The 288,358-nt window shown below is 34.3% G+C and overlaps 12 protein-coding genes, 2 long non-coding RNA genes, 13 other non-coding genes and 2 pseudogenes across 38 annotated transcripts; 10 read left to right on the top strand and 19 right to left on the bottom strand.

Moving 5' to 3' along the window:
* Positions 1–6,966: 6,966 nt before the first annotated feature.
* Positions 6,967–7,961, top strand: LOC142627162 (uncharacterized). The gene has a single exon (XM_075800963.1). It carries the CDS (start codon positions 7,181–7,183, stop codon positions 7,772–7,774), a length of 594 nt encoding a protein of 197 aa, XP_075657078.1. The 5' UTR covers positions 6,967–7,180; the 3' UTR covers positions 7,775–7,961.
* Positions 7,962–31,510: 23,549 nt separating this feature from the next.
* Positions 31,511–32,219, bottom strand: LOC142628543 (uncharacterized; annotated as a pseudogene).
* A 22,511-nt stretch (positions 32,220–54,730) lies between these two features.
* Positions 54,731–72,184, bottom strand: LOC142627984 (5'-3' exoribonuclease 4). Its single transcript, XM_075801900.1, has 22 exons — positions 71,816–72,184; positions 68,170–68,272; positions 68,015–68,091; positions 67,678–67,869; positions 67,388–67,507; positions 67,233–67,295; positions 67,004–67,150; positions 66,740–66,904; positions 66,384–66,461; positions 64,629–64,715; positions 61,608–61,688; positions 60,452–60,547; positions 60,250–60,320; positions 59,554–59,682; positions 59,297–59,373; positions 59,175–59,215; positions 58,995–59,069; positions 57,235–57,386; positions 57,022–57,126; positions 56,873–56,948; positions 56,337–56,419; positions 54,731–55,970 (listed from the first exon to the last, which is right to left on the bottom strand). Exons 1-22 carry the CDS (start codon positions 71,996–71,998, stop codon positions 55,340–55,342), a joined length of 2,832 nt encoding a protein of 943 aa, XP_075658015.1. The 5' UTR covers positions 71,999–72,184; the 3' UTR covers positions 54,731–55,339.
* Positions 72,185–88,137: 15,953 nt separating this feature from the next.
* Positions 88,138–94,521, top strand: LOC142627769 (cysteine synthase). Of its 2 annotated transcripts, none has more exons than XM_075801656.1 (11): positions 88,138–88,247; positions 88,921–88,975; positions 89,078–89,187; positions 89,728–89,785; positions 90,326–90,589; positions 90,674–90,811; positions 90,913–90,964; positions 92,140–92,219; positions 93,322–93,381; positions 93,550–93,630; positions 94,179–94,521. In XM_075801656.1, the coding sequence occupies exons 2-11, from the start codon at positions 88,934–88,936 to the stop codon at positions 94,269–94,271; spliced, it is 978 nt and encodes a 325-aa protein (XP_075657771.1). In that variant the 5' UTR covers positions 88,138–88,247; positions 88,921–88,933; the 3' UTR covers positions 94,272–94,521. The 2 variants fall into 2 exon arrangements, with proteins under 2 accessions (XP_075657771.1, XP_075657772.1); XM_075801657.1 differs by having other exon boundaries at positions 88,241–88,357.
* Positions 94,522–95,358: 837 nt separating this feature from the next.
* On the bottom strand, positions 95,359–95,519 carry LOC142630098 (U1 spliceosomal RNA). The gene has a single exon (XR_012843213.1). It is a non-coding gene; the product is annotated as a U1 spliceosomal RNA (small nuclear RNA).
* Positions 95,520–97,437: 1,918 nt separating this feature from the next.
* Positions 97,438–97,598, bottom strand: LOC142630126 (U1 spliceosomal RNA). Its single transcript, XR_012843238.1, has one exon. It is a non-coding gene; the product is annotated as a U1 spliceosomal RNA (small nuclear RNA).
* Positions 97,599–99,395: 1,797 nt separating this feature from the next.
* LOC142630100 (U1 spliceosomal RNA) lies at positions 99,396–99,554 on the bottom strand. The gene has a single exon (XR_012843215.1). It is a non-coding gene; the product is annotated as a U1 spliceosomal RNA (small nuclear RNA).
* A 1,678-nt stretch (positions 99,555–101,232) lies between these two features.
* On the bottom strand, positions 101,233–101,393 carry LOC142630115 (U1 spliceosomal RNA). Its single transcript, XR_012843227.1, has one exon. It is a non-coding gene; the product is annotated as a U1 spliceosomal RNA (small nuclear RNA).
* Positions 101,394–103,979: 2,586 nt separating this feature from the next.
* On the bottom strand, positions 103,980–108,716 carry LOC142629946 (uncharacterized). 2 transcript variants are annotated; one of them, XM_075803993.1, is made up of 3 exons: positions 108,633–108,716; positions 105,115–107,059; positions 103,980–104,319 (listed from the first exon to the last, which is right to left on the bottom strand). In XM_075803993.1, exons 2-3 carry the CDS (start codon positions 107,050–107,052, stop codon positions 104,290–104,292), a joined length of 1,968 nt encoding a protein of 655 aa, XP_075660108.1. In that variant the 5' UTR covers positions 107,053–107,059; positions 108,633–108,716; the 3' UTR covers positions 103,980–104,289. The 2 variants fall into 2 exon arrangements, with proteins under 2 accessions (XP_075660108.1, XP_075660109.1); XM_075803994.1 differs by having other exon boundaries at positions 103,980–104,310.
* Positions 108,717–112,788: 4,072 nt separating this feature from the next.
* LOC142630096 (U1 spliceosomal RNA) lies at positions 112,789–112,949 on the bottom strand. Its single transcript, XR_012843211.1, has one exon. It is a non-coding gene; the product is annotated as a U1 spliceosomal RNA (small nuclear RNA).
* Positions 112,950–115,323: 2,374 nt separating this feature from the next.
* On the bottom strand, positions 115,324–115,484 carry LOC142630080 (U1 spliceosomal RNA). The gene has a single exon (XR_012843196.1). It is a non-coding gene; the product is annotated as a U1 spliceosomal RNA (small nuclear RNA).
* A 1,690-nt stretch (positions 115,485–117,174) lies between these two features.
* LOC142630101 (U1 spliceosomal RNA) lies at positions 117,175–117,337 on the bottom strand. The gene has a single exon (XR_012843216.1). It is a non-coding gene; the product is annotated as a U1 spliceosomal RNA (small nuclear RNA).
* A 3,653-nt stretch (positions 117,338–120,990) lies between these two features.
* Positions 120,991–123,870, top strand: LOC142628542 (cysteine synthase-like; annotated as a pseudogene).
* A 14,011-nt stretch (positions 123,871–137,881) lies between these two features.
* LOC142628292 (cysteine synthase-like) lies at positions 137,882–149,708 on the top strand. Of its 4 annotated transcripts, none has more exons than XM_075802387.1 (11): positions 137,882–138,114; positions 145,118–145,174; positions 145,293–145,402; positions 145,536–145,593; positions 146,025–146,288; positions 146,369–146,506; positions 146,613–146,664; positions 147,183–147,262; positions 148,511–148,570; positions 148,747–148,827; positions 149,381–149,708. In XM_075802387.1, exons 2-11 carry the CDS (start codon positions 145,136–145,138, stop codon positions 149,465–149,467), a joined length of 969 nt encoding a protein of 322 aa, XP_075658502.1. In that variant the 5' UTR covers positions 137,882–138,114; positions 145,118–145,135; the 3' UTR covers positions 149,468–149,708. The 4 variants fall into 4 exon arrangements, with proteins under 4 accessions (XP_075658502.1, XP_075658503.1, XP_075658501.1 ...); XM_075802388.1 differs by lacking the exon at positions 137,882–138,114 and adding an exon at positions 143,727–143,938; XM_075802386.1 differs by lacking the exon at positions 137,882–138,114 and adding an exon at positions 143,882–144,011.
* Positions 149,709–149,755: 47 nt separating this feature from the next.
* On the top strand, positions 149,756–150,055 carry LOC142628294 (uncharacterized). Its single transcript, XR_012843014.1, has 2 exons — positions 149,756–149,894; positions 149,994–150,055. It is a non-coding gene; the product is annotated as an uncharacterized LOC142628294 (long non-coding RNA).
* A 1,955-nt stretch (positions 150,056–152,010) lies between these two features.
* On the top strand, positions 152,011–156,035 carry LOC142626767 (autophagy-related protein 18a-like). The gene is made up of 4 exons (XM_075800468.1): positions 152,011–152,819; positions 153,698–153,905; positions 154,304–154,430; positions 155,563–156,035. The coding sequence occupies exons 1-4, from the start codon at positions 152,040–152,042 to the stop codon at positions 155,651–155,653; spliced, it is 1,206 nt and encodes a 401-aa protein (XP_075656583.1). The 5' UTR covers positions 152,011–152,039; the 3' UTR covers positions 155,654–156,035.
* Positions 156,036–157,779: 1,744 nt separating this feature from the next.
* On the bottom strand, positions 157,780–159,747 carry LOC142629815 (uncharacterized). Of its 2 annotated transcripts, XR_012843130.1 has the most exons (5): positions 159,413–159,747; positions 159,190–159,298; positions 158,275–158,377; positions 158,143–158,204; positions 157,780–158,036 (listed from the first exon to the last, which is right to left on the bottom strand). It is a non-coding gene; the product is annotated as an uncharacterized LOC142629815 (long non-coding RNA). The 2 variants fall into 2 exon arrangements; XR_012843129.1 differs by having other exon boundaries at positions 159,190–159,747.
* Positions 159,748–160,046: 299 nt separating this feature from the next.
* Positions 160,047–165,015, bottom strand: LOC142629814 (disease resistance protein RGA2-like). 2 transcript variants are annotated; one of them, XR_012843128.1, is made up of 3 exons: positions 161,205–165,015; positions 160,871–160,928; positions 160,047–160,735 (listed from the first exon to the last, which is right to left on the bottom strand). XR_012843128.1 is itself a non-coding variant. In XM_075803851.1 (2 exons), the coding sequence occupies exon 1, from the start codon at positions 164,742–164,744 to the stop codon at positions 161,250–161,252; it is 3,495 nt and encodes a 1,164-aa protein (XP_075659966.1). In that variant the 5' UTR covers positions 164,745–165,015; the 3' UTR covers positions 161,017–161,080; positions 161,205–161,249. The 2 variants fall into 2 exon arrangements, 1 of the variants encoding a protein (XP_075659966.1); XM_075803851.1 differs by lacking the exons at positions 160,047–160,735; positions 160,871–160,928 and adding an exon at positions 161,017–161,080.
* A 1,116-nt stretch (positions 165,016–166,131) lies between these two features.
* On the top strand, positions 166,132–172,265 carry LOC142628270 (ribonucleases P/MRP protein subunit POP1). The gene is made up of 10 exons (XM_075802346.1): positions 166,132–166,686; positions 167,243–167,339; positions 167,551–167,658; positions 167,739–167,969; positions 168,383–168,501; positions 168,582–169,100; positions 170,291–170,399; positions 170,486–171,075; positions 171,472–171,639; positions 171,747–172,265. The coding sequence occupies exons 1-10, from the start codon at positions 166,247–166,249 to the stop codon at positions 171,940–171,942; spliced, it is 2,577 nt and encodes an 858-aa protein (XP_075658461.1). The 5' UTR covers positions 166,132–166,246; the 3' UTR covers positions 171,943–172,265.
* A 2,781-nt stretch (positions 172,266–175,046) lies between these two features.
* LOC142628271 (cysteine synthase-like) lies at positions 175,047–181,817 on the top strand. 3 transcript variants are annotated; one of them, XM_075802347.1, is made up of 11 exons: positions 175,047–175,210; positions 176,654–176,717; positions 176,804–176,913; positions 177,040–177,097; positions 177,607–177,870; positions 177,951–178,088; positions 178,190–178,241; positions 179,291–179,370; positions 180,479–180,556; positions 180,624–180,704; positions 181,499–181,817. In XM_075802347.1, the coding sequence occupies exons 2-11, from the start codon at positions 176,679–176,681 to the stop codon at positions 181,586–181,588; spliced, it is 990 nt and encodes a 329-aa protein (XP_075658462.1). In that variant the 5' UTR covers positions 175,047–175,210; positions 176,654–176,678; the 3' UTR covers positions 181,589–181,817. The 3 variants fall into 3 exon arrangements, with proteins under 3 accessions (XP_075658462.1, XP_075658464.1, XP_075658463.1); XM_075802349.1 differs by having other exon boundaries at positions 175,048–175,210; positions 180,479–180,538; XM_075802348.1 differs by lacking the exon at positions 175,047–175,210 and adding an exon at positions 175,710–175,826.
* Positions 181,818–182,534: 717 nt separating this feature from the next.
* LOC142630137 (U1 spliceosomal RNA) lies at positions 182,535–182,695 on the bottom strand. The gene has a single exon (XR_012843249.1). It is a non-coding gene; the product is annotated as a U1 spliceosomal RNA (small nuclear RNA).
* Positions 182,696–187,869: 5,174 nt separating this feature from the next.
* On the bottom strand, positions 187,870–188,031 carry LOC142630105 (U1 spliceosomal RNA). Its single transcript, XR_012843220.1, has one exon. It is a non-coding gene; the product is annotated as a U1 spliceosomal RNA (small nuclear RNA).
* Positions 188,032–193,279: 5,248 nt separating this feature from the next.
* Positions 193,280–199,731, top strand: LOC142627380 (cysteine synthase-like). Its single transcript, XM_075801223.1, has 11 exons — positions 193,280–193,415; positions 194,480–194,550; positions 194,640–194,749; positions 194,878–194,935; positions 195,513–195,776; positions 195,865–196,002; positions 196,105–196,156; positions 197,269–197,348; positions 198,480–198,539; positions 198,632–198,712; positions 199,555–199,731. Exons 2-11 carry the CDS (start codon positions 194,512–194,514, stop codon positions 199,642–199,644), a joined length of 972 nt encoding a protein of 323 aa, XP_075657338.1. The 5' UTR covers positions 193,280–193,415; positions 194,480–194,511; the 3' UTR covers positions 199,645–199,731.
* Positions 199,732–201,485: 1,754 nt separating this feature from the next.
* Positions 201,486–201,646, bottom strand: LOC142630091 (U1 spliceosomal RNA). The gene has a single exon (XR_012843207.1). It is a non-coding gene; the product is annotated as a U1 spliceosomal RNA (small nuclear RNA).
* A 6,725-nt stretch (positions 201,647–208,371) lies between these two features.
* On the bottom strand, positions 208,372–208,533 carry LOC142630110 (U1 spliceosomal RNA). Its single transcript, XR_012843224.1, has one exon. It is a non-coding gene; the product is annotated as a U1 spliceosomal RNA (small nuclear RNA).
* A 963-nt stretch (positions 208,534–209,496) lies between these two features.
* On the bottom strand, positions 209,497–209,658 carry LOC142630107 (U1 spliceosomal RNA). The gene has a single exon (XR_012843222.1). It is a non-coding gene; the product is annotated as a U1 spliceosomal RNA (small nuclear RNA).
* A 9,336-nt stretch (positions 209,659–218,994) lies between these two features.
* LOC142630097 (U1 spliceosomal RNA) lies at positions 218,995–219,155 on the bottom strand. Its single transcript, XR_012843212.1, has one exon. It is a non-coding gene; the product is annotated as a U1 spliceosomal RNA (small nuclear RNA).
* Positions 219,156–234,284: 15,129 nt separating this feature from the next.
* On the top strand, positions 234,285–282,772 carry LOC142627979 (uncharacterized). Of its 3 annotated transcripts, none has more exons than XM_075801894.1 (44): positions 234,285–234,654; positions 237,658–237,843; positions 251,642–251,731; positions 252,934–253,007; positions 253,177–253,332; positions 253,590–253,710; positions 253,950–254,005; positions 261,852–261,906; positions 262,011–262,067; positions 262,188–262,289; positions 263,410–263,490; positions 263,619–263,671; positions 265,221–265,290; positions 266,174–266,237; positions 266,612–266,760; positions 266,871–266,998; positions 267,215–267,272; positions 267,488–267,585; positions 268,313–268,397; positions 268,532–268,597; positions 268,680–268,739; positions 269,013–269,099; positions 269,478–269,664; positions 270,879–270,922; positions 271,006–271,137; positions 271,237–271,368; positions 271,463–271,515; positions 271,594–271,642; positions 272,229–272,287; positions 274,434–274,573; positions 274,677–274,849; positions 275,589–275,717; positions 275,817–275,902; positions 275,995–276,110; positions 276,228–276,340; positions 276,547–276,670; positions 277,755–277,876; positions 279,284–279,464; positions 279,544–279,772; positions 280,253–280,577; positions 281,026–281,165; positions 281,654–281,778; positions 281,870–282,074; positions 282,334–282,772. In XM_075801894.1, exons 1-44 carry the CDS (start codon positions 234,550–234,552, stop codon positions 282,419–282,421), a joined length of 4,953 nt encoding a protein of 1,650 aa, XP_075658009.1. In that variant the 5' UTR covers positions 234,285–234,549; the 3' UTR covers positions 282,422–282,772. The 3 variants fall into 3 exon arrangements, with proteins under 3 accessions (XP_075658009.1, XP_075658008.1, XP_075658010.1); XM_075801893.1 differs by having other exon boundaries at positions 268,310–268,397; XM_075801895.1 differs by lacking the exons at positions 234,285–234,654; positions 237,658–237,843 and adding an exon at positions 250,789–251,284 and having other exon boundaries at positions 268,310–268,397.
* Positions 282,773–285,279: 2,507 nt separating this feature from the next.
* LOC142628540 (late embryogenesis abundant protein D-34-like) lies at positions 285,280–287,763 on the bottom strand. The gene is made up of 3 exons (XM_075802619.1): positions 287,446–287,763; positions 286,371–286,682; positions 285,280–285,474 (listed from the first exon to the last, which is right to left on the bottom strand). The coding sequence occupies exons 1-3, from the start codon at positions 287,761–287,763 to the stop codon at positions 285,280–285,282; spliced, it is 825 nt and encodes a 274-aa protein (XP_075658734.1).
* Between the last annotated feature and the right edge of the window lie 595 nt (positions 287,764–288,358).

Raw genomic sequence — 288,358 nt, 5'->3', positions numbered from 1 at the left:
GTAAGTGACAACGGGCATAGAACCAATGACCTTTGTCCAGCACATTAACCGCTGAACTAATTAGCTTATATGAGCACATTAACAGCTGAACTAATTAGCTTAATTGTGTCACATATGGAATTTATATTTTATTTATTTTAATTTTACAAGAATAAAATTTTTGCATTTAATTTTATTACTATTTACTTAATAGTATTTGCTAAATTTAGTTGTGTTCTAGAATTATGCTTTTACATTGTTACATGCGAATATGAAATTTGTAAAAAAATGATTTTATTTTTAATTAAAATGCTTTTTATTTGAAAGATTAATAAACACAAAATTTTAAAGCTCTTTTATATTTAATTATTTTCTATTCACTATATAAAAATAACAAAAATTCATTTGAAAGTTATTTAAATTACTTTAAATTTTTTTGGGGTAAATTTCCGTATTTTTGTGCATTTAATAAATTTATTTATATTTTAACTAATATTAAAATAATTTTGATGTTATCACGGTTTGACCTTGTTTAAATTTCAATCTGATTTTAAAAACCTTAAACCTCTTTTTTCTTCGGTTCTTTGAACAACATGTGTCTAAAAATAAATGAATGTTACCTCACTAGTTATGTTATATGCAATTGGATTAGCTATGCCATTTACACGAGTAATGAAAGAATTGTCTAGCAGGAACCTTCGATGGGACTAAACTTTGCCCAAATGTTTGTGAAAAGTTTTAGCTTTTCTAAATTCTAATCCCCTTGTAATCTACTATTAAAAAAAAAGGACTATTGCATTGTTACATTAGCTAGACAGTATGCGTGATGCTGAGTAGTGGTTCGGTCTGGTGAGTGCTTTCATCATAGTTTTTTTGGTGCAAATACTCAGTTGAAAGTAGTTGGTGATGCAAACACTACTGGTTCCTAAACTGTGCACAACATACCCTTCCACTTGCCACCAAATGTGTTTTTGGCGTGCTTGGTATGTGTTTCGTAAAGGGTTGCACTTAATTTGTCATTTTTCTATTCTCATGAGTTCGAAGACTTTGAATGGGGGACATTTGTGGTGGGTCTGTCTGCTGGTCTCTGCCTGCGTACATGAGCCCCCAAGCCCTCTCTTTTTTTCCTTTTTTATTTTTTGCTGTAGCAAAGGGTTCTCAAAAACAAAACAAATAAGAAAAAACGCAAAAGAATCATGAGGATGGAGCATTAGACAGCACTGCTTCTACTAAGATGGGAATGGAGGAGCTGCTCCTGCAAATGTGTTCAGAGCCCCGTAAGCAGGTTTATGGGTGGCACTATGAGAAGTTCTAGGAGATTGTCTCACTGATTAGAGGATTAGCCACCACCTGTTTGCATCACTCGGCAACGATAGCAAATTGTTTGTATTAAAACTCAAACTGAATGAATGTAAGTTCTCCATCAATTATCATGTCATCCCAACCTGATTGTTAACTTGTAAGGCTGGTGGGGATGGAGCAAGTCCTAAGAGCCATGGCTTAACTACTTCTGGTTCATTGGAGAGAAACAAATTGGAGGCATGACATGAGTACCCTTGCATATTAATTTTGATGCTAGTGTCTTGTAATATGCATATTGCTGATAAATCCAATTGCTTGGGTCTGGTTGATATAGACCCATTTTGGAATGGGCTTGGGTCCAGTGTCCAAAGCACTAGACCTTGCCCACCCATTTTAAACAGATCAAATGGTTCTGTCAAATGGATGAGTTGTTTAAAGGAATAACTTTTTTTTTTTTTTGCTGAGTTTAAAGGAATAACTTGTATTAGATATGTGGGCACCTTCATATAATCATATGTATTACCAGCACCAACTTCCAATTACATAAATCGATAGTTCAAATTGCACTCGAAGTTAGGGCATTTCTCATTTTTATAAACCTGTCAGGTTTATTATTTTATCCAATTTTTGTCACGTAACATTCTAAGGCAATTAAAAGCTGACACCGACCTATGTTTCTCATATTGCCTTTCTGATTGGACCATTGGACTGAATACCCACACATATTTACATTTTGGCAAAGATGCACGAATTAGAGGAAATGATCAAGCAATAGTACAAACAACACCATTAGTACCCAACCTAAATAAGTACTTCGTGCAAGTGTTGGGTGTTAAGATGAAAGGAGAGTTGCTTCCAATAGATCCAGTAGAGTTTCAATTGAGAAGTGATTTAAAAGGTGGGTTTGTTATTGATTCAGGAGCGCCAATAACTCATCTTGTTCAGAATGCATATAATGTTGTTAAAGGCTCAAAGCTGCGATTGTTAAATGCTTACAGGCGTATAACTGGAATCCTATGGCGCATTCAGGCCTAGTTTATGACCTTTGCTATGACGTCCAGCCAACTGAAAATCAACCATTTTCGTCATTAATAATTAATTTTCTCGGAGCAAACCTTGAGCTTGGTTCTCATCGAGTCTTCAATTTAGTTAACAATAAGCTTTATTGCATGTTTATCAATCCTACTTCTCTACAAGGGACAAATATTCTAGAGGCATTAATTTCAACAACAAGATTATCGATTCTTGTTTGATGTTGGAACAGGTGATATGAATTTTATCCCAGAGAAATGTCAATTGAATTAGAATGAATCAAATAAATAGAACAAAATAAAATAAGGAGTTTTAACATTCATCTTAATTTCTTTTCTCTTTGGGATTAGAGTGTTATGGCATGATTCAAACCCAATATTCATTCTTGTTTTCTTTTCTTTTTTTTAACTAATGACGGTTTCTCGAGTTCTTCAAGCACCAGCATATTCCCATAGCATAAGGAAATTGTCCTTGATATCACCCTTCCATGAACCAAACACTACTACATATGACCTTGTGTCACCATATATAATACAATTTCAATTTATGGTTGATGTCGTCCAATTTTTGTAATGGAAATTGTAGTGTAGCTAAGGTTGTCGTTCCATCGAGAAAAGGAAAACCAGGACATGTCAAAAGCACCAAATATATATAGAAAAAATATGATTGAAACTAGGAAAAATAAAGTTTGGTAAAATTCAATAATTAAAATAACTAGAGCATTAGGGTTTGTCCACTAATACTGTTAAGCATCCACTAGTATACTGATTAGTTTCATACACAACACACATACATTTTGCTAAATTGGGTACTCAATTTACTCTAAAAATTGATTAACTAATCTTTGAGTTCTGTACATTTTAGTATATGCTATTATTTTTACGTGTGAACTGTAGAAAATTTGAATTTTTTTAGAGTTATGGTGGATAATAAATGTGCAGATGAAAATAAAATATCTTTTAAAAATATGTGCATGGAGAGAAAAGTGAAAACATAATTATGTTTGTGTTCATAACTTTGTCTCTACTTTTGAGGTTAATTTGAGTTCACAAGACATCTTGACACATGTGATAATAGCTTAATTTTGCATATTTATATCCTTACTAGAAAGCATAATCATACTTATTTTGAGTTAATTCATGCGTTTTATAGTTAGTTTTGGAATAATGCTGAATAATCAATTTTGTGCTTAATTGAATTTTAATACGTGAATTTGTCTTTTATAGGATAATGAAATTAAATAAGTGGATTTGTACAAGGAAGAAAGTTAATGGGCTTTACTTTTACAAGGGCCATGATGAAGTCAAAGAAGGCCAACCCAATTAAATTTGAGTCCAATTGGAGCAAGAAAACAAAGGAGATTTGCACCAAATCCAAGTCCAATTCGGATTAGGATTCCAGCCTGTGCACCAGTTAGTATTTGGAGCATAATTTTCGGTTCCAATGTCCAATTGAGATGATTCAAGTTGGGCTGGAAATGTAACTTAAAAGGCTACAACTTTGTAGTTTATCAAAAGTCAGAATTCAGAAGTTAAATGGGTTGAAAAATGTCTGTTAAGTGAAACCTAAAAACCTGGAATTTTCTCCAAACGGGAATCTAACTTGTGACAGGATTCCTTAACCTTTAAAGGCTTTTTAGGATGGAATTTAGAGAATAGCTGCCGTAGAACATAATTTAGGTTTTCTTAAAGTTTCTTTATAATTTTTAGAGTTTTATTTGTGTTGTGGCTTGCTAGAAGCCTTGTTAAGGTAAGGGGTGAAACCCAACCGTTTATTGGAATGTTCTTAACAATTATTTATTAGTTTTAATGCTTATATTTTTATGTTTTTGATTGTTTTACTCATCTAGAAAAGTGTTTAGTTTTGTATAATCTTTTGATTTATCATAGACTCTAGGCACATTAAATGCTTAGTATTCCCTGCAAACTAATTTATTAGTTTTGTTTTGCCTAAAATCAATCAATTTCATGAAACTACCTTAGACAATTAATTCTTGAGTTTTTATTGTTAAATCATCCAACTAAGATCATCTTTCATATGAATTTTAGTTAAGTTATAAAATAAATATTGTTAAGATTACCAAGTGTTCTACGCTCAGAATGAGAAAATCAAGCCAAAGAAAGTGAAGCACAAAACCTTGCCTATTCCTTCTTTTCTTACAACTTTGGTTGCCAAAACCAACAAGAACCAACAAGTTATTCCAAAGCTTGAAGACTTTCTTGGTGACCCGTAGTATAATTGGAAAGCAATTGAGAGGTCCACATTCTCGACCTCGATGCTTTAGAATTTAGATGATCATAGGTCACTTGTATTGGGGTACAACGATTTTAAGATCCCAATTTTAACAAAAACTTTTTTTAAAAAATAAAAAAGTTATTCCAATTAATAGTACACATGTCATCCAATGTGGCATAAAAATAAGTTTTTTATTTTGGCCGTTAGCCACCTCAACATTTTTCATCTATCACTTAACAGCAAGAAGCATTTAAAATGTTATGGACTAAATTGACATCCAATGTGAAGGCTAAGGACGAAACTTATAATTTACCCCCAAAAAAAAAAACACAAGTGGTTGTTGCCACAAATTAGCACAGAAAGCTGATTCGTCTCTTTTGACAATATTTTTTTTATTAGTTTTCTAATTTATTTGTTTATTTACAACCTTTTAAAACTTCTTTTTTAATGGACAATTACTAAATTACATTTTAACAAACTTTCAACAAACATATAACGGTAAATTCCATTAATGTAGCTTGAGGTTTGAGCTGCCAGGTTTAAAATTTTTCAAAACTAACTAATTTGGACTCTAAAATCAACTTAGTCCTTAAGACAAATAAAAAAATGACTAACCGACCTCACAATGTTTAGGAACTAACTTAATTTTCTAAATTGATTTTTATTGGTTTAATAACAAATCTAAGTCCCAATGTATAGTAATTAAAATAAAAAAAAAGATTGAACAGAGCGATTACAAATTCTTAAAGGTCTCAATTGTTACAAATAATCAAATAAGGATAACAAACCATTTTTTCAGGATTTCATATTTCGCTAGAAAGAGAGGTCGTATAAAAGAAGGCCACTCAGAGACCTAAGAAGAGCAATACCAGAGAAGGAGAAGCAAGAAAATGCAAAATAAATCTACACACAAACTAATTAATATGTGGAGTTTCTTATACTAGAAATAATACGGTGAGGTTATAGTAGCCGAATAGTAACGAAATTTGTCAGCCCCAACTCTAAACTCATTGAAGATAGTTGAAGCTGCCAACGGGGCTTGGCTGAGTGGGTAAGGCTTGGACGCTTCGTGCACCACATCTAGGTTCGAGTCCTGCTGCCCGCAGGTTTTCGTTGGTGGGCATCCTTAGTGGGGTTAAAATCCCACACAGGTGTAATTATTCCACTGGTTGCCTGGCGCCCTGCCTGGGGGTGTAATATAACCATAAATCCTCCAATTTTTGTTCACTAGAAAAAAAAATATATATATATATATATATAGTTGAAGCCTTTACTTCTACTTATATTCACTTTCACATACAAGAATTCCTACCTTCAGCAGTTAATGCTAATGGTCTAAGTAACCATGGTTGTTTGTAATTTGTAATTTGTAATTTTTTCTCTAGTAAAATTTTTTTTTTAATTTTTGCAAAATGCAATTAATGTGGGTATTTTTTATGGATTTTTAATAAATAGTTTTATCTATTATGCATTTTTATGGATTATATATAACTCGATGAGATTGCTCTTTATAACCGGCCAAGAATGCATGTATAGCCTAACTGCAAATTCTACATTTCTACCATCCATCTATCTAAACAGTTTAGTAATAAACATCCTCTTTCCATTCATATATATATTCTTCCAATTGATCATTATGGGGGGTCATCAAAAGACTACCAACCACCGATCCTTTCATATGACTATGATTCTCATTTTCAATCGGACAATCCTCCCAATACAATAAAGTTAAAGTGATTAAAAATAATAATAATAATAATAATAATAATAATAATAATAATAATAATAAAAAAATAAGAATAAAAAACCTACAATTATTATATTTGCCAACTACGAGGGTTGGTAAAAAATTTACCAAACACCAAACCGAAGATCCAACTTGCTAAGCGGATCGAGCTATACAAATAATTTTCCAAGATGATCTAGAAAAGTATTTTGCAACTAAAAAAAATTATGTTTTAGTAATTTTATTTTAAATATATCAAAAGATTACGTTATCTATTTATTTACTATGCTTTACAAGTTAACTAATAATACGAGGTATTTGCTCATTTTCAATAGTCATCTAATAATGGAGAATTGCAAACTATCTCATAAATAAAAGGGAGAAAGGGTCATTTACCCTTTTTTTTATAAAGAAAATATGTCTGAAAAAAAAAATTCTATCTAAAGAAAGAATTCTCCCACGTGGATTTGAAGAAAAAAGATTCTAAATAAATAAACACAATTAATATTATAAAAATGCTATAATATTTTAATTACATTTTTTTTCCAGAAAAAATGGAGAGGTTCTTGGGCTTTTCCTCTTTTGGGCTGATTGAACTCGTCGAGTTTGACTCAGCCCAAGTCAGCCCATTACCAAAACATCTACTTCGCAATCAAATCTTATACACCTCCCCACCTTATCCAACTGCCTCTCTTTCAAGTGAGCATATGCTCTTCCATGGATCCCCTTCAATTCTCCTCCACCCAGATTAACAAAAGCAACTAAAAAACACATACAATCCCAGTAATTCATTACTCTCTCTCATACAATTTCAGCAAAAGAGAGAGAGAAACAGGAGCCACACAAACACAAACACAAATACAAATACAAACATAAGTACACACATACACAAAGACATTACTTATCATGGCTTGTGCAACAACAAGACCCACCTTCTCTTTCCACCTCTCATCCTCTTTTCCCCAAACCTCAGCTCCAAAACTCAAACCCCATTTCACCACCACCCCACCTCTCTTCCCCAAACTCTCACTTCTCCACAAGCCATACAAACTCACTACTCCACACTCCGTTGACATCTCCAAAGAAGACACTCCCACCTCAAGCCAACAAACCACTACACCTCCTCCTCAAGAGCCTCAAGAAGAGCCTCAAGAAAATATTGACAAGCGCCGCTTAGAAGAGAAGTTTGCAGTGTTAAACACAGGTATCTACGAGTGCAGGTCTTGTGGGCACAAGTTCGATGAGGCTGTGGGAGACCCTTCATATCCCATAGCTCCAGGATTGCAATTTGAAAAGCTGCCTGAGGATTGGAGGTGCCCAACATGTGGGGCAGCTAAGAGCTTCTTTGAGAGTAAGAGTGTGGAGATTGCTGGGTTTGCACAGAACCAACAGTTTGGGCTTGGTGGGAATGCATTGACTTCTGGGCAGAAGGCGATACTTATATATGGAAGCTTGTTGTTTTTCTTTGTGCTCTTTTTGTCTGGTTACTGGCTACAATAGTTTAAGAGCTGGGGAAGGAAAGAAATGAGTAATAGGTAATAGTTTTTGTAGCTCTCTTTCTTTTTCCTTTGAAGTAATCATTGGTGGTGTTATGTTTATGTGATATCAATGTGTATTTATGATATGGGGAAATGTTATAATTCGGGTTGCTTGAGCGATTTATAAATGGTATATTTTGTTTTTACTAGCTCTCTGTCCAAATGAATTATGAATGTGTAAACATAGTAGCATTTGAAGAACTGCAATCCAACTGTCTGGAAAGTATGTCAGTTTTATTGAGTAATTGAAGCAAGATTTTGAACCATTGATATTTTATAAACTATAATTGTGGAAGGAATTTGGTTGGAAATTTGTAATGGCTACTTAGCATCCCTAGAATGCAGGGTATTCTAAGATTGAACTGATGGCATGCAAGAATTGAGGAGTGAGATCAGCCCCTTATATCTTTGGTGAGCAGAGAATAAGAAGTTAAGGAAGAAGAAGTAATTTAATAGGTATAAATTTATCCTAGCCCCTTTTCTATTAGAGAATGAGCGTGTGCTTGTAGCAAACATCCTCATGGCTAGAAGTACATTCCTGCTTTTAAGATGTCTCGTGGGATTTAATTTGAGTAAGTTAACCACATTTGTCAAAAGTACTCATTTATTTTATCCCTACCATCCTGAACTAATGACAAGTTCTTCAAGGTCTCAATTGTTACAAATAATCAAATAAGGATAACACACATTATAATTATATCTCCTTGGTAGAATTTCTTGCCTTTTGTTCTTAATTTCTCTACTTTTATAAACATTATATTTCCTATGTTGGAGTTTTGTTCCCTATTCTTAAAGCTTATCAATTCTAAAACTCAATATCTGTCCACATCTTTAACAGTTCATCTACCACTATCTATTCAGGTTTCAATTTTATCAATAAAAACACATTGTCAATTGGTAGCAACAGAATTGATTATTTGGTGATATTTGCTCCACTGGTTGGCTGAGTTACAAGTAACTTGAGCTAAAATTATAGAGAAAAGGATTGGAAGGTTCTCCAGCTGAATTCGCTGAATTTCTACTATTCGATGTGTAGTGTTTTGAAGTCTAGAATTGGTTGGGCTTCTGGATTTTGGTTGACTCTGTTTCCTTGTTATGTGATTAACTTTCTCTTTTTTGTTTCTGGTAACACAGATTGTGTCAAATCATTGGAATTTTCTGTTCAGCTTCAATTCATGTCTATTTTAGGCTAAACATTGATACCTTGTGTTGGAACATCCACAACTTCTAATATTTGACTCTCTAATGCCCCATCGTGACCTTTTCTTTTGGTGGAAACATCAGGAAAGCCAAAAAGTATTTAATAAATAACAAAAGAGCAGTCAGGCTTCTATACAAATTCTAGCTTTAGAGGTGATAATGCCCATCCAGGTTTAGGAATTCTCTTTTCAGCTTCCTTGGCCCAATCTGCTGCTCAATTTCCTGAACAAGGAGCCAATGTGCATTTTGAGTCTCAATCTGTGCCAATGTAATTATCTCTGACGATGGAGCTCAATCCCCATTTCCCCTCCATAGCTTCTATTCATAACAAATAGTTGTTTGGAGTTAGTTTCAACAAAAAGTAGTTGCTTCCTTTAGCCATCAAGCATGCCTAATTGACTTCTAAATTCTAATGCCTCAGTTTTAGCTTTCCCATCCATAAGAATTACTGTGGTCTTTAACTACTTACTCCTGTTCTAGCTTGCTTTTTCAAAGGGCTTTTCATCCTTTAAAAAAGCACAGCATTGCATTTTAGAGTTCCAAGAGCTGGTGGCAACCAACTTTGTAGAGTAGGCTGACCTGTGAATGTAGGCCAAGATCTATGTGGTTGTTATTTTTCCACTCAAGCTGACCAATATCCTGTTGCTGCCTCGGATATGGTAAATTATTCTGATCAGATAAATATTCTATTCTATACTTCACTTCACTCCTGGCTCTTTAGAAATGCTAGAGTCTGAAGGCCATTTTAATCTTTAAGCTTGAACTTTCTGAATTTAACAGTAGAAACAGAGTTCCAGACATGGCTGAACACACAGTAGCATTCATAGAGTATCCAAAATTATATCTAAACCAGACAGCTGCACCCATGTTTGGTTGTCTCTTCATGTTTCTTACAAAGAGAGCATAATGCAGAACCACATCTTTTTTTAGTTCTTGAAAAGGTTTTCTGCCGTTGCTTGTGCACTAAAACAAGCTCCTCATAAGAGATGCTTGATTTTGATCTGTACCATATTAATTTTTATTCCTTAAATATTTCACCACACACATTGTATTGCATCTTGAATTATTATTATTTTTATTTATTTATTTTATTTTATTTAAGAACAAACTATATATCTTTTATTGATGTAATTGTCATCCATATAAACATTTCTTGCAATGAAGTCTGGAATTTCATTCAACCAGATGTTACATTCATCAAATCTACTGGGTATGTCTAAGAGATGTGCTACCATATTTCCACTCCAGTTAATATGTTTTATTATCCTCTGCCTGAACCTCTCAAGTGTCTCTCTTGCCTCATCAATTAGGTATCCAAATTTGGAAGGACTTGCTTCCTTTAATTTTAAATTTTAATGCTTGCATGTGGTCAGCGTGTTTCCTTCCAGTATGAGGTTTTGTATTCTCATGTTTCCTGCCATTCGAATGGTCTGGATCATTGCCAGTGCTTCTATTTCTTCTATGCTGTGGGCCATCCAAACTTTCTTCCAACAGGCTGTGTAACTCTATCATCTTCATCTCTAGTGACCGCTCCAATCCCTACCATGTTTAACTTCTCAAACAATGTTTCATCCATTTTCACTTTGTGTGCTCCTTTTGTCAGTGCCTCCCACTTATTGTCTTTTCCGTTGTTAATAGTGTTTTGGATGTCTGTTTCTTGTAAAAAATTTTGCTTATACTCTACAGCCATACTTGCTAGTTGCTATAAGTTGGGGATCTTTTCTTTTGTCTCCATGATAGCATTACTCGGATTTCATATGTTCCACACTATTACCAGAAAGGCAGAAACAGCTCCAATTTGGATTCTAGTGCTTGATCCATAATGTCCCAAACCAAGGCCATAGAACTTGGTTGTGGTTGGAAAAAGCTATGCTCTTCACATTGGAGATGAACAGGATTCCATACCTTATCTGCATATGTGCATTCACTTAAAGCATGAAGTATGGTTTCTTTGCTGCCCCCACACAACTCGCATGTCCTGTCATCTACCACCCTTTTTATCCGAATCTGCATGTGCACGGAACGGATCCCTCCCTCTACTTGCCCTCCTGGAAAATTTTCAACATTATTCAGTACCTTTTACTTCCAAAGTTTCTTCCAAGAGGTTTTTCTGTGGCGTTTGACATGTTAGAGCACTCCCCTATGCTTATGTTTATTTGTCCTTCATTTACCACACAGTAAACACTCTATAGACAATATGCATGCTAGTTGAATTACCTGTTCAAATCAGTTTGTCCTCAGGTACAAGAGAGCTCAAGGTTATTCATTTAATTGTTTCTGCCTCATCTAGCAATTTCCCCCCAATTTTTTCTATCTTCATTCATCAGTTCAGTTATCCATGCTTCTTTGGGCATGACATGTTTTGGAAAATATAACTTTTTATAGGTTGTGGATGTAGGTAGTCACCTTACCACCCCACCCCCCCCCCCCCCACCCACAATCTCTTTAATGACTTTTCTTGCATCCAAAATACTTATACAATGATGATGAACTCTTTGATATTTTAAGCTTCCAACAATGTGCATGCGGGGGAAACACTTGCTTTGAAGACTCAAAAGGGAAATTGGATCTGGGCTCTGGATATATTTCGTAAGTTAAAGGTATTCCTTTGGAAGTATTGTTTTGTATCCACTACTTACCAGTCAAAACCTTGCTAGCTAGCTGAAAGAGGCATCCAGGTAAACTTGACTTGTGCATTCTGCCATAATGCACCAGAAACAGTCTTACATGTAGAGATTGGCCCATTGAATGGGAATTTATGGTTGAAGTATGGATTGCCTTTTCTACATATAGGTTTTCTGAAAACATGTTACCAAACAAGATTTTCTGTGTGGGATTCATCATTTTTTTTTTTTTTGGTTTTTAAAATCAAGAAAACCGTTTAGAAACTGGCTACCAAACATGCTCTAAAATTTTCCACCATTTGGTTGAAAAGAAAAGACAGAGGAAGCAAATGGTAGGGATGAGAATTTTCCATATGAGCCTACCAATTGAATTCCTTCCAAATTGAGATAAATTAGGGAGAAAATAGCCATGAGCAATGAAATTACAAGCTACCCCTATTATCTTCATTGCTTCAAAATACAATAAAGTTATAGTGGTAATTTAATTTCTATCCTTCCATTTTTCAACCCTTTACACTTTCTCTATTATCTCCATTGTCACAAACTACACTAATCTTCTATCTTTCTAGTTTGTCATCCTTCTTACCCGCAAAAATAAAACATTTCTTTTCACAACTACCTATTTTATCCTCTCTATATTTTCCATTTCTCATTTTTCTACCATCTCAACCAGTTATATCATAAGTGTATATGCATCGAGTTAGGTTGGAGGGTTTGTTCAACCCAACCCAACCTATTCGGGTTGAGGAATTTTCAACTTAACCCAATCCAATCCAATCCATTACATGTGTTATGTATAAAACCAAACACCCAAATACATTATGAAAATGTCACTCTCACAAAGACACAAACATCCAAAGAAACAAAAACAAAACCAAGAATTACAACAAAAAAAAACATAAAAAAAAAACATAAACCCCAAAAACAAAAAAGCAATAATATGCATAGCATATCAAAACAACTTGAATTTCAAAAAAATAAAACAAACTTGGACGATTTAAAGCCAAAATTAAGAATAAATTTTTTGGAAACTTGGTAATTTTTACACTCTTAGACTACCACAAACATAGCAATGTATTTTTTATTTTTTTGTATGGTAACATAGTAATGTATTAATAAAATAAAGTATAGTATTTTTAAAGTGAGTTCCAGTTAGCTTAACTAATAAAGTCTGATGGTTGAACAAGAGATCTAGAGTTCAATCTCTGCCTACACTAAAAATTGATTGGTGACTTGGTCTGATAATAAAGATCTAGGGTTCAATCCCCGCCTACACTAAAAATCGATTGGTGACTTGGTTTGATGATAAAGAGTATCAACTAAAAAAAGTATAGTATTTTAAAGTATAGTAGTCTAAAAAAAAGTATAGTATTTTAAAGTATAGTATTATTGGGTCATATTGGGTTGTACCGGATGGAATTGGTCCGTATCAGGCCATATTGGTCCCCAACAAGCCCAACGCGGGTGCACCGTGGGAGAGATGAATAAAATAAAATAAATAAAAATAAGTACAAACATAACAGTAATTCCTAATGGTAATTTTGATTTCCTTCTATACAGACTACTGGAAGGCCTATAGGTTGCAGATGAACCCGTCTTCCTCTCACTCTCATTCTCCGTTTACTACTAGAAGGCCTATAGGTTGCAGAGGAACCCGTCTTCCTTTCACTCTCATTCTCAATTTTCTATACACGCTGTTGGAAGGCCTATAGGTTGCAGAGAAACCCGTCTTCCTCTCACTCTCATTCTCAATTTCAATGCAATTGGACAAATGTTAGAATATTGTCGTACAACTAAAGTATTAACAAATAGTAAGGTATATTTATAGTTACAAAGTACTTTAATTAACTAAATTTTGTGTGTTCACTTATTATAATGTTGGTTTTTGTAGGTCAATGTTATAAACAATGAACTAAGTTCGAAATGGCCTGGTTTCTACCAAACCAAAGACATGGAGTTTTGGACTGCTCAATGGGAAAGGTATAGTATTTTACGCCATATATTGAAAGTATAGAATTTTACGCCATAAATTGAAAGTCACTAAAAAAGGTATAGTGTTTTAAAGTATAGGACTCTCTCTTAAAAAAAAATATTTAAAAAAAACATTCTCTAAAAAAAAGTATAGTATTTTAAAGTATAGTAGTCTAAAAAAAAAGTATAGTATTTTAAAGTATAGTATAATTGGGTCCTATTGGGTTGTATGTATCGGACGAAATTGGTCTGTATCAGGCCATATCGGTCCCCAACAAGCCCAACGCGGGTGCGCCATGGAGAGATGAATAAAATAAAATAAAGAAAAATAAGTACAAACATAACAGTAATTCCTAATGGCAATTTTGATTTCCTTCTATATAGTCAATCGCAATGGACGTAACGGACACCTAATAGAAGAATTATACCCAACTTTAGACAAGGTGCACCTAGAGAGGCTCACACATGCTTCGACACTACTGGAAGGCCTATAGATTGCAGAGGAACCCGTCTTCCTCTCACTCTCATTCTCAGTTTAAGTAACAAAGAGGGTAAGGATGATGACAAAGTTTCCCCCAGCTATTTCTCTCTTGCCGTACATTGGTCAAGCTCTATGTGCAATGCCAGACAATTGTGCTCCAATAAGTTCAACCGTGATCTTCAAAGTTCATTCACAATCCAACTCCTCTAGCCGTTCAATGCAATTGGACAAATGCTAGAATATTGTCGTACAACTAAAGTATTAACAAATAGTAAGGTATATTTATGGTTACTTAGTACTTTAATTAACTAAATTTTGTGTGTTCACTTATTATGTTGTTTTTTGTAGGTCAATGTTATAAAGAATAAACTAGATTCGAAATGGCCTGGTTTCTACAAGACCAAAGACATAAAGTTTTGGACTGCTCAATGGGAAAATTATAGTATTTTATGCTATAAATTGAAAGTATAGTATGTTACGCTATAAATTGAAAGTCACTAAAAAAGGTATAGTGTTTTAAAGTATAGGACTCTCTCTTAAAAAAAACTCTCTAAAAAAGTATAGTATTTTAAAGTATAGTAGTCTAAAAAAAAAAGTATAGTATTAATAAAGTATAGTATTATTGGGTCCTATTGGGTTGTATCGGACGAAATTGGTCCGTATCTGGCCATATCAGTCCCCAACAAGCCCAATGCGGGTGCGCCATGGGAGAGATGAATAAAATAAAGAAAAATAAGTACAAATATAACAATAATTCTTAATGGCAATTTTGATTTCCTTCTATACAGTCAATCGCAATGGACACCTAATAGAATAATTATACGCAACTTTAGACAAGGTGCACCTAAAGAGGCTCACACATGCTTTCGACACTACTGAAAGGCCTATAGATTGCAGAGGAGCCTGTCTCCCTCTCACTCTCATTCTCAGCTTCAAGCAACAAAGAGGGTAAGGATGATGACAAAGTTTCCCCTAGCTATTTCTCTCTTGCCATACATTGGTCAATCTCTCTATGCAATGCCAGACAATTGTGCTCCAACCGTAATCTTCAAAGTTCATTCACAATCCAAGTCCTCTGGCCATTTAATGCAACTGGACAAATGCTAGAATATTGTCATACAATTAAAGTATTAACCAATAGTAAGGTATATTTATAATTACTGAGTACTTTAATTAACTAAATTTTGTGTGTTCACTTATTATAATGTTGTTTTTTGTAGGTCAACGTTATAAAGAATGAACTAGGTTTGAAATGGTCTGGTTTCTACCAGACCAAAGACATGAAGTTTTGGACTGCTCAATGGGAAAAGCACAGTATTTGCAGCTGAAAAAGTGTTGAGGATTATTTTCAATTCACCCTTGATTTAGCTTCTCATGTCCAACAGCCTCTAAGAGATGTGGCTCAATCAGCATTAAGTATGAATTTATTTTTATTTTAAAAAGTTAGCTACTGTTCATGTTGTTGCTTTTGTTTGGTTGTTGAATGTTCATGTTATTGCTTTGCCTTTTGTTTGGTTATTGATAGGTTGTATCATGTATTGCAAGAGAGAATGTTTTTTATTTATTTATTTAGGTAGCACCATAAAAACATGACATGTGTCCTTGGTCCAGATGTTGGGTTCACTTGTAATTTTCATTTTTAATTCTCTCCTTGTTCTGTTTGATTTTATTTTCTCTATAGCTTAAAGTTCTTTCTCTTTCTCTTTGGTTTTGATTTTATTTTCTCTTTGGCTAAAAGTTCTTTCTTTTTGGTTTTATCTTTTGAAGGTTTGGGGTTTGGATTTGCTATGGTTAGGTTTTCCTATATTACTAATGGCAATTTTGGTTTCCTCCTATACAGGAGATCGCACTGGACACAATGGACACCTAAGAGATGAATTATACGATAAATTCAGTACCATATCTCAACAAAATATGCAGTTGAGGTGTAACTTTAAACAAGGAGCACCTCAACTATTAGAGGTTCACACGTGCTTCAACGCCGTTGGAATTCCCATAGGTTGCAAAGGACAATTTGACAACTATGGTGGTTGAAATAGGTTTCCGAGAATTTATTTTCTGGATGTAAACACACTCCCTAACCAGTGCGTTTTCTTTTTTATGAGATTTCTTTCTCTTTTTGCGAGTTTAAAATTTATTTTTTACTTTGGAATTAATTTTCTCATTTTGTTTTTGTTTTTTTTTTTTTTTTGTGCAGTTATATTAGCCGCGAAGAATTGTAACATGCAGTCATGACTCAAATCAAAGATGCTGATAAGTGATCATGATGCTTATTTTTGGGTAATTACACCCTTTAAGCTATGGTAGGTGAGTAAATTCGTATCAATGAGTAGTATTTTAATTAATGATTTATGAATTGTTCCCTGTCTTTTAAAGTTGCACCACAAAAATTTATTTTGGACTAAGACTTCAACCTAAAAGGTTGCTCACTTTCCCTTTTCTCTTTCTTTCTCTTCCATATTTTTATTTACTTTTATCCTTCTTCTTAAATGTTGTTAGGTCTGTTTGGAACTGGAATACCCAACTTGACAATTTTTTATGGCAAAGTCAATAAGAACTTGCAACCTAGGTAACTTAATTCATATAGTATAGTCTAATTTTTGTGTTACCTTCAATTTTCTACCATTTAGTTGGTGGGTCTCAAACTTCTTCCTATACTCCAAAACTGTTTTTGGGATTGTGCCTCAGCAAATTTGGGAGCATTAAGAAGCATGTGACTTTTTCACTACAAAGCATATGTATCCAGTTACAAAATGATATGAGAATATTTTGTATTCTTTGATGAGATTTATTTGCATTGTACTATTTTTTGCTCCACTGAGCAAGTTATTTATTTTTTAATTTTATTTTTTTGATGAGTGGCTCTTCTTGCATATAATGGTAGTTGGGAACAATTTTGTAATGAAGTCTCTGATCATTTGTCCTTTGGATCATACAAAATTTGTATATGCATATCACCATGTTGATTCACTGAATCATAGTTTAGATGTGACACAACTTCAGTTTTCATGGTTTTTTAAAAGGTCAAAATTGGTTATATTTGCAATTAAACAGATAAGGTAAACATAGTGCAACGATACAACAAATTAATTTCACTAATTAGGTTCTCCTGTTGCTATTTAAACGATTCTTAGTAGTCCATTGTGTACAAGATGAAAAAAAGCAACACTTGCTTGCTTTATTTTTGGGGCTAGGAGTCAAGAAATTGTCTCTTCAAGTATGTTCTATGTTGTCAATTTCAAGGCACGCCATAAAGGTAGAACCAAGTTAGTTCCTTCTTCAAAAGCTGAGCAGTTGCTTTGATAAATTTAGTATGTTTTGGTTGTTTGCAATACCGTGATATTACAAAGTTTATTTAAAGAGATTTTTTATATTACAACATTGTTAGCAGCTTGCTTTAATTACAAGATTTTTTAAAATGATATGAACAAATCATATACATTTTTTTTTAGAAAAAAAAAAAACCCTTCTAATATGCAGTATCCATTGATCATGAGCCATGTTCTTGGCAAAGAATGTGACATAATCTACATACACATGTAGACATAGACATGCATGCATATTTACAATGTTATGCAAAGACCGATTGCTTCATGTAACAAAGATAGAGGATGCTTATCATATCTTGCCTGGATTTTCTCAAATTATAGTTTTTAATGCTTATGTTGAGATTTTTTTTATATAATAATTCAGCAAAAAAAAATTGAGTTATATAATTATCATGCAACATGCATCCATATTAAAGAAAAAATTAAAACTCTTCATGGTTTCAGTCCAGTATTGATCATCTTTTTTAGGAAGTTATTGAATACAAAACATGATTTGATAAACTTGTTCTGTCATGAATTGAGCTTTTTAGATTGATTTTTTCAAGTTGGATTTTGTAGAATATAAGTGCACAACATCTCATTTAGAATCTACAACAATTGAGATCTTGAGGAGATTTTCTTACCATTGGTCTGTACTTTTTATAACTGTAATTAGCTAATTGAATTAGTGTTAAAATTTGATGTTTAAATTTCTGGACTATTTGCAATTTTATCTTAGCTGCATCTAATCAATGTCTTTGGATGAAGAAGTATTAAGATCAACAATGTGCAAATGACAACCATGTTTCTCCATCAAATTTCTTCCAAGGATATTCTATTCTCACCATTTCTTTTAGCTAAGCTTTTTTTAATTGATAGGAAAATTTTGTCTCCATCACATATGAAGTTAATGTTCAATGTACATGCTTACAATATGTTTAAAAACATTTTATTGGTAGGAAATATATTGTTACATTTATCAAACATACGATGATTCTGCTATATATCTATTTTCTCTCCTCACTGCCAATACTTCTACTTGTCTCTTTTTTTTTTTTTTTTTTTTATGTGATCTACTTGGCTCTTTTAATAAACCACAATTTTTAAAAATTATTGTACTTATTAGTTACTAATAATTTAAATAAAAATACTATAATTAAATAATTAATAAAACTGATTAAGATAGTTATTTACCTACGTACTAAGTACTAACAACTAATAAGAGTTTTACCAAAAAAAAAGTGTTCATTTCTATAATTTATAAACTTGATTGCATTTAGCTACATACTTATATAGTACTAGCCTCTAATGATGCACTCATGCGCGTGCTTAGAAGCTCTTCTTTTTTTTTTCACAAAGGTTAATAATTTACATTCATTATAATTTGAGATACTAGATTTACTAATCAAAAAAAAAAAAAAAAAATCCTAGGGGCGTTATGAGTACTATGTGTTTGTGAGTATTATGTGTTTGTGTGTAAAATAATTTTTTTTTCATCATATCCCTAGGATTTTTTTTTTTTTTTTTGTAATTGGTAAATGTAATATCTCAAATTATAATGAATGCAAATTATTAACATTTACAAAAAAAAAAATAGAAGAGTCTCTAAGCACGCATGTGAGTGTGTGCTTAGAGGCTAGTTTGTAATTAAAATATATATACATCTAGTGCTCTTAAATAAAAATAGCTAGTGCGTTTGGATAATAGAACAAAGGAGAGAGAAAGAAATCAGATTTTGCTAGGTGACACCCATTGAGGGAGAAAAAAGTGGGTCGGGTCATGTCAATAAAAGTTTTTTAAAAAAATATATATTTTAGGATAGGTCAATAAAAGTTATGTTATTGTGCCATGGTTACCTACCTGGTTTAACTAGCAATTCTTCCAACCCTAGTTAAACATTATCCATACCAATATGTCTATATAGACCTCAATGTTTAAAACTTTGTAGCTAAAAACATCAGTGAGGTAAAAATGATTGCAAAAATATTTGTGTTCTTCCTATTTACCATTTGCAAAATGATTGCAAAAATATGTCTATATCGGTGAGGCCTGATTCAAATAGTGAAGAGAAGTTTAACTACTATAAGTTTGCCCTTCAATGGCCAATTTCTGTTTGCAATGTGAGGCCTAGCTGTTTACAACCTTCTTTAGAGTTCATTGTGCATGGCCTATGGCCTTTATTGGCTCCCGACACTACAACAAAAATTGTTTATTACTTTGAAGAAAATCGTTGCAATAATTTAACCAAAATGTTGCAATAAAATTTAAGGTAATAGGTTTGTGCTATACAAAATTTTGTTGCAATAAACTTTAAATATTTTAATAACAATTTTGATATAATAAAATATTTGTTCTTGTAATAAACAATTTACTGCTTCGAATATCTTGTAGCAATAGGCTATTATTTCACAAATTTTATTGCAATCAATTGCAAATAATTGACAAAAATAATTTGGGTCAAGTTATTGCAACGATATTTTTCATTGTAATGAATAATTGTTCAATATTTTTCATTACAATAGATTCTAAAATAATTGATATTAGATTATTGTAATAATATCTTTTTTACAATTTCATGTTTATCATTGCAATAAATTGTAAAATAATTGATATTTACTTATTGCAATGATATATATATTTGTTCTTGCAATAAACAATTTATTATTTCACAAATTTTATTGCAGTAAATTGCAAATAATTGACAAAAATAATTTGGATAAAGTTATTGCAACGATATTTTTCATTGTAATGAATAATTGTTTAATATTTTTCATTACAATATATTGTAAAATAATTGATATTAGATTATTGTAATAATATCTTTGTTACAATTTCATGTTTGTCATTGCAATAGATTGTAAAATAATTGATATTTACTTATTGCAATGATATATATATATATATATATATATATATATATATATATATATATATATTCTTAATACAATTTTGTACAAAAGTCTCTATTGCAACAAAAAATTATAAGTCATTGCAACTAATTATTATTAATGTAATAATTTACCACTTTTAAGTTATTATTGCAACGAATTTTAATTTGTAGATTTGATATTATGTCTATTTCCACTATACTAATTTTGTTGTATTAATATTTAATGTAATAGACTTATTTTTGTGTAATGTAATTCTATAGTAACATACTGTCCTAAAGTTGAACTGACAAAGAGCAAGGTTAGTTCATTAGTTGAAAGTTAACTTCTATGTTTGAGAAAGTGTTCTATAATTTATTTGATATATATTTTTTTTTTTTGAATTTGGTTTGTAGGTGAAGGATATTATGAAGCATCTGCGGGTGTACTGGCCAAGCTTTATCGTTCAAGATGATTTTGACTTCTGGTCTGAACAGTGGCTAAAACATGGCACATGCTCTGGTTTAGATCCACTACCATACTTCAAGTTGGCCATTAGAACCACTATTAAAGCCCCATAGAGCTCCTTGAATCACTAAATGGAATAGGTTTGTTTTATGGGAACAGTTTGGCATTGATTTAGGAACATAAAATGAGAATTTTAAATCGATCGAATTGAATTTTGTTGTCTTATTCCCACCCTCATTTGATCTTTCTTTGGTTATTAAAAACTGCTAGACAATAAATACTTCCAGAATTTATATGTTCAAATTTACAAAGGTAAAGTATGGGTTTCTTTTTAGCAACTATGGCAACGAAGATACAACATTCTTGTTATTATTTTTTACAAGGGCTCATGCTCAAGAAAACTAAATAGAAAGAAAAAAAATAAAGAATTTCATTCTTTTAATACTTTCTTATCTTGGGCTTTTTATCAAACAAGTAGAATGCACCATATTATGCACCATATTATGCACCACATAAAGACAAAACGAAGCAAGAAAATGATGCCTTGAATAGTGAAATGAGCCTTTGTAACCTACATAATTAGTCATGGTTAGTTGCAATGGTGAGATTTGGATTCCGGCAACCACTTCAAACATAGTTTACAACCATGATCTTTGTAATTGTGTCCTCACTACTCATCCATGGGAAAAGAGGGAAACAAGCCAAAACAAGTTAGACCCAAAAACCAAGTTAGTTTAAAATCTCATAGAGCTTGTTCATGCAAAGAAAAATTCCTTCAATGATGCAGGAAGGGAGAGAGAAGACACCTGAATGGTTAGGAAAATTTTGGATTTTAGAAATTTTGGTGAAGCGGCTAAGTAAATAAGTGTTAAAAGTGAAGTGTATTTGTTTTTAAAAGACTCCCAACTCATTTACGTATTGCAACAAGTGTGGTCCCAAAGGCTGAATCATCTTTTTTTTTTTTCTTTTTAAATATGTGACTTCTTTCTATTGGTATACATCACTTGGGAGGATCGCGTCACTCATCCACTTGGGAGGACCAAATAATTTCTCAAATAGATTAGCTCTAGTGATCCAGCACACTGGAGTTGACACAATGTGGATACCTGACAAAAATCAAACACGTCTGTATCTTGTCTGCTCCAATGCATAGGGATGGAGGCACGTTGTTGGGTGGAGGGGTCATGGCCCCCCAAAAGTTCAAAATATTTCTATAATATGGTCTAAAACAAAACTTAATAGTTGGCCCCTCCCAAAATATATTAGGTGCCCTACCTAAATGCCACTTGGGTTTCTTACTTTTTAACTTTTGTCTAACCTATGTGTGCAAGTGTGAAAATGTGCACTATGCAACACCAAACTTTTTTTGTTTTTCTTCTTAATAGACCATGCAGCAACACACTAAAAGTCCACTGAAAACCCATGATCACGAGGGGCAAAGAAAAGAAACTCACCGAAAACGTGTACCGTGCTTTAGTGAGGGTTTTTTTTTTTTTTTTTTTTTTTTTTTGGTTCTTCTTCTTTTTAATCTTTAAACTTCACCCTTTACTTCTCATCATCATCATCATATATCATTTTTTTTCAAAATTGATTTGTTTTCTTTTGGGTTGAATTTTGGTGCCAAATAAGTTGTTCCTATAGTGATTTGTTCATAGAAGATAATTTGGGCTTATTGAAGAGAATATATATATATATATATATATATATATATATATATATATATTTTTTTTTTTTTTTTTTTTTTTTTTAATTTCCCTTTTACTGTAGAATCTTCTCAAGTCTTGTATAATGATTTTAATAAATACGTATGCTATACATAGTGTTAGAAATATATATTTTATCTGCTTAAATTTTCAATTGTTTGTTATGGTTGATTAAGACTAAAGATATTTTTTTTTTAATTGTGCTTAAAGGAATAGTTAAATATAGGAAGTGAAAGCCATACATTAGAGGGATTATTAATTAACCTAAAATTATATGATTTGTTAAGGAGATGCATGATAATGGATGATTTTATTCAATGAAAGATCATTTTCAAGCATAACTTTGATGGGAGATGCTAAATTCTTTATTAAAATATTTTGTACATCTTTATAGCAAAATAAATCATTTCTATATATTCATTTGAGTTTAGAAATTTTTATTTTTAATTTCATAATTATAATATATATATATATATATATATATATATATATAAAATAACGGCAAACATATGAATGTATAATCTGGCTTCCATGTGAAAATTCCTGGCTACGCCCTTGCCAGTGCATGTACCGGAGCATTGGAGCTAACCAGTGTCCATAGATGAATGACTCCACCTACACGGTTAGAAGACAATCACGAGTTATTTGATGAATGAGTTTGTTAGGAGACTTATATATGGCCCACATTATATATTTAAATTTATTTTATATAACAATAGTAAGAGTGATTGATAAGCACTCATATTTTAGGAATCTATCCATGAAAATCACCTATAAACTCTTTTGGCAAAAAGACGTTATTTAATTAGTTAACGCTTTAAAATAACTCTCAATTGTTAAATAAACACTTTGAAGTATTTCTCAATTAAACTCCTCGATGAAAGCAGTGTTACATGTACAAAGAACAAACGTTAGTTGAAGTGGTCCCTAGTGTTTAACTTTAATTAATGTCCGTGTTCTCCATTAGAGGATTATATGAGGTATAGACCAATTAGGAGTGTTAACATATATAGTGTTGTGGGCTTTAGGCCCAACTAGTTTACTTGTTTAGCACTCTTACTTCTACTACACTCATATTTACTTGTACTGCACTCATATGCCTCCTATATAAAGGCACTCATGTATATTCTTTCTATGTGAAATACAATACTATTGAATTCAGTATTTCTAACATGGTATCAGAGCCACTGCTCTGACCTTTTCTTCGCAGTCTTGTCTTTATTGGTGTAACTTCATTCTTAATATTGCTTCCGCTGTCACAACAACTGCCACAGCCTTTCGCCGTTGAACCTTCGAGTCTTCCAGACATCGTCCTCAGGTTCCGGACCTGTAGCAGCCACCGTTGGGGAGTTCGAACACTACAAAGACCACTGCCTTTTCCGGCGCCCACGCACCTCCACGCGCCGAACCGAGCCGCCACGCGCCGAAACTCCTTCTCACGCGCCTCCACGCACCGCCACGCGCCAGATTGATCCTTCTCACGTCAGCTTGCCACGTCATCTGCCACGTCATCTTGCCATGTCAGCCTGCCAGCGCGCTACTGACGTCACATTTGACCGTTGACCGTTGACTTTTCTGGAGTTGACTTTTTGCAGCTCAGGTTCTCCTTACTCAGTTTTTCGCGTAGATTTCATTTTTGCAATCTATTTTTACATATTTTGCTTCTAAATGAAGAATAAGGACATGTCTTCTTCCTTTTGCAACAATTGTCGCAGACAATCTAGCAAACGCTTTTGCAATTTTTGCAAACGTTTTGGCCATAATATTGAGACTTGCTTTCAGCGCAATAAATCAGCTGTTTCAGGTTCTTCTGCCACTATTGCTAATATTGAGAGTGTCCAACCAATGGCTCCCATCTTTGCACAGTCTAAGTCTTCAGGTCGCACTTTCACCATGACCACAGATGACCTTAAAAACATCATCGCCAATGTCATTCGTATGGTTGGTAATGCATCTTATTCCTCTTCTCTCTCAACTTTGTCCGGTATGTCTCCTTCCTCTTGGCTTATGGATTCTGCTTGTTGCAATCACATGACACCTCACTCGTCCTTATTTTCTGAACTTAAACCTGCACCACACCCTCTTACTATTCGCACAGTAAATGGTTCCACAATGTCTGGTCATAATATAGGTTCCGTTTCAACCTCCAACCTCTCCGTTTCTGGGGTCTTTAATGTTCCTGACCTTTTTTACAATTTGTTTTTAGTGGGACAATTAGCTGAGTTGGGTTATCGAATCATATTTGATTATTTTGGGTGTATTGTGCAGGATCCAAGGACGGGACACGAGCTAGGGACCAGTCCCAGAGTTGGGCGTATGTTTCCCGTGGACAACCTTCGTCTTCCACTTGTTGCTCCTGTTTCTATTGCCGCAGCTGCTGCAGTTTCCTCTATTCCTTCTCTTGCTCTTTGGCATGCTCGACTTGGTCACGCATCTTCTTCCCGTGTACAACAATTAGCTTCTAGAGGTTTGCTAGGTTCAGTGTCTACAGAAAATTTTGATTGTGTTTCATGTAAATTAGGAAAACAACCAGCTTTGCCTTTCAATTCTAGTGAATCTATATCCACTGATATCTTTGACCTTATTCATTCTGATGTTTGGGGACCTTCCTCTGTCTCTAGTATTGGTGAATCTCGATATTTTGTTGTCTTTGTTGATGATTACTCTCGCTATAGCTGGATCTTTAATATGAAACATCGTTCTGAATTATTGCAAGTGTATTCTAATTTTGCAAAAATGGTTGAAACTCAATTTTCTAAACGTATCAAAATTTTTCAATCTGATAATGCTCTTGAGTACACTCAATATGCTTTCCAAGCTGTTTTGCATTCCTATGGCACTGTTCATCAACTAACTTGTCCAGGTACCTCTCAGCAAAATGGTAGAGTCGAACGAAAACTTCGTCATATTCTTGACACTGTTCGTGCTCTTCTTCTCTCTGCCAAAGTTCCTGCTCCTTTTTGGAGCGAAGCTGCTCTTCATGCTATTCATACTATTAATCGCATTCCCAGTCCTGTCATCCAAAATCAAACTCCATATGAGCGCCTTTTTGGGTCACCTCCTGACTATCACCACCTACGCTCATTCGGCTCTGCTTGTTTCGTTCTTCTTCAACCACATGAGCATAATAAACTTGAGCCTAGGTCAAGACTTTGTTGTTTTCTTGGTTATGGCGAAACTCAAAAGGGGTATCGGTGTTATGATCCTATTTCTCATCGTCTTCGTGTCTCCCGCAATGTTGTCTTTTGGGAACATCGCCTCTTTGTCGAGCTCTCTCACTTCCTTGCTTCTTTATCTTCCTCTTCTGTCTTAGATCTATTTCCAGATGAGACACAAATTCCTTCTGTAGCTGCTCTTGACCCTCCTATAGCTGATTTTAATCCTCCTGTAGCTGCTCCTAATTCTCCTATTAACTTCTCGGTCCAACCACCAGAAATCCTTGATCCCTTTCCTAGTTCCCCTTTTAATGAACAGGTGGAAGATGAACAGGTCGAAGACGAGCTACCCAACCTTGATCCTGGTTCCCCTGCTCCTGCTCCACCTGAAGATCATGTACAAGACATTCCACCTCGTCACTCAACTCGGGTAAGGTCCATTCCTGCACATTTACTTGACTATCATTGTTACACTGCCCTTGCTACATTGCACGAGCCTCACACCTATCGTGAGGCTTCCACTGACCCTTTATGGCAGATTGCAATGAAAGAGGAACTTGATGCATTATCTAAAAACCATACTTGGGACTTGGTCACTCTCCCCCCTGGGAAATCTGTGGTTGGTTGTAAGTGGATCTACAAGATTAAGACTCGCTCTGATGGGTCCATTAAGCGCTACAAAGCTCGTCTTGTTGCAAAAAGTTTTACACAGGAGTATGGGATTGATTATAAAGAGACCTTTGCTCCGGTTGCTCGTATCTCATTTGTTCGTGCCCTCTTAGCTGTTGCTGTTGCCAGTAAATGGAATTTTTTTCAGATGGATGTCAAAAATGCATTCCTTAATGGGGATTTGAGTGAAGAAGTTTATATGCAACCTCCTCCTGGTCTCTCTGTTGAATCAAACAAGGTTTGTCACCTTCGATGTGCACTTTATGGCCTTAAACAAGCTCCACGTGCTTGGTTTGCCAAGTTCAGCTCTACCATCTCTCGTTTGGGTTACATGACCAGTCATTATGATTCTGCCTTATTTCTTCGTCGCACTGACAAAGGCACTATTTTACTTCTCCTGTATGTGGATGATATGATCATAACTGGTGATGACCTCAGTGGCATTCAAGAACTCAGGGATTTTCTCAGTCAGCAGTTTGAGATGAAAGATCTTGGACATCTCAATTACTTATTAGGTCTTGAAATCACTCATTCTACAGATGGACTTTACATTACTCAAGCCAAGTATGCCTCTGAACTTTTGTCTAGAGCTGGACTCACTGATAGCAAGACTGTTGACACTCCAGTCGAGCTTAATGCGCATCTGACTCCCTCAGGGGGAAAACCATTGTCTAATCCCTCTCTTTACAGACGCTTAGTTGGCAGCCTAGTTTATCTCACTGTTACTCGTCCAAACATTTCCTATGCTGTTCACCAGGTGAGCCAATATCTGTCTGCTCCACAATCGACTCACTATGCTGCTGTTCTGCGCATTCTTCGGTACCTAAAGGGCACTCTCTTCCATAGTCTTTTCTACTCTGCTCGGTCTCCTCTTGTTCTCCGTGCATTTTCTGATGCTGATTGGGCAGGAGATCCCACTGATCGCAGGTCCACCACTGGTTATTGCTTTCTTCTTGGTTCTTCTCTGATTTCTTGGCGAAACAAGAAACAAACTCATGTGGCCCGTTCTAGTACTGAAGCAGAATATCGTGCCCTTGCTGATACCACATCTGAGCTTCTTTGGCTACGATGGCTTCTCAAAGACTTAGGTGTGTCGACATCCTCTGCTACTCCTCTTTATTGTGACAACAAAAGTGCCATTCATATTGCTCACAATAATGTCTTCCATGAACGGACTAAACACATCGAGATCGATTGTCATTTTATCTGTTATCATCTTGTCCATGGTGCTCTCAAGCTAATCTCAGTCTCCTCTACAAATCAACTTGCAGATATTTTCACCAAGTCACATCCTAAGGGACGTCTTCGTACTTTGGTTGACAACCTCAAGTTGGTCTCACATCCACCTTGAGTTTGAGGGGGGCTGTTAACATATATAGTGTTGTGGGCTTTAGGCCCAACTAGTTTACTTGTTTAGCACTCTTACTTGTATAGCACTCTTACTTCTACTACACTCATATTTACTTGTACTGCACTCATATGCCTCCTATATAAAGGCACTCATGTATATTCTTTCTGTGTGAAATACAATACTATTGAATTCAGTATTTCTAACAAGGAGAATTCTTTCATAATTTTAATTTATATTGAGGTTTTCTCTACAAATTATTTGAACAACAATGGACAAATGTATCTTTATATTTTCTTACGCTATTCTATATTTCTTACAATGAAATGATGCTAAGGTTTTATAATTGCCAAGAGTTTTACAACTCAATTAGCACATTCTAAAGCTTCAAATAGAGACGTTTAAATTTTAAAATTTAAAATTCCCAAGTACCCCCAATTATCTAATTATTAAAAATTAAAATTAAAAAAGCTTCCCTCATGATTTGCAGTATTACGACTCTAAATAAGCGCCCTAAGTTATAAAACTAAACTCTGACCAATTCACAAAGGGAAGCTCTGGGTTTCTTTTTACGGTGGCCTTTAAACAAGTATGGTGCCGCTTATATGTCTCCACTAATCCATACGTTAAGTGCATAAACCAATAGACACCTAATAAATTTCACAGAAATTTTATGATCTTGTAATTGCATCCTTTAAATTTGAACTTACTGCTCCTTTCGCAGAAAAAGAAGATAATGCAGGATACAAAGAAATCGGTGCTAATCCTTTGCAAAAAGTGACAATGATGATAAGGTGCAATACTGAGAAATCTGCGTATTTATCACCTGACCTAAATGTTCCATTGAGTAATATTATAAATCTCCCAAATAGAAATGGTTTATAGGGAAAGTCTTGTTACCGTTACTGAGGATTGATTAATTCTTTTTGGCCTTCAAAACGTTAATAATTATGAACAAAAGGTAAATAGTAATCCAAAACGTCACAGCAAAACCCGAAACCTTCCTGGTAATTCTAGAAAGTAGAATTATAGAAACCTTCAAACCAACACTAATAAACTACATGTTTGATTTTGAAAGCTATGCACAAAACAAAAACCTAGCACAAAAAAAGACCAAAAGCACACAATACGGGGCCATCCGGCTATGCAAATACAAGAGACATAGCTCTCATACGTAAAAATTGGAATAAATATCACCTCAATGGACTGCAATATTCTTGTAGGTGTACACCGTAACAGCAGAAGAGGATCCGTAGCTATATTATGAACTGTTTTGTACTTTTGTTACTCCATTACATTCCTGTCATTTAATAAAACTAGAAGGTTGCCCGCGCATTGCGCGGATAATGCTGTAAGCTTTTATGTAAAATGGTTTTTGAAATTTTTGTACATATATTATAACATAAATGGTGGATATTTTCATTGCTAAAATCACCTACAATTATAGTAGAAATTTCAGAGCATGTAGGCATATTTTGTTGTCTACCATCAGTTGATCGTAAACCAATTAATTGCAAGCATACATTATGCATATCAAACTCCTTGAACCTGTCCCTTGTCATACGATATGTCTAACTAAGGCGTTGACCCTATGAAGCATGTTCAGTTGATCGTAAACCAATTAATTGCAAGCATACATTATGCATATCAAACTCCTTGAACCTGTCCCTTGTCATACGAAATGTCTAACTAAGGCGTTGACCCTATGAAGCATCTTCAGTTGATCGTAAACCAATTAATTGCAAGCATACATTATGCATATCAAACTCCTTGAACCTGTCCCTTGTCATACGAAATGTCTAACTAAGGCATTGACCCTAAGAAGCATCTTCAATAATATTTTAACTATAGCAGTGCTAAGGTTGCATAGTGATTCATGTCTAGGCAAAGCAACAAACACACTTTGATATTGTCAAGGCTCTTGCGGACAGTCGTACATAATACTTGACCAATAAATAAATAAAGCAAGCAGTTTCAATGATGGTTGTGATGGACATGATTCAACATATTTAACAATTTTTTAACCATCGTACACCTTTGGTGTGATACTCACTCCACAAGTATAAGTACTTATAGGGTGTGGGAGGCAAGGGTCAGGGTTCAAGTCTCCAGGAGGGACCTTCACACACATATACACTTAGATTAGGTTAGAATAAAAATTTTATCTTCTATAAAAAAAAAATAATAATAAAACAATTTTTTAACAAAGGTGTACCAGTATAATATATTTAACAACTTTTTAATACCATTTTGAGTTTATATAGATTCTAGGCTAACCTTCAAATAATGGAGACACCACATAATTTTTTTCTACCTACTTAGTTCTTAATTTATACATTTGGGGTTCTATTGTTTCTTTCTTTGTTCTTATTTTTAACAATTGAGTTTCTATCATTTAGTAGGACATAGAATATGTGTAGATTGTGGTGATTATTTTAAAAATTTGCTACCAAATAATACTTAACCCCTTGATAGGTAAAAGAAAATTATTCACCTAAAAATAATAACTTCTTTCTTACCCGTAGCTAATTTAATTTGTTTCACTTATGTCAATTATATAGGCTGCTACATCATACAACCAAATAAAAATTATAAATTTGTTATCAATCATTTTATCAAATACTATGGATTCAAAATAAAATATATGATTACTCTTGGGCTCTTTGCACTTTGAATCCCACAAAAGTTTTGCCTCCATTGGCACTTTGAATATGACCCAATCCATAGAGATACATGTATTTGTGCTCCGACTACATGTGGCTTGGAGGAGCGTGATTTATTGATTAAGCTTCTTCCTCATTGATCTTTCTACCTGCCCAACAAAACCAGATTAGTTACTCAACCTGTCTTTGCCTTAGGGTCTAAATATTACCCAATTCAACTAATTTTCTTAGTCACATCCTCATGTAACATATTTAAATCACTCACCAAAAGTCAAATCATAAATTAGAAAAACAGTGTGGCTCAGTAAAAATCTCAACCAGTAAACAGTTCAAATGAAAAGAAACAAACCACCATCTAGTTCGATTATCAAAAACCCATTACCAAACAACAACAAAGAATGAACAAATTGAGTATTAGTATTTTGTACGTCTTAGATACTGAAGAAGGATTTGATAAATTAGGGCTGGTGGCATTTTCTCCTTGTGTTTAGTGACTTTAGTCCCCGGCCAAAACATGGTAAAGTTGAAGCTTCAATCTACCCGAGTCTATCTTCCCTTAAACATTGCAAACCGCAAACTTAGTATCCCAAATAAAATTTTGAAAAAAAAAATTGAAAGAAAGAAACAAAGAGAGAGAGTTGGCAATATTTATTTATTTACAGACACTAAGAAAGGAGCTTTTGTTCATGAACCCAAAGAGGAATCGCTGATCCATCAATATAATAATTTTCAAAAGAAATAGGTACAATAGTGTGCATTTAATTGAAAGGGGAAGTGAAAGAGTTTTTTGTTTGTGTTTTTGCTAGAAGAAGTGAAGAGTTAAGACTTAAGAGACGTAGAAAGAACTAAAGAGTTAAGAAAGAGAATTAATGAAATTTAAAAAATTTAAGATGGGTTTGATCTCAACAGAAATTACTTGGAAAGTATAATATTATTGTAAAGGTGTAATAGTGCAAAACTTGGTCTCACTTTGCCAGGTGCTTATCCATAGTGTGCATTTAAATTTGAACGGGGAAGTGAAAGTGTTTTTTTTTTGTCCTGAAGAAGTGAATAGTCTTTTTTTTTTTTGTTGATGGATAGAAGTGAAGAGTTAGGAGAGAGGAAGAAGTGAATTGATTTTTGATGAAGCAATAAGTGTTAAACATAAAAGCTGCATTGTTTTAATTTTTGAAGTTGGAAAACATCATTTCATAATAAAGAGGATTGCAAAGAACTCATATAGAGCGTCACATGGCAGAACCTCATGCACTCTCGCATAAGATCTCTGCTTTTATATATATATTGACTAGTGTCTCTGTGTAACTAGCAGCGACAGACGCGTAAAAGTCAGCGTGCTCCTATTTTGCAACATTCCTTACTTCTTGTGTTTTGTGGTCGTACAATATCAACCAACCATCGCTACATTAAAAAAGAACCAACCCATCCTCCAAAAATTCTAACATTTTATGGAATCGAGGATGAGGCCCGAGCTTGAATTTCTTTGTCCAAGTCCTTTTAACACCAGTGTCATTCATAACCCATATATCATACCAGCTGCCAGCCCATTCGAAATTTCTTTCAATCAAGGATACAGAATCATTGATAATACCAATTTTCCCTCCTACAGAATTTTTAATTACACGAGGAACCGGCGTTTCTTGGAAAACCTCATTACTCGTGTCAAACGAAAGCATGTAGTTGAAATCCCGACGACGTCTAGTAATGCCATACCTTCTAGAGTATCATTAGAGAGCAATGCGGCATGCGTAAGCCCCAGGTGCTTATGCGTAAAGACAACACCACGTCCTTGATTGTTAGAAGTGGCCCATTTGTGGTGCTGGGTGATAAAAGAATGGTTTCTTATAAGAGCATGCCAGGGTTTGCGTACGGACTTGAATCGCATCAAGGATTTCACTGGCAACTTGATAGGATTTCCACTACCAGATCTTCTGGGAGGGCACGACTCCACATTTTCTTGGCTTTTTGTTTTTTTTTTTTTCTTCCTCAGTGCTCCACAATTTTGTATTCAAACATTATATGTCAAAGAATAGAACCTGATATACAAAAGTGTGTTCCAATGAGGATTATAACATCTATGCAGGACTAAGATGTCAAGTTTTTTATGATATAAATTGTCAGTATAAATCTTCAAAGTAAGATAGCATAATCTACCTAGCATGCTGTCATAGACTCATATTTGGAATTCTAATATGCTCAAACTACACTTATGTAATTACCATGTCAATAATATCTGTAATGAAATTTAATTTTGCCTGTGAGCAGTGTGAGGTGGTTTTTAATAACGCATGTAACGGTGACTTATTAGAGCCTTTAGTGTAATTTTTCAGATTAATGTTTTACAAAACCTGATATTTCTAGTTATATTTGGGAAATTCAAACCCCTTGATCATAGAGAATTTTGACAAGAAAAAAAGATCATGGAGAATTATTTTGTTACTAGCTTATATTCCGAGTTCTTTATTTGTAAAAATATATTATTTTTTGTTTTGTTTTGTTTTAGAGGCAACATCGAAAGTGCACATTTAACTTTAAATCGAAAATATAAATTTAGATTATTTTTTGTTTGCTTGAAAAGAATTTAGATTCATAGTATAAGATGACATCTATATTCCAAGAATTCAAAAATCTTTTTTTTTTTTTTTATTACTTGCTTATGGACTTGAGGTCAGCTCACAAAAGACTTAAAGATCCTATGTTGTTGGCAACCATGCCTTCAAAGATCTCTTTGAATTTCGTAATTTCTTCTCCTGCTAAAGATACTTAGACTTTGTAAAATGATTCCAAAACCAAAAAAATGGTTTATACAATGCAAGTTCAATCAAGACCAAGGGAAGTTTAATGAAAGAAAAACAATGAAAATGAAATTGCAATTTCCACTCTTTGTTCAAGCACAATCCTTTTTTCTATATAAAACTTATCATGTTCATTCTTCCAAACATAAAATACTTTATTAATCCAAACATGAAATAAAACTTGATGCTAACAAGATTTAGTGTATCACGATTAGGAAAGAATGGCAAAAGTAAGTGTGTGTGTGTGTGTGTGTGTGTGTGTGTGTGTGTGTGTGTGTGTGTGTGTGTGTTGTGTGTATTGTAATTTTTTTGGCTACTCTTTGTCCTTTGTGTATGCAGTAGTCTTCCATATAAATTGATAAACTGAACTTGAGTAATCCAAAATCAAAAAAGGATAGCCTTTAAGCAATGACAACGATGGGTCTCTAATCTAGCAAGTTAGTATTCAATATATTCAAAATGGACTTTAATAAAACTCAAAACAGATGATTTCATTTTAAATATTGTAAAATATCCGTTAGAATTCAAGCAGATGCACAGCTTCATCAATGGAGGAATCAAGGAATGAAGCTTAAGAAAAGAGAGAGAGAGAGAGTTTGTATGTGAAATAATTAATCAAGCTCTGATTCTTATATAAGAAGAACAGAGATGCGGGAAAACTCTAACCAACTAACTAACAAAAGCTAACCAATAGAAAAACTACACCTGTCAGCTAACACTAACTAACTCTACTGTACAAAATGACATGTAGCTTTATCAACTAATACATAAACGACTTGTAACTTTAGACTATATACAAAACTGTTTCTTCTTGAACCTCACATATTCTAACAATATCCTTATTAACTTCTTTGACATGCATATTGCCAAAGGATTTGCTGCATTTCTTATGGATCAATTGATCAAATGTACATATTGTGTTTGCAAAAAAATTAATAAAACGAAAAATAAAATTACTAATGTACTAATATTTTTCATACCCTTTGCTTCTACTTTTTAAGTTTTTTGGGGTCTAATTGGATTGACGAGAGTTAGATTTTGGGAATGTATATTTAGAGCATTGTGTTGTTTAGTTAGATTAATGTGAACGGGCTCGCAATTGACTGAAAAAAAAATGTTATTATATTAAAACATTAGCTTAAAGAGTGAAAGTGAGGAAATACAACTATCATTTACAATTGATAATTGGCTGCATGTGTATTCAATTGACTGCAAACCGATAAGGAAGTTAAAGAGCCTCTTGGAGTGGATTGTTGAAAATATATTAAGAATGTTTTTGGAAAGTGGATAGGTTATATGTGGGATTGAAGATGATTAGGGTTTCAACTAAATGTTTGGTTTGAGGTTTTGATTGAATTTTCTTCTTTAGAATGTTTGACTTCCATTCTTGGAGAAGGCTGAAACAATAGGAGTTGAACCCAGTTAAGAAAAGTATTGTAGGCTTTAAAAAACTTGGATACTTTAGAATGTTTCCGGTGCATGATCGAGTTGTGGTTTCCCACTTTCATTGAATAAAACTTCTTTCTTTTTGTTTTCACTGGGTTTTGCTTCTACTAAACAAAAGTCTCTCATGGTAAGTTCTTATGACACAAACAAACAAACAATCAAAATTGCGCAGGAAAAAAAAATACACTCACCTCGCAATAATTTCCCGATTGTTCTGCTTACTACTTTGGCGACTTCTGCGTGAAAGATTGAAAATAGAGCAATTGGATATAGATTTCGTATATCAATAACTAAATAAAATCAGTGAGCTTTTTATCTCCAACCGGGCAGTGAATGTGTTTATGGGGAAGGAAGGGACGTGTTCAAGGGCCATGCACATTGATCATGTGGGCCTTAAACACTTGTCCTTTTCTTTTTCTTTATTTCTTCTTTTTTGGCTCTCACAGGAATATGCAACAATTGCTGTAGCTAAACCTTTCCCATTTATATATTCATTAACTAGTGAAAGTGAAAGTCCTCTGCGTTGCACGGCTCAAGTCATGAGTTTTCTTAACATACAAGTTATTATTAAACAACTTGCTACTAAATAAATGAATGATTTAAAAACAAACTTAAATGAATGACTATCATATATACTATATATTATATAATAAAAGCTGGATTAATTTAAAAGTTGTGGTTACGGGACATGGCTTAGTAAATTAATTTTGTTTTATTTGTTAAAATATATTTTCTCAAATTAAGGGATAATATTTAACAAATGTTTCATTTATGTAAAAAAATTACTATTTGAATTTCAACAAATTTAAATTCTATTCAAACTAAAAGTTTATTATAAAAAATGATATCATCATATCATATCATATACTATATAATAAAATTGGGCATATTATTCCTTTATTAGTAGATTAATTTTATATTATTTGTTAGGATATATTTCCACAAAAATTAAGGGATAATATTTACTACTATTTTTTTTAATACAAGATAGAATTCTACTCTAGCCTAATCTAAGTGTATATGTGTGTGAAACTCCCTCCTGAGACTTGAACCCTGGCCCTTGCCCTCCACACCTCACAAGCACTTATACTTGTGGAATAACCATCCCACCAAGGGTGTGCGGTACGCTACTACTATTTAATTTAGGTAAAAAAATTATCATTTATATTTTAATTCATTTAAATTATAATCAAACTAAAAGTTTATTATAAAAAATTTTAAGCTTAAATCTCAAACAACAACCCACTTTTTCCTATTCTTTTTTAAAATCCACGTTTTGACTTCTATTCTAACTAAAAAAAATTTATCAATATTCTAAAAATAACCAATTAGTAAATTAATTTACATTTAAAATTCAACAAATTTAATTTCTATTCAAACTAAAAGTTTATTATCAAAATTTTCTAAACTTCAATATTTCAACAAATGTTAATTCAATTCAAATTAAATGTCTATTAAAAAAAATCCTAACTTAACTCCCAAACAACAAAGCACGCTTTCTTTTTCTAAAAAAAACCAACCTTTTGACTTCTACTCTAACTAAAATTCTATTATCAACATTTTAATAACTGCTAATCAGTAAATTAATTTTATACATTTAATCTTCAACAAATTTAAATTTTATTCAAATTAAAGTCTATTATAAAAAAAAAAATTCTAAAATTAAACCCAGTCAACAAACCACGTTTTCTTTTTCTTTCTTTTTTTAACATTTTGACTTTTACTCCAACTAAAAGTCTTTTATCAACATTTTAACAAGAAGTAATTAGTAAATTAATTTTATATTATTTATTATGATATATTTCCTTAAATTGATAGATAATATTCAACAATTGTTTAAGTTAGATAAAACTTTATCATTTAAATTTCAACAAATTTAAATTCTATTCAAACTAAAAGTCTGTTATAAAAAAATCTAAACTTAAATCTCAAGAAACAACCGACGCTTTCTTTCTTAAAAAAACAAAAACAAAAAACCCCATATTTTGACTTTTACTCCAATTAAAGTCTATTATCAATATTTTAAGAAAAATTAATTAAAAAATTAATTTTATACATTTAAACTTCAAAAAATTCAAATTCTATTCAAACTAAAAGTTTATAAAAAATTCTAAACTTAAATCCTAAACTACAATCCACTGTTTTCTTTCCAAAAAAAAAAAAACCTTTTAACTTCTACTTCACCAAAAAGTCTATTATCAACATTTTAAGAACAACTAATTAATAAATTAAAATCATATTATTTATTACTGCATAATATATTTCCTCAAATTAAGGGACTTTTTAATTTAAATAAAACTAGAAGTCTATCATCAAAATTTTTTTAATTTAAATCTCACACAACTCACATTTTTGTTTTTGTTTTATTTTTTTTCTCAAGTTGCATCTTTTTAAATTAATATTTTATTAGGATATTAAGCCATAAGAATATTGACAAAGGGATAATATTTGACAATAATTTAATTTAGATAAAACTTTATCATCTAAGTTTTAGAAATTTAAATTCTACTCCAACTAACACTCTATTAACAAAATTTTCATATATATATATATATATATATATATATATATATATATATATATATATATATATATATATATATATATATATATATATATATATTGAGTCATGGCTTTTTAACATAATCTCTCATAACCCATAAAGTTATCCCTATAACTTAAATCCCACACTACTTACGTTTTGGTTTCTGTTTTTTTTTTTTTTATATATATATATCTCAAGTTGCATCTTATTAAATTAATGTTTTATTAGTAAATTAAGCTACAAAATTTTGACTAAGGGATAATATTTAACAATAATTTAATTTAGATACAACTTTATCATCTAAGTTTTAGAAATTTAAATTCTACTCCAACTAATAGTCTTATATAAATTTTTTATTTTATTTTCTCTATGCTGAAAGTTATTTCTCTTTGGTTTTGATTTTATTTTCTCTATTACTGAAAGTAATTTCTTTTTGGTTTTATATTTTGATGTTTTGTGGTTTGGATTTGTTTTCTTGAGGTATTCCTAAATTACTAATGACACTTTTGGTTTCCTCCTATACAGGAGATCGTACTCGACGCACTCGACGCGCTCGACGCAATGGACACCCAAGAGATAAATTATACCAAAAATTCAATACCATATCTAAACAAAATATGCAGTTGAGGTGTAACTTTAGACAAGGTGCACCTCAACTATTAGAGGCTCACACGTGTTTCAATGCCGTTGGAATTCATATATTCCGTTGCAATAACTTAACCAAAATTATTTTTGTCAATTATTTGCAATCTATTGCAATAAAATTTGTGAGATAAGAAATTGTTCATTGCAACAACAAATATATTATTACATCAAAATTGTCATTAAAATATTTAAATTTGATTGCAACGAAATTTTTTGTAACACAAACGTATTACCTAAAACTTTATTACAATACTTAAACATCACAGAGAAAATACTCAGCCAAAATTCGATCTAAGTTGAAAATGAAATACCTTCTAGTCGTTGTCTTCTTCCTCTCACCCTCATTCTAAGTTTCAAGTAACAAAGAGGGTAAGGATGATGACAAAGCTTCCCCCAACTATTTTTCTCTTGCCATATATTGGCCAGTCTCTTCGTGTAATGCCGAACAATTGTGCTCCAAGAATTTCAACCGTGATCTTCAAAGTTCATTCACAATCCATGGCCTCTAGCCATTCATTACAACTGGACAAATGCTAGAATATTGTCGTAAAACTATAGTATTAACAAATAGTAAGGTATATTTATAGCTACTATATACTTTAATTAACTAAATTTTGGGTGTTCACTAATTATAATGTTATTTTTTATAGGTCAATGTTATAAAGGATGAACTGGGTTCAAAATGGCCAAGTTTCTACCAAACCAAAGACATGGAGTTTTGGACTGCTCAATCGGAAAAGCACGACAATTGCAACAGAAAAAGTGTTGAGGATTATTTTCGATTTACCCTGGATTTAGCTTCTCACGTCCAACAACCTCTAAAAGATGCGACTCAATCATATTTATGTATGTATTTCTTTGTTATTTAAAAAAGTTGGCTACTGTTCATGGTTGGATGTTCATGTTGTTGCTTTTTTTTGGTTGTAGAATGTTCATGTTATTGCTTTGCCTTTTGTTTGGTTGTTGATCGGTTGTATCATGTATGGCAGAGAGAATGATTTTTATTTATTTATTTAGGTAGCACCATAAAAACATGACATGTGTCCTTGGTCGGGATGTTGGGTTCACTTGTAATTTTCATTTTTAATTCTCTCCTTGTTCTGTTTGATTTTATTTTCTCTATGTTGAAAGTTATTTTTCTTTGGTTTTGATTTCATTTTCTCTATGACTGAAAGTTCTTTCGTTTTGGTTTTATGTTTTGAAGTTTTGGGGTTTGGATTTGCTGTGGTTAGGTTTTCCTAAATTACTAATGACAATTGTGGTTTCCTCCTATACAGGAGATCGCACTAGATGCACTGGACGCAATCGACGCCTAACAGATAAATTATACCATAAATTCAATACCATTTCTCAACAAAATGTGCAGTTGAGGTGTAACTTTAGACAAGGTGCACCTCAACTATTAGAATTCACACGTGCTTCAACGCCGTTGGAATTCCTATATTCCATTGCAATAACTTGACCAAAATTAGTTTTGTCAATTATTTGCAACCTATTGCAATAAAATTTGCAAGATAATAAATTGTTTATTGCAAAAGCAAATATATTATTACATTTACATCAAAATTATCATTAAAATACTTGAATTTGATTGCAACGAAATTTTTTGTAACATAAACCTATTTCATCAAATTTTATTACATTACTTAAACATCACAGAGAAAATACTTAGCCAAAATTTGATCTAAGTAGAAAATGAATTACCTTCAAGTCGTTGTCTTCTTCCTCTCACTCTCATGTTAGGATTAGTGCCCTTAAATCCTATTGTATGATACTATGTATGATATTATGTATGACATTATGTATAACATGATGTATGACTTAATATTGTGATTGATAAAGTTATTTTATTATTATCTAAAATAACGGTAACATGAATATGGGACATTATCATATAGTCCATGAGATGCATAGTATGTGATTTATGTGAAAAGTCACAGAAGATGTAAATCACAAGTTCTTTGTAAACTCAGAATTTATAGTTCGTAGTCGGTGATGAAATTGGGCATTTCATCTGTGAAGACTATAACGTATCAACTAAGATGATTTGTCTTGATCTTAGAAGTGGAGACTTCTAGTTGATATGTTGATATATTTTAAGAGTTAAGACATATTGAACTGGACCGCTGTGAGATTTATTATTCTCCTAACAACTGTCAAATGAATAATAAATCTCATGACTTCTATTTGCATGAACTCTTAATCCTGAGAGAATATTGGACATGATCATGACGTGTAGGTTACTTTGATATATCAGGAGTGAGATCTAAAGTAACGATCAAAACCTCAGTATGTTGGGCATCCACATTTAGTGTTGATGGAACATATATTCTCAAGATGGAATTCATAGTCTCTTGATGGAGATATAAAATATTCCCTTAAGATAAGTTTAATGGGTTCAATTATTCAGAGAGTTAGGCCTAACCACTTTGGTAAAGTATATATTTATGAAATTACTAAATTATATATTTATGAAATTGAATTTCATAAATATATAATGAATAACTTAAACCGGGTACTCAAAGATAAGATATAGTAATTTACAAAGTGGCAGTCTACATTCATGACTTTGTGTTACTACGAATATTTTATGAAGGGGTTGCATGTATAATAAAGTCTTGGGATATAATTTATTAATAAAGCCTAGAGTGCAATTATATTTATATAGTAGTATTAAATATAATTAATGGTAACTTTGGACTTGTCAAGAGTTGACGGAAAAACCCAAGGCCTATTGGAGCTAGTGTCTTATTGGTCCCTTTTGGTTCCACTCCATGCCACACACTAAAACCCAATTGGAAAGACCCAATAGGTCAGCCCAATTAGATAATCAGTTAGTTATAAAGGGAGAAATATACAGAATTTTTATTAGTGAAAAATAAGAAACAGTGTGTATGTGAGAGTGAGACACACTTTCATTCTCCCTTGGAAACTGATTGGGAGATTACACATCTTGGGCGTAAAGTGGAATTGGAGTGAAGATTAAAAGTGTTCCCAAGTGCTTCTAATCTTGATTTTTGAATTTCTCCACATCAAGGTACGCTATCTTGTTCTTAAATTCTGAAATTTACATAGTGCACGTTATCAATCATGAATGAAATAGATCCTTATTTGTTGCTTCCGCTATGTGTTTTGTATGAGATACAAAACCAATTTTTTCCTTCAATTGGTATCAGAGCCAGGTTTTCATCTCATGATTGTATAATATGTGATTGAATTTTAGAATTTAAAAAAACTATTATCTTAATGTAGACATGGTTTGATAATCATTGTTTTATGAATTAACGTTATTAGCATTGAAATTCATATGAAATGGTTTATATATATATATATATATATAGCCATTACAATTCTGCACGGTAACATTCAATATATATGGCCATGATGTACATTCGAATGGAGGATACAGTTATTGAATATAATAACTGCCAAGTGCGTGATTTTGGTCATTGAATTGCTTGGACTATTATGTACCATTTGGCTTATTGTACGGCTGTATGGTTATTGAATGGTTATGGCTTGGAGTTAATGCACTACTTGGTGAATTCTTGCATGGCTTAGAGTTTATTTCTTGGCTTGGACCTTGATTGCATGGCTTTGTTTTCTTTGCATGGCTTGAACTTAAATGAATGGCTTGACTTTATTTGCACGGCTTGGCTATCTCGTGCTTTTGAAAAGTTGAATCCGTAATTTATATATAGGATTCCAACAATCTGATAGTTATATATATAATATAATATAATAATCATATATTATATATTATATATAGTATTATATATATATATATATTAATGCTAGTTTAATGAAATTTATTCCTAATGAGATTAGGGTTATGTTTTTCATGTGTCTAGCATTATTATGGTTCTTGACCTTAAAAAAAACTTTATTTTAAAATATCTAGTGGGAGAGAGATACAAGGGTTGGATCTCACGGCCTCCATTATCGGTTCATAGTAGTGTGGATAAACATCTCGTCTTAGCGTATATGCCTCGCAATCTCAAAGGAGGATGTTTATTTCATAGTACTACAAGATTGAACTTACTCATTTAAAGTAGTGTGGACAAACACCTTGTCTTGGCGTATATGCCTCGCGATCCCAAATGAAGGTGTTTTGTTTCATGGTACTATAAGTTTAAACACTATAAAAGAGAGATGAAATGTGGCTACACATGACTCTTGATAATGGTGTACACTAGACTAAGTGTAATGTTAACCTCCCAAAGGAGCTATGTCATTATTACTTAGAGGCTAAAGGCAATACGGCATATTGTTAGTGTATGATAAGAGTTATCATGATAGCACTAATAATGAGAATAGTTCTCAACCAATTAATGTGTTTATAATAAACTTGCTACCAAGGAATTATAGACATGGATTGGGTTGTCGTTGCATATATTATTTTATGGTTTTATTAAGGTTCCATATTATATACTTATATGCTAAATTGAAAATGTCCAATTTACTTATTATATTCATGTTTATTATTTTCAGATTTATATTATGGCATCATTTAGCCCACTTGTTGCTATTCTTAACCAAAACAAATTGACCGGATCCAACTATGTTGACTGGAAAAGAAATTTAGACATTGTTCTTACAGCTGAAGAGCACAAATATGTGCTTACTCAACCATGTCATAACTTTCCTTCATTAGATGCTCCTCTTGAGGAAAAACAGCGATATGATCGTTGGCAGAAATCTAATGAGATGGCTAAGTGCTATATCCTAGCATCTATTTCAAATGTTCTACAGCATCAAATGCAGGATGTAGAACTTGCTTCAGACATAATGCATAGTCTGAAGGAGATGTTTGGTGAGCAAGGCCGTTCTGCAAGACAAGAAACCATGAGGCAAATTTATAATACCAAAATGGCTGCAGGTAGATCAGTAAAGGAGCATTGTCTTAGGATGATTGCCAATCTGAACACATTAGAAGTTTTAGGTGCCGACATTGATGGAGAATCCCAAGTGGATATGATACCCCAATCACTACCAGAATCATTCAAGGAATTCAGACTCAATTATAATATGACCAAAAAGATTTATTCTTTGTCTGAATTAATGAATGAGTTAGTAGCGGCGGAAGGCATCCTTGGTACTTCTAGTGTTGAAGCCAATGTGGGTGAAGCTTCTACTTCTCAACCTAAGTCGAAAGGCAATGGTAAGAAGAAGAAGGAGAAGAAGAAGGACTTCACTAAGAAAGATGGTAAACAAATTTCCTTAGTGGTTGCCGACAAAGGAAAGAAAACCAAAGGAAAGTGTTTCCTTTGTGGTGAGAAAGGACACTGGAAGAGGAATTGTTCAATATTCAAGGCTGCTAAGAATAAGGGTATGAAAAGTTCATTTCATCTTGAAATATGTTTCGTACAAAATCCAACAGATTCCTGGTGTGTGGATTCAGGTTGTCCTAATCATATCTGCAATTCTTTGCAGGGGTTCCAGGAGACCAGAAAGTTGAATGAAGGAGAACTATTTCTTACTTTGGCTGATGGAAGCAGGATTCCGGTTGTAGCTGTTGGAGTGTTTAATTTATGTTTTAAGTCTAGAGTTTTAATTTTGGAAGACTGTTTGTATGTACCTAATGTTCGTAGGAATTTAATTTCTGCAACTTTCTTAAGTAAATATGGATATTGTGTTATCCTCAAAGACAATGTTGTAATAAAGAAGGATAAGATGTTTATCTGTTCTGGCAATATTGTAGATGGTCTTTATATTTTAACTCCTGACAAGCATGAATTATACAATTCTGAATTAGATAGTAGCTCTCATGTAAAATCATTAAAAAGAAAGTTTCATTCTACTAGTGATGCATATCTATGGCACTTGCGTTTAGGTCATATTAATTCAAATATGATTCAAAGACTAATCAAATATGGACTTTTACAGCCCATGGACTTTGATGGATTTCCAGTTTGCGAATCTTGTTTGGAAGGTAAGATGACCAAACGACCTTTTAATGCAAAAGGTAGAAGAGCCCAAGAGTTGCTTGAATTAGTTCATACAGATGTATGTGGTCCTATGTCAACCCAAGCAAAAGGAGGTTATGAGTATTTCATCACTTTTACGGATGATTACTCAAGATATGGTTATGTGTACCTAATGAGACGAAAGTCCGAAACCTTTGAAAAGTTCAAAGAGTTTAGGGCTGAAGTTGAAGATCAATTGGGTAAATGTATAAAGGTCATTCGATCTAATCGAGGTGGCGAATACCTTCTTGGAGATTTCAAGGATTATCTGATTCAAAATGGGATTGTCTCCCAATTGACTGCACTTGGAACTCCAACAAAATGGTGTAGCGGAAAGAAGGAATAGGACTCTTTTGGAAATGGTTAGGTCCATGATGAGTTACTCAACTTTACCAGTTTCTTTTTGGAAATATGCACTAAAAACTGTTATACATGTTTTAAATTTGGTTCCATCAAAATATGTTCCCAACACACCTAAGGAATTGTGGAGTGGGCGTAAGCCTAGTATGAAATATTTCCACATTTGGGGATGTCTAGCACATGTGTTGAAAGGAAATTCTGATAAATTGAAAGCTAAAACAGAAGTATGCATTTTAGGGTATTCAAAGGAAACCAAGGATTATTTATTCTATAATCACAAGGATAACAAAGTGTTTGTTAGCACCCATACCAAATTTTTGGAAGATGATTATGTGAATAATTTTAATCCTAGAAGTGAAGTTATATTGGCTGAAATAGATGAACCTATAGTTGAACAATCAATGAATGAAACTAGGGATGATGTGACTGTATTAAATACACCACAAGATACTACTCATGAGAAGTCTAGTACACAGGTGCCTCATTGTAGTGGGAGAATTGTTCGGCCTCCTATAAGATTTAAAGGCTTGGGAGAAACTTATGTAGCTATTTCAGAAGAGGCTAAATCGGATCTCTACACTTATGAAGAGGCAATGAATGATATAGATGCACATCATTGGGTCCAAGCTATGAAATCTGAATTGAATTCTATGGATTCCAATCATGTATGGGATCTTGTAAAGGCACCTAACAGCATTAAACTTGTTGGTTGTAAATGGGTTTACAAGAGGAAGAGAGTGATAGATAGAAAAGTTGAAACCTTTAAAGCAAGGCTAGTGGCGAAAGGATATACACAAAAAGAAGATATTGATTATGATGAAACTTTTTCGCCAGTAGCCATGCTTAAATCTATCAGAATTCTCTTATCCATTGCTGCTCATTTTGATTATGAGATTTGGAAAATGGATGTCAAGACTGTATTTCTTAATGGCAATCTTGAAGAAGAAATATACATGTTGCAACCAGAAAGTTTCATAGCAAAGAACCAAGAGCATATGGTATGCAAGTTGAATATGTCCATTTATGGACTTAAACAAGCATCTAGGTCATGGAACATCAGATTTGATCAAGCAATCAAGTCATTTGGTTTTGAACAAAATCTTGATGAACCATGCATGTACAAAAGACATCGAGACAAAGTAGTAATGTTCCTAGTGCTTTATGTTGATGATATTCTACTCATTGGGAATGATGTAGGGGTAATGTCATCGGTTAATGTTTGGTTGTCAAGCCAATTTGATATGAAGGACTTGGGTGAGGTTAACTTTATTCTAGGGATCAAGTTTTCGCGAGATCGCAAGAATAAGATGTTAGGCTTATCACAAGTTGGATATATAAATAAGGTCCTAGAACGGTTTAGCATGCAAAACTCCAAGAAATGATTGCTTCCTTTTAGACATGGAGTTCCTCTATCTAATGACCAAAGGCCTAAGACTCAAGAGGAAGAAAATATGATGAGACAAGTTCCTTATGCTTCTGCAGTGAGAAGTCTTATGTATGCCATGCTTTGTACTAGACTAGATATTTGTTATTCAGTTGGCATGGTCAGCCGATATCAATCAAATCCAGGACCAAAACATTGGCAAGCTGTAAAGCATATTCTCAAGTATCTTAGGAGAACGAGAGATTATATGCTTGTTTACCGGTGTGAGGATTTAATTCCCCTTGGTTATACAGATTCAGATTTTCAATCGGATCTAGATTTTAGAAAATCCACTTTTGGATGTTTTTTCACCTTGGGAGGTGGAGCCATAAGTTGGAGGAGTGTTAAGCAATCTTGTATTGTAGACTCCACCATGGAAGCTGAGTACATTGTTGCTTGTGAAGCAACAAAGGAAGCTTTTTGGCTCAAGAAATTCCTTTCTGATCTTGGTGTTATGAGAATGGAGCAAGTTCCCATCATATTGTTTTGCGACAATAATGGAGCGGTTGCACAATCCAAAGATCCAAGGAATCACAAGAAAGGAAAGCACATTGAGAGGAAGTACCACATCATTCGAGACATTATTGCTCGTGAAGATGTTGTGGTAGCAAAGATTGAAAGTGCAAATAATCTAGCAGATCCTTTTACCAAAGCCTTGCCTCAAAGGACTTTCGAGTCACATTTGGAGGCAATGGGAGTTAGATTAGTGCATAATAGTCTTTAGGGCAAGTGGGAGATTGTTAGGATTAGTGCCCTTAAATCCTATTGTATGATACTATGTATGATATTATGTATGAAATTATGTAAGACTTAATAATGTGATTGATAAAGTTATTTTATTATTATCTAAATAATGGTAACATGAATATGGGATATTATCATATAGTCCGTGAGATGCATAGAATGTGATTTATGTGAAAAGTCACAGAAGATGTAAATCACAAGTTCTTTGTAAACTCAGAATTTATAGTTCGTAGTCGGTAATGAAATTGGGCATTTCATCTGCGAAGACTATAACGTATTAACTAAGATGATTTGTCTTGATCATGGAAGTGGAGACTTCTAGTTGATATGTTGATATGTTTTAAGAGTTAAGACATATTGAACTGGACCGCTGTGAGATTTATTATTCTCCTAACGACTGTCAAATGAATAATAAATCTCATGACTTCTATTTGCATGAACTCTTAACCTGAGAGAATATTAGACCTGATCATGACGTGTAGGTTGCTTTGATATATCAAGAGTGAGATCTAAAGTAACGGTCAAAACCTCAGTATGATGGGCAACTACATTTAGTGTTGATGGAACATATAATCTCAAGATGGAATTCATAGTCTCTTGATGGAGATATAAAATATTCCTTTGAGATAAGTTTAATGGGTTCAGTTATTCAGAGAGTTAGGCCTAACCACTTTGGTAAGAAATTACTAAAGTATATATTTATGAAATTGGATTTCATAAATATATAATGAATAACTTAAACCGGGTACTCAAGGATAAGATGTAGTAATTTACAAAGTAGTAATCTACATTCATGACTTTGTGTTACTACAAATATTTTATAAAGGAGTTGCATGTATAATAAAGTCTTGGGATATAATTTATTAATAAGGCCTAGAGTACAATTATATTTATATAGTGATATTAAATATAATTAGTGGTAACTTTGGACTTGTCAAGAGTTGACGAAAAAGCCCAAGGCCCATTGGAGCTAGTATCTTATTGGTCCCTTTTAGTCCCACTCCAAGCCACACACTAAAACCCAATTGGAAAAGTCCAATAGGTCAGCTCAATTAGATAATCAGTTAGTTATAAAGGGAGAAACATATAGAATTTTTATTAGTGAAAAATAAGAAACAGTGTGTATATGAGAGTGAGACACACTTTCATTCTCCCTTGGAAACTGATTGAGAGACCACACATCTTAGGCGTAAAGTGGAATTGGAGTGAAGAGCAAAAGTGTTCCCAAGTGCTTCTAATCTTGATTTTTGAATTTCTCCACACCAAGGTACGCTATCTTGTTCTTAAATTCTGAAATTTACATAGTGCACGTTATCAATCATGAATGAAATAGATCCTTATTTGTTGCTTCCGCTATGTGTTTTGTATGAGATACAAAACCAGTTTTTTCCTTCATCTCATTCTCAGTTTCAAGAAACAAAGAGAGTAAGGATGATGACAAAGTTTCTCTCAACTATTTTTCTCTTGCCATAAATTGGCCAATCTCTCTATGTAATGCCAGACAATTGTGCTCCAAGAAGTTCAACTAGGATCTTCAAAGTTTATTCACAAACCAAGGCCTCTGGCCATTCAATGCAACTAGACAAATGCTAGAATATTACTGTACAACTAAAGTATTAACAAATAGTATGGTATATTTATAGTTATTAAGTACTTTAATTAACTAAATTTTGTGTGTTCATTGATTATAATGTTATAAAGGATGAACTAGGTTCGAAATGGCCTGGTTTCTACCAAACCAATGACATGGAGTTTTTGACTGCTCAATAGGAAAAGCACGACAGTTGCAGCGGAAAAAGTGTTGAGGATTATTTTCGATTTACCCTGGATTTAGCTTCTCAAGTCCAACAACCTCTAAAAGATGCGGCTCAATCAGTATTAAGTATGATTTTTTTTTTTTAAAGTTAGCTACTATTCATGGTTGGATGTTTATGTTGTTTCTTTTTTTTGGTTGTTGAATGTTCATGCTATTGCCTTGCCTTTTGTTTGGTTGTTGATCGGTTGTATCTTGTATGGCAGAGAGAATGATTTTTATTTATTTATTTAGGTGGCACCATAAAAACATGACATGTGTCCTTGGTCTTGATGTTGATGTTGGGTTCACTTGTAATTTTCATTTTTTTTTTCTCACCTTGTTCTATTTGATTTTATTTTCTCTATGCTGAAAGTTATTTCTCTTTGGTTTTGATTTTATTTTCTCTATGACTAAAAGTTCTTTCTTTTTGGTTTTATCTTTTGAAGTTTTGGGGTTTGGATTTTTTGCAGTTAGGTTTTCCTAAATTACTGATGGCAATTTTGGTTTCCTCCTATACAAGAGATCACACTAGACGCACTGGACGCGATGGACACCCAAGAGTGAAATTATACCATAAATTCAGTACCGTGTCTCAATAACATGTGCAGTTGAGGTGTAACTTTAGACAAGGTGCACCTCAACTATTAGAGGTTCACACGTGCTTCAACGCCGTTAGAATTCTTGTAGGTTGCAAAGGACGATTTGACAGCTGTGGTGCTAGAAATAGGTTTTCGAGAATTTATTTTCCGGATGTAAACACACTGCCTAACCAGTGCATTTTCTTTTTTATTAGATTTCTTTCTCTTTTTCTGAGTTTAAAATTTATTTTTTAGTTTGGAATTAATTTTCTAATTTTGTTTATGTTTTTGTTGTGTAGTTATATTAGCCGTGAAGAATTGTAAGATGCAGTCATGACTCAAATCAAAGATGCTAATCAGTGATCATGATCTTATTTTTGGGTAATTACTTGTTATGTCATCTAACCCTTTATTCATCCTTCATGTGCTTACTAATATGGTTCTCAAAATATATATATATATATATGTGTGTGTGTGTGCGCGTGTGTGTGTGTGTGTGCACGCGCGCGCGCTCACTAATACTATCTATCATGTGATATAATTGACTTAAATGTGTTACTACAACTTTTGACAATTACAACATGGAAAATATATTGCTGAAGGATGTTTTCCCTTTTGGCACACAATGACTAGTTCCATATTTATTTATGTTTCAGCAATTTGCATAACGTCACTACCATTATATGCAAGAAGAGCCACTCATCAAAATAATAAATAAATAAATAACTTGCTCAGTGGAGCAAAAAATAGTACTATTCAAATAAATCCCATCAAAGAATACAAAATATTCCCATATCATTTTGTTATTGGATACACATGCTTTGTAGTGAAAAAGTCACATGCTTCTTAATGCTCCCAAATATTGTTGAGGCACAATCCCAAAAACAATTCTAGAGAATAGGATGATGTTTGAGAGCCACCAATAAAATGGTGGAAAATTGAAGGTGACACAAAAATTAGACTATATTATATGCATTAAGTTACCTAGGTTGCAAGTTCTTATTGACTTTGCCATAAATGATTGTCAAGTTGGGTATTCCAGTTCCAAAAGAATACTATGAAAAAAACATAAAAAATTAGCCATGTGGCACATTTCTTGACAAGGAAAACATTAAAAGAATAATCTATCTTTCTTCTCTCTGATAGAATACTATGGAAAAAAAACATTAAAATTTTACAATACTATGAAAAAAAAATTCATTTTAATTTAGTATTGTAAAAGAATACTATGAAAATTATTTTATTTTAAAATTTTAAATAATTTTAAGTTAAAATAATTTTAAATTTTAAAATTCTAAATGAATACTATGAAAAAAAATTAAAATTTTATTTATACATTCAACACATTAAAATAATATAAATTCAACAATAAAATAATATTAAAAAATCTATCTCTCTTCACTCTTTATCTCTATTCTCTCTCTAATTTTTGTAGATCTCTCCGTTTCTCTCTCTCAACCACCCACCAACAACCCAAACCCAAAACAACCACCACCAAACCCAATCAACACCACCACCAAACCAACCCAAACCCAGAACAACCACTCACCACCAAACCCTATCAGTACCCACGGCAAAAACACATACAACACGGCAAAAACCTAAACCCACGACAAACCCACATACAGTCATAAATCATAATTAAGGACAATTTTTGTGTGTGTGTATATATATATATATATATATATAAATAAAAAATAATAATAAAAAAATAAAACATTTACTAATAGCAGTGCTAGTGTTATTTGGTGGATGCCAGTCTGAATGTGACGGTATAATAATGGTGGTCTCTCTCTATGCTGCAATTTAAATAAAATTAAAATTAAAATAAGATTAAAAAAAACTGTTTTAAGACTTTTTTTTTTTTTTTTGGTTGATGTGAACGGTTAAGACTTATTAAAGGTAAAATAAACAAATAAATAAATAAAATGAATTTTTTTTTTTTTTTTTTGAAAACATGAGTTTAGGTAGTTAGATCATTTCAAATTCCTGAATAAAGAGTGTTCCTATTTTGTAGGTAATATTTTAGTGCAAGTTAGACATGTATTTTTACTTGATTATCCTTTAATTTTGTCTCTACTTAAACTTAAGAGTGTTGAAAGTATTTTGAAAAAAAAAAAAATCCAGTCCAAACAAAGTAATGAGGTATTCCAATGATACTAAGAGAGGATATTGTTGTTATCAATGATTATGTCTCCTTGATTGTAAAATATCATGATACTAAGAATATGAATTGCTGGTTTGATATCTGGGTGATGAGTAGTGAAATTGGTGTTGAAAGGACTTGGACTAAGAAATTCAAGGTCGAGGGATCTGGGCTTGATTTTGATAATAGACTTTTAAAAATTCGATAGGATGGGTTGGTTCTTTTACATAAAAATGATAGAAGCTTGGGAGTGTATGACCTCAAAACACAAGAACTAAGGAAATTTGCAAAATATGGGAACTAATTTAACCAGTGAAGTCAATACCGTACCGGTATTGGCCGTACCAGCCGGTATGTATTGTACCGGTACGTATACCGATATCGAAATGATAACGTTTCGTACCGATTTAAATACCGGCCGTATCGGCCATGTACCGGCCATACCGGCCAATTTCTGGCAATACCGGCTGGTATCGAGCGTACCGGCCGGTATAGAAAAAAAGCTTTTTTTTTTTTTTTAGTTTTGTAATTTTTGAATTTTTGTAAGGGCATAATGGTAACTTATTTACATTAACTTATTATTATTATTTGTTTTCTTAGTATGCAATGAACAATTAAGTTTTTTATTTTTTATATTGTGTTTTTTTTTCTTTTAATTGATACTAAAGTTTAAAATTATGAATAATTTGTTTTGAATTAAGGTAATTTTTTATGATAAACTTTTATATTTACTATAATATAAGTGAAATATTATATGCTTATAAATATGGTCCTAAAGATTTTGTGTGTGTGTGTGTGTGTATAATATATATACATAAAATAGCGGTAAACCCGAAATGGTATACCAGTATTAACTGGTACTTGAAATATATTGTACCGCTGGCCAAACCGGTACGACCTCCGGTACAATATTGACTTCCTTGAATTTAACGAGTCCCTCGCTGTTAGTTACACAGAGACACTAGCTTTTATGAATGGAGAAGGTAATATAGGCGAGTAACAAAACAATTCATAATATAGCTATGGCCTATCTATGAATTCTTTTATGGTGTACACCTACAAGAATATTGCAATCCATTTCAGTGATATTATTTCGGGTTTTTGAGCTACGCACTTTTCTCGTTATGTGCGTAGCCTTTGTAAACCTGTATTGTTTTGTGCTTTTGGTCTTAGTAATTTGTGTGTGTTAGGCTTTTGTTATGCCATATTTGCATTGCGTTCAAAATCAAACATTTTGTATTGTTTCAGTTTTGGGGCACCATACTTGTCATAAGGCCATCATAAAATGGAAACAGGAGAATTATTGAATACTTTAAGAGTACCATAAATACGTACTTTCCCATTTCACATAAATTGTGGGTCTTACCTTAAATATAATAAGTGGAACTCACATTTATGTGAGAGGGAGAGTATGCATTTATGATGCTTTGGAAATATTTTATAATTACCCAAGGAATCCCAAACTAAAATTAAATTATTCAGAATTTGGTTTTATAATTCATGTGACTTATTCTGAATCATAACATTGCAAATTATATATGTGTGTGTGTGTGTGGGGGGGGGGTGGGGATTTGAACCCTATACTTCTATGTTGAAAACTCCAGAAAGTTCCAAGAGTTAGTACAAGGCCCTGGCAATTATAGAACTTTAGTATTTTCATTGTAAAAAAAATTATGAAAGAATTCTTCTAGTGTATTGTCTATTCCTCATATAACCCTTCAGCCGAGAGAACAAGCTATTTAAAGGTTAAACTCGGAGTCCCTTAACTAAAACACCCATTCTATCAAGGAGTTTAATTGAGAATTACTTCAACGTGTTTATTCACCAAAAGACATTTTTAGGTGATTTTCACAAAAATATTAGTATTTATCTATTGCTCTTACTATTGTTAAACAAAATAAATTTAAATATACAGTATGAGACATATTAAGTCTCCTTAGCAACCCATTTATCAAATACAACTTAAAGAACGTCTTTGATCCAATTAGGTGGGGTTCATTCATCTATGATCTATCCTGTATTTTATGTCAATGAATGTTTGAAGGTTCAAAATTCCAAGTCTTCCACTTCTGAAATTCGGAACTCTAAGTGGTGTTTCGGTATTTTTTTTCGACTCATTTCTATTTTAATGTAATTAATTTTTAACTCGTAAGAGCATGGGCATCAGTGTACTCAAGATATTTAGCTAAATTAATCCAAAAAATTCTATTTTTGCTAGTTTAGCTATCTATTATTTTCATACATATACATCGACCTCAATACTTTATTAATATTGAAATATAATGTAGCAATGATAGAGGCTCACTATATGTAGCGATTAGACTATCCTATTTAAAAAACTTTAGTTAATTTATTGAGATTGATGCATTACACGCTTATTTCAGTTGACTTTAGATAATTTTTTGTTGAAATATTAAATTGGTGAGACTGATGTGAATGCTCTAAGATCAATAGAATTTTTTTGAATCTAATTCCCTTATTATAACTATTTAAAAACTAAAATTTTCTACTTATTATAACTATTTAAAAACTGAACTTTTCTACAAATTGTTAACTGGTGTCTTTAAAGTTGCACGCTAAAAAATATCAAATATTTAATTATCAATTGGGATGCACATTTTCACCTTAAAAAAAAAACAGTTATCTATAAATTAGTAGTACACAGAAATAATTGTTTGAACCTTTTCGTGATATTATAGTTCCAAGCAATTTTTTTTTTTTTTTTTTTTTTTTACTCTCAGATAAAATTCTAATCTAGCTTAATCTTAGTGTATATGTATGAAACTCTATTCTGAAAACTTGAACCCCGGTCTTTGCCACTCCCCCACCTTCCCTCTCTCACACCCCACAAGCACTTACACTTGTGTGTAGTGACCATACTTAATTCGAGCAATACTTAGTTTTAGTGCTTTAGGTGCAATACACTATATTTCTTAATCTATATTTGATTATGTATAAACTGAAGTCATTTAACTTTTAGTTGATCTCATAATATATATATATATATATATATATATATATATATATATATATATATATATATATATATAAAAGCTTTTAAGGGTTTGTAATTTTACACATCATTATTTGTATATATTTATAATTGAATTTATATTCTACATTTAAATTCTCCATTAAAATATATATCTATTTGATAGCCTTTTTTTTTATATACAAGATAGAATTTCTACTTTAGCCATGTGGCACATTTCTTGACAAGGAAATAGAATAATCTTAATTTAGCCATCCATTCCACTTCAGAAAAACTTTTAATCATTAGATAATTGACTATTAAGCAATAAATAATAGTTTTTTCTTTTAGAGAAATGTTATGTCTACAACATTTTCATAACAATTTATCTCAAGTGACAAGTTGATGTTGATGGTTAAAAAGTAACATTAGCGGTGTGTTCATTTAAAATCAATAACAACTTATCACTAGAAATTTGTTGTGAAATATTGTAAACGTGGCAATACTCTTTTTTTTATTTTTTTATGGCAAAGTATTGATAATATTTTTGTCGGCAGCTTTCATTTATATTTATATATGAGCAGTGCACTAATAAGTTCCGTTGAGCCTTCAGGAAATTGATGATCTAAGTCTCAGATTTTATTCATGCATTATTCCATCAAATGATTTATATCTACGGTATGTTTACATTTTTTTTTTTTAAGCATAGGTCTTGATCTAATAACAATCCTCGATTTTGGATTTTTAATGTGATTGCCATAGTGTTGTTGGACTCTAGTCTGTAAATTTCAACAAGACGCTCTAATTCTAAACGTTGATGGCTTGAATTTTGTTAGTTCATTTCATTTCGACCATTTTATCTTTAATAAAATAATAGCACCGAGTTCATTCTCCAAATTTTAAAACCATAAAAATAAATTAGAAAATCAAATTTCCAAAAGATATAATACACTATTGGGTAACCTTTTTGCGATATGGTCTACATTTTAAAATTTAAGTCGGGGCCTGAAATTAAGTAATAATCAATTATAAAAAGTAAACAAAATTAAGGGTGTCAAAATAAAACTTAAAAACCAAAAAAAAAAAAGGCTCTACACAGAATGAACAGCTGATCATACACCTGATGCATTTCCCATACAAAAGAACACAAATCAGCACTCTTTCACTGATTGCTCCCACCTTACAGAAGCGATAACTAAGAACAGCAAAATAGAAAGACAGGCTAATGACTCTCCTATGGCCCTATATCAACTGCAACTAACATGTCTATTTTACAGTCCTCTTAAATCTCAAATATAACTCCAGCAAGTCCCATCTCCAATTGGTAAAGGCAGTATCCAGAAAACTATGCCACCCACTGTGTGCCAAGTCTCTGGCTTGTATTGGAGCTTCATCTTCAGTTATTTTTGTGATTTCAACAGTGAATTAGTGGACAGATCACTAATGCAGCAGGAGAAAAATGTACATTGATTAGCACATGCTGCTGTGTGCCTTCATATTCCAAGCTAAAACTTCTTTCTGTAATGCCCCCAAACTGCTGGCTGAAACATTTCTCTAATGGTACAATAAAAGGAGAGCACAGTACCGAGTTAGGGGCCCTCAGAAACAAGATAGGCAAGATTAACCCAAACCAAACAATCACTGCTGATTTCCAGAACCTCACATATTATCGGAATTGTCTCCAGAATCTGGCATATCCTGGGGACTGCGTGTCTTAACTAGATAAACCTTCTTCACCTGCTTCTCACAGGTTCCCCAAGATGCAGTTTCTTGTTGTCTAATGTGCATGCCACCATTTGCAGCTGGTGCTTTATTGATCCACTTAGGAGGTGGTGTTGGAGGCGCCCCCATGTTCTCCACAAACTGGTTGGGTAAGTTTGTTGAGTTTCCTAAATTTGGCATCCTTGGTGACATCATTGCAGTTGGCCTAGGTGACATCACTGCTGGTGGTCTGGTTCTCACACTTACTTCTATTGCCAAAGCCGACACCCCAGTCCTCAGGTTGCGAATCTGATCTGGGTATTGTAATCTATCTTGTGTCCTCAAATTCTGTCTTTCACCTTGCAGGCCATTTGATGCAACGTTAAACCTAGGCCTAGCCACCATGCCTGGGAAATTATTATGATGCCCATGATAATAATTTGGGTCTTCAGTAAAGCCTCTTTGGTACCCAGAGGGTCCAGCTGGCCTCGGTCTGTTAACCGTATAGTTGATGTTAAGTGTGTTCTTCACAAGACGATGTGCTGCCTCTCCCAGTAATGGACCAGCGATTGCTCCAGGGACTTGTGGCCTGTAAAACAGATGCATTACATTCAAAAACCAAAGCTCTTTAAAGGTAGTTTGCAATAACACTGCAATAATTATACTATAAAGCATCAATAATGGCAATTAAATAGGAAAATAGTGGTAGCAATGCATGAAAGCAAAGAGGTCATCCAGATGCATCACTTGAATTGCCAATAAAAGAAATTAAAATAGAAAAATGCATATAAAGCTGATATTCTCTCTTCTATTTTCTATTGCAACTGTGCCAGTGAAAGCAGTATCTTTCACTTATCCTAACCTAGCCCACAAGGATGAGATAAATGACACAGTAACACTTGCACTAAGACCATGTAAGTGTTGCCATGGCTTGCTTAAGCAAATACTTGCTCACCTTTCCCTCCCTTGGTGCCGCCGGAAACCATTGTCTTCATGCCATAAGACAGGGAACGGTTTAAGATCTATAGGTGTTAAAATCTGCAGATATAACAAATATAAAAAAATTAATAAGCAAATATTTTCAAAAACATTAAATGATGATCCAGCACCTGAAACATCAAATGACCAACCCTGCAACATGCTAAGAGCAGATTAGCAGGGAGATTGGTCTCCCTTAACATCAATCATACAAAGCAGTCTTTAGGAAGAAAAACTAATTCAAATTTTTTTCCATCATGCTATTGACCAGTAAGAAAAGATAAGCTAAGTGTTCCAATAATATCTTTTAAGTAAATGGTCAGGGTTAAATCTCTATGATATATAGATGAGAAAGATTTAAATTTTTTATACCCAACAACAGTATGCTCCATTTTCTTTCATGCATTGGAGGGTCTCCCTCCAAAGGATCGATGATTGAAAATTACTGGTCCTTTTACTTTTCTATTTAAAAAAACAATTTAACAAGCAATTTTTCTGCAAGATTCTACAAACCTTTCCGGGCATGACCACACCCTTTGGAGGTTCTGGAATGTGTTTATGGGCTCGAGGATTAAGATATGTTACATTTCTGCAACGCAAAAATGCCCAATGTGAGAAAAGTAACAAAGCTTTAATTTCTCAGACGTATGAGGGATACTTACAAGACTTGGTTATTATCAATGTCTGCCAATCCACTGACAGGGGAACGGAAAATATAGCTGACACCATTTCTCTCACATAACCAAAGGTATCCATTCATTCCACCACTGCAAAAGGTCAACAAGGGATAAGGGTTAAACCAGTGCATGTGAATGATGGAAAATGATAATAATTCTTCAAACCAAAATAACTGATTTATAATGAGATCAACCAACCTAGCATTTACATCAATTACCCAAACATGTCTTTCACGTGGAGGCACCTGAGAATATATTCCGTAATAGCGACTTATATCTGAAGACAAAGGATGGGCAGGGTGGACATAAAGCAAATCAAGCATCACGCTATTCCGAAACTTTTCTTCATCCTGCATATAACAGATTGAAGATGAGCTCAGTTCAGCATTCAAAACATAATAAATGCTATTTGACAGCATGACTGTTCTTGTCCCTAGTGTATACTTCCTGTATACTTGGGTGACACTTTTTTTATCTTCTAATAAAATTTTCTCATTGCTTATCAAAAAGATAATAATAATGATATCTGACAGCATCTAGGTTTGGGCTGCTAATGATGGCCCTAATGATCCATAGATTATAGCTATCCTCCTTGCTTGAAACTACAGTTGGTACAGAGTAAGGCTCTAAACTGACAATGCTGCCACAACCAGAGCCACAGCATATAAAGGAGTTTCAGGTGGATTATAAGAAATTAAATTGAGTTTCAATATGGTCAAATTTCAGTTAAGAAAATTAGCAGCATCAAAATAAATGTAAAAATACTCAGTTTATCACCAGGAAAAATATCAAGAATCAAATCAACAAAGTGAAGAGCATGGAAAAACATTTTTTTTCCCCATAAAATGGCTTAAGGTAAGTTGCTAAGACAACTCAAGAATCACATTGATCAATCTTGAGCAAAACAACAGCACAAAATCATTTCAAGAAGTTCATCAGAAGTTTAAAAATAAAATAGGAAAGTACTCCATATTTTCAGAAAAGAAATAGCATGAATAAAATAAATTTTGAGAATAGCAAAAACAAATAATTAGGTTCAACAACCAGTAGATAAACAAAGAACTCCTATGTCCAAAAATAGTACAAAAAGTCAAATTAAAATTTTCCAAAAGGTCTTTGATGGAACAAATTTCCTCATCCCCAAACGCATCAGATCCAAACTAAATAATGTGTCTCCTAGCAATTCAGTCAAGAGTCTAATTATTATAGAAACCTAAAGGACTTAAAATTCAGGGATTGCTTCTCTGTCCTTTAAGAGTTTAGTCCGTGAGCTTGTCAGTCAGCATACATACATACAAACATATCTTCTTCTTTTTTTCAATAAGTACCATGCATTCATATCAAACTTCTTAATTTATTTAAAAGTGAAAGGAAAAGAAAGTTATTTAAGCCTTGTCCCTTTGGTTTACAAGAAAAGTTCGTGAAAAGTCTAACTTTCATGCAGCGCATTACTCTTTTCTAAAAGTACAAGAATCTTAACTTTTCTTGCTAATCAAATGCATGAAAAATAAAATAGGGAAAATTACATTTTGAACCCTATAATAATTTATGGAGTGTAACAAATTAAACCAGTAATTTCAAAAGTAACAAAACAAAACTTTTAGTTTCAAAAGTAACAAATCAAACACTGAGATTCACAAGGTAACAAATTAAATACTCAGCCTATATTAAATCCCAAACACAATGCCTCTACACTTAAATGTATTGGGGTTCAATTTATCAGGTTTAATTTATTACACCCCCAAAACTTTACAATTTAGTATGAATATTTCCTAACAAAATAAAGTAAAGCAAGAAAACAATTTTATTTTCCATTATCCTTACAACCAGATAAAAAACCAAATTGCACAATAATCTAATTATTAACATCCAGCAGAAATGCATGGATCATAAAATGATAAAAAAAAATTCATAATTTTATGTTTTTTTCTATATATAAGTAATCCCCTCTTCCATACCGTTAAAGTGCCTTCAACCTTCTTTGTTGCAGCAACCAACTTCTTCTCATCAATGAATGGCAACTTTACAACACCCTGTTTTCTCAACAAACAAAAAAAAAATACTCCCAATATAACTTACAATCACTTAATCAAATAAACAGAAAAAGATGTAAAACTATATGTAATAACAGACACTACCTGCCATGCAAAGCGCTTGCCATTCATGTCAACGTCAAATTCTGTCCAAAAAGAAACCTGCTTAATATTCAAAGGAGAGGAACATTTTTCACAAGTTAAACTGCATAATGATCAATCTTTACCAGAAGGATAGAATTTAAGGATGGGTGATGACAGGTCAGTCATCAACTTTCTGTATTTCTCTGGCAGGGCACTTGAACTGTAACAAGAAAGAAATAAGCTTACCACCACAACAGGAAGAAGAAAGAAAAATTACCAGATAGAAATTCTCTCTCTAGGAAAAAAAAGAAAAAAGAAGAAGAAGAAGAAGAAGAAGAAGAAGAAAGCAAAAACAAATAGCAGAATAACTAAATTAATTTATTAAAAGAAAGGCAAAAACCTTGCTGCAGGTAGGGTTCCCATGAGCTGATCAAAGGGTTTAAATGGCTCTCCCATGAAAAAAGTTATTTCCAAATCAACAAGATCTTTGAGATCAGAAGCAAAAGGAGCATAATGGTATGGATAAAACCTGAAACAACAGTACATAGATGCAGGTTTTAACCAATAAAACTATGATGAAGAAGATATCATACACCTTTTAGAATAAATAAATGAAGAAGAAAATATCTTATGTATTACAGAGAGAGACTATTTAGCTGTTGCAGTTAACATAGCTGTAGGTAATATCTACAAGCTCTAGGCCAAAACCATAATAACAATAGGATCCATAAATTGCAAACATTTTCTCATAATTCTTCAATTTTAAAAAAGAACAAATAGCAATGACTTTCTAGATATATTCATCTTCTTCTGGGAATGATATATCTTTCATGCAAAAAAACTCAGGACCATACATTCAAGAATATGTACGTGTATACATATGTAAAGTCTAATAAAGTTTAACGGGATGATATAATATAGGCAAAACAAAGCACAAAATTTCTACTATCAATATAAACTAAACAGCCAATGAGAATTAGCTCAAACGGCACCTACTCCCTCATAGGAACGGGATGGAAGATGAGGTTGTGGGTTCAAAGCCAATTAAGGGCGTGTACAAATTATCAGTTTAAGGGGGAAAAAACCCTGAACTGACCATTGCCAGGAGCAAACACCTTGGTAGTAATAACGGCAGACCCAACATAAACCTTCCACATACTTCAAAACCTGCAAAGAAAGTGGTCAGCAATGACAAACAAAAATGATTATGCAACCTTTAAGTGGGCTGCAGTGAAAAACAAAGATGATTACGCCAAAGATCACAAATATAAGGCTAATTGTGAGCAGATAAAACTCACCACGTCTTTTCTAACTTCGTCAATCTCTTCCGGCTCTGATACATTAAATTTCTCGGCATAATACCTTTCCTTGTATCCAGGCTCCCCTAGCTTAACCTGAGGAAAGAGCAAATAACAATTAAAATATTTTACAATTCTCTAAACAACACCATTCTTAATCACTAATTTGTGTTTGTACTTGGCTATTTTCTCATCCATCTTGCAAGCCCACAATCAAGCAGAATCCAATTAAGACAAAGGTTATTGTGAAACAGCAATCAACCAGATGCATTTCAGACCAACGGAACAAAACAAACGCTTACAATGTATAGAAAAAAGGGTCAAATGATTGGAATAAGATTGCTATTGAATGAAGGAAACCTGCATCTTCCATCATTCAGGCTAACTTAGAATCTCAGTGGGCAAAGATTTAAAGTACTTAAATTATCCAGATCATCCAAAATGAGAAGAAGAAAAAAAATATTCCATGCAATTAATAATGGTAGAGAGAGGAAACAAAAGCACACGTCAGCCTAGAGGTGGGTTATATGCTTGGAAGAGGTATAGTGGAAAATAATACTGGTGGTTTTACAGTCATTCATTTGCCCCACAAAATTCCAAGTAGGTCACCATTGACAACATCAAAGAGAACTCAAAAGAGGGACTTTCTAGAGATCGTTGGAAATGTTGACACTCTCAACATGATCACATAAGCCAATAATACGATAGCCGTTTTCATTTCTCAATATTAGATGCCCATTTCATCCCCCCCCCCCCCCCCCTTCTCTCTTTTTCTTTTTTTTCTGGAAAAGTTCTAATGAAATAGACATTTAATTTGGATGTACTCCCAATAGAGGTGAAGCTACTAGACTGGACAGTTCACTTTGAATTTTCACCTGTTAAGATTGATAGAACTTAAAATTGAAGTAATCTTCAAAAGTTATATCAACTTTATCATTTAATCCAAAAGAAAGGGCTCCTTATGATCCAATGATTTTCAAGGTATCAATTTTCTGAATTGCACTTACATTATGATAACAAATTCCTCCCTTACGCGAATTAGGGAAAGGTTTTTATAAACCCAGACCTTCTCTACATGCTAGATCAGATAGAATACAAAGCCCTCGTCTACATGAATATAATATAAGAATTCCATTATCAAAGTTAGACCACAGACCTTGTCTACCACCGGCGCTTGTGGCTCTTCAGCAGACTCTCTTCTCGATTTAAGTTTCATCTCTTCATTATTCTCAAAAGCCTGCAATTATCATTAACATCAAGACTCAGCCAATTCCCATATTCCTATTCTTGAGAACAATAGGAGCTATTGAAAAACCAAATAGCTGAAGAAGCACAAAATTAGTCTGTCACATTGGCAGTACAAAATAAGTAATTTACATGTTTATATACAAATTAAAAAAGTCCTTTTTCTTCATAGTAATTAAATATGCACCCAGTGAATAACCCATGACATTACCCGCCAACTTGCTTTTGCGAAGGGAAGTACAATTTGAGCAAAGGCTCATTGGCTAGAAAAGTCCAAATTTTGTAAGGCCAAGCATCCTTGGGGATTTAAATCCAGCATACAGCAATACAGAATTGCCTATATATATTGATAAGTTACAGAATTGCCTAATATTTCTAAGAGAAAGGACTCAAGAAGATGCAATCACAGAATTGTTAAAGCTAACCTAAGTGTGCTTCAAGCACAATAGCCCAAGAGATGAAGCGCTTCAATGAAGCAAAAGCAGGCACGCTTTTCTTTGTGCTTTTTCAAAAAGCGCAAGGTGCTTTTCTATTTTTTTTTCCCCCCCAAACCCTACAACAAAATCCATTGAAATAAAAAAAGACACTAATTTTTACCATTCAAGTGTTTTTTTATCTTTACTTTTACAATATATTTTAATTAACTATGCACTTCGCTTTAATCATTGCTGCATTTGCAAATGTAGTAGTGGGACTAGATCATTTGTTGCTGCATTATGAAATTGCCTATGGAACTTTGGACTTTAATCTTTTATGTTTTGGGGTTCTGTGGATAATGTCCAAAAGTGTTGTTGGGTACATCAGGATGGAGGAATTGGTTTGGTAAACATTTTTCTTTTGTCTGGAATTTAGTTCCATTATGCCTATTGTGGACTTTGCGAAGGGAGAGGAACCATCATACTTTCAAGGATGTGGATGCCTCAGTTACTCAACTAAAATTGACTTTCCTCAAAACCTTGTTTGAATCTTTGGGCCATTATAAGATACATTTGAATCATTTGATGCAGGAAATGCAAAGAAAAATTAGTTTTAGTTTATTTTATTTTATTTTGGAATTCGGGTGTATTTGCTGGTCAATTGGATTTTATTTTAGGTTTATTAGTTGATTAGTTTATTAGTATTCTATTTAATTTCTTAGAGTTAAGGGTCTTATTTTTTTAATTTAATAATTTGGCTTTCCTAAGTCAACTAGAATTAGGATTTAGTCACAGTAGTCAATATAAGCACACTATGGTATTCCTATCAACAAAAATTTTGATTACTTTATGAAAAATCTCTAGGAATTTCAATGGTATGGTGCTGACTCCAACCAACCATATGTGCTGACTATTAGGCTTGTCATCTCTTGCTTGGTAGTGCAGCCTCCAAGAAAGCCTAGTTATTGACTCCTACATTATCTATTTCTTATTCTCCAATTTTGTTTTGCATCCATTTTGATTTCTTCCTACATCAACATTTGATCGCAGACTTCATTGATTCTCTTTCTTTAGGCTGTAATCTTCATTTATTTAATCTCTTTAAGTCTATTTTGTGTATATTTCTATGCACATGAGGTAGTTTAAAATTCCATCACTTATCAAACAGATATCGGTTGTTATGGTTATAAAAATGAGCTCTAGCTCAACTAGCACCTCCTCCCTTAATAAGTTCTAATGTGGTGAGATTGTGGGTTCAAGACCCATTGAGTGTGTAACATAACAAACAAAAAGTAAAAACATTGTTATATGATTATGTATATTTTGTAACACGCGTGAATTCTATAAGATGTACTTTTTTAAACCTCTCATATGCACTTACAAACTGAATTTAGAGTCTATAATGCTCGTGACTATAAACATGACACATATTGGTGAAATCTCTAACACCCAACCTTGAATAGCTGGCTCTAGATACCTACCGAAAGTCCAAAGTGGCTTTAGAAACCTACCAAAAGTCCAAAACAAACAAGTCCTACCATAAATGCAGATGAGCCCAGTTATGATACAGAGATTATGATCATAGACTCTCAATTATGTATATGGCAAACTACTTTGTTAAGCTACATGAATCCACAGTTCATAGAACTACTTGGAACAAAACAGAGTACAAAGGGAACCTCCCTGCTACAGCAACCAAATACAAAACTAACTACAAGACCAAAGCAAGGCTAAACATATGGCAAAGCAAAAATGCACTAACAACTGCACTAACAACAGAACAAGACATATTAAATAAACATCCAAACCAGCACTTCAGCATGGACAGCACAATAGCACTCTAGCAAAAACTAGAGTTATTCCTTTCACTCTTAGAGTATTTCCTTTCACTTCAGCCATTCAATGGGGCATTCCCAAAATCAAACTCAGAACCTCTCACAAGCAAAGCGAGAACAATATTACTCGGCCAAATGTTACATTTTTCAATTATTATTTAATATTAAATCTACGTGTTCCAACAGTTAATTAAATTACTTTCCATTACATGCACTAGATAATTAGAGAAGGAGCAAAAAAAAAACTTATTAAATAAGTTGTTTTAGAGCTTCCCATTCCATTTTCATTAGCCCAAACAACACATGTATTGCAAGGAACAAGCATTGACAAAGCAACCCAATTCAATGCAAGTTGATAAGCACCAAGCAATTCAATGCAATGTGTTATAATATTAGATGCTTCTAACAAATAAGACAATTCAAGTATACAATAAGAAGTAGTCGGCTAAACAAACTAATAATAAAATGATTTAACTTCCAACAAAAGAAATAAATATTCCAGACATTATTTTTTTTTTTATATAAATAGCTCCAGACATTATATAATAATAATTCTAAGAAGATAATAAGAATCTAGAAAGATGGAAGTTAAAAAAAATGCAAAAATCATGTCGAATGGATAGGGAAATGAAAATGATAATAATAATTAATAAGAGTAGAAACATGGAGAAAGCAAAATACCTGCTGAATTCGAGCCCTCTTTTGAAAGATTTGCTCTTCATAAACAGCAACAGACTGAATAAAATGTTCTACTTTATCTAACAAAACCTGGAGATGCAAAATAATTCACATTAGTATCTGAAAGCTAGCACCATTAACTCACACAACATATAACAAATAACAACTCACAAACTTCTAAGTCATCCATGTTTATTTAAAAGTTCTTGGAAATTTTATAATTATTTTTCTATAAATCATTCTCTTTATTTTTTTTTTCCCCCAAAATACTTCAGTTCAAACTTAAGACTGAGATCTATAAAACTTACTTCTTGTCAATTTTTATGTATATATCCATGTCACTTTTGCTCCTAAAGAATTTAAGGCAAAAGATGAAGAATGGTTGATTTAAAGTGATGAAATTCTTGATATCATTTTGTTTTTCAAAGTGGGACTTGACTTGGGTTTAGATGTAGGGCATACCAATTCAAATGAATGTACGATAGTTTCTCATTCTGAATCTGTCAAAATCAAGAAAGACATGTATAGGGAATCCCACATTGGAAAATGAAAGACGATGCTACACTTCCTCCTTATAAATACCACATTCCATCAAGTATTTTATACGCTGAATGTACGGACTAGCTTTTGTGTGGGCTAACATTCTTTATTTCAATGTTGGGTTGATTGTCGGCCCATTTACTCCCTTACAAAAGAAATAATGTGTATAAGCTTACTTTCTTTCCTTTTTGTTTTTTTTTATTTTCTTTTTTGATAAAATGTAAGCTTACTTTCTTTTTTTCCTGGTTAAACCTTTCAGGTTCAACTTTCTTTTTGAATTGCAGTTTTCTTTTTTTTTACCCAGGAACATTTCCAGTTCTGGGTTTTGGCAGTTAAATCACTAGTTGGCCAATTTTTCACAATTTCAGGTTTTTGTAGGTCCCAAGTCACAGTTGAACTGGTTGGACCAACCAGTCCAATCCAGTTTTTGAAACCTATGGGTGCCACACAAGTATGAAAGCTTATTAAATATGTCCAATATCTGAAACACCACAAACCATCTACTTCTAATTCGATCTACCCTACACACCAAAAAATAAAAAGATTACTAATATACTAAAGAAATTAAAATGTAAAAAACAACATTACCAAACCCGTAAGCAGGGCAGGGATTACACAGCTTCTTTCGGCATCATAGCAACTAAATTCTATACATGATGAGAACACATGTACTCTACTTATCAAAAAAATTAATGATTTATATAAAGCAGAATATAAACTTAAATGAAAATGAAACAGATAAACAAGAATTTCATATTTTACATGTGATATAAAGACTAACTGCTGTGCTCCAAACCTTAAATATAATTGAAAATTCCTAAACGTTTTATGCGTGCATGCCTATCCACAAGTTTAATCAACACCTGCACCTATCTATATATCTTAGGTATATGAGCTTCAATTAACCCAACTCAAGGTTTTGGTTTTGGTGGGATGATAGGATTATGATTATCACAAAGTACAAGGGTGAGATTTCAATCTTTTAACCTTATTTGTTCTTCATGTTCTGAGGACGAACTTTTCATCTCAAAGCCACTATTTGAAATTATTCAGATTTATTAGAACACCCATCCAGTTGTTGTCAAGTAAAAGAAAAAGAATATTATCATGAGCCAGTCACAACTCCCAAACATAAGAACAAGCCACAAACTGCTGCTACAGAAATCAGATGCCACACTGAACAACAGACAAGCAGACTGTATAAAGAAGAGAAATTACCTCACCCGCATCAGTAAGGTAACCACCCATAGCAGCAAACTCACTTCTATAAATATGCATCAGTAAATTTATAGCACCCTGAAGTAGTAAAACAAGTATGAAAAATTAGAATAAGAAGAGGGAACTGAAAAGAGAAAGAACATCAAATGCAGGAAATTTTTTGAAGTTTAAAAAGAAGGTTTTACAGTCAAAAAGCTTAAAGATGCTAAAAGAATGGGAATCTTAATCAAATTCACGGTGGAAATATAGAGAAAATGTTTATAATCTCAGTACTAAGAAGAACAAATGTGAAAACTTCAGCAAATTTTTAACTTGCAACAAAAATTAACACAGAAGGCTGCCTCCCACCTACATACCTCCCTGATCTCCAATGTTGGCATATGTGGAAGAAAGTCATTACCAACAAAAAAACACAAAAATACAAAATCATCTACAATTCGTTCGAAGTTAATCTCAAATGGAGGGTTCAGAATCTCCAAATCATATTGCAGATATTCTCGCAACACCCATAGGTTGAGAAACTGCCAACAAAGTGAACGATTTCAGATATAATAAGACAAATAAAATAAAAACAAATTTAAAAATTGTGGAACTCAAAAGGCAGAAGTGAATTCCCAAACCTGATATTTCTTCTTGTGAATTGGGGTATCATCTACGGCATTCCGATCCTCAGCTCCATTGCCTGCCCTACCACGACAATCAGCTGCAAGATGACCCACTTGGCCACAACTAAAACATTTTTCCTGATGCCCAGGCAGAGTAATCACCTGTGAACTCAGGAAAGTGTGAGATCAACCATTTGAAATAAACTATTTTGTAAAGAGTGTTATCAAGACATGAGCAACTGACCTCTCTTAGTACAGAGAAATGAATCTCATGTGTAGCTAAAGATAGCATAATCAGATCGGCGTCCTATAGAGGACCAAAAAGAGTGCAAAAATAAGAAAAGACAAATAGCACAACAAAATTAGAAATGATGAGCATAAAATTGGGCAAACACTTACCAGACCATATAGACAATGCTGAGTGTTTGGATTGAAACCAGGAAGGTTACGTTGCAATCGAATGTATGACATGATTTTGTGTTCCCCTTCACCGGGTACGTTTGAATCAGAAAGAATAACCTTCAAATAATCACCCAATGCAGCCCCATAAATAAATTAGAGAGACAAAGTATCCTGAAAATCAGAAGCATAAGGGGAAAATATAGAAGGGATTACTCCACAGACAAGGATCATCCGATCTTGAGGGGATAAGGGAGACATAGAACCATGTAGGATAAGATCAATCACACCTTTGTATACCGCCAGCCTGGATTGCGGTTCAACCTAGATTGTATAAAGTACTGAAGTGCTACTGAAAGCACCGCCATAAACTGAGTTCCGGGAGTGATGACATTTGAATCACAAGTTGCAGGCTTTTCTTTAGGGGTCAAATTTCTTCCCTCAGCCTCAAATTCTTTCCTCAGCCTTTCCTCTTCAGCTTCCTAGCATGTCATATGTGAGTTAACCAACATCATTATTTTTTATTGGTAATGACACACACACCTACTATCTCACCCTCCACCTTGGTCTTACAAGAGGAGTTGTCATTAAGTAGGAACCATTTAGCTAGTATGAGATATATCTTACCGCATCAGCTGCATCTTTTGCAGCTCGGAAGCGCCGAGAACGTTGTTGATTCATTTTAGCTCTTGGTGCAACCCCATCTATAAAATTCAAAGTCACAAATCTGAATCTAGTGCAACAAAAATGTGCATAGACAGTATATATTAAATAGAGCTCACCAATTGCCATATAAAGAAGCTTCCTTGGGCGAACTAATGAGAAGAGATGGTCAATGTAATCAAATATTGATTTGAATACATCGTCATAGGTGGTAGGTGAAGGCTGCATGAACAGAGTATAAATATGTTACCAGGTTGTCAACTTCAACTGATTTGTCAACATGGTTGGGGTATCAGACATGCTCAAAGTTCCAGATGCAAGAACTCCACCTTATACATGTCTCTTTTAAGCATCTATATCTAATGTATAAGTATTTGCTTGCACGCATAACAACCGCATTTAGTAAAACAATTACGAGAAATATACACCAGAACAATTCAGGGGTTCTTTCATCTAACATCATTATTATCCAATGTGCTTTCCAGAATCAAACTTTTAAACCCCCTCCCATAGTTTTTTTAAAAATTAAAAAGCGAAAGCACAAACGGCATTGACGAAAAACAAACATAACAAGCAACTTAAAGGTCATTATTTTCTACATTAAACTCTCCCTATATACCCAAACTCATTCTAACTGCATTCAAGGTTTCCCACATCTAATCCTACATAGTTTTTTTTTTATAGGTAGATCTAAGCCTACATAGTTATCACGAAGGCTTAGTTGAGTTGAGCCTCATTACAAACATGATCACATTTCAAACATTTCGGTTTTGCACCAAAAATCAGCATTAAAAGGTTTGATTGAAAGTTCTTCAATTTTCTTTTGGCAAGCTGTTGAAATTATTTGAGGAAATTTTTTGATAAGTAATAAGTTTTATTGATATCAAAAAGGAAGATCCTAGTACACAGGGAGTGTACAAGGGGTCAACAAATCAAATACAAAAATTAAAATAATCTAAGAAATCAATGAAAGACGGGAATGTTTGTTTTTGCAAAGCTTGAGGTCTGGAATGGATCTCTTAATATCTTCAAAACATCTACTATTTCTCTCCCTCCAAAGACACCATGTTAAGCAATGAGAAATAATGGACCATATATAACCATTTCAATGACAACCAAACTTGCCTTGCCAACACCCTAACAGCCCCAAAACAGTAAGCGGCATAACCCAAGTTACCCCAAATAAACCCAAAACCATAGACCACAAATCCATAGCAATGGGACAATGAAGGAAGAGATGATCAACTGATTCACCATTACTCTTGCACATGTAGCACCAATCCAAAATCCACACCTTCCTATTTTGTAAATTATCAGTCGTCAAGCATTTCCCTAAAGAAGCAATCCAAACAAAAAAAGCTACTTGAGAGGGAATCTTCTGCTTCCAAATACTTCTCCAAGGAAAACCATAGATAGTACGGCCCACTAAAATTCTATAGTAATCATTAACCATGAACCCCTTATCTTTGGTAGGTATCCAACACATCCTATCCTCACCAAACCCTTATTGAAGAACCATATATGGTTTCCATGAAGCCTAACATAGCCTCTAATTTCCAAGCATGCACATCCCTAAAGAAGCTCACATCCCAAAAGAGGACTCCACTGGAGGACTTCATAAGCTCAGCCACACTAGCCTCCTTATTCCTGCAATATCTGAACAAGTTAGGATAACTAACAGCAAGAGATGTCTCTCCACACCAATGGTCTTGCCAATGGTCTTGCCAAAACTTCACCCTAGACCCATCACCAATATCATACAGAATATGGCGTGAGAAAGAAGGCCATCCCTGACTGATACTTCTCCATAAACCAACACCATATGGACTATTAACAAATTTGGTACACCAGCCCCCACATACACATCTATATTTCATCTGTATCACTTGTCTCCAAAGGGCATCCTTCTCAATCCCAAATCTCCATAGCCACTTCCCAAGCAAAGCTTCATTGAAAAGTCTTATCTTCCTTATCCCTAAGCCACCCGAAGAAATTGGAGCACAAACAGTAGCCCATTTAACCAAATGAAATTTAGGTTCATCACCAAAACCACCCCATAAGAAATTCCACTGAAGTTTCTCAATTCGGTTAGCCACACTAGCAGGTATATTAAATAAAGATATAAAATAAGTGGGTAAATTAGATAGGGTGTTTTTACTTAGAGTGACTCTACCTCACTTGGATAAGTACAAGCAATTCCAACCCGCTAATCTCCTATCCATTTTCTCTAAAATCGGATTCCATATAGTCTTATCCTTGAATTTAGCACCCAAAGGAAGACCAAATATTTCATTGGAAGAGTACCCTACTTGCAGCCAAGGACATTCAGCAATACGTCAATATTGTGCACTACTCCAACCGGAACCAATCCTGACTTACCCAAATTTATCTTTAGACCCAACACTGTCTCAAACCAAATAAGAATCATACTGAGAATCAAAATCTATTCTAGGTCAGCATCACAAAAAATTAGTGTCATCCGCAAAAAGGAGATGAGACATCGCCAAGTATCTTCCCTCCTAGTTACCCACACTAAAGCCTAACATGTGTCCTTCATGAACTGCTTTATCCAACATTCTTCCAAGAACTTCCATCACCAAAACAAACAACAAGGGAGAAAACGGATCACCTTGTCCCAACCTTTTGGAGCTACCAAAAACCCCACAAGGAGAGCCATTAATCAAGATACAGAAACGGACTGTAGATAGACAAAAGAAAATCCACTGTTTCTACTTAGCAGAGAACCCACTTCTTTCTAACATCCGCAAAAGAAAACTTCAATTGTGTAGTTGTGTCGTGCGAATCATTAGAGATGGAAAAATCCGTGTTTACCCTACATAAACCAACACAACTACAAAATCCTTTTTCTCATTAGTACATGTATACAGCTCTACGCAATCCTCAGATCATTTCCACCTTGCTTTTACAAGAAGAGGAGGTGCAAGTGCAAATTGCAAGAGCTCATTGGCCTATCTATCAATCTATCTACACGCAAGACACGAATACATAAAAACATACATACAGCCCAAATTACTGAAACCATGTTGCTTTTGTCTTAATTTTTCTTTGGTTACATGAAAAAAAGAGTGATGCTAAGCTTTTCAAATTACAAGCCTAACTTTTAAAACAATACCATAAAAATATATCTATCTATCTATCTATCTATCTATATATATATTGTTGATATGGCATCAATCACATCATTATCACGTCAATTTGTAAGGTTCTTCAAGTAAAATTGATAATAAATTTATCTAAGAAACTCCCAAACTAACCCCAATGGGTTGGCTAAGTGGTTCCTAAGGTCTCATGATATCCACGATATCCTAAGTTCAAAACTTCTTGTAAGCCTCTTGGGGCACTCCCCCAGGAGTCCTCCCTGTAATAACTTAGTGCATGTGGGACGGGAACTACTTAAACTCAAGAGAATAGTCAGGTACTTAAAGAGATCCGATACCCTAATATATCAAAAAAAAAAACTCCCAAACTTTCATCTTCAAACTAAAATCTCTCTCTCTCTCTCTCTCTCTCTCTCTCTCTCTCTCTCTCTCTCTCTCTCTAAAGTATCAATGAATTCAGAATTTTGTTCCAGAAACTTCTTCCTGAGCTAAAAACTTTCTCTCTAAAGCAATCAATTTTAAAATTTTTTCAAGAAACTTCTTCCTGAGCTAAATTCTTTCTTTTCTTTCTATATATGAAACGAAATGAAATGAAAAACATAGCAATCGAAAGACAAACAAGAAGTAGGGGAAAGAAAACGCATACCTTGCCCTCAGGATGAAAGCAAGGGTGAATGATTCCATTCATGTCCAAGTACAAGTTATCGAACTCCATTCCATTAGGGTTTGGACTCGACACGTCCACATTCCCCTCCTCCGCCTCCACCACGTCAGCTATCGACCTTGGATACCGGTCCGCCAGCCACCGATAAAACGCCGGCACGCCCATGGATCTTTGTTGGTTTCCGGATTCGGATCCGGGTCGGAGGAAAAACAAAAATATATATATAAATTATGGAAAATTTGATCGAGATCTGTTGTGTTGACTGTGTGGGTTGGTGAAGATTTTGATTGAAAGATAAGAGGGATAATGATCAATCAATGTGGGTTTTGGTTGGGAGCGGGGGGAGATTAGGTGGGGCTGTTTGGATGCGAGGGTATTTATAGTTTTGGGGATTTTTTTTTGGGTTGAATTGACGTGGATTAGAGGGTAAAATGTGTTTGGAATGGTTACTACCAGAATTATGCTATCCTTGGAATGTAATACTATGGAATATTCTATTCGTGCCCAGTGCCCACGCTGCTACGCCGCCCTACGTGTTAAAAATTTCCAAAATAAGTGCTGTGTTTGGTAAAAAGTCGTACTTCCGATTTGGAAACCTCACGTCAACACTAATCAAAACAGTTTGGAATATCATATTGCTTTTGTTTTTTGGGGCTAAATTGCAAATTTATTGTTTATGTACGATTGAAATTCATATCAATTCGTATAGTTAAGTCCCCTATGTTTCAAACTTATTTAATTTAGATATTTTGTTAAATTTGTTTAAAAATGTGTTGTTAAGCATGCAATCATATAATGAAAAAAAAAAAAATTGAAAAAAATCTCACATGAAAAATCTATCAAATATTTTTATTAATTTTATAGCTTTTTTTTTTCATGTGAGAAAAATATTTTTTTTGTTGCAAATTTTTAACTAAATTGGATGGAAGGCCTAAATTGAATAATTTAAAACCTAGAAGATCTTACTATTTGTGGATTTCACATTTGTTTAGAATCCACTTATTTTGTTAAAATTGAAAACTTTTTACTAAAAATATTGTAGATAAAGGTAAAAGTTAACTGAAATAGTACAGTGTGATTCATAAATAGTGTCAAAAAGTGCAGTGAAGCCATGAATAATAGCAAAAATAAGCTAAATAGTAAAATAAGCTGACTTTTTAATTTGAAACTGATAGGGATGAAAATACTCAGACCGTCCATGGTCATCACACCAGCAGCCGTTCAGAAGGTAGCGTCAAGACGAGTCTAACGGGCATGGTCGTCCTTGGACGAAAACAAACCTACATCATTCGTCCAAAGGGAGGCGCACACCCCCGTCCTGAAGGAATTGGTCCACATGAAGACCCTTGGATGAGACCTTTACACTTGGAAATTACTAAGTACATTTTACCACTCCGTAACTTACGCGTAACTTCCGGTGACTGTTTTATGAGAAGATATAACTCCCAAACGATTGTAGGAGTTATCCATGAACCCCCGACCTCCTTAAATCTAGGAGAGGTTACAGTTCCAATAACTGCTCCTAGAACACTATATAAATACCCGTTCAGACCAATGAAAGGTACGTTTTTATGATTCCCAAAAAGTTGGAATTCCAAAAATACAGGGAGAAAACTAACTTTGTCATCGGAGGGTTCTTGGCCGGCGATCCCGGTCACCTTTGATCGCTTTTCTTTGTCTTTCAGGCCATCAAGAAAGCAAGCGGTCCTTTCAAGTCTGAAGCATCCAGCCTACGGATTTTCTTTGCATCATCAGAAACTAAATACACACTTAACTTTACTTTTTATTTATCGTACTTTCTGCACACACAAAAAAAAAGATAAATTGTTCCCATTTTTTTTTTTTTGGTATGAATAAGTTGGAGCTTGAAGGAATGATTGAGTTTAGCATATTGGGATTCAGTGTAATAGCAAATCAAAGGTTGAGATCAAAAGTTTCAATTTTAATCTCAACCTTTAAAAAAAAAAAGTTTATTAACTATGAATTTTCTACCATTTTTTTCAATTTTTTTTAACCTCTCTCACTCACAACTAAGGTTTATTGCTAAGTTGTGTGTATATGTTAAAATAATTAGTATTCTTAAAAAAAAAAAAACAAACAGTGGGTTAATCCAACATTGAAAAATAAGTGTGAGTTAAAGAGGTTTAAAACATATGCTATATATTTGAGAGTTAAATCATTTTGGATACACATCACTATTAGTTTTTTTAAGACTTTCTCTCATCTCCTTTTTTGTATTAAAAATATTTCGTATTCTAATTGCTAAGTCCGAGTTGAGCTTAGTGCAAATTGGGTTTGTTTGGTACATGTGTTTAAATACATATTTTCAATTTTTAAAGAATATTACACGTATTTTCACATATTTTTTTACCTACATGTATTTTCTAAAAATACAAACAAAAACCATGCTACCAAACAGCCTCTGCTCTCCACGGTAGGAAGTATGCTGGGAAATCTGTAAACTTTGAAGTTTGAAATTTCTCTTTTTTTATCTCTGCCAACTCTTTTTGGGTTTTCGGTTTTGGTTCCTAGCGATGCAAATTTCTTGGCCCATTATTTTGGAAATTGGGCTGGATTTTGTACAGATTGGGTGGAAGTCTCCCCTATAAACTATAAGGCTGTTCCTTCCTTAACCTTGGGCTTTGTGTCAAAAACTTGTACTTTTTCAGCCAAAAAATTTATTAAGAAATAGGTGGGATTGTAGAGTTTTTTTTTTTTTTTTTTTTTTTTTTTCGGAGGTGATACATTGACAATATATTTTATAGCAAATTATAAGTAGTAAATTATTATTGGTTTTAATTAAAATTCATAATTAAAATTACTTATTTCTCATCCATAACAGTTAATAACAACTTATTATTTAGAATTTATTATAAAAGTATTATGAAAATTTTGTGAATATAATAGTTTTTTTTTCTCTCAAAAATTAGAATATTGGATGGATTACAAAAGCCAGATCCCATAAGTTGATTATTTAATTCTATTTTATTGTCCATTAAAAGGTTAAAATCGTGAGTTTTACTAAACTCGCATGGTAAAATCTCTAAGCGCCGAATAAAATCAAGATTTAAATCATATTTACTGAAAGCATAATGATAAAAACCAATTATTATGAAATGAATGTTATAGATTTCAATCTTATTATATCTCACTTAAAAAAAAATCAAATCCATATAAATAAATAAATAATTGTATTTCCTCAATTTTACCTGTTAGCTTGTAGAACTATTTTGTTTTAAAAGGCTTTTGGAAAAACTGTAATATAGGCATATAACAAATTAAACTCTAAGTTTTAAAAGTAACAAATTAATCCCAAAATGATTTTATATCAAAGGAAATTTTCGCAATATGTTTTTTTAGTTGACACCCATTTGAATGATCTGATTATTATTTCCAACACAATATGGGTACCTTGAAAATTACTGTTTTACTCCAAGGGATGCATGGATTCTTGTAATCAAGTTGATCGAACCTGTTTACACCAATCAAATGCGAAATTACAAAATTTCCTAAAACTATAGATGAATATAATTTTTTACAAAGTTTGACAAAAATTGAACCATTTGAAGAAGCTTGAGGGTGGTCTGGGTTCCAATTTCCAACAAATCTTTATTCTTCTCAAACCACCTAGTGTTCTGTTCAATGGCGCATAAAGTTAGTAATCTCATTGACTAATCGAGGAAGGAAAAGTCAGGAGAAAAGCAATTGCAAGTTGCAACAATTATATGATGATTTCACTATCATAAAACATATCATTTTCATTCTATTGACAAGCAATTTGTTTAAGAAAAATGGATAGTGACCCCTTGTGTTGAATTTACAAACAAAAGTTAGGGTCAATTCGGACGGTAGAAGAGTAAAGTAGAATTAACCGGACCATATCTTTATAAGCATATAACTTGAATCAATAGTGGTTAATGCAAAAATCACTAGACTGAAAAAACTAGAGCTGTGATTGAGTTAAGAGTTCATTTGGCTTACATTTGTTGGTGTCTTGGTGATCAATTAGAAAGCAAGAAATGCAATTTTTTTATAAGGCGCCAACAGAGGAATATTGCTAAGGGTCCAGTTAATGTGTACACTTAGGACAAACATTAAGTCATCCATTTTTAGAAATATTTTTTTAGAAATTGAAAAACTGTCAATACTTTTTCAATTCCCGAAAAAATATTTTCAAAAATGATTAATTATTGTGTGCTCTTAGGGCACACATTAGCAAAATCCTAATGCTAATACAGATGTTCTTAAATATGATTTTATCTCTACTACTATTCCTCATCCTATCTAACCTAACCTTAGTTGAAAACAGGCCTCGAGCTTGGTTTACTCACGGACCAGTTAAAGTCAATACAAATAGTGTTTTTCATGCTAATACTGAAGTGTGAGCCAGGGGAGTGTTAGTTAAAGAGCATTGTGGAAATTTCTTAACATGATTATCATCCAAGATTTTCCCAAGTTCAACTCTAAAGGTCGAAAGTTAAGGGAGTATTTGGTAGATTAGTTCTAACACATAACATTAGAGCACTCACAGCAGTGGTGGTATATTGCTATATTGGTATTTTTTAGCTCCTCAAACATCAAAAAGCATGCTCCAGCAATGGAGCTAAATCTTTTTTTTTTTTAGCTCTCATGAACAGTGCACATCTATCTATAGATGTGCACTGTTCATGAGAGCTAAAAATAATAATAATTTTTTATTCCAGCTCCCGATTAAAATAATCTCACTTTCACACCGTGCCTCTCTCTCTCTCTCTCTCTCTCTCTCTCTCTCTCTCATCACATCTGAACCTCATCTCTCTCAACTCCAAAGCTCGACGTCACCGACCCACCGCCAATCAGCCTCAGACCCACACCGCCATTCGCCTCAGACCCACGCCGCCGATCCGCCATCCGCCTCAGACCCACGAGTAGAGCGATGAGATCGAAGCCAAGAGAGAGTTGTAGCGTAATCGAAAACCAAAGCATCGGCGAGGATGTTGACAGCGTGGGTAGCATCGACGCGTGGATTTGTCTCCGATTTGTGCAGGGTTTGTCTCCGGTTGGTGATTTTGTTTGATCGAGTCCCACATTACCCGACTCACCTCAAATCGAAGCACTCCGTTTCGCTTTGCACTCATCATCACTGTCTATGATCACTGATTGATGATTGGCGCAAGTCTCGTCGACCGGTACCGAATCGGACAGACTATCGAGCATGGGTTTCGGTTTGGCAGTGTTGATTTTTCTGGGTTTTTGTTTTGTTATTCTTCACTGGTTTTGATGGGCACAGTGGGGTTGTGGCTGAGCTGTGATTTTTATGGGTTTGATAGTGGATGTGGCTGTGTGTTGGTGGTTGAATGAAATATTATTTTATTGTAGTGTTTATATTATTTTATTCTGTTAAAAGCTAAAAATAGCTCCACTGCTGTAGAATGTGAGAAGGTAAAATAGATAAAGTAACTTTTTGTGTAGCTAAAAGCTAAAAATTTAGCTCCACTGCTGTGGATGCTCTTACACATTTTTTTCACACATTTTTTCACCCACACGTATATCAAAAATACCCAAACAACATAATTCAAACTTCTCCCCCAAACATCTCCTTAATAATGCGAGAAGTAGTTTGTTTTCTATAATCTTTAATTATCATAAGTCTAATTCTTGAAGTAGACTATGGAGAGATAAGCACAAAATGTTTTCACATAAAGTTGATTGCTTGCTTAATAAAGTCACCCATTAGGTGGTTGATGTTGTCCTTTTGTTAACGAAACTTTTGAGTTATCAAAAATTGCTTGCTTAATAATTAATAAAGTCACTCATTAGGTGGTTGATGATGTTTAGTCCTTTTGTTAATGAAAAATCTGAGTTATCCCAAAAAAAAACTAAAAAAAAAAGAATATGTATACAAAAAAAGTCACCCATGAGGTTCCCATAAAAAAAATATTTAAAAAAAAGTCACTCCCAAGGTGGTTTATAAAAAGAAAAAGATATACATATATATATATATATATATATATATATATATATATATATATATATATATATATAATTTACAGAGATTGTAAGTTGGAGGATTGTTATATGTAACGTCATTTTCAAGTGAGCTCATTATTAATCACACTTTTATTGTATACAAAATTACAAATCACAACGTATCATCAAATAATTATAAATAAGAAAAGTTATTAAAAAATAACCATGTCATTAGACTTATTGAAACTAGTTGAGCTCTTAGTTATCCCAATTCCTCCTCATAGCCTTTTAATTACTTGTTTCCCTACTCTCTTGTAGAAGACTAAGAAGGGGGTTTGGCGAAGTCAGAAAATTTTTGTAGAGAGGGAAAATTCGCATTCTCATTGATGGAGGTTCAGCTATTAATATACTACCGAAAATGACAATGAGACGTATTGAAGCTGCATCCATATTTTCCTTTGCATCAAAATCGCGTCACCACTTATCTTTGCCATGAAGTTGCGCCAACACTTCATTCGCATCGAAGCTGGGCCAACATTCATCTCTCCCAGTTGAAGTCCCGTCCATGAAAAGCAAGCAGGGTGAAAAGAAGCATGTTAAATTTATCACTAGAAATGATATTCCTTCCCCAAAGGAAGATCCACGATATGAGAATAACCAATCTAGTGAGTCTACTAGCAATTTAGAGAGAGCGGATGAAAGTTCTACGCCTTCCAATAACCCTCCATTCCTCCGTTATGTACCATTGTCACGCCGCAAAAACGGACAATCACCATTCACGGAATGCCTTCAATCTACAATGGACATGCGAAGACCTCCTACAAAGTTCACGATGAAGGATGTAGCCATGTTGAAAGAAAATCACGTAATGCTTTTAACTTCATCCACAAATCCTTTACCCTCAAAGCCACTAAATGGATTCGTGAAGTCTTCACAAAGTCTGACAGAGCATGGTATTCTACCAAGTAAACGGACGAAAGAATGGTTTGATCCAAAGGCATATAGGCTATTAGCCAAAGCAGGCTATGATTTCTCAAAACAAAGCGGCCTAGGGAAACTAATTCCTAAAGCCACCGGAGAAAAGATGCACGGCCTTAGTAAAACGCAAGGGAAAATGCGATTTTTTTTTCTCTTCTTCTTCTCTCTTTTCTTCTCCTCTCCTCTGAGCCATTTCTCTCTTCTTCTTCTTCTTCTTTTCCTCTCTTTTCTTATCCTCTGTTCAGTGCATTTTTCTCCTTTTTTTTCTTCTCTCTTCTCGCTAGTTCTCTTTCCTTTTCACCAATGGATCGTGGTGGTGGATGACCGTGGATCGCAGCTGAGATTTGGTCCGGTTTTGGTTGATTTGGTGGGTTTTGTGTTTGTGATTGAGTTTTGATTTGGGTTGAGGTTGTGGGTGGTGATGCTGTGGCAGTGGGTGTGGGCGGTGGTGGCTGGTGGCAATGGGTTTCTGAAGGTGGGTGGTGACTTGGCGATGGTGGGTGTGGCAGTGTTGGCTTGGCAATGGTGGCTTGGCGGCAGTGTCTGATGGTGGGTGTGACAGTGGGTTTTGGTTTTTGCAGTGGCTTTATGATGGGTGTTGGCTTGCCGGTGTCTGATGGTGGTGGTGGTTGGCGGTGTCTGTTGCGGTGAGAGTGGGTTTTGGTTATTTTTTGTTTGGAAAAAGAGAAATACATAGAGAAAAAGAGGGAGGGGGGAAGAAACAAAGAGGAAGAGATGAGATTGATAATAAGAAAGAATTAAAAATAATAAAGAAATAATATTTTAATAAAATAATAAAAAATAAATAAAGTAATCTTTTAAGTTACTAAAAGCTATAATATTTGAATGAATGTTCTTAGGATTGGAATTGCCTCAACAAAGAAGACTTTCCCAAAGCATGATCATCTAAAGCCAATTAAAGGATTATTGTTCAAAAAACTTAGGAGTCTCAATTTTACATTGTTCTTTTCTTTTCTTTTTGTTTTTTAAAAAATAGAATGCTACATTATTCTAATTACGATTGGAAGAAATTCCCCCAAGAAAAATTATGTCCATTAATTTAGTTGTTATTTAAATGCAAGTAATTTTTTTTAGCTTAATCTATCTACTTTAGTCCCAAAATATTTTATTTAGCAACAAAGCGACTAATATATTATCTATTTAGCCTCAAAAGTCTTTATTTTAAAGTTCTACATTTGATTTTTCTAAAAAAAAATACATTTGATCTTTTTTTTAAAAAAATTTATAATTTAATAGTTACAATAGACTGTAAGGGATTAGAATGTTAGATGTGTTTGTTGGAAATATTAAAATGTGTTAATTAAACTACAAGACTCTTTACTATAAGGCCTTGCAGTTCAATTCACACTTCTTAATGTTATTTTGTAGTGATTTATAAAATCGTCTGCGTTTATTATTTAAGCAAGTCACGTGACTCATTAGTCATGTTACTAAAAGTACACAATGGTTTTATCAATCGTTGTATAATGGGTTAGAAGAATTTTCCTTAACTATGATTGAGGTTAATTATTTCCTAAAAAATTGAGACTTATACACATGTTAGAATTTTAATTTATAACGTTTGTTTCATAATACTTCATATTTTATTTGATGAAAATAGATCTTACAAGTTAAGAGCAGCTTACACTTTTATTCCGCGGCTCTTGAAATTTGGAAGGAGGGTGCCCCTAGTCTTAAAAAAACAATTTTGAGGTTGATTATATTTTATAAGGGATTAAGAAGTATTAATTGACCTCAATTGTTAATTTCAAGATTGAATTAGGGCACTTGATGGAACACATGTTCATGTCAAAGTGTTTAATGAGGATGTACCAAGATATCAGGATAGAAAGGGCTACCAAACACAAAATGTGTTCGTGGCATGCTCATTGGATTTGAAATTCATGTATGTATTATCGGGTTGGGAATGAACTGCTTTAGATTCGAGAATAATAAAGAGTGCTTTAACTAGAAACAATAATTTGAAAATCTCATAAGATAAATTGAGTTCAAATACGTATTAGGATGTATTCTTTATAATTAAAAATTTTATATTATATAATTAAAAATTGTTATTCTTTATTAGGTAAATATTATCTTGTTGATGCAGGATACATGAATAGAAGTCATCTGATTGCACCTTACAAGGAAATGCGTTATCATTTAAAAGAGTACTTTGTTCGTCCCTGAAAATGCTAAAGAATTGTTTAGTTTGCAACATGTGTCATTGCGCAATGCTATTCAAAGATCATTTTGGTGTATTAAAAAAGGGATTTCCTATCATAGCAAGTACTATAGAGCCTAGTTATTGTGTTAACACACAAAATGAAATCATTTTATCATGTTGATCCTGATGAAAGTCTTATTGCTGAAGTTGATGAAGATGTTTTACATTCTCATCGTAAACGTGCAACCCCTACTCCAAGAGAAGATGACGAGGATGCTAGGCAAGGAGATATTATAAGAGATTTTATAGCATTAGTCATGTGGCAAAACTATGTCCAAATGTGATAGCTTTTGGGTTTATTGTTGTTATGTCGTTTAAGACTATATTATGTTTCAATTACTTAGACTTAAATGTTATGCAAATTTCTCTTTTCATTTTGATATTGCTCTCTGTCTTTTGATAATTAATATTAATATTTACACAAAATTTTATATATTTACACAATAATTAATATTAAATATTTTATATTTTATATAACACGGGTAAGATATCAAAAAAGAATGGTGGAGATTTAATCAAAGAAGTACAACGGAGTAGTATTATGGATGATGCTTTAGCGGATGTTTTTTTACACCAAATGATCATAGGTGGTACAGTTAATGGGACTTTTACCCCTAAGCCATACGATGACATAGTGGAAGAGTTGGTTGAAAATTTCCACATGGAGATTAAGGATAAGGTGAATAATCAACAAAAGACACTGAAGAAGAATTTTTATGAATGCTATGACATATTTAAAGATGGATTGAGTGGTTTTGGATAAAACGATTCTTTAAATATATGGACAGTTGAACTAGAAATTTGGGAGCCACTCATAAGGTAAATTACCATTTTTTGTAAGTTTAATTTTGTATTACATAATTATATCTATTGTATAACCATTTTTCTTGATTTGTAACAATCATCTGTAGCCAAGAAGTGGATGACAACGCCTATGGCCAACTACTCTAAAATGACACAACTTTGAGCTAAAGATAGAGCAAAAGATAATCATGCAGAAACTGCAAAGAAGAAACGTGCTAGATATGCTACATTGACCACTATTGATGAGATTGATAATTTGGTTTCTCAAAATGAAATTTCTTTGAAGAACTTTGAAGTGGAAGATGATCAGAGGTCACCAGAAATTAATGTTGTACATTCTTGAGTATCATCACAAGATGCAATGTCTTCTAAAAGCAAGAAAAGACAATTGGCAGAAGATGATGAATTTGGGAATGTAATGTCCTAGTCATTTGATAATGTATCAATGGCAATTGATAGAATGACTAAGGTTTTGACAAAGTATTTTTCAAAGTCATATGAAGTAGAAGTTCACAAAGCTTTTGAGGTATTGGACTTGGATCCAATATCAAGGCTTAAATATTTCTTTATGGAAAACCAACATATAAGGAAATGTTCTTTGGTTGCCCAGATCATGAGCGCAAATGTGTCCTATTGACACTAATGTCTAGGCCTAAAAACTAAAAAGTGTGGGATTTCTTGGCCAACTTTAGTTTTGGAATGAATTTTGTTATTTTGTTTTGTTTTAGCAAGACTCATTACAGGAGTTTTTTTAAAAGATATTTTTTTTGCATTTTTATACAATATTTATTTTGTTGAAAATAAATGCGTGATGCGTGAATTGTTTTACAACCTAAAAATATAAATAACTTGATTTTTAGCTGCAATAAATTTTATTTTTCCATAAACTAGAATCATTTTTTATGTTCTTTAAAATGAGGGATATAATGGTATGTTATTATAAAATAATTACATTACATTCCTTCTAATGTCACTTCCAAATAATATTAATTACATTTCATTTCATTTCATTTCCTTCCATTCCTTTTATTTTATAACATCCAAACAAAATTTTTAAATTCCATTCCATTACATGACATTCCTTTCCTTACTAAATCAATTCCATTCCTTTAATGATCATTCCTTTAATGATCATTCAATTCTATTCCCTTATAAACTCTCAAACAAACCCTTAAAAGGTTACTGAGGGCATTTATCACGGCCGTTGAGCAATATGTCCATACTCATGCAAACATAGCTTGAATAGCTTGACAATGGAGATTATTAATTAATTTGGAAATTAGAAAGGTAGGGAAGGGCCATGAGGTTCACACTTCACAGGGCAAAAGCCATAAAGTAATCCAAATTAATATATAAAATTTAAAAGTCTCAGGTGATTTCTAATCTGAAAAGAAGAGTAGAATATCATAATTCTGATATATTATGGGTCTACAATAATTTATTATCTTTTAGTCACCACTATCTGATAATTCTATTGGATTTCGGATCTTAATATAAATAATTTAGAAAATATAATATTAGATCTAATCTCAAAATTTCCTTGCAAATCTTTTACAGTATTAAATTGCAATGCTGACATGCTGTTATCCATCTTAGCTTGGTCAAAGCCCCCTAAATGATTCTTACCAAAATATAATATTGTTTTGTAATATTATAATGGATATATATCAAAGCTAGATCCTGATTCCACGTTTTTTATTCCATGCGTTTTGTATAATTTAGTAAAAAAACAGACAGCTTGGTAGGCTATAAGTTGTCAGATCATATTTTAGTGAGAACTCTGGACTTGCACAGGTCATTTACCAAAATATATTTATTCGGAACCCATTTACAAAAATAAGCAATAATAGGGATACAAGTTTTTTTTTTTTTTAATATTTCTTTGATTGGTTGAAATGGTCAATTACAATTGGTGCAACACACTCTCACATAAAATTATTAAATACTCCCGGAGCATCATAAATGCGTACTCCCTCTTTTCACATAAATTGTGTGTCCCACCATGAATTTAATTAGTGAGACCCACAATTATATGAAAGGGAGAGTACGCATTTATGGTACTTCAGGAGTACTCAATAATTACTTCACTTTCACAATAGTCTAATACTATCATAATTTATATTAGGTGTTAAATTTTTTTGATTAAAGGATCAAATTTGCAGCTACAAAAACAAAATTGGAAAATTTTTGTCTTGTTAAAAATATTTATAGCCAACTCAAGCAATTAAGTCCCTAGAATTTTCAAGTAAGAAGATATTTTATTTTATTTTATTAAAAGTCATTTAGACATGTTGAAGATCGATAATCCTTCAAATAATTTTCATGTCTCTAACATACTGTTAAGAGATTTTATCTATTAAATTAACTAAAATTGATATAGTGGATCTAAATTGTGCAATATTTTTATTCTTTTTTGATAGGTAAATGGTGGAGGCAAAACAAACGATTCAATTACAAACATGGGATACCACAAAGAATATTATTATCATTGGGTTGTTACTTGAACTCTATGCAAATTTTTAAGAATAAACTAGCTTAGAGTTTAACTAGTCCTAACAAAGTGGGCAAACATGATAATTAATGTTCCAACTCATATTGATTTTTAAACTTTATAATTTATGAATTCTTTCAAATCAAGTCTTATAATTTCAAAAAAAATAAGTTAAAACGTGAAGTTTAAGATTGATACATATTAAACCTTATAATTTTTTTAGTTTCAAATCAAATCCTAAAAATTTTTAATCATATAAATTAAAATCCAACGTCAAACTCGAAAAAAGCCAGGATTCTATTTGAAACTAACGAAACTATAAGGTTTAAACTTGAAACCACTCCTCTAATGAAATGTTTAGATTAGACTAAATTGCAAATTACACCCTAAAGTTCAAGGTAATTTTGGTCCACTCTCCTAACGTTAGGTATCATTTCACTCCCTTTCTTCAATGCACCATGCCTAATTGTTTTTTAAGTTCAAAATTAATCAAAATAGTCCCAAACATAGAGCCTGCAAAATAAAAACATGTTCAAACATAAAAGGTGTAAAAAAAAAAAAAAAAATACAAGCATAGAAGGTGTCATTAGGGTGAAATATCTAGCCATTAACACAAAGCTAGGCATGACAAAGCAAATAAAAAAAAATACCTAATGTTAGGAGAGCATATCAAAATTTTAAAACTTTAAGAGGTAAAATCAAAATTGCAAACTCTAATAGTGTAATTTACAAATTAGTCATTAGATTATAATTTGCCTTTTTTTAAAAAAATTAAATAATTTACCCTTATTTCATAAAATAGACAACACTTATTGGCTATTGCTAACCAATTATCTAGAATGTGACTTCCTTTGTTCTATTGGACTGGAAAATTATAAATATTACACAACAAGGACTGTTATCCATAATCTTCTAAAAAAAACAAAGGATTGCTATCCATAACTTATTATGTAGCCGTAGCAATGTATTAGACACACAAAACAAAACAAAAACAAAAACTCTTATCTATCATTGTATTGGTCGACGGAGTCATGGAGCAATGTACCGAGTACGCCTAGCGTCTAAGTACATTTGAATTTGGATTGTGATGTACATGTATCCGTCAACTGGTCCACAAAGGCACACAATTTTTGTTCAAAGAATTAATTATTAGCAAAAAGGGAAAAAAAATAGTTGGGAGGAAGACACGGAAAGGATAATAACGAATTCAAAACAAAAGCTATGTGATAAAACGTAACACCATATGTTTAATTCAAGGGAGTCAATACCGTACCAGAGGCTGTACCAGTTTGGCCACCGGTACGATATATTTCGGATACCGGTCAATATCGGTGTACCGTTTCAGGTTTACCGCTATTTTATATATATATATAGACACACACACACCAAAATCTCTAGAACCATGTTTATAAACATATAATATATCACTTATATTATAGTAAATATAAAAATTTATCATAAAACATTACCTCAATTCAGAACAAATTATTCATAATTTTAGACTTTAGTATTAATTAAAAGAAAAAAAAAACACAATATAAAAAATAGAAAGCTTAGTTGTTCATTGCATACTAAGAAAACAAATAATACTAATAAGTTAATGTAAATAAGTTACCATTATGTCTTTACAAAAATTCAAAAATTACAACAACAAAAAAAAGCTTTTTTCTGTACCGGCCGGTACGCCCGGTATTGCTCGAAATTGGCCGGTATGGCCAGTACCCGGCCGGTATTTTTTCCGGTACAATATAGAAGTGTACCGGTACCGGTGCACTGGCCGGTACGGTATCGACCACCCTGGTTTAATCTTTGCCTACAATAAAAATCGATTGATTTTTTTTTATGGGAACCGATTAATGGTTTGGTTTAATGATAAAGAGTTATTATTAGAAGTGAACACCATAGGTTAAAACTATCTCAAAAAAATGACACTTTGTTAATTAGATAGCGCCACTTAAAATAAAACCAATAGTGCTATAATGGTTGTTTTTATATTTAATTATTTGTTTTATACCATTATTTGCAAGATTAACCATAAATGATTGATTTTTGTATTTAATACTTTAATATAAAATTAATTCATAATGTCAACAATACCGTTAAATTAATAAATAAATGAATTGACCAAGAGCCTCGTAACTCAAGTGAAATATTTTAATATTTTTAACAAAACTATTCAGGGCTTAAATCCACTCCCTTGTTGTAACTATTAAAAATAAATTAATTAATTCATTGAACGGTAGGATGCACTATTATCTATAAAAAAAATCAAATTAAAAATAATATACAAGTTCCTTGAAAATATATTTATTACTTAGTATTCAATCAACATCTTCATTGGAGATTAATATATAATTATATGGATAAAGTTTAGCTACAAAATTAGTTGTAACTTTAGGCTAAAAACTCACTTAATAAAATAAATATTATTACATATTTTGAAAATCTAATCATTGAATTGCATGTTCTTTACGCTCTTAATACACATGTCAAATTTTGTGTTAATTGGATATTATTTACTATATAATCTATAAACTTATATTTTATGTATAATTTTAAATTACAAAAACTTGCAATTTAAAAATTTATTGATGACATAGCTATTGATTTTTAATTTTCTTGAAATTTTGCAAACATGAAGGATATAAGAAGAAGATGTTATCCAATGGTGGATTTGTCAAAATTCACCACTAATAAAAAGATATTGAGTGAGTTTGTAGTCTAAGGTTACAATCGATTTTGTAGCTAAATTTTGTCCGAAGTATATTACTTAGTATTCAATCAACATTTGTTTTGTATATAATCTAACTATAAAAAATTTGAAAATTTCCATATTTTATGAATAAAATAGTTATTAATAATTTAATGTGTTTACTTTGAATTTTATTAGCATAGAGTGTATAAAAATAATTTATTTATTTATTTATAGATAAATAATGGCAAAGGTGGAGGTAGGATTCAAACCAAGCATAAAAAATGAGTCCAAATCTAGTAAGAATAAGGTGTAAAACTCATGGTTTATACTATCCAATAAGAGATTGTTACATCAATTTTTTACTTAAAACTCAATACATCCTACCACACATAATAACATCATAATAAGCCCACAGTTATGTTGTATTTTCAAATGGGTATTAGAATTTTTTTTTAAGAAAGAAATGGATGTTAGAATTAATTGAGTGTGATTATACATTCTTTAATATATAGGGTTCGTTTAGATACAGCTGAAAGCTGAAAACTGAAAGCTAAAAACTGAAAACACTGTAACAAAATAATTTTTAAATGTGTGAATAGTATTGCAGGACCCATTTTTAATAAAAAAAATTGCTGAAAATTACGTGAACAGTGCGTGCACAATGCGTGAACAGTGTGCATACTGTGCACGCACAGTAACTTGTCCCGTAAAAGTAGAAACGGGCAGTGGGGGAAAAAAAAAAAAGGAAAACACTAAACGCTGGACGCATTCAGCGCTACCAAACCAAGCTATAGTATAATGACGTGACATGTTTGGATTGGATCTTACAAAATTTAATCTCATATAAATCACATAAAAAAGTCCTATTAGATTATCACTAAAAAGTAAAGACTTCTATAAAAAGAATATATTAATAAGAGGTAATTTACATATATTAATAATAGGTTTTTTTAAAAGAAAAATATTAATAATAGGTTGATTTGTCAAAATTACACGTAATGAATGCTAACATTGACAAAAATGGCTAAAAGCCAACTCCATATACGTGTTTAAAATAATAGCCGGCGGAGGACAAAATATTCGAGTAATATAATATCGAAAAGGGTCCCACACTAAAAACTCTACTTGTATATTTAAACAAAAAAACGACAGTGGATTTTGTTTATATCTTAGACTTTCCGCTACTCTCTCTCTCTCTCTTTCTTTCTCTGGTCCGAGGTTCTGTTTGGTCTTTGGTCTTTGGTCTCTCAGCTCAGATAAGCTTTTCTTGGTGAGAGAGCTCATCACACACATTTTTATTCTTATTGTTTTCTTATCTTTTTTTCCTTTTGGTTTCAAAGGTTTCTCTGAAAAGCTCTGCATTGCTTTCAAAATCTCTAGGTGGCAAAAATTTCTCTTTATACTATAATCTTTAAAGCATTTTTGTTATGGGGTTTGTTAAAGATTGGTTTTTTTAAGCTTTGAAAGTTGCATTTGATTAGATTTGTTTAGAATTTATTATTTGGGAATAAGTTGTATTTGATTCATTTTTTATAGTCCTTTTTAATGGAGTAGTTGAATTTTTGGACTTTTGTAGGTAGATTTTGTTTCTTTATTATGGTTTTGTGATTTGTTTTGTTAATAATATGGAGTTGGTGATCTCAATGGTTGTTAATATGGTGTCTCACACTTTGTTTGGTTGCTGAGAATATGGAGGAAAAGAAATGAAAACAGAACTCTCTTTTTTGAAAGGAGATCCTCCCCCCCCCCCCCCCCCTCTCTTTCTCTTGAAGGAAAACTCATTAGACACCACTGATTACTGAATAAAGCTCACTTATTTGGACTCTGAGCCCTTAAAAATCTGTTTCTTAGTGATGAAAATCTATTTTCAAAAAATGTTTTCTTCTGTGTGTGTGTTTAAATGAGTAATAATAATTGACTGATATTTAATATTGGTTTTTTAGTGATCTGTGAAAAATGGTGGAGGAGAAGACTGTGATTGCGAAAGATGTTACTGAAGTAAGATATTTAAATCTCTACCTTAATACCCTTATTGTATTTTTTTTAATGAAAGATACTTAGCTTACTGTATGTTTACAATTACTTTTCTGGAATTTGCAGTTAATTGGTAAGACACCATTGGTGTATCTCAACCGTGTTGTAGATGGTTGTGTTGCTCGAATTGCTGCTAAGCTAGAGATGATGGAGCCCTGCTCTAGTGTGAAAGACAGGTAGTTGATTGCATTTCTTCTGTTGTTATATTGGAATAACTAATTACTTGAGAGCTATGTTATTTCTTTCTTATAATAATTATCATTAGGCTGCATCTGCTTGTTAAATTGGACTTGATTGGAATCTTGGTTCTGTGTGATTCAAGATTCTTGCATTTGCTCAATAGTTGTTTTGCTAGAGTTTCATTGTCATGAAACTTGTGTTCAAACCCAAAATCATTGGGATACTTAGGGCACTGGACATTGTTGAAAACAATTTAAAAAATTTTTCTGGGTTACTGTTCACGGCTGAAAACACTGTTCACTGCTGTAGCTTGCCTTAATGCACTGTTCATGTCCAATGAACAGTGCAAGAGGATCTGGTTTTAAAAAAAAAAGTCAAAAATGCCAGATGTGAAACACAATCAGCTATCCAAACGGGGCTTTAATTATGGTCTCCGAGGCTATAATCCATGCCCAATGCAGCCTTAAAATTATTTGTATTGTTGGAAGTTTTCTCTCCCACTCAGTACTATATGCAAAGTCTTTCCTTCCTTCCAGGATTGGATATAGTATGATCTCCGATGCAGAGGCGAAGGGCCTCATTACTCCGGGCGAGGTTAGTAATTAAACCATCATCATTCAGATATGTTTTTTTTAAGTCCATTTTAACCTTAACTTGAAATCATAATAGATGTTCAATATAAAAGGCCTATTTGCATCGTTCATGTTTGCATTGTCTCTTATTGATACCACTGCTAAGTGTTATCCTAGTTTCAGTGTCACAATTTTGTTGAATAAAAATGATAATTTGCAAATTAGACTGCCATTACATTGTCATTTTGCTTAACACATACATAAACACCAAGTTGTGAAGTTTTATCGATTATGAATTATCTTCTGTGGTGTTAATTTAACAAATTGCTAAAAATAGTAAAGAAATGCTATTTAACTCATTAAGGATTTCCTATACCAGGAGCAATAGCTTCTGGTCCCAAGTTCACCCACATTTTAACATGAATCATGTGATGTTACATTTTCAACTTTATAGTTTAACTGAAAATTAGATATCTATTTACTTTTATATACTCCAATAGTGCAATGAGGTGAATGAGAAGACTTTTTAGTTGATAGATTTTCCTTTTTTTTCATGCTATAGAGTGTCTTGATTGAACCTACCAGCGGCAACACTGGCATAGGCTTGGCATTCATGGCAGCTGCCAAGGGTTACAAACTCATAATTACCATGCCTGCTTCAATGAGTCTTGAAAGAAGAACCATTCTTCGAGCTTTTGGAGCTGAGCTGGTTTTAACAGATCCAGCCAGGGGTATGAAAGGGGCTGTTCAGAAGGCGGAAGAGATACTGGCAAAGACTCCCAATGCTTACATTCTTCAGCAATTTGAGAACCCTGCAAACCCGAAGGTATCATTATGTGAATGTTTTGTGCAATGTGCATTTATGTGTTGCTGTTTGGAGAATTATGATCACATTATTCTTTGTATTTAGGTCCATTATGAGACCACAGGACCAGAGATCTGGAAAGGGACTGGTGGTAAGGTTGACGCGCTCGTGTCTGGGATAGGAACTGGAGGTACAGTAACAGGTGCAGGAAAGTATCTCAAAGAGCAAAACCCTGACATCAAGGTTAGCTTTTTAAAATTATCTGAATCAGTGGAAAAGTCAATATAAACTCATTACTGATGTTTATTTCCCAATGTTCTTAGTCCCTTTCTTTTTGTATTTAGCTCTATGGGATTGAACCGGTTGAAAGTGCAGTATTGTCTGGAGGCAAACCTGGTGAGTGACAAAGTTTTACATGCTTCATTCATATGTTCTTCCTTATTTACTCCATTACTTTAATTGCTATTATACTCGCGTTTGGGTATAAAATTTATTGGCTTAGCAACATGGACCAAAGGGTATCATCTAGAGCTTGGAAGGCGCATGATTTAAAATTCATTTTGGCTAGTTTACTTGCATTCCCATCTTGTTTTGTTACCATGCTTGATTCCTGCCTAAACGTTCTATCCCTGGAGGCATTTCCCTGGGTGGGATGTTATGCCTTTGATTAAATAATAATTACTCTCTATTCGACACTAAGCTAATGCTGAAGATCTGAGATCATGGTACTGTGTGGGTGGATATCCAGCCCTGTCAAGCAGAGAAAACTGAGTTGACCCTGCTAACATGCACGTATAGGTAGTTGAACTGGTGTATTGGAAGAGTCCTATAATATGCAATTCATTCTGTGCTAGCATAGAGAAACAAATGCTGATTCTATTTATGTTTTTAGCTGTTTGCTATTACCTCTTCCGCCACCAATCCAGTTCAACTTTTCTATCTTCCACTGTTTGTTGAGTACCAGGAGTTCCAACTTTTTGTTTGTTTTGTTATTGATGGTAATTTTCAAGTTTTCATCTAAAGCAACAAACTATATTTTTACTGTTTATTTATTATTATTTTTCCTACTAGATGTTTCTGTACTCTGTTTACCAATTTATTTAAGTGTTAAGTTGCCTTTTTACATGTTTATTTAGTTCATTAGACAAATTCATTGAGGAAATAGTGAACTGGCATCAAATTAATTTGCTTCGCCAGTCTTTCATCTACTTCATAACCATCTTTTGTTTTTTTGGTCATGGCCTTGATAACTATTTGAAGCCACATACCTATATTCCTTATGTCCCTTCCCCTCTCTTCATATCATTAACTTGACATAAATTACAGCCGATATTCATTGTCTCATCCATATTTTGAGTCATGGTTTTCAATAACATTGATATTTAAAACTTCATATCAGGATAAGTCTGGCTTATTTGTCTTGGGAAGCTGCCATTTCTTTATGTTCTTGTGTTAGCAAGCTTGCTTCATATCAGGATAACTCTTAAAATTCTGTAGCAAGCTTGCTTACATATTTGTCCTATTTGATGCAAACAAAGTCTTACTTGATTAACTGAACTGTCAATCTCAAGGCCCACATAAGATCCAAGGAATTGGTGCTGGCTTCATCCCTGGAGTTTTGGATGTCAATATACTTGATGAAGTTGTTCAAGTAAGTGTTCAAAACTTTTAATTGGGATATCGTAATCAGCATGTGGAATTATTTGTTTGTGTATTGAACTATTAATTCCAAAAAGTTTCAAATGGGTGGATGTGTAAACCTAGAGAATTTGCATTTTCCAATAACTTTTTGCATTTTCCAATAACTTTTTGCATTTTCCAATAACTTTTTGCATTTGACCACTTTCTGAGATCATCTGGACTTGTCCGCTAGGAAGCACTTATACAAACATGAGATACGCATACAATACGAAATGGATACGTTACATCAATTTTTGAAAATTTAAGATTTGAGGTGACAGCAATGTTAATTACTATGTAAATACATTAATTTAAAAGGCATAGAATTTGTGTAAATAATGAAACTAGTTTATGAAGCTATTAGTTTCATATGTGTGTGTGTGTGTGTGTGTGTGCAGAGAGAGAGAGAGGGGGGTATCCAGCTATACCCAGGGTTATCTATATTAGATATGATTATGATACAGATATGATTATTAGTTTGAAGTATTTGTACTATCTAAACTGTCAGGGACAAACTTTCTATATGATTTTTTATGCATTCACATGTTACCTTACATGTTTCTGATCAATAGTGCTGCCTTTTCTCTGACTGGGTCAAGTGACAGTCAAGAGCATAAGGGTTTCTATAAGCTCAACACATAATTAGCATATTGAAGTTTTACTCTGTTGAAGCTGCATGGTTTTCTCATTTACTTGAATTTGCAGAATTTCCTAATCACAAGCAAGTTTTAGATAATCTGTCCAAGGCTTATTCTAAAATGTGGAATATCTAGCATCTAACCTTATGAAGTTCACCAATTTTTTATCTCATTTTTTAAATAATAAGTAAGAAGTTTCATCTTGTTTGATATTATCATTGTGGCAGTTGTGAATTTTCTTAATATAACAAAATATATGGAAATAAATTATGTCCAATAGGATTTGAACCTATGCTAAAGGTTTGATGATGGTATATTATATATTATGTAATATGAAATTTTCTTTTAGAAATTTATGCAAGCACATTTCTCCCCCTTTTATGCTTTTATTGCCTTTCTTCATTAACGTCTCTGATCAACATGGTATCATTGTAGATATCAAGTGAAGAAGCTATTGAAACTGCTAAGCTACTTGCATTGAAAGAAGGTTTGCTGGTAAGCCCATAACAATGAAAAATATGTTTCAACATCTTTTTTTTCCGCAACAATCTTTTGCTACTCTGTCTGTTCCCAAAATATTGATTGAAAAGGTTTGTTGTTGGATGCCTTCTTGTTTTTTTTTTTTTTTATCTTCTAAGATATCTGTGCAAACATGTATTGCAGGTAGGAATATCATCTGGTGGTGCAGCTGCTGCTGCAATTAAGATAGCAAAGAGGCCAGAAAATGCTGGAAAACTCATTGTTGTAAGTTTGATCTTGTTCTTTCTAATTAGTTACCTCATTCTGCTTTCAGCCATAGAACCCGCTGTAGAGGCAATATCAATATGTATGCATGGCTGTGCAAAAAAGAAACAATTTTTTTGTGGACAGTGGGCAGCACTCTAGCTTCTGTCTGCTTAAGATACAATTGCCAGTTACCTGATCAAATTGACAGCTCCATACACATTATTGATTGATAAAATATTAAATTTAGAATATAAGAGATCAGTAAGTAGAATTGTTTACTAGGTTTGATTTACTCAATACTTCATCTGCATGGTCGTCCAAATCCTTTCTTGAGATGGACTTTTTTGCTGTATATACTGTATTTGTTTTTATGTTTTATTTGTAGTGGTCACTTTGTAGTTGTTTAATCTGGTGTATGCATGCGACTGTTGCAAGATTTATAATAAGTTCTATATCCATTGAATCTCTTGCCCCAACTTATGTTGAGTCTAGAACCTGTGGAGTACACAATGGAATGAGAACTTACGAAAGTTTGTACTGATCTCTTTGTTACCAAAACCTGTCAGGTGATCTTCCCCAGCTTTGGAGAGCGTTATCTGTCGTCTGTGCTGTTTGAATCCGTAAAGCGAGAGGCAGAGAGCATGGTTTTTGAGCCCTGAGATATTCTGTGGCTTCAAGTCATGCTGTTTGCATCTGAGATGGGCATAGAACATGGTTTTCAAGCTACAATTTGGCTTTATCGTTTGGATACTGTTGCTTCCCTCGTGTCTACCATGAATAACTTGTGTGAATAATATCAATGCTTTGAACTGTTGTATATTAATTAACCAAGGAATGTATGTGGTGACCTGAGACTCAGAATTCTTCAAGTCTTGAGATTAAATAAAGTAATTTATGCAGTTTATTTCTTGGAATAGTCTAATTCCTCTTTTTCTTTTTTTGATAAATCAGCTAGCTTTCCACTGAATACACCAGAAAGAGTAACACAAGCAGACAATTGCAACCAATTCTAACAGCATTAAAAGCATAGGACTGCTAAACACAAGCTCAAACAGAAACCTCACATACCTAGGAAAAACAAATCCAGCCACTATATATACAGCAATAAAACCAAACCAACTCAAATTTACAAGCTCTTCATTAAGAACAGAACAAAGAATTTTCCATACACAACAAATTACCCTATCAAGTTTGGTCCTATGGAGTTCTTGAAACCTCCCTCTTTGTTTCCAAAAGGAGATCATATGCTTCTGGTTGAAATCCGATGATTCCTCTCACGTTTGTTTGCAGCTATAAACATCCTAACTTTTTGGCCCCAGTTTAATTGATGTCCAATCGGAAGTGGCGACTGAACAAAATGAACAAATTGAGATTCAGCTATTGGCCTTCTGAAATTTGGAAAAATCTACAATAATTTGTCTCATATGTTCACTAAGTGAGATGAATTTACTGGTCAAAAAGTCTCCGAACTAATTGTTTGCAAGAGTACAATTGAAAACGTTTGGCAAAATTGGGCAAAAAAGCATATTTGGCTTCAACATTTGTTAATCCATTTTAAAGATTTAATTGACCATTATTTTAAAGACATTAATTTTATATTACAAGTCTCTGTCTACAGATCCTTTCATTTTTCTTCTGCTGCATAACATTTTCCCAAATTAATGCCATTTTTATAATGCTTCTCTTTCTTTACCCTTAATAATAATTATTATTATTCTCATAATAAGAAACTTGTTTTGAAAATAGGCAGGGGCCGCGCGAACGCAGGCCCCCAGGGCAACAAATTTTGACGTAGGCTCTTCCACTTGGGAAGACCTTAGGCGGGCACCCCTCCTACGTGCAATGGAGGTCACCAACCTAGGCCATGGGCCTTTTTGATCACCCATTGACCCCGTCCAGGTAAGTATGTTTCACTGATGCTCAGTGCTCTCCATTTATAAGCCTTGCCTCTATCTCTTCCTCCATGTCTTTTCGATGTGGGAATGCAAATCCAAAAAAACAAAGCTAAAACTTGCCGAAAACAAAGGTTAATGCCTCTTTCAGATCCCAAAAGCTTTTTGCACCAATTGTATTTAAAGTGGTTATTTGGAACCACCTAGACCCAAACTGACCTGTCCGAGTCTCGTGCTCTTCAATACATCGCAATAAAGTATAAGAAAATTGGCACAGGGCTTAGATTTTGTCTTTTAACTCCATAAATAACCTATATCAACTTTTACATCCATTGGGCAAAATGCAAAAGCATTATTTTGCATTTTAACTTTTTAATTTTGTGTTTTTTTCGAGAATGAAGAATAAATAGTATAAACAACATTTAACAACAAATCATAAAAAATAAATTTTTTACCAATTCTAACATGAGCCCGTCATTGAAATTATTTTTTTGCCCACTTCTTAGGTGAAAAAGTTAAATGCCGTTGACTTCTCTAGTAGTTGATGTAAATGTTTTGAAAGCAAGAATTTTTGCCCATCAACAATAATCCAAGTAAGGCTTTAAATTTAAGTAATTGGTAATCTATTCTACATTTATATATATTACTATTTAAGGAATTTTCTTTGTTTGCACTTATACATTTAGATATCTAAACTAACCACAAATTCACCTCTTTAAAAGGTTTAAATAATAGGACCAGACATGTAAAATTACTAATTTAAAAACTCCTAAATTTTAAATAAAATAAAACAAATAAAAAACAGTTTTTCCATCCAAGTTTCTCTCTTCTCCGGCTTTTAAAACCCCACTTACCCACTAAGAAAACTATTTATCCTTATCATTCCAATCAAAACTTATAAGAAATTGACTATTCAAATTAGTAGCATTTGTTCAAACATTCAAAAATAAATTTTTTAAAAAAAACTACCAATCACAGTTATTAGTTTCCATACTTTGTTTTTCCTTATTTCTCCCACTTCATTGCATCAAATTTCACTCCCACATTCCATTCGAAGAATATTGAGGTTTTTGTAGTTGGTGACACCATTTTGCTGTTGGTGGAAGGACCTAAGACTTCACTGTTCATGGCTTCCCCTATAGTATCTAACAGGAAAAAATAATGGCCGGTAATCTATGGATTAAAATTTGAATTAGCCTAATCCTGGCATTGGCTCTTCAAATTCCATTCCTCCACTCTCACAATGACAGTAATTAATTCTCTTCATCTCTTTTCCACTTTTCCAATTGTTTTCTTTTTCTATTTTTCATTTAATAGATCATGTCCATTGTCAAGTTATAGTGAAGTTTTTGGAGGTAGTGATTAAATGAGACAGAATTTTGCAGAGTTGTGAGACGAAGAGACTCGAGTGAGAGGCATAGATTAATAAAGAAAGGTAGCAACTTGCTATTAACAACCTTATTTTATTGTGAATGCTCTTTCAAATTCAATTTTTTTTAGAACCGACAGTTTGAAATTAGTTATTTTATAGGTAAAATGTAAAATTGTTTTTCTTTTCCATCTTTTTAACTTTATTTTTGCTTATTTCAGTCTTTTAACTTTTATATTTCATAGTTAATTTTTCAATTTTATAAAATTTTCTTCAAAAGATCCAGACAATGATCAAAAATATTTAAAAAACATTTTTGGGTCAAAATTTGTACGAAAGTTCTGAATAAATCTAAATTTGAAACTATTTACAAATTATTTTAATGCAATTTACAACAATAATAAATCCTATCTAAACAAACCCCATATTTTTATACTTAAATCGAGTCATTTTCCTCTCACAGTCTCGATTTTGGTAACTGTCCACACTGTAATCCAATTTCTTCCTTATATAAGACGTAGCAGTATCCCCAGATTTATAAAAACAATTTTTGACTAGATATAGACAGGGGCCGCGCGAACGCAGGCCCCCGCTACCACAAATTATGACGTAGGCTCTGCCACTTGGGCAGACCTTAGGCGAGCACCCCTCCTGAGTGCAATGGAGGTCACTAGCCTAGGCCATGGGCCTTTTTGATCACCCATTGACCCCGTCCAGGTAAGTATGTTGCAATGTGGCTCCTTGCTTCTTATTTATACTCCATTCTCTCCTATACTTTTTTTGTTTTCCGATGTGGGACTTAAGCTTATTGTGCACTCGTGTCATTGTAGCTCCAAAGATGAGTTACGGGTCCTACCACTCATTCGGTATTATATTCATCAGAGAAAGCACGGATCAAACCTTTAGCATCACACATGTGGTGAGGGCTTATAGAGTAATCTTTTATCTTGGGCACAATCCTTTAATTTGATTAATTACAACCAATAGTTACAACTAGGCCATTTCATAATTGATTGGTGAAATAATCATGTATTCATGTTTTCGTTAAACATGTTTTGTTAGCAATTTCACTACGATAGCTACTTTTGTTCTCTAAGTAAGTGTCTTTGTTTAGTATTAGAAAAAATAAAAAATAAAAACACATAAAACGTATGACTAAATACTATTAAACATCTAATAATAAGAATTAAGTTGAAAGTTGAAACCCAAGGTCGTATAGGAAAAATTATTAGGTTCACCAGAAGGACTACTGACATAGTCCTCCTTAACCTCCCAATCAATAAAATGTTATTATTTATGCAAATGTGATATCATCAAGTAATTTTTAATTTTTATTCCTTGTGCTGATTAGAAAGTTCTCATATACACTTGCATAGATGACATCATCTCATTGGTTAGGGAGGATCACTTCAGCAGTCCTCCCATTGTAAACAATAATTTATTGTTGTATAGGTTACCAATTACCATCATGTCAAATCATTATAGCAATTTATGAACTGTACCCAAACGGTTACTAAATTACCATCGTTGTTTCCCTTTCTTTTTTTTTTTGTGAATTGACTTCCTCATATTCAATTCCCAATTCATGTCTCGCATTCTATTCCTAGCACTAATAAGGACATGGTTGGTAGATTGTAATATGCACTGTAATGTAATAATTATTCATATTGTTTAGTTATGTTTTTATCACAGGGAATATGCATTCTTTATGAATTATTTTTTTAAATGAGGAATAACTTACTCTTTAAAATTGTTGTAATATATATTTCTTAGTAGTTACAATAATTTTTAAAATTAATACATTTCCAAATAAACAAATTTTATATATTTTTAAAAAAATTATTTTTAAGGAAATATAATTTTATGAGTAAGATATTTTCTAAAATAAAATTTAAGTTTTAATCTAATGTTATAGCTCACAACCAAACTTATGAATATATTTAGTTAGTCTATTACAACACATTTTATTTTTAGTAATGAAAATTACAATTTATGTTGTAATCCTCATTCTGTGTACCGAACGTGCTCTAAGTAGATTACATAGCCCATTACTCTAACATGCCTAAAATCTCATAATAAGTAAAATTCACAAAAAGATTAAGCCATAATGGATTTTAACATGGAAAAGGATCCTTTTTTCTTTTAGTTAGTATACCTAATTGACTATGGTTTGCTCATGTAGATGGGGTTACCATGATCATAATTGAAATTTCATTGCTTAATTAACCAAAACCTTAAAATAAAAATGGTTTCCCTCAACAAATAAATATCCTATAGAACATGTTTAAGATATATTTACCTATAACAGCACATTTTTCTACGATTCATCGTACATAAAATTGCTCTTCAATTTCACAAAATAGATTGTGCCACCCATTTACGAACCATGTAAATCAAATTGCCTTCCAAATTTTACACAACCAATTTCGTCAGAGTAAACGGGTCAAAAACGCCCATAGACTCACTGTACAAAACATATGTAAGACAAGCAAAAATCTAGCAATAAATTGGGATTTAATTTAACAGGGGCCGCGCGAACACAGCCCCCGCTACCACAAATTATGACGTACACTCTCCGCATTGGGAGATGTTAGGCTGGTGCACCTCCTAAGTGCAATGGAGGCCACCGACCTAGGCCATGAGCCTTATTGATCGCCCATAGACCCCGTCCAGGTATGTATGTTTTCCAGTGCCTCTTGCTTTTAATTTATACACACCCATCCACCTCACCATATTTATACCCATTCAATGTGGGACAAACAACAATGTTTAAAATCCACATTCTTCACAAACCCAGGTTTGGCTTTCTTGTGGGTAGTATAACATAACACAAATCATAGTGTTTCTGGGCACCCCTTTTACGCCTGACAATACCGTGCCAAATTAGCTTCACCTCACTCAGTCACAGCAAAGTCATCAAAGCATTCTGGTCCCTCAGACGGCAATGGGTTTTGCCTATTGGTACTAGGCATTGTGCTCTTTTTTCTTTTTTTGGGGCTTAAAAGTCCTCATCATGCACTCGTAGGCTACAATAGCAATTCCTAACCCACCAATCTTCATTCATGACCGCCTCTAGTAGATTTCCTTTCACATGACATGAGCACCAAATTTCTGAGGCTTATAGATATGTCAAGAAACGGTCCCAACCTCTTGTCCAGATTCCCCAGTTCTTTTCCGTTAAAATTAAGTGCTACATAGATCCATGCTTTTGTTTGACAAATCAACGGAAGCGTCAAATTCAAATAAAATTACAGAATATTTTTTTTTTATCAGAATATTAGGTACTATACAAGGACGGAACGTCAAAAAGTATTAGAGAATTCATATCATAATCATTGAGGCCATTTTTGCTAAGCCCAAGTACTTTTGGACTCACTATTTTGTTTCTTCTCACACCCATATGGAAAATCATTGGGGAATTCAGAACAATATGATTTGGAGTATAAAAGAGGACTTGGTCTCGGCTCACCCATTGGCTCAAAAGAAGTTTTGTAAAGAAGTTTTAGAAACACTTGTAAAACCCAAAGTCTGAGTAAGCTACAAGCCAACAGCTTCCATTAAATAAAACGGTATATAAACCAAAATATTTATGAATAGTTTTAGTTGGACTCAAGAAAAAACTTGTTTATTATATCATTTGTTTATTTATTTATTTTTCAAGAATCTATTATATCATTTGTTTAGCAAATAAACCAAACACACTAACATGATTTGTGACCATAAATTTTGGCCAAATTGCCTGCACTCTTAATAGGTTGCTTGTTACCATTTAATGCTTACCGGCACGATTCCTTAAATTTAGCACATTGAGACACCAACTTAGGATTTTGAAAAATTCTAAGATTGCAAAAAATTGCTCAAAGCTATGTAATTTTTTGTGGTCCTAATTCTAGGATTTTGATTCATGAATTAGGCAAAAATAAATTCAGAGCTAGTATATTTTAAATGATCCAACATGCGCTATAGGCAAAAATTTTAACAACACGAGCAGCCAAAATGTCCATATGCCAATTACAAATGATTTTTTAGGAGAAATGGGTTGGGGTCGGATGTAAAATAGTTTCTCATTAGTACACAACAGTGGTACTCATGAGTCATGATTCCAGCATTATTATTGGCCGAGACTACTTGTTGTGGATCCTTTATTGCAGAGGTAAATAAAATGACTTTCAATTTATACGTTGAACTCTGATTTGAAAATAGATAACATTAAAGGATTTTAATACAAGTAAAAAGTAAACCATCAAAGCCCCCAATTTGCATTTAAATGGTGAGGAAATGCCCTCAGAGCGCTGAGGGTGTACCACTTGCTACCACAAATGATTTAGAAATAAGGAAGAAAATTGTAACTAATATTGTGTAGGGGCCGCGCGAACGCAGGCCCCCACTACCACAAATTATGACGTAGGCTCTCCCACTTGGGGAGACCTTAGGCTGGCACCCCTCCTAAGTGCAATGGAAGTCACCAACCTAGGCCATAGGCCTTATTGATCACCCATTGACCCCGTCCAGGTAAGTATGTTGCTCAGTGGTGCTTGCACCTTATTTATAACAAGCCTTGGTCTCTCCTCTTTTGTTTTCATTCGATGTGGTACCTGAAAAACTAGTGGCTTATATAGGTTATTAGCTTATTACTTCAGTTATTATTGTCCAAAGAGGCAAAGATTAATTGATCTATAGAAATCCAAGACAATTCGGAATCTGATGCTTGCTTTGGACCTTCCTACGCCCCAAGAGCTCTAATACCTCAACCGATATTTTTTGGTGTTTCTGACAGAAACATATAAGGTTCAATATAAGGTTCAAATATATTGCCCTCAACTAATGAATTGTAATAATAAAAAGTTACCTCTCCTACACAACATGGGATGATATAGGTCATGTTTGTAAATACCCCCAAGTCATACAAAGGATATTGGGTAGAATGTAGAGGAGTGCCCCCCATCCTGTATTGCTTCTCTTCTCAGTACTGATGTATCATACAGTTAGTCTTACTTACTGGTAAAAATTTGCTATCGTTTTTTCAAATAACAATGATAAGTATATAAAATCACAATGAATACATATGATTTTAGTCTTATTTTTTTCACCAAAGGGTTATACATTTTCCTTCCAAAGAAAGGTAATTACAATAAAATAACAAAATGAAAAACTAAGACTAAAATTAATACGAAAGTTGTCTTGTAATTTTTATTAGTTGTAATAAAAATTAATACGAAAGTATAATTTATTTATTAGTATGTCCAGACAGAATTTCGTTGGACTGGACTGTAGTTTATCTTCCATACAACCGTTGTCTTGTAAAAATTAATAAAAATTACAAGACAACTAAGAAAAATTAATACAAAAGTTAAATGCAAATACATATTTTGCAGCAAGAATTGTGTCTTAAATGTACTACAGGACAAATAAGAGAATGACTGATAATTCAAGACATGGAGTGATAGAGGTACTAACCTATATGTGGAAGAAGAGAAGATGATGGGGCAAGTATCTCATGACAACCTATTGCTCCAAACTGCTATAATTTTGTGTCATACTACCAACTTAGTCCAATAATGTGGTAAAATTAAAACTGAGAAAAAGTAACAAACCTTGTTTTACACGAAAAGAAAACATACAATTAGATGAAAGGAACTAAATGACCAACACAAAATGCTAATCCCCTACACAAGGACATGATGCACATGCTATAATGTGGGGAAAGAGAAGGTATGATAATCTCTTACATATGAATGATGAAGGTACATGAAAGAGAGAAAGAGGTCTTGGGACCAAAAACAATTAAAGAAAGATTGAACAAAGAGGAGACTCATGTAACCCACTTCATTGCCATACCTAGGTTTATACATGTTGGGTTCATGGTTTGGGTCACATACTCCAGCTCCAACAACCCAAAAATAAACTGGCCTTTATTGGTTCATATGTTCAACCGAGAAACAAACAAACCACCCTAAGATAATCCAGTTGATTTCATTTTTAGGCTCACCAATCCCAAGTCACAACCTACACCCATGGTATCAACCAATTTCAAAATGAAAATGGAAGCAATGTCATTAAAAAATACAAAGCAAAATGAGAATAGAATATATCTTATAACCAAAAATTTCCATATGGCACCCTCCAGAACACTGAAATTCTATATGCAAAACACTTGTATCTGTTACATTTGAATGTTCCATTACTGCAATATTTCCATCAAGAATTTACCTCTCAAAATCCTATGTGGGTCAAAGAAACTCATATGAGTCTCTCAACATAATACACCAAACCCCAAAAATTGTTTCATCTCACAAATATGATCCATCCAAAAGGAAAAGACAAATGTACTTATACAGTGCCTGACATTTCTGTAAACAATCCCACAACACCTAACTTGCAAACTGATTTCATGGCAGTGTTTCAACTCCTTAATCAAGTTTCATATCCATCAAAACAATCTAAGGATTAACCTATGAACCAAGCTAGATAACCATGAACCCAAAGAAGAACCATAATCTAGTCAAAACACCATGAACCAAAAAAAGAGAGTACCAAATTGAAAAAAAAAAATCTATTAGATAAAAACTAACCCAAAGCACAATAATTAGAAAAAAATGAGTGGAAAAAAAAGGGCCCCAAATTTCCCTAGGGCTACTCGGTGTAAACAGCTCTAGTCTCCAATGCCAAAAACATTTTCAAATTCTCCATTTTTTTTTTTTATAAGAAATTCTCCAGTTTTAATTCAACTGCATCCAGTCCATAATCCAAAGCAAAGCAAGAGAGTAACGTTTTCACCTTGAAAATGTGAGAAAAAACAGAGGGGGAGGGGGTCATTAAGATTATAAAAGAACTCGTCTCTACCAAAGACAAGTTCCAAGAGTGCAACAATTTAAAAATGGCCAAATCATCTTAGCCATCTCATCAGAATGAAGATTAATGGAGAGGTGATTTTATGAAAAGACTATTTCCCCATATATATATATAAATCCTAATTCCCAAATATTTATTAAAAATTGTATTGTTTAACAAAATCCCCCCAGTTTTGGATTTTGATCTGTTAATTTTTTTTTTTCATTCTTTTTTCCCAAGAAACATATAAATATGCTGAAATCATCTTTCCATTGTTTTCTGATCTGATTTAAAAAGCACTTTGAAGTACTTCTGTCATTTCAGTTCTTACAAAAAGATAGGAGTACTAGTTACTTACAAAAAGATAGTAGGTACAGTGCCTTTTTTTTGGGGCTTAAAGTCCTCATCATCCACTTTGTACATCACAATAGCAATTTCAAACTACCTGGTGGTCAGCCTAGCACTCTTCATCCATGACCACCACAGGTAGATTTCCTTTCACATCAGCACCAACTTTCTGAGCCTTGTAACAAAACGTCAAGAAAAGGTCCCAACCTCTTGTCCAGATACTTCATTTCTTTTCGGCTAAATTTGAGTGCTAGAACCCTGCTTTTGCTTGAAAATCCATTGGAAGCATCAAATACAGTTAAATTAAAGATATTAAGTAAAAATAACATGAAAATTCATTTGCATTACACCTAATAGTAACACATGACGTAAATAACTTGTAGTGGTTGAGATGAAACTTGTCACCAAAATTCCCATTATTTTCCATATATATTTGGGACAAACAAAAATTTATCAAAATGTAAGTATGTGAACAATCAATTCAGCATGATCATAGCAATACTTAAATCCATTTTCTTGGTTACAACTTTTGAGAATGACATTCAGTCCAATATTTATCATAATATCTATCCCAATTGTAAGTTTGTAACTAAAAAAAGAAAAAAAGAAAGACGTTCAGTCCTATATTTGCCATTAATGTCTATCCCAATTTTATTTCAATATTCACTTTTTAATTATAACATAATGCAAGTGAACATACACACAAGTTTCAATTAAAACTTAAGCTTACAGAGGACACAACTAAGACAATGTATATCAATGTGAGGATGTACATGACACTCAACGAATCAAAAACAAAGTGAATTATAAGGATATCATTACATTTAAAACAAGAACCCAAACATTCTAGTATAACACTAAACAAATACAAATTATACTCAATATAATAAAGTCCAATAAACAAAAATTAAGATATATGTTCTAATGACAAGCACGCTATGTTGAAGATTTTGTAATTAATATTCTTTTGGGATAGTAATAAAAAAAATTTCTTAAACATACAAAAAAGGCAAGAAAAAAAAATTAAAACACTATAAGTGATAATTTATTAGAAGCAATTACCTGGGTTGAAGAATCGCAACTTGAAGCTGTAAGGTTCACATTGGGACGTTTTCTATGATTACATTCTTCTTGATGGCACACTCCGCGTTTTGGTGGTTGATTTTTCCTGTAAACCATCTCATTCCAGAGTGGTGGTGGTTTTAGGCAACTTTGTTGTCTAGCCATACTAGGGTTAGCGTATAACTTGGGGAGCTTGGCCTCTTGCCGGTATGGGACATTGGGTATTGAATTAAATTGTGGCTTATAGCAAGAAAGTTGTTCTGCCAATCTGTAGCATGGATCAATAAACTGGTGGCCATTCAGTGACACAGCATGACAGGATGCAATTACATGTGAACAAGGGATCTTAAATATCTGCCATTTCCCACAACTGCATGTTCTCTCATCTAACTTAACTGCTTGAGAACGATCACCCCTACTTACAAACCCAAACCCTGTACCCACTTGAGAATCATTACTTCTATTTACAATCCCTGGATTCATAGATATCCATATTTGAAATGTACCATGCTCCCGATCAAGGATTGTTATAGTATGCCTTTTTGACTTCTCCACATATCTATCAAATTTATTTATGGCATATTTACTGAATAATTGACCTTCTTTTAGTTGAGCTTGAATCTTAGTGTGGCGATTATTGAAGTACTGAGCAAGTTTAATGAAAATTGATTGCACCATCACAGTTATAGGTAGATTCTGTGCACCTTTCAATAAAACATCTAAGCACGCAGGTAAGTGAGTGGTCATTACCCCATAACGACGCCCACCATCATATGCCAAGGTCCACATTTCAAGTGGGATTTCATCCAAGCTTTTTCCAGCTTCTGAATTATAATTTCTAATGGCCTCCATTATAGCATTGAATTTCCTAAGCTGATTAGCATGACCTGCCTTCGTAATCATTTCCATCAAATGTTTGTCATGAAACCTTTCATTGAAATTGCTTGCTATGTGACGAAGACAGAATCGATGAAACATATTATCAGGCCGCCAACAAAAAAGCGGATTAGATAGGGCTGAAATGATACCTTTGTGTTGGGAAGATATGAGACAAATCCCTTGGCGTTTTGTGACATACAACCTAATACAAGATAGAAACCATGACCAGCTAGCGCATGATTCTCCTTCCACAATAGCAAAGGCAAGTGGAAAAACTTCATTTTCAGCATCAACTGCCATTGCAATCAACAACCAGGCTTGGTATTTTCCATACAAAACTATTGCATCAATACTGATAACTGGCCTACAATGTTTGAACCCTTCAATTGAAGAACCAAAAACCCAAAATACACGCCTAAAGAAAGCATTTCCTCGGATTGGACTGTTAACTATCTTCCATTCAACCTTTGTAGTTGGATTTGAATCTTTAAGTGCCATCATCAATTTTGGTAACAGTTTGTAGTATTCGTCCCAATCCATAACAATTGACTTCTGTTTCATGTCCTGCACCTTGTAAGGAGCAGACTTGATTGCAATAGTGTTGTTGATGCATGTGGTGTAACGATCATCCGGGAGTATTAACTGTAACTCTTTCCCTCCCTCACCCTCCAAAGTTTTTTTTTGCCCTTCTTCACCTCCAACTTCCATACGAGGTTTCACACTTATATACAACTCAATAGCTGTTACTTGGGGTGTCGACCTCATCTTGCCAAACATGATCTGAACATGTTTGTTTCCTTTTATCAATACATGCTTGTATGTCACGTGGCGACTGAGGACTTCATGAGGAATACGATAAGTAATTGTTATGTCATGCGACTGAGGGTTCACATCCAGCTCTTTCATAATTACCCTTTTCAAACCATCCAGGGTGTTTAACGTACTATCTAGCAGAATAATCTCGCACTTCTTACCCAGCCCTTTATACGGCAATCCCTGCTTCTCATCATCACAGCAAAGCTTTCCACCATAGTATAAATATGTACAAATTGAAGTCATCGCAAACCTATTCAAGTCAAATGAAATTTATAAAATGTTGGTGACAAATATAATACTTCTATTCAACATCAATTAATAAACATTTTATCCAAGCAAAGTACAAACAAATGTCAACAACACCCGTTACAACATCACATCTGGTATGGTTATGAAATTATGTCCCAAAATAGCCAAAAACTCCACACCTCAAACAAATTTTTACATGGTCAACACACCATACATATTAAATACACCTATTATTCATTTCATACCCAATACAAAATTCCAAGTCCATCAAGGTCTGGCATTCAAAACCCATTCAAATCTTTAACGTTTTATGTCTATTATAAGTTATAATTTAAACCTGGCAATACTAAATGTGAAAGCAATAGAGTTGAATCTAAGAAAGTCTCATCTAAACAGGAGAAAGTTAAGAATAAAGTCACTGCAGAAACTACTGCTGCTACTGCAGATATAGAGGATAAGAAGAAGAAAGATGTTACAAAGCTACAGGCTGTTTAGTAGTTTATAGATTGTGAATTACAGCTGTCAGTTTATTAGTTCTGAGGCAAAGGTAGTTAGTGTGTGTGTGTGTGTGTGTATATATATATATATATATATATATATATATCTTTGTACACAAACAATAATGAATTGAATCCTTGGGGCCGGTTGGTAAGAGATTTTTGGTCCCGTAAAAAAAATTGTAGAAATACGTATTATGGTATTTAAGCAATGAATATTGTTCTTTAACCAACGTTAGTTTTCCCCAATTCAGATTTCATACTTAGGGGCGTTTAGAAGAGTAATTTAAGTTATATTATTTGGGTATTTTTGATATATGTGTGTTTAAACTATGAATAACATTGCTAAAGCTGAGCTGCCAAATGGGTTGTAAATATTCACAATATTTACAAAAATATCTTAAATAATTTGAACCCACTCTAAAAACCTAGGACCCGTCTGGTTAGACTTTCTAAAAGTTTGCTTTTGGGTCACGTAAAGAAATTGCTAAAGGGCAAAAAAATCCTAAAAGTTAACAGAGGTTGACAAAAGGACAAACTGAAATTTTTCAAAAATTGAAGGGCAAAGTGCAAACTTTTAAAGTATAGGGGCAAAAATGCGAGCTTCATTACCAACTTAAGGGACGAAAACAATATAGCCAGAAATTGATCTTTAAAAAAGTGCAAGTTTCCTGCTATTATTATTATTGTTGTTGTTGTCATAAAGCATTTATGAAGTTTTTGTTGCTATTTTTAAGTCATCATTTACTTTAAAAATGAAAAAGGAAAATTTGAGATTAAAATTACAGTCTAAAAAAGGTTATGACATCTATTAAAAAAAAAAAAAAAACCTAGTAGAACGATTAAAAATCATGAGCAAATACTAGCCATTAACACATTGACAGAGATCAAATACACAACTCACTCTAAATAGATTACTATGACCAAAGCAACCCAAAAAACTTGCAAAATGTTTTTTTGTTAGTATTTATAGAAATATGTTCCTTTCTTAAGAGGGTGAAACACACACACGATGAAAGTAAAAAAGAGCAGATATATATATATATTTTTTTAACAAAAGAGACAGAAGCAACTCACTGTTGTGGTAGTGTGTTGTGGGGCAGGAAAGAAGGATTTGAGAGGTGAAGAAAATGCCGGAAAAGGTGGTGCTGTGAGAGTGTTACTTTGGGTTTCTTTGCTGAGAAAGAGAGAGAGAGAGAGAGAGAGAGAGGTAAAGGTAAAGCTGACCAGGGCAGGAATGAAACTCTGAAAGTTAGAAGTACAAGCTTTTTACCAAAAATATTTATCAGTTTTTTTTTTTTTTTGGGGGTGAAAAAGTCTAAAGTTGCTGTCAAATTTTATTATTAAAAAAAAATTACAGACTTAAATGATTAGTGTGATATTATACTAATAAATAAGTTATTTAATTATTTTGAAATGTTAAATTATTAATTTTTTTTATAAAAAAGTTTACAAATTAATGGGGTAATAAATGATATGGATGTTAGGGTCCGTTTGGATACAGGTGAAACTGAAAACTGAAATACACTATAATAAAATAATTTTTTAATATGTAAAAAATACTGTTTATGCCTAAAATCACTGTTCATGGCCAATGAACAGTGAACGATGCTCGTCTCAAAGAATAAAAGAAAAAGAAAAAGGAAGGGGCTGGAACTCAGACGCTGGGCCCTTCAGCCCAATCCAAACCCACTCTTACAAAATTTTAATTTTTTAATTTGATGTATGATGAATTGACACAATAAATTATAAGATTTTATAATAAAATTACAAAATGTCATATAAGTTAACTAATCAAGTCAAACCACTCATGCTAAAGGTCTCGTAGCTAAATTGACACATTTTCATGCACAATGTGCTTGGAAGTCTAGGGAAAAAATGTGCAAGTTGCAAATTAGCAGCATGTTGTAATTATCTCTAAAAAAGGTCAAACCACTCATTTTTCAATTATTTAATTAACAAAATATAAATTTATAGTAAAATTTGTAATAATTATAACATTAGTCTTTATTCTATCGTGAGTTTAATTCATAAATCAATTATAAAATTTATAATAACTAATTAATAATAGCATTATAAATTTTCCACAGTTAGTACTAGCTTAGCTTATCATTTTTTTTTAATTTATCGTGTCAAGAGTTTTGTAATTTAATTGACACTTCTAAGTGTTTTTATCTTCACATTTAAGAATTTCCTTTTTTCAACAATTGAATTATAAAAGAGGGGGAAAAAAAAGCTTATCGATTTGATACTTAGCCCCTATTTTATAATGCATTATCAATTTTTTTTTAATTTCACTTTTTGTTTAGGTAAAGGTTTTTTAAAACAAAATAACTTTTAAATAGTTTTTTATTCTTTTTCCTCAAGAAAAAAAACTATCAGGATAAGATGCACAAAAGGACAATGCCGAATATTACAGTCACAAAATCACGATTATAAAGTTGGCATCAATAAATGGCACACCTCCCAATCAAGCGGAATAAACGTGTTCAAGTGCCTATTGAGTATTTAACTCTATTTCATGGATGAAATGTTTCAAAAAGAAGAGAAAAATCATACATGAAATTGTGATTCCAAATCACGATTTCGGTTGTATTTGTACCGCTAAAAAGTTAAATTTCCAGCAATGTTCCCGCCAAAAAAAATGAATTCTCTTTATTATATTATACATTTGTGCTGCCACCCAACCCGCCATACATTCCTGGAAAAGCAATATTCCCGCCAAAAATAATCTTTGCATAGCCACATCACTTGTAAATTTGTGCAAACCAGGAGTTTAGCTACACTGTTAAACCAATCACATCAATGTTTGTATAATAGAAAAAAAAAATCATATTTTTAATCAATCAATCTCATAATTGACCCATGTTAGACCATAAAAAGTTGTATAAAAATGCATGATTATCACTATAATTGTGTAAATTTATGCAGACATTATTTATTTTGTATTTAATTCTTATTATTTCTTTACATATTTCAATGATGAAATAAGAAGATGAATAATAGTTGTTATGTATGAAAAAAATTTAAGTAAAATTGATATTTTAATTAAATGTATAGTAAAATTAATAATCTAATGTGAGATTTTTAAAAAATGAGTATATAAAATAAAAAAGTAAAATTTTATGCTAAAATAGACAGATTTTTTGCATGAGTTGATGTGAATACTTTTAGTATTCATATGCAAATATAGGGCTGTACATGGGTCAAGTTGGGTCGGGTTGAGAAGTTTTTTCAACCTAACCCACCATAGTAGGTTAAAAAAATTCCAACCTAACCCAACCTATCACAAGGATTCAACCCAACTCAAGTGGATCGGGTTGAAGCATGGGTTAGACAATTTTTTTTATAATTATTGTTATTATTATTAAATTTAGTATTAGAACAACACTACCACAAGTAAAAACAAATTTATAACTAAATAATCGTGAGCACAATGCCAAACAAACACAAACTATATGAGAAAAACTTAGGATTTGGGTTTTATTTAGGAAGAGGGGAAAATAAATAATTAACAAAATTATATAATATATATTTTTAATACATATTTTTTAATTTAAATATATATTAAATATAGGTAGGTCGGGTTAGGCAAGTTTGTAAATCTCATGACCTAAACCCAACTCGACCCACAGTTAAAAACAAAAATCATAACCCAACCCAATCCACCAACCCTGTGGGTTGGGTTGGGTTAGGTCGGGTCGGTTTTGATTGGTTCGTTGTACACCCGTATGCAAATATATTTTTAATATTTTCTTTACTCACATTGAAATGATTTGGGAGAGTAATAAAAAATCGATAAAAATAATATTTTAATAAAACTTAGTGTAAAATAGATGATTTGATGTAAGTGTTTTTTGAAAATTTACTATGTAAAATAGAAAAACAGAATCTCATTTTAAAATAGAAAAATAAATTTTTACATGAACTAATGCAAATGCTCTTATTATGTATACATTCCAAATGCATTTACAAATGTTGGGAGGATGAAAATTGGCAAAAATATGGAAAACAAGTGTGTTTTTTACTATGTGTTTGATAAAGAGAATAGAAAAAAAATAAAAATAAATGAAAGAATAGAGATCAAATCATTATTGTACCTTTTTAATTAAAAGTAGAATGGTGAAAAGTTGGGATCATATGATTTTTTTTTTTTTTTAATTCAATGTTATTTAAAATTTGCTCTTTTCACTCAAACCAAACAATAAAAAATCATAATTCTCTCCATTTTTCTTCCTTCTCACCTTAACCAACATAGCATAATGTTTTTTTTTTCCCCTTGATAAAAGTTCAAGATTTGCTATATTTTTTAACAATTATTACATTGTTATTCGATTATCAATTAATTAAGAAGTTTGCAAGTTGGTAAATAAAATATGCATCCCTACGCCTCTCTTTGTGTGTTTTCTCCTTGGTAGTTGAGCTAATAGGGAGACGTATTTCATATTTTAGGTTTTGTTTGTCTTTTTATTTGATAATTTGATCTTATGAGGGGATGTGAATTTGAATCCTGAATATCTCAATTAGAGACCACAAGTGCCAATATTGAGTTATAAGAAATCAACATTTTGTAATATTCTATATTTTTTGCTAATGTTGGGTGGGTACATTGGAATTTCCTTGTTGCACTTCTCATTGCTAGTTGATGAGATTAACTATAAAGGCAAAATTTTATGGGTTTGGTGATTCTTTTCATAACTTCTGCATCATTTTCACTGCTTCCTTGGACTCCCTTCAAACCATTGGCCATTGGGTACTTTGGCCTTTTGTGTGCTCTTTATGTTTACAAACAGCTGGCTATTGAATTATTGATATACACTGGCATTTGATGGCAAGGCAGATGGGTTTTTGAGTTTCAAAATTTTGATGACTCTTTTTCTGGTTGGAACATGAAGTTATATAAAGAATTATTGAAATTCCTAGCTCGAATATCTCAGAAGTATTCAAGAATTCATATCATAATCATAGAAAATTTCAAGAATACGGTTCCAAGCAAATTTTTTTTTTGTGAAAGATCTAATTTGGAAAAGGAATGTCATACTAATCACGGAATGAGTCATAATCTCAAAAAAAAAAAATTCAAGAATATGGTTCCAATAATTTTTATTTTTATTTTTATATCTAGCCTTTAAAGAAGGTTTTGGTTTTTTTTTTTTTTTTTTTGATGAACCAGAAGGTTTTGGTTTTGCAACTAGCACAAAATGCTTAATACATATTTTGAACTAAAAAATAGGCAGGGGCTGCGCGAACGCAAGCCCCTACTTCCACAAATTATGACATAGGCTCTCCCACTTGGGGAGACCTTAGGCAAACACCCCTCCAAAGTGCAATGGAGATCATTTACCTAGGCCATGGACCTTATTGATCACCCATTGACCCTGTCCAGGTAAGTATGTTGCTTCATCGTGCTTTTATCTTATTTATCTCTCCATGCGGCCCCTTCTCTTACATATATTGCTGATGTGGGAGAAAGAAAAGTTTATAGTTCAACTGTTCAAGTTTGTTCGACATTGCTACAGACACTATGAATTTCACTATTTTTTTCATATCTTAGGTGATGAATTCTAATTAGTAGAACATCACTTTCATGTGTGATTACCATTTCTATAATTTTTATTATACACTAATCACAACTTGTCACTTTATCAATTCAGAAAAAAAATGTAATAATAAATGTTGTCTAAACTTTTTATTTATTTATTTATTAAAATTGTTGTCTAAACTTAATGTTGAAGTTTGGATTAATGAGGAAAATAATTATAACTTATAATCCCAACACAATGGGAGCATTGTGAATACCAAACTTAACGAATTGGAGATAAGCATTGGTTCATACATTACTATTGACTAGAAATTAGACAAATAGATGAAATCTATTAAACACGATCAGACTTTCTAACTTGGTGATCACATGGAATGGAAATCTAGCGGAATATGATTAGTCAGGTCCTTTGTCATTGTAACTTTGGAGAACATTGTAAAGTAATTTTCTGTTCATTGTGTGATTAAAACCTTTTTAATCTAATCACATTGTACATACAGCCACCAACTTTGTGTATATAGGCCATAGCAAAAGTGTCATGATTTCACATTACGCTGTAATATTACGTTATTTTAATCTTACACTAATGTAATTTCAATATAAAAATACAACATTACAAAGTTTGGAAATGTGATGAGATTAAGATGATATTATATATTTTGTAATTTTAAATTATGGTAATGTTAGAAAAAATAAAATAAATAAAAAACTATAATCAAGTCAAACCACTCATGTCAAACGTCATGTAGCTAAATTTACACCTCCCCATGTATAAAGTACTTGGGGTCTAGGAGGAAAAGGGTTCGAACTACAGGGTTAGCGTTGTAATTATCTCAAAAAAAAAAGTCAAACCACTCATTTTTCAACTATTTAATTAACAAAATATAAATTTATAGTAAAATTTGTAATAATTATAACATTACTCTTTATTCTATCATGAGTTTAGTTCATAAATCTATTATAAAATTTATAATAACTAATTAATTATAGCATTATAAATTTTGCACAATTAGCACTGGCTTAGCTTATCATATTTTTTTCAAAAGTTTTGTAATCTGGTTGGCACTTCCAAATGTTTTTACCTTCACATTCAAGAATTTCCTTGTTCCAACAATTGAATTATTAAAAAAAAAAGCTTATGGATTTGATACTTAGCCCCTATTTTATAATGCATTTTCAAATTGTATTTTTTTTTCTTTTAATTTCACTTTTTGTTTAGGCAAAGGTTTTTTAAAACAAAATAACTTTTGAAAAGTTTTTTATTCTTTTTCCTCAAGAAAAAAAACTTATTAAAAAACTATCAGGATTAGATGCACAAAAGGACAATGCCGAATATTACATTCACAAATCACGATTATTAAGTTGGCATCAATAAATGGCACACCTCCCAATCAAGCGGAATAAACGTGTTCAAGTGCCTATTGAGTATTGACTCTATTTGTGATTCCAAATCATACATGAAATTGTGATTCCAAATCACGATATCGGTTGTATTTGTACCGCTAAAAAGTTAAATTTCAAGCATTGTTCCCGCCAAAAAAAGTGAATTCTTTTTATTATATTGTACATTTGTACTGCCACCAATGCCGCCATACATTTCTAGAAAAGCAATATTCCCGCCAAAAATAATCTTTGTATAGCCACATCACTTGTAAATTTGTGCAAAACAGGAGATCAGCTCCACTGTTAAAGAATCCTATCAATGTTTGTATAATAAAAATATATATATTTTTTAATCAATCAATCTCATAATTGACCCACATTAGACCATAAAAAGTTGGGTAAAAATGCATGATTGGTACTTTAATTGTGTAAATTTATGCTGACACTATTTATTTTGTATTTAATTTTTATTATTTCTTTATGTATTTTGATGATGATATAAAAAGATGGATAATAGTTGTTGCGTGTGAAAAAAATTTAAGTAAAATTGATGCTTTAATTAAAAGTATTGTAAAATTAATAATTTGATGTGAGTATATAAAAAAAAAAAGTAAATTCTTATATTAAAATAAACAGAAATTTTTGCATGAGTTGATGTAAATACTTTTAGTATTCATATGCAAATATAAGAGTGTGTATGGGTCAGGTTGGGTTGGATTGAAAAGTTTTTTCAACTCAAACCATCATGGTGGGTTTAAAAAATTTCAACCTATTACAAGGATTCAACCCAACTCACGTGAATCAAGTTGGAGCATGGTTAGACAATTTTGAACTACAAATTAGGCAGGGGCTGCGCGAACGCAAGCCCCTACTTCCACAAATTATGACATAGGCTCTCCCACTTGGGGAGACCTTAGGCAAACACCCCTCCAAAGTGCAATGGAGACCATTTACCTAGGCCATGGACCTTCTTGATCACCCATTGACCCTGTCCAGGTAAGTATGTTGCTTAATCGTGCTTTTATCTTATTTATCTCTCCATGCGGCCCCTTCTCTTACATATATTGCTGATGTGGGAGAAAGAAAAGTTTATAGTTCCAAGTTTGTTTGATATTGCTACAAACACTATGAATTTCACTATTTTTTTCACATCTTAGGTGATGAATTCTAACTAGTAGAACATTACTTTCATGTGTGATTACCATTTATATTATTTTTATTATACATCAATCACAACTTGTCACTTTATTAATTCGGAAAAAAAATGTAATAATAATTGTTGTGTAAACTTTTTTTTTTTTTGAGGGGGATTTGTTGTCTAAACTTAATGTTAAAGCTTGGATTAATGAGGAAAATAATTATAACTTAGAATCCCAACACAATGGGAGCATTGTGAAGACCAAACTTAACGAATTGGAGATAAGCATTGGTTCATACATTACTATTGACTAGAAATTAGACAAATAGATGAAATCTATTAAACACGATAAGACTTTCTAACTTGGTGATCACATGGAATGGAAATCTAGTGGAATATGATTAGTCAGGTCCTTTATCATTGTAACTTTGGAGAACATTGTAAAGTAATTTTCTGTTCATTATGCGATTAAAACCTTTTTAATCTAATCGCATTCTACATACAACCACCAATTTTGTGTATAGGCCATAGCAAAAGTGTCATGATGTTATATTATGCTGTAATATTACGTTATTGTAATCTTAAATTAATATAATCTTAATACAAGAATACAACATTACAAAGTTTGGAAATGTGACAGATTAAAATGATATTATATATTTTGTAATTTTAAATTATGGTAATGTTAGAATAAATAAAATAAATCAGAAACTATAATGTTACATTATCGTAATGTACATCATATTAAGGACATATCACAACGAACCAAACATCTAAGAGTTTATTGTATTTATATCCGTATAATGAAACATGCTAATACTATCTTTTCTCATTAGTGTACTAGAGTGGTTTTTGTGATTGGAGCATTATCACTGGCAGAGATAACTTAGTGTTCATGATCCACGATGCCCAACACTTCCGTTGTAAAGGATTTAATACTAGTAAAACTATCAAACCCAAAATGCCTCTAAATGGTATAGAAATGTAATCAAGCGCTGAAGCGTGGATTAGGAGGCACATTGCCGCCACAGGTTCTCTTTTATAGGAATGGTAAAAGGAAAAATTGCTGCTGTTTATACTTTAAAGGTTAAAAACTGTTAAATGTCAAAGCTTATTTAGGTTAAAATGATATAAAATTGTAATCATAGACAACAATGCGCTTGGATTGGGCATATCTTTAAACGGATTTTATAAAGTCAAAATTAAAAGAAAATTCAATTAAATTTTAAATTAGATTTCTGGACCAATTTTATGTCTTGTGTTCACTTATATTTTTTAATTTAATGAATGCAAAATATTAAAATTTAGATTAAAAATGACCATGATTAGTATTAATCATGTAAATTTAAGATCTGGTTCAAATCCACCCTACCAAAAACCTTACACACATAAATTTAAAATCTGGTTCAAATCCACTCTACCAAATTTGAAACATTATACACATTGCAATTGTTGTCCTTCACTTTAAAACAAATTTTGAACAGCTTTATTGCAAGTTAAAGTTACCATTTATCACATACAGAATTAAGCATATACTAAAGTTTGATTAGAAATAGGCAGGGGCCGCGCGAACGCAGGCCCCCAGTGCAAGAAATAATGACGTAGGAGCTTCCACTTGGGAAGACCTTAGGCGGGCACCCCTCCTTTAAGTGCAATGGAAGCCACCAACCTAGGCCATGAGCCTTTTTGATCACCCATTGACCCCGTCCAGGTAAGTATGTTTTACCGTCAGCCTTCCGCCTCATTTATAAAGCGTTGGGCTCTCCTCTTTTTGTTTCTATTCGATGTGGTTCTTCAAGTACAATTGTGAAATTGAACAAAACGAACATATTAAAGAAATAAAAAAAAATGGACCACTTGGTTGTCCTATTATTTGTGGTTCACGTAGTAAAAAATCGTAGGGTCTTTAGAGAGTGAAGTACAAAGCTCCACTTCTTCTTGCTGAATCAATATCTTCACTTAATCTTGAAACTACTCTCTAGCAATTGTCTCTTGTATTCCTTCCTTTAAAGATGCTGGAAGCAATTTGGATTGGTCAGCCTATACCTGGGGAAAGCTACCCTACTTTCAAGATCAATGCAGAGGGGATTGAGTGCTAAAAGCAAGCTTGGTTTCATTGATGGAATTGTTACAGCTTCAATGGCAACTACACCAGGTCTCCAACAAGCTTGATTTAGATGCAACAACATGATTTCTTCTTGGATCTTGAATTGTGTTTCACCTCAGATTTCAGCAAGTGTGATCTATGGGAGCACAACTTTTGAAGTCTGGAAAGTTCTTGAAGATAGGTTTTCTCAGGCTACTGGACCATAAATTCTTTTTTAATTAATTCATGTGTGAATCCACTCAAAAAAACTGATTCACTATAGTAAAAAAATTCAACTTTAACCATTGCCTTTAGGCACTCTTAAATTGACTATTAAAAGGACTTTGTTAATGATTTTCATCTTGTTTCCATTAAGAAAGAATCTATTGGGTCTCGTTACATTGGAAAGTAACAAAAGCAAATAAACAACTACTTCTTCAACTGACTCATGTGCGATGGCATTCAAAAAAATAATTTATTATAATAAATAAATAAATAAACTTGACCTTAACTATTGCCTCACACATATCCTTTTAAAAAAGCATTGGAATCAAAGTATTATTATTATTTTTTATAGTATTGATAATTGGTTGATCATTTGATTATTTTATTTTCATTAATTTTTTTAGAGTATTTTTTAAAATAACACTTTCGGAATATGCAAACGTATCCAGAAAATTGTAACAAGTTATTCAGAATCTATAATAATATATTAAAAAAATAATAATCAAAGGAGTTTTGCCATTTGGTTCATCTCTTATGCTTGGGAGCCTTCACTATTCACACATCAACATTATTTTTCCATTAATTTTTTTTCGATGATTTTGGGTTGACGATTCTCTCTCCCTATTCTTTGTCTTTATCTGACAAGGGAGAAAGTATCTTGTATTTTCTTTAGTTTGGTTGTCAAATGTTTATGCAATTGGTGATTCCTTATTGACATTAATACTTTTTTTTTTTATATATAGAATAAATTAGGATTAACTCTTTATTTATTTGTTTAAACAGACAAAAATACATTTGTAATTCAAAAAGAAAAAGTGAAGATTTAGAAAACTCGACATAAAAATAAGTTAAACACACTCCTATAAAATAACTAAACCATAGGCTGATAGGCACAACAAGTTTCTAAACAAATGTGAAATTCATAAAATAAAATAAAAAGAAGGCGAACACTAGCTAGGAGAAAAGAATTGGCTTAACAGATATGAGTCTTTTCAGTAGAAAAGAAAACTTGGCATATGCAATGCAAGATAGGTACACACTACCCACTAGTACTACAACAAAAAAACAATCACTCGAATCGAAAGTCGAAATCCACAGAGAAACTCTGACTTGTAGGCCACGCATTAAACTTAACTTAGACCCACATTTCAAGATCAAGAGGACTCAATCAACACCACCTTTGCACCTCTTCAACTTCAAAGATCAAAAACACATTGAATCATTTGTTGGCAGTGAGCCCCAACAATGCCCACGTGTCAACCCTTCACATGTTCTGGGTACTAGCCCTCAAAAACACTCTCTTGTATGCATTAAATCATCTTCACCTTCATCTAGTTAGGAATCACGAATGACAACACATAATTTGGTCCTCCCTAACACTGTTGCAGAAGTTGAAGCACCAGCAGTTGAGAGGGCCCTCGACTTTGATTTCAACATTGGTTGTTTCTCAGCTGTTCTTGAAGGTGACTCGGAGATCATCATTAACTCTTTGAAAGATGCAGATGATTCTCTAGCCACCTACTGAAATTTGATTTTTGAAGCAAAGTCGATTGCAAAGACCTCAATAATATTAGCTTTTCTCACACATGCTATGAAGGTAATTCTGTAATTCATAACCTTGCTCGGCTCACACCTCAATGCTGTAATCCTAGCCAATTTGGCTTCTCCTTAATGGAATCTACATCATTCTTTAAAAAAAAAAAAAAAAAAAAAACACTAATCCGAGGCCAACATAAAAGCACTGTCACTGTCCAAAACATAACCAAGTGTCACAATTTACCCCCAAAAAAATGCAATCACAACATTACTAAAAATACAAAAACAATTGGCTTAATCTATTTAAACTTCACAAAACAACATTTTCTTTCCTGCCGAATCTCAAAATAACATTATCACACACACACTTTTTTTTTTTTTTACAAAAAAAATGATCACACTATAAATTATCCAAAATATAGCAAAGCAAATTGTTAAAGCTTTCTACTCTTTTTTTTTTTTTTTTGCATTTTTAAATGTGACAAATGTTGGCTTTTGAGCTTTTGGCTAAGGTTTGTGTGATTATAATGCTCCATTCATTGGATTTCTGCTCTAGTGTGCTCTTAAAAGTTTGCATTGTTTATGGATTTTTTTAAATTGGGAAGTAAAATAAAGGATATCAATTAAAAAAAAACCTTCAACTTTTGAGCTTTTGGTGAATCTAGAAAATCTGAAGTGAAAACTATTTCCTTTTGAGCCTTTTTTTTTGGTGGATTTTTCTTTGTTTATGTTAATTCATTTCTGATTTTGAGTAAATCTTGGCTTTGCTTGTAGAACTTTTAGAGCTCTATGTTAAAAAATCTGCACTGTGATTTGTTTTCGGTTCTGATGATTTCCACAGGTATAATTTGATTCGCACTTTTGGAAGTGCTTCATATGAATTTAATTCTCATTGTGTATGAGGTCATAGGAAGGTCTTGATATAATTCACATCATGCAAAATTTTTGTAATGGTCAAAAGTTTTGATTTGTTTTGCAGTTTTTTTACTAAGGGTCCGTTTGGATAGAACTTATTGCTGAAAACTGAAAACATTGTAGCAAAATCATTTTAAAATGTGTAAATAGTACCGCGGGACCCATTTTTAATGAAAAAGTTGCTGAAAAGTGAAATTTGTGGGTCCGTAAACAGTGCACGAATGCACTGTTCACAGAAGATTTAGTCAACACTTGCGGCTGGAGGAAAAAAAAAAAAAAAAAAAAACTTAAAACGCAGACGCAGGAATAAGTTTATCCAAACGCCCTCTAATTAGAAAAAAGGAATTGGCTCAGTGAAAAACAAAATGGAACAATATTATTTTCCATGATTGTGCAAATTTGCCCATTATATTTTTTTTGTTCTTTATATGCAACTACAATCTACTTCTTTGAAGTTTCTTCACACTCATTTTTCTTTATCATTTTTCAGTATTTTTAAGAAGATAAGATGGAAGACAAGAGTGCAATCAAGAAAGATGTTACAGAAATATTCTTTTTTTTCAATAGAATCAATGCTTTAATGTTGCTTTTGTTTTCATTATTTTGTATTATGAACTCTTTTGCTCTCATATTCCATTTTGCTAATGGTAATTTTTGGCTAGTGCAGTTGATAGGCAATACCCCAATGGTATATCTCAACAACGTTGCAGATGGTTGTGTAGCTCGTATTGCTGCCAAGCTTGAGATGATGCAACCATGTTCCAGTGTTAAAGACAGGCATTTAACTCTTTATTTAACATTTTGTTCAATTGTATTTCGATTCATATATTTCTTTGACAATCTTTAGTTCAGACATGTATTTGATTTGAACTCTTGGAATGTAGGATTGGATATAGTATGATAAAAGATGCAGAGGATAAGGGTTTGATTACACCAGGGAAGGTTGGTATTGAAAAACTCTACTATCTCGTGGTTTTTTTTGGTCATACAGGTTTTTTACTTTTCAAATTTTCTTCTTTCTTGGTTGATAATAAGAATTGAAAACATATAAACTATATCCCTATAATTGCTATGATGGCACCTGCATGGCTTTCCATTAGGCATTTGTTACTCATTTTATTGCACACTACGCTGATGTTTAACCTCATTATGACTAAAAGTGAGACTTGGACATCTCAGGGAATTGTCTCACAGTTTTATAATGCTCATATTACAGGGTTTTTCACTTCTACTTTTAATTCTTTGTTTTTTTAGTCTCTCTTTAATACTCATTTTAATTCTATATGAGATATTGCTATGTATGTAGTTCAAATACTAACATATTTTTCATTGATTCTGGACATGTTTGAATAATGGCAAAAGACTATTCTCATGGAGGTGACAAGTGGCAATACTGGCATTGCGTTGGCTTTCATTGCAGCCTTCAAGGGTTACAAACTAATACTTAGCATGCCAGCTTCAAATAGCCTTGAGAGGAGAGTTGTGTCCCTAGCTTTTGGATCCGAGTTATACCTTACAGACCCTGCCAAGAGCCTTGATGGTGTTCTTGAGAAGGCTGATGAGCTCTTAAGCAAAATCCCTAATAGTTATCCGTTTAAACAATTTGCAAACCCAAGGGTATTGTTTGCATCTGCTATATTTTGATATGATAGATGATTGACACCATTAACAAATCATTCTGTCATTCTTGGTTTAGATCCATTATGAAACTACTGGCCCAGAGATATGGAGACTCAGAGAGATTCAGCAGGGAAAGTTGATATTTTTGTTGCAGGGATAGGGACTGGGGGTACAATAACTGGTGAAGGGAATTTCCTCAAGGAGAAAACCCAGAGATTAAGGTCCGTTAGTGTGTGTGCTTGTTTCTTAGAGAGAGAGAGAGAGAGAGAGAGAGAGAGATTAGTTTATACTTTATACTAATGGTCCATTTTATCCTGTTTAAATGTAGGTGTATGGGGTAGAACCAGTTGAAAGTGCAGTCTTGAATGGAGGACAACAAGGTTAGTCAATGCTTAGTACCTTCAATTCTTTATTCTTTCTTGGTACTTTACCCTTCTTATGTATATCAGCAGTCTTCATGCTTGAAAGTTTATTATTATACTTGTACATGAAAAAAGTTCTTGATTTTCCAAATTTCACCAGTATCAAATATACCTTTAGACTTACCATACTCAATTTCTGCACCATTTTGGTATTATAGTATTTAATAACAGAGATGCTTTGAGAATATGATAAGGAATGCTCTGCAAAAATTTGAGTGTTCTATTTCCATGGATTTTGCCAGGCCTTGGACAAGTGTCTAGTGACTGAAATAATACTTCTACCTCAAATAGAAACCAAAGACACAAACAAGATCTTGGAAATTCCTGTTACATATTTAAGCAAAATTTGCAAATGCTTGTGATATTTATATGAACCTGATAGATTAGTAGTGCAGGTACATACTTACAGTGTTTGCTTTATAAATCTTGTCAAAGTTTAAGCACAAGTCCCAGAAATTTTGTTTCCGTTCTGATTTTTGTTAGCTTCTGCTACATGCATGAATTTCCTTTCAATGACTTGTGACGTTTTTGGTAACTTTGTTCAGGTATCAAGTGAGGAAGCTATTGAAACTGCTAATCTGCTTGCCTGGAAAGAAGGCTTGCTGGTATGGTAATTACCCGAGATAATATGTAAAGGTTCTAGAGAAATTTCTTACACTTCTTTTTTCTTTATTAAGCAGATACTTTCTACATTAATTTTGCTGCTGGTCTTTTTGGTTTTTCCAATACTGTGCTGAATCTGAGGGCATGTTTAATGCAGGTGGGGATTTCTTCTGGTGCTGCAGCAGCTGCTGCAATAAGGATGGGAAAGAAGCCGGAAAATGCTGGGAAACTCATTGTTGTAAGTCTTATTTATTTCCTTTCTATTAGTGTTCCTAGCAGTGGCATAAATATGTGACATAGTAAGTAGTAACCATCCCAAAGTCAGAGTAATGCATAACAATGATCAAACTAATCCACAAAAAAATTACTTTTTGGATATTAACCTATTTCAAATTATGAAATGTATATTTCCTGACATGGCTTGGAACAAATACCAGGTTGAGTTTGTTAGAATTCAGGTCAAATATTGGTTTGGGCACTCCAGAAAAGTCTGTATGTCATCCATTTGCCAGACCTAAACCTGACCTTTTCCCACCCTTACATCATTTTTGAATTGTTATAGCCGTGCCTACACGAAGGAGGATTGTGTAAAGTGCACAGATGGCTCACAACTATACTAGTCAGCAAATGTTGAACCCAATTCCATTAACGATTTCTTCTGATGTTGTGTCTCATGCAGGTGATTTTCCCCAGCCTTGGAGAGCGTTATTTGTCTACTGCACTCTTTGATTCCATTAGGCATGAGGCAGAAAACATGACTTTTGAGTTTTGACTGATGATTTTACAGAACATATGTAATTTGTTATTTGCTAAATAACTTACTAAGAAGTCTGCACTTGTCCCTCTTTGTGCTATTTGTACTCGTGGAAATGGAACACCTTGTCTCAAAATGTTGATCTGTATGTAACATAAAACAGAAACATAGTAAGGCTAGACATTGTTCTAGCTTAAGAAAAGCATTGAAAATTGAAGAAATGAAGTATGGAATTCACCAGAAATTGATTTTAGTATATGCTAAACCAATCTGGAACAATACATATTTAGAGGATTCCTTTATAGGATTTTAAGGTAAATACTACAAATTAAATTCCTTAGGGTCATATTCATCACCTCTGTTTGCCCAATCAGTTTGAGGGTGCACAATACATACTACTATAAGCCTATAATTTAAGCTTAAATCAATCCTCCTCCACAAAGTGAGCAAGACTTTTTGAAATGGTCAAAACCCAAAAGTAGTGGAATTTAGAGTTCCATGCAACCACACAATCTCTGTTGAAAATCTTACAACAGTGAATACAAATGCCCATCTAGAAAACCTGTCAATTACAACGAGCATGCAGTCTACTCTCCCCTTTGAGTTTTTGGAATTTCTAATACAAAGTACATTGTTATCCTCCCACATATTCTTAGGATTGGGTAAGAAATATATAAATCAATATTTTGGGATTTTCCCTTACCCTTAGCCACTTGAAATACATGATAATTCCAGCCAAGATTTCCTACATTTTCAGCCAAGAAAGAAAAGAAAAAAAAAAAAGAGTAAAAATGCTTTTTTCTTAACAAAAATTTTGTTTGAAGAAAAATCTTTACAAAATCTGTTTACTATATGTATATAGAGGGCAAGGAGAGGTGGGTTCGAACCATAGGTATAGGGTACAACAAGGGTGGCATTATTGTTGAGCTATAAGCCTATCACTTGAAGCTCGAGATACTTATTTATATTGAATATTATACACTTTTTTTAGTTACTTTTTTAAAACGAATTTCTTAGATATTATAGTGGTTTATGTTTTGACAAGTTCAATGTATTTAATCCATTAGTATAAAATTTATGTTAAGTGATCTTCTCAAAAGAAAAAGGGTATGAATTCATTTTGTTAAAAAAATATGATTTGATTAAATTATTATTTTTTATAGTAATCTATAATGAGGTGACCATGTGATGATTTCAGTTATTTGAAAATAAAAAAAATATTTTTTAACCTTTTGCAAATAATGTTTTCAAAATATGAAAATACAGAGAAAATTGTAAAAAGCTATTGAGTTAAAATAAGAATAATTATATATCAAATAATGTGAAAATCAACACAATTAAATATCCTTCATTTAGTATAGTTTGCACCCATGAAGAGAAATATTTGACATGAAACTATATTTGATATGCTAGGAATAACTAAACCTTCAGAAACAGTGGATTCCAGTTAGCTAAACTGGTAAAATCTCTAATTGTTGTATAAGAGATCTAGGGTTCAATCCCCGCCTACACCAAAAACTGATTGGTGTCTTGGTTTGATGATAAAGAAAGTCATAACAAAATTAAGAAACATAAAATATAAAAATATAAAAAATTATGTGTTAGTATGACAGTACCAAATTTTATAAGAGAAGAATATTCTAAAAACTTAAGATTAGCCAAAGTCAAGTCACAAATATTGGAAAAATAATTAATTAATCAAATTTTGTGTCTATATTAGTAGCGCAATAACATGCTTTTATAAATTACTAAAATTAAACCTTGATTCTAATTAATTCAAGGAAGCAAATTATTTAATTAAAAAAGAGTAACTTTGGTTTTAAAATTAATTACATATATAATTAATTAATTGATAAGATTTAAATGAAACTCAATGGACCAATAGAAAAAATAAATTGACTTCCAATAAGACTACATTATATTTTCCCCCTAAGTCCAATAAGACTCCAACTACTATTAAGCATTCAAACATGCACATAAGCAAGAGATCAATAAAATGTACGGCTCAAACATTACTTGCATTTAAAAGTTTAACTCTGACAAACTAAAAAAAGCAAGAAATGTCGCGCGTGTTATGATTCGTATGCAAAGTCGAGTTCTATTTAATATAAATATCAAATCCACTAGATCGATTTCAAAAAAAAATTCATAGCTCAAATTTTGGTCATGGTTATAAAAATCTCAATATTTTATCCTTTTTGGAAAAAAAAATATGCACACATGGAATGACCGAAAAATTATTTAATTTATTAAATAAAGTTATGTTTAACAAAATGTTTATGTTTAGGTGTAGGAAAATTTGTATTAAAAAAAAAAAAAAAAAGGTGTAGGAAAATGTTTATAAAAGGCGAGTCAATCTAAAGGTACACTTAGTTCCGACTCTCCACAATCACTCAACTCATAGCATAGGTGCTATGGCTCCGGATACTATGCACTTGAAAAGACATGCCATACACAAATTCATTAAAGTTTGGCAAACAAAAAAATTGAAAACTGTTATTTTTTATAGTTTTTGAATAATATAATTTTACAATTTCGTGTTACTTGTAAAAATTTAATTAATTTTATTCACGAAAATTCAAACAAACCTAAATTATCCAAATGAGAATTAAACCAATGCTTCTCATGAGATGATTGGTTGTCCATGGCAATTGCATTCAACCCTACGATAAAAAATAAATAAAAAACACTTTTAGTACCTCAATAATAAGAAAATGAATTTGATAAAAAAAATTCTATATATACTTTTTAATAGATTATTGTCACGTTAGTTTTTTTAAATATGATACCCACACTATCTTAAGCATTTCAGTACTCTTTTTATCTTTAATGGCTTCTCATTATTATTATTATTATTATTATTATTATTATTATTATTATTTTATCATATCTCATAATCTATTTATCCCATGTGGCCAGCTACAATTGCGTCTATTGTGTTTGGCTCTTCGGTGTTGAAGGATATGTTAAACCGTTTGTCTCTTGCTATTTCATATTTCTATGAAAAAGTAGTTGTTATTAATAGACCAGTTTTTATAAACCAACAATTAAATTTCAAGTCCGACAGCCTTGCGAGAAAATGTTTTAAAACTTCCTTTTTGATTTTATCTATTTTGTCATTCATATATATATATATATATATATATATATATATATATATATATATATATATTTTTTTTTTTTTATCTAGGCAATAGTATGCTTCAATGTTGAGAAAGATCCTAAAAGAAGTTGACCACGACAGATGATATACATAAGATATGAGTTGTAAATTTGTAATATACACTAATAAAGTATGAATTTTGAAACACTAACATCATAACCATGCTTCTTTGTTTTTTATTTTATTTTATTTTACTTACATGTTGGAATAAAAAAAATAGGTATCCTCTTATCACCTTTATTTTACATGTTTGTTCTTAGAACTTTTTATTTACATGTTAGATTTCAAAAAAAATATTTGTAGCTCAGAATTTTTTTTTTATGGCCTCTCGAAATTTTCTTTTTTATTTAATTGTATCACATAGTAAAATAAAAATGTACACATTGAATGAATGTAAATATTATTTGACTTTTTAGTAATCTTTATGTTTAGTGACATGTTTATGTTTAGGTTTAGGAAAATATATGTTAAGGCCGTGCTGCTCTAAAGGTATACTTAGTTAAGAGACTCCCCTTACAACTCACAATATAGAGACTATGACTCTAGATATTATTTGCTTGAACATGTCTGGTACAAATTCAATGAAAATTTGTAAATAATTAATTACAAGTTGATATATTTATAGTTTTAAATAATATAATTTTATAGTTTAGTATTACATATAAAAATTTAATGAATTTTGTTCACACAAAAATCAAGAAAACATAAATTTATCTATTCTTTATAAAATTTATGAGATGACAAGAATTACACCACTTATTAACAAAAATGATAGTGTTGTCACGTTAGGTTTAATTTTCCTTTTTTTTTCTTCTAAAATATTGTTATTGTTGAAAGTGTAATAGGTTAACATATCTACATTACAATTATTAGTCTATATTAGCATTCAGACTTGCTATATTTTAAATAAAAAACAATAGCTGATAGTGACGTTATTACAAGGTGACGGCACATTAAGAAGATGACGGAAGTTCACTTGTTACATACTGAATGCACGTTAAGAAGCTGACGGCAATACGCTATCCGTCAACTACTGTCATTGACACCTCTTTAGCATTCATGGCCATGCCCCTTACGTAACAACATAAGCGACGGATCACGTGGACGAGTCGGGGGTGACGACTTTGGCCGTAAGGTCTTTGGGCGATGTCCTTGGGCGACGAACCACGTTGGCGTACGTAAGGCGACGACGGTATAGGAGTTACACGTGGGTGACGACCTTGGCAGTGGTGAAGGAATAACCCAACTTTCATTTTTAGCCTATCTTGACCTCTGCTTATGTGAATATAAGGAAAGTTCTTGCTCTACGCGTTCGACTTAGTTAAGAAGATTCCTATAAGGAAAGGGCTCAATACAATAGGCAAAGATCCGCGAATTACTCTCTTAAAAAGGAAAGTGCTTCTTCACCAAGGCGCATATTTCGGCCACACACCACTATATATACCCCAAGACCCTCGCTGACCCAAAGGTACGCACAATTACCTCAACTGACGGCACTCTAGGGTTGTTTAAAGATTCTAACTTGATCGTCGGAGGGTCTTTGGCCGGCACCACACCGGTGCTCTCTGTCGATCACCTACTTTTTTCTTCGCAGGTGTTGCTTCAAATCAGTGGAGTACTAGCAGCTTACTGGTGATCTCTTAGGCATCATCAATAATAATATCACCATATTTTTTTTATGAATACTATTTACAATTATATTGTAAACTACACTCAAAACAATAAAATAGCAAGCACCATAATAAAAAAAATAAAAAAAATAGTAGTTAGGATAACTCCAAGCTTACATCCACGGGTAAACGCCAACTAAAATTTACTATTAACAATAAGAATTACAACTATACATAAACTTTGACGAAAAAAAAAATCATAAATTAACCTAAAACCCCACTGCACCCAAAGATTCCCTCACACTAACTCACCAAGAAAAACTAGTTAATATTAATTTCTCAAATAGTTGAGGTTTCAGGTTGTAAATTATAAGATATTACCTTTATATGGGCTTACCATGACAATTTTTTATAGTTTGTCAATCGTGACATGCCACTTCAATAACTATGAAAAAAGTTTTGAAATTTTTTGTGTCATTGGAATTATTGGTTTTTTTAGCTAATATTTCGAATTGTAAGTGTAGAGAAGGAAAATTCCCAACCAATCACAAGTTGTCACATCATACCACCAAGTCCACATAGTATGGCCAATTACAAAGTGTCACGTACTATTAGTGTCACTGAAACAAAAGAATAAGAAGCATGAAAAAGCCAATCACACGTCGACACGTGTTGGCAATGACACAAGCAATCCAATCAAGTGTTGACATGTGTCTTCTTGAAAATTAAGACATTTGGGCCAATCAAATGATGTCACGTGTCTTGGAGAAAAAAGTATTAAAGTTCCTCCACTCGTATCATGACATGTGTCACTAATCAAATTCAGCCTTATGTCGCTTAACTTCTGTATACTCTTATAAATAGAAGCCTTTCTAAGGCATTTCTCCAACCCAAAAGCATTTAGAAGATTTAGAAGAATTCAATAGTACATAAGCTCTGCAGGATTCAAGCCTCAAAGCCTTCACGAACTTTAGCCTTAATTCAAATACAAAAAAAAAAATGAAATCATTCAAATCATCTTCGTAGATCTTAAAGTTCATTGGAATTGTAGGGACACAATTTCGTGTCTAAGCCCAAAAGAAGAAAGGGAATAGGCCCAAAAAGCCTAATACAATGAATTTGTAGAGAATGGATTGGAAAACTAGGTTCTAATGAATTTAAACAACCATCATAGTGGGCCAAAATCATAATAGAATGAAGATGAATTTAATTTGTCTAAAGAAAATCGTCCTCGGATGCAATCCGAGGTCGGTGGTTCTTATATTTTTCTCTTTTGGGACAGATTACAAATATTGTTCTTGAGTCTACAATGTTTTTCTCTCTTTTCTTCTGATCCCTATCCTTAGAGTCCTTTCTCTTGTTTATACTATCTTCCCCCTCTATCTCTACATTTCACGTGTAGATCAGACTGCTGGTGTTCATCATTGTCCTATCAGCACCTTTTTGAAGTCTTTAAGAGTAATTGTAAGGCTAAAAAGCCAATATTCAGGTATCACTTCTTCATTAATGCGGCCAGAGAGTTAGTTACAGAACATTCAATGCAGTAGTAGCAGCTTTTTCTTAGATATTTCATAACTTTCTTTTGCCCTATATTCTTATGATGCTTATCCTTATCAACAAAATCTCTTAGAACATTGCTTTTGGGTGGCAGACCGTTCCTCTCAACCTCTGCTTCGTTCAACCGAGGATACATCTTTCCTTGGACCCTCATCTTGAATCATCACAACCATACCTTCTTCTTTATTCATCAGCACGGGCCTCCGTAACGATGTTTACTCGTCCTCAAACAATTTAGGCATCCCCAGACTAGACCCCTGGCCCAATATATACTACTGGGCCCATCATCCCTACAATAGCCCATCGAAATCCACCTCTTTAACTCCTTGAGAAGAAAATGGGGATTTCGATATTACCCCAAATACCCCATTCTTATCACACGTCATTCTTGTTTGTGTAGTAACCTTTTTAATTGCCCAACGCACGTTCCTGACGCTTCAGCATCTGAGACGTGTCTCCATTAAATTTTTGCAACTCTATGTTTCCCACGCTCTATGGTGCGATGCAGATCCAATGGCTAGGGATTTTCTTGGAACTCGAGCGGGAATTTTCCCGCTTCTCTCTCTCTCTTTCTCTCTCTAATACAAATATCGCCAGAACCCCTCCTTTCCTTAACTTTTGCACTCATAAATATCAAGAGCTAGTCCGAGGAGAGTTTCTTTACACTCATAAGTCTCTTCCTCACTTTCTACTTACTTTTATCTCTACTTTTCTTAACACAATCCCTTTTTCTCCTTGGCACCCTCAATTTCTCTTCACCATCCTAGTATCTTCATCATTCTTTCACACGTGGGTAGATTTGCTTACTTGGTAGACTCTGCGGAGAATATAGAGAGCTTTAAAGCTCAATATAGGATCCCGCCAGGAGTCTCCATTAGGTACTGTAAGCAAGGGGATTGGCACGCACAAAGGCAAGAGGGAGAAGTGGTAATCCCGATGATTGCCTTTATAGAAGAAGGGATGAGAATCCCTATGGACACGGTCACTAGGGATTACCTTAGGGCTCACAAATTAGCTCCCACCCAATGTGCCCCAAATATGTTTAGAATTTTAGGTAGCATAGATCCCCTTAATGAGAAAATGGGCTTAGGTCTTACCTATCACGATGTCAATTGGGTTTATAACCTCCACCACTTAACAGGGTAGGGATACTACCTAAAAACTAGGTACCTTGAGTTTAGGTTGATTTCTTGCCTCCCTGAATCTAATAAAGGCATGAATAAAGACTTTTTTGATCGTCTCTAGGGAGTGGCACGATGACCTTCCCTATCCAACGAGAAAGGGGAAACCAGGTGGGGTGATAGGTCTAGGTTTATTGTTGCTAAATCGTTCTTATTCTCCTTTACCATTTTCTATACCCATCTCTCTCTGTCTGTGATTGTAAATGTATGCTCCTTTTGACTGGTGGTATTCTATTAATGATGTTTTTCTGTTTTCTTAATGGTTTTGCAGATAAGCACGCCACCGAACCAAACCTAAGTCTCATTAACAAGTAAAGTCTAGACAGAATATTTCAAGCCGAGGTGTTTGTCCACATAGACAGTCAACTTCGCGCACCTGATCCTTGGCTACACCCCGTTCTCATACAGCTTCCAAGCACCAAAGAACGTGATAAAAGCGAAGGACCCACGCCTACCCTTAATCAACGTCGTCGTCCCTAGTTTCCTCAACCCAGGTCCGAGATCGAAAGGTGTATTGAAGGTAGAATCATTCCTTCAATACAAAGCAGAGGACGAAGCAACCCCCTCACAGCCAGCCACTTCAAAGGGAGAAAAGGAAGAAGAAGAAAAAGAAAAAGAAGTGGTTGAAGTGACTGACTCCGAGGACGAGTTCACCATCTTCGACCAGCCTCAATCTTCGGAGCCTTAGATCTGCGACCCCTATCACCTTCCTTTCACCCAAGTAAGCAGCGTCCAAGGAGACACAACCATTCTTGAGGCAATGGGAATACAACGTAAACCAGGGGTAGCCTGATGAAAATGATGGAATCCCAAGTTGGGGTAAGGTGCTCGAGCTGCCGGTCAACCTAAACACCCTTCTCTCCCTACTTCTCATGATTCCCAGCATGAACTTGCAGACAAAAAGAGAAAAAGGGAACAAAAAGGGAAGGACATGGTAGAAGAAGGCAGGGATGTTTTCTCCAAGGAGACTGAGCCTCAACGAGGGACCAAGGTAGCTAAGACTACCCAAACCAGGTCACAGAGTGATGTGGTACATGGAGACAGAGGACATGACCTCCGCATCAAGGTACCAAGCTAGAATCCCCCCTTGGTGTTGGATGGGTCCCCTTTCCTTGCAAACTCCTCCATTAAGGACCCTCAACAAGGGAAGGCCGGGTATGTAGCAGATGTTGTAGAGCAAGCTTTGTTACTACCCAACGACATGACCAAGCTGAGGACCATAAGGAAGCACGAGGCGTTTCTAGGTCTGAAGAGAGACCTCGCCAAGGTAAGTTGTTCAAGCTAAGTTTGCTGTTTATTTGTTCATCTTTGTTTACTTTTGTTATCATTACTTACATATATATATATATATATATATATATATTTTTTTTTTTTTTACTTTGTTATTTATTTTTTTTACTTTGCCTTTACTTACTTGCTAAGTTTTCTTGGTAGGCTGCCCAAGCCACTTTCAGAGCCGAGGAGATGGTAGATTATTCTCACCGGCAATACAAATATGAGGAGGGAAGGAGGATTGTTGTTGTTGAGGCCTTCAATGTGGCCGAGAAGAGGGTAAAAGAGCTGAACACCCAACTCTCCTAGTTCAAGAGTGAGAGAAAAAGCGTTGAGGCGGCATTGGAGGGGGCGGAGAGACAGACCGAGACCCAGCATAAGCAATTTCCCCAAACTGAGGTCGATCTTGATGCTGCTAGAAAGCAAATCAAAGTTTTAAAGAAAAAGCTGGAAGACGCTGAGAAGGCCAAGGATCAGGCCGAACAAGACGGCTACAACGTGGGGGTAGTTGAGACTGAGGAGGCCTTTAGGTCTGAGGTTACGGGGGTGTGTAGAATATACTGCCTCCAGGCGTGGAATGAGGCCCTCAACCAGGCAGGGGTTGAAGCCTCTTCTGCACTTAAGAGGGTAGAAAACGTATACTACCCTCGTGCAATTCGGGCACCAGGCTCCTCAACCTCTTAAGAGGATACAGTCCCTCAAGTTGCAAGCCCTACTAAAGAGGTTCTAACCAAGGACCCTCCTCCTAGCAGTCCTCAAAAAGAGGTAGAAAAAACTAGTGTCCTTGACAAGGAGCAAGAAGCCCTCAAGGAAGCCCTTTCCCAGATGACAAAACCCTCGGATGCGCCCAAGGAACCTCCCAAGGGAGGGGTGGTTTCTCAGAGCCATGAATTGACTCTAGCAACCCTTCCCATCCCTTCTAAGGAACACCTAAAGAGCAAGGGTTTGGCGTCCTTAATAGCAGCCACCATTCAGCCTGCCAAGACTCCCAAGGACAAGCTTGTAATAAAGATGAAGTCATGAGTTGTCCTTCTTTTGTTTTTTGAATTGTTTGTTGTTTTTTTTTTTTAATATTTCTTGAGTTTGTAATACAAGTAGACCTTTTGTAAGTGAATTGCCTTTTTTTGGGCATAGTTCAATGAAAAAATATACGTTTTTCTTTCATAATTGTGATACTTGTGTTTTTCCCTTGCATAGTCTTTGTTTTAATTAAATAACATGACAATGAGATATAACTTCATTTGGTTATCTGCATAAGTGGTAGTACAATTACCACACTTTCCTGATTCGCAACAGAACAAATTAGACTTACTAAGTCCACAATATCATTAAAACACACCTGTAATTTCAAAAACTATACTCAACAACAGAAAATTCATCCACATTTACCTTAGGGCTTGTGGGCTGTTAGGAACCCATGTGTAGAACTCACCCTTGAAAAGGGGCTTACAAGGGGAAGGTGCCTAAAAGCTTATAAACACATGGTTAAGCTTACACTTAACCAATGTGCGACACTAGGATCATAACATACTACCACGCTCCGCAGCCGACATCCACGACAGCTCACTCTAGCGACACTGACCCGTTGGTAGCCCTTTCTCTTTTTGGTGGCTCCACTCAGCTATCAGTAATTTTAATCTAGCATCTAGGTCGCCCCTTCAGGGATCCGACCACAAAGCCACAACTCATTTGATCCTGTACTCAATGAGCAACATCCAATTAATTGGGGTGATGGTTGCCTTTGATATCAAATGTTAGGAACCCATGGGTAGAATTGACCCTTGAAAACTGGCTTACAAGGGAGGGTGCCCAAAAGCTTATAAACACATGGTTAAACTTACATTTAACCAATATGGGACACTAGGATCATAACATGGACATTCTTTTTTTGGGGACTTGGGAAATCGTTAGAGTTTAGTTTTTCCTTCTTATGGATAACCTTACAAAATATTGGAGTTGTCTTTCTTTTTCAGAGAGGGAAGACTCTGGTTTTTGTCCAAGGAGCTAGGTACAGATGAGTTTGTTATAGCAAGAAAATTCTTGACAAAACACACTTTGAATGTTAACACGATAGCCAGAACTTTCAAACCTTTGTGGTAATCCAGGAATGGTTTCAAAAAAAAAAAAAAAACCTAGGTGACCAACTAATGAGTTTTATTTAGTTGTTGGTGTTACCAAAAGATTTTATTTTATTTTATTTATTTTTAATAGAAGTCATCTTGCTTTGATTTTTTTGTTGTTGTTGAGAAGATTGTTCCGAAAAGTTAAAAGGGAACATTATTACATTTTGGACTAAGAGAGGACGTTGCTATGTTTTAAGCTAAACGTGGTCATTGGGGGGAAAAATGACATTTATCCCCCAAAAATATAATCCATAAATAATTTATAGGGTTGTATTTATGTAATTGGTTAAAAAAAAAAAAACGATTTTTGGAATCTATTGACTTACTTATTATATTAAATTAAATATTATTGTAATTAGGATTTTATTCTCATAATTTGTTATTTATTCTAGAGAATTACAATTGATTATTTTTGAGTTTCTATTGACCACTTTTGAATAATAAATTTCTTAAGTATTATATTAGTTTAAGTATTGACAATTATTATTGTTCGGAAGATAAACACTTTGAGGAGACTTCTTATATAGTTTATATATTTATAGGTAAAGTTCAGAAAAAGTTCAATTATAATTTTAAATTAGAATCCAATTTTGTGGCATGTGTCAAAATTTATGTACTTAAGTTTTTGCCATATATCCACTTAAGTTTTTTGAATATTTGTGCCGAGTGAGTTTATGAGTGCAAAATACTAAGAATCTAATATTAATGAACTATAAAATTTAATATAAAAAAAACAATCACATATACTCAATAAAAATCACCACACAATAAAGATCACTACATGTTCTATCTTATTAAAAATTATAAAAAAAAATTATCATAAGAAGTATTAAATTTAAGTAAGAATTTTAATATGTGATTAATTACGTTTACTTTTTAAAATAATTTAATTAATTATTTATATTTTTATGATAAAAATTATGTTTAATTTTAAATGTATCCTTATGTATCCATGTGTTACATGCTATTTTTTAAAATAATTTGACTAATTATTATATTTTTGTAATAAAATTTGTGTTTAATTTTAAATGCATTCATGCATTTGCATGGGTTACATACTAATAGGCAAAGCTTATAGAAATCCAATTGGATTTTTAATTTTGAGTCACGTGTCTCATTTAATTTTTAAAATTTTCAAGTGAATTATCGAGTGTAAAAATTGAATAGTCCAAATCTAATTAGATTCTATATTTGATCTTAATTTGAGTCTAATTTTTTGCCATGTGTCCATCTAAGTTTTTAATTTTATGGCAAGTGAATTATTGGGTGCAAAAATCGAAGAGTCTAAAACCAATTAATTTCTAAATCATACACACACACACATATATAATGAGAAAATATGACATATTTTAGAAATGTATGGTTTAAAAAAGTGTAAGATAATACCATGTATAATTTGAACATCTTCTAAAAAAAATGGCTAGTTTGAACCATATAATTGTAATTGTTTTTAATTATACCGTGCATATACATGAGACTACACACTAGTTAATATAATAATATATAAAGACACATTTAACCTAAAAACGTGCAGTTAAATTGGCACCTAAGAGGGAAAGAGTTCGAGCCAATTATAAGTTTCATATTAGTTTTATTTATTTATTTTTTATGGGAAGATTCATATTAGTTGATATTATTTAAAAAAAATACATTTGTTAGTCCTAATTGATATTTGTTGATATTATAATAATAATAAAAAAAGACTTTTGTTAGTCCTGATTGATTAAAGTATATATATATTGATCATGCTTTTACTTTTCATTTATATATTTTTAGTGTATTCTTTAAATAACACTTTCGAAATATGAAAATTAGTGCAAAAAATTGTAACAAGTTCTTCATAATCTATAATAATATATAGGCAAATGTTAATAAGCATAGCACACACACATATATATATATATATATATATATATATATATATATATATATATTGATCATGCTTTTACTTTTCATTTATATATTTTTAGTGTATTCTTTAAATAACACTTTCAAAATATGAAAATTAGTGCAAAAAATTGTAACAAGTTCTTCATAATCTATAATAATATATAGGCAAATGTTAATAAGCATAGCACCAGTGCTTGTTAAGGTTATATTAAAGTGGGTTTCATTTAATAAAAAAATTAGATAATTAAAAGAAAAAGGACATAAAATATTAAAACTGGTGCTACAGGTTGTTTTAATATATTTTTCTCTCAATAAAGTTGGGCCCACATTGGAAAAAAAAAACATAAAGCTGAAAAAAAAAAGGGCAAAGTTTAGGTTCAAAACCAGTTAGCCTTAAGCTATAAATTGCTCTAATAAGATAACGTGTGTAAAAAATAGCATGTGCATTGCACATGATTACTTAAGTAAACGTAACTCAACTAATCCTAATTAACTACACCGCCTATTAAAAAAATAAAAACGAAAAAAAGTCAAAGTAGTGTTGTTAACAAGCACCTTATAATGCCCGTTAATACAACCCAATAATATATACTAGCCTCTGAGCACGCTCTCATGCGCGTGCTCTCAGAGGCTTTTTTATTTTTTGGATAAAGATTAATAATTTGCATTTATTATTGTATAAAAAAAATTGCATTTATTATAATTTAGAATTTCTACTTTTTTCAATCACAAAAAGAAAATCTAAGGGTGTGATGAATACGTGGGGTAAGTTTTGTAGATTGGAGGAGTTTTAAAATTAATAAAAGAGTGATCCTATTTTGTAGGGAGTTATTGAGTAGATGTAGAAATTTAAATCAATGTAAATGTATAAGTTTATTAGAAGCTAAAAGACATTTCAATGTAGATGTAGGAATTTATTATTTTTGTCAATTTACTATTTTAGCCTCATTTTTAAGTTTTAGGTAGGGGTATTTTTGACAATAAAAAAAAACAATAACTAGCTTTTTTTTGCCAATTTACTATTTTAACCTTATTTTTAAATTGTTGGTTAATAAATTTAGAGGTATTTTTTATAAAAAAAAAAATAATAACTAACTTTTTGAATCTTCAAACAGATAATTGAAAGCAGTTTTGTCTTTTGGTTCAGCTCTTCATATTGTGCTTGGGACTTGGGATCCTTCACGTAATTTACACATCAACATTACTTTTTTAATTAATTAATTTTTGTAACGTTTATTTTGGGTTGACGATTATCTCTCCTTATTCTTTATCTCTATCAGACAAGAGAGCAATTATTTTATATTTTTCTTTAGTTTGACTGTCAAATGTTCATGAAATTGATTGATCCCTTTGGGTACTTACAAATTTCTCTGTTGTTGCTATGTTTGGTTCCAAACCTGTCCTTTTAGAGTATTGAGCTATGCTGGGTACTTTTCTAAGCTTAGCTGCTATATCTTTCTTCTGGGTAAAGACTAGCTTTTGATAGTGAGGCATTTTTGGGTTTTGACTTTTGACTGTCTGGTAGTGAATTTTGCAAAGGTTATGCACAATTGAACTTTTTTTCTTATTTGTATTTTGTACTCCTTAGAAGAACTACTATGAAGTAGTTGATATTTTTTTGCTATGCTTTGTTACTGTTGGTGGGTTATTGATGTTATGCTGTTTTAGCCTTGGAGTTACGGGTGATTCTTGGAATCTTTGAGTTGGGTGCTTGAAATGTTTTAGCTGTGATTTTGTTCTGCGCTCTGTTTATTGAGATTATTGAAAATCTCAACCTTTGGGGTATTTTGAGTAATATAATCTGCTTAAAATATCTAAGCTATTCTATGCTTTCTGCTCTAATTTTGTTGGCATTTTCCAAAAAATCGAAGAGCCCAAATCTAATTAGATTCTAAATTGAATTTTAATTTGAATCTAATTTTTTGCTACATGTCCTTCTAAGTTTTTTATTTTTGTGGAAAGTGAATTATTGGGTGTAAACCAAAGAGTCTAAAACCAATTAAATTCTAAATTATATATATAAATATAGATATATAACGAGAAACTATTACATATTTTAGAAATGTATAGTTTTAAAAAGTATAAGATAATACCATGTATAATTTGAACATCTTCTAAAAGAATGTATACTTTAAACCACATAATTGTGATTGTTTTTAATTATACCGTATATATGCACAGGACTACATATCAATTAATATAATATATAAAGACATATTTAACCTAAAAAGCGTACAGCTGAATTGGCAACTAAGAGGGAAAGAGTTTGAGCCAATTATAAGATTCATAATAGTTTTTTTTTTTGTTTTTTATTTATGGGAAGATTCATATTGGTTGATATTATTAAAAAATACGTTTGTTAGTCCTAATTGATATTAGTTGATACTATTAAAAAAAGACTTTTGTTAGTCTCTTTTTTTGGATGAAAGACTTTTGTTAGTCTTGCTATTAGTTGATATAATTTAAAAAAAAACTTTTGTTAGTCCTGATTGATTAAAGTTTTTTTTTTGTTTTTTTGGTGGTATTGATCATGCTTTTACTTTTCATTTAGTTTTTTTTTATTGTATTCTTTAAAATAACACTTTCGAATATAAAAACTAGTGCATAAAATTGTAACAAGTTATTCAGAATCTATAATATATATATATATAAGAAATTATATGTTCATAACATTTTTACAACAAATCTTAAGTGGTAGGTTGTTACTGGTTGTTATTGTTGGGACAAAAAAGTAATCTTAGTATTAGGTTCAAATTTGAACCAATAACAACTAACCATCTATGAATTGTTGTGAAAATGTTGTGGACGTAGCACCTTTCTCTCTCTCTCTCTCTCTCTCTCTCTCTCTCTCTCTCTCTCTATATATATATATATATATATATATATATATATATATATACATGAGATGAGTTCAAATTACAGTTAGTGTAACTCTAAAGAGTTACACATTTTTTAAACCATTAGATTTAAGTAGATCCAACTGTAAAAAAAAAGATCCACATTAATGCTAATATTCTAATTAATCTAATTTATTATTTCTTATTTAATACATTCCCTATTTATTTCTATTCTCAAATAAATTTATACGTGTCTCTCTCTTTTTCTCTTTGCACGTTACTCTCTCTTTCTCCTCCATGGCAAAAAAAAAAAAAAAGAAGCCACAGCTTGCCTAACTTTATTTAATAACAAAAATATTGCTATGCCGTTTTGCTATTATGGATGAGAACTAATTATGCATGAGTACACATAGCTTTGCTATGCCATTTATTGCTTGGTCCTTTCGAGAAGCAGGGTCCACAAGCCAACCTTGTTGTATGACATCTGCATATGCCAACCAAAAGCCCTTTAGCAATGGAAAATCAAGTTTGACAATATATCTAACACATGCATCACTTCTAGATGACAGTCAATTCTATCTTGTCAACAAGCCTACAGAATTGCATGCAATGTGCCTGCATCAGCTATTCTAGCCAACAACAATTTAACAATAGTTGCAGGGGAATAACTGAAATTAAGCATTTCACAACCGATGGTATTACATCTAGGTCACTAACTATTTTTCTAATACAAGATTTTAAATTAAAAAATTTTCTTAAACAGAACCATAATGAATGTCCACAAATCATACCAATAGTATTGGAAACAACATAATAAGTAGGCCATGATGAGATTTATACATCAACTATTACTATCTTTGAACAGTCATGGAACTTCATTTTTCTCAAAGGGCTTCCTTAGTTCCTTTACCTGAATCATCCAACATGAGTTCATAGGAATTAGAATGGGCTAATTAAGCATTGCTAATAGTTTTTTGTTTTTTGTTTTTCCTACTAAGCAACAACAAAGATAGGACATAAACTACAACCAACAAAACATACACATTATCAGCCAACATGCTATGAGGCTTAGAAAGACAATGTGAGACCTTTCACAAAAGGCTTTATAAAGCTTTCGTGTGGACTTAAGCAACACAGGATCCTAATAAAATTTGAAATAGAGGGGGACCATCCATCACTAGTGTATGAAGTCATCTATAAATTTGAGGTTCTAGTTGTCTACCCTTTTGGATAGTTATTTATCTTTGTATTTTCTACTTGTGCCACACAACAATAAGATCACTATCTGGAAGATAGATAGGACCAAGCAATAAAACGACATAATAGAACCATGAGTATTCGTGCATAATTGGTTCTCATCCATAACAGCAAAACGAAATAGCAATAGTTTTGTTATTAATCAAAGTTAGGTAGGCTATGGTTTTTTTTTTCTTGCCGACGACCTAGCCATGGAGATAAAAGAGTTGTAGAGGAGATAGAGATAGAAACGTGCAAAGAGAAAGAGAGAGAGAAATAGTAGAAGTATAATTTTTTTTTTTGAGTTTAGAAATAACTATGGAATGTATTAAATAAAGAATAATAAATGAGATCAATTAGAATATTAGTATTAATGAGATTTTTTTCCTCTACTTAAATCCAGTGGTTTAAAAAATGTATTGTAAGGTCACAATTTGCACTTGGACCCAACGGTGTGAAGGGAATCGGCCCAAAAAGCCCAATACAATGAAATTTTTAGAGAGTGGGCTTGAAACCTAGGTTTTATGGATATGGAATAACACAAATGATAAGCTCAATCTGCAATTCACATGCAACAAGATATTTACGTAGCAGTTAGTCTTCTCGGACGTATGCCGATAACGATTTGTATTGCTTTCCTTTGTTCTAAAGATAAATTACAATTTAGGGTGGTGGTTCCAGTCTTTTTTCTTTATTTTTGCCTCTCTCCCCTTGATTGCCTTTCTTTTCCTTTTATATCATTCTCCTTCTTCTCTCCATCTTCCACGTATGGATCAGATCCATGATCCAGATACTTGTCCCATTCACCGCCCTCTTGAAGTCTTCAAACAATAGCTATAAGGCTGATCACCACTGTTCAGATGTCATTTTTTAATTAATGCGGCCAGAGAGGTAGGTGCAGAGTCTTAAATGCGATGGTAGCAACTTTCTATAAGATATTTCTCATTTGTTCTTCCTCTCTATGCCATTGGGAAATACCTCTTCATCCACGATACTTTTTAGAATGTCACTCTTATCACCATACTGTACCTTCTCTCTCTCTCTTTCTCTCTCTCTCTCTCTCTCTCTCTCTCTCTCTCTCTCTCTATATATATATATATATATACACATATATAATTAATTAATATAATATATAAAGACACATTTAACCTAAAAAGCTTGTAGCTGAATTGCCATCTAGGAATAGAGTTTGAGCCAATTATAAGATTCATATTAGTTTTTTTTTATTATAAATTTTATGAGAAGATTCATATTAGTTTTTTTGTTTTTGTTTTTGAGAGTTGTTGGTTGCTTGGTAATTATGGGTTTAAAAATTAAAACTTCACTTTGTAATCAAATTGGTGTTTAGATTGTGTGTAGTTTTGGCTCTATTTGAGTGAATAAAGAAAAGTTACCATTGGAAGAGACTTTTGTAGTTAGGAATTTATTTGTGGAGGTTTGTTGATATTATTAAAAAAATACATTTGTTAGTCCTAATTGATATTAGTTGATAATATTAAAAAAAAAGAGACTTTTTTTAGTCTTTTTTTTTTTGGATGAAAGACTTTTTTTAGTCTTTTTTTTTTTGGATGAAAGACTTTTGTTTAGTCTTGAAATTAGTTGATATTATTAAAAAAAGAATTTTAGTACTGATTGATTAAAGTTTTTTTTTTTTTGCAGTATTGATCATGATTTCACTTTTCATTTATTTATTTTTAGTGTATTTTTTAAAATAACACTTTCGGAATATGAAAATTAGTGCAGAAGATTGTAACAAGTTATTCAGGGGGTGTTTGGTTTGTATTTCCAAACAACCATTTTTAGTTTTTAAATAACATTTCACGTATTTTCACATACTTTTTCACTCACACGTATTTTCACAAATGTTTTTAAACAATAATTTTCAGTTTTTAAACACATGTACCAAACGGTTAGCATCCACAGCAGATGTGGTATAAAAAAAAGCCATTTTGCAACACCAAAAACCTACTTTATTATTTTACCACATTATTTTACAACATCCCATTTATCAGACGTTCTATCATTCAATTCTATACATTAAAATAATATTTACTACATATTAAAATAATATATTATCTCTTCCTATCATCACCATCAACAACAACAACACATCCACCACTGCCGCAACAACGGCCACCAACAGCAACAACACCGACCAGTCGCCACCGACACAAACCCACATCCACCAACGCCATCTTTAAAAAAAAGAAACAACCAGAGAGATCGGCACAACCACAAATCCCAAAATCAATCAACCACTGCTCAAATTAGCCAACCACGACTCAAATTAACCAAACACAACCTATTACAACCATCCAAAAACACAAAACCACCAAATCAACTTGCCTTTCCGTCGATTGAAACACATGAACTTTTATTGATGGTGGGATTTATTTGTGAATTCCCATGCTTGAAACTCATATCAAATCTGATCCAATTCTCCAAAACCACTGTCTATAAAAATAAAAAGTACTATCAACCCATCAACCACCCACAACGCATATTCATTCTACCCGTATTCGCAAATCTAGAGAAACCAAACCCAGCCTTGCCTGCCGTCGAACCAAACTCAGCCTCGACGGTGTCAATGCTCTAGCCACAACACTCATCGCCACATCAGTCTCAACTGCCACAATTTCTTGAGTGTGTCCCTCGCAGTTGCACGCAACGAAAAATTTGCACTCATCGCTGGCATGTTTTGAACTGAGCACCTCTGATGCTCAGACCATGAGTGCGCTAACGGAAGGAAGAGGAAAGAAGGAAAAAACAAGAGACAAAAAAATTGAGAGACAGATTGTGAGGAGAGAGAAAAAATCAATTAAAGAAGTGAAAGAAGAGAGAAAGATGAATAAAAAAATAATAAATCATATATCATTTTTGTCGGTACCGTGCCAAAATTGTAAGGTACAATTCATAGTTGCAAAAATTTGACATATTTAACACATCTAATAAAGTTACTTTTTTGATATTTGGTGTGCCAAATATGCCATATTAGGACATTTAGCACATATTCCACGTCTGACGTGGATGCTCTCAGAATCTATAATTATATATTAAAGCAGTTTTGTCTTTTTGTTCAGCTCTTCATGTTGTGCTTGGGACTTGGGATTCTTCACGATAATTTACACATCAACATCATCTTTTTAATTAATTAATTTTTTGAACGTTTATTTTGGGTTGACGATTCTCTCTCCCTATTCTTTATATCTATCAGACAAGAGAGCAATTATTTTATATTTATCTTTAGTTTAACTGTCAAATGTTCATGAAATTGATTGATTACTTATTGGGTACTTACAAATTTCTCTGTTGCTGCTATGTTTGGTTCCAAACCTGTCCTTTTAGAGTATTGAGCTATGCTGGGTACTTGATATTTCTAAGCTTAGCTACTATATCTTTCTTCTGAGTAAAGACTAGCTTTTGATAGTGAGGCATTTTTGGGTTTTGTCTGTGGTAGTGAATTTTGCAAAGGTTATGCACAATTGAACTTTTTTTTTATTTGTATTTTGTACTCCTTAGAAGAACTACTATGAAGTAGTTGATATTTCTTTGCTATGCTTTGTTACTGTTGGTGGGTTATTGATGTTATGCTGTTTTAGCCTTTGAGTTATGGGTGATTCTTGGAATCTTTGAGTTGGGTGCTTGAAATGTTTTAGCTGTGATTCTATTCTGCGCTCTGTTTATGGAGATTATTGAAAGTCTCAACCTTTGGGGTATTTTGAGTAATATAATCTGCTTAAAATATCTAAACTATTCTATGCTTTCTGCTCTAATTTTGTTGGCATTTCCCAAAAATTTGACAAATATTAGTTTTTGAGCTTTTGGTTAAGGTTTGTATGATTATAATGCTCCAATCATTGGATTTGAGTTTGGCTTTCTGCTCTTATATGCTCTTAAAAGTTTGGGTTGTATATGGCTTTTTTAATTACCAAGTAAAATAAATGGATATCAATTATAAAAAAAAAAAAAAAAAACCCTCAACTTTTGAGCTTTTGGTGAATCTAGAAACTCTGAATTGAAAAATATTTCCTTTCGAGCCTTTTTTGGTGGGTTTTTCTTTGTTTATGTTTATTCATTTCTGATTGTGAGTAAATCTTGGCTTTGCTTGTAGAACTTTTAGAGCTCTATGTTAAAAAATCTGCCCTGTTGTTTGTTTTACGAGATTCGGTACTCATATGAATTTAATTCTCATTGTCTTTGAGATCATAGGAAGGTCTTCATATAAAATCTTGTACATGTTGATATATCTCACGTCATACTAAATTTGTGTAATGATCAAAAGTTTTGATTTGTTTTGCAGTTTTTTTACTAACTGAAAAAGGAATTGGCTCAGTGAAAAACAAAATGGAACAATAATATTTTTCATGATTGTGCAAATTTGCCCATTATATTTTTTTTGTTCTTTATATGCAAATGCAGTCTACTTCTTTGAAGTTTCATCACACTCGTTTTTCTTTATCATTTTACAGTATCTTTAAGAAGATAAGATGGAAGACAAGTGTGCAATCAAGAAAGATGTTACAGAAGTATTCTTTTTTCAATAGAATTAATGCTTTAATGTTGCTTTGGTTTTCATTATTTTGTATTATGAATGCTTTTGCTCTCATATTCCATTTTGCTAATGGTAATTTTTGACTTGTGCAGCTGATAGGCAATACCCCAATGGTATATCTCAATAATGTTGTGGATGGTTGTGTAGCCCGTATTGCTGCCAAGCTTGAGATGATGCAACCGGGTTCCAGTGTTAAAGACAGGCATTTAACTCTTTATTTAACTTTTTTTATTTTTGATTGTATTTTAATTTATATAGAGTGATTTGCAAGCTATTGTATTTGATTGACAATCTTTAGTTCAGACATGCATTTGAATTCAACTTTTGGCATGTAGGATTGGATATAGTATGATAAAAGATGCAGAGGATAAGGGTCTGATTACACCAGGGAAGGTTGGTAATGAAATCTCTACATATCTAGGTTTTTTTTTTGGTCATACAGGTTTTTTACCTTTCAAATTTTCTTCTTTCTTGGTTGATTATAAGAATTGAAACTAAATAAAGTATATCCCTTCAATTGCTATGATGGCACCTGCGTGGCTTTTCATTAGGCATTTGGTACACATTTTATTGCGTACTGTGCTGATATTTAACCTCATTATGACTTAAAAGTGAGACTTGGACGACCTCTCTGGGATTTGTTTCACAGTTTTGTAATGCTCATATTACAGGGTTTTTCACTTCTACTTTTAATTCTTTATTTTTTTAGTATCTCTTTAATACTCATATTTAATTGTATATGAGATATTGCTATGTATGTAGTCCAGATTATAGAACTAACATATTTTTCATCGATTTGGGACATGTTTGAATAATGGCAAAAGACTACTCTCATGGAGATAACAAGTGGCAATACTGGCATTGGGTTGGCTTTCATTGCAGCTGTCAAGGGTTACAGACTAATACTTATCATGCCAGCTTCATATAGCATTGAGAGAAGAATTGTGTCCCTAGCTTTTGGAGCTGAGTTGCACCTTACAGATCCTACCAAGGGCATTGGTGGTGCTTTTGAGAAGGCTGATGAGCTCTTAAGCAAAGTCCCTAATAGTTATCTGTTTAAACAATTTGCAAATCCTGCCAACCCAGAGGTATTGTTTTCATTTGCTATATTTTGATACGGATAGATGATTGACACCATTAATAAATCATTCTGTCATTCTTGGTTCAGATCCATTATGAAACCACTGGCCCAGAGATATGGAGAGATTCAGCAGGGAAAGTTGATATTTTGGTTGCAGGGATAGGGACTGGGGGTACAATAACCGGTGCGGGGAATTTCCTGAAGGAGAAAAACCCAGAGATTAAGGTTCCATTTATGTGTGTGCTTGATTCTTAGAGAGAGAGAGAGAGAGAGAGAGAGAGATTATTTTATACTTTATAATAATGGTCCATTTTATCCTGTATAAATATAGGTGTATGGGGTAGAACCGGTTGAAAGTGCAATCTTGAATGGAGGACAAGGAGGTTAGTCAATGTTTAGTACTTTCAATTCTTTATTCTTTCTTGGTACTTTTACCCTTCTTATGTATATGTGCAGTCTTTGTGATTGAAAATTTATTATTAAATTTGTACTTGAAAAAATTTCTACATTTTCGAAATTTCACTGGTATAATTTATACCTTTAGAATAGAATAATATGAGATATTATGAGGTGTCTAAACCAAAAAAGTTGGAACTTTATCGGATGTGTGATTTTGTTAAATATCAGTACGTTGTGCGGGCATCAATTTGGTGCATCGTTAGGAAATCCAAGGTGGTTGGACCACCTTTGTTGGTTTTTAAATTAAAAATTTCAGGGCAGGTTCTTTTTCTTTTATGGGGATAGACATTGCACATGTTTGAATAGTCAAATCTTTGTTAAATTTGTCTGCCAAAAATTATTTTCATTATGTGTGATATTTATTTGATCCATATGATTTCTTTGGTTTGCATTGATTTTCAATGATAGTTCTCTAACTGTTGCATGCATGCACATCTCATAGGCAAGCATCTGATTCAAGGAATTGGAGCTGGTTTTATCCCAGATGTTCTGGATGTCAATGTGTTTGATGAAGTTATTCAAGTGAGTTTGGAAACCATTATATTTGCATTCATCTTGATTTTACATGTCAAATGTCTTCTTATGCTATAATTTTGTGAAGGTACTGGAGCAGTCTGAATATATCATAAAAATGGGAAATGCAATTACAATAATCTTGCAATGAGGCACAACCCATTATCATCTTTGCACTTGTGTAATCAATATGATAAAATGATAAGTCCATTTTGGACGTTTTAGACAATCAAGCTTCTTAGTCCTTAAAGACATTAGGTAGTTCATTTGTTTAGGATTTTGATCATGAAAGGTCTTTTCTAATTTATTTGTCTTGGGGTTTTTATATATTTATTTAAATTCTTTCTATTATTAATTTCAGTTGTAGTTTTTCCAAGGTATATCATCTAGGCATGAGTCGGTTATATGGGGCTTGCAGTTGGTCTGGTTCCTCTACATAATGAACAACTTCATCTTTTCTAAAAACTTACTCCTTGCTGGCTGCTTTTTTAATTATGTTTAGAAAAGAAAAGATCAAAATCATGTATTCTTCAGGTTCAAAACTGTTTTTATTGGCAATCTTGATAACCAATATATAACGAAGAACGCCAACTCTTTCAGAGAAGTTGGTCCTCTGTGGCTACTTTTGCAAGTATTTTTTAGAAAATAAAAAGATTTAACTCTTGTTTTGTTTAGGAGGACTTTATATTCAGAACGAAAATTGAACATTTTATTGGAGATCTTGTTCATCTTCGTTATTTCCTTTTGTCATGGAAGGCTTGGAAAGGAAAATGCATACATTTTCACGAAATGGATCATTCTTGGAAACCTTTTCTTTTGGTATTGATCTTCCATACTCAATATCGGCACTATTTTAATATTATAGTATTTAATAAGAGAGATGCTTTGGGAAAATGATAAGGAATGCTCTGACAAAATTTGAGTGTTCTATTTCCATGGAGTTTGCTAGGCCTTGGACAAGTGTCTAGTGACTGATATAATACTTCTACCTCAAATAGAAACTGAAAAGACACAGAGAAGACTTTGGACATTCCTGTGACATATTTAAGTAAAAGTTGCAAATGCTTGTGATATTTATATGAACCTATTAGATTAGTAGTGCAGGAACATACTTACGTTCGCTTTGTAAATCTTGTCAAATCATAACAAGTCTGAGCTATTTTGTTTCCATGACAACATTTCTGATTTCTGTTGGCTGCTACTACAGGCACGGATTTCCTTTCAATGATTTGTGATGTTTTTGGTAACTTTTTTCAGGTATCAAGTGAGGAAGCTATTGAAACTGCTAAGCTGCTTTCCCTGAAAGAAGGTTTGCTGGTATGGACTTATCTTAATTAGATAATATGTAAAGATTCTAGAGGAATTCCCTACACTTCTTTTATATTTATTTATTTATTTTGGTTACACATAATTTCTACAATTCTTTTGTTGCTACTTGCTGGTCTCTTTGGTTTTCCAACTCTCTGTTGAATGTGGGAGCTTGTCTATTTTAGGTGGGGATTTCATCTGGTGCTGCAGCAGCTGCTGCAATGAAGGTGGGAAAGAGGCCTGAAAATGATGGAAAACTTATTGTTGTAAGTCTTATTGCCTTCTTCAAATTAATATAGAATCTCTGTTGCATGTTTTTATTATTATGATAGTCTGCTTAGGTTATTTTAATCCAAGCTTCACATCAGAATCCCTTTAAATATGTTTTGGATAACTCCTTTTGTATGCTCTACGGAGTCCTGACTGCACTTTCTAGGATCCATATTTCTTCATGTCTCTTCCAAAACCAGGAGATGAAGAGTGTTGTAGAATACCATATTTATTTTCAAGCTGTCCATTACTTTTGCTTAGCTGCAGGTTGTGTGGCCATAATATCGTGTACAATATTGATCAATTTGTTGTAATTTAAGTTATAGTTGTGAAATGGTAAAATCGTGTTTTTAATTTCACAATTTTTATTGAAATCGTGTTCTCAAGATGTAATTTCAGCTAACATGGCATTGTGTGTCCAGGTGTCCCATACACTGTGTTATTATCACCACTCTAACCTAATTCAAAGTTTGAAAAATATACTTGTTGGCATATATATGTTTAACCCAATTATTTAACTATTTCCTTTTGATTTTGTGTGCTATGCAGGTGATTTTCCCCAGCTCTGGAGAACGTTATTTATCTACTGCACTCTTTGATTCCATTAGGAGAGAGGCGGAAAACATGACTTTTTAGTGATGTCTTTATATGTCCATTTCACTGTGCTGGTTTACCCAAAAAAATAAGAAAACTTGCTAATGAAAGAAATGTTTGCAGGGTGTTTATGAACAACTTATTTTATTTATGAAACTTTATTTCATTTATCAAATAATTTTGTAAACAAGTTGAATAGAGTAGTAAAATTCTAAAGTTTATGTAATTTAATATTGTCAGAATTAAGGTTGCATGGTGTAGTATATATTCATGTTTTCCTCCATTAATTGCAAACCAAGTGTGAAGAAGAGATATAAGAACACAAGAAGAGTTCTCTTCCTTTTCCCTCTCCATTCTATCTTTCTTTGCGTGCTTTGAGAGTGTGGGTTTGTTCCATTTGTGAGTGGTGTTTGAGTGTGTGAAGGCCCATCAACTTCCAATAATGTGGTACAGAGCCCATTGGTTCATGGTGAGAATGGTGCTTGCTAAAATGGGATGATTCCATTTCAGTTTATTAAGAAAATTTTGATAATTGATTATCCTAATGAAGTCGTTACTTGGATTCTAGGATGCATGGGAGATGGTGGATAAAGATAACATGGAGTAAGCATCTGTGGCTCCAAATCAAAAGGAAACCTTGCAAAAGGTTGAAAGAAAGATCAACAAGCTCTACATTGATCTATGAAGGTACGAATGAAACCATATTCAAGAAAGTTTCAAATGCAACTTCATCCATCAAGCATTAGAGATTCTTCAAAACTCTCTAAATGGAGTTGATAAGGTGAAGAAAGTTCATTTTCCAACATTGAGAGGTGGATTTAAAACCTCACACATGAAAGAATTTGAATAAGTTTTGGATCATTTTTCAAGGGTATTGGCTATTGTAATCAATTAAAAAAAATATGGTAAAATTTTGGATGGTGCTTGTTTGGCATAAAAAATATTCCCTGATCATTAGCTTCAAACTTTTTTTTGGAATTGAGAAGTAAAAATATTTAAAGTTAACGACTATTGACTTGCTCATGAGATCTCTACAAGCCTATAAATAAAGGCTTTATAAGAAGTATAGCTTTTGGAGTAGGTTCTACAATCTAAACCCACCTTGAATGAAAAACGTTAATGTGAGAGTTAGTAGTCAAAGAGGCCAAGGACGCAAAGATAGTTGAGGAAACGTTCTATAATTTGTCAAACACTCTCAAACACTAAGGACTTTTCATTTAAACCTTCATTTTGCAAAAGCTCTAATAGTAAAACTCTATGATTAAAGTTCTATTTTTCACAACAATGCCAAACGGGTACTTCAACCAAAGTTCTACAACTAAAACTTTACTTCCTATAATTATACCAAAGGGACACATGATGCATTATTTTAGAATGTATTATGACAACAATATTACCCAACGCTACCTAAAAAATACTTAATAATTAAATTTATAATTATTTATATCAATTCTCATTATTTTGAAAATTTAATAATCACGGTTTATTTAAAATCACACATTATTTACTTATTGTCCCTTTGTTTAATACATTTAATTTAAAAGCATGTTTGGTATAGTTTTATCCTACCTATTTGGTTTAACTGGCTTGTCTACCAAAGTGCTTTATATCGTACTAGTATGGGTTGATATGTACTCTATAAACTACTAAACTAGTATCTATACCCTTCTAAAACATACCATATAAAATACTAGTTTATAATGGCTTGAACCGACTTTATGAAGGATTTTTATGATCTTTTGGTGGTTACAATAAAAAGTTATTTAAAATTATTATAAAACATATTATTTGAGCTAATACATTGTGTTAATGTACTTAGGCTCATATTTGGGTTTATTCTCATAAGAAAAAAAAATTGGGCTTATAAATATGTGGACTTGAAATTCTATTTTTATAACCATATAAAAAAAATGTGCACATATATACATACCAACACACATATGTCCCACACACGTACACAAAATAATAATAATCTCAAAATGGTATACTAGTATTAACTAATATTGAAATATTTTGTTACTCTAGCCAAATTGAATTGATTTTCGATAATTTTTTACTAACCATACTTTTGTTCAATTTATTTTTAAGCCAAATTATATTATATATCATCATATACTAAAACTTGGGTTTTGAAATTGTAGTTGCACCAAATAAGTAAATGTATATAATTTATTTCACATTGTATAATAAGATTTTGCCATGTGTCTCTCTTTTTTCTAAATGCATCACGTCGCTCATTATTTATTAAAATATATTATTATTTATCAGAAAACTTATTTATTCGTCACTCCAAGTTTCAAAAAAATTTCTATTCCACCATTCTAAAGTTTCATAAAAATCCCATCTCAAAAAAAAAGCTTCATAAAGATTAAAATATTATTCCAATTAAAAATTCCATTATTAAAAGTTTTAATAAATTACTAACAAATTTTAAAATTTAAACTTATTAATTATTTTAATCATTTATCATAGTTTTCTTTTTAAAATTTTAAGATAGAAAGAAAAAAAAGGAATAGTAGAGTAGAATACAAGAGTCAAGACGAGGTTGAAAAGGACAAAAACTCTATAAAAGTACTAATAAAGTATAAACATTCCTTCCATCCTACCTTCACCGATGTCCACTCTTTCCTTCCCTTCTGCTTTCTCTAATCTCACACTTCAACCCGACTCCGACTCCGACCCCGACTCACTATCCCAACCCCAGTCCGATAACACCGCCACGGAAACGTATCCGAATCCGGGTTCGGGTATGACCCGGGACACGGCTCTCCACCACGTGTCCTTCAACCAAGACCAAACCTGCTTCACGGTGGGCACCACCCAGGGCTTCCGGGTCTACAACTGCGACCCGGTCCGAGAGATGTTCCGGAGAGACATCGACGACACACGTGGCGGCATCGGGTTCGTCGAGATGCTCTTCCGCACCCAAATACTCGCGATCGTCCCCCGTGGACCCCACGCGCCGCCCACGAAGGCGCTGATGTGGGACGACCACTCTTCCCGGTGCTTCGGCGAGCTCTCGTTCCGGTCTGACGTCAAGTCGGTCCGGCTCCGATGCGACCGAATCGTCGTCGTTTTGGCGCACAAGGTTTTCGTCTACGACTACGTGTGCTTCAAGTTACTGCACCAGATAGAGACAGCTCCGAACCCTAGTGGACTCTGCGAGGTCTCGCAAGGCGTGGGTCCGAATATGGTGCTGGTTTGCCCCGGATTGCAAACGGGTCAGGTTCGGGTCGATCATTATGTGTCGAAACGGACTAGGTTTATTCACGCGCACGATTCGAAGCTGGCTTGCTTGGGTCTCACGCAGGATGGAAGGTTTTTGGCTACGGCTAGTAGTAGAGGGACCTTGGTTAGGGTTTTCAATGCTTTTGATGGCTCATTGATACAAGAGGTAATTTAATTTAAGACTTAAATATAGTCTCGGTTACGCGTAGTTCAACTGACACTGATTAGCGTTTAGTGCCTAACATGACATGATTAAACTAAAAACTAACACGTTATCAATTCATAGAAATTCAGTTCAACTAACACTTGTTGGCGTTTCATGTTAGTGTTATTCGCTTTTAGTTCAAACTTCAAGCCATGAGTTAAGATTGAGGACCAAACTAAACGTAGCATTTAGCTCCTAAGATGACATTTCCAAACTAAAAATCACTTCATAGAAACTAAAAGCCAGCACTTTTTTTAAAGTCTTTTAGGAACTAAATTAGAAACGATCGTTTCATGAGTTAAACTTAAGGACCAACAATGTAGTTTGCCCTTAACATGTATGTGGGTGGTCATTTGATTTGTTTTATTTATTTGAATGGTAATGTGAAAAGTCACGTAATATGTTGGAGGAGACCTATGTTTATGATATACTAGACTTTATTAAAAGTTAGTTCAAACCTAATTTAATCAAATTGTGTTTACTGTTTGGTTAATTTATCCATAAAGTTGGGGGGGTGGGGAGGTTATATCCTAGTATTTTGTGAATTGTGTTTTTGAATTGCATAATGATGTGGAAATTTAACATTCCAATCAGATGAGTTGAGAAGTGATTTGAAATGTAGTGAATGTATTATAGTGGTTTTTGATCAGTTGGGGCCATGCTTTATCATTATTTGACCCTGATCAATTCCACTTAATAATATTCTTGACAATTTCTGGGTTAAGATTGCTCAAGAACTAATTTTATTAAACCAACATGCATTGAAAATTTTGGTCCTACTTTCTTTGTAAGAAGTAAAACTTGTGTGTGTTCATTGTTTGTACATTGAATTTATGTAGGTGAGGAGAGGTGCAGAACAAGCAGAGATATATAGCATTGCCTTTTCATCAACTGCCCAGTGGCTAGCTGTCTCAAGTGATAAGGGAACTGTTCATGTATTCAGCCTTAAGATTGATTCAGGAGCACTGGGGACTGATCGATCACGTGGTGCATCTGAACCCAGTGTTTCTAAACTATCAGCCATTTCATCTTTGTCCTTCTTCAAAGGTAATTGCTATGTGCTGTACACTAATAAGTACTTTCCAATTAGTGATGAGTGCTGTCAGTTAGAATTATTTAAGGGCTAAAATTTGGATACCCAGAGATGATTATTCTGATATTTTCTGTGTAAAGGTGTGGCTTTCAATGCTATTTAGTTGACATGAGTGAACCTGGTGATGTATTGATTTTGAATCTCGTCAACTTACTGCTTGGAAGTGCATGCCTAGGTTTTAGTAAATAGTTATACTATTACTGGTAACTTCATATCAACTAGCAGGCCATGTTTATCAGATGTCCTTTTGAAGCCCACTGGAATGAAGTTACCAATTTTGATTTCTCTCACATCCAAATTTGATGTTCATATTTTGGAGTGCCAACACTGGATAATGGCCTTTTTTTTGCAGGTGTGCTGCCAAGATATTTCAGCTCAGAGTGGTCAATGGCTCAGTTTCGCTTGCAGGAAGGGTTTCGGTACATTGTTGCCTTTGGCCACCAAAAGAACACAGTTATGATTCTTGGCATGGATGGAAGGTAAGCTAATCATATTGTAATATAAGTCATATCACCTCTCTCCCTCTCTGGATTATCACCCAACCTTCAATATATGAGTTGGACAGTGACGGTTCAATTAGCCTTCAACACATGTCCTGTAATCTTTCCCTCCTTTATTTTCCATATGAAAAGGTGTTGCTAGTTGTTTCTAGAGTTTGTTTAATTTTAAAACTGCTATCAACTTGAAGATTTAGCCCCTCTTAGCTGTCTTCATTTCTTCTCTAGTTCTTACTAGAATACTCTTCTTATAATCATTTTAAAAAGCAAAGTATTGTGTTGTTAATATATACTGAAAGGATTTATTACAAGTTGTGTTCTAAATTCTAGATTTAGTTCATAAAGATTAGCCTCTTGCAAGGGCTATGATCCAGCATCTTTTGCAATCTGCTGGATCCCTTCACATTTTATCCTCCATTTTGCTTCAAGGAACAGGAGTGGCTTAAATGGTATATTTAAAGTTAAATTCAAACACATGATTGCCAATGAAGCATAAACAATGTTATCTTTTCCAAGGACAATTAAATTCAATGTAGCTATGTGCTTGAATTTAATTGGAGAACCTAATATATTGTACCTAAGTTTGACCCCTTTAGTATTACAGGGAGGATAGTACCTACAACATTGTTTACTCTAGTTGTAGATCTTCTAGAACCTGGGTCTTTCCTATGTGTTTAGGGAGGAGAGGAGATATATCTTCTTTAAGAAATTCTCTATTCTTAATGCATTGGATTTGATTTCTATGATCCAGTCAGCTTAGTAATTCTTGTTACTAAGTTTTTTATTGCAATAAGTGAGATCGTGATATAGTTAGTTTTTTTTTTGGATAAGTAACGAAGGGATCGTGATATAGTTTGTTACCATGGTAGTGATCTGGTTACATTGATATGGAAATTCAGCCATGGATCGGGTCATGAAACAATTTTTTTTTTAGTTGTCCTTTCATAAAGAGAAATTATTCTTTTATTTTTTTATCAAGTGGGTGAATTCTGTGCTGATTCATTATATAGTCATCTTTCATTTACTTGATCATGTGTCCAGTAATCCAATTCTGATGGTTTTTAGTTTTTAAATTCAACTTATAGTGAAATTGTTAATTGGTTTGTGAATGCAGTTTCTACCGATGCAAATTTGACCCAGTACATGGTGGAGAGATGACTCAACTTGAATATTACAATTTTCTGAAGCCGGAAGAGATTTCATAAATCAAGGTGGACATATAGTTTTCTATTTTGAGTGGTCATTGCTGGTTTTTTTTTATAGGCAAGAAAAAACTTATTAAAAAAAAAAACACTACTTCATGTATAAAGGAACAAATAAACCTAGAGAATTGGTGCTCATTGCTGTTAATAATTTTTCATATGTATGTTTAGGGTAGAGCACTGAATAGTGAAAATGTTGTAAATACACGAGAAAATGAAGAAAGCTTAGGTCTTTTAACTGGGAATTTATGTGCATTGATGGAAACGTGAATAGTGAAAACTTTGTAAATATATGTTCAACTGTATATTTTTATGGATTGATGGAAACGACGATAAACTCTCTGCAATGGAATATAGAATATAACTAAACAGTGATGTTTTTGTACTTATTTTGAATAATTGGATTGTTACAACTTGTACAATAAATAGGGAGGGGGATTTGAACCCTAGTCTTGTTTCTCCCTATAAAGGAGACTAGGCAATGGCATCAAGCTACTGTGCTCTTGGCATTGTGTTTCTTTACTTGATACAACTTAACAGATGGGAGGCTGGATATTTATTTTACTTCATTCTGCACTCTTTTAGATTTGAACGCTTTTAGATTTGAACGAGATAATCAAGTAGGGGGAAAAAAAAAAAAGTGAAACCTTTGTGCGGTTGTGATGTTTTCAATTGCTGGGAAAAAAAAAATCCCTGCCTAGTTTGAACTGGGAATTTGGGATTGTTTCTGTACTCTATGCATATAGAAACTCCGTGCCTAGTTTGATGAATAGGCATGAAGTTTGTTTGTTAAGATTGGCAATTTTCATTTATTAGATGATGAGAAAGACCTTTTGAAACACTATGAAGGTAGGGACTAAAATGACCTTTTCGAAACAATAGGAAAGTATAGGGATTAGGGACTAAAGTGCACCCTTTAATATAAAGAACGATTTTAAACGAAGGTCAAAGAGATTGAAGACCAAATATGCAATTTAACCTCAAAACATAAAGGTAACAACTAAATAGAAGTTACCAAAAAGCAAAACCATAGCATAATTGGTTCAAGATATTCTAAATAAGGTGCAGAAGGATGATAAGTGGCAGTGCCGTTACACCATCAACATTCTTAATTGCTGCCCTACTCTTAAACTTATATGAAAAATACAAATCCCTTGAGGCTTGCTTCTCCAACCTATAACTTGGAGGAAACATCCATGTGCACCAAAAGTTTTTCTAAACGGAGTTTGTGGCTTTGAAGGAAAATTGCCTATGATGGTGACCACAGCGTATATACGCATTTTGACCACAAAAAAGAGAACAAATTTGAGGCATGTAAGTCAGAGGGACGATAATTTATACTTGGTAGGAAGTGATAGCAATAATATGAATACATATATATATATGTGTGTGTGTGTGTGTGTGTGTGTGAGAGAGAGAGGTTTAAACACGTTCCTATTATTAAAGATTTATCTTCATTCTTCAGACATTAAATTAAAAAAAGAAAAAGAAAGAAGAAGAAGAGATTAATGGACCGGTAAATATGCTAAAGCCACACACACACACACGATTGATTCTAAGCTATATTAAGTTATTAACACAACAATAATACTCTCATAAAAAAAAAAAATACACATACACACATTACAACAATAATACGAGAAGAGAGATGTGTACTTCAAAAATTACTTAATTAAAATACTATTTTTGTGGTGGGTTTGGGCGTATGCTTAACTAGCCGTAGACGCAATGCACGGGATTTAAGGGAAAAAAAAAAACTGTGTAATAACCCAACTTTACAATCTTGGTGATACTCAAAAAAAAAACTTTTCAATCTTGGTATAATGGTATCTTGCTTTAAGTGGGTGCAACATGATTATCACAATTCATGTATAATAAACAGTGTATTTAAACTATCGGTTAGACATTTCTTCTTCTTTAGGTTAAGCTTTTCAAATTCTTTGCCAACATCATCATCTGAAATTGTAGCACATAGCAATATCTCAAAAGATTCTTCATTTTTGTTCATATCGCTTTAAGCCAGGAAAAAAACTAAAAGCAGTCAAGTATCTCAATTAGAAACTAACCCAAAATCCAAGCAAAAGAATTTCCAAATACCAATATAGCAACCAAGTTACTATGAGTTGCCAACTTGCCATTAGGAAAACATAATCAAAGAACCATTATCAGTTAATAATGGATGCATTCCTAAGCAATTGAATAGAAATTTGCCCTTCGAAAGTGACGAGCAAGTTCCTCCTATCATAATTGGTTTGTTCCCATCCTCCTCAAACAGCTCATAGGCGCGCCTTGCATGTTGTTCCCCACTCTTCCTTCCTTCCAGCTGATGCACACTCATGGCAGCCTCAAAAAATTCTTTGAAATCCAATTCCTGCATTGGATAAAACTAATATGCAACATACACAAGTAGACAATCAGTTGAAGTAACCTTTTTTAAATTAAGGCAATCAGTTACAAAAAACAGAGATTTGACTTTTGACAATGTACTGTACCATGTTGGCATAATGTAGGTCCCGTGAATCCTCATTGATTTAGTGGAGTTCTTTATCACACCCTACTAGATCCACCAACATTTATAAGCTCAAGAGTATAAAAATAATAGACAATATAGAAAAACATCTTACCATTTAAGTTTGCATAGAGTGACCCTCTTATGCTAGGCCTTAATAGTGTGAATTGTTCCCACCAATAAGCTAACTGAGCTACAGTTAATGCCTTTGCAAGAGCCTGTTAACAATGGCAAAAGTCACATATTTACTCCTCCCATATATCCAATATGCACATCAAGGATGTTATATAAACAGTAATAACTCTATTCATGCCTCCAGAGTTTAGTATATAAATTAGTAATAAATTTCGGATGATTTCTACTCAAGTTTACTCTATTCAGCTAGAAGTTCTCAAGAGAATATTTTTAATGGAATGGGAGGGGACTGTGTTGCTCAGAAAAATAATAGGTAGGGTAGACAGAAGTATATTTTAGGTGGTCCTGTCCAATCTGACAATATGTTGGTTAGACCAACCAATCGAATTCCCTTACCTAAAATATATTACAAGAGAGATTTAGAATGGAAAATGCAACTTTAAATGAATGCGATGAGAATCTTATAATCCTCATAAGGTTCCCACCATCTGATATGTAATTTCCTGCAATCTCATAAATAATTCCCATCATCTTCTTCTTCAGGTTAAGCTTTTCAAATTCTTTGCCAACAACATTATCTAAAATTGTAGAACACATCAACATCTTGACAGATTCTTCATTTTTTGTTTGTATCCCTTGAAGCCAGGAAAAACTTAAAAGGTACCTAAATTAGAAATTAACCCAAAATCTGAGCACAAGAATTTCTAAATACCAATATAGCAATTAAGTAATCGTGAGATGCCATGAGGAAGACTTAATCATAGAACCATTATCAGTTAATAGTGGATGCATTTCTAAGCAATTGAATTGAAATTTTCCATATGAAATTGACGAGCAAGCTCCTATCATATCAGTTGGTTTCTATCCTTCTCATGTATATAGGTCATTGGCACACCTTGCATGTTATTTTTTGCTCTCCATTCCTTCCAGCTGATGCACACTTATGGCAGCCTCAAAATTCTTCAAAATCCAATTTTCTATATCAGATAGAAATAATATGCAACCTACACAAGTAGATAATCAGCTGCCACTCTTATCCTTAATATTTTTAGGAAGTTAAATTTTAAATAAGGCAGACAATCACATTAAAATGGAAATATGATTTTTGACAGCATTACCATGTTGCAATAATCTAGGGCCCATGAGGCCATGAATCCTTCATTGAATTGGTGGGGTTCTTTATCACACCCTGCTAGATTAGATCCACCAATATTTATAATTGATCAAGAGCAATAAAATAAGAGAGGATAAGACTTAAAATTCTGAATAGAGATGAATCCAGTAATGATTGGTCTTAGTACTGTGAATTGTTCTCACTGATCAGCTAACTGAGCTACAGTAATGTCTTTGCAAAAGCCTTTCACAACTGCAAAATTTCACATATTCACAAATCCCAATATCTCAATGTTCACATCAAGGATATTATATAAAATTATTTCTATGCATGGCTCTAGGTTTAATAATATACTTTAGTTACAAATTCCAAATGGTTTCTACTCATTTTTACTCTATCCTGCCATAAGTTCTCAAGATATATATATATTTTTTTAAAATTTTTTTTAATTATAACTTTTGTGTTTTATTTTTTTTATTAAAAAAAAAAAAGGACTGGTAGGGGGTTTGTGTTGCTCAGAAAATTAATAGGTTGGGAAGATATATACATATTTTAGGTGGTCCTGTCCAATCTTACAATAAGTTGGTTAGGTGTGCTAATTAAGTGATATCTACTTTCCTATTTTGAATAGCCTTTGAAGCTTCAAGCTTATAAGAAAAATTGGCTGGCCAGATCAACCTTGATAAACCGGCGTTAATTATGAAATTCCATGACTCTAAAATATATTGAAAGAGACTTTTAGAACGTAAATTGCAACTATAAGTGGATGTGATGAGAATATTTTTTAAAATATGCTCCAATCCTGTAATTGTCATACTAATCTTATCATCTGATAAATAATTTCCTGCAATCTTATAAATACACCTCACAGCTTCAATCAATGCAATCAGAATATATAGGAAAAGAACGAGGTGATGATATCAGAGGTTTGAATCTTTTCTTTCCAGAATTCGTAGTAATAAAGGATCAAACACAACATAAAGTAACATTTAGGATTGCAGAACAGAACACTGCAGATGATGTAACCTTATGCTAATTCTACCATACTTTATAAGATGTAAAGTAAATCTCTAGCAAATAATCAGTTAATTTTGGATGCGTGCCTCTAACAGCCTAAGCAATTGCATCAAAATTTACCATTTGAAAGCAATGAACATATAACTATATAAGGCAAGTTCCTCTATCATAATCAGTTTGATCCAAACCTTCTCAAACAGCTAATGAGCATGCCCTGCTTGTTGTTCCCAGCTCTCCATTCCTTCCAGCTGGTGCAGAAATGCGAGCCGCACTAAAATTTTCAAAATCCAATATTTGGAATTGAATAGAACTAATACACAACATTCACAGGTGACAGGTAGACAATCAGTTGCCACTCTTATCATCATATTATTTTAGGAAATCAATTTTTTTAAATAAGCTAATCATTTCTAACAAACAGGAAATATGAATTTGTTAGCATTACCATGTTGGCATAGGGCCCGCGAATCCTTCATTGAATCGATGGAGTTCTTTTTCACAACCTGCTAGATCCACCACTATTAATATCGGCTCAAGAGTATTAGCATAAGTAAAGATAAAATTTGAGAAATATCTGACCATCTTAAACTTTGGCAAAGTTTGAATTGTTCTTGCAAAAAAGCTAACTAGCTACCATTGATGTCTCTACAAGAGCCTATCACAATGAAAAAACTTAACAAATTTACTCCTCCCAATATAGCTACAATTGACTCTAAAGATATTAAAAGGGGAAAAAATTTCTCTCTGAGTGCCTTGAAAGTGGATGTTGAAGTACTTACCCAAAGAAGTGGAAGCATGTTGGTTGCTGAACAAGAATTTAATCCTTAACCATAATATCGAAAAAATGGGATGTGAGCAATCTTAGGCCAATCCTCACCAATTCTCTCCTGGCATCTTTCCTTCAAGTGGGGACAATCATTGATTCTCAGGCTTTGTAAAGAGGTGAGGCGGTGCATTCCTTCGGGAAGTGACGTCAAATTAGGACATTCATTAATTTCAAGCCTTTGAAGTGATGTGAGGTCGCTGATCCCTTCGGGAAGTGATTTCAAATTGGGACATCTAAAAATTTCAATATTTTGAAGAGATGCGAGTTTATTGATCCCTTCAGGAAGTGATGTCAAATTGGGGCATTCATTAATTTTAAGCCTTTGAAGTGATGTGAAATTGCCAATCCACTCCGGTAATGTAATCAAGTGGGGAACATTTGAAATCTTAATCACTTGCAAAGTGGTGACACATTGTGTGCCATTATCACTCTCATTACCAAACAGATCAACCTCCTCGCATTCCCAAATCTCTAGCCTCTTAAGGGAAGTGAGATGTGTAAATCGGGACACAGATTTTAGACTAGGACATGCCCAAATCTTTAGATACTCAAGAGAAGTCAAGTTTTGCAGCCACTCCTCTGGCAGAGACTCTATGTCCTGCATCCGAATCAAAGAAAAATACTTTAATTTGGAGAGAGGAGGGGAGGAAGGAAGCAAAGAGGCTCCTGTCATATTCATTGTCATTGTCATTGTTCGCTGCAATGGCTTCAAGCTTGCATCACTCAGTACTAGCTTATCTTCAAGAGAAGGAAATAGTGGCATGCAAGTCAAGTTACTGCAATTCGAGATATGCAAATAAGAAAGACAAGGAAAGGATGGCAGATTTTGATGACTTGATGTTGATGTTGTTATTGCCACTTTGTTGTGATCATTATCAAAATTGACCTTGACAATATCCGTCCTCCACCATCCTTTTAGATTAGGGCAATCTAAAAGTTGTAGTGACTTTAAGGATGGAAAAAATGTTGTTGATGATGACGCCAATAAATCAGAAACCTCATTAGTGATTTCCCTGTCAGATATGTATTCTAGATCTATCATACTTCGAAGATCAAGATATTGAAGAGAGGGGAGTTGATACAATGGTGGTAGATGTTGGACCTTAGATTTCCATATTTTTAAATTAACAAGATTTGTTAGGGAAGGAAGCCAACTCGAAAATCTCACACCCATATACCCTTCCACATGCAAAAATTTTAAAGCATGGTGTGGCTGGAGACCTTCTAACAAGTTTTCCTCATGGCAAACGTCTACGCCATCATTACCCTCCCAATTCCAACTTAATTTCAAATTTCTAAGATTCTGCTTGTCCTTCAAATTTGCAGCTTTGGCTTCTACCGCATTCACCCCTTCCAAATTTTTAACACATAGTTCTCCTCTCACATTGTTTAGCTTGTTCAATTCGACCAGTCCTCCAGGATGCTTGGAGGAGAAAGCTGCAGGGTCCTTGCTCACAACGAAGAGCGGTAACATCTGAAGAGAAGTCAATTTCCCTAATCCACATGGCATATGAGTCAAACTATCACAACGATATATATCAAGATGCTTGAGGTTGACCAACTTTTGAACATCTCTTGGCAATTCTTTAAGCTTCCGACATCCAGAGAGCTTTAATGTTTGCAAATTCAACAGCCTAATAATAGAATTAGGAAGAACTTCAATGTCATTCTTGGAAAGATCAAGGTACTTTAGATATGTCAACTTGTCTATACAATTCAGTGCTGTCGTAATTCTTAAGCCATGTAGGTCTAACACACGCAAGCATGTAAAGCTAGTAATAAGTTTTTTGAGTGTAGATTCTTCTTCTCCTTTCTTATTATAGAACTGGTGATTGGACGTCAAAATAAATGTACGTATCTTCTTTGCTTTAGCTAATGGGCTTAAATTCTTCTCAAAGAATGAAGCATTGTAAAATGGAAATGACAAATGACGAACTTCTTCATTAATATTTGTTGCATTGGAATTAACAAGAGTGCAATCGATCCCCGAGACTGATTGTGCAAGATCATGGATTAAATCATGCATTTTAAGAGTTATATTCCCCAAGCGATCTTCTTTGACTTCTTGGAAGAGGGATCGCCAAAGTAGATCCATGCAATACTCATTAGCAACTTCTTCTAATTGTATCTTTTCATCTGATGACTGGATAAACCCTTGTGCTATCCATAGTTGTATTAATGTTAACTTTGAAATCTCATAATCTTTAGGAAATAATGAACAATAAGCAAAGCAACACTTTAAATGTGATGGGAGATGATCATAACTCAATTTCAGAATTGGTAAAATACCATTACCATTTTCTCCTTGAGTTACATTTGTAATTTCGTTATCCTTGATATAAGACCATTCATCCCTTGTTTTTTTGAAGTATAATACTCTTCCTATCACCTTTATAGCAAGAGGCACTCCTTGACATTTTTGTACAATGTCCATTTCAATCGCTTCAATGTTAGGATCAATGGTATCTTGCCCTTTTTGAAATGCCATTTGCTTAAGTAAAGACCAAGATTGGTTAATTGACAAGCCTTCTAGAAAATAGGGTGAGACTGTGCTGCTAATTTCTGCAACCAATTTGATCCGTGTAGTTATCACCACTTTACTTCCCTTTGAGCCATCCATCAAAAGTCTTTTTAAGTTACACCACAATTCCTCATTGTTGTTCCATACATCATCCAACACAAGTAAGTACTTCTTTTGGTTGAGTTCTTTGCGAAGTTTATTTTGCAAATGATCCATATCAAGGATTTCAGGTTTCATACCAGTTGCAGATCCAATTATCTTTTCAGTAATTGTTTTCACATCAAAGACATCAGAGACACATATCCACATCTTCAACTCAAAATAACTCCTCACTTTCTCATCATTGTATACAAATTGAGCAAGTGTGGTCTTCCCCAACCCTCCGATTCCCACTATGGATATGAACGAGACATTCTCTTCCACATCTATGTTCAATAATAAATCTATGATCTTTTTCTTATCCTCTTCTCTCCCAACAACTTCTTCTTCTCGTATGAATGAGTGAGTTTGGTCCCTCTCCCTCACCTTTGTTTGTAAAGGATGCTCTATCAATTGGAATTTGTTCCTATCATTTGCTGTTGCATCAAGTCTCTCCCTTATGGCCTTTATTTTGTGAGCCATTTTAAAATGAAAAGCAATTTGGTTTGAACTCGAAAAGAAAGTACGTACCTTATTAGCAATTTTCTCACCACCCATCACCCTTCGTCGCAAGTCTTCAGTAGAGAAATCACCCAACAAATCATCAGCGTCATATACTGCATCTCTGAGCTTCTTGAGCCAGTCCCTGACTTGATGATTCTTGTATTGCTGGTCCTCTGCGTCTTGAAGTACAGCTTGAATAGTGGAAACAGTGTTCTTCAATTTTTCGAGCTCATCTTTGACATCCCAGATAGACCCGATCTCTTCGAAAGTTGTGGAGCTCAATTTTTCAATGATCTTTCGTGCAAGACCAAACGGGATTGCTTCAGCCATTTCTTCTTGGTGGGTGAAAGAAAACGCTGAAAGATAGATCACAAGAAAGCTAGCTGAAATGCGAAATGTGGGAGAAGGAATAAGTTTGAATTTGCACCACACTGACCAAAGGAAGGTTCAGCTTTACCAATTTTCGTTAAGTGCTTCCACAGCTCAATGATGATTCGGTGTGACTAAAAGCTTCACCACTCAATCATGAGTCAAGAAGGACTCAAGACACTCGCGTGAAGACTAAAGAACTGAAGTTCCATATTTAAAGATACATGCACAAGTCTTCGAAAAAGAAAAAGAAGAAAAAGATACATGCACAAAAATCCACGGCTATTTGTTACACAAATATAATAGTCATGTCCAAAAAACCTCAAATGAATATGATATATTTCATAATCATGAGATGTTACTTGCGTTAGAACTAGTGGAAGAAGACCTTAGTGTGCGACAAGCCGCACAAGGTTCTAATAAAGACGCAAAACAATTTTACAACTTCATATATTGAAGAATAAATTAAAAAAAAAAAATATTATGTCAAATTTTTTTTGTGTATTGCACAAATTGCCGATTATATATATATATATAAACACATTCAATGCCCAAATAGTAAATACTGAATGACGTGTTAAGCTTAATGCCTAAACTTTTTTTTCTTTTTTAATTAATAAAGAAAATAATAGGAGGGAGCGACCCGAGTGGTTTCTTTATTTGGACATTACTATAGTAGCATTCTACTCGTTGAGTTTAAGCTTACAAGTAGAAGAATCAGTGAACCATAGTTATTATCCTAGCCAATAAGTATTAAGCCAAGGGCATAAATTTTTTTCCAAACACTTCTTATTGTAGGATTCAATCATGAGACCTCTACTCCCAAGTGAATTGAGAGCAAGCCTTATGAATATATGCCTAATTTCTATTTACTTATTCGGGCTTAGAACCCAATAGTTTAATGAGCTTAAGCCCTACAAAATGACTAAAATGTTAGGTCGAGTTAAACGACCCACTCCTAAGCCAGATTTCAAGATCAACAAAAACCCTAAGCTAGACCAAACGGCCCGCAATCAAGTCCATCTAAAAGACTAGCAAATCATACCATGCTTGATGACACACACATTCATCTTAGGTAAATGACCAGTACGAATTAGACATCCATCTTGGGCTAGATGTCTTGGTTTCATTTTCAAGCCCAATTCAAAGTCTTTTATTATTATATGAACCCTACGAATTCAACCCACCGACATTGTCCATTTATGTCATCTCCAAACGACAAGCCGTTTTTCATTAAGGTATAAAAATTAAAAACGACATCACAATAGAGAGAGTTCACAGGGGTTTTAGTAAACCTTAAAAAATCTTTGTTCGAAAAGCAAAGAAGAAAAAGAGCCTCTCTCTCTCTCTCTCTCTCTCTCTCTCTCATTCTGATCTCTGATTTCAAACCCTACCAAATACTCTCTCAAACACAATGCAACTATTTATGTCATAGTATCACCTATTCACATACCAACGCTACGATGTCTTCAACAGCAACAACAAAAACGAATGTTGTTTTGCCTCCACGCAAAATCAATCTCCAGAAGTTTCGAGAATCTCGAGGCCCGGAGCTCGAATCACTTCACTCCTTAGTATCAACTCGGCTAAACAACGATTTCCGGTCTCGCAGGAACAAGAGACGAAGAACAACCTCGTACGACAATCAAGCTGCCAAGAAGAACAAGAAGAGGAGACGCAGGAATGAGACCAGTGCTTGTCTGGAGAAAGATAGAGAGGAGAAGGAGGTTAAGGTTGTTCCTCGGCGCATTCGAAGGAGAATTGAGCTTCGGATGAATCAGGAAAAAGGGTTTTCGAGTTCTGGAGATGGGACTAAGAGGCTTAGAACGCATGTTTGGTATGCGAAGCGGTTCGCTATGACTAAGCTTTGGGGGTTTTATCTTCCTCTTGGTTTGCAAGGAAGGTACAATACTATTATAATCTCTGTTTTATTGCTTAAAAAAATTATGACTTGTTAAGATTGTGTTTGAATGGGCTTTGTTTTCTTTATGTTGTGTAAAAAGTTTTGCGGAATACGAAAAAAAAATGTGAGGTTTTGAAAATTTGTGTCTAAGTAAATAGATAGAATGAGCTAGAAACTGAAATAAATGGACCGTGAGAGATTTTTCAAAGTCCTATGATCAATAAATTTGAACTTATTAAAATAAATGGTAGAAGAATTTTGAAAATTGAAATCAATACTAAATTTCGCATGTCTATTTCTGTCAATAAGAATGGAAAGATTAACGATTCAATTTAGTGCAAGGTAAGTGTAACATTCGAAAAATCGGGGGTAAACTGATGTTGACTGACCCTATATTTTATGGTTGATTGGATTGTCTGGAAAGGTGTGAATTGGATAATGGACTGAGTACAAATGTGTGTTTTGAAGATTTTTAGTTTTAAGCTATATATGGAGAATGGTGTATGTGCCTTATACTATTTAATTGTTGACAATGGTTTTTAAATGTTTTGTATAGAGGAAGGGGTTCAAGGGCACTCCTGAAGTGGTTCAAACAGGAAGTTCTCGTACATGATGCGAGTTATCATATTTCTGTCCAATTAGAGGGTCCGGAGGTAGGCACTCTCTCTTCTTGTTTCAAACGTTTTGATTCTAAGCCCATTTCATTCACATTTGTTAAATAATAGGATTGAGGAAGCAGGTCTTTAATCAGTAGTTGAAATAATTATTTCCAGCTCCACTGGCCCAATAAAAAAGTCAAGAATTTTTTTTATTTTTTATTTTATTACGATAAATGTAATTTGATCTTGTGTTGTATGCTTCCAGGAATCTTTAATATCGGTTCTAAAATCTCTGATGGTGCCTTCCCCTTCAGATCTTTCTGAAACTTCCTCTCGCTCTGTTATTTTGGGTGCCATGTATGGAAGCGCTATGGTAGGTTATCTCATTAAGTGATCTCTTATGAACTGGGATTACATTAGGATTTAGATATATGAATTCCTTGTTCTTTGCAGCTTCATCATGTTGGAGCACCACTTTCTCAGCCAATTGCTCCAGTGACCTATATGTGGCGACCTGTTTGCCAGCAGAATCGGGATAGTGATGCTATGGACCATGATGATTATGGCTGTGACAAGCCAGAGAACATTGAGTCCAGTTCTTCCTTTCGCCAGATGTGGGTGTGGATACATGTTTCTGCTTTTAGTGAAGGATTTGATGCTCTAAAATTTGCCTGCCAGAAGGAGGTACACGTTCTAAATTTGGTTCTCATAAGAGAATCATATTTCTCTTTATTTTTTGAAGCTTAGTAGGCCTAAACTTCCAACTTCAAATGAGGTGTCGTATGTGGGAAGTCTTGTTACTCTAAGCTGCATTAAAATTTCTGGAAACTACCCTATAAGTGAATGATAATCTCAAGGGATCCTTACATTATAATTTAAGAAAATGACATTGTTTTTTATGTTATAGTTTTCTTTGTAGTTGCATTAGATATATGTCATGTGTCCAACACGATACCAAGTTGTTTTTATGTCTTTTGGTAATAGGTTTCACATGCCTAGAGTATTATATAGTAGAATAGATAAAAAGCTGGTGCTTAGATCACTCATCACATACTCTTTTAACGTTTATTTTCCCCCTTCATGTGTTCTATCTTCAGATGGATGAGAGGGGCATTTTGATCAATTGTGTTTCGCTTGAAGGTCAACTTGCAAAATTAGAAGTATTGGGATTAAAGGCATTTGAGCATCTTCAGAAGATATTACATCCTGTTACTTGGTGAGTTATTTAATGCTAGAAATATGTCTTACTAAGTGAAGAAGTGCAAGATGTCTAATTGGTGTTGACTGGCTTTACAGTTCTTCAGAGAACCCTTGGCAATTGAGGAAGCATTCAGCTGTAGAATCCAAGCATGACTCCCAATTGAAGTCTTCTGTACTTGGGAATCAGGAGAATTTTTCTTCTCATGCAATTGTGTCTCTTAGAGTCAAGGATCCTCGAATAATGCCTGAGAAAAGGTTTGCAGATGTTCCAGAGTCACTTTCTACTGGTATGCTCAGCATATCAGAGGCTGAAGCTAAAGAGGATGTTGCATTAGCAGGAATACTAAACAAGAACGAGGAGTTGTTATCTGGGACAAAACCTGGAGGAAATAGCATTATTTATGATAACAAGGATTTATGGGACAGTAGCAGTGGAGTAAGTCCCCCTGTAGAAGACATTGTATTGTGTATGGAAAAAAATAACCTGCGTATGGATAAATTCTGCCTTGATGCTTCAAATTCAGGAATGCTGAACACTTCAACCAAGGTGCAGTGCTCAAGATCTTGCCCTATTCTACTTTTAAAAAATAATGACCAAAAGGGATTGCATATAGGGTAACTCCTTTTTTCCTAGTAAAATCTCCAATTTTGTCTTACTCGAATAAAGTTAATTCTTACAATTGAGAGTCTAATTCTTAATTTATCCATGGTGACTTACTATTATTGTTCATTATTAGGCACCATTGTGTTTATGCTTAAGAAGAGTAAAATTGTCAGTTGTGAAAATTTCTGATTTAATAAATGGCTTTGGCTGTAGAAAAGAATTAGTATGACAACTAGTGCAAGTTTTAGATCCTAAGGGTATATTTGGTATCTGTTTTTTCTCCTTATTTTCTGTTTCCAAAAACAATTTTCTATTTTTGAAACTAAAAAACTTGTTTGCGAACCCAAAATGGGCTGAAAACAAAAACTGTTCTCAGAACTCAATTTGTGAAGAAAACTAAAAATATGCAAAAGGCTGATTTCAGTTTTTAATTTTTAAAATTCAATGAAAACATGCATTTAATTTAATGAATGTATCTCATTTAATGAATTAGCATTAGAGTTCAAATCCTAGTAACAACATATTTTAGTATTTTCTATTTTTTTCTTCAAAAAAATAGAAGAGTTTTTTTTTTTCTTTATATTCCCAAAAACTGAACATGTTTTTTATTTCAAAAATACAAGAAAATTGTTTTTTCTTTATATTCCCAAAAACAAGTTTTTGAAAATAGAAAATAAAAATTGTTACCAAACATAACCTAAGAATCTATGATTAGCCTTTTCCTTACTATGTGCTTATCATTCCATCTAAGGAAATTTATTTTTAAGAATACAATTACATTTATGACATTAATGTTTCAGATGAAGAAAAGCACTTTGACTTTCACAGTTTTTTCCATTTGATTTTTTTTTTTTTGGGTAACTTCCATTTTGATTTCTAATTAATATTTAAAATGAAGAGAAGCATCTTGATTTCTTGAATTTTTATTTAAAATTTAAAATTACGGTGGTCCATAAGATAGCTGATAAATTTGTTAAACAGTTTTCAGGAGAAAGCAAATTGTGAATTTATGAATATAATCTTCCTTAAGCACCTCAGCTGATCAGAACAAAGTTTATTTTCTTGCTATTAGTGACATTTGTTTTGTGTATGCCGACTAGATGGCAATTTTTTTTTTTTTTGAGATGCATGGAGAATCTAACTGTCAGATTTTTTTTGTAATGTTTAGTATCTTATAAGTATTTGTTTTATTTTCTTTCAGATGGTCCATTATACTTCCATTAAGTTGGGTCAGGGTCTTTTGGGCTCCTCTTATCTCTAAGGGGGCTCATGCAATAGGTTTGAGAGAGAAGCATTGGGTTGCAAGTGAAGTAAGCTCTTCAGCACCTTACAAAGTTACAACTATTGTATTCAGTAATGGTTTATCAAGCATTGAATGAAATTTTATCTCTTGCAGATGGGCATGCCCTTTTTTCCTTCAGATTTTCCTGATTGCAATGCATACTCATTCTTTATGGCAAATGAAGCTGCTGTCTCTAATCAAAAAGTGGAACGTTCTCCTCCTGATGTCAGACCATGGAGAGTTCCCATTCCACCACCATGGGAGACCATCCGCCATGCTTTCAAAGAAGGACCCACTAGAGCAGGAAATAGTCAAATTAACAATGAGGAAAAAATGGTTTATGGCAATTTGTTGTCCAACTCTGATTCTGGAAATTGTAGTACATCATCATTTGTTCATCATAGTAATACATTTGATGGAGTTGTAGCAAGGACACACTTTGTGCTGACTGATTTCTTGAGAGAAATCCAAGGTGATCATTTGCTTCTGTTTTCTCAGCTGCCTGACAAGAAGACAAGAATATTAAAGTTATTGAAAGATGAAAGCAAGTTTGGCCCCAGTTTGAATGGTATTGCCCACTTTGGTTATGGTCGGAAACTATGTTTTCTTAGAATTCTTCTCCATGCTTACAAGGAAGGCGTTTTTGAAGAGGGAGCAGTTGTATGTGCACCTCAACTTACTGATATATCATTGTTGATTTCAAGGTAGTTAACTCTTGAAACTTTTATTTTAGGTTAATGAGTTCTTACCTTCACTTACCCAAGAGTTCCATTCATGTAGAATTTTTTTTGCTCTTTTTTTTATTTTTTTTGAATCTGCAATTACAAAACTTCTAATTTGGGAAGATGATAGATGAATTGCAAGGGTTCTCAAACAACTTTTCATGTGAATAGTTGATGAAATGTGTATGCTTTGGTGCATTAGAAAGGTGAAATCTGACATAAAAAATCATAAGATATGTTGGATTATCTCATTCTTATGAAAATACTATTCTCTCAAATGCAAACTTCGTTAATGACAACTTCTTCTTTACTTTGTGCCTATTATGGTACGAATCCCCTTGATTAATATTTAGATTTTGATTTTTGATATTGTTGCAGGTCAGGAACTGACGAGGGAGGACTTCAAATGCCTCAATCTGCTGTGAGATTGTATTTCAAAGAACAATCTCCTGCTAAGTGGGAACTCCACAAACCAGAAGATGCTATTGCAAGGGAATCTCATCGGTGGCCAATTGGCTTTGTTACAACTGGATTTGTTCGAGGGAGGTTAGTATACACGTCTTTGATTACATAGCAACTATGTACATCTATGGTCTTCCATTGTTTCGTTTTACTTTTGTTCATAATCTCAATATTGGATATGATGTGTGTAGCAAGAAGCCAGTAGCAGAGGCTTTATGTGAGGTAGTCTTACTTGCTCGTCTTAGAGAGGAGCAGTGGAATAACATGCCTAAAAAGCGGAGGAAGGAGATCTATGTCCTGGTTAGGAATCTAAGATCTTCATCATATAGACTTGCCCTTGCAACCATTGTGCTGGAACAACAGGAAGAAGACGTGGAATTTTTGTGAGATGCCGGCTACTCCTGTATTTTTTGTTCATGTTAATGAGAAAATGAGATCTGTTCATTTTATTTTTTGCTATGTTTTTTTATCCCTTAAATTTAATTTATTTGTTGGGCATTGTACACAATTGGCTACTCTTTCTTCCACCCAGTTAAGGAGAGAGAGAGTCCACAGTAGAAGAAAACATGCTTCTCTTGAACTTTTTCTTTAATTATTTTTTATGTATAGGGGAAAAAATTGCAGAATGATGATTATCTCATTGACTCCATGTTTATGGTGTAGAAGAAATCAGGAAAATAAACGTTGTCAGCTGGTTAGAAATTAGAACTACACCTCATTTGAGTTAAACCTCATCGTTTATTAATGTTTTTATCAAACCTTTCTTATGTCTCTGCCTGCCTGCGGCCCCCACCATCTGCTCCTGCCATTGCCTTCACCACCAATGTTAAATCTCTACCAATGTTGCCACAACTATTGTCAGCACCACAATCTGTTGATATCACCTCTATTGCCACCAGCCCACTGCCACCATCATGGTTATTGTTGCCTTCCGTTGGCTTGCAGCTATTGACACAACCACTATTACCAATTTTCATCGTCATTAAATTGATAAGATTGAAAATCAATTTAAAATCCCTTCATTTAGCAAACACTAATTATTGTTGCATATAATGAGATATACGTTACCATATATATTACAGTTGAAATATTGTTTTAAGATATGATTCAAGTATTTCACAATTATAATTGAAATCATGTTTTGAAAACACAATTATTGTTGCACACATTGAGTTTTTTTTTTTTTAATAAAAATTGCACACGTTGAGTTACATGTTATCATATAAACTCTAGTTGAAATCTTGTTTTAAAATATGTTTCATGAAAACACAATTTTAGTTGTGTCCCGTACACCGTCTATCATTACGACCACCACTCTTTAACATTTTCACTTAGTTTTTTCCTAGTTTTGCATCTACTTGTACCTACTACCAACTCTAAATTGTTGGTCTTTCAGCTTAGAGGATTTATGGCATGTTTGGGAGTTTAGAGAGGGAGGAGAGTAGAGGGGAGTAGAGGGGAGGGAAGTAGTGGGGAGGAGAGTAGAGGAGAATGATTACCTTCCACTTTATTTGGATGTTTTTATAATTAGTAAGGGGGAAGTGAGTAATTAGCCCTTCCCTTGTTTTTAACATTGTAATTTTATAAATATAATAAGGGTAAATTAGGTAATTTACTTTATCAATAATTTTATGTGCTCTACTCTCCCTCCAAATCTCTCCAATTTGGGGAAATTAAAAATGAGGGGGTTGGAGGTAGTTGAAACCCCTTCAAACCCCTCCAAACCCCTCCCCCTCCTTCCTTAAAAAACTCCCAAACAAGGTAATTGAATTACTCTCCTTCCTTCTACTCTACTCCCCCTCCTTTTTTAAACATCCAAACAGGCCATTAGAGTGGTCCAGGGCATCTTTGAGAGGTTGTTCAAGACTTGGACAAGTTTGAAAGGTTATTCATGACCAAGGCCTAGTCTAAGGATCTGACTACTCTTGCCTCTGCTACCAAAGTTTTAACAAAACCAAATCAGAATAATGATCATATACTCGTCCTTTTTATTATTATTGAGGATCCGTCTATTCTTGTCTCTGTTACCAAAGTTATATTATAGATCTCAATTGTAACCTTACAATATTGAGGAATGTTCAATGGTTAGAAGTTAGAACTCCCCATGCAAGTATAAGCTCCGGCTTGTTCGATATTATATTAATAATTTAAATAAAAGAAACTATATAAAATGACTGTATATATTTCTACTCAGTAATTTGTGAAAAATACTAGGACCACAAAAAATAACACAATTTTTGCTACAATTGAAAAGTTGTGAGTGGTTAAAATAAATGGTGGTCCATATGTGTCTATACCTCCACCACTCATTAAACTTTTTTTTTTTCATTTTCTTTTTGCTTAATTAAAAATAAAAATATCTTACAAGAAGATTGGCACAAGATTTCTTGCAATCTTGGAAGAGATTTTATGACAAAACATAAATTTGATTCTTCATACTTGCAAGTTGCAATCATAGGAAAAGACATTCTAATGTAACATATGATCAAATATTGACAGACGATTTAAATCATGCACTTTAGTCCAAGATTTCAAGCAATATTGTAAGAGATCTTCTGATGAAACATAAATTTGACTCTTCATACATGCAATCTTAGGAAAAGATATTATATTGAACCAGTTATTGAAGGTTGATTTAAATTTCATGCGTTTACGCAACATGACAATTGACAAATTAACAGCAATGGGTGATATTAAACTTGGGGTTGTTATTAAAATTGTGGGTCAATAATTAGTTTCACTAAAATAAAAACATATGTAGATTGTGCACCCTCCCAAATTTTTGAATCAATAAAATTCAACACGATTGAAATCTTAAATAGTTTTACCAAAAAAATAATGATAATTGTCAATGTGCCAAATTATTATTAATGATCACTTTCTCATAAAACTTTTGAGATTTCAATTTTTTTAAGTTAATTTTTCACACAGTATATTGTCAATATTAGCAACCCAATCCATCTAAGAAAATGTAATTATAGTATTAAAAAAAAATGGAGAATAAAAAGACTGAAACCATATTTCTTCATACTATTTTTTTGCAGATTGTTTTTTATTTTTATTTTTAAGTAGAACTATGGTGACTTGATCCTGATTTGAATGGTCAAATCTTTGGTATCTCCACATAGCGCATCATAAGATGCCCCTAATGACAAAATTCGAATCAAAATGAATTTTGTGATAAGACTTAAGACATGGTCTTGTCCTTGTCCCATGTACAGAAGTTTCAAGAATACAGCGATTTGAAAAGCTTTTTTGTTTAGTACAGGAGACAAGGATCCAAAAGTCTACGTCAATGCTGTAGTGGGTGGGGGAAAATTCTTAGGGAGTCGGTGCTCTTTCCTCTTACATTCATGATGGACCTTATTATGAATTTAATGAGCGGACCCTACTATGAATGTGAGAGGAGAGAGTATCATTCTCCACGTTCCGGGAATACCTAAAAATTACTCTTGGGTTGTCTGAACGAGCCTGAGAGCTCCATTGCAGTCCCTATAAAAACACCTTCACTCCCCTAACAGGCTCAGCCAACGTCAATAACAATATAAAGAGAATCACACAAAAAGCTAAGCTACGTAGCAAAACATGCATACCCAATAGGCCAAATATATAGTTCAACAGTGTGTTTGTGTGTCTACAACTCTCTAGAGATCAGGTTTTCTTCTCCATGATAAAAGTTCGAGCTCATTTGCTCTGCTCTTTTTTTGTTTTAATTATAGCTCTTGTGGTTTTTGACTTTTTGTTTGATTGTCAATTATTTGGGTAGTTGGTGATTCCTTCTCAATAAATCCTTCCTTAATACAGTGTTTTCATCTTTGGGTACTAAGAAATTTCCTGGCTGTTTCTCCGTTTAATTTTTAGGGAGTTCATAATGACTTATATGTTTAATTCTGTGGTGGTTTTTTATTCTTCTTTTTATTTTTATTTTTGGTCTTTTCCTCCAAGTAATGAATTATTGGACTGTTTCCACTATTGTGTAATGTGGAATCTTGCTGTTCATTTTTTTAATGATTTGTTTTTTATATTGAGGCTTTTTAAATTTTGGAATTTTGAAATATATTTTTCAAAATTCTGCATAATTAGACACATTCCAAAATTAGGTACTTGGACATTTCTCAGCTATTACTGACCAAAAAAACAAAGGAAAAAAGAAAGTTGCTCAGCCATTACTGCATGTGCTCTATTTATGCTGAATATTTAAGTACACTGGCACAATACAAAGGCACATTGATTTTGAGGTTCTGGTGATTCTTTTTCAAGAGTCGGCACTGGTACTTGAGAGTTCTAAGAAAAAACTACTGAGTCCTTGAAATTTCTTAGTGATTCCTCTGTTTTGGGCCCCTGCTTATTTAGATAGGCTCTTAACTTTGGTGTTCGTTGGGTTTTTTTTTAATAATATTTACCACTGACATATTTTTGCCTGACACTTTTTTCATGCTTTCTTAAGCATTAGTTGCTTTTTACTTTTGTGCTCTTTGGTTGTGGAGCTTTATATAATTTGTAGGTTTGGCGTTGATATCTTGTGCAGGGACAGAACCAGGATTTCGTCTTAGGGGGGCCAATAGATGTCCTAAATTCTCTTTATATGAGATAAATTATGTTGCTGAATCTTATCAATCATCTGATTCCAAACCCTATATATATCACAAAAAATTATATAGCATTTCAAATAAAAACGAGTTGATAAATTGATGACTATGATGATGAGAAAAAAAAAAATGCAGACATCAACAATCTAACACAAAAATGACACTTTAATTCAACACTTTCGAAATTACTCAACATTATGCTTTATTAACCATACATATTGATAAATTATCCTCTATTTTCTTTCTTTTTAAAACTGAAATTAGTAAATTCATTAGGAAAAATTGAAGAAAAAAAAAAAAAGCATATTGTTTCCAATTCGAATTATCTCAATCCAAAAATTTCCTTCTCTTCTCAAAATTAATTCAAATACTTTTATATTTTTCAAGACTTGGTGTGAGTATATTATTTTTGTTGGTTGTTAGCATGCACTGAAACATTTCTTGTAATTATATAAGACTGCAACTTTACATCTTCGAAACTCTCTCATTCTTTCACAATTTCCTTGCAGTTTTTTTTTGGGGTGAAAAGATAACATGGAGGACAAGTGTGCAATCAAGAAAGATGTTACTGAAGTATTTCTTTATACTTAGAATCAAATTCTTTTCATGTTACTTTTCTTAAATTGAATTTTCCTAGTGGTAATTTTTGACTTGTGCAGTTGATAGGCAATACCCCAATGGTATATCTCAACCACATTGTAGATGGCTGTGTAGCCCGTATTGCTGCCAAGCTTGAGATGATGGAACCCTGCTCTAGTGTCAAAGACAGGCATCTAATTTGTTATTTTTGAATTGATTATATTTTTCTTAATATTAAAGTGTTCTAGCAACAATAGGATTTGTTCAAGAATCTCTAGTTGAGACATGCATTTTGGATGTACGTTTTGACATGCAGGATTGCATATAGTATGATTAAAGATGCTGAAGAAAAGGGTTTGATTACTCCAGGGAAGGTTGGTATTTAAAAATCCTCACTTCACTGTTCTAGAAGAATTGAACCCCAACCCACCCTACCTGCCTCTCCCTAAATTTGTCTTTGTAATAGCAGCTATGTATTTTATACAAGTTCACGTCCTATATATGTTTTCACCAAAGTCTATGCAGATGTTAGCATCATTATGACAAAAAACAGTTAAATCGGGGTATTTCTTTGGATTTGTTTCCTAGTTCAGTGGTGCTCATATTGGAGTTAGTTTTTGCCTATTTCTCTTTTTCTTCAAGTAATGTTTGATTACACACAGACTTTGCTACATGTATTGTCTATATTATGAAAATTTTGAGCGAATGAGCTCTAGCACAGCTGACATCTCCTCCTCCCCTAACAAGTGCTATGTGGAGGGTGAGATCATGGGGTAAAGACTACTAAGTGCTTGTGTAACTTACCAATCTAAAAAGAAATATTATTGGAAGTGTTGAACTAACATCTTTCCCTTGATTCTTGATATGTTTGAATGGCGGAAAGACTGTCCTCATTGAGCCTACTAGTGGCAACACTGGCATTGGATTGGCATTCGTTGCAGCAGTTAAGGGTTACAAACTTATCCTTACCATTGCATCTTCAATGAGTCTTGAGAGAAGAATGGTGCCTCAAGCTTTTGGAGCTGAGTTGTACCTTACAGATCCTGCCAAGGGCGTTTATGGTGTATTTGATAAGGCCAATGAACTGCGAAGTAAAATACCCAATAGCTATATCCTTCAGCAATTTGAAAATCCTGCCAACCCAAAGGTATTCTTTGTGTTAGACATTTTATGATACCAAATGTATGGTTGACATCCTTAACTAATTATGCTGCCAATCTTTGTTAGGTCCATTATGAAACCACCGGCCCAGAGATATGGAGAGATTCAGGAGGGAAAGTTGATGCCCTGGTTTCAGGCATAGGGACTGGGGGTACAGTAACTGGTGCAGGGAATTTCCTCAAGGAGAAAAACCCTGAGATAAAGGTTGACTTGTGTTTGTGTGTCTGTTTTGAGGGAGAGAGGGATAGAGAACTCATGTTGCAATGACATGTTCCTAATGGTATGTTTCTTTTGGTAATGTCTAGGTGTATGGAGTAGAACCAGTTGAAAGTGCAGTCTTGAATGGAGGACAGCCTGGTCAGTTAACTTTTTGTTCATGCCCTGACTTCTTACTCTTCGTTCATGCAATTTCCCTTGTGTATATGTGAAATTCTGTACTTATAAGTTATAAGACTTTGAATTATATTGGTACAAGGAAAAAGTTCCAGATTTCCTGGTTCCATTAGTATGAAAAAGTCACCCCCTTAGAAAATAACAATTTGTGATACTTAGTAAAACTAAACCAGACATATTGTAACTTTATAAGTTTGAATAATTGGTTTGAAGAGTATCAGTAGGTAACACATTTTGCAGATATCAGTTTGGAGTGCTATCAGTAAATTTCAAGGAGGGTGGGCCAAAATTGTTAGTTTTGTTGAAGGCTAAGTTTATTATGGCTTAAGTTTCACTGTTGAGGCGCATCAGTGATTCATTAGCATTGCTATTAAATATAAATGTAACAGTTCTGTTTGATAACTGTACTTTCTGTTGTTATTGAACAATAAGGTTGATAAATGAAATAGCTATATATCTTCTGGGACTGTTCTATTTAGTAAATTCGCAAAAGCTTTTCTACCTGCTAAGCATGCAGGCTTTAGTGTGAATGGAAGCTGCTCTACATGTGGAGCTTGAGTGACACTAAGCTGGTTTGATCAGGCTTTTTGAGGACTGGAGGTGGATGTTTAACCAGCTTCCATAATACACGTCTTAAGAAATTGCCAAAGGAAATTTTATTTAGTTTAAACTTCATGTAAAAAATTAATAGGAAGTGATGAATAATGTGTGATTTAGGGATGTAGTTTATTTGCGGTTGCTTTTGATGAGTTCAGCTAACATTTACTGCACCCAAATATCTGTTTGAAACTGATAATGGGAAAGCATCATATGTATTTTGGTGTTTATTTTTATGGTATTCTAAAGTCATTAGTCTAAAGTTAAGGGAGTTCAATTTTTTGATCTAAAAAATTGGCTTGGGTCCTAGCTTGAGATAGGATGGAAAAAATCCTTTTCTACAATTGGGATAGAAGTTGCACAAGTTTGAATAACGGCATTTGTAGTTGACTAACCAAGCATATGTGATATCATAGGCAAGCATCTTATCCAAGGAATTGGTGCTGGTATAATACCTACTGTTCTGGATATGAAGCTGCTTGATGAAGTTATTCAGGTAAGTCTGGAAACTATTTTATTTTCCTTCACATTGATTTCACATGTGAAATTATGTACTTGTGCTATAGTTAGAAGTGTTGCATACTGAGTGAAAAGCATGAGCATAGTCAGAATACATTGTAATTATGGGTATGCAAGTAGAGTTATCTTTGCAAAGGAGGTATAACTCATTTATCACCTTTGGAGCATTATTTATCATTATGGATGATTGAATTTTGGAAGACAGATCAACAAAAGGACATTAAGGACTAGGTTTGTGAAAGTTTTGCCTAGAGAAGTCTTTTATGTAATTTTATCAGTCTTAGAGGGTAGTTTTTTTAGGATTATATTTTTTATTTTAGTCCTTTATAAGTGTAAAGCTCATTCCTGTTATACTTGGTTTAAGGGCATTTCATCTTGATGAGAGTCAGCTTTATGGGGCTTGTTTCTTTATATAATCCAGACAATCAATTCTGTTGGGCTACTTCACGAATTATATTTTTAGAAATGAATAAATTACCTGTCACGTTTGCTTCAGGTTCAGTATGAAAATGAAAATGGTTCTGGAAGAGCTTGTTTATCTTTGTTATTGTTTCTGTGAGTGAGACAGGAAAATAAATTTTTTACAATCATGAGATCGGTCATTCTCTTAAATGAATATGTCACACTACTCAGCTGAACTCAATATCTGCATTTTAGTTTTAAAAAAAAATACAGAAATGATTCTGGAGACCAATAAGGAATACATATACATGGATAAGTTTGAGCATATTGTTGTCTGAGTTCTTATGGAAATTGGTCTTTCTATTTTCTTGGAGTTTGTGAGGGCTTTAATAATCGTTTAGCGACTGATTAAATAAATTTTACATTGGGCAAAAAAAAACACCTAAGTTGGGCTTGGACATTCCCATTTAAAGTTAAAACAAAAGTTGCAAATCCTTGTGACAGTTATACGAACCTGTTACAGTGGTAGCAGAATAACTTCTTGTTTTCTGTTTCAATCTTGTTGAAGCGTAATGGCAATTACCAGCTATTGTTTACATGGCAACTCCCTGATCACTGGCATCTGCATATTCAGCCATAGATTTTATTTCAAGGACTCAAAATGCTTTTGGTAACTTTTTCAGGTATCAACTGAGGAAGCTATTGAAACTGCTAAACTGCTTGCCTTGAAAGAAGGTTTGCTGGTAGGATACTTGCTTAAGGTAATGGCTCTATAAGAACTTTTTACAATTCATTTCTATGCTGAACGTGGAAGCTTGTATTTTGCAGGTTGGGATTTCATCTGGTGCTGCAGCTGCTGCTGCAATAAAGTTGGCAAAGAGGCCAGAAAATGCTGGAAAACTTATTGCTGTAAGTCCAAGTGCCTTCTTTAAATTGATATAGAATCTTTGTTGCACTTCATTATATGTATTATGGTATTGTGCTTAGCTTGATTTAACTAATTTCAAAATTTGCTCCAGAATCCCTCTAATTATGTCTCATACAACTCCTTTTAGGATTTATATTTCTTCAATTTTCTCATCCTAACCCAGGAAGTAAATATTGTTCAAGGCTTCAAGCTCTACAGTACTTCTGCAAAGCTGCTGCTTGTGGTCTATAATATCATATTGTTCAGTCCCCTTTGTCTTCATTTGTTTATATAAATGGATCTTTAAAAATGAAACTTAAAATTGAAAAAAAAAAAAATTTGTGACACCCTTATGTTTTTTAAGTCCAATAATTTCAAAAAAAAAAAAAATCGTTTGAAAAAATTTCAGAATAATTTGGCCCAAGTTTTAATACTGGTGTTCCTAGGAGTTGTGTAAGTATTGCATACCTGCTTAACTAACCTAGAATCGGATTTGATTCGTATTAAATGACCTACCTACTAAAAATTAAAAAGTATAAATTCCTAAGTTGGCTTAAAAGGTTGAGTCTGTATGGAAGTAAGGTTCAACATGGGTTTGGGCAGTCCAAAAAACGATATATGCAATCCAGTTGTCAAACCTAAACTTGAACTTTGCCACCCTTAACTCATTTTTCCATTGCAATTATGTGTAGGATTGTATCAAATGCACAGACGGCTTAGAGTTAGAGCTGTACTAGTCTGTGTATTCCAATCTCAAGTTCATTAACTATTCTGTTTGATTTTGTTTTGAATACAGGTTATCTTTCCCAGCTTCGGAGAGCGTTATCTGTCTACTTCACTCTTTGATTCCATAAGGCATGAGGCAGAAAATATGACTTATGACTGATTGTTTCTGAATATCAGAAACTGCTTTATGTATGTTATGCAATCTACATATTTGAAATAATGAGAACTTCCTATCGTCTGTTTGCTGTACCTGTATGATCAGCAGCTTGACTAATAAAATTTTGATAGATTGACTTGATAGCCTCAATCTTCATATTTTCTAAGCCTAAAGAATTCATATTTCAGGGTTACATTGCATTTAAATAGTCTGAGCTTTCGTTTTCAATGAACACCATTTATTGCATTTTTATGATCCTTCCAGTCTATATATCCATGTATTACTGGGAAAAAAAAAAAAAACTCTTTAGTGTTCATTTTCATGACCTTTTAAAAATAGCACTTTTGGCGTGATGGTCATTTCACAAAAATACAAATTTTTTGTGAAATAAGAGAGGCAAGGACTGAGATTTAAGTATCCAGAAGAAATTTCACACTTAGATTAAGCTATAGTCAAATTTCTATCTTGAATAAAAAAATAATAATAATAATAATAATAATAAGGCATAACAAAAATCTACAAAAGTAAGGCATAACACTTCAATTAACCCTTAACCCTTAACCCTATTACTTTAGTAATTTACTAATAACAATTAAGGGCACAAAGAGAAATATAGAAATTTAAATCTAATCAAATTCCATGACAGTAAAATGAGAGGCACTGTTCCACAATATTTTCACTACAAATCATAAATAGTTAATTGTTAGTAATTATAGATAGTTAGTTGTTAGTAGTTTTAGTGTTCAGGTTCCAATAATTAGTTGTTATGGATATGATAAAAAGGTAGTTTCAGTATTCAAATTCCTCCATAAAAATACATGACACATAAAAATTCCACATTTTAGTGTGAGTTGTAAAATCTACTCTTATTCTTCTTCTTTTCTTGAGAAAGATCTACTCTTCTTCTTGATTGCATAAGAAGAAGAAACCAATTTAGCATATAGTATTGACAGGGGCCGCGCGAACGCAGGCCCCCTCTATCACAAATTATGACATAGGCTCCACCACTTGGGTAGACCTTAGGCAAGCACCCCTCCTAAGTGCAATGGAGGTCACTAGCCTAGGCCATGGGCCTTTTTGATCACCCATTGACCCTGTCCAGGTAAGTATGTTTGTCTGTCATGCGCACATCTTATTTATACACCAAGTTGACCCCTACTCTGACATAAATTAGTGATGTGGGATGAAAGATGGATTGTTGTAATGTAACACATTGAGGCAGTGAGGCATAACATTGTTGTCAACCAATTTAGGATTTTGGTTTTATCAAAACAATATTTTGGATGATCAAATATCAATCACTTTCCACCTTGGTGATAACTAACAATTCTGGAGGAATTTTTTAGTCTGACAGAACAAGTCCTTCGTATACTTACCTCATTGTTGAGGTGCTTTCTGTCAGAGAGTTTTTACAATTCCACATCCAGCCTTCAACTTTGTGTAATACCAATGATAAACCAATTTTGCTAAAGAACTTTATAGTTCAACTAGTATATCCTAGTGTTTTCAATAGCTGACATTCAATGTTTAAATCTCCTCTCCTTCACTATAACTATCAAATTTATTACGAAAAAGAAAAAGAAAGATAAACCAATGTTAATGGATGCTTTGTCAAGATTAAGTAATTTGGATACAAATGAAAAACCAAAACCAATCTTCCAAAATTCTTGGAAATCCATATGAGATATATCCGTACATAATTTGACCTTCGAGTGAATACCTTTCCAAAAAAAAAAAGTTCTCCTATAGTCCTATACTATTCCAAAATGTGAAGAAGAATTTTTTTCCCATGTAAGTATGTGTATTTCCTACGCAAAAAATCCCAAGTGTGCATGTAATGCGAAGAATCCTTCCCATTTTTGCATTTCCATGTCACCATGTGAACTGGAGAAGTCATTTTCATGAAAGCGAGACTCCAAGTACTGCCCACAAGCACTCCAAGTGTTCATGTGATAATCATTTTCGTGATAGCAAGACTCCAATTGTCCCCATAGGCAATCCAAGTGCCCAAGTATTCTAGAAAGTTCAAAATAAGTGTCCAATTGCCTCCACAAGCAATCTTCCACAAAGTTCAAAGTCCAAGTGTGCAATTGCCTCCAACAATTCACTATAGAAGAGCTTAAAAGAAGCGGTTTTGTGGCACAAGCCTGGAGAATCTAGAAAAGACTCCAACCCTTCTACATTTAATACCCCTTCTACTCTTGAGTGTTAAATATTAGCATTGATACACCATGTTGAATATACTAGTATGGATACAGAACTAAAAGCATAAAGTATATAACACAATAACAAACGAGGGTTACGTGGTTCAGCCTAACAGTCTATATCTACAGAGGAAGCCCGGCCGTAAAGGGCTACATCAATAATATATTAGAGTGTAGTAAAAATCTTATGTTAATGAATTATAACGTGTATATATAGTAGACTAAATCTTAGATTAATAGACTTTTAGTACAAGTAGAAAATTTGGCTTGCATACAAAGTAAAATAAAACTTAGACTTATACTAATGAGCTAATATATCTCTAATAATGAGAAAACTTTACTCCTATTTGTTGATAAGGAATATTTTTACAAAGTACTCATTACCGACATGCCCATTCATCACATATATGCCCATTCGTCACCTACATGCTAATTAATGGGGAATATTTTCATCAGTCAGCTTTACCAGTCAGCTTCAGAGAACAAAAACCACAAGCTCGACTTGTCTAATGAGCTTAACTCATCTGAATTGGTTAACTCGTTCGTTTGTTCCACTTCACCTAAAACCATCTAATTGAGTAGTCCGACTTCACCACTATTCCATCATCTCTAAAGATGGAAGAGTAAGGACATCTACTTGAAGGCTTGAAGCTAATCATCCTACTATGCTCAAGTGTAAAAACTGTTGCGCAAGACCCTCCTATATTTTCACAACCGCCAAGTATGGGAATACTAAACCCAATAATTTCAGTGCCGTTAGCCCATGTCTCCTCTATGCTAATGCCTACAATTCAGCAAAAGTGGTTACTTCAGAACCCTATATAAACACCAAGATACCACAGTCTTGAGGTACGTGAAAACACAATTCTCAAAACTTTTTTGAGTTCATTGAGATCACTGTAAGTTTCTACCTTAACCCTAGGAGTATCTTAGGCCGGTACCACACTAGTGCAATCTGAAAGTATTTTCACTCTTAAGATTTTCTAACTCTTCGGGTTTTCTAACTATTGCGAGTTCCGACGATTGACTCATTTGTAAATTGTATTCCCAGCAAATATCACCAAGTGTAATACTTTTCAAAATATTAATGTAAGTATATACATTTCAAGTGGAAAAACTTTCGAGTAATATTATTTTTATGGGAAATGTTAACAGTGCTCTAAGGGCATTGGTTTAAGAATTATTTTTAGAAATATTTTATGGAAAAATAATAAAACAATTAATTTTTCTGACAACTTTTTATATTTTTCATAAAAGTGATGTTAAAAACTTTCTTGAGATGGTTTATTAATAATTGCCCTAAGGACACCCGTTAACATGACCCTATTTTTATAACAATAATTACTCGATGGTTTATTATCTAATCCTTTCCATTATTGTTATTTTGAATGAATATTTATCGAAAGTCAATTATCTAGTTGTCCTTTACATTCTTTGCTCTTTCTAAGACTTATTTTTATATATTGTGTTTATATATTTTTAATTATGGGATCATTTGTACTTAATCCATGTGAATTGAGGTAAGTTAGGTTCTACAAGGCATGAAACATTTATGTCTAATCCATTGACCCAATCCAACACGTGGGGTGGATTAGGTTAGTTTTTACTTTTTACTTGAGAATTTATCAACCCGACAATATCTAGTTAGGTTGAAAACATCTTCCAACTCAACCCAACCCAACTCATGTGTCATGTGTGCCCCTATTTTGCTAGCTCTAGTTCCATGAGCTAGAATGCAATCTCTAAAATGGAATTTAACTATATTGTTCTTGACCACTAATTTTCTATTTAAAGATCCCACCCTATCCTATTCAAATTTGAGATGTTAAAATTGTCAATCCATACCCAACTCATACTATTAATAGTTTAAAAATATACACATTTTTAAGTTTTCTTTATAATTTAATTGTTACAAAGTTTATTAAGATTTTAATTCAATGGATTTTGGTAGTCTAAAATTTTTTGTGATAAAATTAAAATATTATTCTTGAACTGTGTTAGAAAAATAGGGCATTTACAATGGTATCCCTAAAATAGGATAAAAGCCTAATATAGGTTCTAAACCGAATAAAAATAATGACATTGGCATCCTTAACTTTATTTAAAATAACTTTTTGCTATTTCTCCAAACACACAATTAAAATTATTATTTTTTGCATTTTTTTGGGAACATAAATTTATTATTATTGCAATTTTTAGGGACATGTTATTTTTTATTTAGTATGTAAGTATTTCTATCGGAAAAAGGTTTTTCTTCCAAACTAGTTTAAAGAGAAAATTTTTAAACTCATCTTATATTTTTTTTTTTTTTTGTGTTAATTTTGAAAATCTAACCATTGGATTGCATATATTTTTTTATGTTCTTAACATATATGTCAAATTTCATTCAAATTGGATATTATTTACTATTCAACCAATAAATTTATTTTTTATGCATTATTTTATACCACAAAAACTTAAAATTTAAACATTTGATTGATAACATATCTATTTATCTTTGGTCTCCTTGAATTTTTGCAAGCATAGTGGATATGATAAAAACATGCAACCTAACAGTTAAATTTTCAAAATTCACATTCAATAAAAAGGAATGTGAGGAGTTCAAAGGATTTCTCTAGAGAGTGAAACCTTAGAGGACCGAAACAAATAAAAACAAAGTTAGAAAACTGAAATGCAATATGAAGAAACTTAGATGGTCAATTTTATATTTTAGCCTATTTTTTTTAAAAAATTAATAGTTGGTGTTTGTGTTTCGAAAAGTAAAGAAAAAGTATGTGATTTGAAAATGAAAATAAATACAACTAGCCTCCTCTCCAAATTCAATTGTTGTACACGATTTTATCAACATATTGTACATGGTATACCTATATATTAAATACAAAGAACTGAAGAAGAGAGAGCAGACAGCAGAGCTATCCATTCTCCCAAAAAAAAAAAGAGTTGTCAATTACAATGACGCCAAAATCAAATACAATGATGCCTAGAAAAATTTTCTTTAGAAAAAAATATAGAGAAGGGAAAATAAAAAAGAAAAGTGAGGAAACTGAAGTAAATAATTGAATTAAATAAAAAGAGATAAGAACCCCGTAGAGCAGCCGCTACAAGTTGGCAAATGGATCTGATGAGATGGGAACTTGGAAATAAGTAGTTGTTTATCAATTATTATAAATTGCAACAAAAAAAAATTGGCCATGAAGATTCTATCAAAAGTTACTGCTAACGTACATTTTTTCATTTCTTTTAATTATGGATTATTTAGAGAAATTAGGCCTGTGATGTCTCAATTTGATTAATTATGTATGGATTTGTGACGAGTTCCACATTGGACATATACTAGGTTGAATTGAATTTTATCAACCTTGCTTAATTCAAAGTTGTGCCCACTATAAATCTATGAGTTGTTAAAGATCATTCGGGATTTGACTTCTTATTTTGACAAAATTTCTTTTCACGCACTTCTTAAATAATGTAATAATGCTACGAGTATGTCAATTTAGTATTGAATTATATAGATATTCTCATTCTTAAACCGTGGTTTTTTTTTTTTTTTTTTCATACTTTGGTACCCCAAACATAAGATCCTGACTTCGACCATATTAACAAATAGGGTATTATTTAATTTCACTGCAACACCACTTATTCGCTACTTATTCACTGCAACGCTAGCAACCAAGAGAAATATTTACACACAAAACTTAAAGAGACTCTTTTTTTTTTTTTGATAATCCATTAAAGAGAGACTTGAAATGCTTGAAACCTACACACAAAACTTGAAAGTTAAAATTCAAACAATAATAAACCCAATGAGTAAAACATAAACAGAAAGCTAAAAACCAAATGTAGAAGTTCAAGAACCCAAAAGACCCAAGTAAAAATGCCAAGAATGGATTTAACTTACTGACCATGGGACTTAAATTTCTATAAATTTCCAGTATTTTGAGATAACTGGCATGTCTAAGAACAGAAGTAGAGATTTGAGAAGAAAAAATATATACAACAATATTGAAGAATAAATTTCGTAGTGCTAAATCACTTTAAATAAACAATCAAAAAGTGATAAGAAAATTAATGATTAGTTTGGCGGGGGAAGCGCTTGCGCAGCCCCCAGTGCAACAAATAATGACGTAGGCTCTTCCACTAGGGAAGACCTTAGGCTGGCACCCCTCCTTCATGTGCAATGGAGGCTACCATCCTAGGACATGGGCCGTATGGATCACCCATTGACCCCGTCCAGGTAAGTATGTTGCTACGTGTCGCACGATTTACTTTAATACTTTGCGCTTGTCTCTCCTCTTCCTTATTTATTTCAATGTGGGATTTGTGGTCATTGAAAAAACGCAAACCCAACACAGACGCTATATAATGCCATTGCCAGCCATTCAAGACTATATGAAAGTCGTTTCTCAAAACACACCCAAAAAAAAAAAAAAAAGACTAAGAAAGTCCTTTTTGTCTTTTTTTTTAATTTCTCTCTTTTCTTTTCTTTTTTTGTGCTACGAAAGTGAATTTATTAAGATGGTCCTCTCTCTACAGTAACTTTTATGTGAAAATTTCCCAATTTCCACCATTATTACCTTTATAGAGTATATTGTTTTGCTAAAAGGTCTGAGGCCCAATAATATATATCCGCAGTGAAAGTGAAAGTTGTGCACTCGATGAACATCAAAATATGGAGCAATTTATCTATATATGATTTCAAATGCTCGTATTTGATAGTTTATGAAGAGTGAAAGATCTCATTGAATCAGAAGTTTACACCTTAAAAATGAAGACTGATAAGAAGCTAACAATCAATCACATTGTTTTATAGGTGTTTTTGTCAAATCTTTCTTATGTCTCTGCCGGCTCGTGGCCCCCACCATCTGCTCCTGCCATTGCCTTCACCACCAATGTTTTAATCTTTACCAATGTTGACAAAACTATTGTCAGCACCACAATCCGTTTATATCACCTCTATTGCCATCAGCCCACCACCACCATCATTATTATTGTTGCCTTCCCTTGGCTTGCAGCTATTGACACAACCACTATTGCCAATTGTCATCATCATTAAATTGATAGCATTGAAATTTCCATCCATTTAAAATCTCATCATTTAGCAAACACTAATTATTGTTACACATGCTAAGTTACACATTATTGTATATATTACACTTGAATTACTGTTTTTAAACACGATTTCACAATCATAACTAAAGTCATATTTTCAAAACACAATAATTGTTGCACATGCTAAGGGTTTTATTTATTTATTTTATGAGCGTTGCATACACTGAGTTACACGTTATCATATACACTCCAGTTAAAATCTTGTTTTAAAATACAATTTCACAATTATAAGTGAAATCATGTTTTGAACACACGATTTTAGTTGTGTCTCCATACATACTGTATAATTAGTTAATTACCCAGGGGTGGCTTGATACGTTTGGAGGCCTAAGGCGAAAATTAATTATCTTGTTTTAGATGTAAAATTATTACTAATTAATATGAACTATGTAGAATTTTTTTTTTTAAAGAAATTTTATAGATTGAAAAAGTTTGACAAAAGCTTTTATGCTTATTGATGTGGTAGATTGATAGTGGTAAGTAAAAGAATAGTGTTAGTAGTAAACTTATATGAGAATTAGTAAAAGTTTGCTAATTAAACTCTTATTATTATTCTTACTTGTTTTTAGAAGTGCAACACTCACAATATTGTTTAAATAAATCCTAGGTTTTAAGTTGCTTCTTACTTTCTATTTGAAAATATCACTATAATTATTTTGTTGTCATCAATAACAAGTTGTAACAACTTGCTACTTAGTATTAGTTGTAAAAGTGTTGTGAAAAATATTGTGGACGTTGCATTTTTCTCTATTTTTTATTTGCTTTTCATCTGGTAAAAAAATATAATGTTATTTGTTCATTATAATAACCCTATTAGTTAAAATTTAGGGGCCTTTTTTTTACTTGGGGCCTTAGGCGACCGCATCTTTTGCTCCACCATTCAGCCGGCCCTGTAATTACCACCACTCTTTTAGCACATTCACTTGGTTTTTTCCTAGTTTTGGATCTACTTTTACCAACTCTAAATTGTTGGTCTTTTAGCTTAGAGAATTTAGGGCAGTCCAGGACATGTTTGAGAGGTTGTTCAAGACTTAAACAAGTTTGAAAGGTTATTCGTGACCAGGGTCTAGTTTATTGCAAGCGGTCTAAGGATATAACTATTCTTGCCTCTGTTACCAAGATTTTAAGAGAACCAAATATAATAATGATCATGTATTTGTCCTTTTCATTATTATTGGGGAATCTATCTATTCTTGTCTCTGTCACCAAAGTTCTATTTTAAATCTCTGAGGGGAAGTTCAATGGTGAGAAACTGCGAACTACCACGTAAGTATAAGCTTACACCTGTTTGATAGTTCATGTAGGTCTACATCTCCACCCCTCATAACTTATCACGTGATGAGTTGTGACAAAAATTGCGTTATTTTTTTGTAGTCCAAATATTTGTTATAATTGGTGGTCTAGCAAAATGAAACCGGACGTTTTTCTTAAGGACTTTTTTTTAATTGCATAAATCATTTATGATAAAACTTTTTTTCCTTTTCTTTTTGCTGAATTAAAAAAAAAATTACAACAAGATTGACCCAAGATTTCTTGCAATCTTGGAAGAGATTTTCTGACGAAACATAAATTTGATTCTTCATACTTGCAAGTTGCAATCTTAGAAAAAGACATTGTAATGTAACATATGATCATATATTATTGACAGACGGTTTAAATCATGCACTTTAGTCCAAGATTTCATGCAATCTTTTTTTTTTTTTTTTGAGAAGGAGATTTCATGCAATCTTGGAAGAAATCTTCTGATGAAAGATAAATTTGACTCTTCATACATGCAATCTTAGGAAAAGATATTTTAATTAATGAACCATCTATTGAAGGATGATTTAAACTTCATGAACATGACAATTGACATATTAACAGCGATGGGTATATTAAAACTTGGGGTTGTTGTATCAAAAAAAAAAAAACTTGGGGTTGTTATTAAGATTGTGTGGCATACGCCAAGGCTGGCATTAGCCTTAGGCCACTTAGTTCATTGGCTAGGACTTCTATTAGAAAAATGTCTTAAAATTGTGGGTCAATAATTACTTTCACTAAAAAGAAAAAAAAAAACATATATAAATTGTGCACCCTTTCCCTTTCCTCCAAAAAGACTCCCAAATTTTTAAATCAATAAAATTCAACCCGATTGAAATCATAAAGATTTTTACAAAAAATAATAATAATAATAATAATAATTGTCAATGTGCAGAATTATTATTGATTATGTTTCTCATAACAACCTGAGATTTCAGTTTTTGTAATTTAGTTTTTCACACAAAATATTGTCAATATTAGGTACCCAATCTTCCACCCAACTACACATCAAACAATCTCTCTCTCTCTCTCAACACCAAAATCAAATCTAAAAATTAGGGGTAAAATACTATTTCGGTCCCTAAACTTCATCAAAAATTTATTTTTCATCCATAAACTTTAAGAAGTTCATTTTTCGTCCCTAAATTATTAAAAAGTTCGTCTTTCATCCCTATACTATTGAAAATATTTTATTTATGTCCTTAAACTTTACTAAAAGTTTGTTTTTTATCCCTAAACTATTGAAAAAAGATATTTTTTTCATCCCTATTTTTTGTCTCTAAACCATTGAAAAACCTCTTTAGATAGTTTAGGGATGAAAAAATAACTTTTTAAAGTTTAAGGACGAAAAACAAACTTTTGTCAAAATTTAGGGACCAAAATAATATTTTACTCAAAAATTAGATTTCAGCTGTCCATAAATTAAAACTCATTCGAAAAAATAATAATAAATCTCCATCTCCTTTATTAAATTTTACTCTTGAACCATGATATTTGATTTTCTATATAAAATTAATCTTGGTTTGGTAAGTATTAATTTATTAAGTTGTGCTAAGGCTATCCAATGATTCTATTGTTAAGTAAAGTTGCAATAATACCTTTGATATATAATTCATATTATAATTTTACTTTTTAGATCGTGTTTAACTTATTTTAAATACTTTTTAATGATAATTTCCTAATATAAAAATATCACTATGAATGTGAAAAAATTGAGAGAGAGAGAGGTTGAATCTCAAGCAGGATATCGTGATAAATTTGTTACTAGCAATTTAAAATATAATAAAGTATATAGATGAAACCTTACAAATGAATTTTAAAAATATTCATTAAAAAGAGTTAAACAGAAAATAATGGCATAATACAATAGAAAGATAATGAAGAAAACAATTATAATGACATTCAAACATGTAATATTGCAATTCTTGATTATATTAAAAAAACTATTTTTTTTTTCCAATTTCACGTTTACAAAATTTTATTTACAGTACTTGAAATAGCTATTTTTGTAGAAATTTTTTTTTCAAAATTGAAATTGATAATTCTACTTGATATTTGATTATAGTACAAGAAGATTAAGTGAATTGGTCATTTTATAAATTGAAAATAAGATGTTAGCAAATTCCTAATAACAAAATGTTAGATGTAACTTTGTATTTCAAAAAATAATAAAAATGATTTTTTAAAATGTTATATATATAATATTGAATTTATTGAATTATAAAAAAAAATATATATTATCTAATTGGTATACTTAAAAACTCCACTTTTTTATTTATTAAAAAAAACACTTATAACTATGGTATTAGGTTTCAATTGTAGTGAACCGGCCTAACAAGCAATTAATATTTCACTATCACGAAGAAAACGATTTATAACTTATATTACAAGAATCGGCTTGGGTCTCGTGCACTAGACTCAATCCTTACCCTATATTATTTATAGTGTCCCCAATTGAAGCTCAAATTTTTTTTAAAAGTTATTCTATGTAATTGTAGTAACTATAGACTGTAATATAACTATAGTATAGGAAAAAAAAATGGAGAATAAAAAGACTTAAACAATATTTGCACAGTTGCACTTCATATCGTTGAAAAAATGGGTCAATTTTATATCTATATATGGGTCAATAATTTTATGGTGACTATTTTTTTGCATATTGTTTCGTTTTTTTGTTTTGTTATTTTTTTAGTAAAACTATGGTGATCTGGTCCTGATCTGAATGGTCAAATCTTTGGTATCTCCACATAGCGCATCATACGATGCACATAAAGACAAGATTCGAATCAAAATGAATTTCGTGATAAGACATGGTCTTGTTCTTGTACCATGTACATAAGTTTTAAGACTATACACTACTGTAGTGATTTGAAAAGGGTAAAGCTTCTTTGAAAGTACAAGGAGACAAGACAAGGATCAAAAGTCAACGTCAAGACCGTAGTGGGTGAGTTGTGTGAATGAGTCTGAGAGTTCCATTGCACTTCCCTATAAAATCAATCTCAGCCCTTAACTAGACACTCTCCATTTCTAATGAAATGGAGAGGATCCGGATCCTAAAACCTTCACTGCCCTGACAGGCTCAGCCAACATCAATAACAATATAAAGAGAATCACACAAATATGAAATAGCTAAGCTAGCAAGACATGCATACCCCCAATAGGCCAAATATATAGTCCAACAGAGTGTGTGTGTGTATCTACAACTATTTAGAGATAAGGTTCTCTTCTCCACGATAAAAGTTCAAGATCATTTGCTCTCTTCTTTTCTTGTTTTAATTGTAGCTCTTGTGGTTTTTGACTTTGTGTTTGATTGTCAATTATTTGGGTAGTTGGGGATTCCTTCTTAGTAGAGTGTTTCCATCTTTGGATACTAAGAAATTTCCTGGCTGTTGCTCTGTTTATTTTTGGGGAGTTCTAATGACTTATATGTTTAATTCTGTGGGGGTTGTCGTTGTTTTTTGATTTTTGGTCTTTTCCTCCAAGTAATGAATTATTGTCTTCTCCACACACAAAAAAAAAAAAAAATGATGAATTATTGGACTGTTTCCTCAATTGGGTAATGAGGAATCTTGCTGTTTTTTTTTTTTTTTTTTTAATGGTTTGTTTTTATATTGATGCTTTTTAAATTTTGGGTTTTTGAAATCTCTTTTTCAAAATTCTGCATAATTAGACACATTCCAAAATTGGGTACTTGGACATTTCTCAGCTATTACTGACAGAAAAAAAAAAAAAAGGAAAAAAGAAAATTGCTAAGCCATTACTGCATGTGCTCTATTTATGTTGAATGGCTGTAGAGATTTAAGTTCACTGGCTTGTGATACAAAGGCACATTGATTTTGAGGTTCTGGTGATTCTTTTTCAAGAGTCTGCACTGGTACTTGAGTGTTCTAAGAAAAAATACTGAGTCCTTGAAATTTCTTAGTGATTCCTCTGTTTTGGGCCCATGTTTTTTTAAATAGGCCCTTAACTTTAAAGAGAAGGTATTACTGTATTAGTATTTGGTGTTCATTTGGAAAGTATGCTTTATTGGGGTCTTTTATAATATGGACCACTGACATTTTTTTGCCAGACACCTTTTTCATGCTTTCTTAGCATTTGTTGCTTTTTAATTTTGTACTCTCTGGATGTGGAGCTTTATGTAAGTTGTAAGTTTGGCGTTGATATCTTGGTGTGAGTATATTATTTTTGTTGGCATGTGCAATGAACCATTTCTTGTAATTATATAAGACTGCAACTTTACATCTTCAAAGCTTTCTCTCACTCTTTCACAATTTCCTTGCAGTTTTTTTTCTCTTTTTTTAGTGAAAAGATAACATGGAGGACAAGTGTGCAATCAAGAAAGATGTTACTGAAGTATTCCTTTACACTTAGAATTAAATTCTTTTCATGTTACTTTTTTTCTCAAATTGAATTTTGCTAATGGTATTTTTTGGCTTGTGCAGTTGATAGGCAATACCCCAATGGTATATCTCAACCACATTGTAGATGGCTGTGTAGCCCGTATTGCTGCCAAGCTTGAGATGATGGAACCCTGCTCTAGTGTCAAAGACAGGCATATAATTTGTTATATTTTGTATTGATTATATTTTTTCTTTTTGTATTAGTGTTCTAGCAACAATAGGATTTGTTCAAGAATCTCTAGTTGAGACATGCATTTTGGATGTACGTTTTGACATGCAGGATTGCATATAGTATGATTAAAGATGCTGAAGAAAAGGGTTTGATTACTCCAGGGAAGGTTGGTATTAAAAAATCCTCATCTGGGATATCTTTGTTGATTGGTCATACATATTCAACTTTGCCTCTTCTGTTTTAGAAGAATTGAACCCCAACCCACCCTACCAGCCTCTCCCTAAATTTTGTCTGTGTAAGTAGCTACGTATTTATACAAGTTCCATTACACGTCCTATATATGTTTTCACCAAAGTCTACGCAGATGTTAACCTCATTTTGACTTTGATAAACAACCTCATTATGACTTAAAACAGTGAAATCGGGGTATTTCTTTGGATTTGTTTCCTAGTTCAGTGGTGCTCATATTGGAGTTAGTTTTTCCCTATTTATATTTTTCTTCAAGTAATGTTTGATTACACAAGGACTTTGCCACGTCTTGTCCATATAATGAAACTTTTGAGCCAATGAGCTCTAGCACAGCTGACATCTCCTCCTCCCCTAACAAGTGCTATGTGGAGGGTGAGGTCGAGGGGTAAAGACTACTAAGTGCTTGTGTAACTTACAGATTAAAAAAGAAATATTATTGGAAGTGTTGAACTAATATCTTTTCTTGATTCTTGATATGTTTGAATGGCGGAAAGACGGTTCTCATTGAGCCTACTAGTGGTAACACTGGCATTGGATTGGCGTTCATCACTGCAGTTAAGGGTTACAAACTTATCCTTACCATGCCATCTTCCATGAGTCTTGAGAGAAGAATGGTTCCTCAAGCTTTTGGAGCTGAGTTGTACCTTACAGATCCTGCCAAGGGTGTTTATGGTGTTTTTGATAAGGCCAATGAACTACGAAGTAAAATACCTAATAGCTATATTCTTCAGCAATTTGAAAATCCTGCCAACCCAAAGGTATTCTTTGTGTCAGATATTTTGTGATAACAAATATATGGTTGACAGTTGACACCCTTAATTAATGATGTTGCCAATCTTTGTTTAGGTTCATTATGAAACCACTGGCCCAGAGATATGGAGAGATTCAGGAGGGAAAGTTGATGCCCTGGTTTCAGGCATAGGGACTGGGGGTACAGTCACTGGTGCAGGAAATTTCCTCAAGGAGAAAAACCCTGAGATAAAGGTTGAGTTGTGATTGTGATTGTGTTTCTGTTTTGAGGGAGAGAGAGAACTCACGTTGCTACGACATGTTCCTAATGGTGTGTTTTCTCTTGGTAATGTCTAGGTGTATGGGGTAGAACCAGTTGAAAGTGCAGTCTTGAATGGAGGACAGCCTGGTCAGTTAACTTTTTGTTTTTGCCCTGACTTCTTTAATCTTCATTCATGCCATTTTCCTTGTATATATGTGAAATTCTATACTTAGACTTTGAATTATATTTGTACAAGGAAAAAGTCTCCAGATTTCTAGGTTTCATTAGTATGAAAAAGTTACCCCCTTAGAAAATAACAATTTGTGATATTAAGTAAAACTAAACCAGACATATTGTAACTTTATAACAGTGTCATTTTGATTAATTGGTTTGAAGAGTATCAGTAGGTAACACATTTTGCAGATATCATTTTGGAGTGCTATCACTAAATTTCAAGGAGGGTGGGACAAAATTGCTATTTTTGTAAGGCTAGGTGTATTATGGCTGAAGTTTCACTGTTGAGGCGCATCAGTGACTCATTAGCATTGGTATTAAACATTAATGTAACAGTTCTGTTTGATAACTGTACTTTCTGTTATTGGATAATAGGGTTGATAAATGAAATAGCTATATCTTCTGGAACTGTTCTATTTAGTAAATTTGCACAAGCTTGTCCACCTGCTAAGTAAGCAGGCTTTAGTGACACTAAGCTGGTTTGATCAGGCTTTTTGAGGACTGGAGGTGGATGTTTAACCAGGTTCCATTATACACCTCTTAAGAAATTTCCAAAGCAAATTTTATTAAGTTTAAACTTTATGTAAAAACTTAATAAGAAGTGATGAATAATGTGTGATTTAGGGATGTATTTTATTTTTGGTTGCTTTTGGTGAGTTCAGCTAACATTTACTGCACCCAACTATCTGTTGGAAACTGATAATGGGAAAGCATCATATGTATTGTGGTGATTATTTTTATGGTAATTCTAAAATCACTAATCTAAAATTAAGGGAATTTAATTTCTTGAGCTAAAATATTGTCTTGGTTCCTAGCTTGAGCTAATCAAACTAGCTTGAGATAGAATGGAAAGAATCCTTTTCTTTAATTGAGATAGAAGTTGCATAAGTTTGAATTACCGAATCTGTAGTTGACTAACCAAGCATATGTGATATATAGTTAAATCTATATGATTTCTTTCATCTGCATTGATTTCGAATGGCAGTTCTCTGACTGTGTATGATGCATGCTTACACATCTCATAGGCAAGCATCTTATCCAAGGAATTGGTGCTGGTATAATACCTACTGTTCTGGATATGAAGCTGCTCGATGAAGTTATTCAAGTGAGTCTGGAAACCATTTTATTTTCCCTCACCTTGATTTTACATGTAAAATTATGTGCTTGTGCTATTGTTAGAAGTGTTGCATGCTGATGAAAAGCACGAGCATAGTCAGAATATATTGTAATTATGGGTATGCAAGTAACATTGTCTTTGCAATGGAGGTATAACTCATTTATCTCCTTTGGAACATTATTTTATCATTATGGATGAGTGAATTTTGAAAGTTAAAGTAAGATAAGTAGGCTCCACAAAAGGACATTATGGACTAGGTTTGTGTAAGTTTTGCCTAGAAATTTCTTTTATGTAATTTTATCATAGTCTTAGAGGGTTGTTTATTTTAGGATTTTTTTTTTTCAGTCCTTTATAAGTGTAAAGCTCATGTCAGTTATAGTTGGTTTAAGGGCATTTCATCTTGATGTGAGTCTGCTTTATGGGGCTTTCAATGGATCTTGTTTCTTTATATCATCTAGAGAATCGACTCTCTTGCTCTATTTTCTGAAGTATATTTTTGGAAATGAATAAATTATCAGTCACACTTGCTTCAGCTTCAGTATGAAAATGAAAATGGTTCTGGAAGACCTTGTTTATCTTTTTATTTTGTTTCTGTGAGTGAGACAGGAAAAGAAAATTTATACAATCATGAAATGGATCATTCTCTTCAATGAATATGTCACACTACTCACTCTATATCTGCATTTTAGTATAAAAAACAGAAATGATTCTGGAGACCAATAAGGAATACATATACATGGATAAGTTTGAGCATATTGTTGTATGAGTTCTTATGGAAATTGGTCGTTCTACTTTCTTGGAGTTTGTGACGGCTTTAATAATTGTTTAGTGACAGATTAAATACATTGTACATTGAAAAGAAAAAGGGGGGGAAAAACTAAGCTGGGCTTGGACAATCCCGTTTAAAGTTAAAACAAAAGTTGCAAAACCTTGTGATAGTTATATGAACCTGTTACAGTGGTAGCACAATAACATGTAGTACTATCTGTTTGAATCTTGTTGAAGCGTAGTGGCAATTACCGGCTATTGTTTTCATGGAAACTCCCTGATCTCTGGCAGCTGCATATTCAGGCATAGATTTCCTTTCACAGAATCAAGATGTTTTTGGTAACTTTTCAGGTATCAAGTGAGGAAGCTATTGAAACTGCTAAGCTGCTTGCCTTGAAAGAAGGTTTGCTGGTAGGATACTTATTTAAGATGATCTTTAATGGTTCTATAAGAACTTTTTACAATCCATTTCTATGCTGAACGTGGAAGCATGTATTTTGCAGGTTGGGATTTCATCTGGTGCTGCAGCAGCTGCTGCAATAAAGTTGGCAAAGAGGCCAGAAAATGCTGGAAAACTTATTGCTGTAAGTCCAAGTGCTTTCTTTAAATTGATAAAGAATCTTTGTTGCACTTCATTATATGTATTATGGTATTGTGCTTAGCTTGATTTAATTAATTTCAAAATTTGCCCCAGAATCCCTCTAATTATGTCTCACACAACTCCTTTTAGAATTTATATTTCTTCAATTTTCTCATCCTAACCCAAGAGGTGAAGGATGTTGCAGAATACTTGTGATCTTAGCATTAAATATATGTTCAAGACTTCAAGCTCTCCAGTAATGCAGCAAAGCTGCTGCTTGTGGGCTATAATGTGATACTGATGAGTCCCATGTCTTCATTTGTTTATATAAATGGATCTTTAAAAATGAAATTAATATATATATATATATATTTGTATGTATGTATGTCCAATAACTTTTATAAAAAAAATTGATTTCAAAAAACTTTCAGAATTATTTGGCCTAATTTTTAATAATTTACTGGTGTTCCTAGGAATTGCTTAAGTATTGCATACCTGCTTGACTAACCTAGAATCAGATTTGATTCATATTAAATGACCTACTTACTTCAAAGTATAAATTCCTAAGTTGGCTTAAACCAGGTTGAGTCTGTATGGAAGTAAGGTTCAATATGGGTTGCTAAGCACAAAAAAAAGGTTCAATATGGGTTTGGGCACTCCAAAAGATGATGTATGCAATCCAGTTGTCAGACCTAAACTTGAATTTTTTCCACCCTTAACTCATTTTTCCACTGCAATTATGTATAGGATTTTATCAAATGCACAGATGTAGTTAGAGCTGTACTAGTCTGTGTATTCCAATCTCAAGTCCATTAACTATTCTGTTTGATTTTGTTTTGAATACAGGTTATCTTTCCCAGCTTTGGAGAGCGTTATCTGTCTTCTGCACTCTTTGATTCTATAAGGCATGAGGCAGAAAACATGACTTTTGACTGAATGTTTCTGAATATCATAGACTGCTTTATGTATGTTCTGTAATCTACACATTTGAAATAATGAGAACTTCCCATGGTCTGTTTGCTGTATGATCAACAGCTTCACTAGTAAAAGTTTGATACATAGACTTAATAGCTTCAACCTTCAAATTTTCTAAGCTTATTGAATTCATATCTCAGGGTTACATTGAATTTAAATAGTCTTAACTTTCGGTTTTAGTGAAGAACATATTTTTTGTTGCATTTCTACAAGGACAAAGTTTAGCTACAAAATCAGTTGTAACCTTAGCCTACAACCTTGATAAAATAAACACTACTATATATTTTGAAAATCTAACCGTTAAATTGCATATTTTTTATACTCTTAATACATATGTTAAATTTTGTGTCAATAAGATATTGTTTACTATATGATATATAAACTTATGATCTATAAACTTATCTTTTATGTATAATTTAAATTGCAAAAACTTACAATTTAAACAATTTATTGATGGCATAGTTATTGATCTTTAAAATTCTAGATATTCTGTATGAAAGACATTAGAAGATATAATCCAATAGTGAATTTGTCAAAATTCACTTCTAATAAAAAGATATTAAGTAAAGATACATCCTTAAAACTACAACCAATTTTTGAACTTACACAATAAGTGTGTGTTTGGATACCGCTTGTTTTGTTGAAAATTAAAATCAATAAAAATAATTTTAAAAAAAATTACTATTCATGCTTGAAACAGCTGGTTAAAAAAAATAAAAAAGAAGCTGAAAACGCAGAACAAAGGACCTTAAGAGCATCCACATCAGTTGGTGGAAACTCTTCTAAAATACAAAAACTCTCATTTTAATCAGTGGGTGTAAAGCTGTGTAAAGTTGTGCAAATATTTCCATGAGCTACAGTAACCGTGTATATATACACGGTTACTGTAGCTCTTCTATACATTATTTTAATAATTTCTAATTTCGCTCCTTTTTTTTTCTCTCTCTCTTCTCCAACTACAAAACCAACTCCCTCATGATCTGCTTCTTCCTCTGATACACACTCCCACAAACAAAATAAAAAATAAAAAATCAACCACAAAAATAAAAAATCAACAACAAAATCAACCACAGACACCACAAAACCAAACACACCCACAGACAGACACACCAACGGAGACAGAGAGTGGATCGACGCTTGTGGCGGATCGACGTGCTTGGATCAGCGTTCTTCTCGCCGTGCTTGGATCGGTGTTCTTCTCGCCGTGCTTGGATCGGCGTTCTTCTTGCCATGCTTGGATCAGCGTGCTTGGATCGGAGTTTCAGATCGGAGTGCTTGGATTGGAGTGTTTGGATCAGCGTGCTTGGATCGACGTGCTTCTCGACGTGCTTGGATCGGCGTTCTTCTCACAGTGCTCCCTGTTTGGATCTAAATTTCAGAGAATAGTTTGGAATAGAGAGGAGTTTCAGAGAGGGGTGAAAATGAAGACTCTAGAATAGTCTCGTGAGTGGGATAGGGTAAAGTGAAGAAGATACTTTATGGGTTAAGTGGGGTAGGTGGGAAATAATAAAAAAATGAGGAAAAATATTATTTTAATAAAAAAAGTGTGTATAATAAATAAACTGATGTGAGTATTTAGTAAAAGTGATGTTGTAAAATAGAAAAAGTAAATTTTTAGTGTAAAATAGACAGAAAATTTTAAACAAATTGTGAATGCTCTAATGATAACAGTCCATTTTCATGTACTCTTAAAAATATAAACCACCGAAGCATCAAATTCTTTTTATATAAATTTAGGCTGGTGTAAGTAATGCATGTTTATAATGATTGCATAGGGAATAAATCAGTTTGAACTAGCTTTGACAGGGGCCGCGCGAACGCAGGCCCCCGCTACCACAAATTATGACGTAGGCTCCACCACTTGGGTAGACCTTAAGTTAGCACCCCTCCTAGGTGCAATGGAGGTCACTACCCTAGGCCATAGGCCTCTTTGATCACCTATTGACCCCGTCCAGGTAAGTATGTTAGTCTGCCATGCTCACATCTTATTTATACACCAAGCTCTCCCCTATTCTTACATACAAATAGTGATGTGGGATGAAAGATTGATTGGTGTCATGTAACACATTGAGGCAGTGAGGTACAACATTGTTGTTAACCAATTTAGGATTTTGGAGAGGGTTTTAGTTTTATCAAAACAATATTTTGGATGATCAAATATCAATCACTTTCCACCTTGGTGCTAACTAAGAAACCTGGTCCTTCAGCAAAAAAAAAAAAACTAAGAAACCTGGTCTAATATTAGTCTCCGCCTGAACAAGTCCTTCGTTTACTTACCTCATTGTTGAGGTGCTTTCTGTGACTGTCAAAATGTTCTTAGAATTTTAGTCTTCAACTTAATGATAAACAAATTTTGTTAAGAACCTTGTAGTTCAACTAGTATATCCTAGTATTTTCAAAAGAGAGGTTCAATATTTAAATCTCTCCTCCTCCATTATAACTATCTAATTTATTATATAAAAAAATTAGAAAGATTAACCAATGTTAATGGAAACCATGTCAAGATTAAGTGGTGAAAATGATTTCAATACAGAGGAAAAACCAAAACCAATCTTTCAAAATTCTCAGGAATCTATATGAGATATATCCATACATAATTTGGTCTTTGAGAGAATACCTTTCAAAAACAAATATTCTCCTATAGTCCTATGCTAATTCCAAAATTTGAAGAAGAATTGTTTCCCTTGTGAATAAGTGTATTTCCTAAGCAAAAAATCCCAAGGGTGCATGTGATGTGAAGATCCCTTTCCCATATGTGTGTTTCCATGTGAACAGGAGAAGTCATTTTTGTGAAAGCACTTAAGGGCGGTTTAGTAAGTGACTGCAAACAACAGATTTTGAAATAATATAAAATTTGTGGTTTAAAAAGTGTTGTGAAAATACGTGAATAAAATATTCATAATGCAAAAACTGTGTTTATCTCATGTTTCTTGTGAGGACCCGAGGACCTAAGAACCCGAGGACCCGAAGAAAGGAAGGCCAACATTTAGAATGAAAGATGAGGTCTCTTCAGGTGTGCCCGAAGATGAGGTGGCGTGGACGATAACTAAATAAGGGGCATGTTACAAATATCTGATTGTAATAGACTGATTTGGAAGGTTGCAAGGTTGCATTAAATGCTTGGCAACAACCATTCTGGCCGCATTAATTAGCAAGCATCTCCTCTATCCGTCGCATTAATGTGGACATGACCTGAACAGTGCGGGATGCAAAGTGGAATCTTGTTCCATTGCCGACGGACAAGTGTCACGGGAGAAGGACCGCAGATTGCAAGGTGTAAGGCTACGATGAAAACAGAGAATAGAATAAATAGGAATCAAGAGATTACGAGAAAGGGCTTTTTGTTGTTGAACCCTCTCTACCAAATGTATTGTATGAGGACTCTTAAGTGAATAGAGCAACAGTAACGTTCTGAAGTTGATTTTATGAGCTTTTGGTCCTTACATTTCTAATAAAATGTTTTCAAAAAGTATTTTTTTTAAAAAAAAACATAAATGTGTGGTTTGTATGTGTATGAATTTTTTTTTTTTTAAGTAATGACATACAATAAAATTATCAATAGGCATGCGTTTATAAAAAGTGAGGCAAAGAAAAAGTAAGAGGGGAAAGTGAAAAGTGAGAAAGAGGATCCATTAGTTGACGTTGATGGAGTGTTTGGTCAAATCATGTGGGTCTCATGATTTTTAGTGTATTTAAAACGTCACTTAACATTGTTACTTAAAAATTAAAAATTGATCTAAATGTATTCTCAAAATACAGTGTTTAAAAACATCTTAAATTGAAAACTTTGACTCAAACACTTTTACTTGACACATTTTTTATTCCCATAGTTTTCTTAATCATGCAGAAGAGGCGGGTTACTATGTCATGGATCCGGGGAGAATTTATAAATTACGGGATGAGATTCAGAAGTTAAAAATCCGAGAAGAGAGAATGTGGAAGCAGCGGTCCCGCAATGCTTGGCTCAAGGAGGGTGATAGCAATACTCGTTATTTTCATTGTTGGGCAAACCAACGTAACAAACACAACTTCATAGCTGGGTTGGAGAATAGTGACGGAGAATGGGTGGAGGATGAAGGTCGTATGAGTTCTATTGTTGAGGATTATTTTTGCTCCATTTTTACCTCTTCTAGGCCATCGGATTTTGATAGTATTTTGCAAGGGATTCATCCGGCTATCTCTAAGGTTGATGCTGATTGCTTAGGCCGTGAGTTTCATGCAGATGAAGTGTGGGCTGCACTTAAACAGATGGCTCCTCTTATCGCCCCTGGTCCCGATGGGATGTCACCCATTTTTTATAAATCTTTTTGGCAAATTGTGGGAGAGATGTTACGGCGGTGGTGCTCAAAGTTCTTAACTCAGGTGTGGTTCTGGAATCCCTTAACTCTACTTTTATTGCTCTTATTCCAAAAGTGAAGCAACCAAGGATGGTCTCTGATTTTCGCCCTATTAGTTTGTGCAATGTGATCTATAAACTTATTTCAAAAGTTATAGTAAACTGGCTGAAATTTTTTTTATCTAATGCCATTCCCGAATCTCAAAGTGCTTTTTTGACTGGAAGACTTATTTCTGATAATGTGTTAGTTGCTTTTGAGACATTACACTACCTTAAAAGAAAAACTCAAGGGAAGTTGGGTTATATGGCACTTAAGCTTGATATGAGCAAAGCGTATGATAGGGTTGAGTGAGAATTTTTAGAGAAAACAATGCGGCATTTAGGGTTGGGAGATAGATTGGTGAATCTCATTGTGTCCTGTATTACTTCGGTCTCCTATTCTGTGCTTCTTAATGGGCGGCCGGTTGGGCATATTAAGCCAGAAAAGGGTTTACGCCAAGGTGATCCTTTATCACCTTACCTTTTCCTTATGTGCGTCATGGGGCTACAGAGTTTGTTACATACAGTTGAAATGGAGGGACACATCCAAGGAGTGGCTATTTGCCGGAATGAGCCAAGGGTCTCTCATTTGTTTTTTTGCTGATGATAGTGTGTTATTTTGTCGGGCAAAAGAGGAGGAATGTTGGAAGATTTTGGAGATTTTGGCTATTTATGAGAGAGGTTCGGGTCAGAAAATTAATCGAGACAAAACAAATATTTTTTTCAGCTCTAATACTTCTCCTAATATGCAGTCTTGCATTCAAAGTATTTTGAGTGTTCCGGCTATTCGGCAATATGAGAAGTATTTGGGTTTGCCAGTACTTGTGGGAAGGACCAAGAAACAAAGTTTTATATATATCAAGGAAAGGGTATGGAAAAAACTTCAAGGTTGGAAGGAGAAGTTGTTGTCTCAAGCGGGTCGGGAGGTGTTGATCAAAGCCGTCATTCAAGCAATTCCGACGTACACTATGAGTTGTTTTAAACTTCCCAAGGGTTTAATCAAGGATTTGGAAGTCATGATTCGAAAGTTTTGGTAGGGATATCGTGGCGGTGCTAGGAAGGCCCATTGGGTAAGTTGGGATAGGCTTTGTGAAGCTAAGGAGGTGGGGGGGATGGGGTTCAAAGAAATTGAGAAGTTTAATAATGCTTTGTTGGCTAAGTAAGTTTGGCGGATGATAAACAATCCTAATTCGCTTTGTTATCGTGTTTTTAAGGCGAGGTTTTTTCCGGATTGCTCTGTTCTGGAAGCTAGGGAATCTATTGTAGGTTCCTATGCTTGGAAAAGCCTTCTCAGTGCAAGGGATGTTATTTGTCAAGGGATGGTTTGGCGAGTAGGGAATGGGGATACTGTGCGGATTAAAGGGGACCGTTAGTTGCCGAACAAAGCTTGCTGCTCTGTTATTTCTCCTTTGCCGCAGATGGAAGAGGATACACGTGTTAGCTTCCTTATTGACCAAGACCGGTTTGTGTGGAAGGAATCGGTGGTTAAGGAGCTCTTTCTACCTCACGAAGCTGACATAATATTGAGCATTCCTCTAAGTTTTAGGCGACCTCCTGATTGCATTGCTTGGGCTCTTACTCCTTCAGGTTTATTCTCAACTAGTAGTGCTTACAAATTGATTGTTTCAGGTGCATCGACTTCCATGGCAGGCAGCTCCACTGTGGATGATCAAAGAAGATTTTGGAAGGGGTTGTGGCAGCTCCGGGTTCCTAATAAAATCAAGCTTTTCATGTGGAGGGCTTGTAATGATGCTCTGCCAACAATGGAAAATTTGTTTCGTCGGCATATCGTTTTGTCTGATCAGTGCAATCTCTGTCAGGAGCAAACTGAGGATGTGGTGCATGCTCTTTGGCTGTGTAAGAAAATTTCAAGTGTTTGGTTGTCTTCTAGAGTAATTTCACCAAGCGGTTCCTGTTCAACCTGTTAATTTCCGTGAACTCCTGTCCAGATTCATGTATTGCCGAGACGAGTATCGTGCAGAGATATTTGTTATTGCGGTTTGGAGCATCTGGAACCGAAGGAATGCGCTACATTTTGGGCGTAATGCTATTTCTGTGGATCGTATGTGCAGCAGCGATGGGAATTTGCTGCAGGAATTTTTGGCTTCTCACGACGTGGACTCGATCCTTCCTTGTCCATCTGCTGTGCAACGCTGGTGTCCCCCCGGCTTCTGATACGTGTAAGGTCAATTTTGATGCTGCGGTATTTCGACCATTAAATTTGGCGGGTCTGGGTGTGGTGATTCGCGACAGTAGTGGTACAGCTGTTGGTGCACTCTCTGTTCCCATCTATCTCGGTAGTTCGGTGGCTGAGTTGGAAGCATTAGCTTGTCTAAGGGCTGTTCAGTTTGCGCTAGAAGTTGGCATTACCAGAGTGGTTTTTGAAGGGGATTCAGCTGCTGTTATCAATGCTCTTCGGCAGGGGTCAGGCAAGCATACTTGCTATGGGAACGTGCTGGATGATATCAGAGTCTCTGTTTTAGCTTTCCAGTTTTATGATTTTAATTTAGTTGTTTGTGTAATTCGGTTGCTGATGCTTTTGCTAAGAAAGCTAGTTCTGTTGTGGGGGTGCAGGTTTGGAAAGATGACTTTCCTGCTGACATTGCTCCTCTTTTGTTTCATGATGATCATTGATTAGTTTTAAATAAATTCCCAGGCCTGGGGTCTGATTCCCATAAACACTCCATGACTCTGAGTGTCCAAATACTTTACAAAGTCCAAAGTCCAAGCGTCCAACTAATTCATGTGCACCCCTGTTTGCTAGGTCTAGTTCTAGGGCTAGAATGGAATGTCTTAAATGGAATCTAACTATCTTAAGGATTCCACCGTATCCAATTCAAATTTGAGTAGTTAAAATTTTCAATTCATGTAATGGTTTAAAAATATACGTGTTTTAAAATTTTATTCATAATTTAATTGTTACAAAGTGTGAAAGAGATTTGAACCCTAGTTCTCCTAGATTTATTTTTATTTAGAGTAATTATTTTAAATTCTAATTCAATCTATTTTAGTAGTCTAAAACTTCATTGTGAACTGTGTATAGACAAAATTAACTTTGTCCAAATCGAACTTGTATATAGAAAAATGATAAGATTTAGCCCTAAGGTTAGCCAAATGAAAATAAATATAGCATATAAAAATATAATATTATTCTATTACATAGCATATTTTTTATAGTGCTCAATTTAGATGTTAAAATATGAGACTTTACTAATCTTTGTTTATTTTTTAATCCTTTGTGGTGGACAAAGTACTCTTAATAGTTCTATTAGAAGTTCTCTATAATGCCATTTATTTAGTAAAAAGCAAAGGTTAGCCAAATGAAAATAATGGATGGATGACAAACTTTAGCTTTTGCAATTTTATTTTTATTTTATTATTATTTTATAACAATGCATATATAGAAATTTAATTCTTAGATTTTGCTCATAATTACTTATTTGATAATAAATTTTGGGTAGACGAAATTACAATTTCTGCAAAGAAAATAACCTTAATAGATTATCAATAAGACATTGTTTTCTTAATTGGTCCAATTAATCATTGTTTAATTTTATTAATTTTCTTAGTTACGTTTTTTGGTATTTTAGATTGTAGGCAAAAAAAATAAGGTTTGAGAAAATTTGTCTAAAACTAAAAGAATAATTTCCAAATTTTATATTCTTTTTAATGATTCACAAAATGTTATAAATAAATTTTATTAAAAAATGAATATTTTCATTAATTTACCTTTTGAATTTCTGAGAAAAATTATATATATTTTTTATTTTGGTACTACAAATTTTATATTAAGATTGTTCCTATATTACATATATGATTTTTGATATAATAAATATAAATTTGATTACAAAATATATTACTCTTTATTACATTAATTTAATTTAAATTGTAAATAAAAAAAATTAATAAAACCACCTTCACATCCTAAGTGGATGGTTCGTATTTAATTTGTAGGTATTTCCATCCATTTAAATTTAGCTAAAATAAGTTTTATAATATATATATTTTAATTTAACTTAATTCAAGAAAATATAAAATAGAGGTGCTAAATATTGTTATAATATGCGTCTCGTTAATACGTGTCCTTAGAATACACATTAAACTATCCATTTTTAGAAATATTTTATGCGAAATTAAAAAACCCGATAAAACATTTTCTATACATGTGCCTAATCACAAGTAAAATCCTTATAAAAATATTATAAACATAATATTCCTCTATATAATAACAGTTTGACATGGCCACCCAAGATTTGTATACGTTTAATTCTAAACAGTTTACTTAATATAAATCTCAGATAATTAACTACTTAGCAGGGGCCGTGCTTGCGTAGCCCCCGGTGCAACAAATAATGACGTAGGCTCTTCCACTTGGGAAGACCTTAGGCTAGCGCCTCTCCTTTATGTGCAATGGAGGCCACGACCCTAGGCCATGGGCCTTCTGGATCACCCATTGACCCTGTCCAGGTAAGTATGTTTGTACTGGTCGCACGCTTCACTTTAATACTATGCGCTTACCTCTCCTCTTCCTTCGTTTTACGATGTGGGACGTGTGGCCATTGAAAGATGCAAACCAAACACTATAATGCCAGTCATTCAAGACTATGAATGTTCTTTTTGTCTTTTTTTAATCTCTTTTTTCTGAGCCAAGAAAGTGAATTTATTAAGGTGGTCATTGATTACTAACTCAACAATTTTAAACAAGTGAGAGTTTTTTAGTGGAATGGTGAACAAGTGACGTGGTCCACCAGAGGACTTTATAATATCTCAGAGGACAAATTTTATATTCTTTTTAATGATTCAGAAAATGTTATAAATAAATTTTATTAAAAAATGAATATTTTCATTAATTTACCTTTTGAGTTTCTGAGAAAAATTATATATATTTATTTATTTTGGTACTACAAAATTTATATTAAGATTGTTCCTATATTACATTTATGATTTTTGATATAATAAATAAAAATATGATTACAAAATATATTACTCTTTATTACATTAATTTAATTTAAGTTGTAAATAAAAAAAATTAATAAAACCACCTTCACATCCTAAGTGGATGGTTCGTATTTAATTTGTAGGTATTTCCATCCATTTAAATTTAGCTAAAATAAGTTTTATAATATATTTTTTAATTTAACTTAATTCAAGAAAATATAAAATAGAGGTGCTAAATATTGTTATAATAAGCGTCCCGTTAATACGTGTCCTTAGAATACACATTAAACTATCCATTTTTAGAAATATTTTATGCGAAATTAAAAAACCCGATAAAACATTTTCTATACATGTGCCTAACCACAAGTAAAATCCTTATAAAACTATTATAAACATAATATTCATCTATATAATAACAGTTTGACATGGCCACCCAAGATTTGTATACGTTTAATTCTAAACAGTTTACTTAATATAAATCTCAGATAATTAACTTCTTAGCAGGGGCCGCGCTTACACAGCCCCCGGTGCAACAAATAATGACGTAGTCTCTTCCACTTGGGAAGACCTTAGGCTAGCGCCTCTCCTTTATGTGCAATGGAGGCCACGACCCTAGGCCTTGGGCCTTCTGGATCACCCAATGACCCCGTCTAGGTAAGTATGTTTGTATTGGTCGCACGCTTCACTTTAATACTATGCGCTTACCTCTCCTCTTCCTTCGTTTTACGCTAATGGACGTGTGGCCATTGAAAGACGCAAACCAAACACTATAATGCCAGCCATTCAAGACTATGAACGTCTTTTTGTCTTTTTTTAATTTCTCTTTTTTCTGAGCCAAGAAAGTGAATTTATTAAGGTGGTCACTGATTACTGACTCAGCAATTTTAAATAAGTGGGAGTTTTTTAGTGGAATGGTGGACAAGTGACGTGGTCTACCAGAGGACTTTATAATTTCTCCCTCTCTACAGTAACTTTTACATGCAAATTTCCCAAGCACCATTATTATTTTGGATAAAATTTAGTTACAAAATTTATTGTTACATAAGGTTATAACCTTACTTAATAAAACTAACACACGTGCTCAGAGTTTCTTCTATTTTTTAGTAAAGGTTAATAATTTGAATCTATTATAATTTGGGATTACTACATTTTCCAATAAAAAAAAAAAAAAAACTTAAGGATGTGATGAATGTTAAGCGTTTGTAGGTGAAATAATTTTTTTTATTGCCCTCTCATAAAAACAAAAATTATAATAATACATCACGTGGGTTTTTTTTTTTTAATGAGAAATTTACTCTATTGGATATGTGCAAATTTGGAATGATATAAGTGTTGATTTCTGTTGTTGAGACTAAGAGCACCAAAACAATGAACTGTGAAAATAAACTAGAAAATAGACTTGAGAAAGAAATAAAGAAGAAGAGATAAAAAAAAGGGGGGGGTAAGATTAATAAAAAAAATTATGAAAACAAAAATACACAAACTAATAAATTAATAATTTCAACATTGTCAAAGGAAACAAACCTTTTTAAATTGGAGATAATAATGAAGTGAGCAAAAAATTGATCAAATCCTAAAATCTATGGAAAGAACCTGAAAAGAGACGGGAAATATATATAAATAGAGATATTGTGTGCTTATACAATGAGAGTTAGATAAAGAAAAAGAGATTTTTTTTTTATTAAAAAAAATAAGATTTGGAAGTGGCGAACGTGGGAACTATTTGAACTAAAACTGTTTAGTTTGAATCGTAGGAGTGGGAGAGAAGTTTATCTAAAATCAAAGATTTTGAAGTTAAAAACTTGAGTCCTAATTTAAAGGTGAGAGAAAAGGGGATAAGTATAATTGTTAATGTTTTTATTTATTATTATTTTTGAATAAAAATAATTTTAATTGGAACTGTGTTTTTGATACAGAGTTAAGAAAAACAAACACAAATAAAAGAGACGTGTTTGAATGAAATGGTAAAACTCTCTCTTTTTTTATTGATAAAGAAAGGAGGCCTATATATAGGCTTTACATCAGAACTGAAAGCACATGAAAATAGGCATTATAAACCAACTCCTATTAACTAGGAAACAAATAGAAACAAACTACTTCTTTAGGATAGCAATGTGAGACACTTTCTCAGCCATGAAATTTGGCTTAAATCAATTAACCAAATATCCAAAAGACTCGGTCAAACTACTAAATATCTAAAGATACTTCCAATAAATATTATAAAATAAAACATTTAAATCTTAACACCTTTACTTAAACTGAAATTTGCAGAAATCAGTTTAAAATAAAATCAACCCTCTACGAAGTCTTCCTTTGCAGCAGCATGTGAACACACTCCAAGTAGACCACGCAACTTCACAAATGTAGCCAACTTGAGAGGCTTGGTCTGTATATCTGCAACCTGGTCTTCACTTTGACAATAAATCAGTTTGATTGTTCCATCATTGCTGAGGTCTCTTAAAAAATAATATTTCACATCAATGTGTTTGCTTCTTCCGTGTAGCATAGGATTCTTAGAGAGTTTGATTGCTGAGTTGTTGTCACAAAAAACTGTAGTAGCTTCAACTTGCTTGAACTGTAGCTCTTCAAGAATTTTTCTCAACCAGATAGCTTGACAAGCACAAGCTGTTGCAGCAATTAATTCAGCTTCTGTAGTTGACAAGGAGACAATTGGTTGCTTCTTAGAAGACCACGATATAGCCCCTGTGCCCAACATAAAAACATAGCCTGAAGTGCTCCTTCTATCATCTTGATCTCCTGCATAATCACTGTCAGTAAACCCAAACAATTCTAACTTTTCACCCTTCTTGTAGAACAGCCCAAAATCTCTAGTTCCTTGCACGTAACGAAGGATTCTCTTGGCAGCTAACAAGTGTATTTCTGTTGGATTCTCCATATATCTACTTATTAAACTCACAGAATACATTATGTCTGGCTTTGTTGCAGTTAGAGGGCGTTTGGATGCAGCTTATTGCTGCATCCACGTTTTGCCCTTTTTTTTTTCTTTTTTTTTTTCTCGCTGCTGTGGGGGACAAGCGCGCAGTGCGCGTACTGTGCGCGCACTATGCGCGCACTGTGCATGTACTTTTTAAGCAATTTTTTATTAAAAGTGGGTCCCGCAGCACTATTTACACATTTAAAAATTATTTTGCTACAGTGTTTTCAGTTTTCAGCAATAAGTTCTATCCAAACGGACCCTTAAATACATCAAACTGCCAACAATTTGCTTGTAAAGTGTTACTGTCCACCTTCTTCCCTTCATGATCTTTGTTTAGCTTCAAGCCAAACTCAGTTGGAGTGCTTACAGGATTGCAATCCTTCAACTGAAACCTGTCCAAAACATCTTGCACATACTTCTTTTGAAAAATAAAGATCCCATTAGCTAATTGCACTACTTCTATGCCAAGGAAGTAATGCATCATACCAAGATCAGACATTTCAAATTTAATCATCATGGATTTCTTAAAGCTTTCAATCATGACTGTATTACTTCCAGTATAAATTAGATCATCTACATATAAGCAAACAATGAGCATTTTCCCTCCATCATCAGCTTTTATGAAAAGTGTATGTTCATAAGGACATTTTTGAAATCCTTCCTTCAAAAAATAAGTTTCTATACGATTATACCAAGCCCGTGGAGCTTGTTTTAATCCATATAGAGTTTTCTTTAATTTGTACACTTTATGCTCATTGTCAAGTTTTACATAACGAGGAGGTTGATCGATAAATACCTCTTCTTTCAAATCTCCATGGAGGAATGCTGATTTCACGTCCAACTGGAAGATAGGCCATGAGTTTTGAGCTGCCATAGCAATCACCAATCCGATTGTATCATGCCTTGCAACCGGAGCAAAAACTTTTTTATAATCAACACCAAACTCCTGCTTGTAGCCCTTAGCTACCAAACGTGCCTTGTGCTTGTCAACCTCACCATTCTCCTTCAGTTTTGTCTTGTAAACCCACTTTATGCCAATTGTCTTCTGCCCTTTTGGAAGATCACACAGCTCCCATGTATCATTTCTTTCAATGGCTGTAATTTCAGTATCCATAGCCTTTCTCCATTTTGGTTCTTTGACAGCCACTTCAAAACTGAAAGGATCACAATCTGAAAATAAAGCAAAATGAGTGAGTGGGTCTTCAGATTGATTAATTTCAGTCACCTCATAATCATACATCCATGCGGGCCTTTTTCGAATCCGACGATGAGATTGAGCTGCTGTATTAGTAGCTTCTGCTGCTGTTGGCAAAATTTCAGCAGCTGTTGGAGTTGCTCCTGATGAATTTTCAAGCATAAAGACTGCTGATGTTGGCTCACTTTCAGAATCATTGTCAAAAAGAACTTGAGCAGGCTGCTGCCTTTTCCAATCCCAAGTGTTTTCCTCATCAAAGACAACGTCTCGGCTGGTCACAATCTTCTTGGTTAGTGGATTAAACAATTTATACGCCTTGGATACTTCACTAACACCAAGAAAGACACACTTTTCCCTTTTATCATCAAGTTTCTTCCTCTTCTCATCCGGGATATGTGCATAAGCGATGCAGCCAAAAATTTTAAAATGATCTACAGCTGGTTTCCTTCCACTCCAAGCCTCCTCTGGTGTCATATTTTGAACAGCAAATGTAGGACTTCTGTTCAAGATGTGAATACTCCAATTTACTGCTTCAGGCCAAAAAGATTTTGGAATTCTCCCTCTTGTCAACAAGCTTCTCACCATATTAAGGATGGTTCTGTTTTTCCTCTCTGATACACCATTTTGTTGTGGTGTATAAGCAGCTGTCAGCTCTCTTCGAATGCCATGATTTTCACAAAAAACTTCAAATTCATTTGAGCAATATTCTCCACCACGATCTGTTCGAAGAGTCTTAATGGTGTTTCCTGTTTCATTTTCCACACGAGCCTTGAAGCTTTTAAATGCACAAAAAGCTTCTGATTTTTCCTGTAAAAAATAAACCCAAGTTTTTCGAGTATAATCATCAATGAAGGTAATTAAGTATCTTTTACCTCCATTAGAACATGGTGTTATCGAGCCACATATATTGGAATGAATTAGCTCCAAAGCATCTTTTGCTCGCCATGACTTCCCTTGGGGAAATTGGGAACGATGTTGTTTGCCAACAACACATTCGGCACAAACTTTGGAAGGAATACTAATCTGAGGAAGACCTGCCACCATATTTTTCTGTTTGAGGGTCTTTAATCCGCCAAAACTCAAGTGGCCATAACGAAAATGCCACAACCAAGAAGAATCTTTTACTTCGGCTCCCAAACAAGATTGCTTACTTGTAATCTTCAATGGAAACAACCTGTTTGAACTCATTTGCACAACAGCAATGGCTCCTCTAGTAGGATCATAAATCTCACAAACACCCTTTTGAATAGTGATTACATAATCCTTTTCTTGCAATCGGCCAGCACTTAACAAATTGCTTTTCAAGTCAGGAATGTAAAAAACATTAGAGATTGTTTCTACAAAACCATTCTTGGTTCTTATCTCTATATCACCCTTTCCCATCACCTCCACAGTGGAACCATCACCAAAACTTACTGTAGAATGATAGCATTCATTTAAATAAGAAAAAGAAGACTTACTTCCACACATGTGGTTACTGTAGCCCGTATCCACATTACCAAACATCATATTCAGGTTCCTGATTAGCTTGAACAACCATTAACAAAGTTTCTACTTCCTTCTTTTCAGCAAAATTCGATTGGTGTTCCTTTTCTTTGTCTGTAGGCAGCCTAGTATAACATTCAAAACGATAGTGTCCAAATTTATGACATCTAAAGCACTCTACCTTGGATTTGTCAAAATGTTGATCTCGTCCTCTGCCTTTGCCCTGAAATTGGCCATCATCGGCTTTGAAATGCCTGCTGCCATCTCTATTGCCTCGATCTCCCCTTCCTCTACCTCTACCTCTACCCCTTCCTCTAGAGTTTAAGGAATGAGTAGAAGTAGAAGCCTTTAAAGCTTGTTCCTCTGAAGTTGAACTTCAGTTCATCTTCTGTTCATGGACCAACAAGGAGCTCTGCAGTTCATCAAGAGAAAATGCATCTATGTCTTTCGATTCTTCAATGGAACACACGACATAATCAAACTTTGGTGTCAGAGAACGCAATATCTTTTCAACAATGGTGACATCTTCCATCTTCTCACCATGAAAGCGCATTTTGTTGCTAATCTCCATAGTCCTGGCACAGTAGCTGGTGACAAATTCTCCATCCTTCATTTGTAGAGTCTCAAAATCTCTTCTTAAAGCTTGAAGCTGTGCACGCTTCACTCTAGCAGAGCCTTCATATTTCTTCTGCATGGAATCCCAAATATCTTTGGAAGTTTCTTTGCTAAGAATTGTTTCCAAGATGGGACGATCAATTGCCTGGAAAAGGTAATTTTTTGCCTTCAAATTTTTGAGCTTTCTCCCTTCCAACTCTATTTTTTGGGCATCTGTCAAGACTGTATTTGGTGTTGGTGCTTGAATTCCAGATTCAACAATCGGCCAATACTCTTTGGACCGTAGAAAATTCTCCATTAGCATACTCCAATGGTCATAGTGACCATCAAAACGTGGGATTGCCGCCTACACAAAATTTGAATCTGAAGCCATCAATACTGTTTAGGGACTCTTTCTCTCTTGCTTTTCTCATTGGCTCTGATACCACTGATACAGAGTTAAGAAAAAACAAACACAAATAAAAGAGACTTGTTTGAATGAAATGGTAAAACTCTCTCTTGTTTTATTGATAAAGAAAGGAGGCCTATATATAGGCTTTACATCAGAACTGAAAGCACATGAAAATAGGCATTATAAACCAACTCCTATTAACTAGGAAACAAATAGAAACAAACTACTTCTTTAGGATAGCAACGTGAGACACTTTCTCAACCGTGAAATTTGGCTGAAATCAATTAACCAAATATCCAAAAGACTCGGTCAAACTACTAAATATCTAAAGATACTTCCAATAAATATTATAAAATAAAAAATTTAAATCTTAACAGTTTTAAACCTGAGTAAGAGTTAATGAGAAGTTGGAATTCATTTGAAAAAAAAAATGCCATGCTTGAATATATTTTTTTCATTAAAATTTCGATAGCAAAATACAGTGCTTGAGTTTAGGAGAAATTTGTTGTGTTTAGTAACCGCTGTTACTGGGCTGTTAGTAATATTTAGTAGGAAGTTGTTGCAAGGAAATTGCAATTGATTGTCTAAGTTGGGAGGGTGGTTTTGGTTTTGCACGTGGAGTGAGTTTTGCTGACAGAGTTTTTTCTTTTGTTGGGGGGGGATAAGGGAAAAAGAAGTAGGGGTTTTATTTTTATTTTTTAAAACCAACTTAACGTGAAGGAGAGGAAAAAAAAGATCTTGCAATTTTTTTTTTTAATGATGGGATTAGGATAATAATTATAATAAAAAAAAAAGAGGGATAAGAATAAGGGTTTTTTCCCATAAAAAAAAGTAAGGGTTTAAAAAAAAAAAATTACTTAACGTGAATGAGAGGGGAAAAAGAGGAGATCTTGCAAAAGAATTTTTTTTTTTTAAATAAGAAAAAAAGAAGAAGAAGAGAAGAGTTGGTTGCCGTATTTTAATAGGAGTGATTGTAGCAAATTTAAATTTTAGTAGTGGTTTAGTGGATGTGAAGTTATTCTGTAGTGGATTGTTTAAAAGTTAGAAATATAATTTTACTTGATTGTCCTCCAATTTTGTCCGAGTGTAAGGGTATTTTGGAAAAAAAAAATGGTCTAAACAAAAACAAAAAAAAAACCCTTAAATAGTAGTATAGATAAATATTTATGCATATTTTGAAAATTTGATCGTTAAGTTTCAGATTCTTTACACTCTTAATACACACGTCAACTTTTATGTCAATCAGATATTATTTACTATATGATCTATAACTAGGGGTGTGCAAAAGGAAACCGGAGCCGACCTTCCCGACCGGCGCCGACCTTCCCACACCGCATCTACAACCGACCGACGGGGCCGACGCCGGTGATCGGAACACGAAGGGACATCTGACGCCGGTGCGGTGAAATCTTCGGAGCTGAAATCCCTCACCGATGAAGGCGCCGAACCGAACCGATATATGCATCTCATACATTAGTTTTTCAACCTTTGGATACACGGCGTCGCTTTACTGAGTGAAGATTGTAATTTTTTTTACTAAAACAACGTCGTATTGGAACACAAAACACACCGTTTGGTTGAATTGGATCTAGGTTTTCAGATTTCCCTTAGCCTCACTATAAATACTCTCTATTTCTCTCTTATAAGACTTAACTCTCTCTCTTGCTCTCGCCGAACTGCTGTTGCTGCCTCGTCGCCTTGTGTCTGAGCTCGCACCAGCTCACCACGGACAGGCGCCACTCACTGGTAAGCCATCTTGTTGTCCTGGGTTTGTCTCGCCTCTCGCCTCTGGTTTGTCACGTTTGTGACTTTGTGTTTCTACTTTCTTGATGTCCTGGGACTCCTGGGTTTGTGTTTCACTGTTTCTTCACTTCTTCTTATTTTACTTAAGAAATAACAAATAGCACGTTGTTGGGTGTTGGGCTACAAGCTTTGTATATTAACTTTTATGAGAAAACACATTGTTGGCCCAACCGCCCAACGTGTCTAATAGAGTTAACCCAACAAATATTAATTATTAAGTGTCTAATAGATATTAAGTGTTAATAGTGTCTAATAGATTTTTGAATATGCTTCTGTTTTGTCTTTTCTTTTGTTTTTGATATATGTGTGACTAGATTTTTGATGTCTTGCTAAATAATTTTTTTTTTCTTTTGTATTTACTTGAATTCTTGAACAGGTTGATATATTGATTTTGGAGTTTTTTTATTAATAAAAAAAATAGTTTTTTTTTAATATTTTAAACCGACCAAACCGATTGAACCGTACCGCAAAAACCGCACCGCTATAGGTTGAAAAACCGACCTTAGATGATGTGCATCGGTTCCAATTATTAAAAAACCGATCTCTATCGGTTCGGTAATAAATTTGGAAAAAAACCGCCTCTACCGAACCGCGCACACCCCTATCTATAACCTTATATTTTATGTATAATTTTAAACTACAAAAACTTACAATTTAAACAATTTAGAAATTTTGGAAGACATAATAAGAAGAAGTAACTCAACGATAGATTTGTCAAAATTCATATCTAATAAAAAGATACTAAATAATGTTGTAGTCTTAGACTACAACTAATTTTGTAACTAAATTTTGTCTTATTACCTTTGTATAGTATATATTTTTGTTAACTGGTATGAGAGGCCCAGTAATATATATGCGCCGTGAAAGTGAAACTTGTGCACACGATGAACATCAAAGATGAAATTTAAAAAAAAAAAGGTTGAACTACCAATGCCATTATAAGTCTAACCTCAATTTAGTGGATATTGATTTCTTGGTCTTGTGTTATATTTAATTTACCATGGAGTAATCTAATCTAATATGATTTCAAATCCTCGTATAAATTTTTAAGCCCCTTTAATTTGATTATTTTATAGTTTATGAAGACTGAAAGATCTCATTGAATCAGAAGTTTACACCTTAAAATGTGCACATAATGACAAGAAGACAACAATCAAATTGCTTTTATAGGTGTCAATTTCATTGAGTCGGAGCATCTTTTGGTTGTTTAATTCCAATATAATTTATTTTTTAAGTTTAATTCCAATAAACTCTATGTCCCGTAGATGAGCGAAGAATTATTTTTTCTATTTATTAATTGATACCATCGGAGTTGTTATTTTCAAGGCTGAACTCTCTATTTTGCAAATGTTTCGGATTGTAGGAGGTGATTAGAATCCCATTTCTCCCAAGTAGGAGTAACGGACGAAAAGCCCAATTTCTACATCCACGAAGAACGATGAAACACAGTTACCTTACCAAGTCATTCATACAAGCCCGAGATACTACAATATTATCGGAGCCATCTAAATAAGCCATACGTACACAAAGCCTAAGGTACGTCTCTAAAAAACATTTTTAACTAGATATGGATAGGGGCCGCGCGAACGCAGGCCCCCACTGCAACAAATTATGACGTAGGTTCCATCACTTGGACAGACCTTAAGCGAGCACCCCTCCGTAGTGCAATGGAAGTCACAAGCTTAGGCCATGGGCCTTCTTGGTCACCCATAGACCCCGTCCAGGTAAGTAAGCGTAAATAGCCTGATTGCTCTTATTTTATATACCCACACGGTAGCCTCTCAACTTGTTTCTATTCCATGTGGGATAAGACAGTATAAGGTCGAAGGATAGAAGCACCCTAGTTTCTTGTGTATTTTAGTTGATTCATCATGGGAACCAAAGCCAGGATTGAATCCTCTCCTAGTAGATTTATACAAGCATCCCAGTGCTGGGGTTTCAGTTAAAAGAATTACATGTCTTGTGACAGATTTAAAATGAAAGAACAGAACAAATGCGAGTAGAAATTGTTATCTGCATAACTTCTTTTCATTTACACTTTTTGAGAGTTTTCAAAAACTACGCATGACTTTGAGTTTTTTACATTGGTCGTCCAAAATAGCCCCAAGAATGATAGACCAAGATTTACAACGGTGAATATGGGGAACAGTAGTTCCTGTTTTCCTCTTTCAAAATTGAGATAAGCATCATTGTTCATTGGTATCCACATTTCTTCAAACTGATGGCCATGAAAATAAGGACAAACTTTAGCTCTAACCCAATTTGGAGGAAATTTCTTTAAACTGCTAGGTGGCATCATTATTGTTGATTATTGGCTTGAATTAAGGTGTTCCTTAAGTTTGGTACACATAACACATGCATCCCATGGGTATAACCCATAAAGTTTGATGTTTGGATTTGGTTTAATTATATTGCAAGGGATGACTTTGGCTTTTGGCCTAAACTTCTTTGCTTGCAGCTTTTTTTTTTGGGGTAGAAAAGGCATATCATAGTATTAAATAGTCAGATTTTTTTTTTTGTTTTTTTTTTTGGGTTAAAAGGCCATTTATTGAAAACTAAGAAGCCAGGAAAGGCATTGACGTAGGACAACCACAATAATATAAGAGAACAGAAAATTGATAGAGTAAACCCTAGGATTCAGCACCTAAGGGCTGCTTGGAATCAGAACCAAGCAAACTGGAGTCGGCACCAGTGTAAAAGAAAACAAACGTTTTTTATATTTCTCAAAAGCTGTGTTACAATAATCAAAAAAGTGTTTAAATAGCTACAACACAAAACCCTAACAACACAAAACCCTAATTATTAAATGTTCGGGCTTGCTTAATCTCAAGCCCAATAACTAATAAGCTCCATCCATAAGGCCACAGGTTGGGCCGTCTTCTTTTTGTTCTTCCTCCCATACGTGTGTATAATTGGGGGCCTATATCTCGTGTCCGCACCAGGCATAGTGTTGGCATAGCGCCTTACATAATACATATTATTAGCATCAGATACAACAAAAGATGAAATATCAATTGAGGGAGGATCATTAAATAACACAAAACATTCCTGTTGTAGGCACCCCCTCCTTGCCATCACATTTGCGCACCTATTCGCTTCCCGAAATATATGAGTCACCTTGACTTGCTGGAACCTGTTGAGCAGAAACCTACAATCATTCAAGAGGAATGAATAAGCTCCATTGGGCATTGAGATGCTAATTGCAACAGTTTTTATAGAAGTTCAACTTCTAGGTGTGAGATCCCCATCTGAGATGCTAATTGCAAGCCATCTCTTAGCGCCCAGAATTCTGCCATAACACTGGTGATATTACCTATGCAGCAGTTGAAACCGTTCATCCATGTTCCCCTATGGTCTTGGATCAGCCCTCCTCCACCTACTTTCCTAGGATTTCCTAACGAAGCACCATTGGTATTCAGCTTATACCAAACCTCACTGGGTTTGAACCACTAGCTTGCATTGTCCTCATCCTCTTGGTTCAAAGAAATTTACCAGTATAGAAAAAATAATTCATAGCCTGTCTAATGCAAGTATTGTGCAGATCTAGGTTCAGCAATGTGTTTTCAAACACAACCCTATTTCTGTGTTTCCAGAGTGCTCAAACAGAGAAGGTGAATAAGGTTTTCCACGATATGCCATTAGAAAGGATATCTGGACTGCTTTGACAGTTAGCTCTCAGCCACTAAAACAAGTCCAGATTGAAGGTGGCTTCTATTGTAGCTGGTATTCCAATCTTCCTCCAGATTTGCATAGTATAAGGGCTTTCTCTAAAAAGATAAAGGATAGTATCATTGCAGTTTCTGCAGAGAAGGCAGATAGTTTCGCAATCAATACGTCATCTAGCAATAATTTCTCTCACTAGGACACTATTGTGATAGTAGAGCCATAGGAATAAGCATACTTTCGGCAATATATCCACTTTCCAAACCTATTCACCTGGAAAGAAGTTGTTCTGATTATCATTCGAGATTGCTAAAAGGTAAGTTGAAGCCAAATTGAACTCTCCATCCTATGAGAATTTCCAGCTTATTGTGTCTTCCATACTCCCAAACATCTGGACAGGAATGGCTTTAATTCTATCCAAAATATTTGTAGGAGGCTTAAAGGATAACACCTCCTAATTCCATTCATTTCCTTGGATCATGTCTGCCACTGTCATGGTGCTATCCGATCTGTTGAAAGGTCCCTCAATTACTTCCTTGGGCGAAACTCCTTTCATCCACTTGTCTGTCCAAAATTTAATTGCCAATCCATTACCCATATTCCAATAGACACCTTTGGAGAAAATCGGAAATCCCACTTTGATAGCTTTCCAATTTGCTGAACAAGGGAGCTTATCTGGATCTTTAGAGTTCCATCTCGACTGAGAGTAGTATTTTTTTTTAAATGACATTCGCCCATAACGCATCCTTCTCCTGATACATCCTCTGGTTAATCTTAGCAAGTAGTGCAAGGTTTTTCCTTTTGAAGCTTGAATACCCAAGCCACCTTGCTCCTTTGGCTTGATAATTGTATTTCATCCAACCAAATGCATTTTCTTTTTTCCTTACGAAGAGGCTCCCTAAAGAAAATCTCTATTAATCTTATCAAGTTTTTCACAAAGATGATTAGGAAGTGCCACTCATTGCATCATGTAATTAGGCACAACGGACATAACCAATTTCACTAAAACAGTTCTACTCGCAAAGAATAGAAATTTTGATTTCCAACCCGCGAGTTTTCTTACTACCCTCTCAGTAATAATGTTATATTGATTTCTTGTTGAAAGGAAAACCTAAGGGTCTGTTTGGTACCCCATCCCAAACTCACATTTTTACATTTTAAACAACATTACACACATTTCTACACACATTTTCACATACTTTTCATCCACACGTATTTCAAAAAACTACAAAAATCTCATCTCAAACTACAAAAATCCTATCTCAAACTACTCTATCAAACACCCCCTAAATATTTCCCAATGTAATTGGTGGCATGGATTCCGATATTCTCACACATTTTTTCTTTAAAATTCGAGGATACATTTTGAGAGAAGTAGATCCGAGACTTTTCTACACTTACCTTTTGCCCCGATTCAGCACAAATGTAGTCTAAGACTTCGTTGATACTTACACTATTTTCTTTACTAGCTTTGGCAAATAGCATTAGATCATCGCCAAAAAATAAATGGGATATTCCAATATTATCCCTAGATGCTTTGACAGGGATCCAATTTCCTTCCATACACTCCTTTTCAATAAGGCTTCCTAAGTATTCCATACACAAGATGAAAAAGGTACAGAAATAGCGGGTCACCTTGGCGGATGCCCGTGAGGTAAAATTCTTCCAAAGCACCCCCATTAAAGAGGATGGATATACTTGTGGATAAGATGCAGCTCATTATAAGCTTGATTTAGCTGCTCAGGGAAATGAAAAGCTTGCAAGACTTTGTGAATGAAGTTCCATTCAAGCCTGTCGTAGGCTTTCTCAATGTCTACTTCAATGGCCATGTGTCTTGTCTTCTCCTTCTTGGTGTCTATAGAATGTATAAGTTCCTGAGCAATAATGACATTATCAAGTCCTTTTCTGCTTGGGACTAAGGTTGCTTGCATTGAGGAGACTAGATTGCTTAGGAGAGGTCTAATCCAAGCAATGATGACTTTAGTAACTATTTTGTAGATTGAGTTGTACAAACTGATAGGTCTGTAGTTACTAATCATCTCGGGGCTTTGGCATTTAGGAATAAGAGCAATCAGAGTCTTATTCAAATACTCCAGAACAACCCCTATGTTGAATATATTCTTTACCTCTTTGCATACCGATTCATTAACATTATGCTAGAAGAGCTGGAAGAATCCAACATGTAATTCATCTGCTCTTGGAGCCTTAAAGGGTTTTAAGGACCACAAACCATCTTTAATCTCTTCATATATGACCTCCTTATTAAGATATTCCTTGTCCTCTTTAGATAAGAATGCACAAGAAAATTGTGCCACTCCTGAGGTTCTAAAGGAATGCGATAGCTCTGTTGAAAAAGTTTAAGAAAGCTATTGCGGATAAGGATTTTAATTTCTTCCTCATCAAATATCCATTCTCCCATAGCATCCTTGATGCATCTGGTCCTGTTTTTGGGTCTTCTAACCACCGCAGAGACATGGAAAAAGGAGGTGTTGCGGTCTCCAAAGGCAGCCCATTTTAGCCGCAATTTGAGTGCCCAAAATTCCTCTTCTTGTAAAATGATTAAAGAGTACTCCTTAATAAGTTGTTTTTCAAGTTGAATAAGAAAATCATTTGGATTGTTTGCTAGTGCCTTTTATGCCCCATTCAATCTTGCCCAGACTCTCTTTTTCCTTGCAAAGAGGTTTCCAAACACCTTCACATTCCCATCTATTTACTTCCCCAGTGAAACCTAAAATAGCTGTGTCAAGAGGCTGGAGCTAATCCTAAGCACTTTGGACCATTCTAGGGAATTTCGGATGTAAGAGCTACATAGTTTGAAACCTAAATGGCTTGTTTCGAGTGGCAGGGGTGGTTTAGATAGTTCAAAAAGGACAGGGTAGTGGTCTGAGAATACCATGGGTAGATGAGTAACTGAGGCTTCAGAGTGTAGCATGCGCCAAGCTGGGTTGGCAAAGCATCTATCTAACCTTTCCAGAATCAAGTCAGAAATTTGTCTTCAATTGGATCAAGTGAACTTTGGTCCCTAGAATCCCAAATCCAGCAGATTTAGGAATCGATACACTCTTTAAAATTCAATAGCTCTATTTAGAATGATATTTCTGCCCCCAAATTTGTCTTCCCCACTTAGAATTTCGTTAAAGTCTCCAAGTAGCAACCAAGGGAGACCGTGCAAATTTGCTACTTTAGACAGGTTAGACCATGATATTCTCCTTTCAGCAATTCGAGGACTAGCGTATACAAATGAAATTAACCAAGTAAAATTAGATGTACATACATTCACCATGGCATGGATTTCTTACTCCGTAGTTGCTAGGACGAAGACATTAGCCTCCACCTTCTTCTAGAGTAACCATAATCCTCTCGCATAGCCTATAGTGTAAGTGGCAAAGAAACCATCAAAGGGTAGTCCAATAATTCTTTCTGCTCTATCTCCCCCTACCCTTGTCTCCGTAATCACCATAATAGTTGGATGATGATTCACTACCATTTCAAAAATTCTTGAAATCAACATTTAGAGCTCCCCTACAGTTCTAGAGAAGTATATTCATCTTGACAAATCCTCCAACTAGAACCTCGATTGGATTAGGTCTCATTGCAACCGCCTTCATCATGCTCTATTCTAGTCTCCTCAAAAGATCTTTGGAAGCCACTCAATTGGATTTCCATAGCACCATGTATTTCAAGATCCCTTAAATGTCCTCCCCGTAACACACCAGCAGGTTGCAATTTTGGACTGGGCCTACAATCTAGAATAGCTTCATCGTTAGCATGCTCCCCACGTGTGAAGCCACTGTTCCCCTAATGTCGATGGCCTTCCTCTCTTGAACCAACCAACCCGATTCGTCCAAGTGTGGCACTACTAAGGGCCTTCTTTGCCTGTTCAACTCTTCTGCTTCCTGCTTCGTTATTAGGTGTGTGTGTTTGTGAGAAACTTCCACTATGGGTTTGAAGTTAATCCCCATGCTGGATGATCCAAAGGCAAATTTTCCGTTTTGATGCTAGAAGAAGTGAATGGGAACAATTGCTTCCACTCTGCCCTGAGGTCCTCCTCAAACCAACACATCATGTCTGTTAGTGCTGCTTTTATTTGGGTTATCATCTTGTTTGATAACATTATCGTCTTGTTCCTGTACCACATTGCCCACCCTGAGCTGGTCATCTTGGGTGTTGTTTAAGTGGTTGAGTTCTTTTTCTTTCTTTGGCAAACTTTCAATTGCTCTAAGAAGTGTGGTTGTTTTGCTCCCTATAGCTAAGCTAAACCTTTTGAAAACTTTTGTATTCTTAGTTCCTATCAATTTCTTCTCCCTATGAAACTTTAGGAGTCTGGCTACTAAGGCTTCTATCCCTTCCTTCCCATTGCTCGAGGGAGATGAGCAGATTTCCATCTTATTCTCAAGAGTTGCTTTTGGCTTTGGTTGCATGTGGGTATCACCATCTTCACTGGATTCAGCATGTTCCACCAATTTCAAGGCTTTTGATTAGATATAATGGGGTTGTGTGGTCTTTATCAACTGCTTCTCTGAGGTACTAGGCCTTACTTATTCTCCTGTAATGACCATATTGCCCTTAGTTGCTTTAACCCCTGATGAGGTGGTTGGCTAGTCCCACAAGCTCGTCCGTTTTAAACTGAGTTTTTCTTTCTTGTTACAATCATCCATGCATCATAGTTAGGTTATAACGTAACCTCCACTTGGTTTTCCTTAAGGGGGTTAGTGATGGCTTGCTCACTTTCAGCATCCTTCACCTTGGGTTGAATTCGATAGCAACAACTTTCCTGTTTGTGTCCCAAACGTCCACAACAAAAGCATAAGAAACTTATTCCTTTATACATCACCTTTTGTTTCAACCTTCCAACTTTCACCGTATTAATCAATGGTTTATCCAAATTCACTTGAATACACAACCTAGTGTAGCTTCCCCTAGAGCCAGATGCCGTTAAAGAGTTGATCCTTAGTTGAGCCTTCCAACTTTCACTATCAATGCCTTAGACCAAGGCACTCTGATGTGAGCTTTAGTCTCCTTAGAAAGTGATATTTCAACCATTCCTTTAGACAGTTCCTCCACCTCTGTGTTTGATACCTCCTCTTCCTCATTCTCTCTATCAAAACAGAAGGCCTATTCATATGCTCCTAGGATGTCTCCTATTAGACCATCTTTGTAACTAAGCTATTTTCGTGGCTGGGTGAAAGCCTTCTCTCCACTGCCATCCTTAAACTTCTTAACACTTCTTTCAAGCATTTCCTCTTCTTCACTTGAACTTTGTGTCTCTCGAGCGTACTCTACTTCCATGTTCACTCTACTCCTCATTAAATAGTCAAATCACTATTATAAAATACATTCTCCTTATCAAGGGTTATAAGATTCCCCTCCACAAGAGATGGGTTTTCAACCAAGTCTTGACATCGCATTTGCACACCGGTTTGCTTCCCGATAGATATGCTCAGTCTACATATTAGAGAAGGTCTTCAAAAGGATATTGCAATCAATGAGAAGAGATTCAAGTGAATGATTTACAATAGTATTATTAATGAGATAAACTATTGTTGTTGCATCCAATTCCACTTGTTTTTACTTTTTTAATTCACCTTTACTCAATTGCAAACGTTTATTTTGCGTGGATGACAATACTTCTGTCACAGGACATTGGTTTCCTCATCAAAACACACACACACACACACACACACACACACACACACACACACATATATCATGCTTTGGCTACGAATACAAGTGCTGCAAAACTTGAGATAAAGAGCCCTCTATGAAGGGGGTTGTGCGGATGGGGCTTTGAGGAAATTCTAGGAGAAAAGACAGTAAATTTTCTTTGTTTTATGTGCTGCTTTGAATTTTGTACCTGTGAGAGATTTTTATTTGTGATAAGAGTAAATTTTGGGCATATCAAGGTTTCGGTATTGTGAGAACATCTTTACACCATTTTGTATGCTCTTTAATTGTTAGGGAAAATTTTCATCGCCTTGCCCATGAAAGTAGGTCAAATGTCGAACTACATAAATCTTTGGTGCTCTTTTTTGTGTGTTTGTTTATGTTTTTTCTCATTAATTCTCTTTGTTCTTGCTATTTTTTTGGAGATCATTCAAAAGTGCATATCATAATCAATCTTGTATGGAAATGCTATTTAAAGGCATTTTCCTACAACAAATTGGTAATGGAGCTTCAAATTAGTTACAAAAACTCGCACTCTTGAGTTCAAATCTGTTAGTTGTATCACAATTAATGCTTGTTGTCCTAAATTATCAAATTTATTAGATCTAGAAGTCACTATTCCCTCATAGTTACAAATCAAATTGAGCTAGATTAACTAGATTTTCTTATTTGGTGCAAACCAAGCTAGTTCAAGCGCCCATAAAATCCATTTTCGAGTTTGCCACATGATGCCTAATGTGAAACCCAGTCTTCCTAGATAATCAACTATTACAAGTTATTGTCTAATTACTTTTTGTTAAATCTCACAAATGAGACTCGATGTATATAAGACAAGTGGGATAAGAAGAAGAGGGAGGAGCAACATGCATTAACATTCCTACATAAAACTCCCACATGCATTAATTTTAGAAATTCCAACACCCAATTTCACTAATTTAACAATTTTCGAAAAGTGTTTCTTTCATTTAGTAACACTCTAACAATAGGGAAAAATAGAACCCGCTCAATATTTTTTAAAGAGCTGGCCACTCAAAGAACAAAGCTTTGACCCCCTCCTCCAACACGTTAGCCAAATTTTGGCTCCCAAAATTTCAACTTTGCATTTGTTTTGTCCCTTTCTATTTCTGAACATCTCATATCTTTGTTTATAAAAAAACAGAATAGACATTTTTGCAAATAAAAAAAAATGTGTAATGGTATTTATAAACAAATCTACCTTCCATGTGAATGTTTGCCCATTTGTAGCTCCACTTTATATTTTCTTTATTTTTTTCCTTTCTTTTTCTCAATAATACTAGCACCACACATGTGGGGAATAAAAAGATCCTGATGGGAACGTGGGCCTTTTGGGCCGTGTTAAGGAAGGCCGACCTGACCTTGGGTTTAGAAGTTGTTAGTACTATGGGTCGGCCCATACGCCGAGAATCCGAGGGTCCAGCCGAGGGTGAACTTACCCTCGGATGAGCACCGAAGAACTCGGGATTTCATAGTAAAGGTTAGGGGATGACACAGTTAAGGCCAATGGTTAAAAGGGGTGAACCCTAGAACGCCCCAGAAGCGCCGGTGTTGAAGAAATGTCAAAGATAAAGGCTGCTACCTCCACATTAAAAACCCTGCACCTACCACCCTGGCCGCATTTATGGGGAAGTGACACATGAACAGTGGAAGAGAAACTTCTGGTTACTATTCAAAGGCACTGAGAAAAGAAATATCTAGTCTAAGGGGGAGGTGAGGCAACACGTGTACAAAGCATTCAAAAGAGTAGTATATAAAGAGCAATTTAAGACAGAAAAGGGGGGACGGACTTTTTGTAACCTAAAAAGAAAAGAAACAAAGAGAGAGATAATATAAGAACAACTCGTGGCTCATGTCCGAGGAGGTTGATTGACTATACTCCTTGTTGTTTCCAAGCATTTGCAATCTTTAGTTTGTCGTTTAATCCTCATACGCTTCTAACCTGGGTTTCAAGCCCACACTCTACAAATTCATATTGTTTAAGGCTCATTGGGCCTGAGCCCATAACTATTCTTGGGATCCGGTACAGTGTGCGCTTACAACACATTTTTACATATATTTTGTTACAATTGTCTTTCGTGGAAGACTGTAAGTGATGGAGAAAAGATGGTGATCCATGTGATAGTAACAGGCAGTCAATTACAGTCTGTCACATAGGACTATTATGGGAACAGACAACCAATCATAATCTGCCACATAGGAAAAAAAACATTTTTTTTTTGTGTTGAAAATATTTTTTTTCTTTCTTAATTCGTGGTACAAATTTCTTCTCTTTATCTTCTTTTTCTTCTTTTTTTCTCTCTCTTTCACAATGCACTCTCTATAACTTTCACATCTCATCTTCCTTTTTAATTTTTTTTTTTATTTTACCACCCGTTCGTCATTTTATTTATTTATTTATTTACACTCATCATTTTCTGACACTCTTAATCCATTTCCTTTGTAAATCTACTACTTTTCTCTAGTACTTGCCTTCAACAAAACCCACTTTTCATTTGGCTTAGAATCAATATGATGGTTTTACCTCCCCCCCCCCCCCTCCTCCAAAAGCAAATTCCTAGCTCCGCCCTTGATTATATGGTCTCATTTGGAACTTAAGTCCCTAAAACTCAGGTTTTAATGTGAAGAACTTGAGATTTTAAGGCCTTGTTTGGTTGCTGAGTGATAGGTAACTCATCACTCATCACCCTATCACTCATTTCTCATTACTTAAAAATCCCAAAACACTCCCACCCTTGTTTGGCAACTAAACTCAATTCAATTTTTTGCCTAAAAATTTAAAAAAAATCACCTTTTGTGGGACCTACTGATGAGAGAGTGAAGAGAGTTAGTTGAGATGGGATGCATGTGACCATTGGGAGGAGTGTGACTGAGCAGGTGATGTGACAGCACACTGCCGTGGGGCCCACGTTGGTGAGGGTATTTACAACTTTGCCATAAGATCTTAGTTTTGGTGTATTGAAAACAAGTTTTCCTCATCACTCAGTTCTGTAACTCTTAACTCAAAAAAGTGGGAAATGAGTTAAGGAAATTGGAAGAGGAAATATTACCAAACAACATTTGGTTGCGTGGGGCCCATTTGTTTTGAGTAATGAGATAACAAAACTAAGATATGAGTGATGAAAACAGCCCTATCCAAACACCACCTAAGACTCTAGTTACCTCTTTGGAACTCGAGTTTCATAGACTTACGTTCTAAAAGAGGCCACATAATTAATATGTTTCATTTTTAGCCACATAACTAATATGTTTACAAAAATAGCATAATAGGAAAAAATGCTCACACTAAATGCCATTTCACTCCCTCTCTCCACAACCTCTTGCCATTTTCCTTATCTTTCTTAATATCTCACGTGAAGTAACTTCACATCTTTTTATTTTAATTTCTCTCAATCGAGCCTCTTTCACTTTCTAAGATATTCAAGTCCTTTGTTCCATTTCAACAATTTGTCTTGACTACACGTCTCACTTAATTAGGGATGTGCAGTGAACCCACCAACTCACCAAAATCGACCCGACCCAACCCAACCCATAGGTTGGGTTGGTTTTTAAGGGTTGGTGGGTTGGGTCATAATTTTTATTATCATTATTTTTTTACATTGGGTTGAGTTGGGTTCGGGTCATGAGATTTACAAATTCGCCTAACTAGACCCAACCCACCTATATTTAATATATTTTTAAAATTTAAAAATATATTAAAAAAATTATATAATTTTTTTATTCACTTTTTTGCCCATTTTCCTAAATAAAACTCAAACCCTAAGTTCTTCTCATATAGTTTGTGTTTATTTGGTGTTATGCTTATGATTGTTTAGTTATAAATTTGCTCTTATTTGTGGTGGTGTTGTTCTAATTCTCAATTTAATAATAATAATAATAATAATAATAATAATAATAATAATAATAATAATAATAATAAATTGTCAAACCTATAGGTCCAACCCGATTCACGTGGGTTAGGTTGGGTTGGACCCTTGTGATGGGTTGGGTTGGATTGAATTTTTTTTAACCTACTATGGTGGGTTCAGTTGAAAAAACTCCTCAACCCGACTCAACCCGATCCATGCACACCCCTGCACTTAATATCTCATGTGATGTACAAACAACACTTGACATCGTTTGAAAGTTCCTTGCTCCTCCAAGGCATTTGTTCCCTTCTAAAACCTTGTCTTTACTGCTCATCTCACAATAATTGCATCATAACAATTATATACATGATAGTGTGCCTAGGTAATTGATTCTTCTAAAAAAAAAGGTAGTTGATGGTAGATAAATAACAACTCAAATATGGAGAAGAAAGCAAAAGGAGCAAGGTAATTTTCAAACAATATTAAAGCCCTTACATCAATCCATGTAAGAGTACTCACATTAGTGAGTCTAAAATACAAAAAGTGGTTATACATACACATTTTGGGCCAAAAAGTACCCACATCAGTAGGTGTAAAGACGTGTAAATATACCATCTTGCTACAATAATTCTGCATATATACATAGTTACTGTTTATTTGTAAACCATTTTTACTTCTTTTTTTCTTTCACCTTATTACAGACTCATTCTACTTACTTTCTTCCTCAATTTTCTCTTCCCCTTCCTCTTTCCTATTCCCTTTTGTTTTCTTCCTCTTTTCGTACAAAACCACTGCCCTTACCCAAGAACAAAACCACCGACTGGCCCAGCCTTAACCATCGCTGCGCGACATCAAGTGGAAAGGGATTAAAGGTGCTAGTAATGGGTTGCTACAACTGGGGCTTGCTTGGGTTGTTGGCAATGGTGTGATGCTGGGGGCGGTGACGTTATGTCAAGTTTGGGATGTTGCTGTCTTTCTTATAAACTTGTTTTTGGATTGGTTGGATTTTTTGGTTTTGATTTGGGTATCATTATTTTGTTGGGTAGTTTATAGAAGAAGAAGAAGAAGAAGAAGAAGAAGAAGATGATGATGATGATGATGATGTTGCTGGGTAAACTTGTTGCTTGCATGTGTTTGGTTTGGATTAGATTTTGATTTCATATGTAATGGGTTGAATGGGGTTTTGGGTATAGTGGATTTGGTCGGTTTGAGATTTCTTTGGATTTGGGTTTTTGAAGGATGGTTGCTCGATGAAGGGTGGGTTAATGATGGTGGTTGATCTCGTTGATGGTGATTGGGTGGGTTAAGGATGGTGGTTGATCTCATTGATGGTGGCTGGGTGGGTTGATGGTGGGTATGGATTGATTGTTGATGGTGGCTAGATGTTGGTGATTTTGGGTTGTGTTGGGCCTGTGAGAGAGAGAGAGGGCAGTGAGTGAGAGGGTTCTAGAGAGGAGTGTGAAGGAAGTAATAATAAATGTAATAATAAAAAATGTAAAAGTATGAATATTTTATTGAATAAAGAATAGATAAACTGACGTGGGTGTTTTGTAAAAGTGATCGTGTAAAATAGAAAAAAAGTACACAAAAATTCAAAATTGATCTTCTAACTTTCATCTTTTGTCATTTTAGTCCTCTAATTTTTGTTTTTGTCATTTTAATCCTCTAAGTTTCAATTTTCGTTAATTTAGTATTCCATTAGACATCAGTTAAGTGGTACTGTCAAGTGAGTCAAGACAACGCTGTTTTGGCTTTTTTTTTTTTATAATAATTTTGGAATAAAAAAAAAAAAAAACTGTTATTAAAAAAAGAAAAAGAAAAGAGAACATTGAAAATTGGGGGGAAAACCCAAATCCCTAATTGAAAAGTTTGTTTGGCAGGGGATTGAGAGAGAGACCCAGATTGAGAGATATTTGAGAGAGAGATTGAGATAATGAAACTTGGAGGAAATGTGAAAGGATTGATTGTTGATGAAAATGGGATGAATGTTCTTTATTTGAGGAAACTAGAAGGTGGAGAACTTAAACATTCTTTTCCAAAGGTTATGTTTAATCCCAATTATGAAGATGAAGAAGGAAAGAAGGTGGATGTTACACTTGAGAGACCAAGAAAATCTAAATGCTAGGAAGTTTCATTGCGTAGTGAGGATTTTGGTGCAAATCATCTTAAAAAAGTGAAACCAACATTCCAAGTCCCTTATCCAACACTCTACGCCATTGCCACCGACTTTGCTTCCCTACGACTCGACTCCTCCACACTAGATAGACTCTCATCGGCGTTTGGAGTTTTTGCTTTGTTGGATCATGAATCAGTGGCGTTGTCGGTGGTTTCCGATGTGGTTGCGGCATTGTCGTGCAAGACCATTAAGGTTGACGTGGCGGTAGTGTTCAATTTGATGGATTCCGGGGATGGGTTCTCGGCGAAGGAGGAGGTTGAGGTTGCGAGTGATATAAAGGTTTTGTTGAATGGGTCAAAGCTGATTGGGAAGGTTGAGATTGATTCGGTGTCAAAAATAGCTAAAGTTCATATTGGTATCTCTCTCAAATATCTCTCAATCTGGGTCTCTCTCAATCCCCTGCCAACCCAAACTTCTCAATTAGGGGTATGGGTTTTTCCCCAATTTTTAGTGTTTTTTATTCATAACAGTTTTTTTATTTTTATTTTTTAATTTCAAAATTAAAAAAATAGAGGCAAAACGGCGTCGTTTTGACTCATTTAACGACACCACCTAACCGACGTCTAATGAAATACTAAATTGATAAAAATGAAACTTAGGGTCCGTTTGGATAGAGTTTATTGCTGAAAACTGAAAACTGAAAACACTGTACCAAAATAATTTTTAAATGTGTGAATAGTGTCGTGAGACCTATTTTTAATAAAAAAAATTCTGTAAAGTGAAGTTTGTGGGTCCCGTGAACAGTACACGGGACCCACAAATGTGCTGAAAAGTCAGCAAAAGCTGGCTACTGTTCATGCACAGTGCATGAACAGTAGCCTTTGTCCCCTGACTCGTACAGCAGCAGAAGAAGAAGAAAAAAAAAAAAAAAACACAAAACGCAGTAGACGCGGACGCATAAGCTGTATCCAAACTCAGCTTTAGAGGACTGAAATGACAAATGATGAAAGTTAGAGGGTTAGTTTTGGATTTTTGCCAAAAAAATATGTTCTTTTTGTAAAATAGACAGAAAGTTTTAGACCCACTGATGCAATTGCTTTAAAATGGTGTAAATGCAAATGTTTGGCCAATTACCCATATTAGTTTGTATAAAGTTATGCATCTATAGTATTTTTCGTAGTTGTGTATATGCATTTATTATTATTATTATTTATTCTTTGTGTTTCTCGATGATGAATTAAGATAGTAGATTGTAGATTGTGATTGTGATGTGTGATGTGTGAAGATGGAGAAATAATTAAAAAATTAAAAAATATTTTAATAAAATAAATAATCTAATGTGTGTTTTTGAAAAGTAGTAATGTAAAATAGAAAACGTAGATTAAACAGAAATTAAACGTAGTCTCAAAATGACAGTTTGTGCTTAAGACTTTAGAGCAAAATCAGATATTTTAGGAAAGTTTTGGTAGTATTTGGATATATGCTAGACCTCTGGTCGCTTTTTGTAATTTAGACATATACAGAATCAACGCTCTTGTCCAAAGTCCAGAGACCGTCCGATTCTATGCCCAACTACTTCTTTCACATCCCACTCGTGTGTCCCGCACGTGTTACAACGGATCTCTCTCTCTCTCTCTCTCTCTCTCGCTCAAGATCTAAACTACGTGCTAGGCTCTCTGAGTCTCTCTGTAACTTTCATTCTCTTCGATCTTGATGGTTTCGTCTCGTTTCCTGATTTCATAGCCATCTATCTACTAACCTTAGAAAAGAAATTCACTCCATTTTCAACAAACCAGTGAGAGAGAGAGAGAGCTTCAAAGATGGCTTTCATGGCGGTCTTGGAATCAGATCTCCGCGCTCTCTCCGCCGAGGCTCGCCGCCGATACCCCGCTGTCAAAGACGGCGCCGAGCACGCCATCTTGAAGGTCCCAGCTCCTTTTCACCCTTCACACATTCATATATGTTTTCTTTTGTGTATGTATATGTATGTGTGTGCAATTGTGTATGTATGTATGTATGTACGAGTTGGTGAAAATGCTGTTTGCCTAAATGGTAGTGATTTGAGTGTAGTGCTTTGTATTTGGAATTGGGTTCTTAGGAAATGGCTTTGGAATTGTTTCAAATGAATGGTGGATTGGATTCATTGGGAAGCTAATTCGGAATATGGATTTGAGTAAAGGCATAGTGTTATATCTATGTATGCGTTTATTTATGTATTTCTCTCTGTTTTTTTTTTGATAGCTAAGTTACACACATTTAATGGGTTTTAGTTCTAGACTTGACCTTCCACCCATTCTTCTATGAGGAAGTGCTATTTGAGCTAGAGAGCTTATTGGGTGTCTTTATGTGAGTTGGTGATAAACTACTGTAAAAGTTTAAGCGGTTTGGAAATGGTGAATTTAATTACTTGACTATCATGAAGTACTACTCAATGTGGAGGGTTATCAACTTTTTAAATGGGAGGTAGAATGGAAAAAAGCTTTAAACTCAGTAACACTTGGTACGATACAATGATAAACTATCACTTGCCAAGAGCTTTGCAGCTCAACTGACACTTCCTAGTGTTTCAAACGGAAACATATAGGTAGGGTTCAAATCTCTTCACTCTCAACTATTGATATATATAAAAAAAAAAAAAATTCATGCTCTTTAGGAATTGGCTAACATTCATCGACTGTTTGGAACCATGTTTGGAACATGGTTCCTTCGTCTTTCATGTGGTCTATGTGGTCTATTTGGGGGGAACTTAATTGATTACATTTGAAGTTGTGGACTGCACAGGGAGCCAATTGTTAGCATCTTTTTGTAGTTCTTTATTTGCTTGGTCTTGTGCATGGGGCTATTCTCATTTTGATTTTATTTCTACATTTCTAGATTCCTTGGTTTTTGTACACACACATATATACACAGATAAAGATAAACTATCACTTGTCCTAAAAGCTTAAACTGTTAAGAAATGGTGGCTATACTCATTTTGATTCTATTGCTACATTTCTAGATTCCTCGTCTTTTTGTACATAATTTATTTATTTCTTTATTTGTAATTCTTTGGCTACTTCATGTCCTTGCTCATTGAAGTAGTCTTTGTCAAAAAAATTTCTTATTTATATAAAAAAGATAAACTATAACTTATTGCAAAGCTTAAATTGTTAAGAAATTGTGGATTTAATCACTTAATCATTATTTTAACAGGTAGTGAACATGCTGTTTATATAATTAGTAATTGAGTATAGTTCCTAGTATCGAGATTAAGTTTTTAGGGAATGAAATTGGAGTTGTTCAAATGAATGATGTATCCATTGGGAGGCTAATTTGGAGTTTTGAGTTGGGGGAGAGATAATTTTATATGTATGTATGCACGTGTGTAGGTGTAATTGTGCATGTATGCATGTGAGGCGGTGAACAGATTGTTTTTTTAATTGCTAGAAATTGAGTATAATTCTTAGAATTGGAGTTAATTTGGAGAATTGATTTGAGGTAGAGAGTCATCACTGTGGTGTTTGGTTAAGTAGAAAATGGAGGAAGAGGAAAAGTGGCAAGGATTGGAACCTTGATATTTGTGTTACTGACTGGGAAATATCTGTTTGAGGTGGTGAACAAATTGTTTTTTTAATTGCTAGAAATTGAGTATAATTCTTGGAATTGGAGTTGGGTTATTAGGAAATGACATTGGAATGGTTGAAGTGAATGGTGGATTCATTGTTAGGTTAGTTTGGAGCATTGATTTGAGGTAGAGAGAGAGAGTCATCACTGTGGTGTTTGGTTAAGTAGAAAATGGAGGAAGAGAAAAAGTGGCAAGAATTGGAACCTTGATATTTGTGTTACTGACTGGGAAATATATCTGTTTGTGGATTGGGTTCAGTAGAGTTGCTTTTTGGTTGAGCTGAGATTTTAAATTTGGTGTTTTGAGTTTGAAATAGTTTATGGTGTGTTTGGTTGCAGAGAAGCTAGTTGGAAAAGAGAAACAAAATGAAAATGGTGGTTTTATTCCTTTTGGTTATTTTTCTGTAGTCCCAAATAGTTAATTCAGCTCCATCTAGAAAAATATTCATATTAGGCACCATGGGGTGCTGGCAAGGTTCTTTTGGTATTCTTGGGCTGTAACTCATAAAAGTTGAGCTTGAATTTCAATATTTTTGTCTCTCCATTTAGTTTAGGAAGGATTAAAAAAGAAGAAGAAAGGAAATAGAAAACAGAAAGGAAGGAAAATTAATTTACACACCATCTGGGTCTTGATTCTTGAACCATTTTCCTTGTTAGCTTGGTGAAAATTCTTGAAGCCCATGGTAACGGACGTCTTTTCTTTGATTGGTAAGTTACAAACACCCACTGGGTCTTGATTCTTGAACCCACAACCACGCTATCCTCTCTATTTTATGGAAAAAAAGGAAGTGCCATTTGAGCTAGAACATGTTGACTTGGGTGCCAGACAAATTTAAATGGTGACACCACAAGCATTTTTGAAACCTTTAGGAAAAGGAAGGTGGTGTAAGTATTTTTCTGCCTTTATTATACTACTTTCTTTCAATTCTTGTTCTGAACAAAATTGATCGCTTATCTTCTTACTCAGATTGCAACGCTAGCAAACAAAAAACAATATTAATTTTTTTTTGATAGGTAATAAGACTTTTATCGAAAAAAACTGAACATCATGTTCATGATGGTGAACACTCTGAACAAGAAACAGATACAACAAGTTCAAGAAAAACAAAAGACAATATCTATCCTAATTTGTACTTCTTGCAGTTATACTAGGCTAATTTCAATAGTTAATCTTAAGAGTTTTCATAGTTATGGTTTGCAGCTCATGCCATGCATTGCTGTGGAGATTGTCAAACTCACAAAAAAAAGTCCTTCATTGGCATTGATCTGGTTGTTTGCAGAGGCTGAGTTTGAAATGTATCTGCTCTTTTATTGTTAATTTGCAGCTTCGTTTGTTATCAAGCCCCAGTGAAATAGCTCACAATGAGGATATTCTACGAATATTTTTGATGGCTTGTGAGGTCAGAACTGTCAAGTTGAGTGTTATTTCGCTATCATGTCTACAAAAGCTCATTTCTCATGATGCGGTTGCTCCATCAGCCTTAAAAGAGATACTTGCAACCCTTAAAAATGTAAGTTCTTGTGTATGTTACTTCTAATTATATAGTTCTTGAAAACAAGTTTCATTGCATCATAATTCGTAATACAATTGTAATTTGAATTCAAAACACCTTAAGTGGATTTTTTCGGATAATTATTTTTAATAAATGAATGCAGCATCTTTTAACATATAACGATCACTTTGTCAGAGTTCCCCTTCTGGTCAATAAAGTTACAAGAATCTTTTCATTTCTTTTTGCTTATTTGATTACAGAGTGCAATTATAAAGTTAGTTGATTTTTACTACTGCTCAAAACCAGAGAAATAGAATTGATCGTAAACTTGGCATCCATGTATAATCATATGTTGTTGCTTATTATCTTAGCAAGGAGAAGAAAAACCAATCTCTCTGTGAAATTAAAAATCTGAAATGAGGAAGTTCTGTGAAGATGATGGAAGCAAAGGGATAGAAAAGAAGCAACTTGTAGGCAAGAGCCTTGTAGCTCAATTGGGTTGCATGTCTTGGTTTTTCCTAATGAGAGATCCAGGGTTTACTGAGAAAAGAAGCAAAGTATACTAGAAATTATGTAAATATTTGCTTTATTGAGATCCTCTGGTCAAGATTTGAAGCTGGAATTTAATCCATGCTCCTTTCCCTCTCCAAGTCTATATGTATATTCATTCATATCCTATAATGGTGCTTGAAGAATAAACATGGTATATTTCATTTTACATAGAAAAAGTAAAGAGTTTTCTCTACTTTGTTTTTGATAGGTAGATTGTGGGGGAGGGGGAGGTGGGGTTTGAACCACAAACATGGGGCATCATAAAGGATGCCATTGTTCTCAACTTTTCTTAGTAAATAATGCAAAATAAGGGATGATAGTTTAGGTATGAATTCCCAATGGTCATGTTGGGCATTTTAATGAGAATTTTCTTATTAGATATCTGGAGAGGTAATGTGGTGGGTTTTAGAAAAGAAAATATTTCCTCTAAAGTATATTAAGTTGATTAAGGATATGTATGATGGGGCTATAATTGGTGCGAGAATAAGTGGAGGCATCACAATTGAGTTTTATATTAGTATAGGTTTGCATCAAGGATCGATATTAAGTCATACCTCTTTGCATTGGTGATGGATAAGTTCTCTAGATTGATTTAGGGTGAAATTTCATGGTGTATGATTTTTGTAGATGATAATAGTTTTCGGGATGAACTTGACTTGGAGTTAATGTTAAGTTAGAAATTTGAGTTTTATATTACTACAGATTTGCAACAAGGATTGATATTAAGTCTATACCTCTTTGCATTGGTGATTGATGAGTTCTCTAGATTGATTTTGGAAGAAATTTTGTGGTGTATGATTTTTGTAGATGAAACTTGACATGGGGTTAATGTTAAGTTAGAAATTTGTAGAGATGCTATAGAATCGAAAGGCTTTTGGCTAAGTAGGACTGATATTAGAATGCATGGAATGTAAGTTTAATAAAATTATAAACATAGAGGGTCTGTTGGGCAACAACTTATTTAACTGAAACTGAAAACTTTTTGCTGAAAGTGTGCTAAGGTATGCTTGTACCTTTAAAAGAATTTGAAAATGTGAGAAAAGACGGAAAAAAGTGAGGTTTTAAAAAGCTGTATATAAAAGCTAAAAAAAGCTAAAAACTAAAAGCTGAGCTTATAAGCTCGTGCCAATCACACTCAAAATAGCAAAGAAGAATAGTGTGGTCAACCTTGGTTATTTTGGTGAGAATCCACAACTAAGTTTTGGGACTAAGGCTTGGTTCTTGTTGTAATATTTGTGTGTGTGTATTATAATCTATGTAATGCCATTAATCAATGAGTCACAACACTTCCTCCTTTTGCAAGAATGGGAAGAGGGCAGGGTTGTGAGTTCAAATCCACTGGATGCATGTATAACTTACCAATAAAAGAAAATTACAATTTAACCCCCATTTGTTCATCCCAATTTAGTACACAAACTTTCAATAGCTTTTGATAGACCCTCCTAAAGTTTGGATTAAAACGAAATCATTAAAGTTCCATACAAATTAATAGATTTTATGTTTTGGGCCAAGTTTTACGTAGAGGAGCAGCACCTTCATTGTTATGTATTTATTAAAACAAAGATAAAAACATTTTGGTTCATGTCATGGTGATTGTTAGAGGCCCGGCTACCTCAAATTAGTCACAAATACTGTTTTTGTCTACTTCTTTGGGTTGATATGGGTGGATCTCACAGTTTTTTTTTTTATTGAATCTAAGATGTTTCAGTTGGTGATTGAGGAAGGGGGGAATTTTTTCTTGCTTAAGATTTTTGAATGGGGAAAATATTTTATGCAATTAGTTTTTATGGGTAAGAGGGTAGCAAGTTGGTTATTGCATAACTTGGAACACATTGGGATTGGGGTTAATCCTAAGCAGTTTTACATGCTCAGGGAAGGAGATATTTCCTATACAATGCAATGGGGTTCCAACTCTTCTGGTCAGTATTTATTAGTGTCAGAGCTCAAAGTAGGTGGGAGGAGATCTATTTTTATCCCTGTAGGTAAGGTGCAACAAGGTTGGCGGCTTTTTGGGATTGAATTAAGGGGAATGCTGGATCCTTCCCAATATGCGTTGGGTTGCTCGAAATTTGTTTCATACAAGTCTAAGCCACTTTTGGAGATTAATTCTTACCGGTCCTTTGTAGAAATGGTGAAAGCCCCTGTGCAGGCAAGGGTGAAGCACTTACAGCAGCCTCTTATCATAGAGAAGGAGAAGAATAGAATAGTAGAGAAAAAATGGATCCTCAGAGAGACAAAAATTGCACACAGGTGGTGGTTTTTAAAGCTTTGGCTGGTAAACCTTCCCTGATTGTTGTGGGTGGGGTGGAGGGGAGAGATCGTGATGCTAAATGGAATAATAAATTTGAGGTGAAAATCCAGGAAGGAAATAAACACTGACGTAGTTGCCAAATTCTTTGAGCTTCTTCATGATCCAGTTTTGAAGGTATATGGGGGGTATGGGGGGTTTTCACAGTTTCGTCATTGAATCCAAGTTTTTTCAATTAGTTGTAGAGGAAGGGGGACGTTATTTCTTGTTACAAATTTATGAGAGGGGCAAATATTCTATGAGATCAGTCTTCATGGGTAAGAATGCAGCACAATGGCTGATGAAGAATATTGAACACACTGTTGTTGGGGCAAGCTCCAAACAGTTCTTTACATTCAGGGATGGTGACACTGCTTATACTCTTCAGCGTAGCACCAACTCTTTTGGTCAGTTTTTACTTCTGACTGAACTAAAAGCTGGCGAGTGTAGGAGGTCGATCATTATCCCTGAAGGCAAAGAGAGATATGGTTGGAGGGCTTTTGGCCTTGAACTAAGAAAGATGTTGTATCCCTCCCAATATGCAGTGGGTGGAACTGGTCTTCCAACCTTTATTCCTCAGGTGCATAGGCAATATTTGGAGACTCAACACTCTAGAACTTTTGCTGAAGCTGTGCAAGGCATTCATGGAAGAGTAGAGGATAGAAAGCAGCCAAAGCAGGTAGGTTCCATTGTCAAGGGCAAGAAGACACATTTAGGAGGGGAGAAGATGGAGGGGAATCGGAGTCTCACAGGTGCTAAGTTGGGAGTTTTTCCGGTAGGCAAGCCTGATAAGATGGTGGTGGGAGGAGGTGATAGGAGGGAGAAGTGCATTAATGAGGAGTCAGTGGCAGAAAGTAGGATACGTTTCCCAAGTTTCAGTTTGAATGCAAAAGCCTATGACAATAGGAAAAGGAGTGATGTAAGCAGACCATGCTGGACAGGGAGAGGTCTTATTGTGGAGGTTGACGTGATGGGGAGGAGGCGGGTTTCCTGGGATAGGAAGAAAGGGAGAGATCAGAAGCATAAATGGGTTTCACGGGTTGGTAAGGAAATGCATCAGGGTAAGTTGGGTCTGGGTTTGGGCCCTAACAAGTTGGTAGCCCAAAGGATTGTTAGTGAGTCTTGTTTAGGCCCACAGCTCACAAGCCCAATATCCTTTGAGCCTGGAGAATGTTCCGTTAAGTGTGTTGAGCCCTTACCCTCAGCCGATAATCACGAGAAGACTGGGGAGTGTCCATGGGCGAGTCCGACGAGCTTTGTGACGCCGTCGCAGGTGGCTGGAGGTCTTGTGTGGTCACCGAAGGTAAGGGTTCAGGCCGATAAGGGTGGCTTGTGCCTTTCGGTGTCTCCGGAGCCTCCGACGAGCCCTGTTTTGCCGTTACAGGTGACACGTCGCACCGGGGATCTGGTGGGTTCGCCTCATCGGCGTTGCACGCCACCGGTAGGAGTGGCGGGGTGTGCCGAGTCCCCTCCGGCGATGGTTTTCAGGCTGAGCTCTGACCGGAATAATATTTTCGGTTCCATTTCGCTGTCGAGTGGGTTGTTTTCTGAAGGTAAGAGGACAGTGACTCTCAATTTAGTGCCACGGTCGTTAGGACCTTTTCTCCCTGACCTCTTTCTGGAGTTGGTGCGAGCTGGACCAAGGGGCTTGGGGGTAGTGGGTCAGGAGGTTAATTTTTCTTATAGTAAGGAACTCTGCCTTCCTGGGGAGGTTATGCTTGTGGAGGAAGCAGCTGTTTTTTCTGCGGGTGTTGGTGATACAAACTTGTCAGTTGCCTTTCCTCTGCAAATCTTTGATTCGAGTGCGCTGACAACCTTGGCAGAGTTGGAGGAGGTTGATGAGGTTTTTAGTATTGAGACTAACATAGATATTTCTGGGTGGGTGAAACACAGAATTCCTGGTTTTAGTAAATTGGTTGGGTTATCTATGACTCGACATGAGAAATTGTGCATTGCTCTCTTACAGAGGCTTGAATCAGAGATGGAGGCAGCCAATGTGTTACACAGGAAGGTAATGGGCAGCAAAAAGGTAGCTAAGTCCAAAAATAAGGGATGCAGAGAGCTGCAAAACTTGATTTCTTCGGTGAATTATGACAGAAGATAGAGGGTGGTCTTGTGATGGTGTTTGTAGTTGGGGATATTTTAGTGTTTATGAAGATAAAAATGATTTCGTGGAATGTTAGAGGTTTAAATGATCCTCGGAAACGTCTTGTGGTGAAGAACTTGTTGCGGGAGTGGAAGTGTGATGTTGTTTGTTTACAAGAGACAAAAATTGCTAGCATGAATAGACAGCTGGTTTGTAGTCTGTGGGGCTGCCCATATGTGGACTGGGCTGTCTTGGAGGCTGATCGGACTGCTGGTGGTGTTTTGTTTATGTGGGACAAAAGGGTTTGGATAAGGTGGAGATTATGGTTGGTATATTCTCAGTGTCGGTAAAGTGGAAAGGGGTGGGGGATGGGTTTATTTGGGCTTGCTCAGGCGTTTATGGCCCAAATGAGAATGTTGAGAGGGGTCTCATGTGGGATGAGTTAGTGGGAGTTCAGCAGTGTTGGAGGATTTCGTGGTGCTGCTTTGGGGACTTTAATATAGTTCGCTTTCCTAGTGAGCGTAGGGGCGAGACCCGTTTGTCCACGGCTATGGAAAAATTTACTGAATTTGTTGAGGATCTTAACTTGGTTGATTTGCCTTTGGAAGGAGGTAGCTTTACTTGGTCCAGTGGTTCTGATCAACCAATGATGTCTAGGATTGACAGAGCTTTGGTCACTCCTGATTGGGAGGATCATTTCCCAGATGTTACTCAAAGGATTTTACCCCGTACTGTCTCAGACCACAGTCCAATTCTCTTGGAGGCAGGGGGAATGGCAAGGGGGAAAAGTCCATTCAGATTTGAAAATATGTGGTTAAAGTCGGAGGGATTTGTGGATAGAGTTCAAACCTGGTGGAATTGACATTCCTTTGTAGGTACTCCTAGTTTTGTGCTTGCGAAAAAATTAAAGGCTCTGAAAAAGGACATTGTGCAATGGAATCGCCGAGAGTTTGGTAATGTAGCGCGTCAAAAGAAGCAATTACTGGAGGAGTTGATAACATTAGACGCTAAGGAGGGGGATTTTGGTCTCTCTGATGGGGAGAAAGTTCATAGGGTTGGTTTGAGGTCCCAGGTGGAGCATCTTCTTTCCTTAGAAGAAATTTCCTAGAGACAAAAATCTAGGATGTTATGTATCAAGGAAGGGGATAATAACACCAAGTTTTTTCACAAAATGGCTAACTCCCATAGACGGTCTAATCATCTAAGGACCTTGGAGGTGGATGAGGTGGTTTTTGAAGAGGCCTCCGAGGTAACTTATCAAGTTGTACAATTTTATTAAAATTTGTACAAGGAGACTGAGGAGTGGAGGCCTTTTGTGGAGGGTTTGGAATTTGATCGTATCGAGAATAGGGAGAGGGTTTGGCTTGAAAGGAAGTTTGAGAGAGGAGATTCTTCAAGTTGTTAGGGATTTGGAAGGGGACAAAGCTCCAGGTCCGGATGGGTTTACTATGGCGTTCTATCATCATTGCTGGAAGGTAGTGGAGAAAGATGTCCTAGTGGTCTTTGAAGAGTTTTTCGATCATTGCAAGTTTGAAAAATCCCTTAATGCGACCTTCGTTGCTTTAATCCCTAAAAAGAATGATGCCTCCAATATTAGAGATTTTCGACCTATTAGTTTGGTGGGGAGTGTGTATAAAATCTTGGCTAAGGTCTTGGCAAATCGCTTGAGAGGGGTTTTAGATCAGTTGATTTCTGAGAATCAGAATAGCTTTGTGGGTGGGAGATAAATCCTTGACTCGGTTCTCATTGCGAATGAGTGTGTGGATAGTCGTAGGAAGAGTAGGGTTCTTGGAGTCATTTGTAAGCTCGATATGGAGAAAGCCTACGATCATGTGAATTGGGAGGCTTTGTTGTATCTGCTGAATAGGATGGGTTTTGGAGTGAAGTGGTGTAAGTGGATACGTTCTTGTATATCCACTATTCAGTTCTCTGTTTTGATTAATGGGTCCCCAGCTGATTGCTTTGGTAGCTCAAGGGGTTTAAGACAAGGAGATCCGCTATCTCCTATGCTGTTTTTGATCTTGATGGAGGTGTTTAGTAGGATGTTGAGAAGAATGGAGGGAGCTGGCTTGATTCGTGGTTTTAATCTTGAGCGGAAATTATCTGGGTGGAAGAAGTTGTACTTGTCTAAGGGGGGTCGTTTGATGTTACTCAAGAGTACGCTTTCTAGTCTTTCGACTTACTTTCTATCGTTATTCACAATTCCTACTCATGTGGCTAATAAAATTGAAAAGTTGCAAAGGGATTTCCTATGGGGAGATAGCAAGATTCACTTGGTAGGATGGGATAAAGTTTGTGCGCCTATAGCCAATGGTGGCTTAGGGATAAGGAAACTGACTACCTTTAATAAGGCTTTATTGGGGAAATGGTTGTGGCGGTTTGGAAAGGAAGAGGGTCGGTTAGAGAGGCGGGTAGTAACCTCAAAATATGGGGAAGATTGGGGGGGATGGACCTCAAAGCTAGGTAGGGGAGCTCATGGGTGTGGTTTGTGGAGAAGTATCTGTATGGGTTGGGAGGATTTCAGCAAAAATTGTCAGTTTGTGGTTGGGTTGGGGAATAGGGTGAGGTTTTGGCAGGATGGGTGGTATGGGGTTCAACCTTTTCAATTGGCTTTTCCAAGGCTGTATGGCATTGCCATTGATAAGGAGGCTTCTGTTGAAGCTTCTTTGCATAGACAGGGGGCGGAGGATAGAAGATTTTGGAATGTTCGGTTTAGTAGATTTTTTAATGATTGGGTGATGGATGAAGGGCTGCGGTTTTTTCGTATGTTGGGTGCTATGACCTCTCCCTATGGATGTTGGAGACCGGATGAGATGGAAATTGAAGCCTAATGGGGCTTTTGACATCCGGTCGTACTATAACAAATTAAGAAATTCTCCTTCAACTATCTTTCCTTGGAAAGCTATTTGGAGAGTAAAGGCCCCTAGGTGAGTTTCTTTTTTTGTTTGGTGTGTAGCTTGGAATAAGATCCTAACGGGAGACAATCTGAGATTGAGGAGATTGGATTTTGTGGGTTGGTGCATTATGTGCCATCATTGTGGAGAGACAGTAGATCACCTACTTCATCATTGTGAAGTGGTCTATCAGTTATGGAGCTTTGTTTTTATAACTTTTGGCTTGGCTTGGGTTATGCCTAGTTCGATTCCAGACTTGCTTTTTGGATGGTGGAATTGGCTGGGGAAGCATTCATCTCAGATCTGGAATTTAGTCCCGTTGTGCATCCTATGGTGTATTTGGAAGGAGCGGAACCGGAGGACTTTTGAGGATTTGGATAGCTCTAGTGATCAGTTGCTTGCTTCTTTTAGTGGAACTCTCTTTGATTGGTCTCGGGCGTGGGGACTCACGTCTAGTGATTCCCTCCCTTCTTTTCTTTGCTCCCTTTTCCTATTGTAATTTTTTTGTTGTTTGGTTTTCTCTCTTGTTTCTCTTTGTTTTCTTCTTCTTGTAATTTCTGGGTTGCTCTGTGTTTTTTCAGGCACAGAGTAACCTTTCGTATATATATCATTCTTACTTATCAAAAAAAAAAAAAAAACACTGATTCCCGTTAAGGTTTAATTTGAATTACAAAAATTTTGTTGCTGGGAAGGAGCGAGATATTAGGAGATCACGTTGGTTAGGAAAATGGCTAATTGTGGAAGTGAATGAGAATGGAAAGAGGCTGGTATCTTGGGATTGTTATAAGTGTGGTGAACATGCTGTCAATTGGGTGTCATGGGAAAGAAATACAGTTAGGTCCTGTAAGGATGGGCCAGGAGCCTTCGGAAGCCCACTTACCTTTAATGGGCAATTTTAAAAGTCCTTCTAGGCCAACTTTGTCAAGCCCATGTGTCTTTAAGGCAGGTGACTATTCTAAGACAAATCAAGACAAACCCAGCCCAGTTCTCTCAGGTCCATTTTTCTGTGATGGAGTTAAGACTTCATCTTCCACTGACCTGAACTGAGAAAAGAGTGGATCAAGCCCCACGATGCAGCCAGTGTGCTTGGTGGTCTCGCCTCCACCATTGGGTCGACTTGAGATGGTTTCAGTGGCTTCGATGGTCATGGAAATTGCAATATTGGAGCAGAAAATCCCAGGTGGTGGTGACTATTGTGTTTAGATGAACCCGAGTTGGCCTACCAAGTCACACAATGAGCTGATCTTGCCAGCGGTGCTGTCCTAGGCTTTCATCGAGTCGATTTTGGCATTGGTATGGGCCCAATCTCCTTGTGACCTGCTGATATTAGCGGCGGTGGCTCCTGCAGCTCAGGTTGTGACAGAAGAAAAGGGTGAGGTTTTGGTGGGTTCAGGTTCGAAAGGATTGGTTACTGTTTTTGGGTATTCTGATTTTGAAGGGGTTAATCATCCTTGCCCCACAATTAGGGAATTGGTTGGAGACTTGGATAAAACTTGGGGTAATTCGAAAGAATAAATCATGAATGTTGCAATTGCGTGATGGAAGGCAGAGTGTACTTCCTCTATTGCTGTATTGGTCTTCAGAAAGCGAGTTAGATTGTTTAGTTGTGGATGTGGAAGTTGTAATAGGTAATAATTCTGTTGTCAAGGAGGGGCATATTGTTAGCAGTATAGATGAGTGTGACAGAATAGTAGATTCTATGTTTATTGCTAATGGGTCAGAGGATGAGCTTTGGGAATTCGATGAAAGGTCGATGACTTGGGAGAAAGGTGGTGAGCCTTTAGTTGTGTTCCCTTTGGCCATAGAAGTTCCTTTGGAGCTTGAGTATAATCTTGTGAAGGAGATTGAGTGTAAGTAGAATATTGATAGTCATCATCTATCACAATGGATAACCAATCGGGTTAAAGCTTTTAGGAAATCTGTGGGAACGTATTTGGAAGGTTTTGAGGAGCAAATAACGGGATTGCTTTTATCAATAGAGGCTAGGAAAAAAAATAAACAACATGTGGTGGGTGATTAGAAGAAGCTGGTAATATCAGGGCAGAAAGGTCAGCGAGAATTGAAAAATTTAAGGAGTTGTCTAAATGCTGAGAATGGTTCATCTACAAGGAGGAGTGCAAGAAGCGAGAGGGCTGTTATGGTTCATCAATGAATTTGAAGATTATTTCTTGGAATGTTGGAAGGTTGAATGAGCAGGATAAAAGGCTTCGGGTTAGATATCTGATTAGGAATTGGAGGCCAGATGTTGTTTGTCTCCAAAAAACTAAGATGGAATTAATAACTAGAGCTGTGATTTGTAGTTTGTGGAGTGGCCAACATGTTGATTGGTCATATTTAGGTTCTTGTGGAGCTTCTGGAGGGGTGGTGCTGATGTGGGACACGCGGGTTGTGGATGAAGTGGAGGAAGCAGTGGGAAGCTTTTCGGTATTTTGTAAATTTAAAAGTGCGGTTGACCAATTTGTTTGGGCATTTACTGGTGTTTATGGACCTAATTTAGTGAGTGTCAGAAGGTTGTTATGGGGGGAATTGTTTGGATTAAGTAGTTGGTGGAATGTTCCATGGTGTGTGGGCGGTGACTTTAATGAGGTAAGATTTCATCTCAAACGTGCTGATTCTACTTTTTTGCAGCTGCTTAGTTCTGAGCAAGGTCTAATTGATATCCCCCTGGAAGGAGGAACTTTTACCCGTCTAATTCTAGGTAAGTTGAGTCAAAGGCATGGTTGGACAGATTTTTGTTCATTGTAGATTGGGAGGCTAAGTTTCCTATTGTGTATCAGAGAAGAATGTCTAGGCTTTTATCGGACCACTTTTCGATTGTCCTAGAGGGTAAATCCTTTCAGCATAGGGGTAGGAGGCCATTTAGATTTGAGAACATGTGGCTTAAGGATGAAGGCTTTGTGGAAAGGCTGCGTTCTTGGTGGAATTCCTATCAGTTTCAAGGTGCTTTGAGTTTTATATTGGCAAATAAATTGAAGTTGTTGAAAAATGATTTAAAGAAATGGAATGTGGAGGTGTTTGGAAATGTAGAAGAACGAGGAAAACAGTTGTGGAAGGATCTTAGTAAGTTTGAAACTATAGAGGAGAGTCATGATTTAACGAAGGAGGAGAAGCTAGACTTGGAGAGAATTCAGGGGGAGCTTGAAAAAGCTTCTCTTTTGGAAGAAATATGTTGGAGGCAAAAATCTAGAGTACTTTGTATTAGAGAAGGAGATAGAAATACTAAATTCTTCCATCGTATAGCCAATTCCCACAAAAGATTTAACTCCATAGATAGGCTTATGTGGATGGAGAGTTGTCATTGGATTTGGAAGTCATAGTAGTGTATTTCTCGCTTCTATAGGTGGCTTTATTCCGAAGATGTGGTTAATAGGCCTGTTCTTGATGACGTGGAATTTCTAGAATTTCTAAGGAGGATGCTATTTGGTTAGATAGGCCATTTGATGAGGATGAGGTGTATGGGGTGATCCATGGGTTTAATGGCGATAAGGCTCCAGGCCCAAATGGATTTTCCATGGCTTTTTTCTAGTCTTGTTGGAGTGTGTTGAAAAAAGAAATTATGGAAGTTTTTTAGAACTTTCATACTCAAGCTGTATTTGAGAAGAGTCTTAATACTGCATTTCTTGCCCTTATTCCTAAAAAGGCAGATGTTGTGGAGATCAAGGATTTCAGGCCAATCAGTTTAGTTGGTGGGATTTACAAGATTATTTCGAAGGTGTTAGCTAATCGGTTTTGAAGGGTAGCACATGGGTTTATTTCAGATCCTCAGAATGCATTTGTTAAAGGTAGACAAATTTTGGACTCTGTGTTAATTGCTTATGAATATATTAATAGTAGATTGAAAACAGGGATTCCTGGGGCGTTGTGTAAGTTGGATGTGGAGAAGGCATATGATCATGTGAATTGGGGTTTTCTAATGTATATGTTGCAGTGTTGTGGGTTTTTAGAAAGTGGAGGAAATGGATTTGTGTTGCATTTTTACTGTTAAATTTTCCATTTTGATTAATGGGAGTCCTTCGGATTTTTTTTGGAAGCTCTAGGGAGATTAGACAAGGGGATCCTTTATCTCCATTGCTCTTTGATATTGTTATGGAGGCTTTGAGCCATATATCGGATATGGCTACAGCTGTTGGACAGTTTTCGGGCTTCTCTATAGGTTCTACACCTACTACTTCGATGATGGTTTTTCATTTTTTATTTGTGGATGACACATTTTTTGTGATGTTGACCCTAATCAATTGGTTACTTTGAGGGAGATTTTGAATAGATTTGAGGAGATTTCAGGGTTAAGAATTAATTTGGGGAAATTAGAGTTGGTGCCAGTTGGTGAGGTACGTAATCTGGATGTGTTGGTGGGGCTGTTGGGTTGTAGGCATTCTTCCCTTCCGTTGAAATATTTGAGACTTCCTTTAGGAGCTAAATTCAAGGGGTCATCAATCTGGAATCCAATTTTAGAGAAGATGGAACGAAGACTAGCAGGGTGGAAGAGGCTTTATTTATCTGAAGGGGGAAGGTTACTCTTATTAAAAGTACTATTTCCTCCTTGCCCACTTATTTCCTCTCTATTCTTCCTATACCTGGGAAGATTGCTAATTGCATGGAGAAATTACAGAGAGATTTTCTTTGGAGTGGTATTAGTGGTGATTCTAAGTTACACCTGGTGAAATGAGCTAAAGTTTGTAAGCCAATGCAAGTTGGACGGCTAGGCATAAGACGGTTGAGGAGCTTTAACGCTGTCTTGTTGGGCAAGTGGTTGTGGAGATATGAGTTAGGGATAGATGCGTTATGGCGGAGGGTTATAGAGGCGAAATATGAGAATGAATGGGGTGGTTGGTGTACGAAAAAGGTGACAAGTGTGTATGGTGTTAGCCTCTAGAGCTTTATTAGAAGTGGCTGGCTGAACTTCTCTAAACTCCTATGGTTTGATGTAGGGATGGTATTAGAGTGAAGTTTTGGAATCATGTGTAGCGTGGGGATTGTACCCTTAAAGAAGCTTTTCTAGATCTTTACTGCCTTAGCAGGGCAAGGGATTCTTTAGTGGCGGGGGTTATGCGTTGGACTGGTGGGAGAATTCATTGGAATTTTCAATTTCGTTGTCCACCGCAGGATTGGGAGGAAGTCTCTTTTGATCGGTTTATGGCCATTGTTTACTCTAGGAAAGTGCGGGGGGTTGGCCCTGATAAGGTTTGTTGGAAGCCAGCAATGAGCGGAGGTTTTGAAGTTATAAGTTTCTATCTTTCTTTGTACCCCCAACTATCTCTTTCCCTTGGAGTTGGGTGTGGCAATTGAAGGTCCCTCTAAGGGTGGCTTTCTTTTCATGGTCAGCCTCTTTAGGTAATATTCTTACAACTGATAATCTTCGCAAAAGGAGTATTATTGTTCTTGACTGGTGCTATATGTGTAAGAGGTGTTGGGAGTTGGTGGATCATCTTCTACTTTATTGCCCCATAGCTTCTGAGTTGTGGTCTTTGTTGTTTTGTTTGTTTGGACTCCATTGGGTTATGTCACTTAAGGTACTTGAGGTGTTAGAGTCTTGCCAAGGTAAATTCGGACGACATCGCAATATAGTTTTTTGGAGACTTGTGTCGCATTGCTTGATGTGGTGTGTTTGGAGAGAAAGGAATGCTAGATGCTTTGAGCGATGTGAGTGCTCCTTACTAGAGATTAAGTTTTTCTTCTTGCATAATCTCCTTGTTTGGAGTGTGGCTTTGTCACATTGTTCTTGTTTTTCTCTTCTTGCTTTACTTGATCATTGTAATTTTGGATCTTGATTTTTGCCCCCACAATACATCCCAAATGTACTTGGGTTGGCTATTTTTTTCCTGATAAAGTTTTTCGTTACCTATCAACAAAAAAAAGAACAGAAAATTTGAGGACTTAATTTTGATAAGGCCAAAACAAAGGGGATAATTTTGCCCAAAAAAGTGAAATGCAATCTTGTAATGTTGAGCAATCAGTTTTGTACGTGAAATCTTACATACATTTTTCTTCTTTGTGCAGCATGCTGAAATGTCAGATGAGAGTGTTCAACTCAAGACCCTTCAAACTATATTAATAATATTTCAATCACGCTTACATCCTGAAAGTGAGGTAATCACTGTGTCTGGTTTGATCTCGATCTTCCTAGTATGAACTAAATGTGTTTTCAAGCAGTGGCTATGGTTCAGATTAAATTTTATCTGCAAATCTGCCTTTATTCAGACTCTGCCCCAGTTGGACATATTGAAAAAATAGTACAAATGAAGAAAAAGCATGCCTTTTGGAATGTTGTGCAGCATATTTGATTCATTCATAACTGCCTTAGAAAGCAAATGAAAATTAACACTCTTATTCTACTCACTTTGAGAAGAGTCCTTCATATGTGCATTAATTTATAAAGTGCAGCTGCTCTCTAGTTTATGAACCCAATAGCTCTGTTATGAGCCACTTATCCCAAGACTTTGCACTTGTGGGTGTTTTCCTGTGGATAGTAAAAGTAATGGAAATGGCTTTGTATTTGATTATACAGGGCTAAATTATCTGAACAGTAATTGGAAATTATTGTATTTAGATAATTAGCAGGTATAAGATTTATATATTATCCTCCACCCCCCCTCCCTCCGCGCCCATATCATTATAAAATTACTGATAAACTGACAGACTTGACAAAAAAGACCCTTTCGATTAGGTGTTTATTGACATTTTTTTAACAAGCCTTGAATGCAGAAGTAATTCTGCAAAGTTGGTTGTTTATTGGTTTTCTTAGACAAATATCTAGCACACTAATTTTGCCCAACATTTCCCCATGATTTTGAAGATGTGCGTCTTGATAGATTTTACCTTGGGTATGTTGCTGGTAATTCAGTTCAAGTTGATGAATATTGTTCAATATAGTTATCTTTTGATGACATGCAATAAAAGTGGCTGTTTGTGAAGGATTTTTCTGGCTGTTTTAACTAAAGCTTGAATTTGGTTCTATGTATTTCTTGACCTCACCTTTTCATTTGGCACATGCAATATGAGTGTATTGCATGATATTTGTGTTTTGTCAACTGAAAGTTGTTTAAAAAAGGGGAGTCTTAATGGGATGAAAGCAAATAAGAGAAAACTGTATTTTGCAGTTGCTTAGAGAGAGGGTAGTTGGGGGAAGTGTAGGAAAAATAATGTGGATAATTTTGGTCTCTATTCTGCAATGAGTCGCTGGGTTGGAAGTGTGACACCAACTCAGGATTGGCTTTATATGACAGCATATATTTTGAGTTATGGCGGGGCATATTATGAAACTTTCATGCATCAAATTCTGCAATTCTCAGGAGAATACGGCTCAAGCTCTTGGTATCTGTCTACGGCTTCTTGAAAGTAACCGATCCTCCGATAGTGTGCGGAAGTAAGTATGGTTGTATAAAAATATATATGTTGAGAAGTTATAAGAATATTCATGAGCATAAAAAGAAAAGTTATAAGAATATTAAGTATTGTGAGGACTTTTCACAACGCATCTTTTAAGTGTTTTGTCCTCCATCTGGAAATATTTTTTTCATTTTCATGTTATCCAGCACTGCTGCAGCTACATTCAGGCAAGCAGTAGCCCTGATCTTTGATCATGTGGTTTGTGCTGAGTCTCTTCCTACTAGCAAGTTTGGTTCTGGCGGTCAAACCTCTCGCACTGGTACAGTTACTGGTGATGTTAGTCGCGGCATCAACCGTTCAGAGTATGTTATTTCTGAGGAACATGTTCCACAACTTTTTCTGCTTCTGTATCTATCTAGTCAAAATTTTGGTAAAATTTAAATAATTTTCTGCCCATGGGTCTGTATTTACTCTTCATTTCAGTGATGATCAAAGTTGATTGGGTATGAGAAGGGTAATGCATACATTGGTATTGACCTGCTTTCTTGCATGGTCTCAAATCTATATATTTAACACCTGATCTCTATTGTATCCATAAAACTGACTTGAACATGAACAGGTCATTGGAGAATGAATTTGTCTCTGGAGGGCTGTCATTGATGAGGGAGACCATGAGTAAAGCTGGCAAGCTTGGGCTTCGGTTGCTTGAAGACCTGACAGCACTTGCTGCAGGTGGATCTGTATGTGGAACTAGTCAATTGTGTTCCTAACTAGACCTTTATATTTGATGTTATAATCATAGGCTCCGAAAAACTGTTTCTATTGTGTTAATCATTCCATACCCATCCAAATAAAAATAAAACTGTTTCCATTCTGTTGATGGTTCCATATGTTGGCAAATATTATTGCAGTATCAGTCAGTGTGACATTGTTTCAATACAATTCCTAACTAATGATGTTATTGATCTTATATTTGCAGGCAATTTGGTTACGTGTCAATTCTCTTCAACGGACGTTTGTGCTTGATATACTTGAGTAAGAAGTCTCTCTGTGTTTAATGCTTTAAATTTCTATAAGTTGCAGTCACCAGTGAGTCACCGAGGCCACTAGATAATCTGCTTTTCAGCCTTTGCTACAAATAGTCATTAAATATTCTTTCTCATTTCAGTGCTATATTCATGCATCTTGGGTACTTTCAGAAATTTTGATAAATAATTTATTAAAAGAAGCAAAAGGGTGAAACCATGTACATGGAAAGCATACAAGAAATAAACTGAATGTCAATTAAAATTACAAAGATCAATAAGCTCAAGTAATTTCAAAATAGAAAATGTGGGGTGGCAGCTATCCAATCATATGAAGACCTCAACAACAAAAGCTTCAGGTCCAAAATTGATTTCTCATACCCTTTGAAGCTTCTAAAGTTTCTTCCCCTCTAGGTACACGACATGAGACAAAAAGAAGTTGCATTCCATATTGCTGCATTTTGATGATGGCCAAACCGACCTTTTTGACAAGCGAAGTGGCCTACAATTGAGCCACACTTCTAGGCATAAAACCATAGCCCTGAGCTCTCTAGCAACAACACAGTGAAGAAACAAGCGATCAATAGTCTCTTTAAGCTTCTTACACATTCATGATTCAACACCAATCTTCCACTACACCTATATGGCGTTTCCTCAAACTGTCCATCGTTGGGATTTTTTATGCCACAATTCTTATGATCCTTTTTGTTCATTATCGTGAGCACAAGGTTTTGTTTCTTTATCAATAATATTGCATTCTTACCAATAAGAAAGATAATTTTTTATGTCACAATCCATGCTAAGATAGAAATCCACTCTAGTTGGAACCTTGGCTTCCAAATGCTCTTCCAAGGGAAATCCACTCTAGTTGGAACCTTGGCATTCTTACACATTCATGTCACAATCCATGCTAATAATATTGCATTCTTACCAATAAGAAAGGGATTTTTTTATGTCACAATCCATGCTAAGATAGAAATCCACTCTAGTTGGAACCTTGGCTTCCAAATGCTCTTCCAAGGGAAAGAAGGGCCTTTGTCAGTTTTAACTTCAAACACTTGGTGATTTGAAGGGTCCCAACACAATGAATCTTCTCCAACTCCCAATCTTGCACAACTCTAGTAAAATTGATATTCCAATGAAAGTTACCATTACAACATCCATGTGATCATTATGTTTGAGCAGTATGATATAGTTTGGAAAAACCTCCTTTAAGACATGCTTTCCCATGCCATAAATCACGCCGAAACAAGTACCCTCACCAACCTCAAATCTAGTAAATCTAGAAATTTTTTTCCAACTTTCCTTATATTTTACTGTAAGCTAAAACCATATAGCCCATTAACTATGTTTAAACATCACTCTCTCCACATGCTACCATACTTTTTATCTACCACCTATTGTTGGAAATCTATACCTTAATGTTTATAAATTACATTTTACCCCCCTAAATTGTTCCTCTTTTTACACGCTTACCCCCCTAAACTATAAGAATGCATACTTTATCCCCTAAACTATTACCCGCGTAACACTTGTCCCCCTAAACTATGAGAGTGCACACTTACCCCCTAAACTATTACTTGAGTAACACTTTGCACCTATTCCATGGGTAATAGTTTAGAGAAGTAAGTGTAAAAGGGTTATGCTTTATAGTATAGGGGGGTAAAGCAGTGTTGGTAAAAGCACGCTTTAAGCATGCTTTGAGCTCAAAGCGCGAATCCCCAAGGCTCCAACACTTTTTGCCTCAAAAGCTAGGCTCATTCAAAGAAGCGTGATTTAGGCACGCTTTTTTGCGTTTTTTTCAAAAAAGCTCAAAGTGCGCTTTTTTGGTGCTTTTTTATATTTTTCAAAAAAAAAAAAAAACTGAATTTAAACTATAGGATCTTGACTTTATTGATATGATCCATTGATTTGACATATCTTAAGTGTAACTTATTTTTTTTTGATAAGTAAAAGAGAAATATATATATATATATATATATATATATATATATATATATATATATATATATATATATATATATATATGAAAGGCTACTCTATGCATGAAGAAACATAGAGCAAACCTAGAAAAAACAAGAAGAAGAAAACAGAAAAACTACAAGAGAAAGGGAGCTAAAAAAAGAAGGGAGAGAGTCACTAGTCGTAAGTCCCCAAGCCCTAGACCAATCAAAAAGAGTCCCACTAAAAGAAGCAAGCAACTGATCACCCACAAAACGCCTCCACCCCTCAGTCTCCTTGTAAATTTTTTTATAAAATTGTACTATTTGGGTGTTTACCTTGGATTCCTCTTCAAAAACCACCCCATCACCTCCAAGGTCCTCAGATAATTAGACCTTCTATGGGAGTTAGCCATTTTGTGAAAAAACTTGGTGTTATTATCCCCTTCCTTGATACATAACATCCTAGATTTTTGTCTCCAGGAAATTTCTTCCAAGGAAAGAAGATGCTCCACCTGGGACCTCAAATTCGCCCTATGACATTTCTCCCCATCGGTGAGACCAAAATCCCCTTCCTTAGCATCTAAGGTTTTCAGCTCCTCCAGTAATCCAGTAATTGCTTCTTTTGCCGCTCTACATTACCAAACTCTCGGCGATTCCAATGCACACTGTCCTCTTTCAGAGCCTTTAACTTTTTTGCAAGCACGAAACTAGGAGTACCTACAAAGGAATGTCGATTCCACCAGGATTGAACTCTATCCACAAATCCCTCCGTCTTCAACCACATATTTTCAAATCTGAATGGACTTTTCCTCCTTGCCATTCCCCCTGCCTCCAAGAGAATTGGGCAATGATCTAAGATAGGATGGAGTAAGATCCTTTGAATAACATCAGAGAAGTGGTCCTCCCAATTTGGGGTGATTAAAGCTCTATCAAGCCTAGACATCGCTGGTTGATCAGAGCCACTTGACCATGTATAGTTACCTCCTTCCAAAGGCAAATCAACCAAATTAAGCTCCTCAACAAATTCAGAGAATTTTTCCATAGCCAAGGTCAAACGAGTCTCACCCTTGCGCTCACTAGGAAAGCGAACAACATTAAAGTCCCCCAAGCAGCATCACGGTAACCTCCAATACTGCTGAATACCCACCAACTCATCCAACATGTGACCCCTCTCGTTATTCTCATTTGGGCCATAAACGTTTGAGCATGCACATATAAAATCGTCCCCCACCCCTTTCCACTTAACCGAAACTGAGAAAGTACCAACCATAACCTCTACCTTATCCAAGACCCTTTTATCCCACATAAGCAAAATACCTCCTGCAGTCCGATCAGCCTCCAAAACAGCCCAATCCACATAAGGACAGCTCCACAAACTACAAACTAGCTGTCTATTCATACTGGCAATTTTCGTCTCTTGAAGACAAACAACATCACACTTCCACTCCCGCAGCAAATTCTTTACCACAAGGCGTTTTCGAGGATCATTTAAACCTCTAACATTCCACGAAATCATCTTTATCTTCATAGACACTGAATTATCCCCAACTTCTAACACTAGGACAAGACCACCCTCTATCTTCTGTCATAATTTACCGAGGAGATCAAGTTTTGCAGCTCTCCATGTCCCTTTTTTTTTTGCCTTGGCCCCCTTTTTGCTACCCAGTATTTTCCTGTGTAACATATTGGCTGCCTCCATCACTGATTCAAGCCTCTGTAAGAGAGCAATACACAACTTCTCGTGCCGAGACATTGACAGCCCAACCAATTTACTGAAACTAGGAATTCTGTGTTTCACCCACCCAGAAATATCTACCTTCAACTCAAAACACAAAACCTCATTGACCTCCTCCGACTCTACCAAATTTGTCATCGCACTTGGAGCAAAGGTTTGCAGAGGAAAGCCAACTGACAAATCTGTTTCACCAACACCCACAGAGAAGTCAGCTGCTTCCTCCACTAGCATGACCTCCCTAGAAAGACTAAAGAGTTCCTTACTAAAGGAAGAATTAACCTCCTGACCCAAAGCCCCACAACCTAGTGCTCCAGCTTGCACCAACTCCAAAAAGAGATCGGGAATAGGAGGTTGGACCAACCGCGGCACTAAAACGAGAGTCACTGTCCTCTTACCTTCAGAAAACAACCCACCCGACAGCGAAATGGAACCGAAAATGTTGTTCCGGTCAGAGCTTAGCCTGAAAACCATCACCGGAGGGGACTTGGTACACCCCGCCATTCCTACCGGTGATGCGCAACGCCGATGAGGCGAACCCACCAGATCCCCGGTGCGACGTGTCACCTGTAACGGCAAAACAGGGCTTGTCGGAGGCACTGGAGACACCGAAAGGCACGAGCCACCCTTATCGGCCTGAACCCGTACCTTCGGTGACCACACAAGACCTCCGGCCACCTGCGACGGCATCACAAAGCTCGTCGGACTTGTCAATGGACACTCCCCAGTCTTCTCGTGATTATCGGCTGAGGGTAAGGGCTCAACACACTTAACGGAACATTCCCCAGGCTCAAAGGATATTGGGCTTGTGAGCTGTGGGCCTAAACAAGACTCACTAACTATCATTTGGGCTACCAACTTGTTAGGGCCCAAACCCAGACCCAACTTACCCTGATGCATTTCCTTACCAGCCCGTGAAACCATCTATGCTTCTGATCTCTCCCTTTCTTCCTATCCCAGGAAACCCACCTCCTCCCCATCACGTCAACCTCCACGATAAGACCTCTCCCTGTCCAGCATGGTCTCCTTACATCACTCCTTTTCCTATTGTCATAGGCTTTTGCATTCAAACTGAAACTTGGGAAACGTATCCTACTTTCTGCCACTGACTTCTCATTAATGCACTTCTCCCTCCTATCTCCTCCTCCCACCACCATCTTATCAGGCTTGCCTACTGGAAAAACTCCCACCTTAGCACCTGTGAGACTCTGATTCACCTCCATCTTCTCCCCTCCTAAATGTGTCTTCTTCCCCTTGACAATGGAACCTACTTGCTTTAGCTGCTTTCTATCCTCTACTCTTCCATGAATGCCTTGCACAGCTTCAGCAAAAGTTCTAGAGTGTTGAGTCTCCAAATATTGCCTATGCACCTGAGGAATAAAAGTTGGAAGACCAGTTCCACCCACTGCATATTGGGAGGGATACAACATCTTTCTTAGTTCAAGGCCAAAAGCCCTCCAACCATATTTCTCTTTGCCTTCAGGGATAATGATCGACCTCCTACACCCGCCAGCTTTTAGTTCAGTCAAAAGTAAAAACTGACCAAAAGAATTGGTGCTACGTTGGAGAGTATAAGCAGTGTCACCGTCCCTGAATGTAAAGAACTGTTTGGAGCTTGCCCCAACAACAGTGTGTTCAATATTCTTCATCAGCCATTGTGTTGCATTCTTGCCCATGAAGACTGATCTCATAAAATATTTGCCCCTCTCATAAATCCGTAACAAGAAATAACGTCCCCCTTCCTCTACAACTAATTGAAAAAACTTGGATTCAATGACGAAACTGTGAAAACCCCCCATACGCACGAAACTACTATTTCTTAAGTTTGCCCACTTTCAACAAATCAGCAAAAAGTTAATTCAAAAGCACATTAAGCAATATGGAGAGTAGCCATCCTTCAAATATTAATTCTTATAAGACACAGGTCTGCACTCTTTTTATCTTAAGACTTCTGGACCGTATATACAAACAATAAGAATACATAACAACTCATAGTAATTACATTTTCCTTTAAGTGTAACTTATATATATATATATATATATATATATATTTTTTGAGTGTAACTTGTCGAGAAACCCACAACCTCCCAGTTCTTATCTATTTTTATTTTTATTTTTTCTTGATTTTTTCTCCTTGTAACCGTAACCCACCTAGCTTCTTCTTATTCTATTTTTTCCCTTTTGGATATCTGCTTGGTATAAATTACAATATTGCTACGTCCTCATATCTTTAGCTCATTCATGAAAAATAGAGTATGATATACTATATTTGTGGTAATTGTTTAGTTATTTTAGTGGTTGATGTTGAACATAGCAGACTAATTCTTCTAGACTTATGTAGTCATTAAGTGATTAAATTATTAACTAATATTACTAATTAGTCATAGTGCATTATGAATATTGGAAATCTAAGAAAGGCTATTACATGGAAGTACTCATATCTAGCTGATCCAAAAAAAAAAAAGACTTGACTTGCAATATTTGTGTTGAAATAGCAAGAGTAGGGCTTATCTAAATGTTATTTTAGTGTGCATTCTTATAGTTTAGTTTAGAGGGTAAGCATAGAAGGGCGTATAGTTTAGGGGGTAAAGTGTATATTCTCATAGTTTAGGGGGTTATGTGTAAAGGGGAGTATATTTTTTAGGTTGATAAAGTGTAACTTCTCCAAAATATATGGAGGGCTAAGGCTCCTAGGAGTGTTTTGTGTGTGTGTGTGTGTGTGTGTGTGTGTGTGGACAACTGCTTGGGGGAAAATTCTTGCCTCTGAGAACCTCCTCAAGAGGTGTTACTTGATGGTGAGTTGGTGTTGTATGCGCTACTGTAGCAGGGAGATCGTGGACTACTTCTTGATTCATTGTAGTGTGACCTTTTAGTTGTGGAGTTCGATATTCAAGATGTTTGGGATTTAGTGGGTTTTACCGGAGAAGGTTCTTGATTGATAATGTGGGTGGCGGAGTAGGGGACCTAATTTAGATATTTGGAATTTTACATCTTTATTTTTGATGTGGGCTATATGGAGTGAAGGGGAAGAAATTGGCGTACTTTTGAAGATGTGGAGTGCACGTCAACTCAATTTTAAGCATCCTTCAAGAAATTGGCGTACCTTATTTACTTACCAAAAATATTTATTTTCTTCTTGGAGATAAGTAAAATGAAAGAGATTGGGATAAGGACCTAATTTAGATATTTGGAATTTTACATCTTTATTTTTGATGTGGGCTATATGGAGTGAAGGGGAAGAAATTGGCGTACTTTTGAAGATGTGGAGTGCACGTCAACTCAATTTTAAGCATCCTTCAAGAAATTGGCGTACCTTATTTACTTACCAAAAATATTTATTTTCTTCTTGGAGATAAGTAAAATGAAAGAGATTGGGATAAGAAGAGAAAGAATCAGAAAGTGTTGTAATTCCAACTTTACAAAAATATCCTTGAGGCAAGGAATGTAATGAAGCAAAGTGAGAGGCAAAGTGACATTGTATTTCCCATAATACCCTAACTATAAAATTAAAACAAACAAAATGAGTGTCTAATTTTCAATCATCAAAGAATTTACCAATGATGATCATGGAAAATTACTATAAAAAATGTGAAGGCAAGGTTCAAATAGGACATTTATTATGGGACAAAGGGAATATTGATCAACAAAGCGGGTGCAATGGTATTTCACTGGCCCAGCTTGCATAGTGATATGAACGTTTATAGTTATTAAGAAAATGATATTGAAGTTGATACTGTGAAATCCTTTTAGTCAAAAGCTTGTAAGTGGATCCTGACTTTACTCAGTGTATAGAGAAGACCATATGCAGCATCTTCATTCATCTATTTATTTATTTGACAAGTAGTGAACCTTTATTCAATTATCATAAAAAAAGACATGCAAACCTCCGTGTACACTGTACTAATGGAGGATAGGAGTCAACAAAAGTGTATCTCCTTTCAAACCTCAAGAACTCACATACTTCTGCTGTTGTTTTCTAGTTTGCTTTGGCACTTGCCTGGTGGATATGCTTGTGCTGTGTTATGTTCAATTACTAGATTACTGCATACTAACTATGATTCTGACATTTAGATTCCTTATTCATCAATTGAACCTTTTTAATTTGCCTTTTTCATTTGATACGTGGCCCAAATATGGTGTCATTGTACTTTATTTACTTGTACTTAATGCTTGACCTGCAGATTTATTTTGTCCAATTATGTGGCTGTTTTCAGAACTTTGATTCCTTATGAGCAGGTAAATATAAAAATTTCTTAACTAAAATTAATTTTTTAATGGGGTTTTGTTTAAACATGCTTGTAAACTATAATAGTAGAAAAGATTGTGTGGGAACTCAACAGGTTTTGCAGCACCAGATATGTTCACTTCTAATGACTTCAATTCGTACCAATTCTGAGGTATTTAAGCTTCTGAAACATGTAATTAGTCTTTTGATCCATCAAGGGTAATTTACTGCATCTCAAGAAGAATTTCATTGTTGGCATTCTCTTTCCTTAATTGTATTAAATGTTTAATAGCTTGAAGGAGAAGCAGGAGAACCTTATTTTCGCCGTTTGGTTTTGCGGTCAGTTGCTCATATTATCAGGCTCTACAGTTCATCCCTTATCACTGAATGTGAGGTGTGTTCCATATGTGAATGATATATATATATATATATATATATATATATTTATTTATGAAGCTCTCAGCAATGTTTTTGTAAAAAATTTTCAAATATGTTCAACTAAGTTTTACTGGAGAAATTCTTTTTAAAAAGTGCAAAGGGCATAGCCCAAGAATTATATAAGAGAAATGCAAAAGAAAAAATAAATGCATCCTATATTGAGCAAATCAGAAACCACCAAAACGAAGAAAAAAAATGCTACTAGACATGAGTATCCAATCATAAAACAATCTCAAGCACAACATCTTAACAATATCCCATTGCAACCTCAAAATCTTCAAAGGTTTGAGCATTTTATTCTTTTGAAATGCAAATATATGCAATGCTTGAGACATAAGGGAATTGCATCCTAAATCAAGCTACCTCATCAAAGCCTACTAAAGTGTCATTTTCACATGTTTGCAATTCCATAACTGTAAAAAAAAAAAAAAATCACATAATCCCAAATAGAAAATAGACAAATGACGAATGTTCTTCTGTGACCGAACGCCACAGTAAAGATAATTCACTTTCTCACCACTGACTTTGCACATGCGACACCAATCTATATAGTCTTCTGCTTTCTTAGGTTATCCACCGTTTAAAGATTACCCTGAGCTGCTAGCCAACCTAAGAGCCACTTTCTGTGGCACTTTGAGTCTTTGACCTGCCAGTTGCCAGATGCTCGATTACTCTATCTAACTTTACCTTTTTTTTTTAAGAAAAAAAAAAACTAACATTTGGAATTCATAGGTTGAAGATACATGTGGCCAACCTTGATTAGTTAGTTGAGGTTCCATCCTAAAATTTTGAGACTAAGGCTTGGTTGTTGTATTACATTATGGCCATATCAAACAGAGTGGAAATTCCTGGGAGCTTGAATTGGATTCTGAACCATATGGTTGTTACTGGACAGAATTGAAACAATTACATATTGTTTTTTCCCCTGAAATGTATGAAGTACCAGATTAAAAAATAGGACATTCTTTTCAATAATTTCCATAGCTTTTATTTATTTTAATGAAATTGCATGTGTCTACTTGAATCTACCACTATCAACTAAATGAGATTTTTTTTTTATTGTTTCTTAAATGCAGGTTTTCCTTAGTATGTTAGTGAAGGTTATCTTTCTTGATTTGCCATTATGGCATCGCATTCTTGTTCTTGAAATCTTGAGGGTAATTTTGATCTTGCAGCATGTTCATATTTCATATTTTGTGTATGAAATATTCAGCAGTTTAAGTATCTTTATATATATATATATATATATATTTTCCTGATAATCAAAATTTATGGAACTTGACAGGGCTTTTGTGTGGAGGCACGGACTTTGCGGGTTCTTTTCCAGAACTTTGACATGTAAGTTCACCAGCTGTGATCTGTTTGTCACATAGATTCATTAACCCCCTAGCCCTTCTCTCACCTAAATTCATAAGATAAGAAGGAACAACAAAACAGAAGCAATGATCAACAGTATGCACATTGAGTATTTACCTAAGTTGACATGTTGATTGTAGCCCTCTGCATTGGCACCATGATTATTTTTCTATTACTAATACTAGTCAAAATGATCAAAATAATAGTTTCATTGAAAGCAATGGAAGCCTCTAAAAACAACAAAATGAGTACTCTTATGTAATTTCAAGAAGTCAAGGGAGCAGGTAATTAAAGGCAGAAAACCCTAGTCTTAAAGATAAGAAAATCAGAATGATTGAAAGAAAGACCATTTTACAGCTGGAAAAACGGCCTTAAAGACTAATTACAATCAGCTACATGACTGCTGTAATAATAAGAGATAACCAATCCTGAACTGCCCATTTCTGCTGCCCTGTCTGGTTTTGAAATTTGAAATAATTTGGAAAGGTGGGAATGGAAGGGCTTGGAGACAAGTATCTATTTAGTGAAATGAGCCATTGTCAGATTTACATCTTGTGGACTAGGGTTGCACCCATTATTGTGCCTTTTAAATGAAGTTTTTACTAAATATATAAAAAAGAAGCTGTTTGGTGAATTCACTCAGTAATTGTCACTATATACTTCCTGTATTGATTGTCCATACTTTTTAAGTGTTGCCAAGATGTCTGCCACATAATTATGGATTTTATTTAAGTCCTTAGTCTTGATAGAAAGATGAGGTTTAAACCATATGCTCTTAATAATTATAACATTTAGCGAGAAATGAGAATATTCACTTTTCATGAGTGACTTGGGTTAGGGCCGTCAGGCATGAAATGTTGCAAGAATTTTGAAGAAAGAAAAAGAAAATAATAAGGAAGGAAAATTATGTGGCTTGTTACTGATTCTGACATGATGACTTTTCTGAATAGTGGATTTCATACAATTTTTTATTCCACGTGAATCTAGCTCAACTAAATTGTTTGCAAGCTGTATATAGAAAGCAGGACGCTTACCTGGGGGTAGTGGTTCAATATATGGTATGAACATGAATTCTTCATAAAGAACAGATTATACATTTAGGAGAATTGCGTATGACAAGTACATAAAGAATATGACTTTATATGGAGCTAAATAGGAAAAAGAATTCATGTAGCTGAACTCATACCGCTTTAGGCTTTGTTGAGTCAAGTTGACTTGTATGTGTATGTTCTCTTCTTCTTTTGATAAGTGTGTGGATGTGCTATTCAGTTCATCTGATTTGAAAACAAGAAAGTATTGAGAAGATAGAACAATGCTTTTTTTTCTCTCTCTAAATCATATATCTATAGGAGAGAAGTTTGATAATGTTACTGTAATTTTGGTTCTGATTCAAGGGTAGAATATGCCTGTAAAGGTCCAGTTTATCATCATGTCATATTTAAGTTACAGTTGGTCATTCTTCCTCAAAAGAAGTCAAGTTCTTTAAACTACTATTATGTGTTATCCACTGCCTTTTTCATCTGCCTTGTAGGCATCCCAACAACACAAATGTTGTAGAGGGCATGATTAAAGCTCTGGCTAGAGTTGTTTCGAGTGTGCAGGTAAGATTTTAGAGTATTCTTTACTTTGCATCTTGCAGGGCCTTTGTTTATTTTCTTCTTCATCATGGGTATGGGTGTCTATTTGTTGTATTGAGAAAGGCTGAATTGAAGTTGTACAATCTGTGTTTGTGTTGAAGATATCATGTTTGGCTTACAAAAAGAAATAAAGAAAGAAAGAAAGAACAAAAACCAAATTAATTTTAGTTTGTTCAGTATGTCTTGAATTTTGCTAGAGATTGAGTGATCTGATCATGGGCTATGTTTTCTGGCTTGCAATTGCTAACTCTATTCTAAATATGGTTTTCAACAGCTACTTTACATGTTTTCTGGTTTTCAAGACTGCCATGATTGACTGGTGTTCCCATGCAATTCTGTACTTTCTTAGTATATCATATAGCATATGACCTTTCATTCTTTTCTACATTGCCATATCACATTGCAATTTAATCATGAGTTGTTCATGAGCTTTTTACCCCAAATTTAAATATCATATTCCATGTCCATCTGTAATCTATTTTCAGCAATCTCTTCTCCACCCCATGTTGTAATCCCTTTCTCTAGCCATGCAACTTATCACTTCCAAGGATTTCCTTGCAAAATCCTATATGAATTTCTATAGCTAGGTTCTTTCATCCCACATTTTGGTATACTCTATTGGTGCTCTTGCTATCATCCAGACACACATACATACATACATATATATAGGAGAATTTGTGTACACCTCCTGTGTGCATAGGGTATCCCCTCTTCCTCAATAAAATTATATTGCTAATATATAAAAGGAAGACATGTTTTCAGTTATTAGTTGAGAATTTGTCCTTTAGATGGTGTGGCAGTAGGCATATTTTAATTTCCTTGACTAATTTAAATTTTAATGCTCTAGGTCCTAGAGACAAGTGAAGAGAGCCTGGCAGCTGTTGCAGGGATGTTCAGCAGCAAAGCTAAAGGTAATCAATTAGTTGTCACTGACATCACCCATATCTTGTGGCAATACATATAGTTTCTCTTTAATCTAGAAGCAATGTCAATCTACAATGGTGTTACCTGAGGAGGTTTTGTAGTGTTGCCTTTTAATATCACAATGATCTAGTGGCTAATGTGAAGTTTTTTTTTTGGTTAAGTAGCTAATATGGTCAACATGGATTGAGAGTTAATTTCTATTATACTTGGGGGAATATAAAGTTGGGGAAGTTTTTGACCTATGGAATACTTCAATGCATGCATTTACATTTTGAAATGATTTTTTTATTTGGTCTTGTGGGGTTCAACTCAAATCAATTCTTGATGGTCATAGAAGATGACAGTATGTACTTTTCTGCAGGGATTGAGTGGAGTTTAGATAATGATGCATCCAATGCGGCAGTCCTGGTTGCTAGTGAGGCCCATTCAATAACTTTGGCAGTTGAAGGTTTGTTAGGTGTGGTCTTTACAGTGGCTACTTTGACAGACGAAGCTGTGGAAGTTGGGGAGGTAGTTCTGTGTATAGTTTTCATTTATTTTACATTCCACTCTTAATATTCTTTGGGGAACATGTCATATGCTTGGGTGCTTGACATTGCTTATTCATTCTTGGTTCCCAGCTTGAATCTCCCAGATGTGATAATGATCCACCAGCAAAGTGTACTGGGAAAACCGCTGCTCTCTGTGTCTCAATGGTTGATTCATTGTGGTTGACCATACTTGATGCGCTATCCCTTATTTTGTCAAGGTTTGGTGAACTTTTCTATTAAAGGATCTCCTAGTCTTAATAAAGCTGAACTGTTGAATTTTAGATGCTGTTTTTCTTTAGGTTGTCTCTTGTATACATCCCATGTACTAAAGTTTCACACTTTGTGCTCTTTTAATGTATTTTATTACTTATCTACAAAAAAAAAAAAAAAAAAAGTTGAATTTTTGTGTATCTAACCTGAAGTTATTTCTGAAGGTCACAAGGGGAGGCTATTGTATTAGAAATATTGAAGGGATACCAGGCATTCACTCAGGTAAGTTAAATTTTAATCTATTGATTCAACTCATAATCATGGCTGTCATATTGGTTTTATAATATTTCAAGAGTAAGATAGAGCATTTTAATAAGTCATGATTCTGGTTGAGCTATTATTGGTGATATAAAATCATTAACTTTAAATCTTTATAAAAGAATTTGATTTCAATTACCCTCTGGTAGATGATGACAGTTTGTATGATTGCTTCACAGGCTTGCGGGGTTCTTCGTGCTGTAGAGCCATTAAACTCTTTTCTAGCATCTCTTTGCAAATTCACGATAAATTTCCCCAATGAAGCTGAAAAAAGGAGGTATTAAGCTATAAACAATCTATGCAGATTTCTCCATATGCAGATATTACCATTCTTTCATTTTATATTACTCCTTTGTAATATTTACTGACATTTTGGTGGCTTCCAATATTTCATATTATGATTATACTTTCTTTTTTATTATTATTATTATTATTTACTTATTAAAAAAAAAAAACTTTTCATTTTAGCCTTTTTTTTTTGGGTTAGGTTAATTGTTATTGCCTTTATTCACTATCGACTTCCCTATGTTTTGTTTCATTTCATAAGACACTTATAAGTTTGCCTCACTTCATTTCATTTTGTTTGTAAAACCATGTAGGATGCTAAATTATGAGAATCCTTATCTTATATTATCATTATCCTTGACTGTTGATTTTTTTTTTTTTAGAAATATTTTCCTATTTGTTGTTTCTTATCTTGTCATGTTAAGGGACTCTAATTGTTGTGTGATGTTTAGTTTCTACACGTGTTGATGTGGCTGGAAACAAAATCTAGTTTTATATCTTTTAGATTGCTTTATTAGGCAGGCAGACTATTGACTATTGAATGGGGTACCTTTTTGTTAAACTTTCAAAAATTTTCACTTTTCAATCCTCGTTTTGATTACACCATAATTTTCTAGCTTAGCCCCTTTAATTCAAATATTTGTAGTTTTAGTTTCTACTTTCAAGATTTAAGCAACCTCACAACGTTGAAAATGGGATTATAATTGAGATTTCAGCAGTGCCTTGCAGTCTCCTGGGTCAAAACGCTCTGAACCATTGGTTGATCAAAGGGACAGTGTGATACTTACTCCTAAGAATGTGCAGGTATTTAATTTATGTACCCTTTACTGAGGATGAAATCTTTTTTCTACTGTTCATTCTCAATAGAATGGCTTCCCTATAAATATCCGGTTAAACAATTATTTGTAGCGTTAACTTTAAATGCTATTGCAATTTAGGCCTTAAGGACTCTTTTCAACATTGCTCATCGATTACACAACGTGTTGGGACCATCCTGGGTTTTGGTATGTTCTCTAACTTGTTAAATTTTCCTGTAAGTAGAAATAATTCATACGATGTTAAATCTTTTCTGAATATTAAATGTAGGTATTAGAAACTCTAGCAGCTCTAGATCGAGCAATTCATTCGCCACACGCCACCACACAGGTAATTTTGGTAAACATCTTTTTAATATAAAATTCTGCCATTAAGAATCAAATCATATTTGCTTTATGTAGGAAACTAGAACTTTGAAATCATATGCCTGGAATATACATGATGAACCAGTCTCATGTAACCTACAATTAGGCCCCATATAGCTCCTTATGGTCTGAGTTAATTCCTCGTAATGGTTAATTATTCTTGTTCAAAATAGTATTGATCTAACAGATTTCAGCTGTGTCATAAAAGCTTACGAGGACATCAATATTATATTTGTAGGAGGTCTCCTCAGCCGTCCCAAAGCTTATGAGAGAATCATCTGGTCAATACAGTGACTTCAATATTCTCTCTTCTTTAAATTCTCAGGTGAGGAAAGCAAGTTAAGACCTCATTGGCAATGGAATTGAAGGTTTATTAGCTCTAGAAACCATTTTTAAATATTTTTCATTTTGAGAATTCTTGTTTTCTTGCCCTTTTTAGTGGTTGATGGAACTGTGTGAAAAAGGGACACTAAATGTTTCCTGAAAACAACCAGCCTTCAATTGATTTCTTGATAAACATTTTTATAATTGCCATGCCAAACAAATTATTTTCCCCTCATCATAAGAAATGGGCATCAAAAGGGCTCTTCATTATTCTTTTTTTTTATTATTTGCATTTTACTTATCTTCTGTTTTACACAGTTACAAGAAACAGGCTCTAACCTTTTCTTTTCACCCTTTTCTGCCCTTTATGTATGGAAAGCTTTTTGAGAGCTCAGCACTGATGCACCTATCCGCTGTTAAGTCTCTTATTTCTGCACTACGTCAGCTGTCCCATCAATGTGTGGCTGCGACTGCAACTGCTTTTGGACCGTCATCAAGTCAAAAACTTGGAAGCATCAGTTTTTCAGTTGAAAGAATGATTTCCATACTTGTTAATAATCTTCACAGTATGTGATGCCAATGATTTTCATTCAATGTTTACATATGTTTATTACAAATATGGTTTTGCACATAGTTTTCTAATCAGTAAGGTAAAGATAACAGAGGATGTTGCTTGTTTGCAAACTGTAATCTCTCCCCTCTATACACTACATACTTGTCATGCTTGAATTCTTGTTAAAAGCCTCTGAATTAAACATTATATATGTAATGTGTGTGTGTGTGTGTGTTTGTGTGTGTGTATATATATATGTATGTATGTATGGGGTTCAATGGGTGATGCCAAATTCAGTTGTCTCTCTCCTTTTTGCATGGAGGAATTGGTTGGGGGTTTATTCATCAAATGTTTGAAATATGGTACCCGCGAGTCTTATGTGGTTAATTTGGAAGGAAGACAATGCCCGATCATTTGAAGACATTGAGAGATCTGTAGATTTGTTGAAGTCTCTGTTAGCTAGGACTTTGTTTGAGTGGTCTCGTATTTGGGGTTTTACTCATTGTATGTCCATGTCTGATTTCCTTATTTCTGTTAGCTCTTCCTTTTGATTTGCTTGTATTCGTTTCAAGTGCAGTGGGTTTACCATCATAAACACATTATACTTTTCTTATCAATAGAACTTTTATTACCTATAAAAAAAAAGTATATATGTATGTATAAAGTATATAAACAAAAGGCACTCTTGAGGCTTCACAGAAAATTCACAAGTCATTGACTAATTTCTGATGTTTCATTTTTTTCCCCAAAAAATAGAGTAATAAACCTTACAATGGCTGTAACTGGTGAGACCATTGGTTCTTCCTCTTCAGTCTCTGATATGATGGCAGACCTACGGCTGCCCTTGTTTCAACTTTCCTTGGCTATTTTCCACAGGCTTATTTGCTATTACTGTTCAACCTCAATACTGATTTTCAACCTGCTTATTCTGACATATTAAACATGGTATTGCTCATGGACTTTGCTGGAGAGAACAAAATGATGGTCCCTGATTGACTTCACTTGCATATTTTCATTTCTCTTTTGTTGTCATGTTCCATGCTTTGCTCCATCATTTTGGTGTAACAGTTTGAGGACTATTACCTCTGTTAAATGTTTCTCTTTGCTTCTTATTGGAAATTGTATAAAATTATTAATGACTTTATGTAGATAGATTCGTTTTATGCATGTGGTATGATTTGAGTTTCTGTTATTTGATTCAATTTGAATTTTTCTACCGTATTACAGGAGTCGAACCATTGTGGGATGAAGTAGTTGGCCACTTTCTTGAGGTGATGATCTTTAATACTGATTTAGTTTTTATATGATTGTTGCCCCATTTATATCTTTCTTGACATCACAGAACATTTTGTAGCTTGCAGAAAATTCTAATCAGAATTTACGAAATATGGGACTTGATGCATTGGATCAATCAATATGTGCTGTTTTAGGCTCAGACCAGTTCCAGGAAAACACACCATCCAGACCCTACGAAAAATCTCAGGAGGTGAGAACTTTCACCTCTTCTCAGTTGCAGTTTGGAATTTTATTGAATATAGGGATGGGGGATTGGTTGTCATTGACTCTTTCTTTCTTTCCATCTTAGATGGAAACCTGGCTGGCAGAGTTGAGATCACTTGAATGTTCTGTTATATCTCCACTGAGGGTTCTTTATTTTTCTACTCAAAACATTGATGTTCGTGCTGGTTCTTTGAAAATTCTTCTGCATGTATTAGAGGTAATGGATACTACTGGAGACAAATTAAACTTGCTTCCATTCTGTCTTAATTCTCAGCCTACTCTCTTAATTTTTTCTCGCAAACTTCTTTCAGAGGCATGGAGAAAAGTTACACTACAGTTGGCCTAATATTCTTGAAATGTTGAGGTTTGCCTTCTACTTTACTATATGCTTCTGGTAGCTGGTTCTGTTATTTTGATCCATTTAAATTTCTTTTCTGTGAAGGTCTGTAGCAGATGTATCAGAAAAGGATCTTGTCACTCTAGGATTTCAGGTTAGAAATGATCTGAGCAAGAATTCTTTGATTGCAAGACACAATGTTGATTTCATAATCTCTTTTTTGCCAAGTTTACGCATAGACAGATTAACAAACATATGTATGCTTACATACAGATAGAAATGTACATGTAAGAAAATGCACATGCAAAAACATCATTTTTGCTATTTAAAGGCACTTATTTTCTGCTTAAGGAAAGAAGCATGAGCAGCCCAAGTCCTATTGAAAATTGTTGTTTCTTTTGCACTGATGTGTCAATATACCATTGCTGTTGTGATTGCTCTTTTCTTTATTTTTTATTTTTTACTTGAAAATCATTGGTAAGTTATGCATATAGTGGGCTCTGAACCCACAACTTCGTCCTCCACCTGTTCTTGTAGGAGGAGGAAGTACCATTTGAGCCAGAGCTCATTGTAGCTATTGTGATTGCTCTTTGGAATGTGTTTATGCAGTTTATCTTGGATCATTTATTTAATATTATTGTTTTAGTGTGAATGAAATTGTTTGAAGTTATTGTTGTTTTTGTTGTATAATGGTTCCATCTGTTCTATATACCCATTCTGAATTGTGTATTTTCCTGCAGAACCTACGAGTCATTATGAATGATGGACTTGCAAGCATACCTGCAGACTGTCTTCATGTGTAAGATTCTAAATTTTTCATTTTTATTACTTGTTAATTTACATTTTCCCTGAAAAATTCTGGGAAAATTACATTTTAAACCTGCTAGTTTAGAAGGTGTAACAAATCAAACCCTATAGTCTTAAAAAGTAATAAATTAAACCTCAGCCCAATTAAAGTGGATCCGCATTGTGTTAGGGGTTTCAAATGGGCCGAGGGTTTAATTTGTTACATTTTCAAACCCCATGGTTTAAAATGTAAGTTTGCAAAAACTTTTTCTTTATTTCAATGTCTTTCTTAAATGCATGCATGTATGTATGTAAGATGTGCAAAATTCTGACTTTCCATTTTTAAGTTATGATGTTATTGATGTTTAAATCATATAATTTGGTATTGCTTTTTGGTTGGTGGAATTAGTTAAGGAAGCACTTGTCTAATATTTGGAATTTAGTTCCGTTGCGCTTATTGTGGTGTCTTTGGAAGGAGTGCAATTGACGGACTTTTTAGGACTTGGATAGCTCCGGAGATTAGTTGCTTACTTCTTTTAGTGTATCTCTATTTTACTGGTCTCGGGCTTGGAGACTCATATCTAGTGATTCTCTCCTTTTGTTCTTTTGTTCTCTCCTCTTTTGTAATTAATAAATTCTTTGTTTTCTTCTCTTCTTTGTTTCTTTCTTTTCTTTGTAAATTTTGGTTTGCTTTGTGCTTTTCATGCATAAACTAGCCTTTTGCATTAATTGTGGTGTCTTTGGAAGGAGTTGGCGGACTTTTGAGGACTTGGATAACTCCTGAGATCAATTGCTTGCTTATTTTAGTGTATCTCTATTCGACTGGTCTCGGGCTTGGAGACTCACATTTAGTGATTCTCTCTCTTTGTTCCTTTGTTCTTTCCTCTTTTGTAATTAATTTTCTTCTTTGTTTTCTTCTCCTCTTTGTTTCTTTCTTTTCTTTGTAAATTTTGGTTTGCTTTGTGCTTTTCCTGCATAAACTAGCCTTATCAATATACATCTTTCTTACTTTATAAAAAAAAACATATAATTTGGTATCACATGCAAAATTGAAATCCTCTAAATTCTTTTAGTGTGATGACATCTTATTGCCTTGGCATGCATTTTGCATCTTGGCGAGAATGATGTACACCACAAAGTGTTCTCCTCAACTGAGACAGCCTTTCATTTCGGTTTCACTAATCTCAAATATTTTTATTTTTTTCATTTTAAGAAAATTTCAATGCACGTGTATAGGGGAAGGGAATAAACAATTCCTTGCTTCAAAATGTGCTACAAAAAATTTAGTTTTGTAGTTGTATAAGAAACCAAGCAGGCCAAGGGACAACCTTATTTAAGGGCAGATGTTGAATTTATGACATCAGAGTTGAAATTTGATAGTACATTAATTTAACTGTTGATATTTGTAAATACTCTTATCTCCCTGTGGTCCTTTGTTGCTGCAATTGATGAATTGTTGCAAAATATAGAACAACAGGACATCATTCTTAACTGATTCTTTGGCAAGTAAACTTGATCATGGGTCAGGTGGCACACCCCATACAACGAGCCTGGCTATCATTTCACGGGATTGGGCAAATATGTGGGGTCATGGAGCTGGTCGGGTTTAAAGCCTTAGGCTGCAAATATAAACAAATTGTTGAGGGTATATATTGAGTTCCCCCCTTCCCTTTTCCCCTCTCCCTATCCATAAATAATTCCTTTGAAGCCTTCTGGAGGTGCAACCTTGAAGTTCTCTCTCTCTAGAAATGAAACTATGAAAACTGTATCTTTGAAAATGAATTATGATGAGCATTATTATTATTATTTTTGAGTGTGGGTATAAAGGGAGCAAAGAAGCATCTGTGTTCTCCCTCAGTGTAGGCATTAGGCTTAAAGAATAAATAAGAGGCTTAGGCTGGGCTCCATTGAGCAGGCTACGGCCGGGCCTACGTTTCAACATTAGGTCCTATCTACTGGGCAGGCCAGGTGCAGGCCTTCTTGATTGCACCTGAATCTAGGCTGAGTCCAGCCCTAAACCCAGCCAGGCCAGCAAAATGAACAGGTCTATTTGTGAGCAAGGGCTTATTTAAGATATGGTCTCATTGCAACATGCAGAATTTTGAGTAAACACTGTTAAAAACCTGTTGGTCATACCAGTATGTATCTGAATACTGCAGATGTGTAGATGTGACTGGAGCCTACAGTGCTCAAAAGACAGAGTTGAATATAAGCTTGACTGCAATAGGCCTTTTGTGGACTGCAACTGATTTCATTGCAAAGGGGCTGGTCCATGGGCCTGTGGAGGAAAAAGAAACAGGTTAAATTGCCTTTGTAAACTTTTTAGGGCATAATTTGCCTTTTCTGTATATTCATAAAATTTGTCTTTTGTTTTTGCTTGTGTAACTTTTCTTGAACTTCAGATGTGCATTCTATTCCAAATCAAACGGATGGTGAAAACGAAGAAGAACAAGCACTTGTCATTTCTGATAATGTGAATGACCAAACTCCCTTGATAAATATGGTTGACAGTGACAAATTACTGTTCTCTGTTTTCTCGTTACTTCAAAAGCTTGGAGCTGATGAGAGGCCAGAGGTAGGATATCATGTCTCTAATAATAAATTTTTTTGTACTTGTTAGAATTATGTGGTTAAATAATTAAATTCCAACATCTCCTAATAGCTTAAGCTTTTGCAAGAATTAGTAATTTAATAGTACTAATAAAATGTCTTTCCATTTTTATTGGTGACTGATCTAAAAAGCAATGCCATAATACACCAATTGATGGCACTAATGTTGCAGTAACTGATGTCCTAGATATTGTTTCTTTGACGCTTCTCCTATTTTCATATTAGAACATGCTTGGTGATTTATCAGTTACAGCATCATAAGAGTATTAATGGCTTAAAAATTAGTTCAGTTTGCTTGAGGGTGCTATTAAGTTTCCTTTTTCAGATATATTATCATCTGAATATTTAGGCCTAGTTTGGTGATGCAATGTAGTGAGCCAAAAGCTCTTCTCTTCTGTGAATAGCTTTTGACAAATTCTGTGCGTGTTTGTCATCATATAAAAAAGCACTTTGTGCAACCAATAAAAGCTGAAGAGTAGTCAGAACAGAGAGGTTGAAAGTTGAGCTTTTCCAGATTTTAAACAACTTTCTCTTACACTTCTGATTGCATAATTGTGTATTATCTGTTGCAGTTTTTCCATTTATCTTTGCATGTTGGCTACATTTCCTGCCTCCAATGAAGGTGTTTGTGTAGCAATTACACTGTTGTGGCTGTTTCATAAAATAGTTTTTTAATTCATGGCTAAATGCTTTCTACTTTGCAGGTCAGGAATTCAGCTGTCAGGACACTTTTTCAAACTCTCGGAAGTCATGGGCAAAAACTATCAAAAAGTATGTGGGAGGATTGTCTTTGGAATTATGTTTTCCCTACCTTAGATCGTGCTTCTCACATGGTAAGCTGAATTGGTATTTTAATATTAAGTTCAGAGCTTTTTTACTGTCTGTGCTAATCTATTTTGATTACCCTTCTACCCCCCTCCCCAATATATTAGGCTGCTAATTCATCAAAAGATGAATGGCATGGGAAAGAACTGGGAACTCGTGGAGGAAAAGCAGTTCACATGCTCATACATCATAGGTAAATGAAGTTTAGAACCTTAACCTTGATTCAGAAACTTTCTTATCTCCCTAAATTATGCAAACATATTCTTATATTTGATGAATTTGCAGTCGAAACACAGCTCAGAAACAGTGGGATGAGACACTTGTACTGGTCCTCGGTGGAGTAGCGCGTATATTTCGTTCTTTCTTTCCTTTTCTCAGAATCTTAAACAATTTCTGGTCAGGTAGGTTCACTTTCAAATCTTTCTGTATCATGCATTTTATTGTATTTTCTTTATCTTTTCATTTTTTATTTCTTTTTATTAGTACCACAAACATCAGATCATGTTTCGTTTCTGCAGGATGGGAATCTTTGCTTCTTTTTGTAAAGAATAGCATTTTAAATGGAAGTAAAGAGGTTGCTCTTGCAGCAATTAATTGTTTACAGACAACTGTTCTTTCTCATTCTCTTAAGGTAATCATCAAGTTGACAGATCTAGAGCTTCTGTTTTATGTGTAAGAAGTAAAATATGTTTGTCACATAAAAAAAAAAAAAAAAAGTGTTCCTAAAACTTCTAAATCATCAAAGATGCATTCTTTGAATTTTAATTAATATATATACAAAAGAGTAGCATCAATAAGATATGCTCATTTTAGCACTGAAAAAACTGCGTGAATCAGGGGAACTTGCCGAAACCATACCTTAACTCAGTACTTGATGCTTACGAGTTTGTTCTTCAGAAGTCACCAAACTACAGTGAAAATGCAGCTAGCAAGGTCAAGCAGGAGATTTTACATGGACTTGGTAATGCATTTATTCAACTTGGATTTTTTGTTAGATTCTGTGAATGCTCATGCATAACATGTAAGAAGCACAGACACAGCAACTGTATTGGACAATAATACGTTGGGGACACGTCTGCATGCATTTCTGTGGCATATTGGGAGAAAAAAGTAATTTTTCTATTCTGGACATGGTCATGACACCACACTCTCTCTCTTGACCAGCCATTAGATCTCTGATTGCATGTGACAGAGTGCCTAGGATGATGGGATGTTCATGTTTTCTACATAGAAAGATCCCTTCATTTTATATGGTTGATGAGCTCAAGCTCCAAAACTTTCTTGCATTTACCCAAGGGACTGATGTGAGGAAGATGAATTTCTCCAAGAAAGTTGGAGAGGAGTTGATTGAGAAAGATCGGAGAGATCATTGAGGAGGGGCATTGGACTTGTGATTGATTCCCCATTGGACTGAAATTCCCTGCTATAAAGTATGAAGTTATAGGGACCAAAATGCTTTGGTATAAGTATGGAATTATAGTGGTCATGCACCTGCTCTTGAAAGGACTGGCTACCATTTGTTGGCCCAAATCGTATTTTTCCTTTTCTTTTAATTTTAAAAGACCACAAAGGCTTTTCAAAGTTCAATGGAGCATTGGTTGTGTCTACTGACCAAAAAACCTTGTTTTATAGCTAAAGCTACCATGCGTCGTTGGGAATTTTATTAAATTTAAATACAAAAACAAAACATTCAAACATTTTTATTGTTGTTATTATTCCCAAAACCTTTAGTATGCTTAAAGATATATAAATATACGTAAAAATATATTTAATTAATTAATTACCATGTCTCTTTCCTGACATGTCCTAGTCTTTATAAAATGTTGTTTCGCTGTGTCAATTGTGCTGTGCCCTGCATCCATGTTTGTGTCTGTGCTTACATCAAGCTCGAATGCAAGGAAATGGGGTATTAGATATATATCCTAACAACTAAGCAGAGTCTGTCTATGATGTAATTAAGGAGAATGTTAATGTTATCTACCACGGTAGTTGTGGTTGAACCATCTTTTCAGAGTGCTTATGTTTTTCTTGATTTGTACAAACAGGAGAACTATATGTTCAAGCACAAAGGATGTTTGATGATAGCATGTACACACAATTGCTAGCAATCATAGATTTGGCGGTTAAGCAAGCCGTAATAACTACTGATCACTTTGAATCTGAATTTGTAAGTAAAACTTTCGCACTGAACCCATTTCCTTGTTATTGTGCGTGTTTGTTTTTTGGTTTGGTTTTTTAATTGCACTGTAGCAAGTATTTCTTGTTCATTTTCTTCTGCAAAGTCGAAGGATCGTCATAATTTCTCTGCCACCTTTGAGAAAGCACATGAGATTGTTTGAGAGTTATTGGTTTTACGTAAGTTGAGTTTGTGATGTCAACAAGTAATTTCAGTGCTTTACATGAATGGAATTTGATACATGGCCCATGCCAATTACCATTGTGTCCCTTCCTTAAATAGTTTTTTTTTTTTTTTTTGATAGGTAATCCGAATGCTTTTATAAATGATAGAAAGAAAGTCATACAAGAAGTTCATGATGATGAACAATAAGAAAAAAACTACTAGGAAACTAAGTTAAGGGAGGACAAAAACTCAGAGAGAGAAGAGCAGTTAGTAAACCCCCAACAACGAGACCACTCTAAGAGACTACGCTGGCATAAAAGATTTAACTCAACCAAGGTCTTCTCTTTGTCCTCAAAGGAACGACGATTTCGTTCCAACCACACAATCCACATTAAGCACCCTGGAACCAAGTTCCATATGTCTGACCTATCCTTTCCATGCCACTGATGCCAGCAAGATATCAAATTCGCCACCGATCCTGGCATAACCCAAAGAATCCCAAAGGCCTGAAGCATACAAGACCATAGGGAATGGGTAACAGGACAATGCAGAAGAAGATGGTTAACCGACGCCCCATCCTTGCAACACAAACAACACCTATTAACCAACACCTATTAAATAGTTATTTTCTGTCACATTACCTGGGTTTCTTTAGGATCCCATGGGTCCACCGCATAAAGAATTCACTGTAGGAATCTGTTTCGGTCTTCTTGTATTACCATTTTCTGTACTTTCATGTATTCTTGGCAAGTTTTGTTGGTTTAGCTGTTTGAATTGTACTCTAAAATTGGGTCTTGGTCTGTGTTTTATATGGTAGAAGTGTAGTACTATAGTTTTGTAACAGCTCCCTTCGCCTTTGTCTTATGTTCTCTACAAAAAGTAAAGGGAAGTCAGAAGTAAAAAACAAAAAATAAAATAGAGGAATGAAACTGGGATAAACAACATTTGAAATTAAACGTAGAAGTGAATTATAAGTTGGCTTACAAATTTGGCATACCAGTCTAGTATAGAGCATGAATTTGCCTCCCAAAAGTAAGAGTCCTTGTGGCCCTCTCATAAAGCTCTTCCTCTACCTTGCTGTGTGGGCTTAGGAAAGAGAATTATTATGTACATGTAACCATTTTTATCCAAGTGGTGTTACTAGTTACAAGAACCCTCAAAGAATATAATACTATTTTTTGTGAATTTCTACATATGAAATTCTTTCCCCTGAATTCTATGTTGCTTCTCTAGGGAAATGTTCCACCTGTACTACGCACTGTGTTGGAAATCTTACCTTTGTTATGTCCAACTGAGGACATTTCTTCAATGTGGCTTATTCTTCTTCGGGAGCTTTTGCTGTATCTTCCAAGATCTGAGTCTCCCTTAGAAAATGAGGAAGATGAGTCAGAGCACACTAGTGATCATATTCCAGGTATGAAAAAAGCTTGATGGAACCTTTAGTTTGATTTTAGTAACAAAAGGTTTAAAATTCATGCCTTCATTTTTCACAGATGCCCACGTGAAGATAAAAGATGATATACCTAACGGTACTATGTCCATATCCCTATCCAAAGCAGAAGCTACATCTCTGAGTTCTGGATCAACAACAGCTTTAACAGAAGGCATCCCGAGTTATCTGTTTGCTGAAAAGCTTGTTCCTGTAATGGTAGATCTTTTTCTACAGGCTCCAGAAATTGAAAAGCATATCATATTTCCCGAGTTAATTCAAAGTCTTGGAAGGTACTACTAACTACTGTAATCTGTGATGCTGATTTTCGTGTACTCCAATCACACTATTTTGGAGAAGTGGTGGTTTTTACATAAAAGGTTAATTAATATACTATAGGGGGTTAATCTATTAGAATCTGATTCTACTTGCAGCATTGTATAGTAATTGAAGACAGTCTATTCTGCTTCCTTTAACGACACTGTCAAGTATTTTTCTGCATGGTGTTTACTGTTTCATGACATGGATGAGTAATTGATGGGCCATGTGTGAACAATGACAGCACATTTCCTTTATAGTGACTGTTGTAGCATATTTGATGCAATATATACAATGAATAACGTGTATAACTAAATCGTTGATAATATACATTAGGTTGAGTGCCATGCCCCCTTATTATCATCCTTTTTAATAACTGTCTTATGTATTCCATGTTTATTTTAGGATTCAGACTATCTGTGCAAGTGCTTAACCAGATCAATTGTTTTCTTTAGGTGTATGATGACCAGGAGGGACAATCCAGATGGTGCACTATGGAGATTAGCTGTTGCAGGCTTCAACCGCATTCTGGTTGATGATGTCAGCAGATTAACCATAAATGGTGGACCAATTTCAAGTATCAGTAAACCTGCAAGAACACGTATCTGGAAAGAAGTTGCAGATGTTTATGAAATATTCTTTGTTGGATATTGTGGGAGAGCTCTTCCTTCCAATTCTCTCTCACCTGTAGCACAAAAGGATGATGAGTTGCTTGAGATGACAATCTTAAACATTCTTGGTGACAACATTCTTAAGTCACCGATTGATGCACCTTTAGATGTAATTTCCTCTCCTATCGTATTTTTTTATTTTTATTTTTTATGGTAGATAGAAATTATGTAACCAAAATGTTCTGATAGATATGATAGGATTTGAACCTATGGCGTTTGCTCAATCATAATTGCTCTTTATCATTAGGCCAAGATACTATCAATTGAGCTAACTGGACCCACTTATGCGACCAAAACAGTCTGTGAATATATGTAGAGTGTAGTGGTTATAGATTAGAGTGATTGTAAATCCTTGGGCCTTAGCCCTGTTGTTAAATAGTGGGGTTGGGATTGGGGTGCATTTTGCGAAATGAAGGTGACAAGATGATTTTGGACCATCTAATTTTAGCATTCCAGATCAGACATGGAATTTTTCTGAATTTTTTGTGGTCTTTGATGTTGGGAATTTCCTAAATTGGCTCATCTTCCCCTCCTAATACTGTTGCTGTTATTCACAGATTTTGCAACGACTAGTATCCACCTTGGACCGTTGTGCGTCACGCACATGCTCGTTGCCTGTTGAGACTGTGGAACTTATGCCTTCCCACTGTAGCAGATTTTCCATAACTTGCTTACAGAAGTTATTTACCTTGAGCAGGTAATTCATCACAGAGGTTGATCCTTTACTTGACATATTAGTTTTCAATAATTAATTATGTGAACATTGAGTGTCATATTGCTTTGATATCTAATGTAATGGTTGACCTTATGAAGAAAACTTGTTCAAATTCTGGTCTTCGGGGAAATTCCGGACTTCCAATCTTTGATATTCTTGATTAACTGCTTTACTGGAACCTGAATGCCAATGCCATTCTTTTTGTCACAACAGGCGGCTCATGAAGTTATTTAGTATGATATTAATCTTTTAAACAAAATAAATGCCAGTGATTGGTCAGTTCCATCAACTAGAATAAACTTGTCTTTCTGCAGCTATTAATGTATGACTTCCATTAGGCTACCTCTAAACCCTGTACTTTTAAAGCCTTCTTTTGTTACTTTCAATTGAAACATCTTTAGACATCTACAAAGCTCTGTTTTCCAATGCATTTTTATTCCAAATTTCACATACTACTATCTGTACCTCAGTTACAGCAAAGAAACCAATCATTGGAATTTGACAAGATCTGAAGTCAGCAAAATCTCAATCATGATGCTCGTGACCAGATGTGAGTACATCTTGAACAGATTTCTCACTGATGAGAATGACTTAGGTGCGTGTCTTCTTACAATATGTTGGGTTCCTCTAATGTTCATTTCACCTTCCGGATTATTCTCTTCTGAACCATCCTACTGTTCCTGCAGGTGAACGCCCGTTGCCAGCAGCTAGGCTTGAAGAAATAATATTTGTCCTTCAAGAACTGGCACGTCTGATTATTCATTCAGACACAGCATCCATCCTTCCTTTGCATCCACACTTGAAAAGTGGCCTAGCAGAGGAGGAAATTCAAGACAAGCGTCCTCATCTGCTTGTTCTATTCCCCTCCTTCTGTGAGCTTGTTGTATCAAGGTAAGAGAGAATATCTTTCAGCAAGAAATTTAGTCACTAAAAAACTGGAGATATCTGCCATGTTTGAAATAATTTCAAAAAAGGAGAATTTATAAGGTATGAAAAAGGATGATGCCAGTAAGGTGCCACAATATACCTCGGCCACAATATATACAAAAGTTAAAAATTATCATGATCTGCCTGGCACTATGATAAGAAATTAAACATGAATTAATGTTTCCACGGAGTAGCTTATCCTTTTGATCCTTTTGATGAACAGGGAAGCACGAGTAAGAGAGCTAGTGCAAGTACTTCTTAGGCTCATCACACGAGAATTAACACTTGAAAAGGTTAGTTTAGCCAGCTGAGTTGTGGAAGAATACACTTTTAAATGATTTAAACCTCAGTCACCTCACAACGTTATTTGTTTATAGAAGATTTAGGTCAGGAATTTTTCCCATCCTCCAATATTCAGAGTTGTATAGTAGTTTTTGTACATTATAGGGAAATGATCAATTTTGTTGTATATGATGTGGTGATTTTTTTTGAATTGTGAGCATGAGGCTAGCATTGGTCCTCTGTTTGCATGCAAGAGATGTATACAGTCCTATCGATTCAAAGAAAAATATTTTTGGAAAGCTTGCAACTATCTCAATTTTGAGTAAGTTGACGGTGCAAGTTAAAAATGAATTAAGCATGAGCTGAGGTTTCACTTGGTTTCTGTGCTTCACAATTTCTTGCTACAATATTGAATTTTATAAAAGCTTAAAGCTACCCTGGAGTTTATAAATTATAATCATGAATGTACTGCTTTAGTTGAGTTGATTATGTTTTGCTGCACTTTGTTCAGTACTGTTTATCTTTTGGGTTCAGTTTTGATATCATGTATTTTTCTCTCTCGTCTCTCTTGGATGGCCGAGCATTGATGTTTAGAATAACAGAAGAAGAGAAGGGGTAAAGCTTGATTCTTTTGATATTGCCCACACTGACATGTAACACAAGTTAAATGTGTGATGGGTACTCTATTCAAACCTTTAGTAAATAGTGTTGAAAATGAGGATAGCTATTGAAAAGAACTAGGAAGTTATCCTAATATTTCAAAAAATCTCAACTCTAAAAAAATGTTCTTTGCACGCTTAATGTACGTACTCCTGTATATAATATTAAAAAAAAAAAAAAAAAAACTAAAGTCTCAACTGAATATGATATGCAATTGAGGGTATGTCAAGGTATGCAAGGAAAATGTGCAAATAAAACAAACAAGAGTAAACAAATAACTGATGGCGAGAGCCATCAATCAAAGACAGCCAACCCAACCTTCTCTTATCTAAAACTCAATGAGCAACATGTAATCCCTAAGAACGACATTGGATCTATAAAATGTCATCCAGTTTACCAATGTTGTGGAATGTGTTCGATACTGGTCTGCGAAGAGAAACACCATCAACGTTTTTTTATTAGCATTCTTCAGAGATTATATCAGACTAAGCAACGCTCTGCCTTAGTTTGCCATGTATTAGAAGGTGGTTGAGCCTAGCAGGCCCAAAAAGGACTGGAGTTTGGACCATCCTAGGAGCCTTTGGGCCCGTGGCAAAGTCCATCTTCTAAGGCTCATTAGAGTAGATCCAATGAGATCTATCACCTGAAATAAGTTTCGGCCCAAATTCCGTGGAAGACCTCAGAATCCCTTTAATGGGTGACGACTATTAGCCTTCCTTGGTCATCAATCTAGGAGGGTCATTTACGGTCATAGCTGCCTCTCCAAGGCCACTTTTCCTTGACCAATCGGTTGATACAGTTCTCTTAAATGAAGAGTAAGCCGATCGGCGATTGCCAATAACTCCTGTGTCAACATTTATTGCAACCCATTAACTGTCATTAACCATATCTCATAAGCTTACAATTTTGGGAGTTGTGCTAGGACCACCAAATATTGCACAACTTTATGCTTCAATTCACCACATGACGAGTTGTGATTGGTGAAGGAGTGTCTGTGGACCATGTGGAGACACACTTTTACTAATCACAACTCGCCACATGGCGAGTTGTAGCACAAGGTTATACTATTTTTTGCGGTTTAAGCATTTTTTTAATTCTGGGGGCAGCATCTCAACCGATGAAAAGGAACCAAATCCAGGGCTCTGCTTGCCTTATAAGTATCCATAGTCAAGCATCTATAGTAAAAAAATGATTAATAATGCAATCTTTGAATAGATGTGATTGAATTTCAACCTAGTTAATAATGCAATCATTTTAATAGAAATGATAAAATTTCAACCTATGTCGTTTGCTCTTTGATAATCTAATATTAGTTTTTGTTATAGATGGAATTTAAATCCCAAATTCTTTTATTTGACAACAAATAACTTTACATCATAACATCTTTAACTACTTTCCCCCAATAATAAGATCGGGTAATTGTGCTAAATATCTTTCTTCTTAGTAGATAACCGAAGAACCTTCTCAAATAATTTATCTACAATATTAAATATATTTCTAAAAAGAGTTCTTTGAGTAGGAGCTCAATAGCCACCCTGATACACAACTCTAGAGGAGGTGGAGGTTGTCAAACCTAACCACCTGGAGGGAGAGGAGAGGGCAGGGGAGGGGAGAGGAGGCTGAAGTATTCATCCAAACATATCATAAATGAATTTAAAATATAATCTAAGAGGAGGGGAGAAGTGGGATCGATGCTCAATCTTTCTATGCTTGCAAAGCAAGGTTGACATGTATATATGAGAACGACGCCAATCTCTTCCAGTCAGGATTTTCAAAGCCCAGTACTGTGCAAATTCCCATTGTCTAGAGATTCAACTGAAAGCTAGGGAGTCATGCATGTGTGGTGGAGAAAGTGTTGGTATATTTGGGTGACTATCTACCTCAGAGTCTCATACCAGGTCAGAGTCCTCTCTCCTAGTAGTGGAATTAATAGACCCCAATACAAAATGGTAGAACCTTCTGCTCATCCAACGGTGTTTAACTAGAAGGACGTGGAAATGATTAGCAAAATCCTAATATACCAGAATTGTGAATTTGGGCTTACATCAAAACTAACCTAAAGATGAGATTTTAACTAGTTGATTAAAACTCAATTTATTCATACTCATTGATTATGAGACAAGGAGATAAGAGAGAGAAAAAGGAAAAAAGACCTACGACGGCCACAATAGTAACATAAGTCAAGTGAGGCATGCAGTAATCCAAAAAAAAAAAGGTTTTGTTCGGTTTAAACCCCTTGATCAGCCTCTCTCCCGGGAGATGCTAATTTATTCTGGTTGATCCTAGCAGCTGCAGCCACGGACGCTGCCACGCCTGTAGGATGAGTGGTCAAGTATGGATCATTCCGCATCTCTGCACCGGTCACCCCCTCAGCATCTCGGCGTGTTACCGGTCTGTCAGATGGCAACTTCGAAGTTGCGTCCTGCATGCATGAAAATGGTGTTATTTAGCACTCACCCTTGGTATGAAACTCTCTTTAATATCGGCAAATAAATTTAAAAAAGCACATTTCATTTAATCTTCTTATTTTTTGAAAGACATATCAGACTTTGGATTATTTGTTTTACAAGTAAAATCTACAAAGATATGGTAACATTGATGTGAAGTTTTTCATCGAGTTTAAGAAATAAATTAAATTTTTTTAAAAGGCTACTAGTTGATCAAATGTGTATGACTTGGTAACATTGACTTATAATTTAATGAAACTGGATCATTCTTTTACAGACACTCCAAATGTGAGCATAATATTATCTTCTAAAGAATTGAGATCAAAATTTTAACTCATCAAAATTAGATAGTGTTTGTAACTTCAAAAGGTTTAAAGAAAAAAAAAGTTGTGTTTTGTAAAATAGCATGTAGTTACAGAGACCAAAATAAAATAATGATTTATATGCATGTAATAAAAGGAGCTTATAGAGAACATTGTAATTTGGACTTTTATATATAGACCCAGACACACATACTTGCCAAGTGTTTTTTATTCTCCAATGGATATTAATTTTTCTCTCCCTCAATTTTTTCATTAATTAACACCAATTAAAATAATACCCAATTTTTTTCATATATTTTTGGTAGTAACAATGTTAGTGACAAATATATTGGATTTTCTACCCAAATTTTTTTCATATATTTGGTAGTAACAATGTTAGTGACAAATATATTGGGTTTTCATTCTCACACAATCACAATTTTAATTCTCTTTTTTATCACATCAATTTATTTGTATTAAAATGTTGATATTTTTATATTAATTATAGATATATGTGTGAAATATTAAATCTATCTGTGAAATAATATTTTCTCGTTAAAATATATTACCGCTAGAATATCGGCAAGTTTTGTCTTTTCATCGGTGCTTGTTGCTCTGGCATTTAAACTGGCAGCTGACTGGGCTGCGGCGGCAACCCCACCTGGGACTATGTTGATTCGCCCAGTTGCTCTAACTTCGGCTGCCTGAATAGCAGCGGCATCACTCCGGTCCACGGGCTTCTGCCCGGCTGTCATGGCAGTGGCTTCGAGTGCTTCACCAATTGTGATTGCACCACCACGCCCACCACCACCACCACTACCTGATTGTTCAAATATGGCTGGTGGTGCCAATGGAGCTCGTTGGCTGTATTGATCAACAACCTAGACTCATCAAAATATTGCACAATTCAATCGATTAGGTACCAAAAAAAACTTATGCACAAGAACCAACACAGACAACAGGATTACATTGTTATGCACAAAATAAGAAATAGGAAGCCTAGCTAGTGCACTTGGGCGATCCTTCCCCCTCTCTCTTTTGACACTCAATTATTAAGGTATATCCTTTTATTGTGTGTTGCACTGTTTACAAATCAATCACTGCCACGTCTTATTAACTGTACTTGGAGAAAAGTAAAGATGAAAATAAAATGAGTTCATTTTTCTATCATACTCACGAAAAACTAAACCCACAAAGTGCCACATCTAAAAAAAAAAGTATTTTTTTATGTAAGATTTAAAAAAAAAAATTTGATATTTACAACCGGAAAGGAAGAGTTCAAAATTATATGAACTCTGAATTTGATAAGTGTTTCTTGTACGAAATATTAGATTTAAAATGATATTATCTAGTAATGGACTTAATAAGTCGAATTTACAAACAATTAAGTCTATAACAAGACAAATTTCACAATTACATGCTTAAAAAAAAACTTGTAGAATTATTGTGCCTGCCAAATTTTTTTTCACAGTCTGAGTTGCCCAATGACTGGATCAGTAATTTGAGTTTGATTTCAGTTTTTAGGGGGCCAGCAGGACACATAAGACTCCTGTGAAATTTTGTGTATCAAATAGACTCACATCATATAACACACTATACATGGAAGATATATATGTGCATAAAATTAAACTGTGTTCAAATCACCTGTCCGCCGATTGACTCGGTGATTACACGCTTCCCAGGAAGATCAGTCTCGGTGATACTCACACCACCAAGACTTGCATCATAACTCATATCATTATGATCCACAAGGCCAGCTCTCTCGTTGCGCATGGCTGCCGATTGCATGGTTGCAGCTGCACCACCCTTCTGGATATGCCCAAGTATGGTGTTCTCTGCCGTCTGCATCAGCGCTGCATCTCCTGGTGCCACTGTCTTCTCCGCAAGTTCTCCTTGGATTGGGAATACATCGCCATATTTGATGGGTTCTTGCTCAGACCTCTGTGACTGTTCTTGGCTCATCTTTCTACTCTTTCTGTTTTGTTTTGATTTCTGGGTTCAAATTTGAAGTTTAGTCTAGATTGAAAAAGTGTTAAAGAGTGAAATTGGCTAGAGGAGAGAAGGGAATATGAGGGTTGGGATTATTATACGTGCATGGGGCATGCAACTTTTGGACACGTGGGTTTCTGTGAAGTGAAAGGTGGCAATTTGGAACAGAGTTTTGGGTTTGCCAGAACACTTGGCGAATTCTTAGGAGTACTTTTGGTTCCGAAGTGTTTTGTGGGTAAGAGGGTTTATGTTGATGGAGGTGGTGGATGACAAGTGGCATTTGGGCATAAAGATGGTGACTGAGTCTGCGTGAATAGAGGCTGGGTCTGGTTAAGGCTTAAGGGTCGCATAATTTTGATTTTTGACTTGTTTAAATTTTGTAGTATTGTGGGCATGATTGATACAATTCCATTTGACTTTGAAATTTATTTCCTTCTTGAATTCTTAATTATAAGTTTATAACACTAATTTTTGTTACACTACCATACATGTACACACTTTGTGAAATCACATTTTTAAAAATCCTACTATGATTAATGAGATGATGAAATTGTGTTTTCAAAAAATG

Source organism: Castanea sativa, chromosome 3, assembly GCF_040712315.1.
Source record: "Castanea sativa cultivar Marrone di Chiusa Pesio chromosome 3, ASM4071231v1".
Taxonomy (NCBI): domain Eukaryota; kingdom Viridiplantae; phylum Streptophyta; class Magnoliopsida; order Fagales; family Fagaceae; genus Castanea; species Castanea sativa.
This window is presented reverse-complemented; position numbering and strand designations above follow the sequence as displayed.

Coding starts and splice junctions, on each gene's coding strand:
- LOC142627162 (XM_075800963.1), top strand. CDS start 7,181: ATGGCTTGTGCAACAACAAGACCCACCTTCTCTTTCCACCTCTCATCC.
- LOC142627984 (XM_075801900.1), bottom strand. CDS start 71,998: ATGGGCGTGCCGGCGTTTTATCGGTGGCTGGCGGACCGGTATCCAAGG. Junction 59,374..59,553: donor GGAACCCTACCTGCAGCAAG/GTTTTTGCCTTT, acceptor TTCTTGTTACAG/TTCAAGTGCCCTGCCAGAGA. Junction 59,216..59,296: donor CCTTAAATTCTATCCTTCTG/GTAAAGATTGAT, acceptor CTTTTTGGACAG/AATTTGACGTTGACATGAAT.
- LOC142627769 (XM_075801656.1), top strand. CDS start 88,934: ATGGTGGAGGAGAAGACTGTGATTGCGAAAGATGTTACTGAA. Junction 90,590..90,673: donor AGAACCCTGCAAACCCGAAG/GTATCATTATGT, acceptor CTTTGTATTTAG/GTCCATTATGAGACCACAGG. Junction 92,220..93,321: donor TACTTGATGAAGTTGTTCAA/GTAAGTGTTCAA, acceptor GTATCATTGTAG/ATATCAAGTGAAGAAGCTAT.
- LOC142629946 (XM_075803993.1), bottom strand. CDS start 107,052: ATGACTTCAATTTGTACATATTTATACTATGGTGGAAAGCTTTGCTGT. Junction 104,320..105,114: donor GTTGCGATTCTTCAACCCAG/GTAATTGCTTCT, acceptor TGGATTTTCAAG/CAAAAGCAGGGTTCTAGCAC.
- LOC142628292 (XM_075802387.1), top strand. CDS start 145,136: ATGGAAGACAAGTGTGCAATCAAGAAAGATGTTACAGAA. Junction 145,403..145,535: donor GGTTCCAGTGTTAAAGACAG/GCATTTAACTCT, acceptor TTTGGCATGTAG/GATTGGATATAGTATGATAA. Junction 146,665..147,182: donor CTTGAATGGAGGACAAGGAG/GTTAGTCAATGT, acceptor CACATCTCATAG/GCAAGCATCTGATTCAAGGA.
- LOC142626767 (XM_075800468.1), top strand. CDS start 152,040: ATGTCCACTCTTTCCTTCCCTTCTGCTTTCTCTAATCTCACACTTCAA. Junction 152,820..153,697: donor ATGGCTCATTGATACAAGAG/GTAATTTAATTT, acceptor GAATTTATGTAG/GTGAGGAGAGGTGCAGAACA. Junction 153,906..154,303: donor ATCTTTGTCCTTCTTCAAAG/GTAATTGCTATG, acceptor TTTTTTTTGCAG/GTGTGCTGCCAAGATATTTC.
- LOC142629814 (XM_075803851.1), bottom strand. CDS start 164,744: ATGGCTGAAGCAATCCCGTTTGGTCTTGCACGAAAGATCATTGAAAAA.
- LOC142628270 (XM_075802346.1), top strand. CDS start 166,247: ATGTCTTCAACAGCAACAACAAAAACGAATGTTGTTTTGCCTCCACGC. Junction 171,076..171,471: donor ATATCATTGTTGATTTCAAG/GTAGTTAACTCT, acceptor ATATTGTTGCAG/GTCAGGAACTGACGAGGGAG. Junction 171,640..171,746: donor ACTGGATTTGTTCGAGGGAG/GTTAGTATACAC, acceptor TGATGTGTGTAG/CAAGAAGCCAGTAGCAGAGG.
- LOC142628271 (XM_075802347.1), top strand. CDS start 176,679: ATGGAGGACAAGTGTGCAATCAAGAAAGATGTTACTGAA. Junction 178,242..179,290: donor CTTGAATGGAGGACAGCCTG/GTCAGTTAACTT, acceptor GTGATATCATAG/GCAAGCATCTTATCCAAGGA. Junction 179,371..180,478: donor TGCTTGATGAAGTTATTCAG/GTAAGTCTGGAA, acceptor TAACTTTTTCAG/GTATCAACTGAGGAAGCTAT.
- LOC142627380 (XM_075801223.1), top strand. CDS start 194,512: ATGGAGGACAAGTGTGCAATCAAGAAAGATGTTACTGAA. Junction 195,777..195,864: donor AAAATCCTGCCAACCCAAAG/GTATTCTTTGTG, acceptor ATCTTTGTTTAG/GTTCATTATGAAACCACTGG. Junction 198,540..198,631: donor CCTTGAAAGAAGGTTTGCTG/GTAGGATACTTA, acceptor TGTATTTTGCAG/GTTGGGATTTCATCTGGTGC.
- LOC142627979 (XM_075801893.1), top strand. CDS start 234,550: ATGGCTTTCATGGCGGTCTTGGAATCAGATCTCCGCGCTCTCTCCGCC. Junction 262,290..263,409: donor CCCTTATCACTGAATGTGAG/GTGTGTTCCATA, acceptor TCTTAAATGCAG/GTTTTCCTTAGTATGTTAGT. Junction 267,586..268,309: donor AATGAAGCTGAAAAAAGGAG/GTATTAAGCTAT, acceptor TTGAGATTTCAG/CAGTGCCTTGCAGTCTCCTG.
- LOC142628540 (XM_075802619.1), bottom strand. CDS start 287,763: ATGAGCCAAGAACAGTCACAGAGGTCTGAGCAAGAACCCATCAAATAT. Junction 286,683..287,445: donor CCGAGTCAATCGGCGGACAG/GTGATTTGAACA, acceptor TGATGAGTCTAG/GTTGTTGATCAATACAGCCA. Junction 285,475..286,370: donor AACTTGCCGATATTCTAGCG/GTAATATATTTT, acceptor TCATGCATGCAG/GACGCAACTTCGAAGTTGCC.